At 42.2% G+C, this 288358-nt stretch overlaps 3 protein-coding genes, 1 non-coding gene and 1 pseudogene across 4 annotated transcripts; 3 read left to right on the top strand and 2 right to left on the bottom strand.

Moving 5' to 3' along the window:
- The first annotated feature begins 7115 nt into the window (after nt 1-7115).
- LOC145418067 (uncharacterized) lies at nt 7116-8830 on the top strand. Its single transcript, XM_080286600.1, has 2 exons — nt 7116-7305; nt 7660-8830. The coding sequence occupies exons 1-2, from the start codon at nt 7220-7222 to the stop codon at nt 8828-8830; spliced, it is 1257 nt and encodes a 418-aa protein (XP_080142726.1). The 5' UTR covers nt 7116-7219.
- A 4656-nt stretch (nt 8831-13486) lies between these two features.
- Nucleotides 13487-28120, bottom strand: LOC145417996 (uncharacterized). The gene is made up of 4 exons (XM_080286537.1): nt 27852-28120; nt 21213-21445; nt 18921-19020; nt 13487-14343 (listed from the first exon to the last, which is right to left on the bottom strand). The coding sequence occupies exons 1-4, from the start codon at nt 28044-28046 to the stop codon at nt 14086-14088; spliced, it is 786 nt and encodes a 261-aa protein (XP_080142663.1). The 5' UTR covers nt 28047-28120; the 3' UTR covers nt 13487-14085.
- A 17584-nt stretch (nt 28121-45704) lies between these two features.
- LOC145418180 (5S ribosomal RNA) lies at nt 45705-45824 on the bottom strand (annotated as a pseudogene).
- A 66459-nt stretch (nt 45825-112283) lies between these two features.
- LOC145418066 (85/88 kDa calcium-independent phospholipase A2-like) lies at nt 112284-230294 on the top strand. The gene is made up of 14 exons (XM_080286598.1): nt 112284-112388; nt 116858-117021; nt 117251-117469; nt 119790-119967; nt 127072-127293; nt 132886-133011; nt 135036-135164; nt 162149-162300; nt 170789-170935; nt 185363-185562; nt 193285-193521; nt 204304-204403; nt 222951-223122; nt 229674-230294. Exons 1-14 carry the CDS (start codon nt 112329-112331, stop codon nt 230292-230294), a joined length of 2727 nt encoding a protein of 908 aa, XP_080142724.1. The 5' UTR covers nt 112284-112328.
- Nucleotides 184781-184899, top strand: LOC145418205 (5S ribosomal RNA). Its single transcript, XR_013900659.1, has one exon. It is a non-coding gene; the product is annotated as a 5S ribosomal RNA (ribosomal RNA).
- Nucleotides 230295-288358: the final 58064 nt, after the last annotated feature.

Here is a 288358-nt window from a genome sequence, read left to right as displayed (position 1 = left end):
CTGGTCGTTCTATAGCTGCTGTCGTAGACGGCCATCGTTCTTCTCCCAGATCTATTAACAGTGGTGTTCCTCAGGGCTCTGTCCTATCACCAACTCTCTTCCTTTTATTCATCAATGATCTTCTAAGCTGTACATCTAACCCTATCCACTCATACGCTGATGACTCCACCCTTCACCTTTCCATTCGGTTCCCGCAACGCCCATCTCAACAGTTACTTCAAGAAACAAGGGATGAGGCTATGGCACACCTAATGTCTGACTTGGCTCATATCTCTGACTGGGGTAAAAATAATATGGTTGTCTTTAATGCTTCTAAGACTCAGTTCTTACACCTATCAACCCGACAAAATCTTCCACAGGTATACCCACTAATGTTTAATAATATTCAGATTAATCCTGCATCATCCTTGAACATGCTTGGGGTTTCATTTACTCGGGACTTATCTTGGAAAGATCATATTACATCTCTTGTAAAATCTGCTTCCAAGAGATTGGGTGTGCTAAGCCGACTCCGCCCTTTCTTTACCCCTGCACAATTGTTGACTCTATACAGGGGTTTTATCCGCCCCTGTGTGGAGTACAACTCTCATGTATGGGGAGGCTCCCCACATACAGCTCTTCTCAATAGGGTGGAGTCAAAGGCTTTTCGTCTCATTAACTCTCCTCCTCTTACTGACTCCCTTCAACCTCTGTCTCTTCGCCGCACTGTTGCATCTTTATCTCTTTTCTATCGCTACTTTAATGGTCACTGCTCCTCTGAACTGTCTGCTTGCATTCCTCCACCTCTACAACGGGCGCGTAGCACCCGTCTGGCAGCAAACTCTCATCCCTTTTCTGTCCAACTCTCTAATGCAAGAGTTAACCGTTACTCCCAGTCTTTCATTCATGCAACAGGTCAGCTCTGGAACTGTCTCCCTCTGTCTGTATTTCCTCCTGCCTATGATCTCCAGTCTTTCAAACGCAGTGTGTCCAGGCATCTCAAAATGATCAGATCTTGAATTTGGCTCTCTATTGTATTTTGTTTTTCTCTTGGAGGGAACTGTTACTGCGGGCTCATGGCCTTTGGTTCCTTCTTCCTCGCATAAAAAAAAAAAAAAAAAAAAAAAAAAACCTGTCCCTCCATGTCACTCCACATGCTCCTCTCAAGTAACTCATTTCCACTGCTCTCACTCTTGACTTGTTCCCCTCTTGCAGGGTTCCTGCCTCACCTCCATATGTCAGGGTAGGGATCACAATACTATCATGCAGTGACTTCATAACTTCCATACTCACCTCCCTGTTTCTCATCACTGCTTTCAGTGAACCAACAACCTTCCCTCCCTGCTGTACCCTTTCACACACTTCATCCCCCAAAGTTCCATCCTTACTCATCAAACTACCCAAGTACTTGAATGCACTCACATTCTCCATATCCTCACCATCCAACCGAGCCGTGCATGCTGTGACTTCATTCCTCTCAAACACCATAACTTTACTCTTGTTTACATTAACTTTCAGATTCCTCTTCCTACACACTCTCCCAGATTCATTCACCAAACCTTGCAACTCCCATTCATCTTCACTCAACAATACTCTATCATCAGCAAACAACACTGGAATTTTCCAAATCTCACCCTCATTCATTAGAGCCACCCCCACATCCACTGCCCTACCTTGCACTTCCTTTACAACCCCATCCATGTATATATTAAACAGCCATGGAGACATCACACAAGTTTCAGTCCCACATTGAGATCAAAGAACTCACTCAGCTCACCATGCACTCGCACCGTAGCCCTAGCTTCTTCGTATATACTTTTCACAGCACTCAACAATTTCCCCTTCACTCCATATATTCTCAATACCTTCGACATACCTTGTCAATCTATTCTGTCATAAGCTTTCTCCAAGTCCGTGAAGGCAGCATACACTTTCTTTCCCTTCTCTAGATACTTCTCCACTAAACGTCTTAGAACATATGTCTGATCTACACACCCTTTTCCTTTCCTAAATCCCCCTTGTTCTTCTCCAACTAGTTCCTCTGTTATATGCCTAACCGTCAATGAGTATTCTACCATATATTTTTCCAGTCACGCTAAGAAGGCAAATACCCCTATGGTTACCACATACTTCTCTCTCCCCTTTTCCTTTGTATAAAGGAATAATTATACCTGATTTCCAGTCCTCTGGAACCCTTCCCTCTTCCCAAGCCAATCTACACAACTTCCATATCCACTCCTCTACAATCTCTCCTCCATACCTCAGCATTTCACCACACACTTCATCAGTTTCTTGGGCCTTTCCCATCTTGATCTTCATTGCTTCCACTATTTCCGCCCTACTGATCTCTTCCTCCCTCCTCTCATCTCTCTTTCTCCCAACCATTCCCCTGCCATTTATACTCACACTGCTCTCACTCTCTACATTCAGCAAATCCTCAAAGTGCTCCTTCCATCTCCTCAATTTCTCTCTCTTCTCCACCAACAATCTATTGTTCCTATCTTTCACTCCCCTACTATTATCCCTTTCACACTGCATTACTTTCTTTACCTCCTTCCAAAACAATTTCTTACTCTCCCTCCATTTCACACTCAGATTCCTCCCAAACTCTTCATTTTCTTTCTTATTACTCTCCTTCACCAATCTCTTCACCTCCCTTCTCCTGCTCACACATACCTCTTTCTTCTCTCTCTCATTGTCTCCCCTACCTCTACACACTAGCTGTTCGCTATATGCCTTCTTCTTTTGTTCCACAGCTCGTTGCACCTCATCATTCCACCATGCTGTCCCTTGCACACCCCTACATCTCCTCCTTACTCCACAAACCACCTCACATTCTGCACTTATCTCTTCCGTGCATATCTTACATACGTCTTCCACCCCTTCCATCTGCTCTAACTCATATCTTCCCAATCTTTCTTCCATTATGCTCTTATACTCCACCATTTTCTCACTGTTTTGCAATTTCTCCACTCTTCTCACAGGAGCTGTTTCTTCCTGTCTTCCCCTTAGTCTCTTCAGCCATTTTCTTTGCAGCCTTACCTTGGCCATCACTAAGTGATGGTCCGAGATTCCATTCCCCCACCCTCTCCACACTCTTGCATCCACCACTTGGTTTCAAGTTGGAAAAAAAAACAAGTATTTAAGTAAAGGAAATCACTTAGCTATGTAATATTTACACTAATACCAGCATTATAACCAGTTGGTGACTGAGGAGTTGAACTGTAACAAGGAAGGTTTGGAGTCAGCAGGTCCAGTGTTTGGCTTGTGGTCTTTGATTGATAATGCTGCTGTAGCAGGGGAACTGGCAGGATGCAGTTGGGGAAGATAGTGGGTGTGTGGGTTCACTGCTGAAATGTTGAAGGCCTCAGGAGGTATAGGAGTGGGTTTTGTTTTTGATTTGATAAATTTGGTTATATAAGGGTGTATTGTCTCACACGACTGGCTGATGAGTGTAATTGTAAATGCATATCAGGAGAAGGGCAATGTCCTGGAAAGAGGAAATTACAGTATGTACACATAACATTTTTGGACCAGATAATGAAGGTAATGGAGAGAGTTCTAGAAGGTATGATAAGGGAAAGAATGAATACTGATGAGATGCAGTTTGAGTTAATGCCAGACAAGGGGACCACTGATAACATATTCATTGCCCAACGGGTTCACAAAACAAATAGCAACTGTACTGTGCTTTGTTTTTGTTGGTTTGGAGATGGCCTTTGATGGAGTCCATAGGGAGCTAGTGAAGTGGGCAGTGAGAAGGCTTGGGATTGAAGAGTGGCCGATCAAAGTGGTTATGGCTTTGTAAGTGGGTCTTCGCACCTAGGTGAGAGTAAATGGAGATTTAAGTGATGAAGTTTCTGTGAATGTTGGCATGCATCAGGGATCAGTTTTGAGTCTCTTATTGTTTGTCATGGTGCTTGAAGCTCTCTCATGTGACTTCAAAAATAGACCTCTGTGGAAGATGTTGTATGCTGATGACATGATGACTGCAGAAAATGAAAGGGAGGCAGAGGAAAGATTTAGGAAATGGAGAGACAGAATGGGGCACAAAGGCTTGAGAGTAATTGCAGCAGATAAAACAAAAGTGATGATAACTAGAGCTTGTGGCAGTATTGGCAAAGCAAAGGGAATGTGGCCATGTGCAGTTTGCCATAAGGATATAGGATGTAACTGCATCTTGTGCAGTGTCTGTGATAAGTTGGTGCATATGAGATGAAATGGTATTAGAGGTAGACTATGAAATAATGCTGATTTTGTGTGTGTGGTGTGGTGAGGAAAGTACATAGAGGTTGTCAGGCATAAAAGGATTAATTTTCATGGAGAGTCTCTGAGTGCGAGGAGTTTTGTTGTTTGGGGGATGTGTTGTGTGCTGGAGGTGGGGCTGGAGCTAGCTTTGTAGCTTGAGTAAGAAGTGACTGGAGAATTTCAGAGACCTGTTTCTTCTAACACTGAGGGGGCTCTGTGCTAAGGGATCTTTGTATGCAGCATGTGCTAAGGGTGTAATGCTGTATGACAGTGAGACCTAGGCAGTAAAGGAAGAGGATATTCATAGGCTGAAACAAACAGAAATGACAATTAGATGGCTGTGTAGTACATCCTTGAATGCTAAACCTGGGGGGGTTAGGAATGTGATTGAAGAGTTGAAAGGAAAGATGGGACTTGAATGTAGTGGTGTTGTGATGAGGAGGGGTTGACTGGGATGATTTGGATGTGTTGAGAGGATGGAATACAATTTGGATGCGAAGGTGAGAAGTGTGAACATCAAGGGTTGGGTTGCAAGAGGCAGACCAAAAATGACCTTGGTCAAGATCATAGAATGTGATCCTAGGGATAAAGGACTGAACAGGATTGCTGCCAGAGATCGAGCGGTAAGAAGAGCCACCATTAAGTGACCAAGGCCAATGCATGCAAGCATGTTGGAGCTTTTATACTGTAAATTATATGAGTCTGCCAGGAAAGGGAGAGGGAGCTCATGTGTACAGCACTTGTCCATCTGTACATTTGTCTATAATTTCATCAAATGTAACCATCAGATGTCATTACTGTGTTATATACATGGCCATAAGTACTTTAATCGGCCACTCCTCGGTCCCAAGCTTTCTCATTGTTCACTTCATCACCTCCCTAGGGACTCTGTTAACCCCACGTCCCGAGCTATTTCGCACCTCTGACACTCCCCAATCCTGAGGTATTTTCGATTTTTTTTTTTTTTTTGCTAAAACCTCCGGTTTTGGTGAGAAACATCGTAATTTCATAGAGAAATCACTCACCTGAGGTTTAAAATACTTGATCCAGGTAGCAGTACCTCCTTACCTTACTGGGTTTTCTAGCAGGCTGGCACCAAAGAAAACGAGTTCTATGAGAGGGTAACTATTTCACACCACTCATAAACGGTATTTATTTATTTACTTGGTATGAATTTATATGTAGTATGAGAGTATATTGGTTTTCACACAGTAATATAGGCATTATAAGCATTGTTTCACTCACTAACTCATCACCATACCTGACCTTTTTTTGCCACATTACCTGATCATCATTTCTGACTGTTTCTTCCTCTAATGCTATGTAAACTTTGTCCTCCACATTGTCATCGATTGGGGAATCACTCTGGCCCTGAGTATCTTTATTGGTCAGGTCACTGGTAACAGGTGAATTGCCGAGACAATGGCATGTGGGGGGAGGGGGGAGAGATTATGCGGTGTGAGGCAATTGTCCCTGCTTGGCATCTTGTAGAGGAATAGAGGAAGGTGTCCTGTGTATATGTACAAAAAATCACGCGCGAAAATTGAAAATTGTGCAAATTATGAACCTTGCAATTGCGCAACGCACCAGTACGTCGTCGGGACTGGCAAATGCAAAATGTTGCAACGTACCCATACGTCTACGGGACGTCTCGGGTTAAAGGCCCTCTACAAATCAACAAAAATAAACTACTGAACAGTGATCCCTTGGTTATTGCACACTTGGTTATAGCAGTTTTCATTATCACTGCATGATGAAAATCTGCACTCCAGCCATTATTGCGCATTTTTGGCTAGGAAAAAAAAACTTGTTAGCGCACACCTGAACTAGTTTCTGCCAGCAGTGATGGTGCAGTATTTTTTTTTTTTTCTTAATGGCTTTGAGGGATTTAAAGATGATGCTCTTCTTGAGGAGTTAATTCCAGATGGGGAGACCACTCTCTCTCCTCTGCCCTAGCCTCAGAACCCCATTCCTCAAGCCCATCTTGAGCCTCTCTGTGGTACATGTTTCTTCCTTACTGTGTCCTTTTCATCACTATTAACCTAACCATGCCTATGTGTGTTTCTGACACTTACCACAACAGTACTATATGTATTTAGTGGGTATACGCTGTTGTGAAAGGGAAAATTTTGGCGTGTGAGCTGGGTTTCAAGTACCAGTTAGGATAAATCCCATAGGTTCTGTGCTTTATTTATTGTGCAGTTTTGTTTATCATGCACTAAGCTGAGTACCAATTATGTGCAATAACCAAGGGATCACTGTACAGCTTCCTTTTCTTTCCCATAAACTGAAAAATGCAGCATATCATTAATATCTGGTGCTAAACTTTGCAGGGCGGGGGGGACAAACCTCCCTGCCCCCCATAGTTATACCACTGCTCATGATATGGCAACACAGGATTAATAATAGGTGGATAAAAGTCCCAGGACAGAATCCAGTTTCCTTCCCTTGTGGATTTGGCTTTCCATGGGTGATTGCAATGTATATCATGGGTGCTAGATCACCACATACTTTGTCATTACAACATATATCCCTTACTTAAGGGATTATAAAACAGTAACAGCTAATCCTACTTTACCCTTTTCAAGGTGTAGGGGCCTAAAGCTAGGATTCTGTAATTTACTGTATTTAAGGGTAGATGACTAGCCTTCTTCCTTTGGTGGCTGAAATACTTCCAGTTACCTCTTTGGGACCAAACTTATGGAAGGTCATCACGCTGACTGATGCTATCTGACCACTGGACCACGAAGTGCCATCTACTTACCCCCAAAAATAGCTTTAAAAAAGATGAAGAACGTAAAGGCAGAAGGTGATGAGGTATATGTGGAAATGATGCAAGGTAGTTCAGGAAGTGTTCCAACATAGGGAAAACAGTGCATATACTCATACTGATTTCATTTTCAGGTGAATCGAGATACCCAGTAAATGCTGAGGCTGCATGCTGCACAGTAGTATGCAATATTAGTTTATAGTGCAAATGTGACTGGCCAGGATGGAGCTATCAGTTGATAACCCACGCACCATAATAAATGGCAGAAAGACTATCTTGTATGGTCAAACACCAAAAGCGATACGCGAGTAAGTGTTGTTGGTTGCAGTATTTCTCACTTTCAAGGGCTGTTTTGTAAAATTTTAAAGTTTATAATATTTTAATTGTGAAACATCAAATCCATTCTGAACTATAATACAATGTCCTAATTACATATTGAAAATGCATTCCGAAATATCACAACTTTCTCCAAATAAATAGTGTTGTAAATTAGGGGGAACTGGCAGATCACCTAAACAGTTAGCAGTGGAATTTTAACTTGCATTTTTTTTTTTTATTACTGTGGATAGCAAATAAGAATTTCAAACAAGATCATAAATAACAAGGGATTTCTTTACAGAATGTAATATGTTTCACATTGTAAGTTCCTGGTGCCCTTTCAGGAAGCAGCTGTGTTCCATGGCTGAAGCTGCTGGTGTCAGTGTGACTGATTTTGCTAAGCAGATACTGGGCAGCAGTACATGGGACAACTTTTGTTTGCTTCAGGATTACCACACTGCCCAGTCCACACACCTCGCCCAGCTCTTTGAACAACTAAGTCTTCAGGCCACATCTCAACCTCATTGCAGTTCAAGGGTCATGACTGCATGTGATGAATCTGAGGCTGGTGAATGGCAGGGTGAAGGAACTAGTGGACTGAGTGACTGTGACCAAGAAAGAAATGAAAGTGAAAACCAAGGAGTAAAAAATCGTGTAACTCAGACTAGGAAAGGCAAAAAAAGGGACAGACAGGATGCCTATCATAAACAGAGTATAGACAGCAGTATCAAAGGAAACAGTGGTGCACCAGAGTTGACTGATATTAACCATCAAGGAATAAGTTATCAAGAGGGATTCCACCAACAAACAGTGAACCTGAATCACCAGTCACATTCCACAACCTCTTCTGATCCATTTCACCATGCTGTTTCACCTAACTGGCCTCTTACTGCCAATCTCCCTTCACAGTCACCACCTTCACCACAGCATCAACCTGACAAGGACAAGGACATTGTGAGCTCTCAAGGTGGCAGTGGTCGAGATGAAGGGGTCACCAGTTTAAACAGTGCATCAGTAATAAGCAACCCTCCAAAGCACAAGTTGAGTCAGAGATTACCTTCAGACAGTCATACCCAACAACAGCCATCCTTGTCATCTGGAGGCTATCACTTGTCGTCTCTGATTTACAACCCTGACTGCAACTCTAGACAAGATGACAATAGTTTCTTGGCAGGGCTCCTCTTTGGTGAAAGTAAGCAGGACACATGCACAAGCTATGTAGAAAGAAGAGAAGGAACATGTATGATGAACACCAAAGAAAGTATGAAAATGAATGAGAGCACCATTATTTGTTTCAAGAAAAGCAAGAGAAAATTGAGTGACACAATCCCCAAGACTATGGAAAGTGAGACCTATAACCTAGTACTTGAGACATTACTGTTTGGTGAAGAATCTACTACAGTTACATCTCAAAGTGATGAGAACAAGGAAGAACACAGATCACCACCTGCTCTTCCTACACAACAGTCCTCTCCATCTGATTATTCCAGTCATCCACTAAGCTCCCTATTTTAATTGCATCAGTCTCTAACACCTGTACCAAACATTTTTTCTTAGATAAAAGTCTGGCAATATCAACAGTAATATCTGGCAGTACCAAAAAGAAAAATATATAACATCAAAGCACTCAGAGGGTTAATGGAAACTGTGATTTGTTTCCAGTTCCTTACTGTACATAAGAGGCCATTTCTAAGCTGAGTAAAATAGTCTGCCAGAAAAAAGAGGTACAATAATTCAAAGTTTTAAATAAATTCCTGTATAAATTTTGTTGTCAAACTCAGTACAGTAATGAACAAATCTCAGTTACCCTCACATCTCAGAGGATCACATTGGTGAACACAGTTGTCTGAAGTTAACCAAAGTAAAATAGATGGTAATCCCCTGAGGTTTGAGGGTTTTTATCATGATAAATTCTCCTCTCAGATCTAGGGAGGTTTTCCACTGGCAAGTAAAATTATCTGGCATTAGCTAGAATAAAACTGAATCATCCTCTTAGATAAGTGGGCAAAGGATGTTAGGGTTGTTAGTAAATGGATCTTATTTTTATTATTCATTATTACCAGTACAGTACTGTATTCCCTGTCTAAGATCAGAAAAGGTGCTGGAGAGGGACACTGTCAAGTGGTGGCACTGATATAAGCCACCCGGTGGAAAACTGACAAATCGACCAGATGCTCGATTTTCTTTTTTTATGTCGGTAGAATCTTTAAGCCTTACTGCTTCATTTGACACATTCTCAGTGTCAGATCTGTCACTTTTCTCTGGGCCAGTCCCATCTAAAATTAAGAGTACTGTATTCTGAGAGCATGGTGTGGGAGGATGGTGCTGTTTGGCATGGCCAAAAAGTGGCGAACTGCAGTAAGGTGGGAAGAGGGTGACTCACGTGACGTCAGGCGGTTAGCCACTTAGCTTTGTTCCTGCCTCTGACGTTAAAGAATCCCCTCTCTCGGTCAGTCTTTGCACAGCAATCCCCCTGGGGAACCCCTTCTCAACAATGTCGTGCTTGGTTGGCTCGCATGGCTTGAACTCTGTGGTCTTTTACTCTTTTGTTAGTATTATTGGAGCTAGATGAGTTCCTCAGGGAGTGATACAGTGCCAAGTACTCCTACAGGTTCATGGAAGCACACCTAGCACGAGGAAATTTGGAAGAAGAATGAGGCAGAGATAAAGGGAAACAGAGGTGAAGCGTATGAGAGTGTGGGTTGAAGGAAAATGGCAATGCCTGCTCATCAGAAAGGACCTCCATTTAAGTGAAGGTGCATTGATATACTAGGCATGGAGAAAATCAATGCCACATTCAGTGCATTTTGGAAGATACATGGCGTCGACAAGCTAAGTGCATACATACATAAGTTAGTCAAGAGTGGATGTTAAGCATTTGAAAGTGAAAGAATGCTCGATTTCTTACTCAGTTTGTGTGGAAAAGCATTTTATAGTACCCATGGCAGCACTGAGCATTGTGTGCACACTGAGCTTGTAAAAATGATCCTGACTGGAGGCACTGAAAGTGATCTTCATGGCCAAAAAACCACATGTGCACAAAGTTTCTAGTGAACACCATGCTCATGTTGTGAAGCAAATCAGAAGTTTGGCAGCAGCTTCCAGTCATTACTGTAAACACCTGCCCTCAAGCTTTAACATAGACATGCCGTACATACTCTGGTCGAAGGAACACTACAGTGACGGGGCATCAGTCTCCAATAACTATTATAGGCAGGTGTTCACCACAGATTTTAACAATGGGTTCGAGCCCCCTAGAAGTGACACATGTAACACTTGTGACAAAATAACCATTCATCTAAAGGTTCTTCATGACAACAAAGATCCTGAGAGGCTGAAAACACTGACTGTGCAGAAGGAGTTGCATGAAAGAATGGCAAAAATGGAACACAACAGGCTGAGGGACTAAAAGGACAGTGAGGATGCAACTGCAGCTGCCATTAGCATGGATCTACAGCAGGCTCTCCCTACCTCTAAGATCTTTGCTGATGTACAGTAGCTGCTACAAGTGCAAGCTGTGGAACTAAAGCTTTGAGATCCATGACATCAAGATGGGAATGCATGCATGTACGTATGGGACGAGACCCAAGCGAGAAGAGGGTCCATAGAAAATGCGAGCTGTCTCTTACGCTACATCGACAGTAATGTGGCCAGTGAGATGCAAACACATAGTTTTCAGTGACAACTGTACTGGGCAGAATAAGAACATGAACGTCATTTGCACCTTTCTGCGGCTGATCCACTCAAGCAGGTTTATGAATGTCGAACTTGTTTTGATGATTCCTGAGCACTCCTGTCTTCCCTGTGACCAAGACATCAGTCGCACTGAGAAATTTTTCTGAATGCAGGAAGAGTACACCTAGGACCATTATGCTCAGAAGATAATGAATAGCAGAAAGAAATCCTTCCAGGTGATCAAGGTGGACACTTCAGTGTTCCAGAATGTTGGAGTACTTTTGGAAAAGATCACAAAGAGGCTGCTTTTAGGGGCAAACTTCAAATATGGAAGGGTCTTTTTGCGTAGTAACACAAACAAAGAGGGCTTTGCCATCAAACCTTCCTATAATGCGGACCTTATGACATCAAGCTTCTGGAAGGCAGAGGTTGAACATACATCCTAGCTGTATTTGACCTATCCTCTGTTCACCTTCCAGAGATGTATGTCAACCCTGTGGGACTTTCTGCAGAGAAGGTCGCCAACATCAGGGCCTTACTCAAGTTTGTACCCAGACAAGGGGTACTTTGATGTCTTACTCTGAGGCCAGGCAAACACTGCGGCAGTAACTGCTGCTGATGAGAAGTCGTTACCTGACAATGATCTCCTTGACTACTAAACTTATCCACACATCCCAGCACAGCCTCCACCACTCAAGCCCAACTTCTACTCATCATAAAGTAAATACTACACAAAAATTTCATGAAAGTGACTTGCTTTGTTTGTAATACAAATAATAGATAATTATGTAAAAATTCATGAGTTATTCACATAATGTTCCCTATTTATGTTCTGTAAAACAAAATAGTCATATTACAAAGGTACTTTTATTACTTTACCTAATGTTTTGATAATATTTATTGCATAACAAAAAAATATTTCATTATTAATCTACATGAGGGGTACCATTCTTGACATTCTTGCCAATATACAGTATAGTGGGTACGCACAGTACGCGAATCACATAGTACGCGAGGACCTATTTTTTATTGAATTTTAGTGTATTTTTTAATAGTACGTGAATTGAACTTGTAATAGGCGAGACGGCAGCGAAGAGTGGCCCAAATCCAGGGTTACCCCAAGCACACGACATTGCCACCCCAGTTGTGAGTGGAGAAAGTGATGACTTCACTGGACAGAACCTTCCACTGCTACACAGACAGGCACAACCATGAGGTTAACAGAAGGAAGCAAACCCTCATCACCCGTTACCTGTGGCCTCAAGAAAGTGAGGGATCACTCCCTTCAACATCAGGAGAGCCATTTCCTGGGTAGGATCAAGAGGATGATCCGATGTCTGAGGTGTCAGAAATAGACTTTGAAGGATTTATGAATGAAGTGAGTGCATTAGCTAATGAAAGTGTCGAAAGTGCTGGTGACGAGAGTGGTGAGGAAGGTGGTGTGGCGGGTGGTGCAGGAGGTGCACACTAGGTGCCTAACCCTGCCTTGGATCCCCTTCTTACGTCCATCAAGCCTGCTGTCCTTTTGGATTGAGGTGAGCAGCCACATTCTTGTTGGTTTAGTTAAGCCATATCCTTGCTGATTTAGTAAAGCCATAATCTTGTTGGTTTACTTTATCTTAGGTAGTATGACTAAGATAGGTTCCCTGTACAGTACAATACTTAGGTCTGAAAGGAGTCTCAAGGGTTACCGATGAACGGGGGTGCTGCCCATATGTAATTTTTCCTACAAGTTTATGTATTCACTATGCGAATTCCTAGTACGCGACCTCCTCTGCCGCCCATGAACTTGCGTACTGTACATACCTACTGTATACTCTATATGACATCCATTATTCTCATCATGATTTGGTTTATGTTGCCATGAAGATTACGAAATTCTCTTTCATTTGACATTTGTTTAATCAGAATTGTATAGCTGATAGTTGAGATACGAGAAAAACAATGCTTGTAAATTTTAAATTGATCTGTCTCAAAACTGATATTTGGGCAGCTTGTCAGTTTTCCACTCAGTCGTTCATGTAACAGTGCAGTGGAGCTGCCTGGTTATACACATCCCATCAGTCCGATATTTGGTCAGTTTGTCAGTTTTCCACTCAGCGCCTCATATAATAATGCAATGGAGCTGCCTGGTTATACACATGTCCCATCAATCCCTTCCCTGTCCCCCAAAAGGAGGATGGTGGATTGCAAAACGAGGGCAACTTTTGCGTCCAGTCCATTAGATCCAGGTTCAGATGAGCCTGGGGTTGCAGCTACTACTACATGGACTACAATGGTGCTACTACTACTGTACTGTACCAAGATCAGAAGTACTGAAGTCTACACAGGAATGGTAATAACTAACTTGTCAAGTGCCTCTACTGATGTGTCATAGTAGGGTGTGAACTTATGTAACAGCTTGAACATGGTTCTGTCATGGCCATCCCTAATTATGGGGGAAACAAGGCACTGGAGATGATGAATCCTAGTGCCTACAGGACTTCCTCAGTGTTCATGCATGGGAGCTCACCGAAGAAATATATTTAATATTACAATATTTATTGCAAGATGATGACAGAATCAGTATACTGTATGTACAAACACAGCAGTAGCAGAGTCTCTTATCATAATTATACAGGTAATATGCTTTCATATACATTCACATAAATTAGTGGATATTTACTGCAATTCCCTAAGAGTTTTCCCACTAAAAGAATTTAGGTATATTACTGCTTTATTTCCAAGATAATTTAGCACAACAACTGCAGTTCACTAAACCAATAAACTTACACCATAATTTACCCTTCATTTGCCTTTATTAAGGACCATAGTCAATTGCTGATAGCACAACTGATCACAATTAACTGGTTTAAATTCTGTCACAAATACAGGTACAGGACAATAATATCAACTCCACTTTTTAGTTCAGTAATTATTAAACTCCAGCATATTTACTTATTTAAAAAAAAATAAATATAAATAATTGTGCTTGAAGATAATCACTAGGTTTTTCAATGTGACTGCTCAGTGTCTTGCTGTTTATCGTAAGGTGGATCAATATTAGGTCTGCAACAGTACCTTGCTTAACTTGCGGGTACTGCTAAGTCCCTCAATTATGCTATGAATGTCCCTTCCAATGACTTTTCCTTCTCATTACCCTCCTTGCCTGCCTCCTCACTGGTTTCTCCACTAGCCTCCTTCCTTAGTCTCTCTAATATGCGCTGCTCTTTTGCCAGCTTCTTGGCTTGTTTTAACCTTTTCTTCTCCTCTTTCTCCTTCTGCTGCAGGGCCTCCTTAAAGCGTTCGTCTCGTGGGTCTAAACGGAATCCTAACATCTGACGCACCTCTTCAATTAGTTGTTCCTTCTTGGCCTGCAGAACGAAACATAACATTACCCATTTTATGACCAGGACAACTCTAGAACAGACAATTCTTGTTATGAATAAGGAGTTCTTCATCATCATCATCATCAACATCATCCGGACCTCTTTTCCCACCCGAGGGCAGGGTGAGGAGTACAGTATTAACTTCAAGACGCCAAAGTTTATCCAGTTCAATAGGCCATGTTTCCACTCATTCATCATTCAAACCCTTGAAATCCTGGCTCCATCTGATTGGCCAAAAAATTTCACAATGTTCTGTACCTTCACATACACCTGACTGATAGAGCCAACCCGAACGCAGATACATTAAAAAGGGGTACCAAATCCCTGGTCATGCACTCCTCCACACAAAATTCATCCAACCAGCTTGATCTCTTGTCAGTCCCTTAGCCTCACCAACTTCCATACCTCTCTTCCTCACACTCATCCACCATACCCCTCCACCTTCTTCTTGGCCTACATTGCCTTCTCCCTTCTTCAAATTTGCTCAGATATACCTTTTTCACCATTCTATTGACATCCATTCTCTCCACATGACCATACCATCTCAGTACACTCTTCGATTCTGGTGTCCACAGACTTCCTCACTCCACATCTTTCATGAATCACATTATTCCATATCCTATCCACTCTCTGTACTCCACATACATTCCTCAGTAGTCCCATCTCCACTGCTCTTACTCTTTACTTTTCATTTTCATGCCACACCACAGTCTCACATCTGTATGTTAAAGTTGGCTCTAACACTCCTTCATATAAGCCTCCCACAGCCGTAACATTCAAGCCTCTGTTTCTTATCAAGGCCTTCATGACACCAGCTACTTTCTTTCCTTGTGTCACTCTACTTTCCACTTCTTTTGCACATTTTCCTCTCTTTTCTATCATTGTACCCAAGTATTTGAACTCTCTCACCAATTCCAGTCTCTCTCCATTCACTGTGACATTGCACTGGGAGTCACCTTCTCTCTCAATAACCATCACTTTACTCTTTTCTAAATTTGCTCTCAAGGCACAACACTCACAGACATCAGCAAAACTCTGCACTAGCCTTTACCAATTTTTGTTTACCTTACAGAGAGTAATATTTAGCTGCCAAGCATAGTGCTAGAAACAAGGTATACTGGGCAAAATCTGAGTCTCAGAGACTTTTACTGCATAAACTAAACAATACTGAAGGGAAGAATGTGACATTTAATGTGGCAAATCAGATGAGATGGGAAAACAGAGATATTTCAGGTAAGCACTGTGTGAAGAATTATGACGGACAAGGGGTTGTGGACAATGAGGATACTAATATGCCTGGAAAGAGATTATAACTGGCTGCTGAATGAGAAGTGTGACTGGAACAATGAAGGTCTGGATAAAACAAAAATGATAGCTAGGGCTGGTGGCAGTACAGTAAAATATTAAGCCGACTCTGCAGAAGGTGGAATTTCCAGAAGTTGAACTCTGACCGAGGAGTGACTTGGTGTTTATTCAAAGGGTTACAGCTTTCCTTCTTTCCTCTTGTCTTTCTTTCCTTCATTCTTTCCTCTTCCTTCTGTCTACAGGTGACTTTACACTGAGTGACAAGCCAAATGGTTTCCTGTACACCAGGAAACTATTTACATGACCAACTTATGGTGCCTGGTGGATTAATGAGTAATTACGGCGCTCCAATTGGACTGAGCCAATGTTTATTGTTCAAGTAATGCCACTCAGGGATGAATAAGGCTGGTCACTCTCATCTTAAAAGTCAGGACCAACTTGTCTAGCTGCAGGCTCCTTCGCTGCTCATAGGGCAACACCAGATTAGATGACATAGTATATATGATGTACATTTAATTTCGTATGACACATCTTAGTTTCTTATATTCCATGTGCTACATTTTAGTTTATTATATTTCAAGTGTTACATTTTAGTTTAACTGATTGTAAAGTGAAGTAAATAAGTGCAGAACTTTACATAATTATGTGACTGTTGCACCGCTCCACGTATGGAACCTCTTATCCTAACCTAGCCTATTACAAGCACTGAATTGTTTTTATTACTTATTTTTATTGCTTTACAAATGCTTCTTTAGTTGATTGTTAATAAACATGTAATTATATATAATTTGCAATTATCAGGGGGTAATAATTTTTTTCAATTATTTCCAGAAAATTAGTCAGAAAACTTGGTAAGTCGAACTAGCCTAGAGCCCCACATAGTTCGACTTGTGAAGGGTTCACTGTACAGTTAAAGCAGAGGAAGTGTGACCATGTACAGTATGCCACATGCGTGTGGGAAGTAACTCCATCTTCTGCAGTGGTTGTGATATGTGGGTGCATAGGACATGTATTAGTATTAGAGGTAAGCTGTAAAATAATGCTGATTTCGTATGAACAGTGTGTCAAGGAGGGCATGTAGAGATTGTCAGGTGCGTAAGGATTGATCTTGCTGGAGAGTCTCTTTAGAGTGTGGATGAGTTTTGTTATTTGGGAGATATGTAATTGAAGAGGGGCTGGAGCTACTTCTGTGACTTGGATAAGGAATGGTTGGAGAAAGCTCAGGGAGCTGTTGCCTCTCCCAACACTGAGAGGAATCCTATGTTAGGAATGTAATGCTGTATGGCAGTGAAACCTGGGAAGTGAAAGAAGAGGACATCTGTATGCTCAAATGTACAGAAATGACAATGATTAGATGGACGTGTAGTGCATCCTTAAATGTGAGGACAGAGGGACTATTATAGGACTGCAACTGAGTTGAGAGCAAGGAGGGGACTTGAATGCACTGGTGTTGTGATGAGGAGGGGTAAATTAAGATTGTTTAGGTATGTTGAGAGGATGGAGGATGATAATTGGGTGAAGAAGGTGAGAAGTGTGAACGTCAGGGGTAGGACTGCAAGGGCCTATCTATATACTGCCAGATGCCTTAATCTCGTAAGAAGTGGCCACAAACAAATCGCCTCTGTGTCACCCTGTCCCCTGCCATTTTGTTGCCTTCCTCCCAGCTTACACCCCCCTCTCTCATATACCTTTCCACTTCATCCCTCCACCTCAACCTCGGCTACAAAAGGATGACCCAAAAAGACCCAGGATGAGGTTACAGAGTGTGATAGGGATGTGGGACTAAATAAGGATGTTGCCAGAGATCAAGAGGCATGAAGAGCTGCCATTAGGTAACCAAGGCCAATGCATGCAAGCATGCTGCTGCTTAAAATGATACAAAAGATAGGCTTACTAGCCTAAGCTCTTAACAGAAAAAAACAAACCACATAACAGCTGATAATGAGAACTTGCTGTTTTTTAAACCAATTACTGTAATATCAGACAAATTTATTCAGCTGAGTAAGGAACAGAAGTCAAAGTGTGTTAATTACTATCAATATTAACCCTCTCACAGTAGGAACATTATTAGTATTGCAGTCTGTCCCATGTAGCTTAAGATAAATTTATTAAGCTGAGTTAGTCACTGGAGCCTGTTCAGATTCATGAAAGTAAAATTCTATATAATTTTTTTTAAAGAATTGCATGGCCACCCCTTATCTGATTAAGGCATCTGGCTACAGATAAACAGACAGGAATTACTGGATGCTGTGTGCTGATACAAAATCTACTGGTCTAATTCAATGCACCTATACATACTAGTAATAATAACAATTAGGACTTCCCTTTTTGCCCCTATGAGGTGCAAGAGTTCAAAGCTAGGTTTGCAAGTCCACATTATTTATGGGTACAATACATGATGAATATGATGGTACATTGCACCCTCACACAATGCGAGTTTGTGGGCAGCAGAAACAATCGCATTCTCCGATTTTGCATTGAGTGAACCAAAGAACTTATGGGAAAAATGGTATATGGTGGACATCCCACCCAGGGCTTGATCTTTGGGTCCCCTTCCGGCCTACTCTACTCTGCTAATACTTTGTCTAACGATACTTCTAGATGGACCAACAAAAAAAACAGCAAATAGAACACCATGTACCTTTATTTGACTTCTGGGCCTGTTAAGGGAGGGGGATGGATATCCGAAGCTCGGGGCATCTACTCTTGCCCCGCGGGGCAGGGTGCCCCGTTGTCATTCTTACTCTCACTGCTGAGGTCTCCCGGAGGTGCCATAAAGACTTCAAGGTCAACAGCTGAGACCATGATGAACAGGTGGGTACTGCTACGATACTAAAATGAACCACAGGATGTGAGGTACAGCATGTTTTCTCGCAACAATATGAAGTAGAAGTGTCTGTTTACCCAGGAAAGTCAGTAGATGACATGCAGATAACTGGCCAGCTGCCTGCCATTTTGAATCTGCCTCGTTGCCAGCCACCCGCTTTTGTGTGACTGACTCACATTGTCCAGCCCGACACTTGTAGTAATGGCGGGAAGTCCATTTTTGCCTTGGAATCATACAGCTGATTTGCATGTTGGGAAGTCTGATTCGAAGATTTTGCATTTGATAAAAATAAGCATTTTCTGGGTTGACCTCGCATTGTAGGTGATTCACACTGTGTGAGTTCGCATTGTGTGAGGGTGCATTGTAATGACAGTTACTACTGTGCTGACTGAATATGAACGTGATGTTGCCCTGCAAGAGGGAAACCTACCTTGGCTTCCATTGCTTCCCTCTCCTGTTTCTGAATGCGTGCAGTCACCTCAGCCTTCCATACCTCCAGTTTGGCAACCTTGCGCTTAATGTCCTCCTGTCTGATTAAAACAAGGCAACATCCAATGGGTTAAAACACGGTACATTACAACCTGATGCAAACTGTGTTCTGCTCTAGTTCTTTCATTTTGGCACAGATTTTCTTTTTTAAGTTTCTCCCTTGGCCTTATGGCAAAATAAGACAATACAGTATCACAGCTCTACATCTTTTTCTTAACACTGCCTCATGACTAGCATTACATTTTTATTTTCTTGTTACAGTTATGAATTCGAAAATGGAAAAATGTCAGTATTAGGCCAAGTAAAAGCAAAAAAGAGTATAATATAATACTGTATGGTACTGCCACCATAAATCAGTAGTTAGTTTGATGCATAAATATTATACTGTTAACAAAGATTAATGCATGAAAGTATGCTGCTGATGACACTCTTGACCGGGAGTGAAAACCTTGCACTGAATGAGAGTACTTTCAAGGTTACAGGCTTCAAGTATTATTTTTTTGAAACTTCTTGTATGCAGTGATGAAAAATTGCATAAATAATAACAGCACTGTATGAGAATTTGGTAAGGAAGAAATAGGGATGAGATGTGGTGTTGTGGAATTGATAAGAAAAATACCAGAAGATGGTATGGACACACTCAACGACTGGAAGATGTTCCGATACAAACATTTATATTTATGTTTAGAGACATACAGATACCAGTATTAAGCTAACACTAATTACCTTACAGGCCAACAGACACTGGGTAATAGGTTAATAAAAAGTAATTTATGGCTATACCGGTATGTTATCTATGGACAATATTATTTGGCCCAGCAGAAATGCTGGGTATAATATGTGCCATGTGTAAACAAAAAAGACTGGAAAACCTTTGGAGTACAGAAGACAATTAACAATATTTACCTTTAACCCCTTTAACCAAAAGTTTTCTATTTCACTGCTGCTGCTATCAGATGATTTCATTCAGCTTAGGAGAGTTCCTTCATACTAATAGTTAATAATGGCAACATCTAACCTATCCTGTTAAAAATAAGCTCTCTAAGTTTACTAAGATCAGCTGGAAACAGCAAGAATAAAACAGGAAAAAATCCTTGTAGTGAATGGTAGTGATTGACATGTAGGTGGATAGGCAGGCAAACAGAAAAATAAATAGAGTGGATAATAGGCAGACAGATAAATAGATATATAAACATTATTTCAAGCTGCATGGGAATTGGTATCAACAGATAGATGGGTAGGTAGACTGACAAACAGATAAACTTAAAATTCAAACTGCTAAACTGAAAAACATATAAACTTATAATTTCAAACTGATGAAAATTGGTTGATACTGCATATATATATGGGTAGGTAGGCAACAGATAAATAAACTTTTAATTTCAAACTGCATGCGAACTGGTATCAACAGACAGACAGGTAATAGGCAGAGAAACAGATTAATAAACTTATTATTTCAGGCTGCTAGATTGGGAAAAAGATAATTAACTTATTATTTCAAACTGCATGGGAACTGCTATTGAGTGATAAGTGGGTAGGTAGTCATATAAATTGATAAACATATAACTTCAAACTGCATGGGAACTGCTTAGACTGATTGGTGTGTAATGGAGTGTATAAAAGCCCACGTTCCTTAGAGGCAAAGATCCTCTCTTTGGCACAGTGGTAACGTGCACACCTATGAAGCAAGGGGGCCCAAGATCGAATCTCAGCCGGAACAGTGTGATTAATTTGTCAAGTTTCAGTCCGGTTATTACGTCAGTTGGCAGCGGTGTAGGATGTGAGGCGAGGCTTAGAGGGCAATGATGTTGTTGTTGACAGCGTCTGAAGCCATACATCCCGGGCATGAGCTGTCTGGTGTGGTCCACAGCGCCCCCAGTGGTGGCCTCCAATGCGTTACGCTACCATGTGTGAGTTTGAAGCTGACCAAATTAATCACCACAGGGAGAAAAGAGTGATGTAATGGGGTTTATAAAAGCCCATGCTGCTTAGAGGCAAAACAGGGATCCTCTCTTTGGCTCAGTGGTAACATGCACGCCTACGAAGTGCAGGGGCCTGAGATCGAATCTTGTCCTGGACAGTGTAATTAATTTGTTAAGTTTCAGTCCGGTCATTAAAGGTGGATGGGTTGGTAGGTAGACGGTTAGAATGACAAATAAATTTAAAATTTCAAATTCCATGGGAAGATAGAATATACAGTACCATACTTCTCCAAAGCTTTGTCATTCTGTACCTCTTTTGGATTACTTCTTCCTCCTCTTCTCTGGCCTTTCTTGCTATTGCTATCATTTCCTGGACAGAGTGAGGGTAGGCAAGGCACTCCCACTCTCTCTCCAAGGCCAGTTCTTCTTTACTTGGCCATAGCTTCTTTACATCCACCTTGCTAGCACTACCAAACTGACCATACATACTACGCTGTTTACTTAAGGAATTCACCAGCTCTTCATCCTCTGTTTGAACTGTTGGCTGAAACAAAGACAAATGATTAGTTAAACATGCTTCTACAAATATTCAAATATGTACAGTATTAACAGTGGTCAATGTTTTACTGGGTATACAGTAAAAAAGTTCTTTTCTTTTATTCTGTTACAGTATTTTTAGTGCTTCTAAGTGAGTTAGTTCTTGTGTGTTGTTATTATAATAGAAAATTCAGTTTTTGTTCCCTTTCCATACAGCTTACAATAACAGGCGACCCAGTGGGAATATGAGGTTTTTGTGTGAGGGAAACACTGTGGCTGATGACACAATGTGGTTACTGTATTATTAAAAAAAAAAAAAAATTGAAATGAGTCAGTGTCTTTGTAATGGGGTACGGAAGTGCATTTTCAAGTATGAGGATCCATCAATAACCATGGAAAATATTATTATAATATACTGTATAAGGGACAGGTTAGGTTAGGATAAGTTTGGTTAGGTGGGCATCAAATGGGTTTGGTTTTGTTAGGTTAAGATTGATAATGTAAATTAACTTACAAAAATTTAAATTAATTTGGATAAATAAGTGACAACAATGGCAATTTCAAGCCAAAAATGGCATTCTAATATGCCATCTGCCTGTCCAACAGACCACAAGATGGCATCCATCTGTTTTTGGTGGCACTGGGGAATGTAAACAAAGACTACCGTTATTTTTTTAAAAGCTATTTATCACTTTTAAAAGAAACAAAAACATCAGAACCTGAAAATGATTCAGAAAACACTAAAGAATCCCATGAGGGACTTTGGTAGAGAAAAAAACCAGTGTTGTAGGTCTCGGGGAAAGGTCTTGGTCTCAAGACCAGTTTGGTGTGGTCTTTGTCTTGATCTTGGTCTTGAAGCTTCTGATCTCGGAGTTTTGGTTCGAGACCAGGTCGAGACCAGCATTACAAAGTGCATCGTGACGTGGGGAAGGTTGGAATTTATGATCATACAGGGAGAAAAATCAAAGCTGATTCGATTCATGGAGCGCCATACAGCATTGTACTGTCTATACATACTGCCTGGCTAGCGCTACGATGAAGATGCACAAGCTAAGTCCTGCGAGTGCCGATAGAGTGCATGCGAGTCGAGAAAACATGCATGACGTGGCCATTCTCGCAATGACAATCTCCGTTTGCACGCACGCATGTTTGCAGCTCTGTTCACCTCCACGTACTTCATATACGTGTATGGTGTACTGTATGCAATCCCCACACCTTTCGTACAAGTACATCACAGGTTTAGCTAGTTCGCTCGGAAAATGTAACCACAAAAATTTCCATTTTCCTATGTTTGTTTCTTCATGCCAATGAAGAACTGAATGCTTAAATATTTTACCAAGATGTTCAGTTCTTCACATATATTAAATTTTGTAAATATATTTCCTCCTTTATAGGGCGTAGCCAGGATTTTGGAGCGATGGGGGCCAAGTCAGACATCAGTGGCTTCCAGCCTTTCGAGTTATAACACTTCAGAGCTCCCAAATCACTACCACGGAGGCCTGCAGTGACTTCTGTGACCTTTTTAGAAGAAAACAGAATATCTTCTAGTGTTTCACAGCCACCTCATATTTCATACAACTTATTCACCTATGAGTGGGGGGCCATGGCCATGTGGCCCAGGAGCATTTCTAGCCCCACTAAAATGGGAGGGCCACCTGGGGGCCGATAAATCATCTGTAGTAGCAAGAAGGACAGTGAGCAGACTCGAATGAAAGCCCCTTTCAAGAAGGAAAGTGAGTGAAAACTGTTCTCTTAAACAAATAGTAGGTATGACTGTAAGAAGTATTTGGAGCACTTATGGAAGTAAAATATATATTTTATATTTATGAATATTTTTTGCTTCCCACCTCTGTATCCCGAAACCCCTTCGGTCTCTTGTGAACTTATCCTGAAAAATAGGTAGTCCCCCTAGACTGTTCAAGAGAAATGAAAGATGATTATGTTGTGTATGGAACGTTTGGGCAGGGGTAAAGCTCGGAGAGAAATGCGAAAATTAGTCTCCTGAAAACCAGCTTTCTCGTGAGGAAGATACAGCTATCCATGAGTACGATGGCTCTGACAAAGTACAGTATACAACACCATACACTGTAACTTCAAAACCATACTTTCAAAAGTTTAAAATATTAAAAAACTTTCAAAAGCCGTAACATCGGTGTGCAGGGCCATAGAGCTATGATGCGCCCTGGGGTGCCTGGAAAACGTTTGACACAGGCCAGAAAAAGAAGCAAAATCGTCACAGTCCTGGTGTGGGCCCTGGTCCCTCCATACTCTTTGAGTTTTGGACTCAGGAATTATCCCCATTGCCCTCTTCTCTCTTTCATTTAACTCATGTGCAATAATCAACTTAAATTCGTTTAAAAGTGTTGAGTATCACATCGATACATAATCTGCAACTGGGTGATTGGGGTACTAGTGCACTCACTGGAGAGGCCGAGACGCCTGTGAAAACTTAACGGTGCCAGCAGTGCAGCACCTGCAGGCTGCAGCTACTTTTCATTCATTCAACAGACATGTATATTCTTGGTCTTGGTCTTGGAGGGTCTGGTGGTAAATGTGAAGTTTAGGACCAATATGGCTTTCAACATGCAGACAAGGGTTTTTTGATGGTTTTTGATGTATTTTGAAAGAATCTGACCTTCATTTCTGCTGGAAATGCTTTGTTTTCCCATTCCCCCCCCTCCCCCTTTGGGTGTGGTAGAAGGGAAAACAAAGCATTGCCAAAAGAAAAGAAGGTCAGAATCTTTCAAACCACATCAAAAACCATCAGAAAAACCTTGTCTACAAACCTAACCTAACCTAACCCAACCCAACCTAACCTAACCTAACCTAACCTAACCCAACACAACCCAGCCCAACCAACCCAACCTAACCTAACTTAACCTAACCTAACCTAACCTAACCTAACCCAACCTTACCTAACCTAGCTGGGGGGCTCCGCCCCCCTGGCCCACCATTGACGCCGTGGAATTGTTGTTAACCTAACGGCCTAGCACATACCTTATTAACTGAAGTCAAACTCAGCTTATGGCATTTCTTACATAACAATTGCGAAGGCAGGACTCCATGTTTTCATAGGAAATTTATGCTCCTCTTGTTCTTTCGCCAGTATCTTTGTATTATTTTATGGTATAGTGGAGCACACCCACTACACTGTCCTCTCATTTCCATGTCTTGATGTGGACTGATGCGCTGAAATTCAAACCCTGGGGCGACTCCCGCCCGGCACGTCAACACGTGATTTGGAAAACAAAAGCAATTGGTTAAATTAACCCTAGAACACTATTGTGGGGTTGAGGTGACCTCCCCCCCCAGGAGGTGATAATGCGATCATGGGGAGATAAGGGGCCCAGGGTGCTGGGTCTCCCAGTACCTTCATGCCACTACAATCACTCTTGAAAGGAGGTAGTGTGGTGCAGCTCGCTTGTATTTTGTATGCTGAAAAGTATGCTTGGGGTTGGCACAACCCCATGTTAGTGTTTATAGGTGTTAGTTTTGGGGGGAAAATAATTGACAGGAATATAATTATTTTGAGATTAGTACATTTGTACACCAGTACATACACTGTACACTCCTATGTACAGTACACTTGTACTTATTAGTTCAAGTACAGGATATATGGTTTAACATAAGATTATAGTCTTCATTTTGCATGCGGAAGATTTTTCATTTTTCAAAAAAATCTATCTATCTACCTATCTATTGCCAGACACCTCAATCCCGTTTGGGGTGGCCACAAACAAATCGCCTCCTAGTCGCCCTGTCCCCTGCCATTTCACTGCCCTGCTCCCAACTCACACCCCCCTCTCTCATATACCTCTCCACCCCATCCCTCCATCTCATCCTCGGCCTCCCCCTCCCTCTTCCCCCCTCCACCTCACTCACATACACTCTCTTCGTCAGTCTTTCACCCTCCATCCTCTCCACATGGCCAAACCACCTCAGTGTGTTCCTCATAACGCTTCCTATCACATCCACATCAACACCACAACGCTCCTTTATATCCTCATTCGTCAGCCTGTCTCTCCATGTGACTTCACAGGCTCCTCTTAAATAACTCATTTCCACTCCTCTCACTCTTGACTTGTGTCCCTCCAACAATGTCCAAGCTTCACTTCCATACGTTAGAGTTGGTATCACAATACTGTCATGTAGTAACTTTTTCACTTCTATGCTCACTTCCCCGTTTCTTATCACTGCTTTCAAAGAACCAGCAACCTTTTTTTTCCTTGCTGTACCCTTTCAAGCACTTCACCCTCCAAACCTCCATCCTTACTCATCACACTACCCAAGTATTTAAACGTACTCACATTTTCCAATTCCTCACCATCCAACCTCGCTGTACATTCACTGACTTCACCTCTCTCAAAGACCATCACTTTACTCTTCCCTACATTCACCTTTAGATTCCATTTCTTACACACTCTCCCAAACTCATCCACCAAGCCTTGCATCTCCCCTTCGTCTTCACTCAACAACACAGTATCATCTGCAAACAACAGTACAGGGAGTTTCCAAACACTATCCTCTCTCACCAGGGCCACTCCAACATCCACTACCCTACCTTGTACCTCTTTTATTACCCCATCCATGTACAGATTGAACAACCATGGAGACATGACACATCCCTGTTTCAACCCAACCTCCAAAGAGAAAAATTCACTTAGTTCACCATCCACACGCACTGCAGCCTTCGCACCATCGTACATACTCTTCACAGCATCCAACAACTTCCCATCTACTCCATATATTCTTAATACTTTCCACAATCCTTGTCTATCCACCCTGTCACATGCTTTCTCCAAATCCATGAAAGCCGCATACAACTTCTTTCCCTTCTCTAGAAACTTTTCCACTAAAGATCTAAGAATGAATATCTGATCTACACAACCTCTTCCCTTCCTAAAGCCTCCCTGTTCTTCTCCAACTAATTCCTCTGTTCTTTCTCTAACTCTGTCAATAAGTATCCTACCATACACTTTTCCTATTATACTAAGAAGACAAATGCCCCTATGATTACCACACACTTCTTTTTCCCCTTTTCCTTTGTACTAGGGAATAATTATACCTGACTTCCAATCCTCCGGGACTCTACCTTCATCCCAGGCCAATCTGCACATCTTCCACATCCATTCTACTGCTATCTCTCCCCCATGCTTCAGCATTTCACCACACACTCCATCAATTCCTGGGGCTTTCCCCGATTTAACTTTCTTCATTGCTTCCACAACTTCTATCCTACTGATTTCTTCCTGTCTTCCCACCTCCCTCCTTCTCCCAGCCATTCCCCAGCCACTTATACTCGCATTACTTCCATCCTGTATGTTCAACAATTCCTTAAAGTGTTCTCTTCATCTGCTCACTTTTTCTCCCTTCTCCACTAGTAATCTACCATTTTTATCTTTCACTCCCCTGCTAACCTCACTTCCACCCTGTCTTACTCTCTTCACCTCTTTCTAGAACATTTTCTTACAGTCCCTCCACTTTACACTCAAATTCCTCATCCACTCTCTGCTCTTACTAATCTTTTCACCTCTCTCTTTCTTTCTACATATAACTCTCTCTTCCGCCTCTGAACTTCTTCCACGCCCCTATTTCTCATCATTCATTGTATGCTTTTTTCTTTTGTGCCACAGCCACGAAATTGAATAAATTCTAATTCTGACTATTTTTTTTTTCATTTTTCGAAAATGGGGTTCAGTCAACCCCACGTTAGTGTTGGTGTAAGTCGGATCGGAGGTTTGTGTTCCAGAGTTAATTACACGTCATCATGCAACAACTACCGACTTCCGCCAGCTGCAGCTAACAGATCTATGAACACACAACGGTCAACATCTCCACCAGAGCTAAGTCTGAAGTCAAATTCAGAAAAAATTTCAAAAATCATTTCTGATGTTATACACTTGCAGCACCTATTGATGGGGTTTAAAATGCTCCGAAGAGAAAAATTTAGAGGATAGTAAGACTGAAAATGCTGAAAGCCATATTGGTCCTACACTTCACTAATACCAGTCTGGTCTTGGTCTCGAGGTGCCTGGTCTTGACTACAACACTGGAAAAAGCTGAAGTACACTGCCACATACAGTGATCCCGTCCCCTTGCTGATTACCAAGAACCCTATTCCTATATTGATCATTATTTTTCCTACTGAAATATTTAATTAATTTCATTTTAATAAGAGAGAGAGAGAGAGAGAGAAATGAATTCCCCATGCTAGGCATCGAAGGCCATATAGTCCCGCTAGGTTACAGGAGGGAGTTACCCCTCCCAGCAACGGTAGCCCCAGGCGAGGCTTGAACTTGCGACCCCCTAGCCACGAGCTCGATGCTCTACCACTGAGCTACCGCGCCCCAGAGAGAGAGAGAGAGAGAGAGAGATCCAAAATGAGAAATTGTCGAAGTTAATCAAATATTTACCTGTCGATGGAGCTGCTTATAATGTTTCTTATTCAACCTTGACTTATTTCTCTTGCGGTCAATAACATCTTCCTCACTCAACGTGGACTCAGGTGGAGGCAGGTAGTGTGCAGGAGTTCTAAAATGCGCCAGTGGGAGGCTTCTACTCCATACTGAAGCAATTAAACGGCCCGTACCTCCTCCAGAAACTATCATTGTGTCCTTGTCATACACCACAATGCAACAAACTGACAGTTTATAGGCAGAAATCAATGTTTTCCCTAGCTTTTCCTTCCCATCACCCGGTTCCGTCGGGAAATAATCTGCTGGGATTTGTTTTCCTTTAAAGCCTTTTACTTACCGAGCGTTTTCCATATATTTGGAATATTGGTGAACTACTGATGAATGACCTATATTTGACATGCCACCTTGTGTATCAGTTATAAAATGGGAGAAGGAATAACAAATCATGAGCAAGATTAGATATTGTGAAGTAAACAAAAGTCAGCAATGGTTAATCTCCTTCTTGGGGACAATCACCCTTCACAGCAACAAAACAATCTTCACAGACCATTTACCTTATGGACGATTCCCGTCACTTATTGATTGATAGAAATATTGTTCTGAGCTACGAATAGGATGCTGTTTGACCAATCATCACTAATTCAACACAGGAGTCGAAGTTGCTCCGGCTGTCATTAGCTAATGTTTGAGAATATAAGCTGTAGCTATAGCCAGACGCCATATACCCCCATGAGGGGAGGCCCTTTGACTCTGAGTTAGTTGTTTTACGGGTAAGGGCACTAACCTTGCCCCAACCCACTTGCTGACAAGTAGGAGATATGTATGTGCTGGTTCTATAGTTACCACCCAGCGGTATAAATGGCTAACAGGAAACCATTTGGCATGTCACTCAATATAAAGCCACCTGAAAAGGAAAGAAGAGTAATGAAAAGTGACTGGAAAGATGGAAGAAATGGGAAAAGAGGAGGACAGACACAGAAAAAGAATGATGAAGGTGATGGAAGAAGTAGCAGCACTACATCGAGCGATGGTGGTCGTCACCACCTACCACCATGAATTATACTGAAGGGGTTAAATGCAAAGAGCTGCTACCATGTGTTCAGGGCCGCCGACAATCCGGGGCAAGATTATCGACAACGGGCCCCCCTCCATCTGAAAACTGGCCTGAGCTGAATATATTCTATCGAAGTCTAGCTCACGAAGACTGCTCCCTAACCAGTGTCTCAGAAAACTGAGAAAGACCATTTAGCATATATATATATATATATATATATATATATATATATATATATATATATATATATATATATATATATATATATATATTGCCAACTGGTAGACGGGAGTTCGCGCCTCGCTCAGGTTGCGAAAAGTTTCACTGACAAAGTGGGTGGTTACTGTCCCCCTGGAGCAAGGGGACGGATGTGTGCGTGTGTGAAGGTCACAGCCTTGCCCTTAGATCGAACAATATGAACTCTCAGCTCCCTTCCGGGAGGGTAAAAGCTGACGATCACGACCAAGTGATCCTGACCGACCCGGTGAATTACACACACACACACAGGGTGGTACCCCCGAGGGGAATGGGAATGTGGTGATAGGGAGAGCTGGAGCTCCTGTTTCACTATGGTCGCGGTGCGCGACTCTGAGGTTGTTATTATCGTGCTTTGGCAACCTACCATTCAAAAGTGCGTCTGATTTCGTGTATGAGACGCATGTGATTCGTGTATAATAATATTCGTGTATAATACATTCATGCAGAATAATATGATTCGTGTATAATATGACACGAAATCGTACGCACTTTTTAATGGTATGTTGCCAGGGTACGATAATGACAACCTCAGAGGCGTGCGCCGCGACCCTATCTAACCATCCCCCTTTGCCTTTGATGACCTTTTCAGTGTGACAGTAGCATGGAGAGTAGACCATCATACTCTCCCAAACATTTCCTCTAACTCTTATGCACTACAGTACACCACATGCACTTTACATTTCACATAACGTAGCCCACTACGTTACAGGGGTTGCGCCAGCAAGGGCATGCGACCAGAAAACTTTGCCCGCGCTACCTTTGGGAAGCGTGACGGAGGTTCCGTCGGCATAGATCATGGGTCCAGGGCGAGATGGGCTCGAACCTGTGCTGGAGAGTACAGAGCATTGCGGTTCCCAGGCTGCTGCTTCCGCCCATGCAATAGAGAGGGGCCCGAACCTAGGAGTAGCGCCCCAGGAGGCTGCGCTATCGGTGGGTGTATAATGGGAGGGGGGGCAGTTGCAGTGCCAAGGCGCGCTTGGAGGGTGTCCCTGCAACTGTGCCCGAGGCCAATACCACAGCCATTGGTAAGCTGGTGGGCTAGGGGTCCCAGATACATTGCCTGGATCTGGGACTGTGCAGTGAGAGGAGGCTGTGGTATGTCTACCCCATTTATTAATACTGACTATGACCAAATACAAGAATCAGTTTCAAAGCAAGCCTGAGGACGTCCATGGAATGTGGGAAGTTTGGGGGGAAGAGCGTGGGAAGTCGCTGAGGCATTCGGTAGGTGGGTGGATGTGGCATTTTTACAGGAAGTCCGGTATACAGGGGTGGATCAGCCTGAAAGATTGTTCGGTAAGACTGTTACTATAAGTTGTTTTCGCAGGGGGGACAAACGGATATGGGGGTGTTGGTGTGATGGTTGCGGAGAAATGGGTGGAATGTTATGAATGTTATAAGAGTAAGCGATAGGATATTGGTAGTGAAAAGTCTGTTCGGTGGTAAGATAACTGCAATTATATCGGCATATGCTCCACATCCAGGACTGGATGAAGTAGAGAAAGACAGATTTTGGGATGATTTAAAACGTGTAGTAGGTGGTATGCGGGACGAGATAGTGGTTTTGGAAGGGAACATAAATGGTCATGTAGGTGAAGCAGTTCAAGGTTACGAAGGACTACATGGGGGATGTGCGTATGGTATAAGGAATGCAGAAGGGGAAAGGATACTCGAGTTTGGGGAGCCAAAGGAATTGATTGTGTGCAACACATATTTTAAGAAAAGAGAGAGTAGGTTAATTACGTACGAGTCTGGGGGAAATAGCAGTCAGATAGATTATTTTCTGGTTAGGAGGTCTGATAGGAGGATAGTGAGGGATGTTAAAGTTATAGGAAGTGAGGAGTGTGTGCAGCAGCACAAACTATTGATTTGTGATATAGTGCTTAAAGAACGAGTGATGGAAAAAGAGGACTTATGTACCTAGGAGGAAAATATAGAAGCTGGAAAACCAAGTAGTAAGGGATGCCTTCCATAGCGAGAAGAGGAGAATAGTGGCCGAACAGGGAGCCGTAGACAGAGGCGTTAACCCCTTAACCGCGGGTATTGTTTTGGTCTGACTGTCCTCTCCCGCGGGGGTTTCAGCCAAATGTAAACAAACCTTTAAACCTTAATAACTCTGCACAGAATAAAGCTAGAGAAAAAATAAGGTACCATTAGAAAGTACAAACCTTCAGCTTTCCATTGATGTAGGTTTCATGACTTCGTTGACTTTCACAGGACGGGGAGAGCCGTTAGAAGTGAGGGGTGTGAAATAACTATTTTACGCCCCACACACCAGTACCAAATGCCAACCACTCTCTCATAATAGTAATATAAACATATATGAACACTGTACATACGATAAACACCCACTCTGTGTTCACTGAGGTAGGTAAAAGGCACTTCCCTGCGGCTGCGCCCGCTCTTCACTGCGGCTGCGCCTCACTTCACTGCGGCGGCACCCGCTCACTGACGTTTCCTGCGATCTTTTCATTCTTTCTAACTTCTAATATTATTTTACATATAATATGGGCAATGTACATTATATTTACAATGCACTTATTACTATATTGCGTCACTGGCGCATCACAGAATTACATAAGTGCCGCAGAATTCCACAAGTGCCGCAGATTCTCTTATTACAATATCACTTATTATACTGGCCAATATTTCCTTTATTTTCTAGGCAAAATATTCCTTATTACTACATTATCCATTATACAATTATTGGCAAAGCACGTCACTGTCGCATCACTATATATCACTGTCACTTTCAGTATTTACTCAGAGAGTGGTACTCGGCAAAGCACGGAGTTACACATAGAGCGACTTGGCATTCAAGGCACTGGTGTGTGCTCATTTTTCTCGTCGTAGGCCTTCGTGTGGTGGTTGAACATACTCTGCAGCGGCCCTGTGACAACCTGCCGCCTGCTTTAGGAGGCAATTTCACAAGCTGGTGCCGGCTCATATAATTGCGGCACTCAAGACGGTCAGGTTGTGTGTCAGAGTGTCGCCTCGGGATCAATGCCGTCACCTGACCAAATCGTTCAAGTAGCTGCTGAACGACAGTCTTGGAAAACTGTCTCAGTGATGGTTGCCTTATGCCCCCGACTTGTGTCTTGTAAAGAATGAAGGCATTGAGCATGCACATATCGAGCATGTGCAGGCAAGCCTTCCTGTACCATCGGGTGTTTCTCCTGAGACAGTCTATTTCGCCAATCATCATATCAGACTTATCAACGAGTCTCATATTTACATTATAATCAATGACGGCATCAGGCTTCATGATTGGCTCTCCCGTCCTGTAGCTGACCTTCCCAGTTCTCTTCATTTCCCCCTTGTGGATGGTGCTGATCATATTGACAACCTTCTTGTCATGCCACCTGATCGCAAGAAGCTTTTCTGACTTCTTCAGGTGAACATCTCCCCTGGATGATGATGATGCTTCGGGGAAACTAGGCCACTCTTTCCTATAGCTCCGTACAGTGCCAACAGTGCCAATGCCGTGTTCAGCAAGGTATTTGGAGAGTTTCGGTGCTGTGTTATAATTGTCTGTGTACAGCACATGATTACCACCAAAATACCTCTCCATCAGCACTTTTACAACGGAGCCAGAGAAGCCAAGGGGGTCTTTCCTGTTCACATCCATTGTGCTAGCCGAGTAAATGACAAAATCCATTATATACCCCGTCTCACAGTCACACAGCACAAAGAACTTTATCCCAAAGCGGTGGCGTTTGCTGGGGATGTACTGCCTGAATTTGAGACGTCCTCTGAACAATACCAGGGACTCGTCTATGACGACTTTCTGCATAGGCCTGAAAAATCGCATAAATCGATCCCTAATCTTGTTGAGGAAATCCCGCACTTTCCACAAAGGGTCAGTTTGGGACGGGTTGTCATTATCAGCGAAGTGCAGGTATCCAAGCAGCTGTCGGAACCGATCCCGTGACATATACTTCCCGAATATGGGGATAGTAGTTATGTCATCCACGAGCCAGTACTCCTCCAACTCATGTCTCTTTATATGGGGCATCAAAAACATGAGTGCAAAAAAAACATACAGCTCTCTGATCCCGACAGGCAACCACGACACTTGCTTTGGCGAGCCAATAGGTCCCAGCCCTTGTGCTGCACACTGAGGTGCATACCTATTGGTCTCATCGCTGACATGCTGCACAATTTCATCATCAAGGAAGGCCAGGAAGTAATCAACAAACTCATCACCTGCGTTGCATGGGAAGGCAGGCTGTATTCCAGCATTTGTCATATCAAACGGTGGATTGTGTGGCTGGAAATCTCCACCGTCAGTCCAAACAAATGCATCAACTTGCCCTGTGCGTGGTTCAGTGGCAGGGGCAGGTTGCATTTCACTCGTTTCCCGTGAGAAGGAGCTGATGTAGAGGCAATGGGTGAGGCAGGAGGTGAGGCAGGAGGCAAGCGGGAGGTGGGTGAGGCAGGAGGCAACGGGGAGGGGGTGAGTGCGGGGGCGGTGAGTGGGGGTGGCGCGGGTGAGGGAACTGAGCGGGGGCAGGCGGGGGTTTCTGACCTGGTGCGTGGTGAAACTTGACCCTTTCTACCCCGCTTATCACCTCGCTTATCGCCTCGCTTATCGCCCAGCTTTGCCCTCCAACTGCCACGCATCCCCTTTGTTCTAGGCCTGCCTGCACGGCCTGCACGGCCTGCCTTCCCTCGCTTTGCAGGCTTTGGTAATTCGTACTCCTCAGATGATGTAGACTGAGGAGAGGGCACGACAGATGATGATGATGATGATGTGAGGGCAATTGGGCTAGGGGAACGGGAAATTGATGGGAAATGCGTACTAGGGCCTGGTGTGGGAGACGTGAGCCTGCGCTTCACTCCCTTCCCACGTGCAATACCAGATTTGCCCATAGGAGCCTTTCCTTTCCCAGAGTAAGTTGGGGGTGGTGGGGGGAATCAACACGATCACTTTCATCACTGTCACTATCAATGGAAAATGGTTCACCACCAATCACTGCCAAATCATCACTGCTTGCTGTGAGTGTGTCACTTTCACTGCCACAATCAAGAGTAGTACTTACTGTTTTGTCCAGCTCAGTTCTAATTTCAGGAGTGCTCAACCCCTTCTGCCTCGCCGTCGGCAGTTCCTTTACCGGTGTAGAGGTAGAGGGAACACTAGCACTAAACATTGTAGAGGAGGAAGCGAGCGACGATGAGTCGGGACGGAGCGCCATTATCACGCACAGAGCTGGACAGATACTGACTGACGCGGGTCAGGGCAGGGGTGGGGGGGGTCCCCTCGGGGTTGGAGGAGGGAGGTGTGGGATGGCTGGCGTGAAAGAACTCGACAGCTACTCTTGCGTGAGAATATTTGCGCGCCGGGAAAACGCGCGGTGTTCAAAATATTCACGATCATTCCAGAATGCCACCCGCGGTTTGGTCCAGTTTTGTCGCCGTCATTCTGGAATGACACCCGCGGTTAAGGGGTTAAGGGACAGTACAGAGCCCTCAAGAACAATCTCTTGAGAGTTACTGGTGTAATATGTGGTTGGACAAGAGGCCCACCAAGACATACAGTAACTTGGTGGTGGGATGAGGGTGTAGAAGCAGCAGTTAAGGAGAAAAGAAGGCTTTTCCGGGAATGGAAGAAGGGTGGTAACAAGGAGGAATACTTGGCTGCCAAGCGTAGGGCTAGAAGAGAGGTATACAGGGCGAAGTCTGAGTCACAGAGACTTTTACATGATAACCTAAATCATGGGGAAAGGAAAAATATGATATTTAAGGTGGCAAATCAGATGAAGAGGGATAATCGGGATATTATAGGTGAGCAGTGTGTGAAGAATGATGAAGGAAGGGTAGTGATGAACAGTGGGGATATTAAAGATGCATGGAGAGAGCATTATAGCCGGTTGTTGAATGAGTTTGACTGGGACAGGGAAGGTTTGGAGCCAGCAGATCCAGTGTTTGGCCCTTGGCCTTTGATTGACGCTGCTACTGTGAGTGAGGCAATAGGCAGGATGCAGGTGGGGAAGGCAGCAGGTGTGTCTGGGCTGTCTCCCGAAATGTTGAAGGCTTCAGGAGATATAGGGGTGAGGTTAGTCACTGATCTGATAAATATGATTATACAGTACATGAGTATGTTGTCCCAGATGATTGGCTGAAGAGTGTAATTGTAAATGTGTATCAAGGGAAGGGTGATGCCCTGGAAAGAGGAAAGTATAGAGGTATAAAGCTTTTAGGTCAGATAATGAAGGTAATGGGGAGAGTTCTAGAGGGTGTGAATACAGAAAAAGTGAATATTGGTGAGATGCAGTTTGGGTTTATGCCAGGCAGGGGAACCACTGATGCCATATTCATTGTTCGACAGCTTCAGGAAAAATATATTGGGAAGAAAAGGGATCTGTATTTTGTTTTTGTTGATTTGGAAGAGGCCTTTGACAGAGTCCCTAGAGAGGTGGTTAAGTGGGCAATGAGAAAGCTTGGGTTGGAGGAGTGGCTGGTTAGAGTGGTTATGACTACGAGTATGTGTGTGGGTGCTGGCACCCAGGTAAGAGTGAACCGAGATTTGAGTGATGAGTTTTCTTGATCGGTGGTGTGCATCAGGGATCAGTTTTGAGTCCCATGTTGTTTATCATGGTACTGGAGGCCCTCTCACGTGACTCCAGAAACGGACTCCCGTGGGAGATGTATGCTGATGATTTGGTATTGATTGCAGGGAACGAAAGGGAGGCGGAGGAAAGATTTAGGAAGTGGAGAGATAGTATGGGACATAAGAGCTTAAGGGTAAATGCACATATAACAAAAGTGATGATATCTAGGGTTGGTGGCGGTACTGTCAAAGACGAGGGAGAGTGGCCATGTGCAGTTTGCCACAAGGGCGTGGGAAGTAATTCTATCTTGTGCAGTGTTTGTGATAAATGGGTGCACAAGAGATATAGTAGTATCAGAGGTAGACTGCGAGATAATTCTGATTTTATGTGTATGGCGTGTCGGGGAGAGCAGGTGGAGATTGTCAGGCGGGAAAGGGTTGAGCTTGCTGGTGAGTCTCTTGAGTGTGTGGAAGAGTTTTGTTATTTGGGAGACATATATTGTGTGCTAGGGTGATAAGTCTTTGGAAGAAGTTCAGAGAGCTGTTGCCTCTCCTGACATTGAGAGGACTCTCCCTACGTACGGCTAAGGGATCTTTGTATGCAGCCTGTGTTAGGAGTGCAATGCTGCATGGTAGTGAGACCTGGGCAGTAAAGGAGGAGGATATTCGCAGGCTCAGACGTACAGAATTGACAGTGATTAGGTGAATGTGCAGTGCGCCCTTGCGTGCAAGGTCTGGGGGTGCTGGGTTTACGATGGAAGAGTTGAGAGGTAGGATGCGACTGGAGTGTATTGGTTTTGTGATGAGGAGAGGTAGATTGAGATGGTTTGGGCATGTGGAGAGGATGGAGGATGATAATTGGGTGTAGAAGGTGAGAGGTGTTAATATTGGTGGTGGGGTTATGTGGGGTAGACCGAGGAAGACATGGGACGAGGTCATTAAGTGTGACCTTAGGGTTAAGGGACTGAACAGGGAGGCTGCAATAGATCGTGCAGCATGGAGAGCCGCCATTAGGTGACCAAGGTCGACACATGCAAGCATGTTGGAGCCTTCAAAAACAAAAACGATATATATATATATATATATATATATATTATCTATCTATCTATCTATATCTATCTATCTATCTATATCAATATCTATATCTATCCATCTCTCTCTCTCTCTCTCTCTCTCTCTCTCATTCTATATATATATATATATATATATATATATATATATATTATCTATCTATCTATCTATATCTATCTATCTATCTATATATATACTATATATATATGAAATACCCACCCAACGGAGCGATCCCGACACCACAATCCCAAGAGAAGGAAACGGGGAGGCGACACCCACCCCAAAAGGAGGCCACAGAGAGGCTTACAGGTGTCCCGCACTACACTGGCCCATGTCCCCAGCCACCTTATGCCCCTCTTCCACCCAATCAGACCCACGGGAAGTGCATCGGCCAGGTGCATTGCCCTCTGACGAGGACAGTTCTCACCGGACTCGGTGTGAGACTTTTTCCAATACAGTACCAAGTAGGCCCTCGGTAGCAGAGTCCACTGGACCTGCCACTAAAAGAGGAAGAGAGACCACTGATCCTCAAAGCCCTACACTTCCTCAGGGGAGCAGCGACACAGTAGTGTCCATCGGACCTGTTGTAGAAGGAGCGTCCACCGGATCTCCTTCTTCTGCCATCCACATTCGGGAGCAGGCATCTCGGACCGTCAGTCAGACGACCTTCACCTGCAATCCCAAGGAGGGAGGCGGGCCCATGGCAGAATCCATCAGACCTGCCACCGGGGGAGAGACCACCGGTCGTCTCCCAGCTGCAACTTTCCCTCGGCAGCAGGAGGGCAGTAGAGTCCATTGGACCTGCAAGAGGACCCAGAAAGTCCACCAAACTTCCTCCTCCTGTTGTCCCTGGGATGAGTGGTCCCCTGACAGAGTCCATCGGACCTGTTGGACCGAGGGAGAATCCACCGGACCTCCTTCATCCACTATCCCAGGAGGGAGCCTGGGTAGAGTCCATTAGAGCTGCCAGGCGGAAGGAGAGTCCACTAGACCTCCTTCCTCTGCCCGAGAGTGGAGTTCCGGTAGAGTCCATCGGACCTGCCAGGCTGAGGGACAGACCACCGGTCATCCCTCCTCCACTACCCCGGAGTCTCCCTATGAGGGCATAGGCCTAGTCTCTGGCTCAGCCTGCCCCTCCAGAGGCTGAGTGAAATGCCCCTCCTGCCCCCCCTCTTCTACAAAGGGCAAAGATTGCTCCCCAACAGGACTCCCGTTGGAGAGTGTCTGGAGCAGACCTGTTGTGAGCCTTGGTGTCCTGTCCCTGCAGCCAAGCCCCCGACACCCCCAGCAGCTGACGGACTCTCCAAGGGCAAGCGGCTGCAAACAACCCCTGATGGCCTTCCCCCCCTACCCCAGCGAGACTGTAGCCCTTGGACCTTGAGGGGCACCCCGCGGCCAGCCCCAGTCCCGGACCAGCCCGGACCCTCGTCCAGGATTCCCACCACGACCAAGGGCAGGCACCGTGCAGCGCGCCTCTTAGGCCCGTTTGGCCCCAGTCCTGAGGGCCACCACACTCCTAGGACCTCCGCCAGCAAAGGGCCGCCCACCACACCGCCCTCCAGCTTACACTGGACTCCTGATTCACTGCCTAAGACCAGCGCCTCTATCAGGAGCACACCCCGATGGCCCTCCTCCCACACCGTGCCGTCACCTGTACCTACCTGCAACATAGCCTCTGTGCGCCTCAGTGCCCCACCAGTGGTGTTATCGACTCTGTGCAACACATGTGTCCCATGCATAGTGCTATAGACTCTGAGTGAACTCTATTCTCCCCATCCAGAGTGTCGTGCCCCTGTGTAATACTTGTGACCTCCCCCCTATAGTACCACGGACTCTGTGTGTATATACCCTGTTTAGTAATTGTTCACCATCTATAATCTCGTGACCCCTGTGTAACCCTTGTGACCCTTCCATAGCACCACTGACCCTGTGTGTTACATACTATGTGCAATGTTGTGCCCCACACCCCTATGTAATACTTATGCCCCAGTTGTAATATCACGACCCCTCTGCACCACTTGTGACCCCTCCATGACCATATGTTACATACTATGTGTAGTGAAGTGCCCCACACCCCTGTGTAATACTTGTGGCCCAGTTGTAATATCACGACCCCTGTGTAATACTTGTATTCATCTATAGTGTCACAGCTCTGTGGAATACTTGTCCTCCTTTGATACAAAGTATCGTGAGATACACCATACTTGTGCCCATATATATTGTTGCCTCATGTACTAGTTGTGTAAAGTCCACTGTATTTGTTTGTAAGGCAGTATACGTGTAAGACTGGCTAACCTGTGTTTGAGCCCTATCCCTTGCTTGCATGCCCTAGCCCGGTCCTGAACAAAAGAACCCAAGTCCGTGCCCGTATCTGAGTTCAAGGAGTTGGACCCAGAATATGCTACATAAATATATACATATATATATATATATATATATATATATATATATATATATATATATATATATATATATATATATATTGTTACGGAACAGAGAAAGATAATGTACACATTAAGTGAGAATACTAAGAGTCACTACTGTCCCGTAAAGTTCCAGGTTCAAAACAAAAGAGTTAGGTAAAATTACAAGTTAAAGTTTAATGCTCAAACTAACAACAAAACATTCAGGACTCATAAGGATAATGTAATGGCAAAAAACAGGTTAAATATATGGTTAACTGCAATAGCCTCTATTAACACGAAATTAGCATGAGTAAATTTATCTAAGTCAGCCCTGATAAAATGAAAATACATTGGGTAATGCTCAATTAATGCAAGATATATTATTACAGATACAAAATATTATTAATGATGGCTGACAATAGGAACCTTACATAAATTACAAAAACCTTACAAGGCCCAAGAATTAACCTTATGCTACACAGTACAAGAAAAAATGCAGCAACAGTTATACTCAAATTACACACAGCTGCTAAATGGTTGGAGACTTCCTGAGCACTCACAATAATAACAACTGTACAGGGGAGGACAGAGATGTGAGCAAAATGAGGAGTGGATCTAAGTGGCAATAATGCAGAGACTGAGCTCATTATATAGGGGCCAGCAGAGCTTGATACAACTTGTAAGAAGGACGCGCAAATGAAGCCATGGGGACAAAGAGTTGACAATCCTGCTCTGAACAACAGAAAGAACGACTTACTCTACTATAACGGTAGAAAGGGGGACTGAGGCAGAACACGCTCGTGATCAAACATGCAGCATACTGTGCGTTAAAATTACACAAAGGATGATGAAATCATAGGCTATGTAACACCTCCCCACAAAGAAAAAGAAATTTACAAAGGAAATTTCTTATTACTCTAAAACAATCTGTCTAAAGTCTAGATAAGCAATCTGCAATAACATTTTCTTTCCCCTTGACATGTTGTATGTCTAATGAATACTCCTGAAGAAGTAGACTCCATCTTGTCAATCTCTGATTTTTATCTTTAAACTTACTAAGGAATTTCAATGGGTTATGATCGGTATAAATGACTATGGGGTTCAAACCAGAACACAAATAAAATGAAAAATGCTGTAAACCCAAAATCAAGGCCAAAAGCTCTTTCTCAATAGTTGAGTAGTTCTTTTGAGGTGGAGTGAACTTCTTACTGTAATAAGATACAGGGTGTTCAATACCCTGATCATCCTCTTGCAGCAAAACAGCCCCAGCTCCTGTATCACTTGCATCAACAGCCATCTTAAAAGGCTTAGCAAAATTTGAAGTAGCGAGCACTGGCTGACTTAATAGGATAGCATTAAGTTTGCTGAAAGAGGATTCACAGTTATCGGTCCAGACAAATTTAACTCCCTTTTTCAGTAGGTCTGTAAGTGGTGATACAAGAATTGAAAAGTTAAGAACAAATCTCCTGTAATAACCTACCATTCCCAAAAATCTTTGGAGCTCTTTCCTACTTTTAGGTCTGGGAAGATCACTTATAACCTGAACCTTAGCTCCTGGTGGTGCAACATGTCCATCACCAATTACGTACCCAAGGTACTGAACTTTAGCTTGACCAAACTCACACTTTGATAAATTAGCTACAAGATTAGCCTGAACCAAACGCTCAAGAAATTTACTGACATGGCATAGGTGATCTTTCCAGTTGTCATTGAAGATTAATACATCATCAATATAAACAACACACCCTGCCAAACCCTCTGTTACAACATTCTTGAGCTTCTGAAATGTGGCTGGTGCATTCTTCATACCATATGGCATTACAGAACATGCAAAAGTCATTCCTAGCGTTACAAAACATGAGATCTCCCTAGCACGTTCAGTCATAGGTACTTGCCAGTATCCCTTTAACAAATCAGACTCTTATGTACCTAGCCTTTCCGATCTTGTCTATGCAATCTTCCACGCAAGGGAGAGGGTAAGTGTCTGTTTTGGTTATCTGATTAACACGTCTGTAGTCGATGCAAAGCCGCTGTGACCCACCCGGCTTAGGGACCAGAGTGACAGGAGAACTCCACTCGCTCTGACAGGGCTCAATGATCTTGTGGTCCAACAGGTAGCCAAGCTCCTTCTGGATGAGAGGAACTTTCACTGGGTTCACACGGTAAGGAGGCAGTTTAATTGGCTTTGCGTCTCCAACATCGACATCATGCATCAACACAGTGGTTTTTCCTGGAATGGCACGGAACACTTGCGGGTACTCCTGCAGTAATACCGAAAACTCCTGCCTTTCCTCGGGAGGTAGATGAGAAAGCTTAGTCTGGAGATCATTCATGATATCAGGATTCTTCCCCAAACTATCACTCAGGCTCATACTGCATGGGAGAGCTTCACTTGCAGACTCAGGTGGAACAGCTACAGTGCAGACTGGGTTATTTTCGTCCCGCCTGTGATATAACTTTAGCATGTTGATGTGACAAAGTTGCTTGTTCTTTCTACGATCTGGTGTGGCGATGACATAGTTGACATCACTGAGTTTCTTCTCCACGAAATAAGGACCACTAAACTTGGCTTGAAGAGGTTGCCCATGCACTGGTAGCAGAATCAAAACCTGATCTCCTGGCTGAAAGTGGCGTAACCTGGACTTCTTATCATACCAAGTCTTCATCTTCTCCTGAGCAGCTCCTAAATTCTCTCTCGCCAGCTGTAAAGCAGTGGACAGCCGTTCTTTGAACTTCATCACATACTCCAGCAGGTTGACGTCATCTTCCTCCGACAGCCAGTATTCCTTGAGTAGCTTAAGGGTCCTCTTACTTCATGGCCAAACAGTAGTTCAAAAGGTGAGAAGCCCAGTGATTCATTTGGAGATTCTCTTGCAGCAAACACAACGAATGGAAGACCTTTATCCCAGTCTTTCTGATGTTCCAAACAGTATTTCTTGAGCATCGATTTGAGTGTTTGATGATATCTCTCCAACGCTCCTTGGGTCTGGGGATGGTAAGCTGAAGACGTGATCTGGGTGATGCCCAACTCTTTCAGAGACTGCTTGAAAACATTTGACATGAAATTACTTCCCCGGTCTGACTGTACCTCCTTGGGCAGACCAAACTTTGTGAAGAACCCTAGCATTTCCTTAACCACGTTCTTTGCTGAGATATTTCTAAGTGGAATGGCTTCAGGATAACGAGTAGCCATATCAATCAGGGTCAACATATAAGAAAATCCTGAAGAAGTCTTAGGAAGAGGGCCCACAATATCCACCAACACACGGGTGAATGGCGCCTCAAAAGGAGGAATGGGAACTAGAGGTGCAACCTTTTCGGTCTGATTACACTTCCCCACAACTTGACAGGTGTGACAAGACTTACAATACCAGGAAACATCCCTGAAGATACCTGGCCAGTAGAAGTGTTTCAAAATGCGTGCCACAGTCTTCCTCACTCCAAGGTGTCCTGCCAAACTGGAATCATGAGCCACTCTAATGATATCCTGCCTACAAACACCAGGGATGACAACTTGATGTACAACCTCCCATTCACAGTCGGCTGGTGCTGTTGGGGGTCTCCACTTCCTCATAAGTACTCCTGACTTTACATAATAACAAGTAGAAGCACCGGCTGACTCTTCTTCACTGTAAGCAGAGTTAGCTAGACCTTTCAACTCAGGGTCGGCAACCTGCAACTCAACCAACTCTTGACGAGACAAATTATCAACACTACGGGGTACTGCCTCATCTGGTGAGTGGTCCAAATTAGCAAGAAAAGTGTCAGCTAGGATAACATCATCATCATCATTATCCTCTAAATCACCAGTAACTTTAAACTTAGCCCTAGTGACAGCACATGCAGGGAACACATCAGGGACATCACAATCCTGGGACGCAGCCACTGGCTCACTAGACAACTGAGGAGCTGAACACACTTGACTTCCACCAATATCATTTCCAAGTAAGAAAGTTACACCTGACATTGGGAGTGTCTCAACCAACCCAACCATAACAGAACCATTAACAAAACCAGACTCTAAATTCACTCTGCACAGAGGGACAGAGAAGTAATTATTTCCTACACCTTGTAAGATTACAGTTTCATCAGAAGAATTAACATTAGAGCATAGAACACTGGTCAGCATAAGGGATTGGCAAGCACCTGTATCACGATATATTTTAACTGATTTCCTGTCATTACTGTCCAGAGGACTGACAAAACCATCAGACAGGAAATTAGCACATGAACTCTTGAGAGTGTCACCCACGTTACTGCTCAAAAGAGGAGCTCCATCATGAGAATTTAATTTACCCCTCAAAGCAGGTTCAGTTAACTCAGTTAAAGAATTATGGGAACTCTCAAGGGTGGACACTAGACCAATTGACTGAATATTTAAAGACTCCCTTTTGTTCACATCACGCTGTCTCCTGAAACATCTCTCCGTAGTATGACCAAGCTTACTACAATAAGTACATTTACTTTTCTGAAATCTAGAGGTGAAGCTGGTATTTACTTCCTGAGAAACATCATCTTTATTCTCTTTCCTGTTACCTGTACTCTGAGTAGAGGCAACGTACTTACTCTCAGCTTTCCTTTTTTCTCTAGAATATCTCTTGTGAGTGAGAACATATTCATCAGCTAAAACTGCAGCATCAGACAAATTATCTACTCTTTTCTCATCAAGATATAGGCTTCCATCTTTATTAACACACCTTTTGAAGTCCTCCAGCAAAATCATCTGCTTAAACTTGTCAAAATCAGAATCCACATTCTTAGAATTTAACCACTGCTCTAACAGATCTTCTTTGATTTTTGCATACTCAACATGGGATTGCTTATCTTGCTTGTAAGTTGTCCTAAATTTTACTCTATAGGCTTCAGGAACAAGTTCATAGGCCTTAAGAATCAAGCTCTTAACTACATCATAATTATCACATTGATCCTGAGGCAAAGATGCATAAGTTACTTGAGCTTTACCGGTGAGAACAGTTTGAAGGAGAACTGGCCAATACTTTTTGGGCCAATTAAAACCTGTAGCTACCCTCTCAAACAACTGAAAATACTTTGTTAAATCAGATTCATTAAAAGGAGGGACAAGTTTAACATTTTTAGCCACATCAAAATCATCAGAGCTAGATGATCCAGTTCCACCTTGTTTCATGCGATACTCATGGTCTGCCTGAATCCTAGCAAGTTCAATTTGTGCCTGAGCCTGTATCTGTGCCTCTTGAATACGAGCATTTGCCTGAAATTCAGCCTCCTTAGCACGGGCCTCCTGCAGGGCTAGCTGTAACTTAGCTAATTCAATCTGCGTTTCTCATTTCGAGGAGTTACATTAAACAAGCTTTCATTAATCATGTCAACAATTTGATCTTTAGAATGATGAGAGCGAACAGCAATTCCCAATTGTTGAGCAACAAGCTTAAGTTCATTCTTTGTTCTGTTTTCTACATCACACACTGTTTGCACATTTGACAAAAAATCTTTGGCTTCATCAAGTGTAGTAATAGTAGACATCATGAATAAATCACAGTCACAAAATATCAAGCAATATCCTTATGATAATATCCTGAATATCCTGATATGAGGTCGCCAAATTTATTTTACAGAACAGAGAAAGATAATGTACACATTAAGTGAGAATACTAAGAGTCACTACTGTCCCGTAAAGTTCCAGGTTCTAAACAAAAGAGTTAGGTAAAATTACAAGTTAAAGTTTAATGCTCAAACTAACAACAAAACATTCAGGACTCATAAGGATAATGTAATGGCAAAAAACAGGTTAAATATATGGTTAACTGCAATAGCCTCTATTAACACGAAATTAGCATGAGTAAATTTATCTAAGTCAGCCCTGATAAAATGAAAATACACTGGGTAATGCTCAGTTAATGCAAGATATATTATTACAGATACAAAATATTATTAATGATGGCTGACAATAGGAACCTTACATAAATTACAAAAACCTTACAAGGCCCAAGAATTAACCTTATGCTACACAGTACAAGAAAAAATGCAACAACAGTTATACTTAAATTACACACAGCTGCTAGATGGTTGGAGACTTCCTGAGCACTCACAATAATAACAACTGTACAGGGGAGGACAGAGATGTGAGCAAAATGAGGAGTGGATCTAAGTGGCAATAATGCAGAGACTGAGCTCATTATATAGGGGCCAGCAGAGCTTGATACAACTTGTAAGAAGGACGCGCAAATGAAGCCATGGGGACAAAGAGTTGACAATCCTGCTCTGAACAACAGAAAGAACGACTTACTCTACTATAACGGTAGAAGGGGGGACTGAGGCAGAACACGCTCGTGATCAAACATGCAGCATACTGTGCGTTAAAATTACACAAAGGATGATGAAATCATAGGCTATGTAACAATATATATACATATATTTTTTTTCCATTCATTGCCAGACGCCACGTATCCCGAACGGGGTGGCCAAGGGCTTAGAGTTAATCGTTTTACAGGGAGGGGCACTAATCCTCCACCAACCCCACTTGACAAGTAGGGATGCCAACAGCATCTGGTGTTCCCAGGCGGTCACCCATCCAAGTACTAACCAGACCCAACGTTACTTAACTTCGCTAATCAGACGGAAAGCGGTGTACTCAACGTGGTATTTTATTATTATTATTATTATTATTATTATATATATATATATATATATACTGTATATATATATATATATATATATATATATATATATATATATGATGATTTTTTAAAACAATAACAACAGAGGAAGGAAAAACAAAAGGATTAAAAAAAAAATCCATATATCAGGTTACAGTTGTCCTCCTTTCATAGAAAATCTAACAGTTGGACTTGAACAGCCGTAGGTTGAAGGAATTATTGCCCCGAGCTAGACCTAGACAGATCATAATATTCCTGCTAGGGTTACAGGAGAGCGCTACCCCTCCCAGCAATGGCAGCTACCCTGGCGGGGCGCGAACTTTCGACCTCGCGGTCTCGAGTCACACGCCCTACCTCTGAGCCACCCCACTCCCCCAGTGGGTTGAAGTTTGGGGTGAAACCACTCTAGGGATGCGAGTTCCAAAGAAATGCAGCTCGGGAAATAAAAGAATTCTGATAGGCAGAAATTCTGTAATATGGCAGTTTGGCTGTCCAGTCATGAGCGCTACCAGATGTCTGTATCGTGCAGGGGAAAGCGTGGAGATATGGCACAGTGGATGCAACTTTGTCGGAGCATTTGCCATAACAGTATCTGTAAAATAATGCAAGGGAGGCAACATTCCTTCTTACCTGTAGGGGGTGATAGTTCAGTTGTCTGTCTATATTACAATGATCCGTATTCTGTATCTCTATGTTGTAATGATCCGTTCTCTGTATGTTTGTTGGTTTGTCCATTTGTTATCATAACACAACAAAAACTGTGCATTGTAGTGCAATTTTTGTCAGAGCAAGTTTTTTTTTTTTTTAAATAACAGAACGGAGGAAGGAAAAACAAATGGAAAAAAAAAAATCCATACACCAGATTACTGGTGTCCTCTATTCACAAAATATCTGTAACAGTTAGACTTGAACAGTTGTGGATTGAAATTTGGAGGAAAACAACTCTGGGGAAGCGAGTTCCAGAGAGATGCAGTTCGGGGAATGAAAGTATTCTGATAGGCAGAAGTTCTGCAATATGGCTGAGTGACATTCCAGTCATGAGCGCTACCAGATGCCCGTGTAGCACGAGGGAAGGCATGGAGAGGTGGCACCATGGACGCAACTTCGTCTGAGCATTTGCCAAAAAAAATATCTGTAAAATAATGCAAGGGAGGCAACATTCCTTCTTACTTGCAGGGGAGGTAGTTTATATGTAATGGCAGGGTTGTTAATGATTCTAACAGCTTTATTCTGAATTTTGTCTAGTTGTCTTAATGCAACCTCTCCACATCCATTCCACAAGGGTGAGCAATATTCAAGCTGAGAGCGCACATGACTTTTATAAATTATAGCTAACTGCTCATCGGCGAAGAAGTTACGGACTCTGTACAATAATCCAAGTTTCTTTGAGGCGGTTTTAGCAAGTGATCTGACATGAGAGGTCCAGCTGAGGGCACTGTTAAGTGAGGCACCAAGAATTTCAATACTTTTGGAGATGGGAATATTAGTAGCACTGCAGGTAATGTACGAATCTGGCAATATTTGTCTATTAGTAAACTGTATATATTTAGTTTTACTAGCATTAAAAGAGACAAGGTTGTTTTGTCCCCATTCACTGATTGTAGCTAGATCTTGATTTATGGAGATGGCTGTACTGAGTTGAGAGGTAGAGATATTAGTCTTTGTAAATGGATGTCTGAGTGTGAATGAACTATGTAGTGTTGAGTCATCTGCATATGAGTGAACGGGATTGTGGGTGACAGATAAGAGATCATTAATATGAACCAGAAACAGGGTCGGCGCCAGAACCGATCCCTGCGGCACGCCGGCGTTAATTGAGTGGAAATTCGAATATACATCATCTACTTTTACTCTTATTTTCCTGTCACTAAGATAAGAAGAAATCAAAGGAACAAAAGACGTTAGTCCATAGCAAGGGAGTTTGGACAGCAGGGAACGGTAACGCTAAAATGCTCTAACTTGAAGAATAAAACAAGTCCAGTCCTATCAGGCCACCGGTTCCCCTTTTATGACTCATTTCTGGCCAGTTGACATCAAGTGGCTTTGGCGGCCTTTAAGTAGATATCTTTCTTTGTGGCCATTGAAATGGCTGTAACACAGCTGTTTTTGACATCAAGCTGGAAGGCCGCCGAAGCCGGCCTTTAAACTTGGTTGTAAGTGTAGGGATATTTAAAATTCTAATAGCTTCGTTCTGAATTTTGTCCAATTGTTTTAGTGCAACCTCTCCACATCCATTCCACAGGGGTGAGCAGTATTCCAGCTGAAAGTGCACATGGCTTGTAAATCATAGCTAAATGCTCGTCAGTGATGTTACGGACTCTACAATAATCCAAGTTTCTTCGAGGCGGTTTTAGCAAGTGATCTAACATAAAAGGTCCAGCTGAGGGCATTGTTAAGTGAAACACCGAGAATTTCAATACTTTTAGAGATAGGAATATCAGTAGCACTGAAGGTAATATAGGAATCAGGCAATATCAGTGTATTGGTAAACTTTATATCTGTCTATCTATTGCCAGACGCCTTAATCCCTTATACGGGGTGGCCGCAAACAAACCGCCTCCACGTCACGCTGTCCCCCGCCATTTCACTGCCTTGCTCCCAGTTCACATCCCCCTCTCTCATATACATATCCACTCCATCCCTCCATCTCATCCTTGGCCTTCCCCTCCCTCTCTCCCCCTCCACACTCTCCTAATCAGTCTCTCACTCTCCATCCTCTCCACATGGCCAAACCACCTCAGTGTTTCTCCTAATGCTTCCTATCACATCCTCATCCACACCACAATGCTCCTTCACATATTCATTTGTCAGTTTGTCTCTCCATGTGATTCCACAGGCTCCTCTCAAATAACTCATTTCCACAGCACCCACTCTTGACTTATGTCCTTCCAACAACGTCCAAACTTCACTTCCATACGTTAGAGTTGGTATCACAATACTGTCATGTAATAACTTTTTCACTTCCATGCTCACTTCCCTGTTTCTTATCACTGCCTTCAAGGAACCAGCAACCTTTCTTCCTTGTTGTACCCTTTCAAGCACTTCATCCTCCAAACTTCCATCCTTATTCATCACGCTACCCAAGTACTTAATCGCACTCACATTTTCCATTTCCTCATCATCCAACCTCACTGTACATTCACTGACTTCACCTCTCTCAAAGACCATAACTTTACTCTTCCCTACATTCACCTTCAGATTCCGTTTCTTACACACTCTCTCCCAAACTCATCCACCCAGCCTTGCAGCTTCTTTTCGTCTTCACTTAACAACACAATATCATCTGCAAACAACAGTACAGGGAGTTTCCAAACACTGTCCTCTCTCATTAGGGCCACTCCAACAACCACTGCCCTACCTTGTATCTCTTTAATAACCCCATCCATATTCAGATTGAACAGCCACGGAGACATGACACATCTCTGTTTCAACCCAACCTTCAAATAGAAAAACTCACTCGTTTCACTATCCACATGCACTGCAGCCTAAGCACACTCATACATACTTTTCACAGCATTCAACAACTTCCCATCTACTCCATATGTTTTTAATACTTTCCACAATCCTTGTCTATCCACCCTGTCATATGCTTTCTCCAAATCCATGAAGGCCGCATACAACTTCTTTCCCTTCTCTAGAAACTTTTCCACTAAAGATCTAAGAATGAATATCTGATCTACACAACCTCTTCCCTTCCTCAAGCTTTCCTGTTCTTCTCCAACTAATTCCTCTGTTATTTCCCTAACTCTGTCCATAAGTATCCTACCGTATACTTTTCCTATTACACTAAGAAGACAAATGCCCCTATTATTACCACACACTTCTTTTTCACCTTTCCCTTTGTCCAGGGGAATAATTATACCTGAGTTCCAATCCTCTGGGACTCTACCTACCTCCCAGGCCAATCTGCACGTCTTCCACATCCATTCTACTGCTATCTCTCCCCCATGCTTCAGCTTTTTACCATATATATATATATATATATATATATATATATATATATATATATATATATATATATATATATATATATATATATATATATGTTACAGTCAGTATCTAAATCTAGGCAATTTGTAAAGTGACTGAACTTTTCAGGCAATATATGAATTGCCTGGTTCACCCAGTCAATTTAGAAATCAGCTAAAAATTGCAGACAATTTACAAAGTGACTAAAATTCTGATAGATTTTCTTGGCATATTGACTAATATGGGGTAATATACTGACATAGACAAACAAACAGTATTCTTGAGTAAAATTTTATTTTCTAAAACCTACGTGACGATAGAATGTGATAATAAAACCTGCGTGACAATATGATGTGATAATAAAACAATGAAAGAAGAAAATGTGACAATAAAGTAAGACATTAAATCAGTTTTTATTCTTACAGGTCAAACTAGAGTTTGAATCCAGGTATGGGTAATCGATCATTTTGCCTATTGGCAGTTTGTGTGATGATGTCTGGGTAGTTTATCAGTGTGTGTGTGTGTGTGTGTGTGTGTGTGTGTGTGTGTGTGACCTGTACAGACGTCTGGGTAGCTAGCCAGTGCAGTTGTGTGTTGGCCTTGTCCCTGGCATTTACTCTTGTGTCCTTCCGTGAGGTGTAGTTCGTTTGTAGAACATATGGCGTGTTCTGAGGAAGCACTTTTTTACGAGAAAGTGATGTTGAAGAAAAAATCGGATTCAAAGTCATTACTACTGAATAAAATTGAGTACTACAATCTGACAGAAGAACTCAGAGTAGCAGCATCTGCAAAAAATAAATCAAATCGGCAGTATTACATCCTTGGACGTTACGAAGTTCTTCAGTGTGGTGACGTTGAAAAATTGATCAAAAAACGGAATGATAGAACTCAAGAACCTGTTTATTTTGTGCACAATGAGGATATGTTTGACACAATAAAACGTGCTCACATTACTACGGGACATGGCGGCAGAGACAAAATGGTCAAAGCTTTGTCAAGATATGCAAACGTTACTCGAGATACTGTAGAACTGTTTAAATCTTTGTGTGTTCAGTGTCAAAAGAAACGGAAAAAATGTACGACCAAGGGTGTTACTGTTAAACCGATTTTGTCAAAGGACTTTGGCTCACGAGCTCAGGTGGATCTTGTTGACATGCAGTCTTGTGCCAAAGGACAGTATAAGTGGATAATGGTGTATCAAGATCACCTAACAAAGTATTGCATATTGCGTCCCTTAACTTCAAAAAGGGCTACTGAGTTGCATTCCAACTAATGGACATATTTTTAATGTTTGGAGCACCTCAAATTCTTCAAAGCGATAATCGTAGTGAATTTACAGCATTAGTCATTTCGGAATTCAAACTTCTTTGGCCAGACTTGTTAATGGTTCATGGTAAACCAAGGGATCCGCAGAGTCAGCGATCAGTTGAACGCCTTAACTGTGATATAAGACATGCTAGTTTCATGGTTAGGTGATAATGATACAAGTGACTGGCCCATGCGACTCAACTTTGTGCAATTTCAAAAGAACACCAGTTACCATTCTGGGATCAAACAGTCCCCATACAAAGCACTCTTCGGTGTTGAGGCCAGAGTAGGTCTACGCTCAACTGCACTTCCAGAGGAGGTTTTGAAGACAATGGTTACTGAAGATGATTTACTTGGAGCTTACACTTTCCCCTCGGACTCTGCTCATCCAGTTGATTCACCTGAGAGCTCTGCTCGTCCAGTTGATTCACCTGAGTGCTCTGCTCATCCAGGTGATTCACCCGAGTGCTCTGCTCGTCCAGTTGATCCACCTGAATGCTCTGCTCATCCAGATGATTCACTTGAGTGCTCTGCTCATCCAGATGATCCACCTGAGTGCTCTGTTCATCCAGATGATTCACTTGAGTGCTCTGCTCATCCAGATGATCCACCTGAGTGCTCTGCTCATCCAGATGATTCACCCGAGTGCTCTACTCATCCAGTTGATTCATCGAAGGGCTCTACTCATCCAGATGATTCACCTGAGGGTTCTACTCACCGTGAGGACTTCGCTCATCCAGGTAGTGACACTCACACACAGAAAAAAAAAAAAAAAAGGTAACTGATAACTGATCTCATTAAGCTCATAACCACATGTCAAGTCTATCACCATTAATTAAATACTTATCTCTTTTATAAAGCTAAAAATCCATTCCTTTTATTCTTTTTTGTTCATTCAGATGGTTTATCCGAGGGTTCTGCCTATCCAGACAATTCACCCTGTGACTCGAATCCTACAGGAAGACTTCATGTGCTCCAAGAAAACATAGCACTTCAACGGTCAAGAGCAGCTGCTGGTCAGTTAGCCCAAGCTGAACGCATGGTGAAACGTAGTGGTTTAGATCATGCCCCCGGTAATCCCAGAGATAATGTGACAATTCCCATCCCGTTGGTTGATCGAGATAAAGTTGATCCCCGAAATATTATAGGTGTTATCTTAGATCGTAATGAAAATGACATGTATCGCATAGCCGTGAGAGAAAGAATACTTAAGGGACGCTACAGTAGAAGTCAGTTTGATACTTGTACCCAGCAACTGTATAGCCTTGGTGACGTGAGTGCAGACAAGGAAACAGGACTTCGTCAGGCAGTACAGCAGACATCTAGGTTTGGTGGTCAAGGTTATGCTAAGTGCAATTGTATTGTGAGTAAGAAACAATGTCAAACAAATCGCTGTAAATGTTATAAAGAAGGTCACAAGTGCAATAGTCGGTGCCACTTTAGTTTGACCTGTAAGAATAAAAACTGATTTAATGTCTTACTTTATTGTCACATTTTATTCTTTCATTGTTTTATTATCACATTATATTGTCACGTAGGTTTTATTATCACAATCTATCGTCACGTAGGTTTTAGAAAATAAAATTTTACTCAAGAATACTGTTTGTTTGTCTATGTCAGTATATTACCCCATATTAGTCAATATGCCAAGAAAATCTATCAGAATTTTAGTCACTTTGTAAATTGTCTGCAATTTTTAGCTGATTTCTAAATTGACTGGGTGAACCAGGCAATTCATATATTGCCTGAAAAGTTCAGTCACTTTACAAATTGCCTGGATTTAGATATTGACTAACATATATATATATATATATATATATATATATATATATATATATATATATATATATATTGTAATGCTAGGCGAAAAAGGCCCGACTTCTCGGTCCTAGAACACCTAACGTAGCGGGGTCCTCTTTCGAGACCGGGGCTTAGCAATAAAGAGAGGCAGGACACAAAAACTCCAGGCAATAACCTTTACACGTATATTACCACAGTCAGACACAGGACAAAGACAGCAGATATTACAGCACAATAAATGGCAAGGAAATAAATCCTTAACTAGGATATTAGTATCTCGCAGGATACTGGCTTAACCCATTTGAGCCCAGTGTCCCCACTGTTAGACAGAACTGGGAATTTTCAGATGTTAAAAAAATACGGAACCCCGGGTAGGGACCTATGAGCTTCACGAATATGAGCTGAGAGGTGGAGGGCAGTACTCTTTGGACCCTCCCAGAACAGTGCCTCGCCCAGCAACTCTGGGATCCAATGGGTTAATTTATGGATAGCAAGTCGATCAGTTTCCTAGACACATTTGAGCCCAGTGTCCCCAGTATTGGACAGGACTAGGAATTTTCAAACCTTAAAAAAGTAGGAAACACCCTGGTAGGGACTACGCAACTATGAGCCGATAGGCGGAGTGCAGTACCTTAAGACCCTCCCGGAACAGTGCCTCGCACAGTAACTCTGGGATCTAATGGGTTAACTGATACTGATGCCAACACAATTAATTCAGGGAATACAGGCGCGCGTGGGGGCGCGGGGAGTGAGGCTCACAGGGGGAGAGGAGGGCGAGGGGAGTGACTCGCTGCGGGTCAGAACAGAGTTATAGTAATATTGGGAAAGGGTAAGTATTATTAATTCAAACTTAATATTTTCTAATAGCAAAGGGGTTTTGACAATTGATTCTATTTCTCGTTTACGTTCACGCTAGCTGCTGGGAGGAGATTTGTAAAGAGAGGGAATGACACTGCGAATTCACTGTGTTTACGGTAATACAAGTGGGAAAATATTATTAACACTTTCTCTACTGTTTTCTTATAACAAGAGACATTGGAGTATTTCGCTACAGAGGATTTCTCGGGAGGAGTAGTCTTACTGGTTTTCTGCAAGGGCGTCACTCGTGGGTCTGATTCACCAGAACTTAGTTTCTGCACTCGTCCTTACTCATCCACCCGTGATTTCACTTGCCTCGGTATTCAACACACACATTAAGTCATTGTATCATTATTACACTAGTTTGGAGCAACGTCACACTTAACCTAAGTCAGTTCACTAGTTCTGGGGCAACACACTTATCATGATTCACTCATATCGTGGGGGCGGCGGGGAGACACGCCGGCGACAACTCGGCCGGGATAGGGGCACCGCCAAGGGGGGGCGTGCCAAGAGGGCACGGGACAACTCGCAGGGGCGTCCTCTCGCGTCCGGGGCTGCAAGTGGCGAAGGGGCCCGCAGTCTCCAGGCTAGGCTTAGGGGTGTGGCCCTCAGGACTGAGGTCGAACTGGTCCAGAAATCTCTGGCTCAGGTCTCGGCCGGAGGTGGAGGTCTTACGCCACCTCGTAGGCGTGGAGAGATCACTCCCGGGCGTCCTGGGGAGGGTGTGGAGTGACTGAGGACTGCGGTCCCCAGAGTCGAGGGGCGCCGTCTGGGAGGGGCTGCAGCACCGACCTGAGCTAGGGTCCGTCAGGTTGGTCTTCTCCAACGCCAGGCGTAGGGAGCGGAGGCCAAGGGAGACCGTAAGGCCTTGCTGGGGTTCTCCGGTACTGGAGGTCCGGGCTCTTGTCTCACGCTGGGGCGATGACACTATCAACACCTCCCTTTGGCCGTGGGGCCTGGCAATTGGCCGTGGCTGCCCAGGGGTGCAACTATGAGGCGCCAAGGCCCGGCAATTGGCCGTGGCCTGAGTGGGGGAGTCAGCTCGCCTCTGGACACCTTCGGAGCGGCAATCGGCCATCTGATGAAGGTGGGAGCGGCAGTAGGCCGTCTCCTTCTGGCGGAGGGAGGAGCGGCAGTAGGCCGTCTCAGGGGCAAAACCTTTGGAGCGGCAATCAGCCGTCTAACGAAGGCGGGAGCGGCAGTAGGCCATTTCCTCCTGCTGGAGGATGGGGCGGCAATAGGCCAACTCGGGGGAAACACCTTCGGAGAGGAAATAGGCCGTCTGGTGAAGGCGGGAGCAGCAGTAGGCCGTCTCCTGCGGGGCGCTGTCTGGAGCTGAATGAGCAGCTCCACCCCTAGCTGATCCGGCAGTCCTACTCCCCGAAGGTAGTGTCCTCCTCCTGCTATGGTGACGGTGCGACGGCTGGATGTTATAGGGGTGCACGGCCTGAGCTGACTTATGCTGCTGTCGCACGGCATCCCGTAGTTCGGCTGCGGCTACTCTGTGGGGTTCGGGTGCGGGTGTCGGTAAGTTCCCGGGGGCACTGGGCTGTACGTTACTCGTCTCGTTTTCGGGGGCACTATGCTGTTCCTCACTTGTCTCATTTTCGGGGGCACTATGTTGTATGCCACGCATTTCATATATGTATATTGTTTTCCTAGCATTAAATGATACAATGTTATTTTGTCCCCATTCAGTGATCTTAGATAAGTCTTGATTTATGGAAACTGCTGTACCGAGTTGAAAGAGATACTAAAACTTGTGAACGGGTATTTAAGTGTGAATGAACTGTGAAGTGTTGAGTCATCTGCATGTGAGTGCATATGATTGCGGGTGATAAATAAAGGATCATTAATATGAATTAGGAATAGAGTTGGAGCCAGAACTGATCCTTGTGACGTGCCAACAATGACTGAGTGGAAATTTGAATATACTGTACATCATCTACTTTTATCTTTCTGTCGCTGAGATTATGAGGAAATCAGCGGAACAAAACATGATAGGCCATAGCAAGGGAGTTTGGATAGCATGAAACGGTGCCTCACTCTGTCAATAGCTTTAGAAATATCAATTAAGGGCTGCTGCATGAGTTTCTTCATGTTGGCCAGTTGACTGATGGATAGTATGAGTCAGGAAAGTAGGTGCCTCTTTCGTGGTGAAAACCATACTGTCTATCACTAATTAAGTTGTTGGATTCAAGATGTTTAACAATGTGCCTATTAATTACAGTGTCATATACTTTACCATTAGAAGATGTGGTAACTATTGGTCACCCAGAGGGGTCAAAAGAACTTCCTTTCTTCGGAATTGGGTGGATATTGGCTTCTTTCCAAGAATTAGGGAATGAAAAAGCACGTATGCATAGTCCGAATAATTTAGGTAGATCATGACCAGGTTATGAGGAACACTTTTTCAAAACAATTGGAAGAATTCCAGCTGGACCTGGAGCTTTGCTGGTTGGTAAATTGTCTAGATCGAGTGGAATGTACAGTACAGTACAGTGAGATGGTAGAAATATGATGGGATAAGCGGTCCTGTGGACAGCTGTATTCGACCTAAATGTATAAATGTCTATCTATCTATATACCTAGGCTGCTTCCCCCAAGGAAAGGGAGGTAGCCGAAACAGGACGACACACTCCCCATTTACTCATCCATTCAAACACATTCATTCGCATCTTAGCCCCAAAGAGGAGAAGGGACAGATCCTCACCGCACCACACCGCACAAGGGTCAACTGCGCAATGCAATCAGTGACATCCGCAGCAGGGCCCGGCAGCAGAGTTGGTTTACCCTTGCCACATCATAATAGACCCATCCCCTTACCCGCACTTGACCTGACTAGCTGATCAGAACAAATGAGGGAGAATATCCCCTCAGGGCTGCATCATCATTTATTCATTTACAATTTCTCTCCATTTATTTCTGTCACACACAGCCACTCTTCCTTGCTCAACAGATATCCCTCTCGCATCCAGCGCTCTCTTCACACTGTCCATCCATCCTATTCGTGGTCTCCCTCTCAGCCTTACGCCTCTCACATCAGATCTAGTTATCTTTTTCACCAATTGCTCATTATCCATTCTCTCCATATGCCCAAACCATCGCAACACCCCCTGCTCATCTCTACCAGCCATTTCCCAAACAACTCCAGTTCTCCCTCTCACTTCATCATTTCGCACTTGATCCATACGCGTCACTCCACACATACTCCTCAGACACCTCATCTCCATTACATTCAAACCTTTCCTCTTTGCTGCACCCATATTCCATGTTTCAGACCCATATAACGCAGTCGGTACCACAACGCCCTCATGCAGCCTTCTCTTTACATCCATTCTAAGCGAAAGACATCTGAACACTTTTTTCATTCCTCCCAGCACCTTACCTACTTCATTCATTCTAAACTTCGCTTTCTCATCTATTCTTCCATCCACAGCAACATGTGACCCTAAATATTTAAAACACTCTACCTCCTCAAGCAACTCACCATTCCAAACTATATTCATCCCCTTACCATCTACCAACCTCGTACACTTCATCACTTTACACTTATTCTCATTTACTTTCAATTTTCTCCTTTCACACACCCTTCCAAACTCCTCTACCAACTGTCTCAATCTCTCCTCTGAATCAGCCACCAGTGCAGTATCATCTGCAAAACAGCAGTTGTTTCAGATTCCACTCTCCACCATCAACATTCACCAGACTCAGACCTCCACCTAAAACTCTTGCATTCACCTCCCTTACAAAACCATCCATATAAATATTAAACAACCAAGGCGACATCACACATCCCTGTCGCAGCCCCACTCTCACGGAAAACCAATCACTCACAGCATTTCTCTCTCTTACACACGCTCTACTATGTACATAAAAACTCTTCACCCCTTTTAGTAACCTACCATCAAGTCCATACAATCTTAAAACAGTCCACAAAGCCTCCCTATCAATTCTATCATACGCTTTCTCTAAATCCATGAATGCCCAAAACACATCTTTACCTTTCACTAAATACTTTTCACACACTTTTCTCACAGTGAACACCTGATCCACGCATCCCCTCCCTCTCCTAAAGCCACACTGCTCATCACCAATCACTCCCTCTGTACCCTCTCTAACTCTCATAATTAACACTCTACCATACACCTTACCTACAACACTCAACAGACTTATACCCCTAAAGCTAGTACATTCATACTTATCACCCTTGCCTTTATACAACGGGACCACACAAGCACTTGCCCAGTCAACTGGCACCATACCTTTCACAAAGCACACAATCAACAGCCTTACTAACCAGTCAACATTAGTCACTCCACCACCCTTCAGGCATTCCACAGCACACCCATCCATACCTGAAGCTTTCCCTGTTTTAATCTCCTTTACTGCCTTCTCCACTTCCTCCTTCGTGATCAAAGAATCATTCAGCTCTCCCAACACGTTTATTCATTGCACCTTTCCATCCGCCACAATCTCAGTCACCCTTTCCTCCTCTACATTTAACAGTCTTTCAAAATACTCTGCCCATTCCTTTCTTACTGCATCCATCTCAGTTAACATCCTTCCATCCTCTGCTTTTACTCACTCTTCCTTCCCAGAGTCTCCCTTTCGCACCCTCTTCACCTTCTTCCAGAACATTTTCTTATTCTGTTGAAAATTCTCAGTCAGTCGCCTACCCCACCTTTCATCTGCTGTCACTTTAGCATCACGCACAGCCCTTCTCGCCCTATTCCTCTTTTCCTTATACCACCCATATGACACCTCATCCTTCCTCTGCAGCCACACATCATTCTCAGCCACAGCCATACTTACTTCCTCGCACCGCCATTCACTTCCATTTCTTACACCACCACTCACACGTCTCACACCACACACCTCTTCTGCATGCCCCACCACAGCACTCTTAGACAACTGCCACTCCTCCTCCACACTTCCATTTTACTGATCTTTCACTGTGTTCCACTCATCTTTCAAAATCTCCTGATAGTCTATCATTTTCTCCCTTCAATCGAACTCATTCACTTTCAAAACCTCCCTGGCACACCTAACCCTCCTAGCTCTCACCCATCTCTTACCTACTCTTAACTTTCCCCCCACCAGGTAGTGATCAGACATACCTCCACCCTCCCCTCTCAGAACTCTCACATCCAACAATCTTCCTATTACATTCCTAGACACAACCACATAGTCCATCAAAGCTCTATCAACAACCCTTCCACCCTCCTGTCTCACCCATGTATACTTATAAATACCTTTCTTCTCGAACAGCGTATTTCCAATCACCATCTCTCGCCCAATACACATCCCTATCATTCGTTCCCCATTTTCATTTCTTCCAGGCACACCATGCATACCAACTACGCCTTCAACTTCTACATTTCCCACTCTAGCATTCAGATCTCCTATCATTACCACATTCACATTCGCTCCAAAACTCTGCAGACACTCATCAACATCATTCCAGAAAGACTCCCTCTCTTCTTCATCCCTTTCACTACTAGGCCCATATGCACTCACAAACACCCACAACTCACGTTCAAATTTCGCTTTCACCCACATCAGTCTCGATGACACCTCCTTTCATTCAATCACACACTGCTGTAGCCTACTTCCGGACTCACTAACAAGGCCACACTTTCTCTTGCCCTTCCTCTATCAACACCTGACAGCCTTCCATTCACACTTCCAAACATAGACTCACCCTTCCCTTTCATCTTCGTTTCACTCAAAGCTAACACATCCAATTTTCTTCTCACAAACATTCTCTCAATCTCCTCCCTTTTAACCTCAATCGTACTACATCCACGCACATTCATAGACCCAATCTTCAGGGTACGGGGATAACTCAATCCCCCAACCCTTTCTCTGGCCTGTCTCTTTTTAGGAACTAAAAAACAGAGGAGGGGGTCCCTAGTCCCCTCACCCCACCCCTTCTAGTCGCCTTTTACGACACGCAGGGAATACGGTGGCAGTATTCTTCCTAACACAACCTGTCCGCAAAGCAGTAGTACCACCCCATAGTGCGGCCAGATTGTGTCCCCCTCTGTGGCGGAGGGGACACAATCTGGCCCATCTCAATACATTCTGTATACGTATAACATAAGACTGGTTTGGCGATATCTTCTTTAAAAATCCAGCTGAATAATGAGAATGGTGATATATTAATAGCTATTTTTATATTTTGAAAACTCGACTTCTATCATACATAGACGTAGGAGGAGAAAGGGGGGGGGCGTACATGGGAGGGGGAGAATGTTCGGGAGGAAGAATCCAGAGGGGAATCTGTCTGGGGGAAAATATGTCCGGGGGGGGGGGGATTTGTAGATTTGTATAGGTTGTACGAAACTTAACAAATTAATCACTGTACTGGCCGAGATTAGAAAGCAGGTTCCCGCGTTCCACATGCACACCCTTTTACGCTTGGATCAAAGTGAGGGTCTCCACATTATCCCGGGCAACGCAGGATATATCCAGGGAAAATATATCCGGGGGAATATATCCAATCTATCTATTGCCAGACGCCTTAATCTAATCCAGGGGGAATAATATATTTCACGGGAATATGTCTGGGAAGGAAAATGGACAGGGGAGGGAATATGTTCGAGAGGAATATATCCAGGAGGAGTGTGTCCGAGGGAATATACTGTATTCAGGGCAATATGTCTGTGGGGGAAATTACTGCGGGTGGAATGTGCCTGGAGGAATAGATTCTGTGGGGGGAGGATAATGTCGGTGGGAGTAAATGCAGTACAGAAAATGTCTGATTCTCTCTCTCTCTCTCTCTCTCTTATGGAACTACACTTTGGTTGACACACACACACACACACACACACACACACACACACACACACACACACACACACACACACACACACACACACAGCAGTTAAGAGCGCTGTGTAAGAAAGGGGATTGGCAGCGAAGATAAGAAGATTGAGCCACAAACTAACATGATCTCCCATACAATTTCCCTCACTAGGCCAGAGCTGCTTTTATGACATGACCAGCCGCTGTGTGTCGGTTAAGGAAGCTCCCAAACACCTTTTCCTAAGCAACTTATTTTGCTTATTACACATTACTGTCCATCTCCTTGTTACATAAATCACTCAAATATCACCACCGCATAAATATATAACAATTGGATGTTAACCACCCATATTCAGAAATAAACCACCAAGGATGAGGTGCTAGGGGGTTTCTTTAACCAGCGAAAATTCGGCCCAAATTCGCCACGATAGATCTTGACCATGTGCTTAAAGAACCATTTTAGTGGCTTTCCGTAACATATCTATCTTGACGATTTATTTTGCACATTATACCTCACTGACCTCTTGTATGATATTGGTGAAAACTAAGTTGATAGTAAAGCGATGCACACATGATAATGTTTTGATGTACTATATAATATAAATCGCTTAGGGACAGGTGTAACGAAGCCCTCTGTGCGACTTAGAATACCACACACAAAGATGGAACTTGCTGGGGTTGGTGTATTTCTGTATTATTCCCATACTTTGTTTTAAATGCGATTAAGGCTGTATTCTAGAAGACACATGAGGGTTCCTAGCACCCCTTTGTAAGGGATTTATTTTGCATATTGCAAGTTAACATTATCTATGTTATCTGTATCGTTTTAATATCGACGTAGTTTGTATCAGTACCATGCAAGAAAATGCTGAGGTGTAATGTTCAGAATGAATCACCAAGGAAGAGGTGGTACGAAAAGATCACGAAAACATTTAAAATACTACCATTGAACCTAACAAGTGATTACGATGGTGGCGTGATGCTATCCTTGCACCATTTGTGAAATACTATAGTTAGTTTATTTTCATCTGACAGAGCTGAGGTTCTCTCATAACTTAAATTCTAAGTCGTAGTTGGCTAGTTGCATGAAATTTGATGAACCTAAGTTGTGAGGCAGGAATGAGTCTTCTTCGTCACTAGACAAATTGTCCCTTCATCCTGACTATATGCTTGGCTATCATTAAAGCTCAAAGGGATTAGGGCTCTTTGTAAAGTGAGAGGAAACGTGCTTCACGTAACTCACTGCATGGTTCTACTTTTGAACATCAGTTGGCCTATACGAGTGCCTTCGTTTCCTGGTCATGACGGCTAAACTCTTCTCAGAGGACATCATTCTGGACCAAACGAGAATTTTTCAGGTATTGGTTTCTCTATGGTTGCGTGTGCAAGGTAAGATAAAGGTGGAGCAGACGCCATGAGGCGCGTAACCACCATGCTTATTTGGTCTGGAGTCAGTGATGGGTATATTCCCACTAGCATATCCTTGGATACAAGACCACTGCATCATCACAATTACCCCAGTTACTTCACATACGTGTTATCCTAGGACCTCATTTTACCCAGGACCCACCTATAGGTGGGTCCTGGGTAAAATCAGGACCCACCTATACCAGGTATAGGTGGGTCCTGATTTTACCTACCGACGCATAAAGGACGGATGGACACCTGCGTCCAGTGTTGCAAGCTGCCCGCACCAGGATTCGAACCTTGGCGCCACCAGAAGGACAGCTTCACAGTTAGGAACACAAATCACTCCGAGACGTGCACAAAGTTTTGCTAATGTCTGTCGGAGTTCAGAGTATGTTACATGCATACAGTACATACATAAATACATACATACATACGCCACCCCACCTCTTTTTTCACCTGAAGGTGGGGTGAGGTATGGTTCAGGAAACGAAGAAAAGTAAAGAATATGGCAGTAGAAAAACTAATCAACAGCACCCCAATAAAATGGGCCACATAACTATTCATTCACCATTCAAGCCCCCCCGAATCTTGGCTCCATCTCATTGGTACAAAGTTCCGCACCTATAAGACAGATTCAGTCCGACAACTGTCAAGTTATAAAAAGGGTGCCAAACCCTTGTCATGCACTCCTTATAAAACTGTTCGAACCATTTAGATCCTTTGACAGTTCCCTAGCCTCGGCCTCGTCAGCTCCAAGGGTCTATTTCTCACACACTCATTTACCATAATATCTCTCCAACTTCTTCATGGCCTCCCACCTTCAAACTTACATCTATCTATCTATTGCCAGACGCCTTAATCCCGTAAGGGGTGGCCACAAACAAATCGCCTCCATGCCGCCCTGTCCCCCGCCAATTCACTGCCCTGCTCCCAGCTCACACCCCTCTCTCTCATATACCTCTCCACTCCGTCCCTCCATCTCATCCTTGGCCTTCCCCTCTCTCTCTTCCCCTCCACCTCACTCACATACACTCTCTTCGTCAGTCTCTTACTCTCCATCCTCTCCACATGGCCAAACCACCTCAGTGTGTTTCCTCTAGAGCATCCTATCACATCCACATCCACACGACAACGCACTTCCACTTCCTTACTTGTCAGAATGTCTCTCCATGTGACTCCGCAAGCTCTTCCCAAATAACTCATTTCCACTGCTTTCACTCTTGACTTCCGTCTCTCCAACAAGGTCCAAGCTTCACTTCCATACGTTAGAGTTGGTATCACAATACTGTCATGTAGTAACTTTTTCACTTCCATGCTCACTTCCCTGTTTCTTATCACTGCTTTCAAGGAACCAGCAACCTTTCTTCCTTGCTGTACCCTTTGAAGCAATTCATCCTCTAAACTTCCATCCTTATTCAGCACACTGACCAAGTACTTAAACGCACTTACATTTTCCATTTCCTCCTCATCCAAACTCACTGTAGGCTACATTCACTGACTTCACTTCTCTCGAGGACCATAACTTTACTCTTCCCTACATTCACCTTCAGATTCCGTTTCTTATACACTCTCCCAGACTCATGCACCAAGCCTTGCAGCTCCTTTTCGTCTTTACTTAACAACACAGTATCATCTGCAAACAACAGTACAGGGAGTTTCCAAACACTGCCCTCTCTCATTAGGGCCGCTCTAACATCCACTGCCCTACCTTGTATCTCTTTTCTAACCCCATCCATATACAGATTGAACAACCATGGAAACATAACACATCCCTGTTGTTTCAATCGAACCTTCAAATAGAACAATTCACTCAGTTCACCATCCACACGCACTGCAGCCCAGCACCCTCATACATACTCTTCACTGCATTCAATAACTTCCCATCTAGCCTACTCTATATATTCTTAATATTTTTCACAATCCTTGTCTATCCACCCTGTCATATGCTTTCTCCAGATCCACGAAGGCCGCTTACAACTTCTTTCCCTTCTCTAGAAACTTTTCCACTAAAGACCTAAAAATGAATATCTGATCTACACAACCTCTTCCCATCCTAAAGCCTCCCTGTTCTTCTCCAACTAATTCCTCTGTTATTTCCCTAACTCTGTCAATCAGTGTCCTACCATGTACTTTTCCTATTACACTAGGAAGACAAATGCCCCTATGATTACCACATACTTCTTTTTCCCCTTTTCCTTTGTACAGGAGAATAATCATACCTGAGTTCCAATCCTCTGGGACTCTACCTTCTTCCCAGGCAAATCTGCACGTCTTCCACATGCATTCTTTTACTATCTCTCCCCCATGCTTCAGCATTTCACCACACACTTCATCAATTCCTGGGGCTTTCCCGATCTTAACTTTCTTCATTGTTTCCATAGTGTCCATCCTACCGATATCTTCCTCTCTTCTCACATTCCTCAGTCTCCCAGCCATTCCCCAGCCACTTGCATTACTTTCATTCTCGATGTTCAACAGTTCCTTAAGGTGTTCTCTCCATCTGCTCACTTTTTCTCCTTCTACCATTTTTATCTTTCACTCCTGAACTCACTTCTTTGGCACCCGGGCAACTCTCTTTACCTCTTTCCAGAACGTTTTTTTACATTCCCTCAATGAATGAAATTAAATCGCCTGTGTGAATGTTTTTTAAAAACATACTGAGAGCAAGTGATTTTTTTCTAACCCTTTCGCTTTCATTTTGTCATTTTGCTGTTGTTTGGATAATCAGACAGCATTGTAGGTCATCTGCAATAGGTTTTATTCTGTTTTAATGAAATGGAAAGACTCTCATACGCAAGCGTAAGGTGGAGTTGCGGACGGGAACTCCATCAGCGCAACCATGAATGGATTATTATTATCTTTTAATAAAAATTCATCATAAGCTCGTCAAATTAGAATGTTAAATATTAAATCACCCATTAAATGATAATAATTTGGTAGAATCACGCAGAACAATGAATTACTGACATATTTCATTCTTCTCAAACGCATGAGAATCATCTGCCAGACAACAACAAACATAGACTGAGGTATATTAAAAGCCAGGTTAAATGCCTTTGCCCTTTAACTCGCATCAGTGAAAGGTAGAGAAATAGTTGTAAGATGCAGTTTAGTACTTGATATTAATGCCTAGAAAGTTGTTTTCTTGCTGTTTTCAGTGCTGTGTGTAGTTTTCATGCATGCGTAATGTTTTTTTTAAGTGATATTGAAGGATCATTATGCGGGATATAACTTCCATGGTGTAATGACTTTATGTAATAGGCAAAGTGTCTCTGTCACATGATTGACTTGCATGGCGTTCACGTTCGAGCATGTAAAAGTCCTCTTTAGTATTATCAAGGTGTGGCTATGTTCTTATGTCTGCGGAATCTACGGTAGGCATAGACATAAGTTGGATGATCAAGAGGAAGTTGTCTCTCTGAGAGCCAATTATATTGGGTCTGCCATAGGTAATCATATATGGCAGCTGAATGCAGTTAGCTTTAATTTTTATTAACATATGATGACTGATGATATATTTCCAAATTTCCTATCGGAATGACCAGTTGACAGAATCCTTTATGTTTGTGAAACTGCATGAGAACTCCCATACATAGAATTCACATTTACTGCTTTTTGTCAGTAAACTAGTATGCAATTATTACTGTGATGGCCTTAATCCCTTCACCTTAATGATGCGTCCTGTACATCATTTGTATGCAGCAGTTGTGGTAGGTGGTGGCGACCATCATCCACTCACTTGATGTAGTGCTGCCTACTTCCTTAGCTTTTATCATTCTTTTTCTGTGCCTGCCCTCCTGTCTTCCTATTCGTCTATCTTTCCTGTCACTTCTTGTTCCTTTTCTTTCCTTTACAAGTGGCTTTACACTGAGTGACAAGCCAAATGGTTTCCTGTAAGCCAAGAAACCATTTACAACGCTGGGTGGTAACCATATAACCAAACCATACATGCTCCCTACGTCTCAACAAGTGGGTTGGTGGAGGGTTGGTGCCCCTCCCTGTAAAACAACTAACTCAGTGTCAAATGGCCACCCTTTATGGGATTATGGTGTCTGGCAATAGATAGATAGATAGATAGGAGCCTGTGAGGACATACCCAGGATGTCAGAAGCCAGTGCTTTACAATGGGGATAGCAGAAGGTTGTCTAAAGCCTCCTAGCTCCTCCTCTTATTACCCGGATATGGTACTGGTGGGAATATAAGCTTGTGGTAGGTGGTGGCGACCATCATCCACTCACTTGATGTAGTGCTGCCTACTTCCTTAGCTTTTATCATTCTTTTTCTGTGCCTGCCCTCCTCCCTTCCTATTTTTCCTATCTTTCCTGTCACTTCTTATTCCTTTTTTTTCTTTTACAGGTGGCTTTACATTGAGTGACAAGCCAAATGGTTTCCTGTAAGCCAAGAAACCATTTACAACGCTGGGTGGTAACCCTATAACCAAACCATACGTGCTCCCTACATGTCAACAAGTGGGTTGGTGGAGGGTTGGTGCCCCTCCCTGTAAAACAACTAACTCAGTGTCAAATGGCCATCCTTTGTGGGATTATGGTGTCTGGCAGTAGACAGATAGATAGGTTAAGTAGTTAAGGGGTGAAGCTCATGACAAAGGTGTTAAAAAGTTGCAGATGAGCATAATATTGAAAGATATCAACTATGGTATACAAGCTCAAGTTTTACAGGCAATCCACGACAAGCAGTCATCCACCATGTCAGATTTTTAAGTTGATTAAGCTCCAAAGTAAGTCCGTCACTGTTCATCCCCACTAATGAACCTTAATATGACCTAACCTAACCTGACACAACTTAGCCTGACCTAATTCAACCTAACCTGGTTTAGTTTAACCTAACTAACTGAAACAATTTGGGGACGAATGAGTTTTTGGGCTGAATCAACCCAGTGCCCTCAGTAGGACGCCACTGCTGACATCAGCAAACTTTAACAGCAGTGCTCTTGAGTAATATAAATGTTATTTCCACAAAAGTTGGTTGCCATAAATGAATTATACTATCTTTATTAACATAATTGTTATTTCTGCATAATAAGGGTGTCATAAATGAATTACCGTAGGTACCATATATAATTATGACAGGTTATCTGTTAAAAAAAAAAAAAAATCATCCTTAATTCATGAGAGCTCTGCTGCTGTTTGTCCATTATTTTTGATGGGTTTGCATGTTTATTGTAAAAAATGTTCCTAAATAGGTGGTTCCGTTATTGTACTTCATACTGTATACAGTACTGTATATCTAAGATTTTACGGAATGTACAGTGTTTTAATATAATCACTGAGCAGTATTTTGCTGACCTGTATGATATTTTTAATGGTTGCTCCCTGTTTGATGTAGCTACTCGTATATAAAGATTTACTTTATGATCCCACCTACTTTCGTCATCCCATGGTGTGATGACTGCTTACATTGAAATGTGCAAAGAAAGTGAGTGGACGGTTGGTGTTGAGTCTTGATGATCCAGGTGCTTGCTTGAATGCACAGACTGGTGCTAACAGTTTCCATTTGCCAACTTTGCAGAATAAGGAAGAGAGAATTTTAAATACTGTAGCATGAATTCTTGATGGAATATCTATAGACTGGACTTCCAGTAAGGCTCAGATTTTGGAAGTCTTGATTTCCATACCCTTTAGAATGAAAGTCCCAGCAGATAATTTTGAAAGTTGCATGTTTTGCATTGTATAGGCATAATTTTTATATTTCACATTGAAATCTGCAGCCATGACAGGATTAAAGCCTTGTTTTAATTACAGTGAACTTTCACATTTGGCAAGTTTTTATTTGGCGAATTCAGTTTTGGTGATGGGGTGGGATTGTACACAACACTCTAATTTGGCGACAGAAATCTCACATTTGGCAAGTTGTTTATAGTAAAAATATATATTATTTTATGCCAATTAATTTCAACAGTTTTTTTTTATTAATATGAATTAATTTCAACAAAATTTAGTTTGTATTGTGAAATTCAAGTCTCGTCTTCTCAAACCTCTTGTAGTAGCCAGATTGTGCTACAAGTAGCGAACTGGGCTACTTTTGGAAGCCCCGTGCTACTCAGTTTTGAATTTCACTATATATGTATATATATACAGTGAGCTCGCACAGTGCGCGTCACCGCAGTGCGCGATTCGCCTTATTCACGAGTGACCAAAAATCATAACCAAAAACTCTTTAATGCGTGAGTTTACCACACAGAACGTGAGGCAGAGGCAAGGAGTGGCTCAAAAATGCCATTTTGTACTAGTGCGTGACCACCCCTCACAAAGCACGTCATGTGTCGTCATGTTGATGCGCTAGACAGAGTCATGTTGAGCAGCCTAGCATAATGGAAGGCAGGACTGAGCTGTGTATGTCAAACATTAGCAAGATCCTTGCTGCCGTGGATAAGCTCAAGGAAGAGGTGAAAGAACAGGAAGTGAGCAACCTAAGAACGGAGGAACTTCTGGTTGGTATCGACAAACTCTTCTGTTTCTACACAGTCAGGCACAGGGAAGAAATAAACAGGAGAAGACAGACGCTCATAACAAGCTACACACAGCGGGCTCAATTTGGTGAAATAGCGGAACCATCAACATCATCTGCTCCTGTTCCTGTTGAGGATGAAGAGGATGCAATGTCAGAAGTGTCAGCATTGGACTTTGAAGGGTTTATGGCCGAAGTGAGTGACTTTGATGCTCCTGGGGAAGGTGATCAAGAGGAGTCTGCGGAGGGAAGTGTTGGTGCGGTGGGGAGTGCGGCGCTGTAAGTGTTTCTGCGCCTCAGAACCCCTGTTATTTAAGGTCATCAGGCCTGTTGTCTACTGTTGTTAAGGTGACTACCCATATTTTTGTTATTGTAGCTATAGCTTTAGTACAATGTCTGAAACATATGACCTTTATTATGTCTTTAAGGGCCAAAAAATGCCCAGGTATGAGGGGGTACCGCCCATATGTAATTATTCCCATAAGATTATGTATTCCTAGTACGCGAATTCCCAGTGCGCGAGCTCGTGCACCGCCCAATCTCTCGCGCACTGTGCGAGCCCACTGTATATATATATATATATTTATATATATATAGTGGTAGGTGGTGGCGACCATCATCCACTCACTTGATGTAGTGCTGCCTACTTTTTTCTTAGCCTTTATCATTCTTTTTCTGTGCCTGCCCTCCTCTATTCCTATTTCTCCCATCTTTCCTGTCACTTCTTATTGCTTTTCTTTCCATTACAGGTGGCTTTACATTGAGTGACAAGCCAAATGGTTTCCTGTAAGCCAAGAAACCATTTACAACACTGGGTGGTAACCATATAACCAAACCATACGTGCTCCCTACGTGTCAGCAAGTGGGTTGGTGGAGGGTTAGTGCCCCTCCCTGTAAAACAACAAACTCAAAGTCAAATGGCCACCCCTTACGGGATTATGGCGTCTGGCAATAGATAGATAGATAGATATTATATATATATATACATTCTATATATATATATATATATATATATATATATATATATATATATATATACACATACATATATACAGTAAAACCTCACTATATCGGACTAATTGGGGCACAAGCCAGTCCGAAAAAAGCGAAAGTCAGATAAAAGCGACATCTGGACACCTCCCTGGACTTCCTCCTCCTTATGCAAAGAGAAGCGCTTGTCATTCATGCATTTATTCTACAGTCTCTCTCTCACTCTCTCTCTCTCTCTCTCTCTCTCTCTCTCGCATTGGGCACTTCCATTTTACTTCACATATTTTTTGTCTTCCTCGTCACCTTCATCATCACCTTCCCATTCATTTAGCCTTTGTTTTCAGTTCACTTTGACATTCACATTCACTTTCATATTCAGTTTCTCGCTCACTTTCACCTTCATCTTCACACATATTTTCACTATCACTCATTTTGAATTTCCATTTCACCTTCACTTGCAATACTACTTCCATGTTTACCTTTAGAATTACAGTACAGGTACTTTCATTCACCGTCACTTTCACCCTCCCTTTTACTTTCACATTCCCCTTCACCTTCACTTTCATTTTCACCTCTCTACCTTCACCTTCACTTCCACCTTCACCTTCACTTTCACCTTCACTTCAATTGGAGGAGGAGAGAGGGAGGAGGGACCGATGTTATGGTATCTCCTCCGTTTGTCAGCTTATTCATTATTCCAAGAGGCGGACTGCTTCTGGCTTTATCGGACTTTTTCTGATGCATAAGAAATTTGTCCAGTTGGCTCCTCGAGTCCGATAAAAGTGAATTCCACTATATTGAAGTCTGTTATAACAAGGTTATACTGTATATATATATATATGGTATATATAAACTATATATATATATATATATATATACTGTATATATATATATATATTTATATACTGTACATAATTATGTTGGGGTACTTTATACCGAAATTTGCTACTTTTGAGGCCTGTTTCCACTACTTTTGGTCACAAGACTCTGGCAGCCCTGGTTCCAAGACATCTTTGTTTACACTTCTATGCCAGCCACCATCATGTGCAGTACACTTCTCAGCCAACCACCATCATGTGTGCAGCATTTTGTCTGTGTTTTATTGTGATTCCTACCTTTGCTGAGGACTTGAGAACACGTAATAGCTGATGAAACACAGAAATGTGGAATGGGTGACCTTGGCAGACGACCAACTAAGGCATCCACGCACCATACACCATGTGTACATCAAGCCCATTATTTTCTTTTCTTATGTGAATTTTTCTATTTTGTATTGTTTCTTGGGTAAAATAGATTAAATTGAATCATGTTATATGTGTTTATCACATGATTTACACCCAGTAATGTTGTAATATAGGTGGAAAATCAGTCCAGTCATGCATGCTTAGAACCAATTTTTTTTTTTCCCATTAGTTATTCAGTTCAGATTTGGTGAATTCCAGTTTGGCGAGGTTTTTTTCGCACCTATTACTCACCAAATGTGAGAGTTCACTGTACCATACAAATGGCCATCCCTTACAGGATCGTGGCATGTGGGTAGATAGGTAGTCTATAGACAAAGTATGTTGCTTTGTTGTGCACATCTTCAGTCTGGTGTTCTGTGATATGATATTTAATACAGTAAACTTATGTTTTGAATTACATTCGTTTTGTCTGTGCAGTGACTGCAAGTACCAGAAAAGTAAAACATGTCTTAATGTTTTCTTGTTTCAGTAATGAATTGGTCATATTATCCTTACCTTGGTAGGCTGGTGATCTGATTTTAGGCATACGTCCAGGAATTTAGAAGTCACTGAGACTTTGTTGCTTTTGAAATCAGACTGTATGGCTGCATTTTTTGGATGTAGTATATGGCCGTACGTCCACTAACGGAAGCCCTGTATAGGTCTATATCTGACAATGTGCCATGATTACAGAGCACTTTTAATGCGTGATGCTGTTTAAGCGTGAGTCTTACCTAAAGCACATTTCAGTTTGTGTACTTTAGGTAAGTTACAATCACGGAGGGGTCTGAGGGGCAAAGCCCCACCTCCCCCCAATTAAGTTTCAGTGCTTCTTCATTTTGACCTCCACTACTATAAATGGTTTTTAACTTGTGTATATTTGAGTTTGTGTGATGTACTAATGTTGTGTCTCATCAGCGGGATCAACAGGAAATACACTGTTGGGGGTGTTCAGGCAGCATTCTTCAATATCACAAAGTAGCTAGGTATATTTTGTTTGTTATCATCAGTGTTTTTTGTTTGAAAATAAAATGTTAATCACCTGTGATGTCTGTAGCACTAAAATTATTTTCCTTAAGAATGTGCAATATTAAGAAAACAGATTGAATTGCTATGTAGCTTGTCGTGTTTTTCCTAATTTTTTATGCTTAATGTGTTCTAGGCTTTGGTAATACAGTTCTTTACCTACTTGACTTCAAAAAGGACTCCCATGGGAGATGTTTTATGCTGATTACTTGGTGTTGATTGCAGAGAACAAAAGGGAAGTGTAGGAAAGATTTAGGAAGTGGAGAAATGGGATGGAACACAAGAGTTTGAGAGTAAATGCAGATAAAACAAAAGTGATGATATCAAGGGCTGGTGGTGGTAATGTCAGAGCAGAAGGAGTGTGGTTGTGTGTAGTTTGCCACAAGACTCTGGTATGTAGCTCCATCCTGTGCAGTGTTTGTGATAAGTAAGCATAAGAGATGTAGTGATATTAGAGGCAGGCTGCAAAATAATGCAGATTTCATGTGTGCAATGTTTTGGGGAGAGCATGTAAAGATTGGCAGGTATGAAAGGATTGATCTTTCTGGAGAGTCTTCTGAGTGTGTGGAGGGGTTTTGTTACTTAAGGGGCTTATTACGTGCTGGAGGTGGGGCTGGAGCTAGCTCTGTCACTAGGGTAAGGAAAGGTTGGAAGAAGTTCAGGGTGATGTTGCCTATCCTAGCATTGAGATGGTGCTTCATTGGTGTTAGCTGATCTTTGTTGTGGCATATGTTAAGAGCATAATGCTGTATAATTGTGACACCTGGGCAGTAAAGGAAATGGATTTTCTTAGACTCAAGCATACGGAAGTGACAGTGGTTAGGTGGATGTGTAGTGCGTCTTTGAATGTGAGGTTTGGGGGGGAGGTGCAAGGATCATGATTGCAGAATTGAGAGGATGGATAGGACTTGAATGCATTGGTGTTGTGATGAGGAGGGGTAGCTGAAATGGTTTGGGCATGTTGAGAGGATGGAGGATGACATTTGGGTGCAGAAGGTGAGAAGTGTGAACAGTAGGGATAGGGTTGTGAGAGGCCAAAAAAGACCTGGGATAAGGTCATAGAGTGTGACATTGGGGATAAGGGATTGAATAGGGAGGCTTCCAGAGATCGAGCAATGTGGAGAGCAGCCATCAGGTGACCAAGGCTGACACATGTAAGCATGGTTGAGCCTTTATAAACGAGACAGTGTGATATGACAAGAACTGTGTGAAGATTAGTCAGCACCCATTAGTGGTGCTTATTGCTTGTCTTTATACCATGAGCTTTAACCACGTTACTTGTCCTGACTGTAGCAAGCAAATTACTTTATCATTACATGCTTATCATAATGCCTTTTAGAAGCATTTACTTTTATGGATTCAGTTACAGTACATTGTTAAGGAGTTTATTCCAATAATCAATTGTTCTCTAACAAAAAAAGTGCTTCCTTGTTTCGTGTTAAAATATGAGGACACTAATGCTGTATTTCCAACATCTTTTTGGAACGAATTGGTGACAGGATTGTTTGTCATATTTTATAAGAGTGTATCATGATCATCATCATCATCATCGTCCTCGTCCTCGTCCTCGTCGTCATCGTCTTTGTCGTCATCATCATCACCATCACCATCATCATCATCATCATCATCATCATCATCATCATCATCTGGACCCCGTTTCCCACCTTAGAGCAGGGTAAGGAGTATTAACGTCCAGACAGCCCAAGTTTGCCCAGTCCAATGGGCCATGCTTCCATTCACTCACCATTCAAGAGCCTCCGGAATCCTGAGTCTATCTGATATTCCAAAAACTTTCACCACATCCTGTAGTTTCACATAAATGTATCTGATAGAGTCAGTTCAGACACTGTCATGTTAACAAGGAGTGCCAGGTTCCTGATCATGCACTTCTTCTCACAACATTCATCCAGCCTGCTTGATCTCTTGTCAGTTCCCTAGCCACACTGACTTCCATACCTATCTTCCTCACACACTCATCCACCATATCCCTCCACCTTCTCCTTGGCCAATCTTGCCTCCTCCTTCCTTCAAATTTGCTCAGATATACCTTTTTCACGACTCTGTTGTTATCCGTTCTCTTCATCAGCATACCATCTCAGTACACGCTTCGATTCTGGTGTCCACAGATTTCCATACTCGACATCTCTCACAAATCACAGTATTTCATATCCTATCCACTCTCTGTGCTCCACATACATTCCTCAGCAGTCCCATCTCCACTGCTCTCACTCATGACTTTTCAGTTTCATTCCACACCAAAGTCTCATATCCATATATTAAAGTTGGCACAAACACTCCTTCATGTAAGCCACACACAGCTGCAACACTCAAGCCTCTGTTTCCAAGCAAGGCCATCATGGCACCAGCTACTTTCCTTCATTGTGTCACCCTACTTTTCACTTCTTTTGCATGTTTTCCTTTGTTTTCTGTCTCTGTACCCAGGTATTTTAACTCACTCACCAATTCCAGCCTCTCTCCATTTACTGTAACATCACACTGGAAGTCATGTTTTCTCTTGATTATCATCACTTTACTCTTTTCTACGTTTACTTTTAAGGCACGACTCTCACAGACATCAGCAAAACTCTGCATTGCTCTACCAAGCTCTTGCTTGGTATTTTCAAGTACAGTAGTACTGCATCATCAGTGAACAACAAATTTGAGACATTCCATCCATCACCATTCATTACCAATGCCATCCCTCTCTCCATTACTTGAATTTTTACTTCTCTCATCACCCCATCCATATACAGTATATATATATATATATATATATATATATATATATATATATATATATATATATATACTGTGTATATATATATATATATATATATATATGTATACAGTATATAGAACAACCATGGGGACATAACACAACCTTGTCGCACTCCCACATTGATTGTGAACCATTCACATAGATGTCCATTTACTCCAACTCATGCCTCACTACCATCTTGAAATATTTGACGGCACCCAGCAACTTACCATCTACACTGTACATGGGCAAAACTTTCCACAATCCTTCTCTGTCAACTTTGTTGTATGCTTTTTCCAGATCCATAAATGCCATAAACACCTTATAGTCCTCCTCACAATCCTTCTTCACTGTCTGTCTCAGATATTTGACCCACACATCCTCTTCCACTCCTAAAGCCACCATATTCGTCACTTACTAGGACATCAGATATCTGTCTTACTTTCTTCATAATAATTCTTCCATATACCTTCCCTACAACACTTAATAAACTTATGCCGTGATAATTCTTGCACTCACTTCAGTCACCTTTATTTTCGTACAGTGGTACAATCACAGCCTTTTTTCACTGTGCTGGCACAGTTTCACTCATCCATGCTTTCTTACGTATCATCAACAAGCACTTCATTCCATTCTCTCCTCTTAACTCCTGAAAGATGGGCATCAGAATGTTTTGACATTCGCTTAGGATGGGCATAATTGGTGGGTACGATATGGTGGGAGGGTTGTGGGGTGGTGTGAGGAGGGGATTGGGTTCTTAGGGGAGGTGGGGGGTGGGTGTAGGGGGGTAGGGTGGGGGTGGGGAGGGGGGTGGGAGGGAAAAGGGTGGGGGTGGCAGTGGGGGTGTGGGGGTTTTGGGGGGGGGGTTGGGATGGGGGAGGGTAGGGGGTTGAGGGTGGTGGGGGTAGGGGGTGGGCAGTTGGGGTGGGGAATAGGAGGTGGGGATTGTCTGGGGGTTGATGGGGAGTAGTGGGAGGATGGGGGAGTGGGGGGTAATGGAGGGATGGTTGAGAGGATGGGGAGGTTGTGTGGGGTGTGGGGGTTGGGGTGGGGAGAGTGGAGGTGGTGGGAGGGTTTAGGTTAGGGGTGGTAGGGACTATGGGAGGGTGGGGGAGTTGAGGGACAGTTGTGTCGGTTTGTGTGAATTCCTCAACTGGTCACTATTATATCAGCTTGGAACCCCAGAGGTGATCACCAATTATATATCAGCTTAGATGTGACCTCACTGTTCCAAGCAAGGTTAATAACGTTGTGCCTGGTCGAAGTCACTTCCAGCTGACACTCTCCACCAAATGTCTTTCTCACATACTGGAGATGGTGGGAATTGGTGTAGAATCCTGTTTAAGGAATTGTAGAGTTAGCGTGTGCAGGTGAACTGAAAACTGAGCAGATTTATCTCTCTCTATTGGCCACAGAAAGATTCAACTGCAACTCAGAGAGAGCTCAGAGTATATACGACCCTCTCGTTTGAATGATAAGTGCGTTTTCTGCTGTTAGCCGCCTTCCCCCACTGGGAGTGGCACTGGGTCAGCATAAAATACAGATGCCAGACCCCACAGACAACTGGGATTTATATATGAATAGAAGCATCACAACTTTACCATGCATAATATACATCCATCCATCCATCATCCAATCCTACATTGCCCCGTGAGGAGCGTAGGAGCCCGTGGCTAGGCAGTTGGTCCCGACATTTAAGATGAGCATATTATACAACTCCATAAAATAGTATTGATTACATTAAAGTATACCAGCAAGGTAAATATTTCCCCAAGACTTTAAACATATATACAATTCATATTTCTCTATCGCTTTCCCTTTACCCTAGGTTTTGATTGAAAAAGGCTTTCTGATTGCGCATCCTATCCCAAGCCACACTTTACAGTGAAATGGTGTTTGGTTGCTTACCATTCATTCATTCATCCATTGCCAGACGCCATGTATCCCGAACGGGGTGGCCAAGGGCTTAGAGTTAATTGTTTTACAGGGAGGGGCACTAATCCTCCACCAACCCCACTTGACACGTAGGGATGCCAACAGCATCTGGTGTTCCCAGGCGGTCACCCATCCAAGTACTAACCAGACCCAACGTTGCTTATCATTCACACTATATTACACATTGTTAATTATGAATAAACAACTTTGTATGTAATGTGTAGCATTAGTGTGAAACTGCAACTCGTCATGGGAAATGATGTTGACACCAGAACACAGTGGGGGTTTGGAGGTGAGGTGGTGGGGGACGACAAGGGGGTCGGGGTGGGGGGTGAGGGCGGGGGTGGATGTGGGTGTGTGGGTGTGGTGTGGGTGTGGTGGTAGGAGGGTGGAATGGGTGGGTTGGGTTTGGGGGGTAGGGGGGACGTGATGGGATATGCAGACATCTATCTTTTTGGCCCTAGTACTCCTGGACAGCATATGTGGACACCTGTCTTTTAGGGGTTAATCATCTCTGCATACCTCTTATCAGCCCCAGCTGCTTTCCAATTTTACAAAGCTTTCTTCACCTGTGCGAGTGTCATGTTTCCTGGCACTGCATTCCTTCTCTGCACCCCCCTCAAACCAATCATATTTACAGCCACTCTGCTCTCTCTATTTCCATTCCTCATGCTTTCAAAATATTCTTTCCATCTGGTCCTAATTTCATCCTCATGTTATATCAATCTACCACTTACATGCATCACACATTCACATTTCTTTCCACTGTCACTTCTACATTTCCACACCTCTTTCGAGAATAACTTCATATTATCAGAATAATTTGCATTCATTTTTCATCCTAGATCATCATTTACCTTCTTTTTCCTCGTCATTAGTCTCTTTACGTCTTCTTGCACTCAGTATATTCAGTTTGTATTTCACTTGATCCCCTCTCATGTAACCACTCTAGCCACTTCTTCCTCTTTTTCTCCACTGCTCTCTTAACCTCCTCGCCCCACCACGCCATACCTTTCTTCTTTGTTGTTACTCTTGCCACACCACACACTGTTTTAGCATTCCTAACTAAGCAATCCCTGTATGCATTCCACAGGCTGCCTAGATCCATTTCATTCCATTTTGCTGATTCTAACTCCCCCCCTACTTTGGTCCTGCATTCATCTGCCATTTCTTTGATCCTCAGCTTCTCGACTTTCAGTGATTCTCCCTGATTGCTCCTCTCTCACCTGGTCCACCTCACTCCTCTCAGCTTAATCTTGCATACCACAGTCATATGATCTGACAGACCTCCATATCGTCCTCTTACAGCTGTCATATCAGCAGCCATTCCCAGCATTGACCTTTCTACGAGCACATAATCGTTCAGGCTCCTTTGAACACGATCCCCGTTCCCTCTATACCATGTATATTTATGTGCATCTTGTGTTTGGAATACTCGTACGAGTTACAAATGCACAACCCCCTTTCCTGACACACATCCTTCAGTCGCTTCCCATTATCATTTTCTCTTGGTACATCGTTACAGCCCAGTGCCTACTCTTCCATTCATATTGCCTATTACGATCACACAGTAGCTCCTGGGCATTTCTCCCACTGCTTCATCCAGCTCATCTCCAAACCTGTCTTTTGCTCTCTCACTCCTATCATCACACGGTGCATATATTGCAATCACTGCCACTTTCACCTTCTCAGACTTGAAACTGACATACTGTTCATACTTCTCGAGCTGTCACATTTGTAATCTCTCGTTCCACGCTGCCACACTTCATTCATCAACAAAGCAACTCCTTCCTGGCATCTTCCTTGCCCATTCATGTCTGACCTTACACACTTTACACCTTCCCACTCTACTTCACACCCTTTCATCTTTGTTTCACAGAATGCCATCACAGCATATCTTGCACTCATGAACACATTCACCATTTCCACCCTCTTGCTCTTCTCATTCACACCTCTCACATTCCACATGGCCTTGTGAATCTTCCCATTTGGTTGGGGCCTTGGGCAGGTATTGGGCAAGCCGAGGCTCTCTAAATCCTTGGGTACGGTTAAGTGATTTCAGATAGGGGGATCTGGGGGACACTTAACCCTGCCAAAAACCCTGGTTATATGGTTACCATCATCCAGCGTAGTACCAGTAAATGGTTTTCTTGGTACAAGAAACCATTTGGCTAGTCACTCATTGTAGAGAACATAAGATATCTTTACAATGGGTGAGTGGATGATGGGTGCCTCCACCTGTATAGTGGTAAAAACAAATGTTCATAAACAAGGGATTACATTATTGTGCATCTTACTGTGTATATTTTATATTTTTCATAGTATGAAGTACCTGTATTTTAATTTAATTGCTGGGAATTATTTAACCTTTATCACATTTTTATGGATATCTCCTGTCTGATATACTGTATATGAAAAACTAATTTATGATCGCATATATCTTCACCATCAAATGGTTGTATGATGATTACTGAAAGTGCCGTGATTACCAAACTCTTAATTTTGGCACAATATTTTTCTAAGCACATTTCATTTGGGTACTGTGATTGTAGCTTGCAATCCTTTTGGGGCCGGGGGGGGGGGGACCCTAGCAGTTAAGGTTTAACAACCCTACACCTGCAACACTATTCATGGTTTTTAAATTGTTTTTATTTGAGTTCGTTTGGTGCACTGATGTCATTTACAGTTGGTGGGATCAACAGTAAACATGCCATTGTGAGTATTCAGGTGGCTTTCTTTAAAATTGAAAAGTAGGTATATATACTGTGGTTTGCTTATTGTCTTAAATTTTCATCATCATCATCATCATCATCATCATCATCATCTGGACCTCCTTTCCCACCCTAGGGCAGGGTGAGGAGTAGCAATGTCCAGACAGCCCAAATTTGCCCAATCCAATGGGCCATGCTTCCATTCACTCATCATTCAAGCCTCCGGAATCCTGGCTCTGTCAGATACTCCAAAAACATTCACCACGTTCTGTAGCTTCACATAAATGTATCTAATAGAGTCAATCTGGACGCTGCTATGTTAAATAGGGGTGCCAAATCCCTGATCATGCACTTGTGCTCACAACATTCATCCAGCCAGCTCGATCTCTTGTCAGTTCTCTAGCCTCACCGACTTTAAAACCTCTCTTCCTCATACACTCACCACCACATCTCTCCACTTTCTCCTTGGCCTACCTCACCTCCTCCCTCCTTCAGATTTGCTCAGATATACCTTTCTCACCACTCTGTTGTTATCCATTCCCTCCACATGACCATATCCTCTCATTACACTCTCTTCGATTCTGGTGTCCACTGACTTCCTCACTCCACATCTTTCACAAATCACATTATTTTGTATCCTATCCACCCTCTGTACTCCACATACATTCCTCAGCAGTCCCATCTCCACTGCCTTTACTCCTGACTTTTCTTTTTCATGCCACACCATAGTCTCACATTCATATGTTAAAATTGGCACTAACACTTCTTCATGTAAGCCTTGTGCAGCTGCAACACTCAAGCCTCTGTTTCTTATCAAGGCCTTCATTGCATCAGCTACTTTTTTTCCATGTGTCACTTTACTTTCAACTTCTTTTGCATGTTTTCCTCTGTTTTCTATCACTGTACCCAGGTATTTGAACTCTCTCACCAATTTCTGTCTCTCTCCATTCACTGTAACATCACACTGGGAGTTACCTTCTCTCTCGATAACCATCACTTCACTCTTTTCTACATTTACTCTCAAGGCACGACGCTCACAGACCAGCAAAACTCTGCACTAGCCTACCAAATTTGTGTCTGGTATTTGCAACAGTACTGCATCATCAGCATACAACAAATTTGGAGGTCTTAAATTTTTCATGTCTAAAATCATATTGTAATTACCTGTGATGTATCTGGTACTAAAATTATTTACCTTAAGAGTGAGAGTTTGTAAGAAAACAGCTTGAAATGCTGCATCACTGTTCTCATATTTTACCATTTCTTTTGAACAGAGCTTTTTATATTTATATAATTTTCCTTTGAGGCATCCGAAATAATTATCATTACCCATGAATGCAGATGCAGACTTGACCTCTGATCTTCCAAATTTAAAAAATATCCATCCCTTCACGGACATATAAGCTGGGCTTTTTTGTAAATGAGAAATGTTTACTTGGGAATTAAGAGATTTGACCTTTCACCACCCTGTCTCCATTCACCTAAACTTTTCTAACTGTTTCATTTCACTTCACATATACAGTATACTGTATCTGTAAAAATGTATCACAAGCTGGGAAATATGGGGTAAATTCTGTCAGATACGAACAATAACTCTTATATTCTTTCTTTTTTTTAGGTCAACAGTGTCAGTTGATGGGGTAGTACTGTATATACAGGATACAGTATATTATTATTTGTTGAACTCGCTTAAAAGCCACCTTCGGCGGCCTCCCCTCAATGTCAGAAGATCAGAAATTAGTCATTACTCGGGAACTGGTTGCCTGAATGGACTGGAAATTGTTTTATTTTTGAAGTTGGACTATTTTAGCAGTGCTTTGCTTTAACAAAAATTGTACTACATTGCGCCTGTTTTGCTGTGTTAGGGTAACAAACAAACCAACATGCATACAGAAATCAGATCATTACAATATAGGTGATACACTGTTGTAAATCTCGACTGTGTGCATTATGTACTATGGGGTCTTTATGTAACAGATGTCTTTGCCATATTTCTAACATGTTGTTTTCACTGTTGCCGGTACATTCTACATGGTATTTTTTATATAAGGAATCATCCTGGATGAATTTGTAGTTCATTGGAAGTTTCTGACCTTACTGTAACTACACTCATCAAATAGCCCTGTATTCGATGTTCATAAGGTATGGGGAAATGTGGAGAAAATGTGATCCCTTTTCTGAATAGAATCAGAAGGAAATCTCAGTTTCATCCTCCTCCTAATATGCTTTAGGAGATATGAGGTGCCTCGGTTACAAGCGTTTGGGGATGGAATCACTCAGTCCCAGAGTTGGTACTATGAAGAAATTTGCCATTCTTCTTCATCAGCCTCTGTTAACCTTCTTGTTTGGTACCTAAGAATTACAACCCATGGGTAGTATGGTATTCCTTCTCTTGAAATTGGGATAATACAGTACCCGAACTGAAATTAAACACTATGTAGAACAGTATTAAGATGGGAATTATGCCTGAACTGAAACTAAGCATTACATAATGCAGTACAGTATTGTGTGGATCTATTAAAACCTTTTTTTTTTTTTTTTTTTTTTTTCCAGTATTCATTACAACACATTAAAGAAAGTAGTTGTCAGTGATACTGCTGCAAGGTATAGGTGTAGTGTAAGTTGTACCTGTTGTGTTTATAATGCAGTGACGTAGGAGTAGCTACCAGTAGTCAATTTGGAAAGTCGTTTGATAGGCAGTATTGATAGAGCTTAGTTGTGATAAGACAATGAGTGAGTGTGTAGTGCATTTTTTTTTTTAAATGCAAAGAAGGAACCAAAGGCCAGGATCGTGCAGACTGTTCCCTCCAAGAAAAAAACATTAACAAGATAATGTTTCATTTGTTTTGTTTTTGAAGGCTCTAGTATGCTTGCATGCGTTGGCCTTGGTCACCTAATGGTGGCTTTCCATGCTGCTCAGTCTCTGGCAGCCTCCCTGCTCAATTCCTGAACCCTGAGGTTACACTTAATGACCCCGTCCCAGGTCTTTTTTTGGCCTACCCTTTGCAACCCCACCCCTAATATTAATGCTTCTCACTTTCTGCACCCAGTTATCATCCCCCATCCTCTCCACATGCCCAAACCCTCTCCTTCTACCTCTCCTTATCACAACACCTATGTACTCCAGTCCCATCCTACCTCTCAACTCCTCCATCATAAACCTAGTCCCTCCAGGCCTTGCACTCAGGAACGCATTGCACATCCACCTAATCATTGTCATTTCTGTATGTTGAAGCCTGCGAGTATCATCTTCCTTTACTGCCCAGGTCTCACTACCATACAGCATAACACTTCTAACACATGCTGCATACAAAGATCACTTAGCATGTAGGGAGAACCCTCTCAATATCAGGAGAGGCAACAGCTTCCTGGACTTCTTCCAACCACTCCTCACCCCAGCCACAGAGCAAGCTCCAGCCCCGTCTTCAGCACATAACATGTCTCCCAAATAACAAAACTCTTCAAGACAGTCAAGAGATTCACCAGCAAGTTCAATTCTTTTACACCTGGCAGTCTCCACCTGCTCTTCCCGACACGCCGCACCATAAAATTAGCATTGTCTTGCAGTCTACCTTTAATACCACCACATCTCTTATGCACCCACTTACCACAGACACTGCACATGTTGGAATTACTTCCCATGTCCTTGTGGCAAATTGCACATGGCCACTCTCTCTCTTTACCACCCCTAGATATCATCATGCTTGTTTTATCTGCATTTACACTTAAGCCCTTTACCCCATACCATCTCTCCACTTCCTAAATCTTTCCTCCGCCGTTCTCTGCAATCAACACCAAATCATCAGCATACAACATTTCCCATGGGAGTCCATTTCTGAAGTCATGTGAGAGGGCTTCAAGTACGGTACCATGAAAAAACAACAAGGGACTCAAAACTGACCCATGATGCACACCAGCATTCTCTGAAAACTCATCACTCAAATCTCAGTTCACCCTTACCTGGGTGTGCACCCACATACATGGCTATAACCACCTTAACCAGCCACTCCTCAATCCCAAGCTTTCTCATTGCCCACTTCACCACCTCTTTAGGGACCTGTCAAAGACCCTCTCCAGATCAACAAAAATGAAGTACAGTTCCCTTTTCTTTCCTATATATTTTTCCTGAAGATGTCAAACAATGAATATGGCATCAGTGGTCCCCCTGTCTGGCATAAACCCAAACTGCATCTCATCGATATTCACTCTGTCTCTAATCATACTTCTAGAACTCTCTCCTTTACCTTCATTATCTGATCTAAAAGCTTTATACCTCTGTAATTTCATCTTTCCAGGGGAACACCCATCCCCCTTGTACACACAGTTACACTCTTCAGCCAATCATCTGGGACAATACACACATATATACAGGTAATCATATCAGGTCAGTGACTAACCTCACTCCTATATCTCTTGAGGCCTTCAGCATTTCAGCAGTCAACCCAGACACACCTGCTGCCTTCCACATCTGCATCCTGCCTGTTGCCTCACTTACGGTAGCAGTGTCAGTTAACAGAGAGCCAAATTCAAGATCCATTCATTTTAGGATGCCTGGACTTACTGCATTTGAAAGGCTGGAGAGTGAAGATCATAGGCAGTAGGAAGTACAGACAGAGGGAGACAGTTCCAGAGTTGACCTGTTGCATACATGAAGGACAGAGAGTAATGGTTGACTCTTGCATTAGGGAGTTGGACAGAAAAGGGATGAGAGTTTGTTGCTAGACGAGTGCTATACACCTGCTGTAGTGGTGGAGGGATGCAAGCAGACAGTTCAGAGGAGTGGTTACCATTGAAGTAGTGATTGAGAAGAGATAAAAATGCAACTGTATGGTGAAGTGACAGAGGTTGAAGGGAGTCAGTAAGAGGAGGAGAGTTAAAGAGATGGAAAGCCTTTGACTCCACGTTGTTGAGAATAGTTGTATGTGTGGAGTCTCCCCACACATGAGAGTTGTACTCTATACAGGGGTGAATAAAACCCTTGTATAAAGTCAACAACTGTGCAGGTACAGAAAGCACTTGGTCAGCATAGCACACCCAGTCTCTTGGAAGCAGATTTTCACCCATCCATCCATCCATCATCAAATCCTACATTGCCCCATGAGGAGCGTAGGAGCCCAGGGCTAGGCAGTTGGTCCCGACATTTAAGATGAGAAGCAGATTTTACAAGAGATAATATGTTCTTTCCAAGATAAATCGTGAGAGAATGAAACCCCAAGTATGTTTAAAAATGATGCAGGATTGAGTTGAATATTATTAAAAATTGGAGGGTACTCCTGTGGAAGATTTTGTTGGGCTGAGAGATTAAGAACTGAGTTTTTGATGCATTAAAAACAACCACAAATGGTGATATGAGCTAAGTCAGACATTAGGTGTGCCATAGCCTCATCCCTTGTTTGTTGAAGTAACTGCTGAGATGGATGCTGCAGGAAGTGAATGGAAAGGTGGAGGGTGGAGTCATCAGTGTATGATTGGATAGTGTTAGATGTACAGCTTAGAAAAGAGAGTTGGTGATAGGACAGAGCCCTGAGGAACAGCCCTGCGGAACACCACTATTGATAACTCTAGGAGAAGAACAGTGGTCGTCTACAACAGCAGCTATAGAATGACCAGAAAGGAAGCTAGAGATGAAGGCACAAATATAAGGATGGAAACCGTAAGAGGGCAGTTTGGAAATTAAAGATTATGCCAGACTCAATCAACACCCTCTGAGATGTCAAGTGTAATGGCAAAGCTTTCGCTAAAGTCTCAAAAGGAGGATGATCAGGAGTCTGAAAGGTAGGTGAGAAGATTGCCAGTGGAGTGTCCATGGCAGAACCCATACTGACAATCAGAAAGAAGGATGCGATAGGAAAGATGCTTTAATTTTATTTATTTTTTTTATTTTTTTAAGAATAGGCCAAAAACTTTTGAAACAGAGGATGATAAAGCAATTGGGCAATAGTTAGAGGGTTGGGAATGGTCACCCTTCTTTGGGACAGGCTAAATGAGAGCAAACTTCCAGCAAGAAGGAAAGGTGCAAGTTGACAGACGAAGGTGAAAAAGTTTACCCAGGAAGGGTGTAAGCACAGAAGCATAGTTTATGAGGACAGTAGGAGGGACCCCATCAGGACCATATGCCTTTTTAGTACTGAGGCCAGATATGAGAGAAACTATGTGAACTGAAGAAATTTTAATGTCATCCATGAGGAAGTCAGAGGGGGAAAGTAATGGAGAACCAGCACTGGATGGAAGTCAGAGTGGGAAAGTGATGGAGAAACAGCACTGGAATCATCATAGGTGGAAGTGGAGGAGAAAGTCTGAGCGAAGAGTTCTGCTTTATCTGTAGAAGAAATAGCTACAGAGCTATCACAGTGGAAAAGAGGAGGGAAGGATGAGGAAGTAAATTTGTTAAAAAGGTTTTTGGCAAGTTGCCAGGAGTGGGAAGAATTTGAGTTGGAGATTTGAGAGCATTTAGTACGAATGAAATTATTATATAGTAAAGTGAAGAACGTACTTAGCACGATTGTGGTCAGAAACATAAAAGAAATGAGATTCAGGAGTAGGTTGGCTCTGGTACCTTTCGTAGCCCTTCTCTTTGTTGTTGACAGCATTAGAACAAGCGTGATTAAACCAAGTTTTTTTTTCATTTGTCAAAGGATACGAGGAAGGAATGTATGCATCCATGCCCGAGAGAATAACCTCCGTAATGCGCAAGGCACATTCAGATGGCTCTCGGCCGTGGAAGTACAGTAATAATCATTACATGATCATTGCTTTTATTTTGAAGTGTAGGTTATTAGAGGTATGTTTGAGAACTGATGTATAAATAGTCCTCATTGTAAACCAAGAATGTTTTCTTAAATGTTATAACTTTTTCCATAGAACCAGTAATTGAAATTAGGGGAGACTGATGTGCATGCTGTTTAGGTGGCAATAGAAGTTTAGTAGACAGTTATTCAGTAACTGACTGAGGCTTGACAGGAAAAAAATTAATGTCAAAAGTAATAATGTGTAACAATAACTTACTATCCATTGCCTTTATCCAGTTGTGCTGCTTTGTATCTCTTCTACTCACCGAGTTGATTTTGTATGGACTGTATTAGGAGGCAGCAGGATCAGTATGATGTGTGAAAGCATTATGAAAAATACTCAGATATGGTTTAACCATGTAGAGAGGATAGAGAATGAGAGACTATCTATCTACTGCCAGACGCCTCAATGCCGTTTGGGGTGGCTAGAAAAATGTACAGTATATGTGTGAGGAGGGGGGGGGTAGGATGTGAGAGAGGCCGGGGGAGACTGAGGATGAGATGGAGGTATGGAGTGGACAGAGATATGAGAGAGGGGTGTGTGAGTTGGAGGCAGGGCAGCCAAATGGTAGAGGACAGGGAGACATGGAAAGGATTTGTTTGTTGCTACCCATTACAGGTTTAAGGCATCTGGCTGAAGAGAGGATAAATACAGGCTCAGTTGTTGCTTTTATGTACAGTAATTTAATTTGACATTGTATAGGAAGTAAGTGGATTTATCAGACCATTTAATGTGTTTGGAGTTTGTGGGGATTTTTGAGTTAGAACTTACAAAGCGGTTTAGGTATACTTGGATATTTAGTATGTATGGTATGTTTTTCAAGTAAGTTTTAGGCACTTATTTCCCTCAAATGTACAGTACAGTCCTTCCTCCAATTTTGCGAGAATATGGTTGACAAAAACCCTTGCAAAATCAAAATTTACAGAATTGAAACAATTAAATATTTGAATTATAGGCAAATTGGTTTACATCACCCCAAGGTAAGCACTTTTTCCCACTCTTTCTCTCGACTCTACCTCTTAATTTTACGATGATAAATGAAACAAACATGAACTGATGTTCTGTACAGTAATATTAATAAGAAAACATCATAAGTAAGAAACATAAAAAAAAAAAAAAAAAAAAAAAATGCATTTACACTGATGTGAAGACTGGTGTGGTGTACGGGACTGGTGGCGGGGCGAGGCTTGGGTACGGCTATTGTGGCCCTGCGGGGCCTACGTCATCACTATCATACCATCACTATTCTACCATCAAATTGAGCACCTCCATAGTTCTTTGCTGCTTGCTTGATTTGTTCACTGTTCTTTAATATCATTCTCACTGTCGATTCACCAACACCAAACTCCCGACCAATAGCAGAGTGACCTTTACCTGCTTTTTTCCTTTCAATCATTTTTAATTTGGTCTCCAAACTTATTTTCTTGTTCTTCTTACCTGTTGGCGCCATGATAACACTCGTGCAAGGTTAGACTGCTGGGATATTGTGAGGAGCACCACGATTTTGTGAGGGTCAGTGGCCTTGGTTGGGAACAGGTGCAAACAAACATGGCGGGGTGGCAGACCAATGAACTAGGAGGCGCAGTACGCCCAGTGAACCATGACGTCACTTCTCTGCGTGGTAAAGTAGTGCGGGAAGACAACTCTCCCAACACTCGACCTCGCAAAGTGTGTGATTGCTGGCAAAGGTCATAAATGTTAAAAAATACATGACTTTTGAAACTACCTTGCAAAATTGGTGAATCGTAAAGTTAAAATTTGCAAAGTTGAAGGATGTACTGTATAAGTATCAGTGTATTAAACTGAAAATGTCTTGTAGAGAAGTTTTCATTTGGGTTTTGGATCCAGTAAACACACAAAAGGTACAGTGTGTCACAGGTTAGTAGTCTAGTTTTCAAATCTGTGAGTTCCATTCTGGTAACATATTTTTTATATATAGCAATAATTTTTCCTTAATATCCGTACATGCTAATGGACATTCTAATAGTCTTCATAATTTCTTCACACAGAAGAGTTTTTCAGTTTATTGCAGTTTGCCACCAGACAACTTTAAAAACCTTTGGAGGGAATTTAGAGATGAAGGGATTAATGAAGGGTATATCTAAATCTTTCACCTGAAAATTCCCTCTCAAGCTTAATATTTCTGTAGTTATTACATTATTTATTACAGTATTATTGAAATTGCAGCAGTCCTGTTTCCATCTTTTATTATCTGCAGGTTTGAAAGATGAGATTGTGTAGTCCATTCACTATGAGGCTCAGCTTGAGACTGAGCATGAGACAGAGGTGGCATCATGGCACTAAACTCATGCAGCAGCATAAGTCAGTAACCATGTCTCTCTCCTCATTATCTTCGCAACATTCAGTCAGCTGAATCTCCGGGTCAGGCATTACATAATCGTATACTGCACATATGTAGACATGGCTGCATATACAGTATTTAGTATATACTGTATTGTACATACAAATAAGACAGAAGTAACATTAAGATTAAAATGAAAGTTATGTCCTCAGAGTGAAGAAGTTACTGTAGTCCTGCAAACCACTCTCATATCAGTAGTTTGCCATCTTGTGTTGAATTGCTGCAGAAATGGAACATTTGGACTTACGTGCAGTACGTAAGTGGTGTTCTATCTATCTATCTATCTATCTATTGCCAGACGCCTCAATCCCGTTTGGGGTGGCCACAAACAAATCGCCTCCAAGTCTCCCTGTCCCCCGCCATTTCACTGCCCTGCTGCCAACTCACACCCCCCTCTCTCATATACCTCTCCACCCCATCCCTCCATCTCATCCTCGGCCTCCCCCTCCCTCTTTCCCCCTCCACCTCACTCACATACACTCTCTTCGTCAGTCTTTCACCCTCCATCCTCTCCACAGTGGTGGTCATAGTTTTATTTAATCTTTAGCATATGTCTTATGAAACCAAATGGTAAAGCTGCTTAAATTTTTTGCTGGATAATGATGCCAGGAAAGCAACATTGAAACAGGATTAGATTTGGTATATACTGCATTATACTGAAGATGAAAACATTAGTTGGCAAATGCTACTGCAACTATTTGAAGTTTTTAACTGTAATGATGGTCATGTGCCTTGCACACATTGGTTCAAATCCCCTGGAGTTGGCTAGAGGCATTTGGATCATGTAATGCTGCCAGTGATGTAGGCTGGTCACCTTTCCTCTTCTGGTTAGGAGTGTAATGGCTTAGTCTTGGACCTTTAAACCTCACAAGAGGTAATACTGGATTGGCTGTTACATTTTTGAAATTTAGCTGTGGATATGAATGTGTCACAGTGAGAGACTTGGGGATTTGCAGTGGTAATTGTTTATGAATATTGTCATGCAGAGCTCAGTTGATGAAACTGCTTCTGTTCAACCTTTTCTGTACAGTTATTTCCCTGTACTGTTGTTCATCCTTGCTATATGCCAGACAATAATGTTTAGCACTGGAATGACCTTTTCCAACTGAAGGTGTTAGAAACAGTCCAAGTTGTTCTTGACCTTGATTTGTTTGATTATTTATTTATTTGCCTCCACCAGGAGGTGTATGTTTTACCCTGCATTTGTTTGTTTGCTTGATGTCTGTCTGTCTGTCTGTCTGTTAGCAGGATTACTAAAAGAGTTAGGAATGGATTTTGCTGAAGTTTTTTGGAGGGATAGGGTATGGCCCAATGTACAATTGATTATGTTTTGGTTGTGATCAGGATTTTGTTGTTTGTTTGTTCACACCTTATGTCCAAAAGTTCTCAATGAATTTCAATAAAATTTTGTGGAAGGATAGGCCATGGGCCAAGCACATCTGATTAAATTTTGGGGTGGATCCAGATCCAGATCCAGATCCCACCACACAGTATCTCCAAAAGTTCTGAATGAATTTCAATGAAGTTTTGTGGAAAGGTGGACCATGGGCCAAGAAAAAATTCTTCAAAATTTGGGGCAGTTTCAGATCCAGATCCGGTTCCTACGGCACAGTACTGTATCTCCAAAAGTTCTCAATGAAGTTCAATGAAATTTTGTAGAAGAGTGGGCCACGGGACAAGAAAGTATTGATTAAATTTGGGGGTGGATCTGGATCTGGCATTGGTGGAGTTATGCACTCTCTGAGTGCTGCTCTAGTTTATTTTAGTTTGTTCAGACTCCTGCCAGACAGTTTTGAGTAGCACAGAAAGGACCTCTCTTGATAATAGAGTTGAGTATAGTGGAAAAGTTGCAGTGCCATGCATTTATTATTTATGTATAATGTAAAATGACTGTCCATATTTAGGCATACTCCTAGATCAGGCATGAGTCAGGGTCAGTGCTAAGATGTTGCTGTAATAAGTCATTGTCAGGGATTCAGAATATAAAAGCAGTCACAAGTTTACACTGTTAAAACTGAGATTCATGATGGTAGTGAATGTGTATGTGAGTGAGGTGGAGGGGGGAAGAGGGAGGGGGAGGCTGAGGATGAGATGGAGGGATGGGGTGGAGAGGTATATGAGAGAGGGGGGTGTGAGTTGGGAGCAGGGCAGTGAAATGGCGGGGGACAGGGCGACTTGGAGGCGATTTGTTTGTGGCCACCCCAAACGGGATTGAGGTGTCTGGCAATAGATAGATAGATGATGGTAGTACTGTATGTGGTTAATCCACATCATGTCACCAGATGCTGAAGGAGGGCACTTTCATGTTCTGGCATGGATACATGGATACAGTTGCTATAAACAGGTGGCTTCACTGTATGGTTATGTTATGCAGATGTCCTTCAGCTACCTCCCTATACCTGAAAAGAAACGTGGTGGACTGCAGAAGGACGACTTCAGCCTGCAGGCCACCTGGTTAACACACACTTGAGCATGGGGTCGCAGTTTCAGTAACAGCAGCAGTTGTAAGCAGTCTCTTCAGTGTCTGTCTGTCTGTCTCTGTCTGTCTGTCTGTCTGTCTGTCTGTATGTCTCTGTCTCTGTCTCTGTCTCTGTCTGTCTGTCTGTCTGTCTCTCTCTCTCTCTCTCTCTCTCTCTCTCTCTCTCTCTCTCTCTCTCTCTCTGATTTTCCTTTAGAAAAGAGCAAAACTAAATGCATTTTTGTACTTGTATATACAGTATGTGTATTTTAACTCCTGCTTTAATATTATATGGATATTATAGGTGAGCAGTGTGTGAAGAATGATGAAGGAAGGGTAGTGGTGAACAGTGAGGATATTAAAGATGCATGGAGAGAGCATTATGACCGGTAGTTGAATGAGGAGTTTGACTGGGACAGGGCAAGTTTGGAGCCAGCAGATCCAGTGTCTGGCCCTTGGCCTTTGATTGATACTGCTACTGTGAGTGAGGCAATAGGCAGAATGAGGGTGGGGAAGGCAGCAGGTGTGTCTGGATTGACTGCCGAACTGTTGAAGGCCTCAGGCGATATAGGGGTGAGTTTAGTCACTGACCTGATTAATAGAATTATTTATGAGTGTGTTGTCCCAGATGATTGGCTGAAGAGTGAAATTGTAAATGTGTATAAAGGGAAGGGTGATGCCCTGGAAAGAGGAAATTATAGAGGTATAAAGCTTTTAGATCAGATAATGAAGGTAATGGAGAGAGTTTTAGAAGGTATGATTAGAGAAAGAGTGAATATTGATGAGATGCAGTTTGGGTTTATGCTAGGTAGGGGGACCACTGATGCTATATTCATTGTTCGACAGCTTCAGGAAAAATATATTGGTAGGAGAAGGGATCTTTATTTTGTTTTTGTTGATTTGGAAAAGGCCTTTGACAGAGTCCCTAGAGAGGTGGTGAAGTGGGCAATGAGAAAGCTTTGCTTGGAGGAGTGGCTGGTTAGGGTGGTTATGACTATGTATGTGGGTGCTCACACCTAGGTAAGAGTGAATGGAGATTTGAGTGATGAGTTTTCCGTGAATGTTGGTGTGCATCAGGGATCAGTCTTGAGTCCCATGTTGTTTATCATGGTACTTGAAGCCCTTTCATGTGACTTTAGAAACGGACTCCCGTGGGAGTTGTTGTATGCTGATGATTTGGTGTTGATTGCAGAGAACGAAAAGGAGGCGGAGGAAAGGTTTAGGAAGTGGAGAGATGGTATGGGGCACAAGGGTTTAAGGGTAAATGCAGATAAAACAAAAGTGATGATATCTAGGGTTGGTGGCGGTACTGTCAAAGACGAGGGAGAGTGGCCATGTGCAGTTTGCCACAAGGGCGTGGGAAGTAATTCCATCTTGTGTGGTGTGTGTGATAAATGGGTGCATAAAAGATGTAGTGGTATCAGAGGTAGATTGCGAGATAATGCTGATTTTATGTGTACGGCGTGTTGGGGTGAGCAGGTGGAGATTGTCAGCCGTGAAAGGATTGAACTTGCTGGTGAATCTCTTGAGTGTGTGGAAGAGTTTTGTTATTTGGGAGACATGTTGTGTGCTGGAGGTGGGGCTAGAGCTAGCTCTGTGGCTAGGGTGAGAAGTGGTTGGAAGAAGTTCAGGGAGCTCTTGCCTCTCCTGACATTGAGAGGACTCTCCCTATGTGCTAAGGGGTCTTTGTATGCAGCATGTGTTAGGAGTGTAATGGTGTATGGTAGTGAGACCTGGGCAGTGAAGGAAGAAGATATTTGCTGGCTCAGACTTACAGAAATGACAATGATTAGGTGGATGTGCAGTGCGTCCCTGCGTCCAAGGCCTCGATGGGCTGGGTTTACGATGGAAGAGTTGAGAGGTAGGATGGGACTGGAGTGTATTGGTGTTGTGATGAGGAGAGGTAGATTGAGATGGTTTGGACATGTGGAGAGGATAGGGGATGATAATTGGGTGAGGAAGGTGAGAAGTGTTAATACTGGGGGTGGGGTTATGAGGGGTAGACCGAGAAAGACATGGGACGAGGTCATTAAGTGTGACCTCAGGGTTAAGGGACTGAACAGGGAGGCTGCAATGGATCGTGCAGCGTGGAGAGCCGCCATTAGGTGACCAAGGCCGACATATGCAAGCATGTTGGAGCCTTTAAAAACGAAACGAAATGAAACAGAACTCAGAAATCATCCATTCATTTATCAGTCATTGCCAGACACACTAATCCCGTAAGGGGTGGCCACAAACAAATTGTCTTCATGTTGCCCTGTCCACTGTGATATCACTGTCCTGCTCCCAGCTCACTGCCCCCTCTGTCATATACCTCTCCACTCCATATCTCCATCTCATCCTTGACCTTCCCCTCCCTCTCCCCCCCTCCGCCTCATTTACATATACTCCCCTCGTCAGTCTCTCGCTGTCCATCCTCCTCGTATGGGCAAACCACCTCAGTTTATTTCTCCTAACACTGTGTCACATCCACGTCAATGCTCCTTCACTTCCACATTTGTCAGTCTGTCTCCCCTTGTGACCCAGCATGCTCCTCACAAATAACTGATTTCCACTGCTTTCACTCTCGGCTTGTGTCCCTCCAACAAGGTCCAGGCTTCACTTCCATACGTTAGAGTTGGTATCAGCATACTGTCATACTGCGACTTTTTTACTTCCATGTGTACATCCCAGTTTTTTATCACTGCTTTCAAAGAACCAGCGACCTTTCTCCCTTGTTCTACCCTTTCGAGCACTTCACCCTCTAAACTTCCATCCTTACTCATCACACTACGGAAGTACTTAAACGTCCTCACATTTTCCATTTCCTCCTCATCCAACTTCACTGTACATTCAGTGACTTCATTTCTCTTGAAGACTATAACTTTACTCTTCCCAACTTTCACCTTTAGATTCCGTTTCTGCATACTCTTCCAAACTTATTCACCAATCCTTGCAGCTCCGCTTTGTCTTCACATAACAACACAGTATCATCTGCAAACAACAGTACAGGGAGTTTCCAAACACTGTCCTCTCTCATTACAGCTGCTCCAACATCCACTGTCCTGCCTTGTTCTCTTTTACAACCCCATCCATATACAGATTGAACAACAATGGCGACATGACACATCCCTGTTTCAGTCCAACCTTCAGATAGAAAAATTTACTCAGTTCACCGTCCACACGCACTCCAACCTTAGCGTGCTCATACATACTCATCATGGCATTCAACAACATCCCATTTATTCCATATATTATTAATACTTTCCACAATCCTTGTCAGTCCACCCTTTCATATGCTTTCTCCAAATCCATGAAGGCCACATACAACCTCTTTCCCTTCTCTTAAAACTTTTCCATTCATCATTTGTATGTATTGCACCAGTGGAAATGAAAAATAATTTGTAGTGAACTATACTATTATAATAACATGAGGAAACTGTCAGATGTTTAGAAGAGCATGCAGGAGTGATTATGGCAAGCTAGAGGCAAGATGACATAATTCGTTTAAGAAGCAGACAAGACAAATTTCAGTGTAGTATATAATCACACAGACCATGCACAAGATTAGTTAGTTATGCTAGGATGGCTGAGTCTGCTCTGGTATTGGTCTAGATAATAAGATGAATACATTGCAGAACTAAAAATAGTTTCATGATATGTAACCAAGTGTAATAATTTAGTGAATCCTCATTTTACATTTTACTTGTTTACATAAGTCTCTTAATTGTTACTGGAACTTTGATCCCTTGGTTATAACATTTATTTATTTTTTTTAACTTGTGAGATGAAAATCTGCAAGCCTTCTGTTACAGTACAGTTTTCAGTTCAAAGATATTGTCACTGCATGCCTGAGCTGGTTTCTGCTGACAATGATGGTGCAGGGTCTATGGTTTCTGGTGGCTTTGAGGGATTCAGAGATGAGGTCTGACTCAAGAAGTTAATCACAGGTGGTGATGATCACTAACTTTCCACCACATAACCTTGGAACTCTTTACCTCAAGCCCATCTCAGGTCTCTATGGTACATGTTTCTTATTGTGCCCATTTCATCGTTATCAATTAATGTAACCATGCCTTTGTGTGTTTCTGGTACTTATGATAGCATTATGTACAGTATATATTTAGTGAGTCTAAATTGTCATAAAAGAGAATATTTGGGCTTGCACTTTGGGATGCCTGTGTACAAATTAGTATAAACCTCGTAGATCTTGTGTATTCGTTATCATGCAGTTCTGTTATCACATTCCGTGTTTGGTACCAATTAGTGCGATGACCAAGAGATCACTGTACAAAATGGTATATTACATACAGTAATTTGTTGCTTTAATTACCTTTCACACATAGTGCAATATATTTTGGGATTATAAAATGAAAGATCAGAGTAAAAGTGTTGGGGAAGTATATTTTGAGATTATTGAATGAAAGATCACAAATGATGGGGCAGCATATTTTGATAGATATGGTCATTCCCAGACTCCTTGGTGACTGGATAGCACAAGCACCATGGATTCCATAGAAGACATCATGGATGCTCGGATGGAGGTCAGTTTCACCCTGAGACCCTGCATAGGATTGTACTGTACTGAGGAAAATAACACTGCTTAGCCCTTTTGACATCAGATGCATTCTGTTTGGCTTGCAAAGGCTTGTGCTGGTTTGTTGTGTATTGCAGGTTGGATCACATTGCTCAAGGAAGCAGTGTGACTTAATGCTTAAACTTTGGTTGAACGTTTCATTACACTGCAAGTCGCAGCATTATCCACCCAAAAAACCTGAAATGCTAACATACCCTGTTCGTTTGGAGGATAGTTATTCAATTTTATTTTGCCTGTGAGAGACCCACTGGGATGAAGGGATAACCCCTGCAGTCTTATGATATATCTTTAATAATACTGTACTACCACCTGAGTGTTGTGTAGCTTTGGAGAGACGTCTGTTTGGGAAGAATTTATGAGGCTATATCTAACTTCTTTGGTTCTAAAAGTCTGTCCAAATCTGAATACAAAATAATAATGTGGTAACAGCAAGAAGGAAACAAAAACATCATGGTAAAGAAGAGGATAAATACTTTTGTACTTTTAACATATTTTAAATCTTAACGAATACTGTATGGTTGTATTTTGATTGATAAAGAATGATCATAAAATGCATAGCAAAACTTGATTTGGCACTAAAATTTTTGATGGGAAATGAGCATAAAATTATATGAACCAAAGTTTAATGGTTAATCAAACTTTGGAATCACAGCAGCATTCAAATACTTTGCATACACCTGCTATGATGGTATGAAAGAATTATTCAGGGTTCAAAAAGTTTTGTGATGAACTCAAAATGTGCTATAAAAAGACATACAGTACAGTAAAACCTCGATATAACAGACATCAATTGACCAGAATTCTCTTTTATCGGACTCGAGGAGATACCGGACTAAATTCCTATATATCAGAAAAAGTCCGATAAAGACAGAAGCAGTCCAGACTGCCTGAGCACTTCATCAATGTTCACCACAATAAGATAAATTAAGACATGTTTTTCAGTGTACAGTACAGTATTATTATATATAGTATACCATTTGATTGATGTAGTGAAGTTATAACACAGTACAGTACCATAATGGTAGTCAAAACAGTTCAAAAACTGTTCATGCGATCCAGACTAATGTCTGATGTATCGGAAAAAGGCCGTATTAGCAGGGGGAAGTCCATCTGTTGCTTTTATCGGAATTTTGCATTTTTTGGAATGGTTTGGGGCCTAATTAGTCTGTTATAGTGAGGTCTTACCATAATTTCTGGATGCCTTTATTGAATTTCACTGCACATGCAACAAAAAGACACACATGATGAGACCTCTGACTTGGCAGTGAGTCTACTGTAAATTGGTCGTGAGCTGTTGTCAGCTACTGTATATTATTGGTATCCATGGTACCTCAAAGCTGACTTTCTAGTTACCCTCAGTACACTTTATAGTACCACTTACATACTTTACCACTTATATGGACAGAGTTGTGGGATACTTTAACACATCACTGCCAGAAACCAGGCCTATCGGGTATCGTACCATACCTTATAAGTGCCATCCATGCTCTCCAATTTTGTGACTCCCACACGTTACAGTATACTGTATGTGATCATATACAGTAGCACCAAATGGTTTATACTCCCTCCCCATTTTAGATACAGAAAGGGCAGTTAGTCTGATAGTGAAACAAGAGTATTTACATTTAACTTGATACAGTACATGCCATATTACAAGACTGATCTATAGTGTGTGTTTAGAACCAGTTGGGGAATGTATAGTGTATGTACTGTATACAGCACAGGCCTTTGGAAGAGAAATGACCAATTTTTCCTTCTCACTACATGGTCTTTCTTAATCACTTCAATCTGATGACATATTCTTACATTGTTCTTGCTGTCTCTGGATGATTTTATAGTATTTATGATTTTTTTTTTAAACTGAAGGAGTTAGATAGAGCCTTCATTACGTCTTCAGTATGAGAGGTACCTCTTAAGACAAATAAAACTGTCTGGAGATTGCCAGATTAGAATGTAAAATATGTCCTACAATTGAAAAACTTAGTCCATATTGAGTTACAGGCTAGCAGTGTTCAAATGGAATTTTTTTGATGTTTAAATTATTGTTTTAGTTTGTCATTTTCATTTATGTAAGGCTTGTTTATTAAGTACAGTATGACTCTTCCAGCCGAGTTTTAAAAAGGTAGTAGAAGTAGGAGTAAGTAGTTAATGTAGGGGTTGTAATCTTTCCATCTGGTTGAGGAAGAAATAGTATCTTGTACTCTTTTGCCTTTTGGTAAAGGCCCTAGCTGTAATAATCTTTTGGTTATTTCTTCTTTCTTGGTAATTCTGGGTAGAGTAAGAATCTGGTTTGTGGCTGTTGTAAAAAAATGTTTTTGTGCTGTTTTTTCCTAGTCTGTTTGCAACTTCATCATGCTGGTAGCTCTGTATTCATAGTTACCCTGAGAATAATGAACCTTTTCTTACAAATGTATTGGCATGCCCAATTTATATTAGTGCAGTATTGTGCTGTATATTTGAGCACAAAGTGCTATGCAGACAGTTTGGTAGTTTTGTCTGTTTCTCTGTATATATTGCAGTAGATAGGAATGCCCACTTGTTGTAGTGCAATATTCTTGTGACTACACTGAAGACAAGCTGAGTGGTGTCCTGTAATCCAGAAAATCGTTTACTACATTGGATGGTAACTATATAACCAGATGGACACTTGATGGTCTAGTGGGCTAAGGCCTTCCATCCAGATGGGATCTGTGAGGGTTTCCATCTGAGGAATGGTTGGAGTTTGTAATTTACATAATGCCACTCGAGGATTAGTGTGAGTGGTCGCCCTTGCCTTGAAAGTCAGGACAGAGTAGCATAGCCTTGTGCCTTTACACTCAGACACAGGTATACCCCGCTCTACGATCCCCCTTTATTCGATACCCTGCCTTAGTGATGAAAAAAAATTTACAGCCTTCCCCGCCTAACGATGGCCAGTCCCCTGTTATGCAATGGGTTTTGTTTCTTTGAACCAGTTTTGATTATATTTTAGTCTTAAATTTTGTGATTAGTTTGATTTATTAACTGTTTTTTTACTTAGATTAATGTGTTTTAGTCATAGTTGTTGTGAACATTCATTTTTTGGTACAGTTTACAAAGTTTGATTTTTTTCCAGACTTATTTTTGATGATATTTACATTTTATTTTTGGGTTTAGGTGAGTTATAGACTGCATTTAGGCTTAGTTTAACATGTTTTAAAGCTGTTTGGGGGTATAGGTGAGCTAGAAACTTGTTTTTGGACTCATTTGGGTAGGTTTTGGACTTGGTTGGGGGGGGAATCCCAAGGCTCCCAAACACATCCCTATACAGTACTTTCTATATTTTAACATCCCCATTTAACAATACACCGGCTCAGTGATGGGTTTATCCAAACACACATCATTATACTGTAGTAGGGACTACCTGTACTGTTTTTGCTTACCATCATCATTGGCAACAGCACTATAATGATTTCAAGTATAAGTTCTAATGCATGATACTAGTATCAACAAGGCTTGTTTATCACTGGTGAAAGTGTTAACATATCACCAATAGAAAAACAAGATTGCAATAAACACCATTGACATTAGATAATTGCAACACAGCTGTTCATTATCATCATGTGTGTGAGGCCTCTGCTGATAGGGATGTTAGGGGATGATTACATTATTATTTATGTAATTATTTATATTTTAATTATTTAGTTATTATTATTTATATACAGTCAGTGCACGCATAACTCAGGAATAATGTGTCCTGAAGCTCCGCTTTATGAAAATTCCGCGTTATAAGGCCGTATGTTTACATGTTAAAGGGTTTCATGGTACCCAAGCCAGCCGCAAGTTCAACCTTTGGGGCTATTTTCATTTTTTTTTTTTTCCGGGACATTTACCTTCCTAATAAAGATTTCATTATGTACAAACAAAAGAGGATTCCCCACCTTGAATGAAAGAAGTTGTGGGCTTGCTGGGAGGTGGTGGTGTGGAGTTCTGTGGCCAAGAATAAGAGCAAATATCACACAGTGCGTGTGCAGCCAGACCAGGGGGAGAGGGTAGGTTCAGCTTGGGCAGGAATGCTCAGTGGACCGTGATGACACCCTGCGGAGACACATGACAGCCATACATCATTGGCTGATGCAACCCTTGCTGTAACTATCATTGGCCGTGTTATACCTGTTCCCACCACGTTATGACCCTATTTTTCCGCGTTATGACTGTTTGAACCATTGTCTGGGATCCCTGGCTGTGTTATCGTAATTGTCACAGCATAGTATGGTTTACGAAAAAATGACCTACTTCCTCCACCTGCATTATGTCTATCATTTTCGTGTTGTGACCATTTTTTGGCCTCAGATTTTGTCTTCCATGTTATGTGAGTTTCATGCACTAGGATCGTGTGTTGTACGAGCAGTGACTGTATTTTTTATAAGATTTACTTATTTTTAAGATACTTAGTAACAAAATGTAGCAATTTTTTTTTTCTTCCATAGGCAAGGTGCCCATGATACAGTACCTGTATAGTAGTACTGTACACCTGTGCTTGATAATTGTTATGAATGGCTGTTTTAGTATTACAGTAATGTACCTGCACAAGTAAGGCCCACAACCAACCAACCCCATTTTCAGTGTAATACCACCCTATTACATCACCACACACATTGCTCTACTCATCTCTTATGTCTCACTTGCACAACTTGGATGAGCCTTCACCTTAACCCCAACAAAAGAATCTTGGGAGTGTACCTTTATGTTTCTCCCTCCTTTCCCTCTTTCTGTGGTATACTCGTACACCTTCGCACTTTGGCACTAGTGCCCACCATGCGTATTGAATACATGTTAGAGCTGCTGTGTGAAGTGCTTAGATTTCTTTATTCCGTTGAGCACACATTCAGTTGACTCATGTGCCACAACAGAGAATAAAATCAGCAACTACAGTAACAAGAGTAATGCAAATAACATTACCAAATACTGTAAACAATGTGGAGATAAGGGGATGAGATAAAGTGTTGCCCATGAGGCAGTGATCACTTTGGTGTATGTAATTTTACCAGGAAGTTAGGTAGTGGAGGTGGTAGTGGTGGTGAGGATGGAGTTTTTTTACTTTGCAAAGTTCAGGGTAAGGCTATGTTGATGTGTCCTGGTTACTTGTTGAGTAGGCTTGTAATTATGTAACCTCTTTCTGTTTTAGTGTGAATTTGGTGTTTCTTAATGCATCTAACTTAACACATTTGCTACCATGGACATAATAGAGCATTTTATGCAGGCTAAATCAAGGGCATTTCTATTCCAAATCTGTAATGAACCAGAAAAGTTTGTATCATTTTGACAACTACAGTAGAATCCCCCTCAGCTGAATGTAATTGTCTTGTGTTAGCTTATTCTAATGCATTCACAGAAGGCAAAAAGAGTAAAGCATCTAAGCTTTGTGATGCTCTACTGTGTTTTGTGGAAAACGCATGTTTAACTCCTTTACTACAATGACATCTTTTATATTATATTCGCTCTCCCTCTCTCTCTCTCTCTCTCTCTTGACTGTGGATAAACCTGTCATAGTGATGGAGGTAGGAAAAATATTGAACTCTTGTGCTGTGAAAGGTCTCCTGAAAGAGAAATAATAACAAGAATAAAACAGAAAAAGATGTCATTGTTTTGTATTTTGCTGTAATTTCATTCTGTTGATGGATTATTGTAACTGCACTACCTGATTATGTACCATCATCATTTTGTACTGTACTTTGTGAACTAATGTGGTGTGTTTTATAATGAATGTTGCACAGAAATCATTTAAGATACAGGTGGATATTGATGATTTAGTTCGTAGAAATGATAGAATTTTAAATAATGTATCACAAAGAGTTCAGTAAGCTGCATAGTTATTTTAGTATGCAACCACCTCCCCAATCGAAATACTGTATCTGATTTCCCAAAACCTCCACATTCCAAAATATTTTTTCTTGGAGTAGAGTGTGTTGATATCATCTGTCTTCACATAGTCAGTTCATGTTTGAAGATGAAGTTTAGTTGTGGACAGGTGTAACATCCACCATCCATCATCTAATCCTACGTTGCCTCATGAGGAGCGTAGGAGCCTGGGGCTAGGCAAGTTGGTCCTGACATTTAAGATGAGAGTGACCAGCCCCACTTATCCCTGAGTGGCATTACATGAGCAGTAAACCCCAACCATCCCTTGGATATAAACCTTCACTGGCTTAATCCGATTGGAGCATCGTAATTACCCACTAAACCACCAGGCGCCAGAACTTTTTTATATGGTTACCACCCAGCGTAGTAAATCATTTCCTGGTGTATAGGAAACCATTTGGCTTGTCACTCAGTGTAGAGTCACCCACAGGCAGAAGGAAGAGGAAAGAATGAAGGAAAGAAAGACAGAAGAGGGAGTGTAGAGTCACCCGTAGGGAGAAGGATGAGGAAAGACTGAAGGAAAGAAAGAAAGGGACGGAAGGAAAGAAGGATGGAGGAGAGGAAAGAGCAGACACCCGAGAGCAGCACTACACTGAGTGAGTGGATGGTGAGTTCCCCCACTTACCACTCGTGATATAATACTGTAATAATGCAAGGTACACATTACATTTACTGTTCGAGGTACTGTAGGCTGTTTCTTACAGGTTTTTCTCATAGTTACGATTATGATTCAGAGTCCCAAGGAAGGTGGTGAAGTGGGCAATGACAAAGCAATGGACCAAGGGTGGCTGGTTAGAGTGGTCATGGCTATGTATATGGGTGCTCGCATCCAGATGAGGGTGAACGGTGACTTGAGTGATGAGTTTTCAGTGAATGTTGGCATGCATCATGGGTCAGGTTTGAGCCCCTTATTGCTTGTCATGGTGCTTGAAGATCTCACACATGACTTCAGAAATGGGCATCCATGGGAGATGTTGCATGCTGATGACATGGTGCTGATTGCAGAGAATGAAAGGGAGGTACAGGAAAAATCTGGGAAATGGAGGGATGGAATGGAGCACAATGGTTTGAGTGTAAATGTGAATAAAACAAAGGTGATGATATCTAGGCTGGTGGCAGTACTGTCAAAGCAGAGGGAATGTGGTGTACTATGCCATAAGAATGTGGGAAATAACTCATCTATTGCAGTATTTGTGATAAGTGGGTGCATTAGAGCTGTAGTGGTTTTCGAGGAGGACTGCGAAATAATGCTGATTTCGTTTGTGTAGTGTGTTTGGGAGAGCATGTAGAGATGTCAGGTGTGAAAGAACTGATCTTGCTGGAGAGTCTCTTGAGTGTGTGGAGGAGTTTTGTTATTTAGGGGACATGTTATGTGCTGGAGGTGTTGCTAGAGTAAGGAGTGGTTTGAGGATGTTCAGGGATCTCTTGGCTTTGTTAACATTGAGGGGGCTCTTCCTCTGTGCCAAGTGATCTTTGTATGTGGCATGCATTAGGAGAGTGGGAGCTGGACAATGAAGGAAGAGGATGTACAGAAATGACAATGATTAGATGGATGTGTTGTACATCCTTGAATGCAAAGCTTGGGGGGTTAGAATTGCAAATGAAGAGTCGAGAGGAAGGGTGGGACTTGAATGTATTGTTGTTGTGATAGGGTGGGGTAGATTGAGATGGTTTGGGTATGTGGAGAAGATGGAGGATTACAATTGGGTATGGAAGGTGAGAAACATGAATGTCAGGGCTAGTGTTGTGAGAGGCAGACTGTAATATACCTGGGACAAGGTCATAGAGTGACCTTAGGGATAAGAAACTGAATAAGGAGGTTGTCAGAGATCAAGCAGCATGGAGAGCTGCCATTAGGTGACCAAGGCTGATGCATGCAATATGTTGGAGCCTGGATAAACGATACAATACAGTACAATAAATGATATGAAAGTATTTTCCATAAAACTTTTAGAACTAGGCAATTTGGATTTGAGAATTTGTACTGCAGTTGGTAGGTTTGATTGTAATTTGTCATATAATGTTCTATATGGTACAGTACTATGCTGTAAGCTAGTTTTCATTTATAATGCATGTTCTTTATTGTACTGTTGCTGTGCCCTTCATTATCCATATATCATGTATATTTTAGTCCCACTATCTCCATTTCTTCTATCATAATTTTATTCCTGGTGTCTTAGTTCTTATTTTTTGCTGTCTCCTGGTAATTTCAGTCAGAATTTTTTATATAGAGGGGTTAGATATAACTAGCTCCATCATCAGTGAATATGACATCCTTGGACTGAATGAGTAAATTTTCATTGGATGCATTGTAGGACTTCGTTTTACAGAGTGTTCCAAGAGAAAATTGCATAATGTTGGGGAACAAAAGGTAAGGGAATTCTTAGTAAAACATGTTATATGAACATAGGTCTAAATATCAGTCATTATGGAGCTACAGTTACTAATAAGCTTATGGGTGAAAATGGTTTGTCTCATAATTCACCCATAAGGTTATCAATAATCGTAGCTCCATAACGACTGACACATGGACCTCTGTTAATATCAGACATGGGGTAATAGTAATATATAATAGTAACAGTAATTGACTATTACAGGGTTTTCAAAGTAATAGTAATAGTAATAGTAATAGATCACAAGTTCTTGGCTGTAATAGAAATTGTAATAGTAATTGACAGAAAAGTAATAGATAATTGTATATTACTTTCCATTACAGATGCTTCTTTAATACCATTTACCATAGTCAGTAAAAACAGCCTTCTCACTTTGGTTACCTGTTGGCTGCTCTCCGAGCTGCAGGTACACCACAGGAGACCGTGCAGAATGGAGAGTGGTCAACAGGCCATCAGGTGATCTAGGCACACTTGTGCGTTCAGTGGAAAAGCCTCCCAATGATAAAGAAAATAAAAACCATTTTCAATTTAATTAACCCTCTCAGGCACAGTCACGTAATTCGCGTTGTCAGGACTCCATATTATAATTACAAATCATAGTAGATAGATAGATAGATAGACAGACAGATAGAAGCAGCAAGTCAGAGGATGAGACAGGTATTGTGTCTGCGAGAATCGAGCAATGCTAATCATGCTTACACACTCTAACTCAAGGAATGCTTGGTAGGCACACGACAGCGCCTCGTGACCATACACACACATACACACATACTCACACACAGGCTTCTAGAACATTTCAACAACAGTGTAACAAATGTGACACGACCCCTGCTACACCAGAATTTAGGAGGCAGAGCTCAGAAGGAGGTTAGCTATAGAACTGACAGGTAGTAGGGGGAAGGAGCCTAGCAACATGGGTGAGAGGGTTTAAGAGAGAGAGAGAGAGAGAGAGAGAGCGAGCGAGCGAGACTGGGAGGTAGCTCGCGGGACTCTATACTTCACTCGTGTGTGAGAGACTTTGTTAATATTTCCAAGACAAATAAAAATAGTCTCATACTCATCTTTACCTCTCCTGCCATTGCATGACAAAAAGGGAACGAAGATTATCTACTTACAAAACTACTCACGTATAACAACTGCTCGTCCACGAGTCTAATGTATATACTGTATAACTAATCTACAAAACATCACTAAAAGAAGCTACAAAGTTATTGTAAGATATGGTGGCAGCGGTGGGATATATCTGTATACTGATCTGTATATTGACGTATTTCTATAGTTCAATATTTTTTGCACAAATAAATAAATTTTACATACACACATATGAGATGGAAGAAAGTTCAGCTTCTTTGTTAGAACCTAGCAAAAAGACTAGTGGTCATGTCGAGTTTCTGACAGCACAATCAAAAACCTTATGATATTTTACGTGTATACTTTGAGTAAAAAAAGAAAATAATAAAATGTAACGAGTGAAAATATGTAGCCGTGGTTGAGCTAGGGAAAGAGTGTTTTTTATCTCGCGTGCGGGTGGGGAAGAGTATTCTACGTTTGTCGTCCAGTTACTCCAAAACTATTGGACGTATCGATTTCCCGAAAGAACCATGATAAAGAGCAGTAAATTCTACATATGTTCATTTGCAGAATATAAGCCTCTGGGAGCATTTTCTGTTGGAAAAGTTGGGGGAACAGACTTTCGGTAAAGTCGAAAGCACTCGGAGGAGTAATCTCACTTTGTCGGCCAATTACTCGAAAACTATTGGACGTATCGATTTCCTATAAGAACCATGATAAAGAGCAGTAAATTCTATGTATGTACATGACATAACAATGTAATATCTATGATAAGAATTCGTTGTTACGTAGGTGGGAATATTGCATATGCTGTGCGCACATCACGAAAGTGATGTACGGACGTGAGTTCCCAGTCGTTTTTGGCGATTTACTCGAGAACTATGAGGCGTATGGAAACCAAGAGGTGCACATTAGAAAGCTGGTGAAATTCTGCATAATTTTATGCAATAAGAACATAACATCTGCACGAAAATTTCCATATTAGAGCTCCTTGATTTTTGTTCAAAAATGGCTTTCAGTTTTTGGCTATTTTCTCGAAAACTACAAATCGTATCAACACCGTATTTGTCTCTTTAGAAAGCTGATGAAATTCTTTATCAAAACTTCTAATAACATTTTCCTGTATGATGGAAAACACTCGAATGATAATGTTGGGAAGTGAACGTGACGTAGCGAAATTTTATTCACGGCTGCCTAATGTTGTTTTATTTGTGTTTTTTTTTTGTGGTGCTTATCAGCTAGAAGAAACATCGACGAATAAGATGACATAGGTTTCATGGCAGTATACTGATGTTTGGGTGGCAAAAATAAGGAGAGAATACGTGTTGTTTGCCGCACGCGGGCAGCTGGGCCGGGCGGCTTTGCAAAAAAGGTCGTGCGCCGGAAAACTTACTGAAACTTATCGTGCATGAGAGGGTTAATACTGTTATCATAAATAATATATTAATGGTAATAGTAATACTGATAGATAATCAAGTAATAGGAATAGTAATAGTAATAGATGGTGACTAAAGTATTTATAATAGTAATATAATAGCAATTGAAATTAATAGTAATAGTATTAGAAACCCAGTAATAGACCCTATGTCTGGTTAATACTGCACATATTCCTCAGAGTTCTCTCTCCTGTTGTTTCCCAAAGTTGTGCCCTTTCCTTTCAAGGCACCCTATATCTAGTGCTGTACTCAGATGTTAAGTTTTAGAGTACTGTACATTAATTTAGTTTTACAATAACTGCAGTGACCTAGTTTTCATTCTATTCTTAACCCTTTCAGTCCAGTGATGTATGTTTTGATTTATTCTTTCCACCAACATAGGGACAGCCTTAGAAAGTGCGGGGCCCAATTGGGAACATTTTTGATGGGGCCTTCAGGTTCACAGCCAAGGTCTGTAGAATCATGGAGATATAAAGTCAGTTATAGGCTTTATATCTCTGTGGTGGAATGGAAAGCAATAAAAATGTGTGCTTAAAAAGTGCATGTGAGTTAATGGACCAAATATGGTAGATCTAAGCTACATTTTAATATGAAATGCATACATGTAAGCCTACAAGTAAACAAACAAAATGTGTAGATTACCTTTGAAAAGTACATAGTTCTCTGTAAAATGTGCAATGTAGTGTTAGGTGTATGTTGCAATATGTTGTTGTGTGTGCTTGACAAGACTAGAGTGCAGTAATCCCTCCAATACCTGATGTAATAGAACCAAAGGCATGTCCGGATAGTGATCCTGTCCGTATATTGGGCCCCAGCCTCCTGGACAGGTACTTATGGACCCCAACCCAGCCTAACTTTGAAAGCCACTTAAGTAACTCCCTACTGGACCTGCACAGCACCTATTTAAGACCCTGTTCACACAAATAAGGGACAGAAACCATGAAATAAATGAAAAGGAACCAGAGAATGAGGAATCAGAAGTCTATCTATCTATTGCCAGACGCCTCAATCCCGTTTGGGGTGGCCACAAACAAATCGCCTCCAAGTCGCCCTGTCCCCCGCCATTTCACTGCCCTGCTGCCAACTCACACCCCCCTCTCTCATATACCTCTCCACCCCATCCCTCCATCTCATCCTCGGCCTCCCCCTCCCTCTTCCCCCCTCCACCTCACTCACATACACTCTCTTCGTCAGTCTTTCACCCTCCATCCTCTCCACATGGCCAAACCACCTCAGTGTGTTCCTCATAACACTTCCTATCACATCCACATCCACACCACAACGCTCCTTTACATCCTCATTCGTCAGCCTGTCTCTCCATGTGACTCCACAGGCTCCTCTTAAATAACTCATTTCCACTGCTCTCACTCTTGACTTGTGTCCTTCCAACTATGTCCAAGCTTCACTTCCGTACGTTAGAGTTGGTATCACAATACTGTCATGTAGTAACTTTTTCGCTTCCATGCTCACTTCCCTGTTTCTTATCACTGCTTTCAAGGAACCAGCAACCTTTCTTCCCTGCTGTACCCTTTCAAGCACTTCACCCTCCAAACCTCCATCCTTACTCATCACACTACCCAAATACTTAAACGTACTCACATTTTCCAATTCCACACCATCCAACCTCGCTGTACATTCACTAACTTCACCTCTCTCAAAGACCATCACTTTACTCTTCCCTACATTCACCTTTAGGTTCCGTTTCTTACATTCTCTCCCAATCTCATCCACCAAGCCTTGCAGCTCCCCTTCGTCTTCACTCAACAACACAGTATCATCTGCAAACAACAGTACAGGGAGTTTCCAAACACTATCCTCTCTCAGCAGGGCCACTCCAACATCCACTACCCTACCTTGTACCTCTTTTATTACCCTATCCATGTACAGATTGAACAACCATGGAGACATGACACATCCCTGTTTCAAACCAACTTTCAAAGAGAAAAATTCACTTAGTTCACCATCCACACGCACTGCAGCCTTCCCACCATCGTACATACTCTTCACAGCATTCAACAACTTCCCATCTACTCCATATATTCTTAACACTTTCCACAATCCTTGTCTATCCACCCTGTCATATGCTTTCTCCAAATCCATGAAAGCCGCATACAACTTCTTTCCCTTCTCTAGAAACTTTTCCACTAAAGATCTAAGAATGAATATCTGATCTACACAACCTCTTCCCTTCCTAAAGCCTCCCTGTTCTTCTTCTCCAACTAATTTCTCTGTTCTTTCTCTAACTCTGTCTATAAGTATCCTACCATACACTTTTCCTATTATACTAAGAAGACAAATGCCCCTATGATTACCACACACTTCTTTTTCCCCTTTTCCTTTGTACAAGGGAATAATTATACCTGACTTCCAATCCTCCGGGACTCTACCTTCCTCCCAGGCCAAACTGCACATCTTCCACATCCATTCTACTACTATCTCTCCCCCATGCTTCAGCATTTCACCACACACTCCATCAATTCCTGGGGCTTTCCCCGATTTAACTTTCTTCATTGCCTCCACAACTTCTATCCTACTGATTCCTTCCTGTCTTCTCACCTCCCTCCTTCTCCCAGCCATTCCCCAGCCACTTATACTCGCATTACTTCCATCCTCTACGTTCAACAATTCCTTAAAGTGTTCTCTCCATCTGCTCACTTTTTCTCCCTTCTCCACTAGTAATCTACCATTTTTATCTTTCACTCCCCTGCTAACTTCACTTCCACCCTGTTTTACTCTTTTCACTTCTCTCCAGAACATTTTCTTACAGTCCCTCCACTTTACACTCAAATTCCTTCCAAATTCCTCATCCACTCTCTTCTTACTCTCTCTTACTAATCTTTTCACCTCTCTCTTTCTTTCCACATATAACTCTCTCTTCCGCCTCTCAACTTCTTCCACACCCCTATTTCTCATCCATTCATTGTATGCTTTCTTCTTTTGTGCCACAGCCTGTTTCACCTCTTCAGTCCACCACGCTGTTCCTTGCACCCCCCTCCGTCTTCTCTTCCTTCCACACACCACATCACATGCTGCACATATTTCTTCTGTAAATATCTTACACACACCTTCCACGTCTCCCATCTGCTCCAATTCATATTTGCCCAATCGTTCCTCCACTTCTCTCTTATACTCTGCCTTTTTCTCATCGTCTTGTAACCTTTCCACTCTCCTTGCAACTACTCCTTCCTCTCGTCTTTCCCTTCTTCTATTCCTCCATCTTACTTGCATCCCAATTCTGGCCACCACCAAGTAGTGGTCAGAAAGTCCACTCCCCCAACCTCTATACACTCTTGCATCCTTTACACATCTTCGCATCCTTTCATCCACACACACATAATCAGTCATTGCCTTCCTTTCATTCAGTTCACCACCCACCCTTCTCATCACTCGCCATGTATACCTATGGATCATTTTATGCCTGAAGAGGGTATTGGCTATCACCAACCCCCTCCCAGCACAAATGTCCACTAACGCACTCCCATTCTCATCTATCTCAGCAGGCACACCCCACTCACCAACTATTCCATCCACCTTCACATTACCAACTTTACCATTCATATCACCAATCAAAAACACTCTCTCATTCCTTCCAAACTTTTCCATGCACACTTCCACATCTGTCCAGAAAATATTTAGAAGTGTACAGGGTACTTACGACATGTCCGTGGCCGTCACGAAGATTAACCCGTCTCCTCCAAGGCTCTGACAGTGGTGATGGTGCACTTCAAGCACATACAGTAATCCAGTGTTGAGCTGCACTTAATCCTTTGCACTGTGAATTATAATTGTTTAACACTGCACATTCTTACTTGCGCCACGCTAGTTGCAACACACCAGTGTTGCACTCTGCACTTAATCCTTTTCACTGTAAACTCTAATTTCTTCACACTGCACAACACAGTAAATTCCTGTGTGGTCTAGTGGCGAGGTATTGCAGTTTATTCACTGGTTATTCACAAAAACGAGAACATGGCATAGCCATGGTGACAAGCGTGCAGTCACGATAGTAGGTAGGCGGGAACTGGGGAGTGGAGGATGCAGGGGCACTCTGCTGTGCACCAAAACACAGCTGTTTGTCACCACACAGCAAATTTAAAGTAGGGATGAACACATATCGGCTTTTATTTATTTATTTTTTTTATTTATTTTTTTTCATTTTTTCGTTTTTGGCTATTTTTGGTGTCCAAGGACCCGAGCCCAAAATGTCCAGGACTTGGGGTGTCTGGGACTTGGGGTGTCCGGGACTTAGGCATCTGGTCTTAAAGGGATTATTGTAGATTAGGCCTACCCTTGCTTCCTAGCGTGGGGGGCCCCCTTAGGCACGGAGCCCAGTTTGGAGCAATTGGTCCAATTGGCTTTAAGCTTGCCTTGCACCATCAGACTGTTTTATTCACCTTAGGATAGGCTTTTCAAACTGAAATGGATTGATAAAGCCCCCATTAATCCCTTCAGAACAAGAGACCTATATGCGGTTGTTGAAAGTTGTCTGCAAATGGCAAGAGTAGAATAGAGAAATACATCATTGGATTGCAGGGGGTTAATACTTCCAAATAGATTTAGTCAGCATAAGGGAGAGAGACAACTGAAGAGGTTAGACACAGCCTTCATTAACCCATTCAGTGTGGAGTGATTATTTCTAAGTGGAATTAAATCATCTGGAGGTACAGTAGTAAGGATAAAATAAAGCATGTCATTGGACAGAAAGAGTTAAACTGTTGTAACTGGGTGGTGTCAGGTATGGCATCTGAGTATGAGATATGGTGTGTCATTATGATGTGTTGTGAGTATTTGGTATATTGTGTGACTATGAGGTATGATGTGTGACTGTGAGGTATGGTGTGTAAGTATGAGGTATGATGTGTCAGTATAAGATATGGTGTGTGAGTATGAAGTATGGTGTGTCAGTACGGGGTATTGAGTGTGATTATGAGGTATGGAGTATGAGTATGAGGTATGGTGTACAAGCATGAAGTGTGGTGTCATTGTGAAGTGCGGTGTGTCAGTGTGAGGTGTGGTTTATCAGTACAAGGTGTGGTGTATTTACAAGTTGTGATGTGGTGCAGTGTCATTGTGAAGTGTGGTGGGATGCTGTGCAGTATTGTTTTAGTACAGTGTTAACATTCAGTGTGATGATGAGAGACTGACTCAGAGATTGTTTGTGAGTGAATTGGAAAGGGAGAGGGAGAAGGGAGAAAGGAAGGATGAGCTGGAGGGATAGGAAGAATTAGTGGAGAAGTATATGATAGAGGGGAATGTGAGTTGCAAGGAGGGCAACCTGGTGGCAAAGGTCAGGATAATATGGAGGCAACTTGCTTTTGGCCATCCCTTCTGGGATTAAGCCATCTGGCTAAAGATAGTGATGACTTTTTAAGAAATTAATGCTATCAATTTATGGTTTTGATGGAAAGATTGCAGTAGTGATGGGGTTAATGAAATATGATATATAGGGTAGTCCATATAGTATAACACTTCACTTCCACTCTCTTGGGTGATTTACCATGAGTTGTAGGGATGGATTAGTTGGTGTTACCAGTGTCTGCACTACATTATTTATTCATCTCCTATTCTCGCTGCTTCATCCACACCCACACCAGTACACTGAGCCATCCTTTCAATGCAGATTATACTGTCAGGTGGGTTCCTAGTAGATTACTATGTCTGGGCCTGTCCAGTCTGAGAGGCCTTCCCTCATCTCAGTACAATAATCTGATAGTAATCTGTGTATCTAACTGTACTAGCCAGTTTTTTCTAACTTAGAAAAGCCCCTGCATCCTACATGTAACCTCTCTAGTTCAAAAGAATCCTCAATAAGTTTAAGAAATTATCTGTAGGTAGCAAATATAAAATATACACGCAGTACAGTATATTGTTGAAAGCATCTGTAGGTAGTAAGAAAAAAAAAATACAGCATGCCCTCGTTTTATGACTGGGATGCATTTTTGAAAACAGAGCATATAACCAATTTAGCCTGGAGCGATCATATAAGTGAGAAAATGATCGTATAATGAGAAACTATTCATCACAATGATTGTATATTGAGAAATTGTGTATTAGTGATTGCCTGAGCAGGAAAAGAAAAAAAAAAAGATTCTAAAATCTTACTGATCATATACCAAGTGATCATATAAAATGAGGGTATGCTGTACATTACATTGGTGAAATGAAGGGGCTACTGGTAATGATTGTGATGCCCAGTTAATCCCCAACCTCTGCCAGCAGCTGGTGGGGGAGGATGCCGTGATATATGAGGGAAGTCTCCAGGACAGGATGTCACAGTTCTTTGGAAAACTGGCTCGAGGCTTGGGGTGGGGACCTCAGCCCACTAAGGTTAGTTTCCTTCATCATCATCATCATCATCATCATTATCACCATATTCATTATTGCCATCATCACCGTCATTATTATGATCGCCATATTCATCGTCATCGTCTTTGTCGTCATTACCATCGTCATGATTGTCATTGCCACTGCTGTCATCATGATTATCATCATCATCATCATCATCATCATCACCATTTTCATAATCTCTGATGCCTAACTTCCTCCTAGGACTCCCCCATCCCCCCACCAGAGGTTATGGTTAAAATAAAACTCCTTTCATACTGTTTTGTCTAGACACACATTTTTGGTTTAACTAAGATGCTCATTGTCTATTTCTCTGTCTCCGATGTACGTGTCCTCTCTCCTCTCCCCTGTTCCATATCATGTAAAGTCTTCCTCAGCCAACATTACCCTCACTTCTCTCTCGAAGTTCCATTGCTACCTGTACAGTACCATGTGTATGAAAAAGTTTGGTATATTGAAACATATGTGGCATGAAATGAGAACCACCTGCTTTATGTACAGTATGTATTGCACTGGCCAACTTCAGCCTGTGTAATCCACATAGGTCTACTTAAGCTACATAAAAACTCCATTTCCACTTCTGTCTGACCAAATAATTATACTAGGGCTGTATCCTCCTACTTTCTCTATACTCATTTCAAAGCCTAAGGTGGCTGTTGTGTGTATTTATGTAACAACTTATCTTGCTCTCCTGTTCCTGAACTCGATTCTTCTGAATTCTCTACACTCTGGCTTCGGCTTTCCTGTAATTCTCTGACTAAATATATCTGTGCTGTTTACTTATCTCCTAATTCTGCTGGCTGTGAAAAATACTTTGACTACCTTACTTCTACAATGGAACACATTCTATCCATTTCTCCTTTCTCTGACATCTTCATTCTAGGAGATTTCCACTCTAGGAGATTTCAGTGTTCACCACCACCTTTGGCTCTCCTTTCCTTTCACTGATCCACCTGGTGAACAAGCGTACATCTTTTCTGTCCTTAATGACCTAGAGCAGCTTGTACAGCACCCTTCAGGTATCCCTGACCACCTTGGAGAGAGCTCCAACATACTTGACCTCTTCCTTTCAACTAATCATTCTGCTTACACTGTTAATCTTTCCTCTCTGTTGGGCTCCTCCGATCACAACCATATTACCTTATCATGTCCTATTGCTCCAGTACGGCCTGTGGACCTTCCAAAGAAACGTCGGCTGTGGCGTTTTGGAGCTGCAGCCCTCAGGCAGTACTTCTTTGATTTTCCCTGGAATGATTATTGCTTCCATGACCAGGAGCCATCTGAGTGTGTCTTGCGCATTACGGAGGTTATTCTCTCAGGAATGGAAGCATATATTCCCTTCTCATATCCTTTGACTAATGCAAGAAAGCCTTGATTTAATCACACTTAATGCTTTCCACAACAAAGAGAGGGCCTATAAAAGGTACCAGAGCCAACAAACCCCTTAATCACATCTTTATATGTTTCTGCCTGGAATAATTCAAAGTCTGTTCTTCGCTCTGCTAAAAATAATTTCATCCGTACTAAATGCTCTCAACACTCTAACTCAAATTCTTCCCGGCACCTTACCAAAAACCTTTCTAAAAACTTTACCTCGTCATCCATCCATCCTCTTTTCTACTCTGATGGTTCTGTAGCTATTTCTTCTACTGATAAAGCAGATCTCTTCACTCAGACTTTCTCTTCCAATTCCACCTTAAATGATTCCGGTGTTGTTCCTCTATCACTTCCCCCTTCAGACTTCCTCATGGCTGACATTAAAATTTCTTCAGCTGATGTATTTTCTGCCATCACTGGCCTCAGTACTAACAAGGCATATGGGCCTGATGGGGTCTCTCCTGTTGTTCTCAAGATTTGTGCTTCTGTGCTTACACCCTTCCTAGGTAAACTCTTTTGCCTTTGTCTGTCAACTTGTTATTTTCCTTCTTGCTGGAAGTTTGCTCTTAGTCAGCCAGTCCCAAAGAAGGGTGACCATTCCCAACCCTCTAACTATTGTCCAATTGCTTTAACATCCTGTTTCTTCAGAGTTTTCGAGTCAGTTCTTAATAGAAAACTTTAAAATCAACTTTCCCATCACAACCTTCTTTCTGATCATCAGTATGGGTTCTGTCAGGGATGCTTCACTGGCAATCATCTCACCTACCTTTCAGACTCCTGATCATCTTCCTTTAGGGACTTTGGCAAAAACTTTGCCATTGCACTTGACATCTCAAAGGCTTTTGATTGAGCCTGGCATAAATCTTTAATATCCAAACTGCCCTCTTACGGTTTTATGCTTCTGTCTGTGCCTTCATCTATAGCTTCCTTTCTGGTTGTTCTGTAGCCGCTGTTGTAGATGGCCATCGTTCTTCTCATAGATCTATCAACAGTGGTGTCCTCAGGGCTCTGTCCTATCACCAACCCTCTTCCTTTTATTTATCAGTGACCTTCTAAGCTGTACACCTAACCCTGTCCACTCGTACGCTGATGACTCCACTCTTCACCTTTTCATTTGGTTCCCGCAGCGTCCATATCAGCAATTACTTCAACAAACGAGGGATGAAGTTATGGCACACCTAATGTCTGACTTGTCTTATATCTCTGACTGGGGTAAAAATAATTTTGTTTTTAATGTACAAGAAACTCAGTTATAAACCTATCAACCTGACAAAATCATCACAGGAGTACCCAATAATGTTTAATAATATTCAGCTTAATCCTGCATCATCCATGAATGTGCTTGAGGTTTCATCCACTCGGGACTTATCTTGGAAAGATCATATTACGTCTCTTGTAAAATCTGGCTGCAAGAGATTAGGTGTGCTAAGCCAACTCCATTCCTTCTTTACCCCTGCACAGTTATTGACTTTATACACAGGTTTTATCCACCCCTGTGTGGAGTACAACTCTCATGTGTGGGGAGGCTCCCCTCATACAGCTCTTCTCAATAGGGTGGAGTCAAAGGCTTTTCGTCTCATTAACTCTCCTCCTCTTACTGGCATCCTTCAACCTCTGTCTCTTCGCCGCACTGTTGCATCTTTATCTCTTTTCTATCGCTACTTTAATGGTCACTGCTCCTCTGAACTGTCTGCTTGCATTCCTCCACCTCTACGACGGGCGCGTAGCATCCGTCTGGCAGCAGACTCTCATCCTTTTTCTGTCCAACTCTCTAATGCAAGAATTAACCGTTACTCCCAGTCTTTCATTTATGCAACAGGTCAACTCTGGAACTGTCTCCCTCTGTCTGTATTTCCTGCTGCCTATGATCTCCAGTCTTTCAAATGCAGTGTGTCCAGGCATCTCAAAATGATCGGATCTTGAATTTGGCTCTATATTGTATTTTGTTTTTCTCTTGGAGAGAACTGTTACTGCGGGCTCATGGCCTTTGGTTCCTTCTTCCTCGCATAAAAACACACACACACACACACACACACACACACACACACACACACACACACACACACACACACAATCCTTGGTGTAACATACATCAGTGTCATTTAAGCAACACATCACAGACATTAAAATCAACACCAAAACTCAATACTCTAAGGTCACTTGCCCATACAACATTCGGTCGAAAGAAAGAAACCACCACCACGGTATACAAACAATATATACTTTCAGTGAAGAATTATGCAAGCCCTGGTTGGGCTTCTAAACTCACTAAAACATGCAACAACACCCTACAAACCATACAGAACAAGGCCCTGAAGATAATCACAGGCTGCACTGCCACTACTCCTACGACCACCTACACCAAGAAACCAAAATCATCGAGGCTTGAGAAGCACACAGTTTCTTGCTGCAGCCTCCACAAACCCACACCATCGACTACACTACATGGCGGCACATCCACACGCACCAAGGAACATCAAAATAACACCCAGCTTACTATGTCATACATAAATACTGTCATCTCTCCTGCCTTGCCTGCCTCAAACCAGCTTCCAGAAGCATATCCATGCTCAAATCACTCGCATTCAATTCAGTCACTCAGAGGGAACACACAGCTGCATGTACAGCCTCCTGATATCCACCCTTCTGAATCCTACCTCCCTCGTGAGGACAGGGTCCACCTGGCCAGGCTGAGATGTAGGCATCATCCAGCCCTCTTTGAGTTATCAGAAATAGCTGGATGACTCCATCGCTGATGCGTGTCCAGGATGCACCACAGCGTCCCATACTGTTAAGCTCATTATGGAAGACTGCATTGCACACAATCACTTGTGCCAACAACACAACTTACACTCCTTGAGAGCTCTATGGGAAAGCCTGGTCTTGGGCGTGGCCTTCCATAGGGACTTCGGGCTGTTCGGCCAGATTGCATAGGGAACAGTGAATGCTACCAGTACAATCAGTACCTTATATCTTTGTCTCTTTCCATCTCTTTCCTTTCTTCTAAAAGTTATTATGGATTCTCATTAATAGAGTATGAGTGGTAAATATTATTTTGTTACATGCCATTTCAGGTTAATAGTGTGAACTGGAGTGAATACAGTCAACGGTCATTCACTGTGGTGGAGGGTCCATTCCTTATTGCCCCACTGCCAGAGGATGACCTACGTGAGGACCCCAACCTTGCATATGAACTCATAATACACAAGGAACTCAACAGCTCACGCAATGCATACAGGTTACTGGAAGCTGTCTTGATGCATTTCATATTGTGGTACTAAGATTTTTGTTTAAATTCTTGCTTTATCTGGTATTTGGTTGTAGCACAGTGATATTTCACCTTCATATGTAACCAGATTTGTGACTAATAGCATCAGCAGCTGTTCGCAATAATTGTACAAACACAGGATAATGGCTGTATACTTTTGTAATTGTCTGTATTGTACTTTGTGCGTTATTTCTATCAGCCTGATCCGTACCTGCACTGAGAGGGAGGCTCGTGCAGCCCTGGCAGCATATGCGGGTATCCTGGTGCCCCTGGTGGATTCCTGTGGCAAGGAAGTGCTCTGTAACCACATGCTGCAGAAGATCCTTGACTTTCTGCGAGACCACCCAACGTGGCACCTTGCTCACATCACCACGCAGTTTGCCTTCCTTGACGCCTTGAAGAATGAAGAGGTATTAAGGTATGTTACAAAGAACTGTGACATCTTTTTAACCACCTCACAATATGGTAGCTATGGTCATAGAGGGAGAGAGAGAATGTTTTTTTTGTTGATGATGTTGCAGTCCCAGGCTCAAATGAATGTGAACCCAGAAGACTGCAGGCTTATTATCCCCACATGCAGTCCACTATACTCCTTTTGGGGGATAGGGAGGGAGATAAGGGATGTTTGTTTAAGGGGACAATGGAGTTGCCAAGTTATATTGTTGCCATGATAATAAGGCATTCCTCTTCTCCAGCTCCTAGATAGGATGGTGAAAAAGGTTGTTTGAGTGAGTTTCAAGGTGAGAGGAAGTGTGGTAGATCAAGAAGGTAGGGGATAGTCATAGGAAAAAGTGTGAGAAAGTTAAGTATGGAAGTTAATAAGTTGATGAAGTAGCAAAGAATATAAATTGATGTATAAATTATATTTGGAGAAGGATGTTACCAGGGTGTAGTGATGTACCTGTTTCCATTGTAAAAAAAAAAAAAAAAAAAAAAAAAAAAATATATATATATATATATATATATATATATATATATATATATATATATACATATATACATATACTGCCTAATGTATCATTCTACTTCAACCTTCATATTTTTCCTCATGTCATTATAAAGGTTTAAGTCTAAGTTTGACTTTATTCCTCAAATGAAGCCACTCAGGGAAAGTGACTAGTCACTCACCTTGAATGCCTGCCCTGAGTAGCCTAGCCTTGGGCTTTTATGCTGCTGATGAGGCTTTGATGGATTTGGTAATGTATGGATAGGTGGTTGATATCTTGTCAGACATTTATTATTATTTAAGCTCATCTTATTTGCTTATGCTACACATTGTTCTCTTTGCCCATTTCTTCCATCCATCATCCATCCATCATCCAAGCCTATGTTGCCCCATGAGGAGTGTAGCAGTCCGGGGCTAGGCAAGTTGGTCCCGACATTTAAGATGAGAGTGACCAGCCTCACTTATCCCTGAGTGGCATTATGTGAGCAGTTACCCCAACCATCCCTTGGATATAAACCTTTACCAGTCCAATCCTATTGGAGCACCACAATTACCCAATACACCACCAGGCGCCAAAATTTGGTTACATGGTTATCACCCAGCATAGTAAATGGTTTCCTGGTGTACAGGAAACCATTCGGTGTGTCACGCAGTGTAGAGTCACCGATTGGCAGAAGGAACAGGAAAGAATGAAGGAAAGAAAGACACAAGAGGAAGTGTAAAGTCGCCTGTAGGCAGAAGGATGAGGAAAGAAAGAAGGAAAGACAGAAGAGGAAGGAAGGAAAGGCGGGAGGAGAGGAAAGGGCAGACACCCGAGAGCGGCACTACATTGAGTGAGCGGATGATGAGCACCCGCACCCATTTCTTTTCATAGTGTTTTATCTGATGTAATCGTGGCCACCCCCTTCCCTATCCCTCAGTACCAGTCTCATGTAGTTATGTCTATATTTAGTTCCATTTCCCCCAAGCTTTTTGAACGTTGGAAAGACTGAGAGTGAAACGACTCATTAGTTACACATCGTGGTGGAGAACATGATTGAGAAGGTGATCATTGTGTTAGTGTTTGCAGTTGCTGCCTTTAATGTTACGAACTATTTGAAGTGGCGTAGTCTTTTTTAATTCTTTTCATTTGTGTTCATTAAGGAAGGTATACATACCATCAGAACACACTTTATTTACTTGATCCTGTACTCCTTTCTCTGTTGCTATGTTTTTTTTGTTTTTGTTTCGTTTTTGAAGGCTCCAACATGCTTGCATGCGTCGGCCTTGGTCATCTAATGGCGACTCTGCATGCTGCTCGATCTCTGGCGGCCTCCCTGTTCAGTCCCTTGACTCTGAGGTCACACTTGATGACCTCGTCCCATGTCTTTTTCAGTCAACCCCTCGCAACTCCACCCCCAATATTAACATTTCTCAATTGCTGCACCCAGTTATCATCCCCCATCCTCTCCACATGCCCAAACCACCTCTTTCTACATCTCCTCATCACAACACCTATATATCAGTATCTTACTCCAGCTGTTATTTTCCTTTATGTTGTCTTTTCAGACCTTAATTATTCATTATTACTTTTGCTCATCCTACTTCTCATGTCCTTTTCATCCTCTGATACCTTTCTCATATTCATGTTCACTTCCACCCATTCTCAATACTGTACCTGTCTGTTCTGTTAATCTCCCTCTTGCCTTCTTATGCCCTTTTGTTCCCTGATGCCCTTTACATAATCAGAATAATTTTTCATACCATTTTCCCAAAGCTGTTTGTTTCATCATTCATCCCTCTTTTTCCCCAGCTTCCTGAATGTTGGGGAGGACAATGAGGGACTTTACCCACTACATATTGCAGTGGAGAATGAGAGTGAGAAGGTAATCAGTGCTTTAATAGCTGCCGGTGCTGCTCTGGATGTTACTGACAATGATGGCAACACCCCACTCCACCTTGCTGCATCAAAGTCTGTTGCAGTTATACAGGTCAGGTCAGGTCAGGATATTTTTTTTCCCCCCAACTATATCTATATGCAGTACTGTATTTATCTCCACACACCTTCACATCATCTTTTAGGCTCAAATACTTATTGTCCTAAGTGAATAAAGGCATGGACTATCTTGTCCAGGACTAGTGTGATGGAATTAGCAGGGGTATTTTTATAACTTGTCCATGGGCCTTGTAGAAGATGTGCCAAGACTGTTATAACAAAATTGAAATTTTCAAACCATTTCCTGTCACAGCATGTGTAACTTTCCTACTTTCAAAGGCAGTAGGATAATGTTTAACACTGATATCAGAAGGAAGGGTAGATTAAGACAGCTGAGCAAAGTTTTATGGCTAGGTTTATGAAAGTACGGTATAAATATTCAAGAGATTCTTGCTTGAAAAATTAAGCCCCATTTTACAGAGGAGATTGCTTTTATTGTTTTTTTTCTGTCTACTGATTATTTTATTTTGCTTGGAATAGACTTTTAAAGCTGAAACAGTTAGGTACAGCCTTCAGTAAACCCTCCACAGTGAGGGACCACCTAAACTGAATATATTCTGATAGCAGAAGTAAGAAAAAAAAAAGAAAAAAAAAAAAATCATATTCTAAGGTTAATGTTATGCTAGAGATGAGTTTTGGGGAGTTTTAAAAGTTTTATACAGTACTCTTCCCATTATCCGATGTAATTCAGCCAAAGGCATGTCCAGGAAGTGGGGGCTGTCCGGATAGTAGGTCCCTGCCTCCTGGACTGCTACTTATTGACCTAACCCAGTCTAACTCAGAAAACCACCTACATAACTCCCTACCAGACCAGCATAGCACCTATTTATGGCCCTAATCTCACAAATTAGGGACAGAAAACATAAAATAAATGAGAAGGAATCAGAGAATGAGGATTTAGAGGTATGGAAAATACTGTACAGTATTTAGCAGTATGCAGGGTACTTACAACAAGTCCATGGCCGTCGCAATGAATAACCCGCTCCCTCTCAGACTCTGACAGTAATAAGGTGCACCTGAATCACCTGCAGTAATCCAGTGTTGCACTGCACTTAATCATTTGCACTCTGAACTCGTCTTAACACTTCTCATTCTTTTCTTACTTGCGCTCTGCTTGACTCTCACCATTGTTGCACTCTGCGCTGCATTGAAGCCTTTTCACTCTGAATTCTAATTTCTTAACACTGCGCATTCTTTTCTCACTTGCGCTCTACTGTACTTGACTCTCAGCAGTGTTGCACTCTGCACTTAAGTGTTTGCACTCTGAATTCTAATTTCTTAATACTTCCAATTATGTTCTTTACACTGCACAACACTCTATATTACCGTGTGATTCAGTGGCGAGTTTTTACTGTTTATTCACTGTCAAAGTCCGAGAGTCACTGGTGCAGGTGGCTGAGGGGTGCGTTGCTGGGACGTGATGATGGGCTACCCACTGCAGAAGACTCTGAAGACAGGCGCAAACTCACGTCCAGTGGCGACTCCACTGTGGCTGATGTGCTGGGCTGTGGCACGGAGGTGGAAGGCCTGTCTTAGGGGGGCAGTGGTGTGGAGCCAGGGCTGGGCATGGCAGGGGTCATGGGCCTGAAGAATTTGTCAATAGTTGAGCGATGTAATGAACGGCGATTCGGGTGATTGATGATGTGCTGCCTGAAAGTGCGCACTTCCTCCACAATTCCCAAGGGCCCCATCTCCCTGTCACAGTCCAGGTGTTCCAGGTAGTTGAGAACGAACTCAGTGTGCTCTCAGAGTGTGCTTAGCTTGGGGATGGCTGGAGTAGTGGCATGCTGAGAGGAGTCCGCATCATCGTTGCTGTCCTCCGGAATCTTCAAGCCGGACACTTGTGCTGGCAACTGAAGATGCGATCTCGATATCAGACATGATCTTATACCCAGGATCGCCCTCGTCGTCAGCCAACCACTCATGCACATCGTCCACTTCAACGTCGTCACCAGCCGCACGAAGACGTGCATAGAAGTCATCCACATCAAAACCTAGGAAGTTTTGCACCACATTGGCCCCGTAAAGCAGAAGAGACCAACCATTTTCCAGAGTCTTGACAGAGACTTCCCTCCATGCACTGGCCCAATTGTAGATGGCTGACTTGATGTTGTAGCAGCAAATGTTTTCCACAGTCTGCTGGCCTCGCTTGTCTCATCCCGCCCTGCGCTCGTCCTTTTCCTCAAGAACAACCTTCACCTCGTCCAGGAACTTCCTTTGGTACAGCCTCTTCGTTGCCATGATCACTCCTTGGTCCATTGGTTGGATGAGCAGTCGCATTAGGTGGCAAAAACATGCACCTAATGCAGCCATTCTCAGCCACCAAGCCCTTTTCAGATGGATGCTCATGTGCATTGGCCAGAAGAAGGAGGGCCATTACCTGGTCACGCAGGATTCCCAGTGTATTCGTCTGGTAATGGATGACCTCCTTGACGAAGTGGCGTTGAAACCAGTTTTTGAAGATCTTGGCTGTGAACCAAGCCATCTCAGAATGGTACCAAATGACAGAAAGGACATCCATCACCCAACGAAGACACCGAGGCTGCTTTGCACGGCCAGCAATAATGGGCTTGAGCCAGTGCATGCCGTTAGCATTGGCACAACACAAAGCAAATATCCGTTGCTTGCAAAGCTAGTGGCCAGGCACATACTTCTCTGTCTCCTCTGCTATAGTGTTCGTTGGCATCGAGTGATAGAATAGACCAGTTTCATCAGCGTTGTAAACTTGACCGAGAATGAGGCCCTCCCTGTTGATCAAGCCCTCCACTTTCTGCTGAAACTTCTCTACTCCCTCCTCGTTGGCATTCAGAGCTTCGCCGTGGGCCGTATGGTTGGTAAGGCCATGCTGTAACTTGAAAGCAAGAAGCCAACCCTCGGATGCTTTGAAGTTTGGGGTGTGTGTAACCTTGTGAACTTCTCAGCAGCAGCCTTCAACTCTGTACCATGCGCCATCACACCAGCAGCACGTTATTGTCGGTACCAAATCAGTGTGGACTGGTCAATTTCTGCAAACTGGGGAGTGAACATAACCTTCCTCTCCACGTTGCATTTGGTCTTCGATGCGAAGTCAGCCATGTACTGGGTGAGCTTGTCCCGGGATCTCTTCATATCAAGCAACGTAGAGCGAACCAGGTTGAATTCATGGAGGATGTCTGACATCGACCATCCCATGTCCACCATGTCCAATATCTCCCTCTTCTTCATCAGAGTCAGAACCACTTGTTTCCTCTTCTCGAGTGGCAGGGCCATCACCACACAGGCGAGAATGAGGCAGGAGAGGAACAGCAGGGCCTACAGCAGGTAGAGCACCACTACAAAAGTGAGCACGTGGGCAGCCATGGTGATGAGCGTGCACTTATGGCGATGGATGAGCGGAATTGGAGAGGAGGCAGCATCACCCTGCCAGATGTCAGTGGAACTACATGGCAAAACACAGCTGGTCCGCGCCGCGCACCAAGTTCAAATTATGGGTGAAAAAGAAATCATTTTTAATTTTTTGTTTTTTTTTGTTTTTTGTTTTTGGGGCAATTTTGGGATTACGAAGTCCCGGGCCCAAAATGTCCGGGTAGTGGGGTGTCCGGATAGTGGGCGTCTGGATAGTGGGCAGATTACTGTACAGTACACCCTCATTATCGACGGGGGTTAGGTACGTAAGATACCCATCGATGCCTAAAACTGTCGATACCGATTTTCGTCTGGTCAGGTACCCTCTTGTTTATATATTTTGGTATCCCTTCAATCACTAGTATGTAATATGCAATTTAGTTTTAGTGTGTCTTAGAAATAAATTAGTTAGGCAATTGAAAAACTGAATATCATAATAAAACTACTTATATTAAGTAAATAATTATGGAGAAAATAGCATAATCTCTGATGTTGATGCGTAGTGGTGGTACACTGGACCTCAACTTGTAATGGCTGCTGTATCGTCACTTCTCTCTCCACTTACACCTCACTCCATCTAAAAATAAAAGGCGAAACCAGCAGTTGTAGCCATCCATACGTTTACATAACCGAGTGCGTAAAAAACAAAACAAAAAAAACAAACAAAAGCAGCAGTGGTGGTCATTCATACGTTAAAATAACTGAGAGTGTGAGGCAAGTGTTATGTTAGATCAGCTGTTCGCACCGATCTTCACAACATACGCGTGGTGCTGCTAGCTCATACCAGAGAGACCACACTCTCCCATTTACTTTCATTCTCAAGGGCTTCCTTTCATTCTTGTATTCCATTTCTCCCGGACCTAAGTTTTCACAACTGTATGGCAGTTTATGCTGTCAAAGATAAATCTTAGCCTAGCCTTCGCTAGGATCTTCTTTTAGGAAAATTCAACTCTCCTTATGCTCGTATATTTCACATTTAATCTCAGCTTAACTTTTGCAAGAAATATCTTTTATTGACAAAAAATCCAACTCGTCTTTAACATTATAACAAATTCTAAATCTTAAACAGTAAACTATACAGAAATGTAATTCTGCTCACATTCATTCATTCATCATTCATTGCCAGACGCCATGTATCCCAGATGGGGTGGCCAAGGGCTTAGAGTTAATTGTTTTACAGGGAGGGGCACTAATCCTCCACCAACCCCACTTGACACGTAGGGATGCCAACAGCATCTGGTGTTCCCAGGCGGTCACCCATCCAAGTACTAACCAGACCCAACTGCTCACCATTCAGTTTATTGTAGTGCTGTCAGTTTTTGGAGACTGGTCTGAAGAAGTGCTCAATTTTGGTCTGAGATATTTCCCTCCTCATAGATCGCTGAATCTCCATGTAGGGCATCATGGCACTTTCCAGCAACCTCTTCGTTTTAAGTGTCCTCTCAAGCGATGGATCTATTTCAAACAGACGATCAGTGAGGGCCCGTGTCATTCTTAACATTTCTCCTAGGTTTTCCAGAGTAAGTGTGGGGAGCTGTTCCTCTTCTAGTTTATCCTCAACCTGCTCTCGAACCTTGATGAGTTGTTCTAGTTCCTTATCTGTCAGGGCTTCACCAGCATGTCCCAAAAATTCATCTTCTATCTCCTCAGGTCGTAAATTTGAAAAACCGTCACCACCAACTTCATGAGCCAGCTTCACGATGTTGTGTAACTGGGGAACAACAGAGGGGAATCCTTGGAAATCGTTTACGACGTCAGGCCGTAATTTTCTCCAACACGAGTTCACACATTTTGTTGTCAACTTGTCATGACTTTCTTTAATGAAAGCTATGCACTGGGTGATATTATACTGCCTCCATGTTTCCCAGCTTGTGGCCTCATTTTTCTCATCAAGAGACTCCCTGATCATGGCAGATGTTTTCTCTGCATATTTTGCTTTGAAAACGGCGATGACTCCCTTATCTGTTGGTTGCAAAATTGAGGTTGTATTCTTGGGAAGGAAGACAACCTCAGCATTGGGGTGGGCAAATTTTAAACTTTCTGGATGCCCAGGGCAGTTGTCCAAAACAAGTAAAACTTTAAATTCCATTCCCAGGTTTGCCAGATATTTTTGCACCTCTCGGACAAAACAGTTGTGGAACCAATCAAGAAACAATTCAGCTGTCATCCATGCTTTCTTATTTGATTGGTAAAACACAGGCAGGAGGTTCATGTCTCTATTTTTTAAAGCACGTGGACATTTGGAATGATACAGGAGCATGGGTTTTATCATATGTCCTGATGCATTACCACACAACAGCACAGACACACGATCTTGTGCTGCTTTAAAGCCTGGCGCACTGTTCTCCTCCTTCGAAATGTACGTTCTTTTAGGCATTTTCTTCCACCACAGGCCTGTTTCGTCCACATTAAACACTTGTTTAGGCCTGTACCCTTTCTCCCTTATAAGTTCAGCAAGTCACGTGGGTATGATTCTCCTGCTATCTGATCTGCTGAGGTTTCTTCACCAGTCATCCTAATGTTATGTAGGCCATACCTTTTCTTAAAATTCTCAAACTAGCCCTTGCTGGCTGCAAATTTCTTTTGCCTAGAAGCACCAACATTACCAGGCCTATCACCATCGTCATTACTTTCATCACCATCATCACTGTTTTCACCTGCCTCACTTTCATCACCATTATCTTCACCAACACCACTGCTTTCACCAGCAAACCGGGCATAGAGTTGTTTTGCTTTGTTTCTGATGAACTGGGAGTCTAGCAGCACGTGTCGGCAGTTTAAGTCCTCAGTCCAAATATTCAGTCCCTTTTCCATTTTCACCAAGGCATCATCTCTCACATGCATCATCACTTTAGCCGATCCTGGTGTGCACGAAGCCAGAGCATCTTTAATGTCTTTTTCTCTCCGTTTTATGCCACGAACACTGGACTCATTCATGCCATACTCGCAACCAGCTGCTGCATAGCTCATTCCACTTCTAAGTTTTTGCAATATTTCGTTCTTTACTTCCAGGGTAAGTACTTTCCTTGCTCTCTTAGCTGCCTTATTTCCAGTTGGAGTGTTACAAGGGCGCTTCAGAGCCATGATGATCACGAAAGCACGATAGATGTGGCCGAACACGATGTGAGAACAACAGACCAACGTGGACTGATGCTGTTGTTTGTCGGGTCAGCGGGAACATGCAGCGAGCAGCCAGAGACACCTGGCGAGATGGTGCGCAAACTTGCTAGGAGGTGCCAATACAATTCTTTATTTTTTTATTTTTTTAATAATAATAATTTAAATAACTCCCAGTGGAAAAAAAAAAACGTCAATAATCAAATCCGTCGATAAAAAAAACGTCGATAATGAGGGAGTACTATATATGTAGACACATTCCAGGATTTTTTAACACAGTTCTTCTTGCCCAAGATTTATGGATATTCGTATCTATCTAGTGCCAAAGTTTTCATGGCCGGATGTATGAAGATAGCTGTATTCTAGAGACTTTATCATGTTCTACTGGAGAATGAGAGTGAGAAGGTGATTGGCACTATAGTGGCATTAACCATCCCACAGGCTTTAAGAGTGAAAGAGCACCCAGTTATGAATAAGAACAACACTGGAGGGAGGCCACTACAAATAGCACTTTTATGGTGATTTCCCAGGTTTTCCCTATGTAAATATATTGTACATTCTTCTGAATCAACAACTGAAGCAATCTACCCTCTCACAGGCTCTAAAAGTAAAACAAAACCCAGTTCTGAACAAGAAGAACAATGCTGGAGAGACACCACTGCTCATTGCCGCTCATGCCAACAAACTGGACGTAATAAAGCTTCTCATCCAGCTGGGGGCCAACATCAACCACCGGGAAGAATTGCCAGCTAGGGAAGATAATCAGGGCTACTGGGATAAGGTTGACAAGCTACTGCTAAGCAAGGATATTAGTTCTAAGGTGAGTTTTCAGTGTGTTAGAGAGAGAGAGAGAGAGAGAGAGAGAGAGAGAGAGAGAGAGAATTTTCTGTAATTCTTTGCCTTTCTTGAACTGTAATTGTATTTTGTGATACTGTATGATTGTTTATCCTTTTTCTGTAGGATAGGGCTGATTGTAACATACAGTAGATGATCCTCTAAGACTGTGTGCTGTACATGAACTTTAGCAATATTTTTTGAGGGTTCTTTTTTGACATTGCAGGGGATAAGTATTATAACTTCAGTGCTTCACATCTATATTATGTTGTGCATGAATTACAGTAAGTCATTGTTGTATATTAAGATGTTTTAGGCATTACATGGAGTGACAAGCCTAATGGTTTCTTGTATGGTTTCCTGTAAGCCAGGAAACCATTCACAGCACTGGGTGGTAACCATAAAACCAACCCACACATGTTTCCTATGTGTCAGCAAGTGGGTTGGACAAGGGTTAGTGCCCCTCCCTGCAAAACCACTAGCTCAGAGACAAATGGCCACCTCTTACGGGATTATGGCATCAGGCTATAGATAGAGAGACAGCATTCTTGATACGGCCATTAGTAATTCAACTTTATTAGTAGCAGTAGAAAAGTTTATAGAGAATGCCAAGAAGTTGTTTGAGGCTTTCATGGATTTGGAGAAAGCTTATGACAGAGTGGATAGACATGGAATGTGGAAAATATTAAAAATATATGGAGTAAATGGGAAGCTGTTTAATGCTGTACAGAGTATGTACAGTAATTCTCCAATTATCTGGATGTCCATTATCCAAACAGTCCATTATCCAGACACTGTTATCTGGTTGTTTGAATCTGCAGTGTTATTCATACACTTTTCCATTTGATCCAGACAAAATGCTTGCGTCTGGATGGAAATTATGGCTGAGTGAACATTTTTGCCCGGCAGGACCTTTTTTTTCTTTTTTTTTTCTTTTTTTTTCCATGTCACTGCAGGGTATGGCACTGCAGTGGTGATTGCCCATCTGTGGTTGATGGGTCTGCTTGACCATGGTAATTGCTTAGCTGTGGTGTATAGGTCTGCTTGACCAGATAAAGTAGTGTAAAACACCAGGAATATGTTGTATGATGTACTGTAGTGGCCTTTCACAATGGATTTCAAAGTTAGGGTATGTACAAAAGGGGGCCAGGGGAGAAGTCCACTGTCCAGACATGACTTTGGCTCTGTATTTCAGATAATTGAGGGATAACTGTTTGAGGACACTAGGGCTGCAGTATGTGTGGATGATGAACTGAGTGAATTTGTCCATTTGAATGTTGGATTGAAACAGGGATGTGTCATGTCTTCATGGTTCAGTTTGCATATGGATGGAGTTAGAAAAGAGATACAAGGTAGGGCAGTGGATGTTGGTGTGACCCTAATGAGAGAGGGCAGTGTTGGAAACATCCTGTTCTGCTGTTTGCAGATAATACTGATTTGTTAAATGAAGACAAAGGGGAACTACAAGGCATGATGGATGAGTTAGGGAGAGTATGTAAAAAATGGAATCTAAAGATGAGTGTAGGGAAGAATAAGGTTGTGATCTTTCACAGAATTGAAGTCACTGAATACACAGTGAGGCTGGATTGTGAGGAAATGGAAAATGTTAGTGCATTTAAGTACAGGCATACCCTGGTTTAATGATGCAGTTGGTTAAGTAAAAACCCATTGCTAGGAGGTTTATCATATCACGGGATAGATTTAACATGTAAAGTACAGTGGGCTCGCCTGCATCGCGAGCTCAGACTGCACAAATCGCATTGTGCGTTAGTGACGAAAAATCATAACCAAAAACCGTGAATGCGCGAGTTTACCTCACAGAACGCGAGGTAGAGGAAAGGAGTGGCTCAAAAACGCCATTTTCCATTAGTACGCAACCCCCCCCCCCCACACACAACACATCCATCGTCACATGTTGTGATGTTGATGCGCAGAAATTCCTAGGCATTCTACTGCGCAGCTTGGGGTATGAGGTGGCAGGCGTGCCATTACAGACACGGCTCGTGCACAGTGCATATCCGCTCTCTGCAGCTAACCTGTCATGTACAATGTGTTGCTGTTTTTTTGCTCTATCCTGGGCTGTACTGTACCTTCGCTGCACCATGCCACCAGCCCCAAGAGTTAAGAAACTCCTAACGCACGCAGTCAAGTTTGAGATTATCAAGCCCAAGGAGGAGGGAAAAGGAAATACAGTTATCGGTGAAGCCGTGGGACTGGCTGAATCAACAGTGAGTCAGTGAGGAAGAACTGCGATGCCATCAGGGCTCTAGTGAAGATGTGTGGTGCATCGGACCTTGACGGCTGCTCCCGGGTGGGAAATCGTGCGATGATACTAATGGAACAGTATCTTGCCACCTTCATAATGAGAAAGGAGAAGGAAGATGTACCACTGAATGGCAGATTTATTTGGAACCAAGCCCAGCTCTTTTACAAGGCAACATCTCTCAAGTTAAATGTGTACAAACCTTTCAAGGCATTGGTAGGATGGCTGCACCGTTTTTTGAAACGCAAGGAACTCTGTTACATCAAGCTGTCACATCTGCCGACTGGCCATGAGAGGATGCAATGTCAGATGTGTCGGCATTGGACTTCGAGGGGTTTATGACCGAAGTGAGTGAGTTAGAGGTTCCTGGGGAAGGTGCTCAGGAGTCTGTGGAGAGAAGTGTTGGTGCAGTGGGAGGTGCGGCACTGTAAGTGTTGCCGTGCCTTGGAACCCCTGTTATTTAAGTCCATCAGGGCTGTTGTCTACTGTTGTTAAGGTGGCTGCCCATATTTTTGTTATTGTAGCTATACCTGTAGTACAGTGTGTGAAAAATTTGACCTTCATTATGTTTGTAAGAGCCAAAAAATGTCCAGGTATGAGGGGGTACCTCCCGTACATTATTTTTCCCATAAGATATATTCACAATGCATGAGGACCCGGACCACCCAATCTCTTGCGCATTGTGCGAGCCTACTGTATAGGGATACATTTTTGAGCTTTGGATCCCAACCAAGTCCTAAACCCAACCATATGAGTCCAAGAAAAGTTTAAACCAATCTAAATGGCCCAACAGCTGTAAAAGAAGTTAACCTAAGCCTAAAACCAGTACCTGTCTTGCTTGTACCCAGTCAAGTTCACTGGAGAATGCGATCTCTGACTTGTATTCAAACATGGTAAAGAAGCAGCAGCAGCATTGTATACAATCCCACCATCAGATAGTCCCGGGACAATAAAATAAACATCTGTTATGCATAGTAATAATGTATGAATGATGCAGAGCCGTCCAAGGTGCCAATTGTTTTGACGGAGGATTGTTGATGTTTATACTGGGAATTCCCTTGACGGGGAATGCTGTCGATGATGTGATTGGGAAAGCCTTCTCAGCGGCCCCTCTTTATGTCATTTCTGTTACTGTGCTTCTTTATTTTCTTCTCTCTTATTTTCCAATATTTATTTAGAAATACATTTGTATTTTCAAAGTGTTTGTCTTTGAACTACCCGAATGTAAACACATGGTTCTTTGATCGATGACGCAATCAGGATAACCTGTTCAAAGGCATCTCTTTATGTCGTTTTAGTTACTCTTCTGGTAGCTGAGCTTTTTTGTTTTCTTCTCTCTTATTTTTCAACATTTATTTAGAAATTCCTTTGTATTTTCAAAGCTTTTTCCCTTGAACAACCTGAACGTAAACATGATTTATCAATCGCTGATGCAATGGGGATTGCATTTTCAATGGCCCCTCTTTATGTTTTAGCTACTGTTCTGGTTGCTGAGCTCTTTTATTTTCTTGTACCTTATTTTCCAACTTTTGTTTAGAAATTCCTTTGCTTTATCAAAGCATTTTTCCTTGAACAGCCAGCATGTAAACTCATGATTTATTGATTGATGATGTGATCGGGATTGCATTTTCAATGGCCCCTCTTTATGTTTTTTTAGCTGCTGTTCTGGTTGCTGAGCTCCTTTATTTTCTTCTCTCATATTTTCCAACATTTATTTAGAAATTCCTTGAACAGTCCAAATGTAAACTCATGATTAATCGATGTCACAGTTTTCATCAGTGCATGAAATATTTATTCACCAACTTTTTTGTAATTATTAATATTTATTTCAAATTATTATTATGTATTCCATGATAGGGTAGATGACAGTTCAGTGGTCAAAAACAAAATATTCTTTGTTGAGTTACCTAGTTGTCCACTCTGTTTTATGCCTCGTCTGATAGGCGAGAGTCCTTACCCCAAATGATAGTGTTCACTCTACCTGTGACTAAAACATATTAATCTGTGTCTAGAAACAGTTTATAAATCAACCTAAACACAAAACTTAAGTCTAAAATACATGTATCATGAAAATCGGTAAAATAAAATCAAAACCCATCCCATAACTGAGGGTAGGCCTACGATAGGGGAGGTTGGGTGGTATTTCTACCCCCATCACTATTCTGGAGTATCACATCGAGGGGTATCGTAAATTGGGGTTTGCCTGTACTTGGGTAATGTGATGAGTAAGGATGGAAGTTTAGAGGATGAAGTACTTGAAAGGTTAAAACAGGGAAGAAAGGTTGCTGGTTCATTGAAATCAGTGATAAGAAATAAGGAAGTGAGCATGGAAGTAAAAAAGTCACTGCATGATAGCATTGTGATACTCACTTTGACGTATGGAAGCAGCATGTGGATCCCGTTAGGATGCAAGTCAGTTTACACGGAGAGACAGAATAGCAAATGAGGAGCTGAAAGGGCATTATGGTGTGGATGTGGATGTGATGGAACGTTCGTTCATTCATTCGTTTTTGAAGGCTCCAACATGCTTGCATGCATCGACCTTGTTCACCTAATGGGAGCTCTCCATGCTGCTGGATTTATGGCAGCTACCCTATTCAGTCCCTTATCCATGAGGTCACACTCAAGGACCTCGTCCCAGGTCTTTTTTAGTCTATCTCTTGCAACCCTACCTCGAACATTAACACTTCTCACCTTCTGCACCTAGTTATGATCCCCCATCCTCTCCACATGCCCAGACCATCTCAGTCTACCTCTCCTCATCACAACACCAAAACACTCTAGTCCCATCCTACCCCTCAACTCTTCCATCATAAACATAGCCTCCGAATCATTGCCATTAGGACGTGAAAGAAAGTGTTAGGAGAAATGCATTGAAGTGGTTTGGCCATGTGGAGAGATATGGAGAGTGAGAGACTAACTAGAAGAGTGTATGTGAGTGAGGTGGAGGGGGAGAGGAAAGGGGGGACCAAGGATGAGGTGGAAGGGTGGAGTGAAGAGGTATATGAAAGAGTTGGGTGTAAGTTGGTTGGAGGGCATCGAAATGGCAAGGGACGGGGCAACATGGAGGCAGTTTGTTGTGGGCACCTCTTACAGGATTAGGACATCTTGCTGTATACGGATAGACAGATAGAATTCTAATAGGCATTATTTTTGTAATTAAATATGGAATTCATTACAGAAGAGGATATGAAAAAGGAGAACATATAGTAAGAACTTTCTGAAGAGTTTCACTTCCCTACTTTGTTATTCATGAGTGTGAGTTGTTGTTTCATAATAATGATACTGACCTGTAACATCTGTTTTGATGTAAAGGACCTGCACAAGGGTGGGAGTCTGCTGCACTGGGTCAAGACACGGGAGCTTACCGATCTCTGCCTTGACCTGGGATGTGACCCAGACCTCACAAACTCTCTCAACCAGACCCCACTTCACATCCTGGTGAGTCATAGATTTTATTTTATTTTATTTTATTTCATTTTTTCCCTATGTTGACAGCCTGCTCTTTATGTCTTGCTCCTGTCTTCACATTTATTATATATCACCCTTGACATCTAACACATGACATCTCAGTCTTATCATTGCTTTCTTGAAATATCACCCCTTACATCTCACACTGGACATATCACCTATGACAGTTCATCCTTAACGTCTCACCTGTTACCTTGGCTTTGATCTTGGCCTCACAGACTCTTTCAGTCAGACCCCATTTCATGCTCTGGTGAGTCACTGGGATGTATTCTAGATGGCATACGAAGTCTGATCGTGCCTTGTTCTGAATGATATATTTTGTGTAGTGCACCTTTCTATTCTTTTTTGTTTTACTGAGGGAAATTGTGGTATATTGATATTAATAATATGTGTGATAATAACATTATGGAGACTTTAATTCTTGCAGTTGTGCAAAACATACTGTATTTCAAAAGGATACGTGCATGGAAGCCTACAGTGTTAACAGGCCATGTCTATCTATCTATCTATTGCCAGACGCCTCAATCCCATTTGGGGTGGCCACAAACAAATTGCCTCCAAGTCGCCCTGTCCCCCACCATTTCACTGCCCTGCTCCCATCTCACACCCCCCTCTCTCATATACCTCTCCACCCCATCCCTCCATCTCATCCTCGGCCTCCCCCTCCCTCTCCCCCCTTCCACCTCACTCACATACATTCTTTTTGTCAGTCTTTCACCCTCCATCCTCTCCACATGGCCAAACCACCTAAGTGTGTTCCTCATAACGCTTCCTATCACATCCACATCCGCACCACAGCGCTCCTTTATATCCTCATTCGTCAGCCTGTCTCTCCATGTGACTCCACAGGCTCCTCTTAAATAACTCATTTCCACTGCTCTCACTCTTGACTTGTGTCCTTCCAACAACGTCCAAGCTTCACTTCCGTACTTTAGAGTTGGTATCACAGTACTGTCATGTAATAACTTTTTCACTTCCATGCTCACTTCCCTGTTTCTTATCACTGCTTTCAAAGAACCAGCAACCTTTCTTCCCTGCTGTACCCGTTCAAGCACTTCACCCTCCAAACCTCCATCCTTACTCATCACACTACCCAAGTACTTAAACGTACTCACATTTTCCAATTCCTCACCATCCAACCTCGCTGTACATTCACTGACTTCACCTCTTTCAAAGACCATCACTTTACTCTTCCCTACATTCACCTTTAGATTCCGTTTCTTACACACTCTCTCAAACTCATCCACCAAGCCTTGCAGCTCCCCTTCGTCTTCACTCAACAACACAGTATCATCTGCAAACAACAGTACAGGGAGTTTCCAAACACTATCCTCTCTCACCAGGGCCACTCCAACATCCACTGTCCTACCTTGTACCCCTTTTATTACCCCATCCATGTACAGATTAAACAACCATGGAGACATGACACATCCCTGTTTCAACCCAACTTTCAAAGAGAAAAATTCACTTAGTTCACCATCCACACGCACTGCAGCCTTCGCACCATCGTACATACTCTTCACAGCATTCAACAACTTCCCATCTACAGGCCATGTGTTGTATCATAATGTAGGGGAAGACTGGGACATAGAAAAAATTTATTGTCTACCTTTACGACTTTCATGCAATTCATTTGTCATTAACACCTTACATTCAGTGACATGTTTTACTGCTATGCATCTAGCTACCTACTGACAATATTTTTCAGCTTTGGGAAATTTATTATTCTGAGGTGGTTGAAAAGGCTGTGTTTCTACCAAATTGAGTAAAGTAGGAGATAGCAGGAATAAATTGGAGTATCAAATAGAGCTGGGATTCCGGGGGCTTGAATGGTAAGTGATTGGAAGCGTGGCCCATTGGATTGAGCAATTTTGGGCTGTCTAGTCGTTGCTACTCCTCACCCTGCCCTAGGGTAGGAAAGGAGGTCCGGATGATGGTGAATGATGATGTCACTAGAATGCAGAGGTTAATCCCATGTCTTGTTCTTGTATCAGGTGTTGCGAAATCGGATCCAGTGTATAGTAACTCTGCTGTGCCGGGGAGCCAAGGCCAACTGTGCTGACCAGGATGGTATTACACCACTACACATGGCTGCTGCTCAGTGCTCCACCACACTTGTACAGGTGGGTTGTGGGTAGGTGAAGTGTGGCTGTGTTTGGGGATCCTCAGAGAATATAGCAATCCCTTGTGCTTGTACCCCTGAACAACAATAAAGGAGAGCGGAGTGCAAGAATTATTGTGGCATAAGTTTATTGAGTGTTGTAGGGAAGGTATATGGAAGAATTATTATAGAGAAAGTAAGAGAGATATTAGCAATCCTAGTGAGTGATGAGCAGGGTGGCTTTAGGAGTGGAAAAGGATGTGTAGATCACATATTTGCTGTGAGACAGACAGTGGAGAAGGTTTGTGAGAAAGACTATAAGGTGCTTATGGCATTTATGGATGTGGAAAAAGCATATGACAAAGTAGACAAAGAAGGATTGTGGAAGGTTTTGCTCATGCACAGTGTAGAAGGTAAGCTGCAAGGTGCCGTTAAGAGTTCTGATGATGGTAGTGGGGCATGGACATCTAAGTGAATGGTTCATGATCAGTGTGGGCATGCAATAAGGTTGTGTGATGTCCCCATGGTTATTCAATATAATTGTATATATGGATGGGATGATGAGAGAAGTAAAAACACGAGTAATGGAGAGAGGGATTGCGTCGGTAAGAAATGGTGATGGATGGAATGTCTCAAATTTGTTGTATGGTTATGATGCAGTGCTGCTTGCAAATACCGGACAAGAACTTGGTAGACTAAAAAAAAAAAAAATGGTTTTACACCAGGTATCCCCGAAGGGCTAAGGCGTGTAGCATTTTATGACTGGATGCCCTTCCTGATGTCTACCAGTGACCCTTGAGTGGATTCGATCCTCCTACCCTTCGGTCAGAGCGGAGCGCTCTATCCCACTGAGCCATGGCTGCCACCAAACACGTCCTTCGAACCGGATGGACATGTTTTGTGGCAGCCGTGGCTCAGTGGGTTAGAGCGCTCCGCTTGAGAGTAAATGAGGCCTCCTGAACCAGAGGGGGCTAACCGACGAAAGTAAAAAAAATGGAGCTAATAACGCAAGCAGTATCTTGCATCCTTCCTCTGACTACTATGTGGATATGGATCTCTCTGGCTTCATTTTTGGCATGCTAAAATCAGCCTTATACCCAGGTATCTAAAAGCGAATCTTTCCGTGACATAAGTACAAGCTCAATACGCCCGACCATAGAGGACCATATCCTCCCGCGCTGCTTTATCGAATAGCGAGAGCTTTGGGCCATGACTTCACAGACTCGGGTGGGGAGTGAGGAAGACCCAGTCTGTTTTCCCATGCCGCCATTGCCAAGAATAATGAAAAAATGAAGAGTATTGCCAGGCAAGAATGATACTAATGGTGATTACTGTTGATGTTTATTGTAGTAGCCTTGTCAGTCATTAATAATTTAAGAACATAGTGAAGTATCTGTAGTTTCTGTCAGGAGTTGGAACATTGTTACGCTAGTAATCATGAAAAAATGAAGAGTATTGCCAGGAGAGAATGATGCTGTTGGTGATTATATACTATTTAAGTTCAGTATAGTAGCCTTGTCAGTCATTAATAATTTTAGTTGAGCACAGTGAAGCGTCTTTAGTTTTTGTCAAGAGTGTGAACATTGCTACTTCAATAATCATGAGAAAATGAAGATTATTGTCAGGAAAGACTGATACTGTTGGTGATTACTATTTAAATTTATTAGGATAGCCTTGTCAGTGAGGAGATGGAAGGAGCACTTTGAGGATTTGTTGAATGTAGAGAGTGAGAGCAGTGTGAGTATAAGTGGTTGGGGAATGGCTGGGAGAAGAAGAGATGAGAGGAGGGAGGAAGAGATCAGTAGGTCGGAAGTAGTGGAAGCGATGAAGAAGATTAAGCTGGGAAAGGCCCCAGGAATTGATGGAGTGTGTGGTGAAATGCTTAGGTATGGGGGTGAGATTGTTGTGGAGTGGATATGGAAGTTGTGTAGATTGGCTTGGGAAGAGGGAAGGGTTCCAGAGGACTGGAAATCAGGTATAATTGTTCCTCTGTACAAAGGAAAAGGGGAGAGAGAAGTATGTGGTAACCATAGGGGTATTTGCCTTCTTAGTGTGACTGGTAAAATATATGGTAGAATACTCATTGATAGGGTTAGGCATATGACAGAGGAGCTAGTCGGAGAAGAACAAGGGGGATTTAGGAAGGGAAAAGGGTGTGTAGACCAGATATTTATTCTAAGATGTTTAGTGGAGAAGTATCTAGAGAAGGGAAGGAAAGTGTATGCTGCCTTCATGGACTTGGAGAAAGCTTATGACAGAATAGATAGGCAAGGTATGTGGAAGGTATTAAGAATATATGGAGTGGAGGGGAAATTGTTGAGTGCTGTGAAGAGTATGTATGAGGGAGCTAGGGCTACGGTGCGAGTGGATGGTGAGCTGAGTGAGTTCTTTGATCTCAATGTGGGACTGAAACAGGGGTGTGTAATGTCTCCATGGCTGTTTAATATATATATGGATGGGGTTGTAAAGGAGGTTCAAGGTAGGGCAGTGGATGTGGGGGTGGCCCTAATGAATGAGGATGAGATTTGGAAGCTTCCGGTGTTGCTGTTTGCTGATGATACAGTATTGTTGAGTAAAGATGAATGGGAGTTGCAAGGTTTGGTGAATGAATTTGGGACAGTGTGTAGGAGGAGGAAGCTGAAAGTTAATGTAAACAAAAGTAAAGTTATGGTGTTTGAGAAGAATGAAGTCACAGAGTGTGCAGTGAGGTTGGATGGTGAGGATATGGAGAATGTGAGTGCATTCAAGTACTTGGGTAGTGTGATGAGTAAGGATGGAACTTTGGGGGATGAAGTAAATGAAAGGGTACAACAGGGAAGGAAGGTTGTTGGTACACTGAAAGCAGTGATGAGAAATAGGGAGGTGAGTATGGAAGTTAAGAAGTCACTGCATGATGGTATTGTGATCCCTACCCTGACGTATGGAAGCGAGGCGTGGACCTTGCAAGAAGGGGAACAAGTCAAGAGTGAGAGCAGTGGAAATGAGTTACTTGAGAGGAGCATGTGGAGTGACGTGGAGGGACAGGTTGACGAATGAAGAAGTGAAGGAACGTTGTGGGGTAGATGTGGATGTGGTTGAGAAGATTAGGAGAAATACACTGAGGTGGTTTGGACATGTGGAGAGGATGGAGAATGAAAGACTGACTAAGAGGGTGTATGTAGGTGAGGTGGAGGGAGGGAGAGGGAGGGGTAGACCGAGGATGAGGTGGAGGGATGGAGTTGAGAGGTATATGAGGGAGGGGGGGGTGAGTTGGGGGGAGGGGAGTCAAATGGTGGGTGACAGAGTGACTTGGAGGCGTTTTGTCTGCGGCCACCCTTTGCGGGATTAGGGCGTCGGGCTATAGATAGATAGATAGATAGCCTTGTCAGTCAATAATTTTAATTAAGAACACAGTGAAGCGTCTTTAGTTTCCTTCAGGAGTCGAAACAGTAATATTATTGCATCAACAATGATGAAGTCCATGAGCAATCCTGCCAGGCAAGAGTACTGTCTCTGTGAATGTTGTAACTGTTTTTTCCAAATAAATGATATTTACAATTATTTTCATTGCAATGAAGCATGTTATGAATATTTTATGCCAAAAAATGCATTTCAGGTGGAATTTTGAGTGTAAAGTGGAGGGACTGTAAGAAAATGTTCTGGAGAGAAGTGAAAAGAGTAAGACAGGGTGGAAGTGAAGTTAGCAGGGGAGTGAAAGATAAAAATGGTAGATTACTAGTGGAGAAGAGAGAAAAAGTGAGCAGATGGAGAGAACACTTTAAGGAATTGTTGAACGTAGAGGATGGAAGTAATGCGAGTATAAGTGGCTGGGGAATGGCTGGGAGAAGGAGGGAGGTGAGAAGACAGGAAGAAATCAGTAGGATAGAAGTTGTGGAAGCAATGAAGAAAGTTAAATCGGGGAAAGCCCCAGGAATTGATGGAGTGTGTGGTGAAATGCTGAAGCATGGGGGAGAGATAGTAGTAGAATGGATGTGGAAGATGTGCAGATTGGCCTGGGAGGAAGGTAGAGTCCCGGAGGATTGGAAGTCAGGTATAATTATTCCCTTGTACAAAGGAAAAGGGGAAAAAGAAGTGTGTGGTAATCATAGGGGCATTTGTCTTCTTAGTATAATAGGAAAAGTGTATGGTAGAATACTTATTGACAGAGTTAGAGAAAGAACAGAGAAATTAGTTGGAGAAGAACAGGGAGGCTTTAGGAAGGGAAGAGGTTGTGTAGATCAGATATTCATTCTTAGATCTTTAGTGGAAAAGTTTCTAGAGAAGGGAAAGATGTTGTATGCGGCTTTCATGGATTTGGAGAAAGCATATGACAGGGTGGATAGACAAGGATTGTGGAAAGTGTTAAGAATATATGGAGTAGATGGGAAGTTGTTGAATGCTGTGAAGAGTATGTATGATGGTGGGAAGGCTGCAGTGCGTGTGGATGGTGAACTAAGTGAATTTTTCTCTTTGAAAGTTGGTTTGAAACAGGGATGTGTCATGTCTCCATGGTTGTTCAATCTGTACATGGATCGGGTAATTAAAGAGGTACAAGGTAGGGTAGTGGATGTTGGAGTGGCCCTGGTGAGAGAGGATAGTGTTTGGAAACTCCCTGTACTATTGTTTGCAGATGATACTGTGTTGTTGAGTGAAGACGAAGGGGAGCTGCAAGGCTTGGTGGATGAGTTTGAGAGAGTGTGTAAGAAACGGAACCTAAAGGTGAATGTAGGGAAGAGTAAAGTGATGGTCTTTGAGAGAGGTGAAGTTAGTGAATGTACAGCGAGGTTGGATGGTGAGGAATTGGAAAATGTGAGTACGTTTAAGTATTTGGGTAGTGTGATGAGTAAGGATGGAGGTTTGGAGGGTGAAGTTCTTGAAAGGGTACAACAGGGAAGAAAGGTTGCTGGTTCCTTGAAAGCAGTGATAAGAAACAGGGAAGTGAGCATGGAAGTGAAAAAGTTACTACATGACAGTATTGTGATACCAACTCTAACGTACGGAAGTGAAGCTTGGACATTGTTGGAAGGACACAAGTCAAGAGTGAGAGCAGTGGAAATGAGTTATTTAAGAGGAGCCTGTGGAGTCACGTGGAGAGACAGGCTGACGAATGAGGATATAAAGGAGCGTTGTGGTGTGGATGTGGATGTGATAGGAAGCGTTATGAGGAACACACTTAGGTGGTTTGGCCATGTGGAGAGGATGGAGGGTGAAAGACTGACGAAGAGAGTGTATGTGAGTGAGGTGGAGGGGGGAAGAGGGAGGGGGGGGCCGAGGATGAGATGGAGGGATGGGGTGGAGAGGTATATGAGAGAGGGGGGTGTGAGTTGGGAGCAGGGCAGTGCAATGGCGGGGGACAGGGCGACTTGGAGGCGATTTGTTTGTGGCCACCCCAAACGGGATTGAGGCGTCTGTCAATAGATAGATAGATAGATAGATGGATTATTAATTTAACAAACTTTAAGAACTATCATTATTTAGATTTATGATTGCTCTAACTTTTGGCAAAATGACAATCATTTAGGCCGAATTTAATTATGACACAGTTATGACGTAATTGTAATTACTGCACATAATTCTAAGAACAAATAAATAGCCATTCTTTTTTCTTCACATACACTGATAGACAACTTCAGTACAATTATTTTTTGGATATAGAACTTTCTTGTATCTTCAGTAGTTATGGAAATACTGTTCCTCCCAAATTCCAAAACTTTAATTGTGTGTTCTGGCTTTTAAGGATTTCGTCGGTTAGCTCCCTCAGGTTCGAGGGGCCTCAAGTGTAGAAAAGAGTTAAGTGACGGTTATCAAGAGAGAAGGTGACTCATGGTGTGATATTACAGTGAATAGAGAGAGACTGGAATTGGTGAGAGAGTTCAAATACCTGGGTACAGTGACAGAAAAGAGAGGGAAATGAGCAAAAGAGGTGGAAATTAGAGTGACATAAGGAAGGAAAGTAGCTGGTGCTATGAAGGCCTTGATAAGAAACAGAGGCTTGAGTGTTGCAGCTGTGTGAGGCTTAAATGAAGAGTGTTAGTGCCCACTTTAACATATGGATGTTGAGACTGTGGTGTGGCATGAAAATGAAAATTCAAGAGAGAAACCAGTGGAGATTGGACTGCTGAGGAATATATATGGAGTACAGAGAATGGGTAGGATACAAAATACAGTAATGTGATTCATGAAATATGTGGAGTGAGGAAGTCTGTGGACACCAGAATCGAAGAGAGTGTACTGCGATGGTATAGTCACATCGAGAGAACGGATGACAATAGAGTGGTGAAAAAGGTATATCTAAGCAAATTTGAAGGAAGGAGGAGGCAAGGTAGGCCAAGGAAAAGGTGGAGGGATATGGTGAATGTCTAATGCAAGAAAGCCTTGGTTTAATCACGCTTGTTCTAATCCTGTCTGCAACGAGGAGATGGCCTACAAAAGGTACCGGAGCCAACCCACCCCTGAATCACATCATCTTTACGTTTCTGCCCAGAATCATGCTAAGTCTGTTCTTCTATCTATCTATCTATCTATTGCCAGACGCCTCAATCCCGTTTGGGGTGGCCACAAACAAATCGCCTCCAAGTCGCCCTGTCCCCCGCCATTTCACTGCCCTGCTCCCAACTCACACCCCCCTCTCTCATATACCTCTCCACCCCATCCCTCCATCTTTGCTCTGCTAAAATAATTTCATCCGTACTAAATGCTCTCAGCTCTCTAACTCAAAATCTTCCCGCTCCTTCTGGCACCTTGCCAAAAACCTTTCTAACAACTTTACCTCATCATCCTTCCCTCTTCTTTTCGACTCTGATGGTTCTGTAGCTATTTCTTCTACTGATAAAGCAGATTTTTTCGCTCAGACTTTCTCCTCCAATTCCACCTTAGACGATTCTGGTGCTGTTCCTCCATCACTTTCCCCCTCTGACTTCCTCATGGCTGACATTAAAATTTCTTCAGCTGATGTATTTTCTGCAATCACTGGCCTCAATACTAACAAGGCATATGGGCCTGATGGAGTCCCTCTTGTTGTTCTCAAGATTTGTGCTTCTGCGCTTACACCCTTCCTAGGCAAACTCTTTCGCCTTTGTCTGTCAACTTGTACCTTTCCTTCTTGCTGGAAGTTTGCTCTTAGTCAGCCAGTCCCAAAGAAGGGTGACCCTCCCAACCCTCTAACTATCGTCCAATTGCTTTAACGTCCTGTATTTCAAAAGTTTTCGAGTAATTTCTCAATAGAAAAATTTTAAGGCATCTTTCCTATCACAACCTTCTTTCTGATCGTCAGTACAGGTTCCGTCAGGGTCGCTCCACTGGCGATCTTCTCACCTACCTTTCAGACTCCTGGTCATCCTCCTTTCGGGACTTTGGCGAAAGCTTTGCCATTGCACTTGACATCTCAAAGGCTTTCGATCGAGTCTGGCATAAATCTTTAATTTCCAGACTGCCCTCTTATGGTATCTATCCTTCTATTTGTGCCTTCATCGCTAGCTTCCTTTCTGGTTGTCCTTTAGCCGCTGTTGTAGACGGCCATCGTTCTTCTCCTAGATCTGTCAACAGTGGTGTTCCTCAAGGCTCTGTCCTATCACCAACTCTCTTCCTTTTATTCATCAATGACCTTCTAAGCTGTACATCTAACCCTATCCATTCATACGCTGATGACTCCACCCTTCACCTTTCCATTCGATTCCTGCAACGCCCATCTCAGCAGTTACTTCAACAAACAAGGGATGAAGCTATGGCACACCTAATGTCTGACTTGGCTCGTATCTCTGACTGGGGTAAAAATAATCTGGTTGTTTTTAATGCATCTAAGACTCAGTTCTTACACCTATCAACCTGACAAAATCTTCCACAGGTATACCCACTAATGTTTAATAATATTCAGCTTAATCCTGCATCATCCTTGAACATGCTTGGGGTTTCATTTACTCGGGACTTATCTTGAAAAGATCATATTACATCTCTTGTAAAATCTGCTTCCAAGAGATTAGGCGTGCTAAGCCGACTCTGTTCTTTCTTTACCCATGCACAATTATTGACTCTTTACAGGGGTTTTATCCGCCCCAGTGTGGAGTACAACTCTCATGTGTGAGGAGGCTCCCCACATACAGCTCTTCTCAACAGGGTGGAGTCACAGGCTTTACATCTCATTAACTCTCCTCCTCTTACTGACACCCTTCAACCTCTGTCTCTTCACCGCACTGTTGCATCTTTATCTCTTTTCCATGTCAACTTTAATGGTCACTGCTCCTCTGAACTGTCTGCATGCATTCCTCCACCTCTGTGATGGGCACGTAGCACCCATCTAGCAGCAAACTCTCATCCCTTTTCTGTTCAGCTCTTTAATGCAAGAGTTAACCCTTACTCCCAGTCCTTCATTTATGCAACAGGTCAACTCTGGAACTGTCTCCCTCTGTCTGTACTTCCTGCTGTCTATGATCTCCAGTCTTTCAAACGCAGTGTGTCCTGGTATCTCGAAATGATCGGATCTTGAATTTGGCTCTCTATTGTATTTTGTTTTCTCTTGGAGGGAACTGTTATTGCGAGCTCATGGCCTTTGGTTCCTTCTTCCTCACATAAAAAAAAAAAAAAAAAATAAGTCGGTGAGGCTAGGGGACTGACAAGAGATCGAGCTGGCTGGATGAATGTTGTGAGAAGTGCATGATCAGGGATTTGGCACCCCTTTTTAAAGTGACAGCATTCGGAATGACTCTATCGGATACGTTTATGTGAAGCTACAGAGTGTGGTGAAATTTTTTGGCGTATCAGATAGAGCCATGATTCCAGGGGCGTGAATGATGAGTGAATGGAAGCGTGGGCCACTGAATTGGTCAAGCTTGGACTGTCTTGACATTGCTACTCTCCTCACCCTGCCCTAGGGTGGGAAGGGATGTCCAGATGATGATGATGATGATGATGATGATGAAGAAATTATTGTTCTCTCATATGGAAAGTGTTGTCACAAAAAAAGATTCTCATATACTGGTATTGATATAAGTGATACTTGGTGGTTCAGTGTGTTAAGGCACTCCAGTTGGATTGAGCTACAAGTGAGGATTTGTTTCTGAGTAATGGTTGGAGTTTATTAGTCATATATGGTAATACCACTCAGGGGTTAGTGAGGCTGGTCTTTGCCTTAAATGGTAGGACTGACTTATACAGTATGCTCCTAATGGGGCAAAAAAGAATTGGATGATGGATCAGGATGAAAATAAGAGTTTCATAGTAGGTCTATATTGTGAGCTGCCCTCTTTTTTTTTTTTTTTTTTTTTTTTGTGGGTGGCTTACATAAAGAGAAACACATGATGAGATTTGGCATCCCCCTTTCATCTTTGTAGTTAATGCTGTGGCTATCTGGCAGCTGTAAGTAAAGTTTATGTGTAAAGAAAAATGTAGCTGGTTAGGCCTGTGAAGTGGAGCCAGGATTCTGGGTGATATGCTGTTGATAGTTCTCCCATTTTCATACTTTTTCTCCTTGTTTTCTGGAATCCACGTCATCCTGTCCTTAGTTGGAAAAATAAAGATTGGGTTCATGGATGGATGGTGATAAGACTTGTATAAAATGTTATGAACTTTCAGTCTGTGTACTCCGTGTACTTTTGGTTTGCTTCTACAAAAGTGTTGATTGTGTGCCTCATTAACAAGTATGTAGGCATATTTCACTTTAGTTAGTGTGTACAGAAATGAAACTACAGTGTAGTTTCCCAAGTCCAAGATGTTTGGGATCAAGACACCCAAATCCAAAATGTTTAGGATCCAGAGGCTTTTAAAGTAATGAATTGTTTTGGAAAAGCAGAACTATGAAGGATGTAAGTGGTATATGATTAGTCCATGGAGATGAAGTAAAGACCAAATGGAAAGAATATTTTGAAAGCCTGATGAATGGGAATAGAAAAAGAGCAGCTGTAAACATGATTGGTTTGGGGGGTCTGCGGAGAAGGAATGCAGTGCCAGTAAATGTGACGCTTGCACAGGTGAAGAACTCCATGAAGCGGCTGAAAAATGGGAAAGCAGCTGGGATTGATGAGGTGCATGCAGAGATGATTAAATGTAGTGGAGAGAGCAGAATGAAGTGCTTGTTGGAGATATGTAAGAAGGCATGGATGAGTGAAACTGTGCTAGCAGAGTGGAAAAAGGCTCTGATTGTATCTGTGTACAAAAATGAAGGTGAGTGAAGTGAGTGCAAGAATTATCATGGCATAAGTTTATTGAGTGTTGTAGGAAAGGTATATGGAAGAATTATAGAGTAAGTAAGAGAGATATCAGAAATCCTTGTGAGTAACGAACAGGGTGGTTTTAGGAGTGGCAGATGATGTGTGGATTGAACAAGGTGGCTTAGGAGTGGCAGAGGATGTGTGGATCGAACAAGGTGGCTTAAGAGTGGCAGAGGATATGTGGATCGAACAGGGTGGCTTTAGGAGTGGCAGAGGAAGTGTGGTTCGAACAGGGTGGCTTCAGGAGTGGCAAAGGATGTGTGGATTGAACAGGGTGGTTTTAGGAGTGGCAGAGGATGTGTGGATTGAACAGGGTGGCTTTAGGAGTGGCAGAGGATGTGTGGATTGAACAGGGTGGCTTTAGGAGTGGCAGAGGATGTGTGGATTGAACAGGGTGGCTTTAGGAGTGGCAGAGGATGTGTGGATTGAACAGGGTGGCTTTAGGGCAGAGGATGTGTGGATTGAACAGGGTGGCTTTAGGGCAGAGGATGTGTGGATTGAACAGGGTGGTTTTAGGGCAGAGGATGTGTGGATTGAACTGGGTGGCTTTAGGGCAGAGGATGTGTGGATTGAATGGGGTGGTTTTAGGGCAGAGGATGTGTGGATTGAACAGGGTGGTTTTAGGAGTGGCAGAGGATGTGTGGCTCGAACAGGATGGTTTTAGGAGTGGCAGAGGATGTGTGGCTCAAACAGGGTGGCTTTAGGAGTGGCGGAGGATGTGTGGATCAAACAGGGTGGCTTTAGGAGTGGCAGAGGATGTGTGGATTGAACATGGCAGCTTTAGGAGTGGCAGAGGATGTGTGGATCAAACAGGGTGGCTTCAGGAGTGGCAGAGGATGTGTGGATTGAACAGGGCGGCTTTAGGAGTGGCAGAGGATGTGTGGATTGAACAGGGTGGCTTTAGGAGTGGCAGAGGATGTGTGGATCAAACAGGGTGGTTTTAGGAGTGGCAGAGGAAGTGTGGATCGAACAGGGTGGCTTTAGGAGTGGCAGAGGATGTGTGGATCAAACAGGGTGGTTTTAGGAGTGGCAGAGGAAGTGTGGATCGAACAGGGTGGCTTTAGGAGTGGCAGAGGATGTGTGGATCGAACAGGGTGGCTTTAGGATTGGCAGAGAATGTGTGGATCAAATATTTGCAGTGAAACAGATAGTGGAGAAGGCTTGCGAGAAGGACTTTAAGGTGTTTATGTCATTTATGAATCTGGAAAAAGCATATGACAAAGTAGACAGAGAAGGATTGTGGATGGTTTTGCACATGTTTGGTGTAGGTGTTAAGCTACTAGATGCTGTCAAATGTTTTTATGATGGTAGTAAGGCATGTGTAAGGGTAAATGGGCATGTAAGTGGATGGTTCATGATCAGTGTGGGCATGTGACAAGGTTGTGTGATGTCCCCATGGTTGTTCAGTATATTTATATATTAAGCAACGTTGGGTCTGGTTAGTACTTGGATGGGTGACCGCCTGGGAACACCAGATGCTGTTGGCATCCCTACGTGTCAAGTGTGGTTGGTGGAGGATTAGTGCCCCTCCCTGTAAAACAATTAACTCTAAGCCCTTGGCCACCCCGTTTGGGATACATGGCATCTGGCAATGAATGAATGAATGATATATGGATGCGGAGATGAGAGAAGTCAAAACACGAGTAATGGAGAGAGGGATGCCATTGGTAATGAATGGTGATGGATGGAATATCTTAAATTTGTTGTATGCTGATGATGCAGTGCTACGTGCAAATACGAGACAAGAGCTTGGTAGACTGATGCAGAGTTTTGCTGATGTCTGTGAGCATCGTGCCTTGAGAGTAAATGTAGAAAAGAGTAAAGTGATGGTAATTGAGAGAGAAAGTGACTCACAGTGTGATGTTGCAGTGAATGGAGAGAGACTGGAGTTGGTGAAAGAGTTCAAATACCTTGGAACAGTAATAGAAGAGAGAGGAAAGTGTGCAGGAAAAATGGAAAGTAGAGTGACACAAGGAAGAAAAGTAGCTGGTGCTGTGAAGGCCATGATAGGAAACAGAGGCTTGAGTGTTCCAGCTTACATGAAGGAGTGTTATTCCCAGCGTTAACATTTGGATGTGAGACAATGGTGTGGCATGAAAATTAAAATTCAAGAGTGAGAGCAGTGGAGACAGGACTGCTGAGACTGGTATGTGGAGTACAGAGAGTAGATAGGATATGAAATAGTGTGATTCGTGAAAGATGCGGAGCGAGGAAGTCTGTGGATGCCAGAATCGAAGAGAGTGTACTGAGAGGGTATGGTCATGTGGAGAGAATGGATGACAATAGAGTGGTGAAAAAGGTATATCTGAGCAGATTTGAAGGAGGGAGGAAGTGATATAGGCTAAGGAGAAGGTGGGGGGAAATGGTGGACGAGTGTGTGAGGAAGAGAGGTTTGTAAGTCAGTGAGGCTAGGGGACTGACAAGAGATCGACCTGGCTGGATGAATGTTATGAGAAGAAGTGCATGATCAGGGATTTGGCACCTCTTTTTAAAGTGACAGCATTCAGAATGACTTTACCGGATATGTTAATGTGAAGCTACTGAGTGTTGTGAAAGTTTTTGGCATATCAGATAAAACCAGCTTCCAGGGGCTTGAATGATGAGTGAATGGAAGCGTGGCCCATTGGATTGGGCAAACTTGGGCTCTGTGGATGTTGCTACTCCTCACCCTGCCCTAGGGTGGGAAAGGAGGTCTGGATGATGATGATGATGATGATGATGATAACTGTCTACCCTTATCTCTACCATGTCCTTCTCTAACCCTTTCTCCTCCACCCCCACCCCCACCTCCCCCCTGAGCTGCAGCACCCAACAGACATCATACACACATTAACAATTTTCAAATAAACATAGATGGCATAAACATGATAAAACAAGAACTCACACAATTCATCAAACAACAAAACTTACACATTGCCATCTTTCAAGAAACAAAACTACGTAGAACACAAAAAACACCTACACATCATTACTTCACCACCATCAGACAAGACCAGGCCAATGGCGGTGGTGGTGAACTCATCACCCTTGTACACCAGTCCATCAACTTTTCAGGTACTAGTGCACACACAAAATCACTTCTTCCCCCACATGACACCACTACAGAGATGCAATCAATTGAAATACACACTGGCAACATATCACACATATCAATTGCCAGTACATACATTCCCCCCCAATCATCCCTCACAGTACCACACAACTATTCTTCTAAAATACACCACATTACTAACATACCCTTCATCATCCTGGGTGGTGATTTCAGTGCCAAGGTGTTGGCCTGGCATGTCAACAGCCCTGACCAGTCAGAGGGCTGGTACTACAATCACAAACAGATAATCTTTTCATCCTCAGCAACCTCCATCAACATACCCATATCCCACACCAAGCCCTCTTCCTCCCATCATCCCCATACATCACCTTTTGCTCCCCAAATCTGGCCCCTACAACATCCTGGAGAGTAGTCAAAACCTTTGGCTCTGACCACCTCCTGATCATCATCACTACCATATTCAGAATCACCCCAGCTGGCCACAGACACTCATATTCTAATTATAAGAGAGCCAACTGGGAGACCTTCACAATTGAAACAGAAAAACACGTTGAAACATTAAACAGTACACCCATCACAAACACCAACAATGCTGTGCACACTGTCATTACAGTTATTCAGAGTGCAGACAAGGACACATCCCTAGAGGCAACAGGAAGAGACGTAACCCCAACTTCACATCAGAAGTTCAAGGCCTCATCAGTCAGTGCGACACACTACAGCACTCCCCAACACCCCATACACAAGAAGTTGTACAACAAATACAAGCACCCAGCACTCAAATAAACAATAAAATATCAGAGCAGCAAACACTAAATTGGAATAATTATCTCCAAACACTTCATCACAAAACAAACGCCAGCAAACTCAACAAAACACTAAACAGCATCATACTCTCCAACAGCAACACAACACAATCATATGCTGCCATCACAACAGACACCATACCCTCAAACAAACATCAACCAAACACTCTCATCCATCACTTTTCGCACATCAATCATCTAAGTCCTCAATATGACAACCGACGTGTCATCTAATGCAAGAGACAGTTCCCCACAGACCCAGACTTCGCACCTGTCACTTACAACCAGATGAAGCACATCATTAGCAGCCTTAAGCAGTCATCTGCCTGTGGCCTAGACGACATAAGCAACATACACCTTAAGCATCTTGGACCACAAGGCATACAAGCACTCACCAACATACCAAACTACAGCCACTCACACAACATATACCCAACATCTGGAAGTGTGGTACTATCATCACTATCCCCAAACCCAACAAAGACCCCACGCTGCCTTCCTCACACTGCTCCATCACATTCCTGTTTACCCCTTCCAATGTCACTGAATGACTAGTATTACAATTAGTAAGACCTCACATCCGCCTAGTCCCATCACATAATGGTTTTAGGCCACTACACTCCACAAACACCCCTGCTACAGACCTTATGCAAAGAGTTTTTGATGGCATGAATTCAGCTAGGCCACCACACGGAACACTCCTAGTCACGCTTGACATTAGCAAAGCTTTTGATGCCATCCCCTGCCATAACCTCACAAATAAAATATTCAACACAAACATGCACAATAACACAAAAAGATGGATGGCAAACTACTTAGCATGCAGATGTGCACATGTAACATTTGCGAGGCAGTCATCAAACATCAGAAACTTCACAAATGATGTCCCTGAAGGATCTGTTTTGTCCCGTACACTCTTTAATCTATACATGCATGACATAACCACACCCCACACACCACAGATACACATAGCTTCCTATGCCAGTGACATAACACTTACATTTACACACCAAAATGCAAACACAGTCACACACATCCTCCAACCATACCTCAACACACTACACGAATGGTTCACCACAAACAGACTCAATAGCTCTAGCCAAATCTGCAACGACTCTTCTCACAAACTAGCCAGCAGAACATAGTCACATTCAGCACCTCACCATAAACAACACCCCACTACCCCCCCCACACACACTTTGATAGTTGTAAAAAACTGCAAGAGGACTTGGACTACTCCACAGATGGAGCCAGACTTGGAAAATGGATTTTAATGCCAAGAAGTGTCATGTATTAGAAATGGGAATGAGTGAAAAAGATCGCACTGAACATATAAAATGGGCTGTGAATAATTCGTAAAAGAAAAGATGAGAAAGACTTGGGAGTGATTATTCAGGATGACTTGTCACCAGGAAAGCATATAAACAAAATCATTGGAGGAATTTATGGATTACTGACCAACATAAGAGTGGCTTTTAACTATATGGACGAGGAAATGCTGAGGGAGTTCATAGTGACCATGATAAGACCAAGACTGGAGTATGTGGCTGTGGTATGGTTGCCTCATTTGAAGAAGCATATTGATAAACTAGAGAGGGTTCAGCGGATGGCAATGAGGATGATGCCATGCTTAAGGGAACTCACCTACGAGGAGAGATTGGAAAAACTAAAGTTACCAACCCTGCATGAGAGAAGGGAAAGAGGTGGCTTGATCATGATATTTAGAAATGTAAGAGAATTGGAAAGGGTGGATAGCGTGGATCTATTTGTGTTGGATGATGGAAGAACAGGAGGTCATGACTTCAAGTTGAGGAAGAGTAGATGCCATAATGATCTTTAAAGGTTCAGTTTCCCGAATAGAAGCATAAGTATTTGGAATGACTTAGATGAAGAGGTGGTGCAGGCAAAGAACATTCAAGTGTTTAAAACTAGACTAGATAAATGTAGATAAGGAGACAGGACAACACGAGCTTAGCTCAATTCCTGTATACTACAAATAGATAAATACAAATAGGTAAATACACACACACACACACACACACACACACACACACACACACACACACACACACACACACACACACACACACACACCGCTCGCTGGTGCAGTGGTAACGTTCTTGCTTGCCAGCTGGTGGATGGGTGTTCGCACCTCGCTCAGGTTGCGAAGTTTCACTGACGAAGTGGGTGGTTCCTGTCCCCCTTGAGCAAGGGGATGGGTGTGTGTGTGTGTGTGTGTGTGTGTGTGTGTGTGTGTGTGTGTGTGTGTGTGTGTGTGTGAAGGTCACAGCCTTGCCCTTAGATCAGACCATATGAGCTCTCAGCTTCCTTCCGGGAGGGTAAAAAGCTGGCGATCACGACCATCAAGTGAACCTGACCGATCTGGTGAATTACACACACACACACACACACACACACACACACACACACACACACACACACACACACACACAAATCCTTGGTGTAACATACAATACGTCAGTCATATAAACAACACATTACAAACATTAAAAATAAATTAACACCAAGACTCAGTGCCTTGAGGTCACTTGCCCATACAACATTTGGACAAAACAAAGAAACCACTACCACAGTATACAAACTATATACAGTAGAAGTCCTATTTTTCGGCATCTATGGGACCAGGCAAGTGCCGAAATATCAAAATTGCCGAATTATCAAAAATCCTACCTACTCAGTACCTTACATGTTTCGGTGAACATTATCATCACTACTCATATCATTACGAATGTGTTTGGAGAGAGTACTGTATACTGTTTGATACTGTACAATACTGTAATGAATACAGTACTATATATGAATATGAAAAATAAAGAAATTAGTGAACATCTATCTGTCTATCTCTATCTATCTATAGCCCGACGCCCTAATCCCGCAAAGGGTGGCCGCAGACAAAACGCCTCCAAGTCACTCTGTCACCCACCATTTGACTCCCCTCCCCCCAACTCACCCCCCCCTCCCTCATATACCTCTCAACTCCATCCCTCCACCTCATCCTCGGTCTACCCCTCCCTCTCCCTCCCTCCACCTCACCTACATACACCCTCTTAGTCAGTCTTTCATTCTCCATTCTCTCCACATGTCCAAACCACCTCAGTGTATTTCTTCTAATCTTTTCAACCACATCCACATCTACCCCACAACGTTCCTTCACTTCTTCATTCGTCAACCTGTCCCTCCACGCCACTCCACATGCTCCTCTCAAGTAACTCATTTCCACTGCTCTCACTCTTGACTTGTTCCCCTCTTGCAAGGTCCACGCCTCGCTTCCATACATCAGGGTAGGGATCACAATACCATCTTGCAGTGACTTCTTAACTTCCATACTCACCTCCCTATTTCTCGTCACTGCTTTCAGTGTACCAACAACCTTTCTTCCCTGCTGTACCCTTTCACTCACTTCATCCCCCAAAGTTCCATCCTTACTCATCACACTACCCAAGTACTTGAATGCACTCACATTCTCCATATCCTCACCATCCAACCTCACTGCACACTCTGTGACTTCATTCTTCTCAAACACCATAACTTTACTTTTGTTTACATTAACTTTCAGCTTCCTCCTCCTACACACTGTCCCAAATTCATTCACCAAACCTTGCAACTCCCATTCATCTTCACTCAACAATACTGTATCATCAGCAAACAGCAACACCGGAAGCTTCCAAATCTCACCCTCATTCATTAGGGCCACCCCCACATCCACTGCCCTTCCTTGCACCTCCTTTACAACCCCATCCATATATATATTAAACAGCCATGGAGACATCACACACCCCTGTTTCAGTCCCACATTGAGATCGAAGAACTCACTCAGCTCACCATCCACTCGCACCGTAGCCCTAGCTTCCTCGTACATACTCTTCACAGCACTCAACAATTTCCCCTCCACTCCATATATTCTTAATACCTTCCACATACCTTGCCTATCTATTCTGTCATAAGTTTTCTCCAAGTCTATGAAGGCACTTTCCTTCCCTTCTCTAGATACTTCTCCACTAAACATCTTAGAACAAATATCTGATCTGCACACCCTTTTCCCTTCCTAAATCCCCCTTGTTCTTCTCCAACTAGCTCCTCTGTCATATGCCTAACCCTATCAATGAGTATTCTACCATATATTTTACAAGTCACACTAAGAAGGCAAATACCCCTATGGTTACCACATACTTCTCTCTCCCCTTTTCCTTTGTACAGAGGAACAGTTATACCTGATTTCCAGTCCTCTGGAACCCTTCCCTCTTCCCAAGCCAATCTACACAACTTCCATATCCACTCCACAACAATCTCACCCCCATACCTAAGCATTTCACCACACACTCCATCAATTCCTGGGGCCTTTCCCAGCTTAATCTTCTTCATCGCTTCCACTACTTCCGACCTACTGATCTCTTCCTCCCTCCTCTCATCTCTTCTTCTCCCAGCCATTCCCCAACCACTTATACTCACACTGCTCCCACTCTCTACATTCAACAAATCCTCAAAGTGCTCCTTCCATCTCCTCAATTTCTCTCTCTTCTCCACCAACAATCTATTATTCCTATCTTTCACTCCCCTACTATTTCCCCTTTCACACTGCCTTACTTTCTTTACCTCCTTCCAAAACAATTTCTTACTCTCCCTCCATTTCACACTCAGATTCCTCCCAAACTCTTCATCCACTTTCTTCTTATTCTCCTTCACCAGTCTCTTAACCTCCCTTCTCCGGCTCACATATACTTCTCTCTTCTCTCTCTCATCTTCTCCCCTATCTCAACCCGCCAACCATTCACCATATGCCTTCTTCTTCTGTTCCACAGCTCGTTTCACCTCATCATTCCACCATGCTGTCCCTTGCACACCCTTGCATCTCCTCCTCACTCCACAAACCGCCTCACATGCTGCGCTTATCTCTTCCGTGAATATCTTACATACGTCTTCCACCCCTTCCATCTGCTCTAGCTCATACCTTCCTAATCTTTCTTCCACTATGCTCTTATACTCTGTCCTTTTCTCACTATCTTGCAATTTCTCCACTCTTCTCACAGGAGCTGCTTCCTCCTGTCTTCCCCTTCGTCTCCTCAACCACTTTCTTTGCAGCTCTACCTTGGCCATCGCTAAGTGATGGTCCGAGACTTCATTCCCCCACCCTCTCCACACCCTTGCATCCAATACTTGTCTTCTCATTCGCTCATCCACACACACGTAGTCTATCATTGCCTTTCGTTCAACAAGTTCACCATCCATCCTCCTCATTACTCTCCATGTATACCGGTGGATCACCTTATGACGAAAGTAGGTGTTGGCTATTGCCAACCCCTTACCAGCACAGATGTCCACCAAAGCACTACCATTCCCATCTACTTCAGCTGGCACACCCCACTGACCAACCACTCCATCCACTCGTACATTCCCAACTTTGCCATTCATGTCTCCAATCAACAGCACTCTCTCGCTCCTCTCAAACTTGTCCATACATGCTTCTGCTCTCGCCCAAAACTCATCTTTCACTCTTGCCACTCGATCCTCTGTTGGAGCATACACACATACAATCGCCCATGCTTGTATACCTACTTTCATCCTCACCCATACAATCCTTGCACCCACTGTTCCATACTCTCTTATATTCTCCTTCCACTTCTTGCTTATCATCAGACATACTCCCTCTCTTGCCCTCTCATTCTCACTGACTCCCGCGCATATACCTACACCGTATTCCCATTCTCTCATCCTTTCACCTTTCCATTTAGTTTCAGTCAATCCACATATATCCACTTTTGCATCCTCAAGCACCTGGACAATCTCTCTCTCTTTCACTTCATCATTCACTCCTCTCACATTCCACGTTCCTACCCTCAGAATGTCCTTTGTCCGTTCCTTAGTCGTCAACGTATGGTCCGTCCGGGTCCGAGGCGCTTTATTTTGCTTTTTTAGTTAGTTCTTTTTACGGGGTGGGGCACTAACCCACCACCAACCCTTTTAGTCACCTTGTACGACAAGCAGGGATACTGGGGGAGTATTCTTGATACAGGAGGCCTACAAGTTCACATGCACTTACCTAAACTTATAGTAGGTTCCTTATTTACATATGTACAATAGAAAGGGTTGATTGGAGTCTGCTACTGCTGGAAGAAGTCCCCAGCAGTAGAGGGGACGAAAAAATCGGAAAATCTGACGAATGATCAGAGATTTTCGTAAATGGGACTATTTCTCAAAACTGCTGAAATGTCAGATTTGCCGGGGAATTGAATGCCGAAGAATTGGACTTTTACTGTATACATTCGGTGATGAATTATGCAAGCCCTGCTTGGGCTTCTAACATCTCTGAAACACACTACAACACCCAACAGACCATACAGAACAAGGCCCTAAAAATAATCACTGGCTGCACTGCTACTACATCTACAGACCACCTACCCAAGAAACTAAAGTCTTCGAAGTCAAGGATCAGCTAGACATGAGAGGCACCCAAATTCTTGCTGCAGCCTCCACAAATCCGCACCATCCACTACACTACGTGGCAGCACATCCACCCACACCAAGGAATATCAAAACAACACCCAGCACAAGATATCATACACAAATATGGTCATCTCTCCCCGTTCACTTGACTCAAACCAGCTTCCAAAAGCATATCCATACTCAAATCACTTGCCGCTCCATTAAGTCACTCAAAGACAACACACAGCTGCATGCATATCCTCCTGATATCCACCCTTCTGAATTCTATCTCCTGCGTGAGGACAGGGTCTACCTGGCCAGGCTGAGATGTGGGCATCATCCAGCCCTCTTTGAGTTATCAGAAGAGGTTGGATGACTCCGTTGCTGATGCCGCTCCAGGATGCAGGACAGCACCCCATACTGTTTAAGTACATTGTGGAAGACTGCATTGCACACAATCACATGTGGCAGCAGCACAACATACACTCCTTGAGAGCTCTGTGTGAAAGCCCAGCCTCAGCCATGGCCCTCCGTAGGGAATCAGGGCTGTACAGCCAGACTGCCAAGGGAACAACTACTACTACCATCAGTTAAATATGTAGACACATACCTAACTGGCATTCCCCCTAATTTTAGTTTAATCCATGCCCAGATTTGTTATTCCACAATCATGGTTTTGGTGGTTCAGGTGTGAAAACTCAGCAGTAAACAATAATGAGCTTTGTGTGTGTGTGTGTGTGTGTGTGTGTGTGTGTGTGTGTAACAGAATTGCAGATAAAAAAAATTGTCAGTCTCATGGTCCAGGTGACCCCAGCTTCAGCTAGGTTGGGTGAATGTAAATCACTGAGGCGCTTTTTCAGTATAACAGCAACCCTAGAAACTAAACCAGGATTTTCTGGTTGTAAATATTTTCCTTAAAAGAATTTCTTTAGGTAAATTGTTGATAGCCAGTGCCCTCTTTAGACACAAATAATCCTCAGGTATAAATGACGAGTGATGTGAAGGGTGGATGGTGAACTGAAAGAATGGAGGGCAGTGGTTGATTATGTGTAAGAGGATGAGTGAATGAGAAGATCTGTGCTGGATAGAAGAGCATAAAGAGGTTGGGGATGTGGATTCTGTGACCACCACATGGTAGTGGTGAGAGTCAGGGTACAAATGCACTGGATGAATAGAAGGAGAAAAGGACAGGAGGAAGCAGTCCATACAAAGAAGAAAGTTTGCAGGAGGATGAAGAGAAAGCAGATTATGTGTGAGAAGTGGAGGAGTGATTGGGTAGATATGATCTGGAGCGGGTAGGGGAGTTTGAAGGTGCATGCAAGGTATTCACAGAAGAAGTCTGTGCAGCATGTGAGGTGGTGTGTGGGGTGAAGGTAAGATGAAAAGGGATGTAAGGAACAACCTGGTGGTGAAGAGATGAATCAAGCTGTGGTGCAGGAGAAGAAAGCATATACTGTAGTGAATGGATGGGAAGCAGAGGCATGGAGGAAGTTGAGAGATGGAATAGAGAGTTATATGTAGAGAAGAGGAGATAGGTGAAAAGATTAATAAAGAAGAGTAGGAAGAGAGTAGATGAGGAGTTTGGAAGGAATTTGAGTGTAAATTGGAGGGAATTTAAGGAAACGCTCTGGAAGGAGGTTAACCAGTGGATTGTGCAATTACCTTTTTTTATCCCACCCTGTGATGCACAAAGGAAAAATGAAGAAGAAAGTTTTTTTTCTAGTTTTTGTTTATTATAAACTTGAAGGTAAACATCCAGGGCATCATCTGGTGAAAAAAACAATCTCTCTTTCTCTTTCTGTCTTTGCGTAGGGCCATGTTTAAGTTTACATAGGGGAGTAGTGAAAAAATGAATAAAAAACACAAAATTTTTGTTTTGTTTTTGTTTATCATAAACTTGAAGATAAACATCCAGGGCATCATCTGGTAAAAAGAAAAAAATCTCTCTCTTTCCGTCTTTGCATAGCGCCATGCGTAAGTTTGTGTGGGGTGGAATAGTTAGCTGTGATGCATGGCCAGCACAGCCTGAGCTGTGGCTCGCAATCCATGGGTTAAGGGAGTAAGACAGGGAGATAAAGAAGGTAATACAGTCAACCCCTACTATTTGCGGGTTCACTTCGCAGGTTTGCATATTCGGAGATTTTTCAAGGAAATTATTTCAAGACATTTCCTGCTTTTCCCACAGCATCAGCTGTTCCAAGTGGTCCATAAATGATTTTTTCCCCAATTTTCTGTAAAAAATTCTGTCCTATACTGTTAAACTGTGCAGATACCTTCTATAGGTATGTGCTGTTCAGCACACAGCAAACTCTCATTGTCATCATCACATGGTGAGTACAGTACACAAGTATCATCCTATACTGTCCTTTAAGGATTATTAATGTGCCATAAAATGCATCTGCAGGTTTTATAGAGGGTTTGAATAGGAGTAGCTTTCTATCTATCTATTGCCAGATGCCTCAGTCCCATTCGGAGTGGCCACAAACAAATTGCCTCCATGTCACCCTGTCCCCCGCCATTTCACTGCCCTGCTCCCAAGTAATGCCCCCCTCTCTCAAATACCTCTCCACCCCATCCCTCCATCTCATCCTTGGCCTCCCCCTCCCTCTTCCCCCCTCCACTGATAGGTTTGGGCTATTTGTGGACTTCAGCATTAGCAGGGTGTTCTGGTATATAAACCCTGCAAATAGTTTTTTTTTTAATGTGTCCAATTCTGGGCATAGGCTTCACATACTGCTGCCAAGGCCCAGTAGTCCTCCTACATACCATACGCCTCAACATGTCACCACCTCGGCGCTAACACCCACCATCCATATTGAATACATGCTAGGGCTGTCTCGTACAGAACTGGTGTATTGGTATTAGCGGGGGTATTTTCACGACATGTCAGTGGGTCTTCTGGTAAATTGGTAAAGTCTGATTTTTATGAAATTCAAATCCTTAAACTGTTCCCTGCCCCAGCGGGGATTTGAACCTGGGTCCGGTAGGACTGCAGGCCACCTCTCTACTGATCGAGCCACCGCCTTGACTGTAGGGAATTGAAAGATAAAAGTGGCAGATTACTGTTGGAGAAAGGAGAAATAGTGAGCAGATGGAGAGAACACTTCAAGGAATTGGTATACTTAGAGACTGAAAGTAATGCTAATATTAATGGCCAGGGAATTGTTGGGAGAAGGATGGAAATGAGAAGGGAGGAAGAGATCAGTGGTTTGGAAGTAGTGGAAGCAGTGAAGAAGGTCAAATTGAGAAAAGCCCCATGAATTGATGGTGTGTGGTGAAATCCTGAAGCATGGAGGAGAGAGAGTAGTAGAATGGATATAAAAGATGTGCAGATATGCCTGGGAGGAAGGTAGAGTCCCAGATGACTGGACATCAGGTATAATTATTACATAATACAAAGGAAAGGGGGGAAAAGAAGTGTATGATAACCATAGGGGCATTTGACTACTTAGTGTAATGGGAAAAGTATATGGTAGGATACTTACTGACAGTGTTAAGGAAAGAGAGGAATTAGTTAAAGAACAAGAAGGTTATAGGAAGGAGATTGTAAAGATTAGATATTCATCCTAAGGTGTTTAAGGGACAAGTTTCTGGAGAAGAGAAAGAAGATTTATGTTGCCTTCATGGATTTGGAGAAAGCATATGACAGAATTGATTGACAAGTAATGTGGAAATTATTAAAAATATACAGCATAAATGGAAAGCTTTTGGATGCCATGAAGAGTATGTATGAGGGCACTAAGGCTGCAGTGCTTGTGGATAGTGAACTGAGTGACTTTTCTGTCTGAATGTTGGATTGAAACAGGTATGTGGTATGTCTCTGTGTGTCTGTGGTTCAATATCTATCTATCTATCTATCTATCTATCTATCTGTCTATCTATCTATATATGGATGGAGTTATGTTAGAGATACAAGGTAGGGCAGTGGATATTGGAATGGCCCAAATGAGAGAGGGCAGTGCTTGGAAACTTCCTGTTCTGGTGTTTGCAGATGATTCTGTATTGTTAAGTGAAGACAAAGGGAAATGGAGACGAAGGGTAACTGCAGTGCTTGGTGAATGAGTCTGGGCAAGTATGAAACAAATGAAATATAAAAGTGAATGTAGGGAATAATAAAGCTGTGATCTTTGAGAGAAATTAAGTCACTGAATGCAAAGTGAGGCTGGATAGTGAGGTAATGGAAAATATGAGTGCATTTAAGTACTTGGGTAGTGTGATGAGTAAGGTTGGAAGTTTGGAGGACAAAGTTCTTGAAAGGGTACAACAGGGAAGAAAGGTTGCTGGTTCATTGAAAGCAGTGAAAGGATACATAAAGGATGAAAGTTTGTTGGTTCATTGAAAGCAGTGATAGGAAATAAGGAAGTGAGCATGGAAGTAAAAGAGTCACTGCATGATAGTAGTGATCCCTGCTGTAACATATGTCAGTGAAGCTTGGACCTTGTTGAAAGGACACAAACAAAGAGTGAGAGCAGTGGAAATGAGTTATTTGAGAAGAGCATGTTGAGTTACATGGACAGACAGACTGACAAATGAGGAAGTAAAGTAGCATTGTGGTGTGGATCTAATAGAAAGCTTGAAAGGGAACAACAGGGAAAGAAGGTTGTTGGTTCACTGAAAGCAGTGATGAGAAATAGGGAGGTGATATGGAAGTTAAGAAGTCACTGCATGATAGTATTGTGATCCCTATTCTGACATATGGAAATGAGGCGTGGACCTTGCTAGAGGGGAACAAGTTAAGAGTGATAGCAGTGGAAATGAGTTTCCTGTGAGGAGCATGTGGAGTGATGTGGAGGGACAGGTTGACGAATGAAGAAATGATAGAACGTTGTAGGGTGGATGTGGATGTGATTGAGAAAATTAGGAGAAATACACTGAGGTGGTTTGGATATGTGGAGAAAATGGAGAATGAAAGGCTGACTGAGAGGGTGTATGTAGGTGAAGTGGAGGGAGGGAGAGGGAGGGGGAGACCGAGGATGAGGTGGAGGGATGTAGTTGAGAGGTATATGAGGGAGGGGGGAGTGAGTTGGGAAAGGGCAGTCAAATGGTGGGAGACAGAGCGACTTGGAGACATTTTGTCTGTGGCCACCGTTTGCAGGATTAGAGCGTCGGGCTGTAGATAGATAGATAGATCAGGAGAAATACAGTGAGGGGATTTGACCATATGGAAACTTTCTGAGAGAGTGTATGTGAGTGAGCTAAAGGGGGGGAGAGGGAGGAGGAGACTGAGGATGAGATGGAGAGATGGAGTAGAGAGGGGTATGAGAGAAGGAGGTGTAAGATGGGGGGAGGGCAGCAAAATGGCATGGGACTGGGCAACATGGAGATGATTTTTTTGTGGCCACCTCTTACGAGATTAAGGCATCTGACTGTAAATGGATTGATAGAAATTGACCGTTTCAAAACTCTTTTGAAAAACTGGTATTTTTGGAAATCTGGAACTTGGATTTTTTGGGATTGCACTGTAGTAATGCAGAATTTATTGTGATCTAATTGAATTAGCTCTAATGAATTTTATCAGATAGTCCACAATACCCTCTTAACCAATTCATCCCGAGTACATCATTTATATTTCATTCTTGCTATTTCCATAAAGTTTTTTTCAGCCTTGGGGAGATGTTTCTTTGGGGGATTAGCTATAGTCTTCATTTACCCCTTCACTGTATCTGGATTATCCTAAGCTGAATGAAATAGTCTGGTTGCATTAAGAAAGGACCGCTAAATTATGTCATAATATTGAATGGGATTAGGATATTCTTATGACCGCAGTTTATGTGTGATATGTGTTGCAGTTTGAATCTAAGTACTGTACATGGTTTTCACCTCTTAAATCTATCTATCTGTCAATCTATTGCCATCTGTCTTAATCCCGTAAGAGGTGGCCACAAACAAATTGCCTCCATGTCGCCCTGTCCCCTGCCATTTCACTGCCCTGCTCCCAGCTCATACCCCCCTCTCTCATATACCTCTCCACTCCATCCCTTCATCTCATCCTTGGCCTCCCCCTCCCTCTCCCCCCCTCCACCTCACTCATATACACTCTCCTTGTTATCTCTCACTCTCCGTCCTCTCCACATGGCCAAACCACCTCAATGTGTTTCTCCTAATTCTTCCTATCACATCCACATCCACACCACAACATTCCTTCACTTCCTCATTTGTTAGTCTGTCTCTCCATGTGACTCCACATGCTCCTTTCAAATAACTCATTTCCACTGCTCTCACTCTTGACTTCTGTCCCTTCAACAAGGTCCAAGCTTAAATCTGATGGCATGTTTGTTTAGTTCTTTTTACTTCTGGATGATTTTATCCAGCTTTCATGAGACTTTCTGAATTTCAGGGATTAGATATAGCTTTCATTATCTCTTTCACTTCCAGAAATCTTTTGTGACTTGAAAAAAGTCCTCCAGCAGTGGAGTGAATAAAATAAAAATGAAAAATATAATATGTATATATTGAAGGGCAATCTGATTAAAAAGAAAAACACAAAACAGAGTTGATGAGTTAATACAGCAACTAATTTATACAGGCATTCATTGTGTTTGGCTGTGAGATTAATGCTGTCAACAAGAGAGGTGAAACAGCACGGCACCTGGCAGCAGCATGCAGGATGGATGATAAACTAAAGGCTTCAGAGAGGGACAAAGTTATTTATCTTCTCCATACTGTTGGTGCTAAAAGGTAAAGTTTCATTTTCATTTCTGGTTTGTTCACCTACTTGCATTTTGTATCTAGTATAAATAGTATATACTCTGAAGTCCAAACATCCTGTTTCCAGAAACCTGCACTTTACAAAATATTTTTTCATGTACAGTAGTAGGGGGTGTTATAATGACACAAACAATGGATATTTTAAAACAAAATTTGTTCTGGGAACACAGTAAGAGCAGGTAATAAATTACAGGAGGCCCCCACATTTCGAATGGGTTACGTTACTGAAAAACCATTTGCTAAGCGATATTTCGTTGTGTGAACTCATTATAACATGGGTTTAATGGAGTTTGGTTCTAGGACCCCGATTTTCCCCCCACCCACTGTATTAACCCCCTTTTTTTACTCAGTCTGAATCAATATTTGTGTATTTTATGACTCCATTGCAGAGTCACGAGCTCGGGTGGTCTTTTTAGCCTGCTGAGATTATGTATTTCCCCCTACCGTCTTGATAGCCTCCTCCGATTTAAAAATTGTAGGGACCATTGATGGGGCCAGGCCATGATGTAGAGCTATATTGTTTGTCTTTTCACTCCTCTCGTGCCTCCTTAAAGTGTCTAATTTCATCTCACAGTAAGGCTTTTCCTGGCGGACTTGGCGACTTGTTTGCCGGGGCTTGTAGCAGAGCATTAGGGCAGCATGATGATATTTGTTGCATGTGTGGCAGCAGTTACTGTATTGTTTTGGATGGTAGGGCAGGAGTGACTGGTGTTTGTTTTCTCTGTTAGTGGTGCTGTGGTGGAATCAGCTGATAGAGAGTGTGCCCGGTTTAAAATTGCCTACTGAAAAAATTTCGTTAGTGCAAATTTTGGCGTTCGTTAGGTGAGTGAAGGGTAGTAAAACATGATCTTTGTTAAAGCAAATATTTGTTGTGTGATTGTTCGTAAAGTGGGGTCGCCTGTACTAATACAAGATACTCCACTGTATTTACTGCTAGTGGTGGTGTAAGGTATTTACTAGATGATTTCCTCATTAATTATCGGTATGATTCTGCATTCCAAAATACTTCTGTTTTCTGTAAAACCTTTGGACTAAAGCATTTTAGATTTGAGAGTTTGTACTGTAATTGTAATTGATTACTGTCATTGTTGATCAACTCTAGTCACTCTGGCCAAGCAGACCCATCGACTGCAATCAAACAACCGCCCCTGCAGGGTCATCCTGTGCAGTGCATTGATATTTCCTTGTGATTGTCGGTGCCCCACAACATTGAGACATAGGGAAAATTGCATAGGTTTCGTTGGTTGGATGCCGCATTTGCGTCTCTCCACCCAGTTATTAGGAGCACCAAAAACAGGATTCAGTTCACTCCGTTGTCAGGTTAAATGGTTGCCACCCAGTGTTATGAATGGTTTGCTGGATTACAGGAAACCAATTGGCATATCACTCAGGATAGAGCCACCTGAAGTGGCGAGAATAATAATAAAAAGTAACAGGAAGTAAAGGGAGAAGTAGGATGAGAGGAGGCAGAAAGAATGATAAAGACAATGGAAGAAGTAGGCAGCATCACATGAAGTGAGTGGTTGATGGTTGCCACCATGTACCACCAATTGATTACTGTAGTAGTACACTGTATGCATTGTACTGCATTTGGGTAATTTATTCACTGTGGTAGATGGGGGCACCCATCATCCACCCACTTAGTGTAGCAGTACTCTGTTTTTAGGGTAGCTCTACATTGATTGGCAAACCAAATGATTTCCTGCAAACCAGGAAATCATTTACAACGCTGGGTGGTAACCTTATAACTAACCAACACGTGTTCCCTGCATGACAACAAGTGGGTTGGTGGAGGGTTAATGCCCCTCCTTGGAAAACAGCTAACTGAAAATACGAACAAGAAGCTTCGGACCAGGACTGACCAACATATGATGACTAAGGACTGAACAAAGGATATAGTATGGATTGTGACATGAAATGTAAGGGGTGCAAGTGATGAGATGAAAGAGAGAGAAATTGTCCAGGTGCTTGAGGGTGCAAAAGTGAATGTATGTGGATTAACTGAAACTAAATGGAGAGGAGAGTGTGAGAGAACGGGAGTATGGATGGGGTATATGCCTGGGAGTGGATGAGAATGACAGGGCAAAAGATGGAGTGTGTATTGTTGTGTGCAAGAGATGGAGGGAGAATATAAGAAAGTATGGATCATTTGGCATAAGAATTGTGTGGGTAAGATTGAAAAAAAGTTTGAAAGGAATTAGAGAGTGTTTTTGATTGGAGATATGAATGGATAAGTAGGGAATGTGAAGGTGGATGGAGTAGTTGGTGAGTGGGGTGTGCCACCAGAAGTGGATAAGAATGGCAGTGCTCTAGGGGAAATTTGTGTTGGGAGGGGGTTGGTAATAGCCAATACCCTCTTCAGACACAAAATGATCCACAGGTATACGTGACGAGTGATGATGAGGGTGGATGGTGAACTGAATGAGCGGAAGGCAATGATTGATTATATGTGTGTGCGTGGTGGTAGGTGGGGGCACTCACCATCCACTCACTCGATGTAGTGCTGCTCTCGGGTATCTGCCCTTTCCTCTCTTCCTTCCTTCCTCCTCTGTCTTTCCTTCATTCTTTCCTCTCCCTTCTGCCTACGGGTGACTTTGCACTCCCTCTTCTGCCTATCTTTCCTTCATTCTTTCCTCTTCCTTCTGCCTGTGGGTGACTGTACACTGAGTGACAAGCCAGATGGTTTCCTGTGGTAACCATATAACCAAATAATGGTGCCTGGTGATTTAATGGGTAATTAAGATGCTCCAATTGGATTGAGCCTGTGTAGGTTTGTATCCAAGAGATGGTTGGGGTTTATTGCTCATGTAATGCCACTCAGGGATAAGTGAGGCTGGTCACTCTTATCTTAAATGTTAGAACAAATTTGCCTAGCCCTGCGCCCGTATGCTCTTCATGGGGCAACATAGGATTGGATGATGGATTGATGATAGAATGAGAAGGCATGTAATGGATGCAAGAGCATATAAAGGTTGGGTAAGTGGACTTTCTGACCACTACTTGGTGGTGGTGAAAGTCAAGGTTGAAATGGAGTGGAGGAATATAAAATGGGAAGAGCAGCAGGAAGTAGTTCTTACAAGGAGGATGGAAAGATTACAAGAGGATGGAAAAAAGGAATGTAAGAGAGAAGTAGAGGAGCGATTGGGTAAAAAATTATTTGGAGCAGATGGGGGACATGGAAGGTGTGTGCAGGATATTCATGGAAGAAATCTATGCAGCATGTGAGGTGGTGTGTGGAGCTAAGAAAAGATGAGAGGGGGTTCAAGGAACAGCATGGTGGAATGAAGAGGTGAGACAGGCTGTAGCATAAAAGAAGAAAGCATATAGTGAGTGGATGAGAAACAAGGGTGTGGAGGAAGTTGAGAGACAGAAGAGAGAGTTATATGTAGAGAGGAAGAAGTGAAAAGATAATTAAGAGAGAGTTAGAAGAGAGTGGATGAGGAATTTGGAAGGAATTTGAGTGTAAAGTAGAGGGAATGTAAGAAAATGTTCTGGAAAGAGGTAAAGAGTGTTAGAGAGGATGTTGAAGAAGTGGGGTAGAGGGAGGGGGAGAGGGAGGGGGAGACTAAGGATGAGATGGAGGGATGGAGTAGAGAGGTATATGAGAGAGGGAGTGTGTGAGCTGGGAGCAGGGCAATGAAATGGTGGTGGACAGAGGGACATGGAGGCAATTTGTTTGTGGTCACCCCTTACAGGATTAAGGCATCTGGCAATAGATAGATAGTTAAAGAAGTTAGTTGGGGAGTGAAAGATAAAAATGGTAGATTACTAGTGGAGAAGGGAGAAAAAGTGAGCAGATGGAGGGAACACTTCAAGGAAGTGTTGAACATAGAGAATGAAAGTAATGCGAGTATAAGTGGCTGGGGAATGGCCGGGAGAATGAGGAACTTGAGAAGAGAGGAAGAAATAAGTAGGATGGAAGTTGTAGAAGCAATGAAGAAAGTCAAAATGGGGAAAGCCCCAGGAATTGATGGAGTGTGTGACAAAATGCTGAAGCAAGGGGGAGAGATAGTAGTCGAATGGATGTGGAAGGTGTGCAGATTGGCCTGGGAGGAAGGTAGAGTCCCGGAGAATTGAAAGTTAGGTATAATTATTCCTCTGTATATAGGAAAAGGGGATAAAGAGGTGTGTGGTAATCATAGGGACATTTGTCTTCTTAGTGTAATGGGAAAAGTATATGGTAGGAGAGTTGCTGACAGAGTTAGGGAAATAACAGAGGAATTAGTTGGAGAAGAACAGGGAGGTTTCAGGAAGGGAATAGGTTGTGTAGATCAGATATTCATTCTTAGGTCTTTAGTGGAAAAGTTTCATGAGAAGGGGTAGAAGTTGTACGTTGCCCTCATGGATTTGGAGAAAGTGTTTGACAGGGTGGATAGACAAGGATTGTGGAAAGTATTAAGATTATATGGAGTAGATGGGAAGTTGTTGAATGCTGTGAAGAGTATGTGTGAGGGTGCTAAGGCTGTAGTGTATGTGGACAGTGAACTACTGTATGTGAATTTTTCTATTTGAAGGTTGGATTGAAACAAGGGTGTGTCATGTCTCCATGGTTGTTCAATGTGTATATGGATGGGGTTATGAAAGAGGTACAAGGTAGGTCAGTGGATGTTGGAGTGGCCCTAATGAGAGATGGCAGTATTTGGAAACTCCCTGTACTGTTGTTTGCAGATGATACTGTTTTGTTAAGTGAAGACAAAGGGGAGCTGCAAGGCTTTGTGAATGAGTTTGGGAGAGTGTGTAAGAAATGGAATCTAAAGGTGAATATTGGGAAGAGTAAAGTTATGGTCTTTGAGAGAAATGAAGTCAGTGAATGTACAGTGAGGTTGGATGAGGCGGAAATGGATTAAGTACTTGGGTAGTGTGATTAGTAAGGATGGAAGTTTGGAGGGTGAAGTGCTTGAAAGGGTACAGCAAGGAAGAAAGGTTGCCGGTTCCATGAAAACAGTGATAAGAAACAGGGAGGTGAGCATGTAAGTAAAAAAGCCACTGCATGACAGTATTGTGATATCAACTCAAACATAGGGAAGTGAAGCTTGGACCTTGCTGGAGGGACACAAGTCAAGAGTGAGAGCAAAGGAAATAAGTTATTTGGAAGGAACATGTGAAGTCACATGGAGAGACAGACTGACAAATGTGAAAGTGATGGACTGGATGTGGATGTGTTAGAAAGCATTAGGAGAAGCATATTGAAATATTTTGGCCGTATGGAGAGGATAGAGAGCAGGAGCCTGACTATTAGAGTGTACATTATATGAGTGAGGTGGAGGAGGGGAGAGGGAGGGGGAGGCCAAGGATAAGATGGAGGGATTGAGTGGAGAGGTATATGAGAAAGGAGAGTGTGAGCTGGGAGCAGGGCAGTGAAATGGCAGGGGACAGGGTGACATGGAGATGATTTTTTTTTTGGCCACCCCTTATGGGGTTAAGGCATCTGGCAATAGATAGATAGATAAATAGATTTATTCTTTCATGCTAGGCACCATCAGCAACAAAACTCCTTCACCTCTTATGCTTCTTTCTCCATGGATTTTAAAATCAGTCTTGTGAATTGGCAGCAACTGACACTGATGACTAACTGACCATGTACTTGGTGTCATCAGTAGTTGCTTAAGGTTCACCAGACTGATTTTGTTAGTCCAAGGTGAGAGAGGGAAGAGGGATGAAATGGATTTTGTTCCTAAAAGTACAGTACATTGTGGTCATTGATCTGAATGTGTCTTGGAGATTATCTCAGCTACTAGTAGATCCATCTCGGTAAAATTCAGTTTGGGTGTTTAAATACAGTGATACTGAGGTATACTGTAGTATAGATTTGGCAGTTGAGCTTTTATTACAAAATACAGTAGTCAAATGCAGTTCCTAAAATACTGGTGAACGTAATTGTTTTCAAGCAATAAATTTTGTGTATATTTAGTATCCTGAAGCTACTCCAATCTTGGTGAACTTTCTAGGAACAAGTTCAGTACACTCAAACCTCAGTCAACTTGGTAAATATAGCCCAGACATGGGCATTACTCAAACAATATGTTTACATGTATGGTTGCTCAACTAAGTCTTACTACTTTCCAAAAGTCCCACTTGTACTCCTTCTGCCCACCTTTCCCCTCATAAATGACCTTGGCTGACACCCACCATCATGTAATGACTGTAACAACATATGACAGTTAAAGACCATTAATGTAGCAGTAACAGAAGTTAGGATGTTTACCAGTATGATGATGTTGCATATCTCCCCAGCACCCTCCCCCCACCCCACACCACTGATGTTGTTGTCACAGTATGGCTAAGGGACGGTGATCTCTCTCAACACTACTGTCAATCTAACTATCTATTTCCAGATGCCTTTATTCCATAAGGGGTGGCCACAAACAAATCACTTCCATGTCACCTTGTTCCCAGCCATTTCACTGCCCTCCCCCTAGCTCACACTCCCCCTCTCTCATATACTTCTCCACTCCATCCCTCCATCTCATCCTCAGCCTCCCCTTCCCTCCCCTCCACCTCACCCACATATGTCCTCCTCAAAAGTCTCTTGCTCTCCATCCTCTCCACATGGCCAAACCACCTCAATATACAATGCTCGTCAGAAGTATCGAGCGCCCTGCGTCCCTCCTACGAAACAAACCTTTCAACATTGAAAAAACATATAAATAATGCATTTTATTTACCTTTAGTGCTTCGTAGGGTATCCTTTACGCATGTTCATGGACCTGAGACGTCTTGGAAGTGAAAGGGCGAGGTTCCTGAGGTGCTGGAGGGGTATTTTGTCCCAGGAGCCATGAATGGCAGCTTCCAGCTTAGGCAGAGAGCTCACGTCCTTCCCTTGGAGATTCTTCTTTACGAGGTACCAGAGGTTTTCTATCGGGTTGAGGTCTGGGCTATTGCCTGGCCAGTCTTTCATGAATGATACCTCGCAGTCACGAAGCCAATTGGTGACCGATTTGGGCTTATGAGCAGGTGCACCGTCCTGCTGAAACACTCGTGCACCTGTGAGCTCGAAGGACTCTGGTAAATGTTCACAAAGAAGCTCCAGATAAACGTCCTGATTCACTCTGCAGTTCTTGGGAAGCACAACAAGCTTCCCCAAACCTTTACCAGAAAAACAACCCCATACCATGAGTGAATCAGGGTGTTTAACTGTGCTTTCCACGTAACGTGGATCAAGTGGGTCACTACCTTTGCGCCGGTACACCCGTGCTCCTCGATTACAGGTAACACTAAACGTTGCCTCATCAGACCACAACACTGACAACCATTGCTTCTCACCTCAGTTAAGGTGTTTGTTAGCAAAGGCAAGCTTACGAAGTCGCTGGTAACATGTGAGAAGAGGCTTTACAGGCCTGTGACTTGTGTAACCAAGTTCATGGACTCTTCGAGACACTGTGGCACAGAAACCTCACCAAACACTTCCGGGTTGCTCTCCTTTATTTTCCTTGCACTCACAAGAGGATTAGACTCCACTGCAGGTTTTAAAACATTAACAGACCTTGGGGAAGTTTTCCTGGGCCTACTAGACTGCGGTTTCTTTGTGGGAACATTACCACTGTTTTCCACTCGAAAACGGGCACACCACCTACACACTGTCGATTGAGCAACACCAACCAATTAACTAATTTCCCTTGTTTGGTGGCCTGCCTCCTTTAGAGCAATGATCTGGGATATGATTTCACTCGATAGTTCACGGGTAGGTGCCATAACAAAGTGGCGAAAGCCAGAACACTGCGGGACACTCGGTAAAAAATGACGCAATAAGAGAGGGAGACGTAGCGGAGTTCCTCTCTCTCACGCAACCCGTAGGCAACTGAGGCAGGAACCAACCAGTGTGCAGTAAGGCCTTAGGCTCCCGTGACGTCATGCTAGCACCCCAAACATCTGGCTTAATTTTTAGTACCAAAAACGGGTGATTCTTTTTTGGCCATAAGTATTGTGAGCCCTGCCATATTTGCTCGATACTTCTGACGAGCACTGTATTCTAACACTTTCTGTCACATCCACACCACAACTCTCCTTCACTTCTCAATGTTCTCAGCACTTATGCTTATAAACTTACAACACACTTACAAACACAGGAAATTACACTGCAGTAATGCAACTAGACCTTGGTAAGAGGCAGGGGGTGAAGCGGGAGTGTGACTGTGGGAGTTGAATTGAATCGACTTCTGTATGAACGACGGGAGCCAAGTGGAGTAGCCAGTCACAGCGGGCTGGGTGCATGACATCGCTGTATGGAAATGAATCATGTAACTTTGAAACAATCCCTGTGTTACTTGAGGTTTGTCGTAGAGTAGGTGACCATGTAGCTTCAAAACCGCGTTACTCAGCGCCATGTTAATCGAGGTTTGAGCTTGCACTATTCTGTAAGAACTGGATTATTGATGTTAATAAAGTCTTCCATGTATGCCCATTAGTGGAAAAGAGGATTAGGTACTTATGATGGTAAAATCTCTGTGCTGGTCCACAGGTGTCATGTGAAACTGGCATCATGCTCAGATGGGTGTGTGGAGGAAGGCAGCTTCAATGGAGTACCTCTCTATGAGAAACCCCTTCTCCGGTCTCGCTGGATCCTTGATGAGCAGCTGTCACGCACACAAATAGCAGAGGCCATCAGGTATAGTTAAGTCATATTTACAGTTTTTAAACCACTTCATTGGGATGATATACTTTTCATTTTAATCAGGCTGCCACCAGGCAATTTTATTCAGTTTAAGGGAGTTCTCTTGTAGTCTCTTCATCCATCTATTGCCAAATGCCATAATCCCACAAGGGATGGCCACATATTGCCTCTGTGTCACCCTGTCACCTACCATTTCACTGCCCTCCTCTTAGCTCACACCCCCTTCTCTCATATACCTCCCCACTCCATCCATCCATCTCATCCTCGGCTGCCCCATCCCTCTCCTCCCCCTTCACCTCACTTACATACACGCTCCTCATTAGTCTCTTGCTCTCCATCCTCTCCTCATGACAAAACTACCTCATTGTATTTCTCATAATGCTTTCTATCACATCCACATCCACACCACAACATTCCTTCCTGTCCTCATTTGTCAGTCTGTCTTTCCATGTAACTCCACAAGCTCCTCTTAACCTCTGAAGTGCCAACAGGATCGATCGATCCTTTTTTAGGAGTACGCAAGATACTGAATATGATCAATTGAGGGGCTCAGGGAAAAACTGGGGAAAACATGTTCTACCCTGATTGTGATGTATATCCCTTTCAACCAATCAGAACTAAGTGCTGAATAGGCAGGAAGGAGGGAGGGGAGGAATGAGGGAGGAATGGGGTGGGAGCACATGGAAATGAGAGTCGTGCCGCCTGGAAGGGTAACGTTTTTCAACTTTGACGTTCTATAGCCCATGAACCAATTGGTCTAAAATGCTCTGGTTTTGGCACAAGGTATGTAGATCCAAGCTCTAAAACTTGGGCATAACATTTTTTACCTCTGCAAAAGTCGAAAAATCAGCTCCATATACCTGTACAGATTTCCACGCCGGTTTGGTTGATCGAATTGCGTATCCTAGGGGTTAAATGACTCATTTCCACTGCTCTCACTCTTGACTTGAGTCCATCCAACTAGGTCCAAGCTTCACTTCCATATGTTAGAGTCGGCATCACAATACAGTACTATCATGCAGAGACTTTTTTACTTTCATGTTCACTTCCATATTTCTTATCACTGCTTGTAAAGAACCAGCAACCTTTCTTCCTTGTTGTATCCTTTCAAGCACTTTATCTTCCCGATTTCCATCCTTACTCATCATACTACCGAAGTACTTAAATACACTCACATTTTCCATTTCCTCATCTTTCACCTCACTGTACATTCAGTGACTTAATTTCTCTTGTAAATCATAACTTTACTCATCCCTACATTCACCTTTAGATTCTGTTTCTTACACACGCATCCAAACTCTTTCACCAAGCCTTGCAGTTCCCCTTCGTCTTCACTTAACAATACAGTATCATCTGCAAACAACAAAACAGGAATTTTCCAAATGCTGCCCTCACTGATTAGGGCCACTCCAATGTCTACTGGCCTACCTTGTATCTTTTTTATAACCCCATCCATATGCAGATTGAACAGCCATGGAGACATGACACATCCCTGTTTCAATCCAACAGTGAGATAGAAAAATTCACTCATTTCACTATCCACACACACACTGCAGCCTTGGCACTCTCATACATACTCTTCATGGCATTCAACAACTTCCCATTTACATCGTTTCATTTCATTTTTGAAGGCTTCAACATGCTTGCATGCAGCGACCTTGGTCAACTGATGGCAGCTTTCCTTGCTGCTCGATCTCTGGCAGCCTTCCTGTTCAGTTCCTCAACCCTGAGGTCACATGTAATGACCTCGTCCCAAGTCTTTTTGGTCTAACCCTCACAGCCTCACCCCTAACATTAACACTTCTCCCTTTCTTCACCCAGTTATCATTCTCCATCCTCTCCACATGCCCAAACCACCTCAGTCTACCTCTCCACATGCATCACAACACAAGTACTCTCCAGTCCCATCCTACCTCTCAACTCTTCCTTCATAAACCAAGTCCCCCCAGGCCTTGCACTCAGAGACACACTGCACATCCACCTAATCATTGTCAATTCTGTACGTTTGAGCCTGCGAATATCCTCTTCCTTTGCTGCCAAGGTCTCACAACCATACAGCCTTACACTCCTAACACATGCTGCATATGAAGTTCCCTTAACATGTAGGGAGAGCCCTCTCAATGTCAGGAGAGGCAACAGCTCCCTGAACTTCTTCCAACACACCTCACCCTAGCCACAGAGCTAGCTCCAGCCACAACTGCACATAAAATGTCTCCCAAATAACAAAACTCTTCCAAGCACTCAAGAGGCTCACTAACAAGTTCAGTCCTTTCATGCCTGACAATCTCTACCTGCTCTCCCTAACACACTGCACACCTAAAATCAGCATTATCTCGCAGTCTACCTTGAATACCACTACGTCTCTTATGTTTCCACTTATCACAAACATTGCGTAAGATGGAATTACTTCCCATGCCCATGTGGCAAATTGCACGTGGCCACTCTCCATCTTCTTTGACAGTACCGCCACCAACCCAAGATATCATCACTTTTGTTTTATCTGCATTTACTCTTAAGCCCTTTTGCCCCATACCATCTCTCCACTTCCTAAAATTTTCCCCTGTTTCCTTTTCATTCTCTGCTATCAACACCAAATCATCAGCATACGGCATCTCCCACGGGAGTCCAATTCTGAAGTCACGTGAGAGGGCTTCAGGTACCATGATAGACAACAAAAGGACTCAAAACTGATCCCTGATGCACACCAGCATTCATGGAAAACTCATCAGTCAAGTCTCCTTTCACCCTTGCATGGGTGCGAGCACCCACATACATGGTCGTAACCACCCTTGCCAGCCATTTCACGATTCCAAGCTTTCTCATAGGCCACTTCACCACCTGTGTAGGGACTTTGTCTAAGGCATTCACCAAATCAACAAAAACAAAGTACAGTTCCCTTTTCTTTCCCATATATTTTTCATGAAGCTGTCAGACATTGAATATGACATCAGTGATCCCCCTGCCTGACATAAACCCAAACTGCATCTCATCAATATTCACTCTTTCTCAAATCATACCTTTTAGAACTCTCTTCATTACCTTCATTATCTGATCTAGAAGCCTTATACAGTGGAGTCTCTTTTATCTGAAATTCTTTTAACTGTAATATGCAATTAACCGTAAGTTTTATTAAAACGTTCTCATTTCAATTAACCGCAAAAATCTGAAATCTATCCAAAAATTCAAACACGGCAGGCTTGTTTTACGCCACTAACGTTAGTTTATTGTTTCACCACTAGTCATTAGAGTGAGTTTATTTGAGTGAAGATTTATTTAAGTTGACAGTTTCTATTACAGTTACAAAAGTGCAGTTACATATGTAGTTACTACCGGTACAGTGTATTAAGTGTTTTGGTGATGGTTGAGTGGCTTTTGGGGTGCTGGTGGTGGTGGTGGGCTAGATGTCACCAGAAATGTGTGTCGGGTGAGTAAATACCGTTCCCTTGTATCCTGCATATTATTACAGTATCTTTTATCCAAAAAATCAATTAAATGAAACTCTGAAAGTCCCATGATTTTTGGATAAAAGAGACTTCACTGTACCTCTGTAATTTTCTTTTTCCTGGGCACACACTCTTCAGCCAGTCATCTGGGACAACACCATCCACCCATCCAGCATCCAATCTAATGTTGTTCCATGAGAAGCGTATTAGCCTGGGGCTAGGCAAGTTGATGCTGACACTTAAGATGAGAATGACCAGCCTCACTCATCCCTGAATGTCATTACATGAGTACTAAACCCCAACCATCCCTTGGATATAAACCTTCACCAGCTCAGTCCAATTGGAGTGCCATAATTACCCACTAAACCACCAGTTGCCATAATTTGGTTATATGGTTACCACCCAGCATAGTAAATGGTGTCCTGGTGTACAGGAAACCATAAGGCTTGTCACTCAGTGTAGAGTCACCTATAGGCAGAAGGAATAGGAAAGAAAGAAGGAAAGAAAGACAGAAGAGGAAGAAAACACACTCATATATAATTATATTTATCAGGTCAGTGCCTAATCTCCTTCCTGTATCTCCTGAGGCTTTCAACATTTCAGCAGTCTCAGACACACCTGCTGCCTTCCCCACCTGCATCCTGCATATTGCTTCACTCACAATAGCAGCATCAAAGGTCATGGGCCAAACACTGGATCTGCTGGCTCCAAACCTTCCCTGTCCCAGTCCTCATTCAACAACGGGCTATAATGCTCTCTTCATGCATCCTTGATATCCCCACTGTTCACCACAACCCTTTTTTCATCATTCTTTGCACACTGCTTGCGTGTAGAATGCTCTCTCTATGCGTCTTTAATATCCCCACTGTTCACCACAACCCTTCCTTCATCATTCTTCACACACTACTCAACTTTAGTATCCCGATTCTCCCTCTTCACTTGGTCTGCCACCTTAAATATCATATTCTTCCTTCCCACATGATTAGGTTATCATTTAAATGTCTCTTTGACTTAGGCTTTGCCCTGTATTTACATCATAGAATCTTAGTATTTTCCACAGTCCTTGTATATTCACTCTGCCAAATGCTTTCTCCAAATTCATGAAGGTCGCATACAGTTTCTTTCCCTTCTGTAGAGACCATTCCACTAAAGACCTAAGGATGATATCTGACCTACATAACCTCATCCCTTCCTAAAACCTCCCTGATCATCTCTGACTCATTCTTCTGTTATTTCCCTAACTCAGCCAATAAGTATCCTGCCATGTACACCCACGCACCAAAGTTTCTGTACCCCCCTCGGTGGAAGGAAGTGGAAATCAGGGTTAGAGAGAAGGCAGGTGAACGGACAACCTTTGAGTGGTAGTTTGGTACTGAGCTACGAGGTGAATGGTGAGAAACCTATTGAAATTGGATTCGAAACATTTCCATGCTATTCATTTGCAAAACATTATGTATTCATAACATACATAGCATATATTATAACACAGACTACCATGTTATCATAGAGTCCTGTGACAATGGTCCAGACACGACCCATCTGTTTCGGATCTTTGTCATACAAATGAAGCACCGAGCCAGTTTTATGTAAGCTGCGACTAGTCATATTACTGCAGTTAGAAGTTTTGTGAATGTTTTCCTGGATTATCGATGGCTGTCATATAAAATGGTTATGGATTTAATGCTGATTCCCACAGTAGCTTTGCATATGGTTATAAATGTTAAAATTATTATATGTGGACGAATTAACCACATTGTTATGGGCAGCGGAGCGCATTCACCAATAATTAACTATAACCAGATGAAATTAGAAGCAAACAACACAAAATATTATGAGACAATGAAGATACAGCTGAGGTATCCTGCTCCGCCTCGTTATCCAGGCCTTAATTGTTGCTTCACTCATGCGAGCATTATTTTCCACCAGTCTCTGCCTCTTCTATTACCCTTACTTCCCCGTATTCTCTTACTGCAACCGTCATATTTCTTAGGGTGTTTCTAGTCATCCGGTCCTATAACCCCTACTGTATTATATTATTCGTCACATCATCACTCCCACACAAAGAACGTTAGCACAAGACTGCTGAATCTGTTACTACCATTATTTGCACCACCACTATTAACCCCTCCTTTTCCCATTGACTGTCTAATTTCCCTCACAATACTGCTACTCATACTACTAATCCACTATAAATCTGTATAACAATATGATTGTCCCTATGTCTGTGTATCTGCTAACCACAGTTTTCCTGTTCCACCGTCGACAACTGGTCACTTACCCCCCACTGCTGCCCCAGTTTCACCCTCCTCTCTCCCACACACCATCGACCCTACTCCTCCCCCACTCTGACACCACACTACCCCTCACCTCATCCCTGGGCCACCTGGCCTGTTGTCCACCCTTTACCGGTGAATATACGTGGCATGCATTGATGATAATGATTATAATAATAACAACAACATAGATGCGCAGCATTCCTAACATTACATATAAAAACTGTAGACCCAAACGTGCCTACGCTATATTATGGAGCACTAATATATTAACCAGAGGCTGTTCTTATCATTACCCCTAGACCTCCCATCCCCATAGCACTTCCCTGTGGTAATACAACCCATTTGTAGTCCTTTGTGGGATCACTACGGCTGTTTGGGAAAAAGAACGTTGTGCACAATATGCCTACAGTCCACTACAATACACCTATGACGTTTCACTGACATCCATCAAATAGCCTAGGAGTTAGTGGACAAACAAACGACTGGACATACTGTAAACAAAGGCCGAATGTCTCGCATCAGTATATGACGACCTGACAAAACTGTTACCATCCTGCTTTGCAGGTGTCATCATAGTTATAGCAATAATAATAATAATAATAATAATAATAATGATGATGATGATGATGATAGTAGTAGTAGTAGTAGGGGTAGGCCAAGGATGAGATGGAGGGATGGAGTGGAGAGGTATATGAGAGAGGGGGGTGTGAGCTGGGAGCAGGGCAGTGAAATGGGGGGGGGACAAGACGACATGGAGGCGATTTGTTAGTGGCCACCCCTTACGGGATTGAGGCGTCTGGCAATAGATAGATAGGTAGAGAGATAGATAGATAGATAGTAGTTGTAGTAACAGTAGTAGTAGTAGTAATAGTAATGACGTGTTAATAGGCACGATATAGAGGACAAACACCATAATTTCCCTGATAAAACACTTGAACACATCTTTGACATATTAAATCAAACAGTGCCATAATGTGCTGTAATGGTAGGGGTATAGTAATTCTGACTAAATTAATGTTTGACAGCAACTCAACCTTCTGTCATGGTAAAAAGATATTTCATTGCATCAACACATACCGTTTCAGTGTTTGTCCTCCTCTGTATCGCGCCCAATAACATGTGATTATTATTATTATTATTGTTATTATTATTATTATTATTATTATTATTATTATTATTATTATTATTATTATGGAGAGAACACTTTAAGGAATTGTTGAACGTAGAGGATGGAAGTAATGCGAGTATAAGTGGCTGAGGAATGGCTGGGAGAAGGAGGGAGGTGAGAAGACAGGAAGAAATCAGTAGGATAGAAGTTGTGGAAGCAATGAAGAAAGTTAAATTGGGGAAAGCCCCAGGAATTGATGGAGTGTGTGGTGAAATGCTGAAGCATGGGGGAGAGATAGTAGTAGAATGGATGTGGAAGATGTGCAGATTGGCCTGGGAGGAAGGTAGAGTCCCGGAGGATTGGAAGTCAGGTATAATTATTCCCTTGTACAAAGGAAAAGGGGAAAAAGAAGTGTGTCGTAATCATAGGGGCATTTGTCTTCTTAGTATAATAGGAAAAGTGTATGGTAGGATACTTATAGACAGAGTTAGAGAAAGAACAGAGAAATTAGTTGGAGAAGAACAGGGAGGCTTTAGGAAGGGAAGAGGTTGTGTAGATCAGATATTCATTCTTAGATCTTTAGTGGAAAAGTTTCTAGAGAAGGGAAAGAAGTTGTATGCGGCTTTCATGGATTTGGAGAAAGCATATGACAGGGTGGATAGGCAAGGATTGTGGAAAGTGTTAAGAATATATGGAGTAGATGGGAAGTTGTTGAATGCTGTGAAGAGTATGTACGATGGTGCGAAGGCTGCAGTGCGTGTGGATGGTGAACTAAGTGAATTTTTCTCTTTAAAAGTTGGTTTGAAACAGGGATGTGTCATGTCTCCATGGTTGTTCAATCTGTACATGGATGGGGTAATAAAAGAGGTACAAGGTAGGGTAGTGGATGTTGGAGTGGCCCTGGTGAGAGAGGATAGTGTTTGGAAACTCCCTGTACTGTTGTTTGCAGATGATACTGTGTTGTTGAGTGAAGACGAAGGGGAGCTGCAAGGCTTGGTGGATGAGTTTGAGAGAGTGTGTAAGAAACGGAACCTAAAGGTGAATGTAGGGAAGAGTAAAGTGATGGTCTTTGAGAGAGGTGAAGTCAGTGAATGTACAGCGAGGTTGGATGGTGATGAATTGGAAAATGTGAGTACTGTACGTTTAAGTATTTGGGTAGTGTGATGAGTAAGGATGGAGGTTTGGAGGGTGAAGTGCTTGAAAAGGTACAGCAGGGAAGAAAGGTTGCTGGTTCCTTGAAAGCAGTGATAAGAAACAGGGAAGTGAGCATGAAAGTGAAAAAGTTACTACATGACAGTATTATGATACCAACTCTAACGTACGGAAGTGAAGCTTGGACATTGTTGGAAGGACACAAGTCAAGAGTGAGAGCAGTGGAAATGAGTTATCTAAGAGGAGCCTGTGGAGTCACGTGGAGAGACAGGCTGACGAATGAGGATATAAAGGAACGTTGTGGTGTGGACGTGGATGTGATAGGAAGCGTTATGAGGAACACACTGAGGTGGTTTGGCCATGTGGAGAGGATGGAGGGTGAAAGACTGACGAAGAGAGTGTATGTGAGTGAGGTGGAGGGGGGGAAGAGGGAGGGGGAGGCCGAGGATGAGATGGAGGGATGGGGTGGAGAGGTATATGAGAGAGGGGGGTGTGAGTTGGGAGCAGGGCAGTGAAATGGCGGGGGACAGGGCGACTTGGAGGCGATTCGTTTGTGGCCACCCCAAACGGGATTGAGGCGTCTGGCAATAAATAGATAGATAGATAGATTATTATAACTACTACTACTACTTCTACTACTACTACTACTACTTCTACTACTACTACTACTACTACTACTGCTACTACTACGACAACTACTACTACTACTACTGTCGTAGGTGGAGGCGCTCACCATTTACTTGCTGGATGCGGTGCTGCTCTCGGGTGAGTCAACTTTCCTCTCTTCCTTCTTTCCTTCCTTCCTCTTCTGTCTCTTTCCTTCTTTGTTTCCTCCTGCTCCTATTATTATTATTATTATTATTGTTATTATTATTATTATACTGTGTTGTTGAGTGAAGACGAAGGGGAGCTGCAAGGCTTCGTGGATGAGTTTGGGAGAGTGTGTAAGAAACGGAATCTAAAGGCGAATGTAGGGAAGAGTAAAGTGATGGTCTTTGAGAGGGGTGAAGTCAGTGAATGTACAGCGAGGTTGGATGGTGAGGAATTGGAAAATGTGAGTACATTTAAGTACTTGGGTAGTGTGATGAGTAAGGATGGATGTTTGGAGGGTGAAGTGCTTGAAAGGGTACAGCAGGGAAGAAAGGTTGCTGGTTCTTTGAAAGCAGTGATAAGAAACAGGGAAGTGAGCATGGAAGTGAAAAAGTTACTACATGACAGTATTGTGATACCAACTCTAACGTATGGAAGTGAAGCTTGGACGTTGTTGGAAGGACACAAGTCAAGAGTGAGAGCAGAGGAAATGAGTTATCTAAGAGGAGCCTGTGGAGTCATATGGAGAGACAGGCTGACGAATGAGGATATAAAGGAGCATTGTGGTGTGGATGTGGATGTGATAGGAAGCATTATGAGGAACACACTGAGGTGGTTTGGCCATGTGGAGAGGATGGAGGGTGAGAGACTGACGAAGAGAGTGTATGTGAGTGAGGTGGAGGGGGGAAGAGGGAGGGGGAGGCTGAGGATGAGATGGAGGGATGGGGTGGAGAGGTATACAAGAGAGGGAGGTGTGAGTTGGGAGCAGGGCAGTGAAATGGCGGGGGAAAGGGCGACGTGGAGGGGATTTGTTTGTGGCCACCCCAAATGGGATTGAGGCATCTGGCAATAGATAGATAGATAGATTATTATTATTATTACTGTTATTGCTATAACTATGATGACACCTGCAGAGCAGGATGGTAACAGTTTTGTCAGATCATCATATACTGATGCGAGACATTCGGCCTTTGTTTGCGGTATGTTCAGTCGTTTGTTTGTCCACTAACTCCTAGGCTATTTGATGGATGTCAGTGAAACGTCATAGGTGTATTGTAGTGGACTGTAGGCATATCGTGCACAACGTTCTTTTTCCCAAACAGCCGTAGTGATCCCACAAAGGACTATAATGGGTTGTATTACCACAGGGAAGTGCTATGGGGATGGAAGGTGTAGGGGTAATGATAAGAACAGCCTCTGGTTAATATGTTAGTGCTCCATAATATAGCGTAGGCACGTTTGGGTCTACAGTTTTTATATGTAATGTTAGGAATGCTGCGCATCTATGTTGTTGTTATTATTATAATCATTATCATCAATGCATGCCACGTATATTCACCGGTAAAGGGTGGACAACAGGGCAGGTGGCCCAGGGATGAGGTGAGGGGTAGTGTGGTGTCGGAGTGGAGGAGGAGTAGGGTCGATGGTGTGTGGGAGAGAGGGGGGTGAAACTGGGGCAGCAGTGGGGGGTAAGTGACCAGTTGTCGACGGTGGAACAGGAAAACTGTGGTTAGCAGATACACAGACATAGGGACAATCATATTGTTATACAGATTTATAGTGGATTAGTAGTACGAGTAGCAGTATTGTGAGGGAAATTAGACAGTCAATGGGAAAAGGAGGGGTTAATGGTGGCGGTGCAAATAATGGTAGTAACAGATTCAGCAGTCTTGTGCTAACGTTCTTTGTGTGGGAGTGATGATGTGACGAATAATGTAATACAGTAGGGGTTATAGGACCGGATGGCTAGAAACACCCTAAGAAATATGACGGTTGCAGTAAGAGAATACGGGGAAGTAAGGGTAATAGAAGAGGCAGAGACTGATGGAAAATAATGCTCATATGAGTGAAGCAACAATTAAGGCCTGGATAACGAGGCAGAGCAGGATACCTCAGCTATATCTTCATTGTCTCATAATATTTTGTGTTGTTTACTTCTAATTTCATCTGTTTATAATTAATTATTGGTGAATGCCCTCTGCTGCCCATAACAATGTGGTTAATTCGTCCACATAAAATGATTTTAACATTTATAACCATATGCACAGCTACTGAGGGAATCAGCATTAAATCCATAATCATTCTATATGATAGCCATAGAAAATCCAGTAATAACATTCACAAAACTCTCACTTGCAGTAGTAATGACCAGTCGCAGCTTACATAAAACTGGCTCGGTGCTTCATTTGTACGGTGAAGAACCGAAAGATGGGTCGTGTCTGGACCCTTTTCACAGGACTCTATGATAACACGGTAGTCTATATCATAATATATGCTATGAATGTTAAGAATCCATAATGTTTAGCAGGTGAATAGCATGGAAATGTTTCGAATCCAGTTTCATTAGGTTTCTCACCATTCACCTCGTAGCTCAATACCAAACTACCACTCACAGTTGTCCGTTCGCCCACCCTCTCTTCAACCCTGACTTCCTCTTCCTTCTGCCGAGGGGGTACAAAAACTTTTGTGCGTGGTGTACTTTTCGTATTACACTACGAAGACAAATGTCCCTTTGATAACTACACACTTCTTTATATATCCCTTTCCATTGTACAGGGGAATAATTATACTTGACTTTGAATCCTCAGGACTCCACCTTCCTCCCAGGCCAATCTGCACATCTTCCATATCCATTCTACTACTATCTCACCCCTCATGCTTCATCATTTTACTGCAGACTCCATCAGTTCCTAGAGCTTTCCCTGTTTTGACTTTTGTCATTATATCCACTACCTCCATCCTGCTGTCTTCCTCCCTTCTCACCTCCCTCCTTCTCCCAGCCATTCCCCAGCCACTTATATTTGCAGTACTTTCTCTCTATGTGTAACATTTCACTAAGTGTATCCATCATCTGCTCACTTTTTCCTCTCTTCTCCACTATCAGTCTATCATTTTATCTCTCACTCCCATACTAACTTCTTTATTACTCAGTCTAACTCTGTTTGCCTCCTTCCAGAACATTTTCTTACATTCCCTCCACTTTACACTCAAATTCTTTCGAAATTGCTCATCCACTGTCTTCTTACTCTCTCGTACTAAACTTTTCACCTCTTTCATCATCTCTACATATAACTGTCTTTTCTGTCTCTTAACTTACTCCATGCTTCTGCTTCCCATCCACTCACTACTGTATATGCTTTCTTCCTTTGCACCACAGCTTGCCTCACCTCTTCATTCCACCATGCTGTTCCTTACATCCCATTTTGTCTTCTCTTCACCCTACACACCACATCACATGCTGCATAAATTTCTTCTGTGAATATTTTGCACACACATTCCACCTCCTCCATCTGCTGCAACTCATATTTATGCAATCGCTCCTCCACTTCTCTCCTATATGCAGCCATTTTTCTATGCTCTTGTAACTTTACAACCTTCCTTATATGGACTACTTCCTCCTGTCCTTCCCTCCTTCTGTTCATCCTTTGCACTTGAATCTTGACTTTCACCGCAACCAAGTGGTGGTCAGAAAGTCCACTCCCCCAACCTCCGTATGCTTTTGCATCCATTACCCACCTTCTCATTCTGTCATCCATACACACATAATCAATCATTGCCTTCCATTCATTCAGTTCACCACCTACCCTTCTCATCACTTGCCACATGTACCTGTGGATCATTTTGTGTCTGAAGAGGGTATTGACTATCACCAGCCCCCTCCCCGCACAAATTTCCACTAGAGCACAGCCATTCTCATCCACTTTTGCAAGCACACCCCACTCACCAACTACTCCATCCACCTTCATATTCCCTACTTTTCCATTCATATCTTGAGTCAAAAACACTGTCTTTCATTCCCCTTGTAGTGAAGAAGTTACAATCTCTCATTCCTCTTGTAGTGAAGGAGTTACACTCTCTCATTCCTCTTGTAGTGAAGGAGTTTAATTAAGACTGGATGTATCCAGTCACTCTAGTTAATGAAGTGTCTCTAAATCTGAATTTCATTGTCAAGAGTTAGCAGGAATGAAATATGTAACTTCAGGTTGTTTCATCTGAAAGAGCATTTTGCTTGCACACATCCTGGACTTGAAGCAAGTGAAGAAAATGGAATAGTAGGGAGGCAGTGAGAGAATTAGAGAGGGAGCTACCATATTTCCCACCATATAATGTGCACTGGTGTATAATGCGCGTCTATGATTTGGCAAGGGATATTTAGAAGAAAAAAATGTATTCAGTTTTTTTACTGATTATTCATATTCAGAATCCAGCAATGAGTTGTGAGAAGTAGTTTTGCTTTATTTTTTCTTTTTAAATGGACACACAATATAAAAATCTTTCACTACCACCTTGCATTCGCTAGCAAGCAGTCAGCTGACTTTGTTTATAGTCTACCGATGCGCATGGGCTGCTTGATGCTTTGTGTGTGTGTTTGCTATCTGACCCACAGAATGCTTAGTTTACCATTTATGTATGATGCATTTATGATAATACACACTCATCTAAGTCTGCATTATTGAAATCTTAATTAGTAAGTAGTAAGGCCATTGAGTGATTTGCGTCTGACTGTTGGTAGCCTTCGTACCAGCCACCTCAATCCGAAGGTCTACCACAAACCATGACCTTCATGGTATAATGTGCATTTTTTTTTGGGGAAAAAGTGTGAATTATATGGTGGGAATTATAGTAAATGAAAAGGTAGCACATAAAGCGATGAATGTAGAAATGGATATATACCATGACCTTCATGGTATACTGTGCATTTTTTGGGGGGAAAAATTGTGAATTATATGGTGGGAATTATGGTAAATGAAAAGATAGCATGTAAAGCAATGGCTGTTGGAGAGGAAGTAGTACTGTCGAAATGTAGTTACACTGTGAATGGTCCGCAGTGACAAGTTGATAAATTAGTTGGAAGGAAAATCACAAGAAAGAACTTATCTTTTTTTAACGTCTGTAATTTTCAAGATTACAGTATACAGAGGTTGGGGTCTGTGTTGTCTGAAGTACTGTACTCTTTATAGACCCTATTCTCATTGGTTACAAAGACTCCCTAACACCTCCTCCTTACCAGTTGATTTTTGCATGTCGTGTTAATAATCACTTTTATGGTATTAACGGCCATACCACGTTGAGTACACCGCTTCCCGTCCGATTAGCGAAGTTAAGCAACGTTGGGTCTAGTTAGTACTTGGATGGGTGACCGCCTGGGAACACCAGATGCTGTTGGCATCCCTACGTGTCAGGTGGGGTTGGTGGAGGATTAGTGCCCCTCCCTGTAAAACAATTAACTCAAAGCCGTTGGCCACCCCGTTTGGGATACATGGCGTCTGGCAATGAATGAATGAATGAATGAATATTGATATTATAAAGTCATAAAGTGTGTAAAAGAAAATGTTAAAGTGTATTATGCTAAGTAAAATGCGAAGGAAAAGTTACGGGAAAGCCTCCTAAGTTACTGAGATCATTGACTCTCAGAGATATGAACAGCTTTTACTTTATCCTGTGTTTTTTTTTCCTACTACCCAGTATTAGCTATGTTGTATACTGTATGTGATTCTACCCAGTTTGTCCATACTACAGTGCAACTCACTTACTGTCTTTACCCAACTAATTCTCACCTCTTTACAAAGCTAATTCAGCACAATTTGTCCATGCTACAGTACAACTCACCCACTGTCTTTACCCAACTCAGGTGGCAGATGGAGCATGGGAGGGGTAATGGAAAGATGCGGGGGCGTGTGCTGTGCCTGGATGGTGGTGGGATCAAGGGGCTGGTGATGACACAGATGCTGTTTGTGATTCAGGAAGTGCTAGGTCGACCCATAAACCAGTGCTTTGATTGGATTGCAGGCACTAGTACAGGAGGATTCGTAGCTCTCATGCTCTGCTCAGGTTGGTACCCCATATATATATATTTTTTTGACGGTGACAGAACATTAGATCAAACTAAGTGAAATGATGCCATGCTTTATATTAAGGAATCCTCATGTTGAGGTTGGCTATAGTATAAGTGATGTTTTCATGGACTGGAAGCTAAACAAGTGCCAAAACCAGCTAATTACTTCCCAGCAATTTGCTAGGAACTGTTGAGAAGAAATATCAGATGTATACCCTATAAAAAACAGTAAGATTTGAAACTGTGTGAGAGTCTCAGCCTGGACTTGAACATTATTTACTTTGACTAAGTTTCATGCATAAGAATAATGCCTGTGTGGCTTGTTACCTAGGCAACAGATGATGACCTACTATAATTTTTGGTGATACATGTATTGCAAATATTGTCCTTCATGTAGTATGAGTATTTAATGATGAAATTTATCAAAATGCCTTCCAGGGTTAAATACAGTAAACTGTATTTACTGTGGTATTTTGTGATTTTCATCTGTTTCACATTGCATGTATTCATTATTAGTACACTGTTGCACTGGAATAAGCTATTAACCTTTTTTTCTTTCATATTGAGAGACCTGTAAAGTCTGACTGGTTACCTGTTGTATATAGTAATACATCCATCCATCCATCTTCCAGTCCTACATTGCCCCATGAGGATAATAATACTGTAGTAGTAGTAATAATAATAATAATAATAATAATAATCATCATCATCATCATCATTATCCATCCATCCATCCATCCATCATCCAATCCTACGTTGCCCCATAAGGAGTGTAGGAGCCCGGGGCTAGGCAAATTGGTCCTGACATTTAAGATGAGAGTGACCAGCCTCACTCATCCTTGAATGGCATTACGTGAGCAATAAACCCCAACCACTTCTTGGATATAAACCTTCACCGGCTCAGTCTGATTGGAGTGCCCTAATTACCCACTAAACCACCAGGTGCCAAAATCTGGTTACTGTATATGGTTACCACCCAGCATAGTAAATGGCAGGAAACCATTTGGCTTGTCACTTAGCATAGAGTCACCCACAGGTAGAAGGAAGAGGAAAGAATGAAGGAAAGAAAGACAGAAGAGGGAATGTAGTCACCCGTAGGCAGAAGTATGAGGAAAGAATGAAGGAAAGAAAGAGAAGAGGATGGAAGGAAAGAAGGATGGAGGAGAGGAAAGGGCTGACACCCGAGAGCAGCACTACATCAAGTGAGTGGATGGCGAGTGCCCCCACCTACCACTGTAATAATAATGATAATAATAATAATAATAATAATAATAATAATAATAATAATAAATAGTAATAATAGTAATCTGGTCTTTTGTTTCTCAAAACACCAGTTCTTCCTTTGGGAATTCACTATTGCTTGACACACATACACATTACACATTATTATTACAATTAAAAAAATTGTGACATCTCTCATGTACAATACAAGCTTCTTCAGTAAAAAAAAAAAAAAGAAAGTGGCAATAATTAAACCCTATAATCATCCGTCATAGTACCTCTCTCCAGGTCATAGTGTTCTGAGAAAAGAAAGGCTTTCAACTGTCTCTTAAAGGATTCAACAGAAGAGAGTTGTCTCATAGGCAGTGGCAATCTGTTATATAATTTAGGGGCTTTGTACACAAAAGAACGATCAGAGAAAGATGACTGGCAAATGGCTCTAGGCTTGTCAAGACACAAGGAATCATCTTCACTACGTAACATAACACCTGGCATGCCGATGGGAGTTTTGACAATGCAGCAAGGTACTTTGGTTCACCAATCTTAAGAACCTTTAATGTAATAAGACACAGTTTAATTTCAGTTCTAGCCTTTACTGGTAACCATTGCAGCTCCTTTAGGAATGGGGTAGTGGAGGTTCTCGGGGGGGAGATTAAAAGATGAATAGTGCTGCTCTGTTCAGCACAGACTGAACTTTTGTTAGTACAGTAATACCTCGATATATGATACCACTAGATGCGAAACCCCCGTTTAATGATGGGTTTTGATTTTTTTTACTGATTTTGATGATATCCTAGACTAAAATTGTGCATTTAGGTTGATTTATAAACTGTTTTTAGAATTAGATTAATGTGTTTTAGCCATAGGTGGGGTGAACATTATCATTTTGGGGTGCAGTTTACTATGCATGATTTTTTTCCAAACTTATATTTGACGATTTTAAGATTTTATTCGTTGGTTTTAGTGAGTAGTAGTAGTAGTAGTTGTTCCCTAGGCAGTCTGGCTGAACAACCCCGAGTCCCTTAGGAAGGCCATGGCCGAGACTGGGCTTTACCACAGAGCTCTCAAAGAGTGTGTGTTGTGTTGTTGGCGTAGGTGATTGTGTGCAATGCAGTCTTCCATAATGTGCTTAATAGTATGGGGTGCTGTGTTGCATCCTGGACAGGCATCAGCGACGGAGTCATCCAGCCTCTTCTGGTAGATTAAGAGGACTGGATGGTGCCCACATCTCAGCCTGGCTAGATGGACCCTGTCCTCACGAGGGAGATAGGATTCAGAAGGGTGGATGTCAGGAGGCCGTGCATGCAGCTGTGTGTTGTCTTTAAGTGACTGAATGGAGCGGCGAGTGATCTGAGTGTGGATATGCTTCTGGAAGCTGGTCTGAGGTGGGCGAGGGGGGAGAGATGGCAGTATTTGTGTATAGTATCATGTGCTGGGTGTTGTTTTGATGCTTCTTGGTGTGTGTGGATGTGCAGCCATGTAATATAATGGATGTTGTGAGTTTGTGTAGGCTGCAGCAAGAAACTGGGTGCCTCTTATGTCTAGGTGATCCTTGACTTTGAGGACTTTGGTTTCTTGATGTAGGTGGTCTGTGGGTGTAGTAGCTGTGCAGCCTGTGATTATTTTTAGAGCCTTGTTCTGAATGGTCTGTAGAGTGTTGTAGTGTGTTTTGGTGAGGTTAGAAGCCCAGACAAGGCTTGCATAATTCATCACTGAACGTATGTATTGTTTGTATACTGTGGTGGTGGTTTCTTTGTTTCAAATGTTGTATGGGCAAGTGACCTTAAAGCATTGAGTCTTGGTGTTATTTTATTTGTAATGTTTGTTTTGTGTTGTTTAAATGACATTGATGTATTGTATGTTACACCAAGGATTTTGGGTGCATGTGTGTGTGGTAGAGGAGTGTTGTTTATGGTGAGATGTGGGATGTGACTGTGTTCTACTGTCCAGTTTGTGAGAAGGGTCACTGTAGATTTGGTTGGGGCTATTTTGAGCCTGTTTGTGGTGAACCATTCGTGTAGTGTGTTGAGGTAAGGTTGAATGATGTGTGCAGCTGTGTTTGCTTTTTGGTGCATACATGTAAGTGTTATATCATCTGCATAGGAAGCTATGTGTATCTGTGGGGTGTGGGTATGTCGTGCATGGATAGGTTAAAGAGTGTAGGGGACAAAACAGATCCTTGGGGGACGCCGTTTGTGAAGTTTCTGATGTTAGGAGACTGACCGGCAAATGTTACGTGTGCACATCTGCCTGCAAAGTAGTTTGCCAGCCATCTTTTTGTGTTATTGTGCATGTTTGTGTTGAGTATTTTTTTTTTTTTTTTTTTTTTTTTTTTTTTTTTTTTTGCGAGGAAGAAGGAACCAAAGGCCATGAGCCCGCAGTAACAGTTCCCTCCAAGAGAAAAACAAAATACAATATAGAGCCAAATTCAAGATCCGATCATTTTGAGATGCCTGGACACACTGCATTTGAAAGACTGGAGATCATAGGCAGCAGGAAATACAGACAGAGGGAGACAGTTCCAGAGTTGACCTGTTGCATAAATGAAAGACTGGGAGTAACGGTTAATTCTTGCATTAGAGAGTTGGACAGAAAAAGGATGAGAGTCTGCTGCCAGACGGGTGCTACGCGCCCGTCGTAGAGGTGGAGGAATGCAAGCAGACAGTTCAGAGAGGAGCAGTGACCATTAAAGTAGCGATAGAAAAGAGATAAAGATGCAACAGTGCGGCGAAGAGACAGAGCTTGAAGGGAGTCAGTAAGAGGAGGAGAGTTAATGAGACGAAAAGCCTTTGACTCCACCCTATTGAGAAGAGCTGTATGAGGGGAGCCTCCCCACACATGAGAGTTGTACTCCACACAGGGGCGGATAAAACCCCTGTATAGAGTCAACAATTGCGCAGGGGTAAAGAAAGAGCGGAGTCGGCTTAGCACACCCAATCTCTTGGAAGCAGATTTTACAAGAGATGTAATATGATCTTTCCAAGATAAGTCCCGAGTAAATGAAACCCCAAGCATGTTCAAGGATGATGTAGGATTAAGCTGAATATTATTAAACATTAGTGGGTATACCTGTGGAAGATTTTGTCGGGTTGAAAGGTGTAAGAACTGAGTCTTAGATGCATTAAAGACAACCATATTATTTTTACCCCAGTCAGAGATACGAGCCAAGTCAGACATTAGGTGTGCCATAGCCTCATCCCTTGTTTGTTGAAGTAACTGTTGAGATGGGCGTTGCGGGAACCGAATGGAAAGGTGAAGGGTGGCGGGGTATGGCATCAAAAGCTTTGCTAATGTCTAGAGTGATTAGGAGTGTTCTGTGTGGTGGCCTAGCTGAATTCATGCCATCGAAAACTCTCTGTGTAAGGTCTGTAAGAAGGGAGTTTGCAGAGTGTAGTGGCCTAAAGCCATGTTGTGACTGGGCTTGGGGAATGTGAGATATGACTAGTTGTAGTACCAGTCGTTCAGTGACTTTAGAGGAGTGCAGAGGAGTTATTTACAGATGTTTGGCTTAGGTTAGCTTCCTTTACAGCTGTTAGGACATTTAGATTGGCTTTAAACTTGTTTTTGGGCTCATTTGGGTGGGTTTTGGTCTTGGTTTGGGGGGAAACCCAAGGCTGGTAAACACTCTACGATATATGTTAAAAATACCCCAATATATGATACCCCGCCTAATGATGGGGTTTTACCTAACCAATTACAGTACATCATTGAGCCGGGGTATGCCTGTATATTATTTGGAAGACCAGTTCACAGTGAATTACAATAATCGACACGAGACAAGACCACTGTGTGGACCAGTGTTAAAAGGCAATGTCTACTCAGGAATTTTCTCACAGAGTGCAGATTTCTGATATGCAAATTACACCCTCTGACAATGTGATTAATATGCTCTGTGTAATTTAACTTTGAATTAGCTTAAACACTCAGATTTTGAATAGAACTGACTGGATGAAGCTGTGACACACCAATGTTCAAAGCCAGGGCATTATCAGTGTCATCACCCCTTCTGTTTCCTCGATGATGATGATCCCAGTTTTACCATCATTCAGCTTAAGTTCCCTCCTAGCCATCCAGATCTTAATATCGGACAGAGATTCAAGCTTAGTCTTTGTATCATCAATATCTTACATCTTAACTTAGAGCTGAGTGTCATCAGCATAAAAATGATACGGCACATCGTGAGCATCAGGCAAAGATGGTGAACTACTCGTGTAGATAGTAAATAGAATTAGACCCTAAACTGATCCTTGAGGGACTCCGAACAGAAGAAGAGCAGAAGCAGAGCTAGCGTAATATACAACCACTCTCTGAGATCTGTCTGACAAATACTACTTGAGCAAAGGAGCACTATCACAAACTCCAAAAATATACAGATCATCCAACAATAGTGTATGATCTACTGTATCAAAAGCTTCAGAGAGATCCAACAGAACTAGGAGAGAGGACATCCCACTACAGTTTTTTGCCACCAAGTCACTATGAATCCATGTTAGTTCAGTTTCAGTTGAATGGTATTTTCTGTATGCTGATTGAACAGCAGGAACATCAATAATCATGGATAAGAAAGACAAGTTAGAGATGGGACGATAATTTGTCATGCTTTCAGCATCAAGGCCAGGTTTCTTGATTAGGGGCCTAAACAAAGCACGTTTCTCAGGCTGCATAAAATTACTTTCTAAGAAGCATCTGCAGTATTTATTATGTTGCAGATAAATTCTGCAGCATGCCTATACACATCAGGCAGTTGTGACATGTTACACAGATCGAATGGGCAAGATGTTTTTTGAAGTTCTTTCATGTAACATTTGACTTTTCTTACATCCAGTGGATGAAATGTTGGAAGCAGATGACCCCCAGTGCATTGTGATTGGAAGTCAACTGAGTACACTTCAGTAGGAGAACTGTTGTCTAAATCACTTCGTTTGCGAGATATCTTAGTTGTAAAAAATGAAGCAAAATCAGAACCCAACTGGACATCAGATACAGAAGTTGGTTTAACAGTGACATTCCTCTGACCAACCAAATTGTTCACAACTGCAGACAGTTTTTTTATCACCACCACATGAATCAACTTTATTTTGATAATTCCTAGCCCTTTGGGCTTTTACAGTGTGAACAACTGCTCTTCTTGCAAAAACGTAAGGCACACAAGATAATTTGGCCCGCTGCAAGCGCCACTCACGTTCTGCCTTTCTGTGTTGTCTACGCAAAGAAGTAATGGATGGACCATACCAAGGAAAACTATCACATACAATGCATGATTTTACTACCTCAGGACAATAATGATCAAAAGTTGACCTAAGCTCATTATTATATATATCAGCCAGTTCATCAGAAGAAAGATTTGAAGAATCAGTTTACAGTAGTTTAAACGCTGATCATTTTCAAGACACATCAGATGGCGGTCAACGCTCCTGTAATTTATGAACCTGATGACCATTGTGTAGGAAGGGGATTTCGGAATATCAAAACTAAGAGTGATCAGAGCATGATCGGAGAGGAAGGGGTCAACTGTGTCAACATCTACATCAGATATGCACCTGCAACCAACAGGGGACAAGATCAAGTCAAGGACATGTCCCGAGACATGAGTTGGATCACTCACATGATTGAAAAAATTATTCTAGGTGATCAACTCAAGGAATTCTGAAGAAAATGGTTTAGACTCCAGACTGTCAGCCCAATAATTGAAATCACCGCAAACAAGAAGTCCTCCAGATTTAAGAGACAACCCTTCAAGAAACTGACCAAGCTCCTCCATAAAACCTTGATCAGTGCCTGGATGACCTGGTCAATAGACAATTGCAATTCTAATGGTATTCTCATGGATATTTATTAATATTTCCATAAATTCAGATGAAATTGGGGTCAGGCCTGAGTCTGTGAGAGAAACGTTTGCAAGTGCTGTTGTGCCCCATGAGGAGCGTAGGAGCTCGGGGCTAGGCAAGTTAGTCCTGACATTTAAGAAGAGTGACCAGCCTCACACATCCCTGAATGGCATTACCTGAGTAGTAAACCCCAACCACCCCTTGGAGATAAACCTACATTGGCTCAATCCAGTTGGAGTGCCTTAATTACCTACTGAACTACCAGGCGTCATAGTTTGGTTATATGGTTACCACCCAGTGTAGAAAATAGTTTCGTGGTGTACAGAAAACTGTTTGGCTTGTCACTCAGTGTAGAGTCACCTGAAGACAGAAGGAAGAGGATAGAAAGAAGGAGAGACAGAAGAGGAAGGAAGGAAAGAAGGAAGGAAGAGATTAAAGGGCAGTCAACCGAGAGCAGCACTACATTGAGTGAGTGGATGGTGAGCGCCCCCACCTACTACTCCTCTGAACTTATTTGCGCTGTAAGGTTTAAGATGTTTTTTAATGAATTAACTAGGTTAGATGCTTTTAGAAAACCCTGTGAAGAAAGCTACAGCTTATTAATTATAATTTGCTTTTATTACATGAGGCAATCCAAGCAACACATTCATTAGCTGTCTGTCTTTTCAGGGAAGTCAGTGCAAGATGTGCAGTCACTCTACTACAGCCTTAAGGAAAAAGTGTTTGTTGGGGGGCGTCCATATGAGGCGGCGCCGCTGGAGGAGATACTGATTAAGGAGTTTGGTGAGGAAACAGTGATGAGCAGCATCAAGCACCCGAGAGTTATGGTTACGTCTACACTGGCAGACAGGCTTCCACCGGACTTACATCTCTTCCGCAATTATGAGTCACCCATGAGTGTTCTTGGTGAGGTTTGATAGGTGGTAGTTCATGTGTCAGTCTTTTGGTAGATCTCTCCGTCTGTGTTTTCTTTATTGTTCATCCATCCATCCATCCATCATCCAATCCTACATTGCCTCATGAGGAGCGTAGGAGCCCGGGGCTAGGCAGTTTGTCTCGACATTTAAGATGAGAGTGACCAGCCCCACTCATCCCTGAGTGGCATACATGAGCAATCAACCCCAACCACCCCTTGGATATAAACCTTCACCCGCTCAGTCCGACTGGAGCGCAGTAATTACCCACTAAACCACCAGGTGCCAAAATTTGGTTATATGGTTACCACCCAGCATAGTAAATGGTTTCCTGGTGTACAGGAAACTATTTGGCTTGTCACTTAGTGTAGAGTCATCCACAGGCAGAAGGAAAAGGAAAGAATGAAGGAAAGAAAGACCGAAGAGGGAGTGTAAAGTCACCCATAGGCAGAAGGACAAGGAAAGAATGAAGGAAAGAAAGACAGAAGAGGACGGAAGGAAGAAGGATGGAAGAGAGGAAAGGACAGACACCCGAGAGCAGCACTACATCGAGTGAGTGGATGGTGAGCGCCCCCACCATGACTGAATATTGACTGCTGGAGAGGAATACATTCATGATGTGGAATCAATATAACCAGACAACTTAGCTTCCCCAGTAATGCAGATGTCCTGTTCTCTTCCTGTCCCATGAAAGGAGGGTGGTGGACTGCCCAGGAAGGGTAGTTTCAGCCTGCAACCCACTGGGTTCATGTCCAGATGAGCCGATGGTCTCATTGACAACAGTAGCTGCAGTAATGTGTTTTTTATGTAATCTGTGTCCGTATAAAAAAAAAAACAAGTAAAATACAGTCTCTGACTGTCAACACCAAACTGCATGCACACTACACACTACTCTTCCTTTTCAAAATTTTAGTAAAAATGGTGTCGAATAACATAGTCTCGGAGTCCCTGGGGGAAGGGGGACCATAAATGCCCCCACCATCCACCCCTCTCACAGTGACAACTCAGCGAGCTGCCTGGAACCACTGTCTGACTCACTTCTTCATTTCTGCAACATTTGTGGCCTTCCCTCTAATTTTTGCTCTGTTGAGCACCACCTCTCCTCCTCTCTTCTTAACTGAGTCTCAGCTGTCTGAGGCAACTGATAGCAAATCCTTTTCTGTTTCTTCTTACTCTGTCTATACTCATTTCAATGCCAGAGGTGGCTGTTATGTATATGTATGCAATGACTTATCTTGCTCTCATGTTCCTGAACTTGATTCTTCTGATTTCTCTACTCTCTGGCTTCATCTCTCCTGTCATTTTCTGACTAAATGTATCTGTATAGTTTACTTATCCCTTAATTCTACTGACTATGAAAAATTCTTCGATTATCTTACTTCTACAATGGAACACATTCTATCCGTTTCTCCTTTCTCTGAAATCTCCATTCTAGGAGATTCCAATGTTCACCAGCACCTTTGGCCCTCCTCTCCTTTCGCTGATCCACCTGGTGAACAAACCTACAACTATTCTATCCTTAATGGCTTAGAGGAGCTTGTACAGCACCCTACCCATATCACTGACCGCCTTGGAGAGAGTTGCAACATACTTGACCTCTTCCTTATGACTAATCCTTCTGCTTACATTGTTAAGCTTTCCTCTCCGTTGAGCTCCTCCAATCACAACCTTATTACCTTAACCTGTCCTATCGCTCCAGTATGGCCTGTGGACCCTCCAAAGAGATGTCAGTTGTGAGCTGCTGATTGGGAGGTCCTCAGGCAGTACTTCTTTGATTTTCCCTGGAATGATTATTGCTTCCATGACCAGGAGCCATCTGAGTGTGCCTCGGGCATTACAGAGGTTATTCTCTTGGGCTTGGAAACATGCATTCCTTTCTCATATCCTTTGACTAATGCAAGAAAGCCTTGGTTTAATCACACTTGTTCTAGTGCTGTCTATAAGGAGAGGGCCTACAAAAGGTACCGGAGCCTACCCTCCCCTGAGTCACATCTTTTTTATGTTTCTGCCCGGAATCGTGCCAAGTCTGTTCTTCGCTCAGCCAAAAATAATTTCATCTGTGCTAAATGCTGTCATCTTTCCAACTCGAATTCTTCCCGCTCCTTCTGGCACTTTCCCAAAAACCTTTCTATCAGTTTTACCTCATCATCCCTCTCTTCCCTTTTCTGCTCTGATGGCTCTGTAGCTGTTTCTTTCTACTGATAAAGCAGATCACTGTGCTCAGACTTTCTCCTCAAATTCCACCTTAGACGATTCCAGTGCTGTTCCTTCATCACTTCCTCCTTCTGACTTCCTCATGGCTGACATTAAAATTTCTTTATCTGATGTATTTTCTGCCATCACTGGCCTCAATACCAACAAGACATATGGGCCTGATGGGGTCTCTCCTGTTGTCCTCAAGAACTGTGCTTCTGTGCTTACACCCTGCCTAGGCAAACTCTGTAGCCCTTGTCTATCAACTTGTACCTTTCCTTCTTGCTGGAAGTTTGCCCTTAGTCAGCCAGTCCCAAAGAAGGTTGACCATTCCCAACCCTCTGACTAATGCCCAATTGCTTTAACATCCTGTGTCTCAAAAGTTTTTGAGTCTATTCTTAACAGAAAAATTTTTAAGCATCTTTCCTATCACAACCTTATTTCTGATCGTCAGTATGGGTTCCGTCAGGGATGCTGCACTGGCGATCTTCTCACCTACCTTTCAGGCTCGTGGTCATCCTCCTTTCAGGACTTTGGCGAAAACTCTGCCATTGCATTGGACATCTCAAAGGCTTTCGATCGAGTCTGGCATAAATCTTTAATTTCTAAACTGCCCCCTTATGGTTTTTATCTTTCTTTCTGTGCCTTCATCTCTAGCTTCCTTTTTGGTCGTTCTATAGCTGCTGTTGTAGACAGCCATTGTTCTCCTAGATCTGTCAACAGTGGTGTTCCTCAGGGCTCTGTCATATCACTGACTCTTTTCCGTTTACTCATCACTGACCTTCAAAGTTGTACATTTAACCCTATCCACTCATATGCTGATGATTCCACCCTTCACCTTTCCATTCGGTTCCTGCAGCGTCCATCTCAGCATTTACTTCAACATTCAAGGGATGAGGCTATGGCACACCTAATGTCTGACTTGGCTCGTATCTCTGACTGGGGTAAAAATAACCTTGTTGTTTTTAATGTATCAAAGACTCAGTTCTTAGACCTATCAATCCAACAAAATCTTCCCCCAGAATTCCCACTAATGTTTAATAGTATCCAGCTCAATCCTGCATCATTCTTGAACATACTGGGGGTTTCATTCTCTCAGGACTTATCTTGGAAAGATCATATTACATCTCTTGTAAAATCTGCTTCCAAGAGATTAGGTGTGCTAAGCCGATTCTGTACCTTCTTTACCCCTGCACAGTTGTTGTCTTTATACGCAGGTTTTATTTGCCCCAGTGTAGAATACAACTCTCATGTGGGGGGAGGCTCCCCACATACAGCTCTTCTCAATAGGGTGGAGTCAAAGGCTTTTCGTCTCATTATCTCTCCTCCTCATACTGGCACCCTTCAGCGTCTGTCTCTTTGCTGCACTGTTGCATCATTATCCCTTTTCTGTCACTACTTCAATGGTCACTGCTCCTCTAAACTGTCTGCTTGCATCTCTCCACCTCTAAGATGAGCACATAGGACATGTCTAGCAGCAAACTCTCATCCCGTTTCTGTCCATCTCTCTAATGAAGGAGTTAACCATTACTTCCAGTCCTTCATTTATGCAACAGGTCAACTCTGGAACTGTCTCCCTTTGTCTGTACAGTATTTCATACTTCCTATGATCTCCAGTCTTTCAAACAATGTGTCCAGGCATCTCGAAATGAACGGATCTTGAATTTGGCTCTCTCTTGTATTATTATTATTATTTTTTTCTTGGAAGGAATGGTTTTTGTGGGCTCTTACCCTTTGGTTCCTTCTTTCTTGCATAAAAAATAAGAAAACTCAATTATCTATCATCGCAATATCCGGCCCAATTCAAGATCCAGTACTATTGGCTCGGCTTTATTAAAGCAATATCCAGTAAAATTATGCAACATCCGGCGCCGAAATGGGAAGTAACTGATGGTTTTATGTAATATCTGCGAGGTGTGTTAACTGCTCGTAGGCATTAGCCAACTGGCGCCAGGGAAAACCCTGCACCATGCCATCCAATCAATATTTGTTATGGAAGTGGCCCCTGGTGTGCTGAGCCTACACTGTCTGTCTCATACATCTTATTCAGTTCTTACCTAATTGTTCTTCCCTAATTGTATCTTATCAGGAATGAGTCAAGCTTGTACTGTCCTGTGTATTAAACCACTTTTATCAAACATATCCATAAATTTATGAATTGTTTTGCCACACACTATTTCATGTGGTAGTACATTCCACTGATCAGTTGCCCCATTTGGAAACTGAATTTCCTTATGTCTTTGTTACATCTCTTTTTTTAGGTAGTTTTTTGCAGTGTCCTCTTGCTTATGCTTCCCTGTAGGTTATATACTCATTTATGTCTATTTTTTCTTTCCCTGAGATGCATTTATATAGCATAATCATGTCTCCTTTTTTCCTTCTCTCCTGTAGTGTTGGTAGATTCAGTTTTGCTAGTCTTTCTTCGTAGCTTAGATTGTTTAAGGATGATACCCATCTTGTAGTGACCTTTTGTACTTTTTCAATCTTCTCTGTGTTTTTTGAGATGAGGATTCCAGATGCATACTCCAGGGTTGATTTGATGAATGATGTTATGATCTTTCTCAGCATGTCTTCATTTATGTGTTTGAATGCTGCTCTCATATTAGCAAGCAGTGTATGCATGCTCTGTACATTCCTACTGATGTGGTCAGCCAGAGATAGTCTGTTACTGATATAATTGTTCCTAGGTCCTTCTCTCTTTCTGCTATGTGTAGGGTTGAACTTCCTAACTTATAATCCCAATCTGGCCATTTTCAACTTTTACCAAACTCAGTTACATGACACTTGTCCACATTGAATTCCATTTGCTATTTTTTGCTTCATTCATGAAGTTTATTTAATACTTCTTGTAGCTGTCTGCAAGGGTCTGTGCTAGTAATTTTCCTTTGTACGTTTGCATCATCAGCAAACATATTTAGATAGCTTCTATTTCCAGTGTTGCTGTCTGTGTCCTGTATATATACAAAAAACATACTACAGTAAAAGTCCAATATTTCGGCATCCAATTCCCCGGCAAATCTGACATTTCGGCAGTTTTGAGAAATAGTCCCATTTACGAAAATCTCCGATCGTTCGGCAGATTCTCCGATTTTTTTCGTCAGTCTTGAAATTCTCCATGAGGCTCGCCAGCTAGCTACCCACCTTTACCCGCCTTAGTGAGTGAGATAGTGAAAGTGATGGAACGAGTCTACCACTGCCATGAAGCTCAGAGGCTAGCTCTTTCTCCTATAGCATAAAGAGAGGACAAACATGTAGTGAGTCTAGCATGGGAAAGAGAATCTGTTTCGCCATTCTTCCGCCATTCTTCCGAGTTGTTGCCGTGCTGCTGCCTACTTCTCTTGATTCTTCTGTGTGCTTTGTGAACTTTGTACCGAAATACCTCTGAAATTACTATTCGAGTGTGCTGTAAGCACCGTAACATCAGACAGGAGCTTTGTAACACCTGAGTGGACCAGCCGTGTGTTGTGAACAGTATAAACATCTTCTGCGTGCTTTGAAAATGGCCTCCACGTGTGGAAAGTTAACTGGTGTTAGCAAGAAGCGTACACATAAGATGTTGACTATTGCTCGGATAATTGAGCTGTTGAAAAAATTAGAGGCTGGCATGAGTAGGAAACAGATTATGGATGAGTTTAACGTAAGCTCCTCTACCATCTATGATATAAAGAAACAGAAAAATTATCTATTTAAATTTGTTTCTCAGGCCTCCGGTACGACCCAGAGGAAAGCAATGAAAAAAGCAAAGTTGAGTGAGCTGGATGAAGTGCTGCATAGGTGGTTTGTGGCTCAGCGTTCTGAAGGGAAGCCTATTTCGGGGCCTCTCATCATAGAAAAAGCCAAAATGTTCTATGCTGAGATGAAAATAACAGAACCAACAGCAGTCTCTGAACCTCAAGCTCAACTGCCGCAGCAACAGGGAGAAGAGTCCTTAGAGCCTGTTGCAGGACCCTCTACTGCTGGGAACTTATTCCAGAAGTAGCAGACTCCAATCAACCCCTTCTATTGTACATATGTAAATAAGGAACCTACTATAAGTTTAGGTAAGTGCATGTGAACTTGTAGGCCTACTGTACCATTACATTTATATACAGTATGTTCACTAATTTCTTTATTTTTCATATTCATGTATAGTACTGTATTCATTACAGTATTGTACAGTATCAAACAGTATACAGTGCTCTCTCCAAACACATTTGTAATGATATGAGTAATGATGATAGTGTTCACCGAAACATATAAGGTACTGAGTGGGTAGGGTTTTCGATAATTCGGCAATTTTGATATTTCGGCACTTGCCTGGTCCCATAGATGCCGAAAAATCGGACTTCTACTGTAGATGCCAACACTGAGCCATGTGGAACTCTGCTAGTCACTTCCCTCCATGATTAGTAATTACCCCATGGTAGTGTTCTCATTTCCCTTTTTCTGAGAAAATCTTGACTCCAACACTACAGGTTGCCTTGGATTCCTCCTTGATGGTACAGTTTCCGTAAAAGTCTTTGGTGTGGTACTCTGTCAAATGCTTTCGTGAAATGTAGATAGATACTGTCCACCCATCCTTCTCTTTTCTGTAATGTTTCTGTAACTCTGCCATAGTAGTTTAATAAATTTGTAACATAATTTACCCTTTCTAAAGTCGAGCTGCCTTTCTGTTATCATACTGTGTTTTTCTAGATAGTTTACCCAAACTTTTCTTATCAGTTTTTCTAGTATCTTACTTACAACCCTGGTCAGTGATACTGGTTGGTAGTTGAGTGGATTCTGTCTGTTCCGTTTCTTGAATAGGGGAACAATGTTTGCATTCTTCCAAATATTAGGTAGTTTACCTTTACCAAAGGATTCCTTGCATATTACATATATTGATCTGCTTAACTCTTCTGCACATTCATGTAGCACCCAACCAGAAATTTCATCAGGACCATTTGCTTTTCCTTTGTCTAATTTACTTAGCTCTTCCTGTACTTCTTTTTCTGATATTTGTATATCTGGTAATATGTGTGGGCATGCATGTTTCATATTATCTCTTTCAAAATTATTCTCTTACGTAAAAACTGACTGGAAATTTTTATTTAGTGCTTCACAAATATCCTTTTCTTTTGTACAGATGATCCCCTTGTCTGTAATGGACTGCATTTTGTCTTGAACTTTGGTTTTGCATTGGATGTAGCTGTGAAATAGCTTCAGTTGATCACTACTTTTATTTATAATGTATTCCTCAAACTGTCTTTGAGCTTCTCTCCATATCTTTGTATAATAATTTCTTGCCTGTTTATAGTTGTTATATACCCTCTCACTTTTGCTTCTTCTGTATCTATTCCACAGCAAACTTCTTTTTTCTTTCGATCTTTTACATTCTTTATTAAACCATTCCCTAATTTTCATTTCTGTTGCTCTGTGCAGTGGGATGTAATACTGGACTCTTGTTTCATAAAAGTCACAGAATTTTCTATATGTATTACATTTACAGTATATCTTGTCCTCAAAACTCCTTTTCCCAGTCTATTTCTAAGAAGTATTTCTTTAGGTCAGTTCCTAAACTGTAGGAGATCGAGCTGACTGGATGAATGTTGTGAGAAGTGCCTGATCAGGGATTTTGGCACCCATTTTTAACATGGCAGCGTCTGGATTGACTCTGTCGGATATGATTATGTGAAGCTACAGAACGTGTTGAATGTTTTTGGTGTATCCGATAGAGCCAAGATTCCAGAGGCTTGAATGATGAGTGAATGGATGCGTGGCCAATTGGATTGGTCAGATTTGGGCAGTCTGGACATTGCTACTCCTCACCCTGCCCTAGGGTGGGAAAGGAGGTCCGGATGATGATGATGACTTCTTTAGGTCGTGGTAGTCGCCCTTTCTGTAGTTTAGACTCGTTTTTTATTTCTCATTACTGGTAACTGTGTCATATGCAGTCCTGAAGTTGAAATTTAATACTGCATGGTCGCTTTTGCCAAATGGAGGATGATACATTATATTGTCGACATAATTTTCTTGCTTAGTAAGTATAACATCTAGTACTGATGGATCGTCAAGTCCTCTTTTTCTGGTGTTTTCCTTTACGTGCTGTGTTAGGAAAAACTCCTGCACAAGATCCAGGAGCTTTTGTTCCCAACAGCTGTCATAGCTTCTTACATCTGGAGTATTCCAATTTATGTTTGTATTGAAATCTGCAGTTAATATAATTCTTTCAGATTTCTCTTCCATTCTGTGTACTAATGCTCTTAAAATCTGAATTGTACTCTCTGCTAGGTCTTCAAATTTGCCTCTTTCCCAAATTTTTGTTTTGGGTGACATGTATAAATTTTCCACAGTTGCTTTCCCTTCATATGTGTTAATCTTCACTGCAACCAGTTTTACTTGTGAGGATATGTCTAATTCTGTTTCTTTGACTTGTAGATTTTTCTTTGTTAATATTATAATTCCTATTTCTTTTCTATATAGGCATACCCCGGTTTAATGATATAATTGGTTAGGTAAAACCCCATCATTAGGCAGAGTATTGTACATCGGTGTGCTTTTAACATGTAATGTAGAGCTTTTACCAGCCTTGGGTTTCTTCCCAAACCAAGCCCAAAACCCACTCAAATGAGCCCCAAAACAAGTTTAAGGCCAGTCTAAATGGCCTAATAGCTGTAAAGGAAGCTAACATAATTGTAACACCTGTAAATAACTCACTGAAGCCAACAAATAAAATCTGAAGATCGTCAAATATAAGTCTGGAAAAAATCAAGCTTCGTAAAATGTACCCCAGAATGACAATGTTCACTCTACATATGGCTAAAACCCTTTAATCCAAGTCTAAAAAACAGTTTATAAATCAACCTTAACACACAGTTTTAGACTAAAATATCATCAAAATCAGTAAAAAAAAATAAAAACCCCCATGCGTCAGCATTTCACCACACACTCCATCAATTCCTGGGGCTTTCCCCAATTTAACTTTCTTCATTGCTTCCACAACTTCTATCCTATTGATTTCTTCCTGTCTTCTCACCTCCTTCCTTCTCCCAGCCATTCCCCAGCCACTTAAACTTGCATTACTTCCATCCTCTATGTTCAACAATTCCTTAAAGTGTTCTCTCCATCTGCTCACTTTTTCTCCTTTCTCCACTAGTAATCTACCATTTTTATCTTTCACTCCCCCGCTAACCTCACTTCCACCCTGTCTTACTCTTTTCACCTCCACTTCACACTCTTCCCTTTTTGTTTCACATAGTACCATATCAGCATATCTCGCACTCTTGAACACCTTCTCCACCCTCTTGCTCTCCTTATTTACACCTCTCACATTCCACATGGCCATGCGAATCTGCTCATTTATTTGGGGCCCTGGGCAGGTATTGGGCCCTTCGAGGCTCTCCAAAACATTTGCTATGATTAAGTGATTTTAGATAGGGGAATCTGGGGGATACTTAACCCAGTCAAAAACCCCTGTTATATGGTTACCACCGAGCATAGTAGATGGTTTCCTGGGTGCAGGAAACCATTTGGCATGTCACTGAGTGTAGAGACCTTAAGGCATTCCTACATTGAGTGAGTGGATGATGGGCACGCCCATCTTCTACAAGATTTAATTCTTTAGCATATTTTTCCATGTTTTATGAATAAAATAACAAATAATGTTTTTAACAAAATGAACTTACTATGTGCATTGTGCACTCCTGCTTGACAGTGCAATTGTGTGTTATGGGTTGTGTTTAAAGAGGAGGTTATGTTTCAAATAAAACTGTTTGAGAGGCTCTGAATATAAGTGGTATTGTATATATTGGAATGATATAGTCAGTGTATAAGAGTATATATCAGATGTCTGGGATAATTAAGTAACTGGGAAGGTAAATTCTCCTAGCTTCCCAGTTAACTGGTATCGTACTGTATAGTATTACTGTACTGTACAGTATCATTATTGTGTTCTATTTAATTCTTAGCTTTCATCTTTTACTCATGGGAAAGTTTTTGGGATAGTGGGTAGAGGTGGATAGTAACACAATATCCTGCTCAACACTTAATGTTCAGCCATTGGGGGCGGTATTATGCAATATATGGCGTCTTGCTTTGACTGGTGTAGGGCTTGGCTGAATTACAACGGATGGTTGAGAGTTTACTGGATGTTGAATAGGTGGGTATAGTTTGCAAATTATATCTCTAAAGAAGAAAACCTGGAAAGTCTATTAAACTGACCAGAATAGAGGCCTTGGGCCTGTAAAAATGAAACAATAACTTCCAGTCCAGTTTTACTCCCCATGAAATGTAGTACCTGAAGCTAGGGTGCCATAATCCAGTACATTTAAGGTTAGATGACCAGCCTACTTCCCTTGGTGGCATCCTTTAGTCACCTGTTGAGGATCTGACCAATGTGAAATTTAAGGCTGTCACTCTGACTGGGGCATTTTGACCACCAAACCAGTAAGCACTTGCCATACGAGTAACACACAGTACCTTACTGTAATATGGTGTTGTTGCAAAATAATGCATGTAGTGAAGAAATTGGTCTTAGAAAGTCTCCTAAGCTGACAGAAATAAAAGCATTTGAAGCTTATGAAGGAAGTTTCCTCAACTCTGGGCTACATGTATGTCATTCCAGGTATCCAAGAGGACAGTGTATATATGAACACACACCCACCAGACAAACAGAAGTTGTGGCTGGCAGCTCGATGCTCAGGGGCTGCACCGACATACTTCAGGTCTGTACATATTTCTGTTACTTTGCACTGATCGTTGTGTAGTTAAGCCTGAGGACATGTTTCTATTTTGATTTTGTTGTCTCCAGACAGTTGTTCATAGTAAGAGAGGTTTTTGAACATGAGGAATTAGATATGGTGTTCATTAACCACTTCATTAGTAGATGTCTTTCATGAGTTGAATAAATGTCTGGTGGTAGCAAGAATAATAATCATCATCATCAGCTGGACCTCCTTTCCCACCCTAGGGCAGGGTGAGAAGTAGTAACATCCAGGCAGCCCAAGTTTGCCCAGTCCAATGGGCCACGCTTCCATTCACTCATCATTCAATCCTGGCTCTATCTGATAAGCCAAAAAACTTTCACCACATTCTGTAGCTTCACATAAATGTGTGCGATAGAGTCAATCCAAATGCTGTCACATTAAAAAGAGGTGCCAGACCCCCGATCACGCACCTCTTCTCACAACATTTATCCAGCCAGCTCGATCCCTTGTCAGTCCTCTAGCCTCACTGACTTCCATACCTCTCTTCCTCACACACTCATGCACCATATCCCTCCACCTTCTCCTTGGCCTGCCTCACCTCCTCCCTCCTTCAAATTTGCTTAAATATACCATTTTCACCACTCTGTTGTAATCCATTCTCTCCACATCACCATACCATCTCAGTACACTCTCATCAGTTCTGGTGTCCACAGACTTCCTCACTCCACGTCTTTCACGAATCACATTATTTTGTATCCTATCCACTCTCTGTACTCCACATACATTCCTCAGCAGTCCCCTCTCCATTACTGTCAATCTTGACTTTTCATTTTCATGCCACACTGTAGTCTCATATCCATATGTATCATCTCAGTATGCTGTCATCAGTTCTGGTGTTCACAGACTCTGTCACTCCACATCTTTTGTGAATCACATTATTTCGTATCTTGTTCACTCTCTGTACTTGACGTACATTCCTCAGCAGTCCCATCTCCATTGCTGTCACTCTTAACTTTTCATTTTCATGCCACACCATAGTCTCACATTCATATGTTAAGGTTGGCACTAACACTCCTTCAAGTAAGCGTCATGCAGCTGCGGCACCCAAGCCTCTGTTTCTTATCAAGGCCTTCATAGCACCAGCTACTCTCCTTCCTTGTGTCACTATACTTTCCACTTCTGTTGCACATTTTCCTCTCTTTTCTATCACTGTACCCAGTTATTTCAACTCTCACCAATTCCATTCTCTCTCCATTCACTGTAATATCACACTGGGAGTCACCTTCTTTCTTAATTATCATCACTTTACTCTTTTCTACATTTACTCTCAAGGCATGACTCTCACAGACATCAGCATAACTCTGTGCAAGTCTACCAGTTCTTGTCCGGTATTTGTAAGTAGTACTGCATCATCAGTATACAACAAATTTGAGATATTCTTCCATCACCATTCATTATTAACACCATCCCTCTCTCCATTACATGTGTTTTTGCTTCTCTCATCACCCCGTCCATAAATTTATTGAACAACCATGGGAACATCACACAACCTTGTAGCATGCCCACATTGGTCATGAACCATTCTTTTAGATGCCCATTTACCCCTACACAAGCCTCACTACCACAATAGAAATCCTTGATGGCACGTAGCAGCTTACCATCTACATGGTACATGCGCAAAACCTTCCATAATCCTTCTCTGTCTACTTTGTCGTATGCGTTTTCCAGATCCATAAATGCCACAAACACCTTGTAGTCCTTCTCACAAGCCTTCTCCACTATCTGTCTTGCTGCAGATATTTGATCCACACATCCTCTGCCACTCCTAAAACCACCCTGCTCATCACTCACTAGGACTTCTGATATCTCTCTTACTTCTTTATTATATCTTCCATATACCTTCCCTACAACACTGAATAAACTTATGCCATGATAATTCTTGCACTCACTTCACTCACCTTTATTTTTGTACAGGGGTATTATCACAGCCTTTTTCTACATAGCTGGCATAGTTTCACTCATCTATGGCTTCTCACATATCTCCAACAAGCACTTCATTCCACACGCTCCACTACACTTAACCCCTATGCGCCGGTTGACGTGTATAGTCGTCATGATTCTGGGCACGGAGCAATGCCGGTTGACGTGTATAGCTGAAAGCATCTTCCCGCCTCCCTTTAAACTTTAACTTATCCTTACTCATCGACGGGACCACCTGGAGACGTGGAGATACTTTCATTTGAAAGAGTAAGAGTTGGTGAGTGTTATGAATCTTTAATTTTGTCTCTAGCTGTTATAGTTTGGCAGATATTAGGTTTTGAAGTAAGGGTATTTTTTTTTCCAATATCATAGAAATCCCCTGTAGGGAGGAGCGTGGGACATAGGGAAACCCTCGGCGTGTAGGGTTAATTATCTTTGCATACACCTCAACAACCCCAGCTGCTTTCTCATTTTTCAGTAGCTTCACAGCATCCTTTGCCTGTGCGAGTGTCATGTTTCCTGCCACTGCATTCCTTCTCTGCACACCCCCAAAACCAGTTATGTTTATGCTCTCTCTATTCCCATCCATCAAGGTTTTAAAATATTAATTCTATCTGGTCCTTACTTCATCCCATTGGGTTAATAATATACCACTTACATCTTTCACACTTTCACATTTCTTTCCGCTGTCAGTTCTACATTTCCGCACTCCTTTCCAGAATAACTTCCTCTTTTCAGAGTAATTTGATGGTGATGAATGGAATATCTCAGATTTGTTGTATGCTGATGGTGCAGTGCTACAGTACTTGCAAATACCGAGCAAGAACGTGGTAGACTAGTGCCGAGTTTTGCTGATGTTTGTGAGCATCGTGCCTTGAGAGTAAATGTAGAAAAGAGTAAAGTGATGGTAATCGAGTGAGACGGTGACTCCCAGCATGATGTTACATTGAATGAAAAGAGGCTGGATTGGTGAGAGAGTTCAAATACCTGGGCACAGTGATAGAAAAGAGAGGAAAATGTGGAAAAGAAATGGAAAGTAGAGTGACACAAGGAAGGAAAGCAGCTGGTGCTATGAAGGCCTTGATAAGAAACAGAGGCTCGAGTTTTGCAGCTGCGGGAGGCTTACGTGAAGGAGTGTTAGTGCCAACCTTTACGTATGGGTGTGACTGTGGTGTGGCATGAAAATGAAAATTGAAGAGTGAGAGCAGTGGAGATGGGACTGCTGAGAAATGTGGAGTACAGAGAGTGGATAGGATATGAAATACTGTAAAGTGATTTGTGAAAGACATGGATTGAGGAAGTCTGTGGACACCAAAATTGAAGAGAACGTGCTGAGATGGTATGGTGATGTGAAGCGAATGCATAACAATAGAGTGGTATATTTGAGCGAATTTGAAGGAGGGAGGAGGCAAGGTAGGCCAAGGAGAAGGTGGAGGGATATGGTGGATGGGTGGGTGAGGAAGAGAGGTATGGAAGTCGACAAGGCTAGGGGACTGACAAGAGATCGAGCTGGCTGGATCAATGTTGTGAGAAGAAATGCATGATCAAGGATTTGGCACCCCTTGTTAACATGACAACGTTTGGATTGAGTCTATCGGATACGTTTATGTGAAGCTACAGAATGTGGTGAAAGTTTTTTGGCGTATCAGATAGAGCCAGGATGCTGGGGGCTTGAATGATGAGTGAATGGAAGCGTTGCCTATTGCAGTGTTCAAACTTGGTGTGTCTGGACGTTGCTTCTCCTCACCCTGACCTAGGGTGGGAAAGGAGGTCCGGATGATGATGATGATGATGATTGTTATTTTCTTCCTAAAGCATCGTAATAATGATGATAATAAAAAATAATTGGTTGGTGGGGGCAATCACCATCCACTCACATGATGTAGTGCTGCTTTGGGTGTCTGCCCTTTCCTCTCTCCTTCCTTCCTCTTCTGTCTTTCTTTTCTTCATTCTTTCCTCTTTCTTCTGCGGACGGGTGACTTTACATTCCCTCTTCTGAGTTTCTTTCTTTTATTCTTGCACACACCTTCCACATCCCCCATCTGCTCCAATCTATATTTTCCCAATTGCTTCTCCACTTCCCTCTTATGTTCTGCCTTTTTTCCATCCTTTTGTAACTTTTCCACTCTCCTTGTATGTACTACTTCCTCCTGTCCTTCCCTTCTTCTATTTCTCCATTTTCTCTGGACTTTAATTCTGACCACCACTTGGTGGTGGTCAGAAAGTCCACTCCCCGACACATCTTCGCATACTTTCATCCACACACACATAATCAATCATTGCCTTCCATTCATTCAGTTCACCACCCTCCCTTCTCGTCACTCGCCAAGAAACAATAATAACAACAATAATAAAAAATAGACTTCCTTGGGCAATAACGGTCAGTGAAAAGCTTGAATCAGTGTTAATATTCCTTCCCGTTCTTTTTTTAGTACAATGTTGTCATTAATTTTTGCAATGCTCTGGTAATGTACTAGAACTTAATACCGTACTGGTTGGTAGTGTTTATATGTTATTATTTTTTATTTTTTTTATTTTTTTAAGGAATGCTTCATAAAGAAAACTGCAGCTTTAGTTATTTGTTCTTGTACATAGTTCCTCGATATAACATACGGTACTACAGCATTACTCTCATTTCATTTAAAAATTAAAAAGACTCCATACAAAATACAGTTACACTTTGTTATATGTGGGATGTTGTGTAATCTTACTGCTGGTATGCTGTCAGAATTGGTAAAGTTCAGTGCTGCTTCAGGGAACTCAGTTTTCAATATCTTCATTTAATACATACAATTAAAGTATAGTAATGAAAAAGATAATCTGATTTGCTTTTATACAAAAAAGAATGTATATTTCTGTACTAAAAAGTGATTATTGAGGGCATAGTCAGTACATTGTTCATGTGCAGTTTTTATGTTCTTATGTTGAATCTAGACATATTGATATAAATACAGTAACTTGTAGCATGTGTTATAAGGTATAATACAGCTTAATCTTGCACAGGCATTGCAACAAGGTTCTGGAATGGAAGCATGTAACTGGATCTCAATGACGGATGAATAAAGTGAACTGGAGGGAGATTGCAGGAAAAAGCTTAAGTTAGTTATTCCTTTAACATTTTGGTCATGGTTGATGACATGTGAATGAGGCTATAATACAATAAGGTGTCCAGAAATGCGAGGTCCACTGGGTATGTATTAATGTTTGTGATTTTTCTCTTTATTCAGTATTTATGCCCACAGTACCATACGAATGTGAGACCTTGATTTAACGTGAAAGCAAAGTCAAGAGTAAGAACAGTGGAAATGGGATCATTGGGAAATGTTTATGGAGTGTAGCAGTACATTAGTGTATTGTACCCTGTTTTTAGGGCAGCCTACATTGACTGTAAACCAGGAAATCATTGACAGCTCTGGGTGGTAATCTTATAACTAACCAACACGTGTTCTCTAAGTGACAACGAGTGGGTTGGTGGAGGGTTAGTGTCTCTCCCCGGAAAACAACTAACTAAATATACGAATATGAAGCCTCGGACTAGGACTGACCAACAGGTGACTATTAAGGACCAAACAAAGGACATGGTATGGATTGCGACATGGAATGTAAGGGGTGCAATTGATGAGGTGAAAGAGAGAGAGATTCTCCAGGTGCTAGAGGGTGCAAAAGTGAATGTATGTGGATTATCTGAAACTAAATGGAGAGGAGAGTGTGAGAGAATGGGAGTATGGATGGGGTATATACAGAGAAGTGGGTGAGAATGAGAGGGCAAAAGATGGAGTGTGTATTGTTGTGTGCAAGAGGTGGAAGGAGAATATAAGAGTGTATGGATCAGTTGGCTTAAGGATTGTGTAGGTAAGGTTGAAAGTTGGACCACAAGTGTGGGCAGTTGTTTGAGTGTATGTGCCAACGCAAGATCTTGCGAGCAGAGTGAAAGAAGAGTTCTGGACAAATGTGGAAGCGTGCATGAAAAAGTTTGAAAGGAATGAGAGAGTGTTTTTGATTGGAGATATGAATGGACAAGTAGGGAATGTGAAGGTGGATGGAGTAGTTGGTGAGTGGGTGGCCTGCAGAAGTGGATGAGAATGACGGTGCTCTAGTGCACATTTGTGCTGGGAGGGTGTTGGTGATAGCCAGTACCCTCTTCAGACACAAAGTGATTCCAGGTATACGTGGCGAGTGATGAGAAGGGTGGGTGGTGAACTGAATGAATGGAAGGCAGTGATTGATTATGTGTGGGTGGGTAATAGAATGAGAAGGTAAATGGATGCAAGAGCATATAGAGGTTGGGGTATTGGACTTTCTGAGCACCACTTGGTGGTGGTGAAAGTTAAGGCAAATGGATGCAAGAGCATATAGAGGTTGGGGGAGTGGACTTTCTGACCACCACTTGGTGATGGTGAAAGTTAGGGTTCAAATGAAATGGAGGCATAGAAGAAGGAAAGGACAAGAGGAAGTAGTTCATACAAGGAGGGTAGAAAGGTTGCAAGAGGATGGAAGAATGGCAGAATATAAGAGAGAAGTAGAGGAATGATTAGGTAAGTATGATGAGGGAAGTGGAAGGTGTGTGCAACATATTCACAGAAGAAATCGGTGCAGCATGTGAGGTGGTGTGTGGGGTGAAGAGAAGATGAAAGGGGGTGCAAGGAACAGCATGGTGGAATGAAGAGGTGAGAAAGGCTGTGGCACAAAAGAAGAAAGCATATAGTGAGTGGATGAGAAACAGAGGCGTGGAAGAAGTTGAGTGATGGAAGAAAGAGTTATGTGTAGAGAGGAAATGAGAGGTGAAAAGATTATTAAGAGAGCGTAAGAAGAGAGTAGATGAGGAATATGGAAGGAATTTGAGTGTAAAGTGGTGGAAATGTAAGAAAATGTTCTGGAAAGAGGTAAAGAGAGTTAGACAGGGTGTCAGAGAAGTAAGTCGGGGAGTGCAAGATAAAAATGGTAGATTACTCATGGAGAAGGGAGAAAAAGTGAGCAGATGGAGAGAACAATATAAAGAATTGCTGAACATAGAGAATGAAAGTAATGTGAGTATAAGTGGCTGGAGAATGGCTGGGAGGATGAGGGATATGAAAGGAAGGGAAAAAATCAGTAGAATGGAAGCTGTTGAAGCAGTGAAGAAAGTCAAATTGGGGAAAGCCCCAGGAATTGATGGATTGTGTGGTGAAATGCTGAAGCATGGGGGAGAAATAATAGTAGAATGGATATGGATGTGCAGATTTGTGGTAGGGAAGGTATATGGAAGAATTATTATGAAGAAAGTACAAGAGATATAAGAAGTTCTATAGGCTTTCTATTTTATGAAGGCAGTTTGGGTGGGGCCTCCTAAGACCTCACATCACTAGCTTTGTTGCCACATCACCACTGCGACATACGTGTAATTACTCTTGCTCACCTCTCTCTCCCTCTCTCTCTTTCCTATTTTAAGTTAATAACTATTTATAAATGAATTTTAAATACTCTGCACAGATGTAATTAAAAAAAGCTATAGTATAGTATAAATCCCATAAGACTTATCAACGTTGCTTTTGCGATGTCGCCAAGAGCAGTGACACAAGGGGTGTGCAGGTCATACTCGGTCAGATTCCTGCCATGGAAGCTTGCCCATCAAAAGTCAAAACAAGAGAAAAAAATAAAGAAAATAAAATAAGAAGCAGTTAATAAAAATATTAATATGAGAGAGAGAGAGAGAGAGAGAGGCACGTGTGTGGTGGCGATGTGGCAACTGAGCTAGTGGTGTGAGGTCTTAGGAGGCCCCACTCAAACTGCCTTCATAAAATAGAAACCCTATAGTGAGTGATGAACAGAGTGGCTTTAGGAGTGACTGAGGATGTGTGGATCAAGTATGTGCAGTGAGACAGATAGCAGAGAAGGCTTGTGAGAAGGACCATTAGGTGTTTATGGCATTCATGGATCTGGAAAAAGCATGACAAAGTAGACAGAGGGATCGTGGAAAGTTTTGCACATGTTTGGTGTAGATGGTAAGCTGCTAGGTGCTGTCAGGAGTTTTTCTGATGGTTGCGAAGCATGTGTAAGGGTTAATGGTCATCTGAGTGAATGTTCATGATCGATGTGGGCGTGTGACAAGGTTGTGTGATGTCTCCATGGTTCATCAGAGAAATTACCAATATGCCGGGAATCGAATCCAGGACTCTCAGGTTAGAGCCAGGCAGCATACCACTAATGCTGCCTGGCTCTCACCTGAGAGTCCCGGGTTCGATTCCTGGCATATTGGTAATTTCTCTGATGATTTTTCCTGTGTAAAAATACAGGTTCTCTCTTCGTCCCCATGGTTGTTCAATATATACATGGATGGGGTGATGAGAGAAGTAAAAACATGAGTAATGGAGAGAGGGATGGCATTGGTAATGAGTGGTGATAGATGGAATATCTCAAATTTGTTGTATGCTGATGATGCAGTACTGCTTGCAAGTACTGGACAAGAACTTGGTAGGCTAGTGCAGAGTTTTGCTGATGTCTGTGAGCGTTGTGCCTTGAGAGTAAATGTAGGGAGGAGTAAAGTGATGGTTATTGAGAGAGATGGTGACTCCCAATGTGATGTCACAATGAATGGAGAGAGACTGGAATTGGTGAGAGAGTTCAGATACTTGGGTACAGTGATAGAAAAGAGGAAAATGTGCAAAAGAAGTTGAAAGTAGAGTGATACAAGGAAGAAAAGTGGCTTTTGCAATGAAGGCCTTGATAAGAAACAGAGGCTTGAGTGTTGCAGCTGGACTAGGCTTACATGAGGAACTGTTAGTGCCAACTTTAACATATGTATGAGACTATGGTGTGGCATGAAAATGAAAAGTCAAGAGTAAGAGCAGTGGAGATGGGACTGCTGAGGAATGTATGTGGAGTACAGAGGGTGGATAGAATACAAAATAACGTGATTCGTGAATGGTGTGGAGTGAGGAAGTTGGTGTACACCAGAATCGAAGAGAGTGTACTGAGATGGTGTGGTCATGTGGAAAGAATGGATGACAATAGAGTGGTGAAAAAGATATGCATGAGCAAATTTGAAGGAGCAAGGAGGCGAGGTAGGCCAAGGAGAAGGTGGAGAGGTATGGTGGATGAGTATTTGAGGAAGAGAGGTTTGGAAGCCAGTGAGGCCAGGGAACTGACAAGAGATCGAGCTGGCTGGATGAATGTTGTGAGGAGAAGTGCATGATCAGGGATTTAGGCACCCCTTGTGAGCATGGCAACGTCCGGATTGACTCAATTGGATACATTTGTGTGAAGCTGCAGAATGTGGTGAATATTTTTGGCGTATCCGGTAGAGCCAGGATTCTGGGGGCTTGAATGATGAGTGAATGATGAGTGAATGGAAGCGTGGCCTATTTGGATTGAGCAACTCTGTGCTGTCTGGACATTGCTACTCCTCACCCTGCCCTAGGGTGGGAAAGGAGGTCCGGATGATGATGATGATGATGATGACAAAGGAAGAGGGGAAAAAGAAGTGTGTGGTAATGATAGGGGCATTTGTTTTCATAGTGTAATAAGAGAAGTATATGGTAGGATACCTACTGACAGAGTTAGGGAAATAAAAGGAATTAGTTGGAGAAGAACAGGGAGATTTTAGGAAGGGAGGAGGTTGTGTAGATCAGATATTCATTTTAGGTCTTTAGTGGAAATATTTCAAGAGAAGGGAAAAAAGTTGTATGTTGCCTTCATGGATTTGGAGAAAGCATATGACAGGATGGATAGACAAGGAAATGTAAAGTATTAAGAGCATATGGAGTAAATGGGAGGTTGTTGAATGCTGTGAAGAGTGTGTATGAGGGTGCTAAGGCTGTAGTGCCTGTGGACAGTGAACTGAATTAATTTATCTGTTTGAAGGTTGGATTGAAATAGGGATGTGTCATGTCTCTATAGTTATTCAATCTGTATATGGATAGGGTTATAAAAGAGATACAAGGTGGAGCAGTGGATGTTGGAGTGGCCCTAACGAGATAGGGCAGTGTGTGGAAACTCCCTGCATGGTCGTTTGCAGATGATACTGTGTTATTAAGTGAAGACAGAGGAGAGCTACAGGGCTTGGTGGATGAGTTTGGACGAGTATGTAAGAAACGGAATCTAAAGGTGAATGTAAGGAAGAGTTAAGGTATGGTCTTTGAGAGAAATGAAATCACTGAATGTACAGTGAGGTTGGATGAAGAGGAAGTGGAAAATGTGAATGCATTTAAGTACTTGGGTAGTGTGATGAGTAAGGATGGAAGTTTAGCAGGTGAAGTGCTTGAAAAGGTACAACAAGGAAGAAAGGTTGCTGGTTCTTTGAAAGTAGTGATAAGAAACCGGGAAGTGAGCATGGAAGTGAAAAAGTTGCTCCATGACAGTATTGTAATACCATCTCTAACGTATGGAAGTGAAGCTTGGACCTTGTTGGAGGGACACAAGTCATGAGTGAGAGCAGTGGAAATGAGTTATTTGAGAAGAGCATGTGGAGTGACATGGAGAGACAAACTGACAAATGAGGAAGTGAGGGAACGTTGTGGTGTGGATGTGATAGAGAGCATTAGGAGAAACACGTTGTGTTGGTTTGGCCATGTGGAGAGGATGGAGAGTGACAGACTGACAAGGAGGGTGCATGTGAGTAAGGTGGAGGGGGGGACAGGGAGGGATAGGCCAAGGATGAGATGGAGAGATGGAGATGAGAGGTATAGGAGAGATGGGGGTGTGAGCTTGGAGCAGGTCAGCGAAATGGTGGGGGATAGGGCGACGTGGAGGTAATTTGTTTGTGGTCACCCCTTATGGGATTAAGGTGTCTGGCAATTGGTAGATAGATGGATAGTTTATGGAGTGGAGGTGGTGAGTAGGATAAGGAATAATATAATTCTGAAAATATATGAAGGAAGTATGATGACATCAGGATAAAACAGAGTGTACAGTACGTGGTTAAAAAGATGTGAAGTAAAGAAATTTGCTGATAATAGAGTAGGGGAAAGTGTACAGTACCATACTTAGAGTATAGTCACTTGGGGAGAATGAATGTAGGTGGAATGGTGAAAAACATATATGGTATATCAGTAAATTTGAAGGTGAGGGGAAGCATCAGAAGAAGGTGGATGGATATGGTAAATGAGTGTTTAAGAAAGCTAGATGTAGTGAGGTTGGTGAATCTAGGGAATGGACTGGGTATGTAACTGATTGGATGATTTGTGTTTGAAGAAGCACATGAAAAGGGTTTGGCACCACTTGTTTTTTACTTGACAGTTGATGGATTGACTGTATTTGGCAAAAGTATGTTAATCGTATTGGTGATGAAATACAGTACTGGATACCAAATTAAAATGCTAATGGTTAGGTCTTTGAGGTAAATTCAGGATTCAAGGGGCTTGAAAGGTATGTGAACGAGTATCTGAGACATTTCTTTAGGCAAGCTGTTGATGGTTCTCTCTTTCTTGCACTTTCTGTCTCTTAGTTTTCTTGATCCTATGTCACCCTGCCCTTAGGTGAGGGAAAAAAAAATGGTCGAGATGATGATGATGGTAATGATCTGAAGATGTGCTCTGAAAATGTATAAGTGTCTGTGCTTTAAGTTGAAAGGGAGAAGGGGAGAGGAGATCAAGAATGAGCTGGAGGAGTGGAGCAGAGATGTATGTGAATGAAGGTGGTGTGAGTTGGATAGAGGACAGCTTGATTTTTGAGAAGAGGGTAACACTGAGGCAGTTGTTTGTGGCTGTCCTCACTGGGACAGCGACCTTTGTCAGTAGACAGATAGGTATATTTTCTCTTTTTGTTTGTCTGAAGGTACCCTCTGTAATGTTAGAGAAATGAAGAACTTGTGCTCTTTCTTGTGTTTTCCCTGTCACCCAAAGATGAAAATATGATTTGACAGAACAGTGTATCTGGTCTTGCCCTTGTGTGCAGCAGTAATGTGGTTGACCTTGCTATTTGTTAGGTCCGGGCGAGGGGTGGAAATAAAGGAGGGGTTTAAGAGGGCCTCCATCACCATCCCTAAATCCTGGTAACTATGTGGTGGGTTGTATAGTCTGAAGTTTTACCAGAACACGTTCTACCTGCTTGATGGACGCTACTGACACTTTGGTCTGTATTTTTGTGGGCTTAGAATCCGTACTAGTTCCTCTTCCTTAGTGATTTGTATTGTAATGTACCCTTACTTCTAATGTGATGATCCTTGTATTTGATTCTTGCTATCAATGAACAATTTTTATTCATTTTAGGGGAGACACTTATGGGTTGAAGGGCTATTGAGGTCTGTATCTAATCCCTCCAGTTCAAAAGTCTCCCCTATGCTGAAAAAGTTTGTATTAAAGAAATCATGTCATTAGATTGAAGGGATTGGTATTTCGTTGTATGACATTCACATCTTTGTATTGTTAACATTGATTATATTGATAACTTTCATGAGAATTCTAAACATTTGGCGTTTTATTTGGATTTTCCACCAGTTACTGAAGTGCAAGTAACTGACCAAAAAATGGGTTTCATAATTTTGTATTTGCTGTTACCTTGTTATAATCCATGGTAAAGAAGAGATTCTAGAATTTCTCTTAAGCCCACAAGATATGGCCCATTATCTTGTCTTGTTTGCTGTTTTGCACATGGTGATTGTTATTCTTGATCTCATTGCAAGTTTTCATATGCTAGTGAACATAAACTTGTTGTATACTAATAACATCCTGGGGTTTTATTTAATATATTTTGCATAAGGTTGATGAATGGCACACTGTATATTGAAATGTGATATCAAACATTGATTTCTCATGTGGCCTATGAACCTCTTTTGGCATGCTATAAGATTTAAGACTAAGACTTAAAGTTAATGTGATTGTACAGATTTTTTATCACAAGCAGTTTGGGTAATTCTTTCAATTTTTGTTGAAGGATGATTTTTAAAATTTGTTTTTATAATATATATGTTATTCCTTGTGGGTAAATAGTGTGATTAATGAAAGTATGGCTGGTAAACAAAAGTTTTCCTTTTTGTAATGAAAAGTTATTCAGAGAATGTGTAGTCAGTGTGACCATGCTGTTCAAAGAACTTGCAGTGTCATTGAATTCTACATTGCAATTGCCATGATTATGTACAGTGCATTTAATTGTGCTTTACAGTTCAGGATGCACCATAATTAACTGCTTGAATAATTAATAGTTACTGTTATTGCTTATATCTTAAGATGATTAGGTGAAACAGGCTGTGGCACAAAAAAAAGAAAGCATACAATGAATGGATGAGAAATAGGGGCTTGGAAGAAGTTGAGAGGCGGAAGAGAGAGTTATATGTAGAAAGAAAGAGAGAGGTGAAAAGATTAGTAAGAGAGAGTACGAAGAGAGTGGATGAGGAATTTGGAAGGAATTTGAGTGTACAGTGGAGGGACTGTAAGAAAATGTTCTGGAAAGAGGTGAAAAGAGTAAGACAGGGTGGAAGTGAAGTTAGCAGGGGAGTGAAAGATAAAAATGGTACTAGTGGAGAAGGGAGAAAAAGTGAGCAGATGGAGAGAACACTTTAAGGATTTGTTGAACGTAGAGGATGGAAGTAATGCGAGTATAAGTGGCTGGGGAATGGCTGGGAGAAGGAGGGAGGTGAGAAGACAGGAAGAAATCAGTAGGATAGAAGTTGTGGAAGCAATGAAGAAAGTTAAATCGGGGAAAGCCCCAGGAATTGATGGAGTGTGTGGTGAAATGTGAAGCAGGAGGGAGAGATAGTAGTAGAATGGATGTGGAAGATGTGCAGATTGGCCTGGGAGGAAGGTAGAGTCCCGGAGGATTGGAAGTCAGGTATAATTATTCTCTTGTACAAAGGATGGGGTTGTAAAGGAGGTGCAAGGTAGGGCAGTGGATGTGGGGGTGGCCCTAATGAATGAGGGTGAGATTTGGAAGCTTCCGGTGTTGCTGTTTGCTGATGATACAGTATTGTTGAGTGAAGATGAATGGGAGTTGCAAGGTTTGGTGAATGAATTTGGGACAGTGTGTAGGAGGAGGAAGCTGAAAGTTAATGTAAACAAAAGTAAAGTTATGGTGTTTGAGAGGAATGAAGTCACAGAGTGTGCAGTGAGGTTGGATGGTGAGGATATGGAGAATGTGAGTGCATTCAAATACTTGGGTAGTGTGATGAGTAAGGATGGAACTTTGGGGGATGAAGTACGTGAAAGGGTACAGCAGGGAAGAAAGGTTTTTGGTACACTGAAAGCAGTGATGAGAAATAGGGAGGTGAGTATGGAAGTTAAGAAGTCACTGCATGATGGTATTGTGATCCCTACCCTGACGTATGGAAGCGAGGCGTGGACCTTGCAAGAGGGGAACAAGTCAAGAGTGAGAGCAGTGGAAATGAGTTACTTGAGAGGAGCATGTGGAGTGACGTGGAGGGACAGGTTAACGAATGAAGAAGTGAAGGAACGTTGTGGGGTAGATGTGGATGTGGTTGAAAAGATTAGGAGAAATACACTGAGGTGGTTTGGACATGTGGAGAGAATGGAGAATGAAAGACTGACTAAGAGGGTGTATGTAGGTGAGGTGGAGGGAGGGAGAGGGAGGGAGGGGTAGACCGAGGATGAGGTGGAGGGATGGAGTTGAGAGGTATATGAGGGAGGGGGGGGTGAGTTGGGGGGAGGGGAGTCAAATGGTGGGTGACAGTGTGACTTGAAGGCGTTTTGTCTGCGGCCACCCTTTGCGGGATTAGGGCGTCGGGCTATAGATAGATAGATAGATAGACAAAGGAAAAGGGGAAAAAGAAGTGTGTGGTAATCATAGGGGCATTTGTCTTCTTAATATAATAGGAAAAGTGTATGGCAGGATACTTATTGACAGAGTTAGAGAAAGAACAGAGTAATTAGTTGGAGAAGAACAGGGAGGCTTCAGGCTGGGAAGAGGTTGTGTAGATCAAATATTCATTCTTAGATCTTTAGTAGAATACTTACTGATAGGGTTAGGCATATGACAGAGGAGCTAGTTGGAGAAGAACAAGGGAGATTTAGGAAGGGAAAAGGGTGTGTAGATCAGATATTTGTTCTAAGATGTTTAGTGGAGAAGTATCTAGAGAAGGGAAGGAAAGTGTATGCTGCCTTCATGGACTTGGAGAAAGCTTATGACAGAATAGATAGGCAAGGTATGTGGAAGGTATTAAGAATATATGGAGTGGAGGGGAAATTGTTGAGTGCTGTGAAGAGTATGTACGAGGGAGCTAGGGCTACAGTGCGAGTGGATGGTGAGCTGAGTGAGTTCTTCGATCTCAGTGTGGGACTGAAACAGGGGTGTGTGATGTCTCCATGGCTGTTTAATATATATATGGATGGGGTTGTAAAGGAGGTGCAAGGTAGGGCAGTGGATGTGGGGGTGGCCCCTAATGAATGAGGGTGAGATTTGGAAGCTTCCGGTGTTGCTGTTTGCTGATGATACAGTATTGTTGAGTGAAGATGAATGGGAGTTGCAAGGTTTGGTGAATGAATTTGGGACAGTGTGTAGGAGGAGGAAGCTGAAAGTTAATGTAAACAAAAGTAAAGTTATGGTGTTTGAGAGGAATGAAGTCACAGAGTGTGCAGTGAGGTTGGATGGTGAGGATATGGAGAATGTGAGTGCATTCAAGTACTTGGGTAGTGTGATGAGTAAGGATGGAACTTTGGGGGATGAAGTACGTGAAAGGGTACAGCAGGGAAGAAAGGTTGTTGGTACACTGAAAGCAGTGATGAGAAATAGAGAGGTGAGTATGGAAGTTAAGAAGTCACTGCATGATGGTATTGTGATCCCTACCCTGACGTATGGAAGCGAGGCGTGGACCTTGCAAGGGGAACAAGTCAGAGTGAGAGCAGTGGAAATGAGTTACTTGAGAGGAGCATGTGGAGTGACGTGGAGGGACAGGTTGACGAATGAAGAAGTGAAGGAACATTGTGGGGTAGATGTGGATGTGGTTGAAAAGATTAGGAGAAATACACTGAGGTGGTTTGGACATGTGGAGAGAATGGAGAATGAAAGACTGACTAAGAGGGTGTATGTAGGTGAGGTGGAGGGAGGGAGAGGGAGGGGTAGACCGAGGATGAGGTGGAGGGATGGAGTTGAGAGGTATATGAGGGAGGGGGGGGTGAGTTGGGGGGAGGGGAGTCAAATGGTGGGTGACAGTGTGACTTGGAGGCGTTTTGTCTGCGGCCACCCTTTGCGGGATTAGGCGTCGGGCTATAGATAGATAGATAGAATAGATAGATCTTTAGTGGAAAAGTTTCTAGAGAAGGGAAAGAAGTTGTATGCGGCTTTCATGGATTTGGAGAAAGCATATGACAGGGTGGATAGACAAGGATTGTGGAAAGTGTTAAGAATATATGGAGTAGATGGGAAGTTGTTGAATGCTGTGAAGAGTATGTACGATGGTGCGAAGGCTGCAGTGCGTGTGGATGGTGAACTAAGTGAATTTTTCTCTTTGAAAGTTGGGTTGAAACAGGGATGTGTCATGTCTCCATGGTTGTTCAATCTGTACATGGATGGGGTAATAAAAGAGGTACAAGGTAGGGTAGTGGATGTTGGAGTGGCCCTGGTGAGAGAGGATAGTGTTTGGAAACTCCCTGTACTGTTGTTTGCAGGTGATACTGTGTTGTTGAGTGAAGACGAAGGGGAGGTGCAAGGCTTGGTGGATGAGTTTGGGAGAGTGTGTAAGAAACAGAATCTAAAGGTGAATGTAGGGAAGAGTAAAGTGATGGTCTTTGAGAGAGGTGAAATCAGTGAATGTACAGCGAGGTTGGATGGTGAGGAATTGCAAAATATGAGTACGTTTAAGTACTTGGGTTGTGTGATGAGTAAGGATGGAGGTTTGGAGGGTGAAGTGCTTGAAAGGGTACAGCAGGGAAGAAAGGTTGCTGGTTCTTTGAAAGCGGTGATGAGAAACAGGGAAGTGAGCATGGAAGTGAAAAAGTTACTACATGACAGCATTGTGATACCAACTCTAACATACGGAAGCGAAGCTTGGACTTTGTTGGAAGGACACAAGTCAAGAGTGAGAGCAGTGGAAATGAGTTATTTAAGAGGAGCCTGTGGAGTCACATGGAGAGACAGGCTGACGAATGAGGATATAAAGGAGCATTGTGGTGTTGATGTGGATGTGATAGGAAGCGTTATGAGGAACACACTTAGGTGGTTTGGCCATGTGGAGAGGATGGAGGGTGAAAGACTGACGAAGAGAGTGTATGTGAGTGAGGTGGAGGGGGGAAGAGGGAGGGGGAGGCCGAGGATGAGATGGAGGGATGGGGTGGAGAGGTATATGAGAGAGGGAGGTGTGAGTTGGGAGCAGGGCAGTGAAATGGCGGGGGACAGGGCGACTTGGAGGCGATTTGTTTGTGGCCACCCCAAACGGGATTGAGGCATCTGGCAATAGATAGATAGATAGATAGATTCAGACGTTACCATTTTGTAATGATTATTAATGCAGTGTTATTCAGTTCCCTTACATTGTACGGTAAAAGTACTAATGTATCTGCAAATGTGTATAATACAGAACTAATTTAAAACACAGTGACTGCTGGCAAGTAAGGGATTTAGGATAATGTACAGCTACAGCCACGTGGATTAAGTTGCCTTATATAACACTGCTCTTATGAAAATAAAATGCTTTACCTAATTGTAATATACTACTCAGGAAACGTATGAAGTTGTCATATGAGTCTGCAACAAAATATTATAATGACAATACTTATCCTTTTTCTGGTTTTGAGATTATAATCCCTTAGGTATGGTTGCATCTTCTTTATTGAATTCTCATGCGTTCCAGATAATTTTATTCATATTACCTGTATAGGTAATTTTTCAAAGTTTAAAGGATTAGATGTAGCCATCTTTAACCCTTTGAATCCTAGAAGTCCATCTGAAATCAGATGAAATCTGGCAGTAGTACATAATACATTCATGAACAGAGTGTAGGGAATATATATTTTTTCTAATGTTCTTGCCTTTACCAGACAGTTGTATTCAGCCGATGGAAATTTTTCAGAGAGGAGGGGTAAGATATAGCCATGATTAACGACATTAATACTGGAGGCTTTTTAAAATTTGGATAAAATTGTTTGGTGTTTGCATGATTACAGTTAAAAAATGTATTCATTGGTGGTAATAGAGTAAATTATGAGACTCAGTCTACTGAAGAAGTTACTTAATGACAGAATTTATCACAGTACTGTATTGCAATTCTGTTTTTCGTTTTTTTTATATCCCTGTTTGATAACCAAGCTTCTTCTGCAGTGTACTAAAGTTGATAATTTCCGTTGCTCTTTAAAGTTTGAATACAGTAGCTTAGCCAGGCCTCCTGTGCCTTGAAGAGGGCAATGTGGAATTTGCAGTTATCTGTTTTATCTCTTTCACATTTATGATTGCTTGTTGGAGTTTATTCTTGCTACCCTCAAACTTTCTTCTAGTGAAGGGGTTAATGAAGTTTCTTTCCATCCTCTGTAGGTTGGAAAAGTCTCTAATGCTGAACAGTTTTGTTTGATTGTAGCAAAAATAATATAAAACAGATCATTGTTGTGAAAGAGTTGACATTTGTAAAGCGAGTACAATCATTTGGTAGTGGGAAAAATAATATGCCAAATACTGTACAGTACATCATTTTAATGAAATGTTTAAAGTGAACATTTGTATTGCTTTACAGTGCTAGTGACAAGTTCCTGGATGGTGGTCTGGTGAGTAACAACCCAGTGCTGGATACCCTGGCTGAGATTGAGGAGTGGAATATGGCGGTCCGTGCTAAGGGACGAGAGGATGAGGTTTTCACACCCTCAGTTGTTGTCTCCTTGGGATGTGGTAAACCTCCTGTTATGCTGGTAAGATTTTTTTTCTTTTTTACCTGTGCCAGTGAAGTTGGAGAAGGCTTTGTATTAACCTGTGAGTGTCTGTCCATCAGTCAGTTTGTGTACAATATACTACAGTAATCCCTCAGTTATTGGGACAGCCTCTATCTGGACCATCCATGATCCAGATGCTGTAATCTGGCTAGTCAGAACCATTATTCATACATTTTTTCATTTTATCTGAACAGAATGCTTGCATCTGGGTGGAAATTATGCCCTTGAGAACATTTTTGCCTGGCTGGGCTTTTTTTTTTTTTTTTTTTTTTCCCCCCCCCCATGCTTTTTAGGGTTGTGGTGATTGCCTGCCTGTGGTTGATGGGTCTGGTTGACCATAATTAATACTTGACTGTGGTTTATGGGTCTGCTTAACCAGATAGAGTAGTGCATAACACCAGGAATAAGTGTTGTACAGTGTACTGTAATGGCCTTTTACAATGGCCTTCAAAGTTAGGGTATGTACAAAGGGGGGCCAGGGGAGAGGTCCACTATCCTGACGGAGCCACTATCAGAACATGCCTTTGGCTCTATTGTGTCGGATCTGTCTGTCTATCTATTGCCAGACGCCTCAATCCCGTTTGGGGTGGCCACAAACAAATCGCCTCCAAGTCGCCCTGTCCCCCGCCATTTCACTGCCCTGCTCCCAACTCACACCCGGATAATTGAGGGATTACTGTATGTCTCAAAATTTTTTTATCTGATTTCAGTGAAATCTGGTAGATAGGTGGGCAGTGGGTCAAGAAAGAGTTTATTAGATTTTGAGTTGATCTGGATGTGGATGAAGAAATAAACTGTAACTTTCATTGCCTTTGGCAGAGTTATGTACTTTCTAATATTCTCTAACAGGGCAAACTAAGACTGTAGAAATATTTGATTGACTATGTGAGACAGTGAAAGTATTCTTCTGTAGGAAAGAGCAGTTACATTAGTAAATTACAAATTTTATTGGTGTTGGTGGAGATATACATTTCTGAGCACTCTGTTTTCTGTTTTATTTGTGTGACTCAATAGTCCATTGCTTGAGGCTTAGCAATGTGTGCCACAGCATATCACCACTTGGGCATTAATACCCACTTTCCTTATTGAATACTTGTTAGAATTGTCTCATTCAGGAGGGAATGATACTAGCAGGGATATTTTATGTGATGTCAGTGGGGTGTGTGGAATATATGTAAAGTTTTCAGAGAAATTACCAATATGCCGGGAATCGAACCCGGGACTCTCAGGTGAGAGCCAGGCAGCATACCACTACACCACGACCAGGTAAAAGTTAACTCACGTTGTCACAATCTTGTAACCAACGTCCCTCCGCCCCCACTGTGGGCATCAAGAGGATGAGTTAACCCCCTGGCACTCGGGCAAGTAGATGCTTTTAATCTATCCCAAACACTTACGGCAAGTCAGAATGAAGAGAGAACCTGTATTTTTTTCACAGGAAAAATCATCAGAGAAATTACCAATATGCCGGGAATCGAACCCGGGACTCAGGTGAGCCAGGCACATACACCACGACCAGGTAAAAGTTAACTCACGTGAGTTAACTTTTACCTGGTCGTGGTGTAGTGGTATGCTGCCTGGCTCTCACCTGAGAGTCCCGGGTTCGATTCCCGGCATATTGGTAATTTCTCTGATGATTTTTCCTGTGAAAAAAATACAGGTTCTCTCTTCATATGTAAAGTTTGTTTTCAAGAAATTCAGGTAATCAGACTTTTCCTATGCCCCAGCCTCTGATTGAACTCATGTCCTTTCAGTCAGCAGATAATTTATCCAGGCATATGACATCAACAGGAATATAATTATAGTTTGTCCAGCTTAACTTGGTTCCTATAGTTTAATGACAGACTACGGTAAGTAAATACTGCAGTTCATTGTCCTTTCCATAGCATTTTCTTGTGACTAGCACCATATTTTAGTGTTCTCTTGTCACAGTGCAGCATTGAAAATGGAGAGATGGCAGTTTTAGGCCAGGTTAAAGTAGACATAGAGCAGTGCACAAACTTAATTCTCTCATGGTCAGGACAACTTTAATATTCTATTCTAGGTCTGCCATATATATATATATATATATATATATATATATATCTATATATCAATATATCTCTATATCTATCTATCTATCTATCTGTCTATATATATCTATATCTATCCATATCTATCTATCTATCTATCTATCTATATATATATATATATTTTTATGTGTTCGACTCTGGGCATAGGCTTCACAGCCTGCTATCAAGGCCCAGCAGTCCTCCTACATACCATACACCTCTACATGTCACCACTTCGGCGCTAACACCCACTGTCCATATTGAATACATGCTAGGGCTGTCTCATACAGGACTGGTGTATTGGTATTAGCGGGGGTATTATTACGACATGTCTGCTGGTCTCCTGGTAGATCAGTAAAGCCTGATTTAATGAAATTCAAATCCTTAAACTGTTCCCTGCCCCAGCGGGGATTTGAACCCGGGTCCGTTAGGACTACAGGCCACCTCTCTACCGATTGATATATGTATATATATATATATATATATATATATATATATATATATATATATATATATATATATATCATCATCATCATCATCATCATCATCATCAGCTGTTTGAGTATCCACTGCAGGACCGGCCTATCTCGATCGAAGTCGGGACAATACAGCCAATGTATCTCTGCCAAGTGGCTTAATGCTGTCTGGTAGAGATTGCATGTAGGGTGAGAAGTGCTTGTAAGTGTAATTGTAGTGTTGGAATGACTTTGGATGTGTGTAGTCTGTGAACCAAATGTAATCGGCCAATGCAAGCCGACTGGGTGCAAGCATACTTTACAGTATGCGACACTGGTTCAAACACAGCACCCCTTGTGTCCACCAAGCAGTACGTGGCCAGGAGAACGCTCCCAAAGTTTATTACCCTGGTGGGGACCTGGAGCGGTGGCGTCTTCGTCGTGGGTCTACCCCCCAGAGGCTGTCGAAGAGAAGAAGACAGCATGGGGGCCAAACCACCGCAAACCCCCCCTGGCCCCTCACGGGGCTCGAGTACCTGGGAGTGGCTTCGGTCGCCCGGGCAAGTACCACATTCCCAACACAACACACACAACAACACTGTTTTTTCTACACCAAGAAATGACTCCCCGGCTGTCATTTCTCAATGACTTCTTCTAGCCAGGGACATTGAGAGCAATCCAGGACCCATCAACAAATACATATGTCCAACACCCTCAAAACCTATCACATCGAGCCGACAGATAAAGGGTTCAGTTCAGTGCAATTCATGCAAGAACTGGACCCATTACACCTGCACAACACTTGCATCCAGAAAACATTACACAAACACCTGGACCTGCTCCTTATGCTCCTTCCCCCCACCCACCAACCCCCCTTCCAATCCAACTCCTACTTCCTTCACACCTCCACAGCCAAACCTGCCGATCCTTCCCACACCATCCAGTCCCTCAACTCCTCCCATTCCAACCCATCCTAATCCACCTCAACCCTTACCTCCATCACAACCTCCTCCTACCCCTTCCCCTCCACCCACACCACCTCCCCCCTGTGCTGCAGCAGCCAACACACATTGCACACACAACATAAACATCCTTCAGTTAAACATAGATGGCATAAACACCAAAAAACAAGAACTCACACAATTCATCAAACAACAGAACATACACATTGCCATCTTACAAGAAACAAAACTACACAGAGCCCAGAAAACACCGACATTTCATAACTTCACCACCATTCGACAGGACCGGGCCGACGGCGGTGGTGGTGGACTTATCACCCTGGTGCACAAATCCATGAACTTTGCAGATACCAGTGCACACACAAAGTCACTTCTCCCCCCACATGACACCACAACAGAAATACAATCAGTTAAAATATGCACTGGTAACAAATCACACATAACAATCGGTAACACATACATTCCCCCCAATCGTCCCCCACAGTACCACACAATTACTCTCCACAGATACACCACATCACTAACATACCCAGCATCATCCTGGGTGGTGATTTCAACGCCAAGTCATCGGCCTGGCATGTCAACAACCCTGACACAGACAGAGGGCTGGTACTACAATCCCAGACAGATCATCTTTTCAAACTGAACAATCTAGACCAACATACCCATATCCCACACCAAGCCCTCTTTCTCCCATCATCTCCAGACATCACCTTCTGCTCCCCAAACCTTGCCTCCACTATATCATGGAGAGTGGTCAAAACCCTAGGTTCTGATCACCTCCCAAGCATCATCACCACCAAAACCAGAATCACCCCAGCTGGCCACAAACACACATACACTAATTATAATAGAGCCAACTGAGAGGCCTTTGTAACTGAAACAGAACAACATTTTGAAACACTAAACAGTACACCTATCACAAACATCAACACCGCTGTGCACACTTTCAATACAGTTATACAAAACGCAGACAAAAGACACATCCCTAGAGACAACAGAAAGAGAGACAACCCCGACTTCACGCCAGAAATTCAAGGCCTTATCAGACAAAGGGACACACTGCGACACTCCCCAACACCCCATACACAAGACACCGTACAACAAATACAAGAACTCAACACTCAAATAAACAATAAAATATCAGAACAGCAAACACTAAACTGGAAAAATTACCTCCAAACACTTGACCACAAAAAAAACATCAGCAAACTCTACAAAACACTAAACAGCATCACACTTTCCAACAGCAACACCACACAATCACATGTTGCCATCACAGCAACAGACACCATACCCTCAAACAAACAACAAGCATGAGAAATCTGTACCAAATTCTCCCTGGAGGCATACCTCTTGACATGAGAGATTTAGGAGTGGAAATATGACGAACAGTTATTGGAAGTCAGCCAGGCCTTCTTGTTGGACTTCCAAATCACCTCAAGATTTTCTTTTACATACCTCACCAGAGCCCTGGGGTTCTCGAATTAGTAGACAAGGCCTGGCTTCAACTTGAAGTAGCCCTCGGCGTTGCCCCTCAGCAGCAGTGTAAGCCGGTCCTTCAAGGCTTAAACTTTTCCTCTGTTGCAAGGAGTGTCTTTGAGGACTTTCTCTTCCAAAAGAGCCCAGTTTCGTCAAAATTTAAAACCTGCTTCGCACTGTAGCCTCCCTCCGTGATGATGTGTTTCAACTCATCAGGAAATGTTACTTCTGCCACTGTATCCTCACTCTCCACCTCACCGTACATCTTCTCGTGGTGGAGATCAGCATGCCTCTTGAAGCGGTCAAACCACCCATGGGTAGCCTTAAAGGTCTCTCTAGCATCAGTATACCGCCTCACCTTGATTTCATCCCATAGTGAGAGAGCCTTAATGCAAATAATTGCCTGACTCATGGGTGCCATCCTCCTATTCTGGTCCTCCACCCACATGTGGGGGATCTGTTCCAGCTCTTTCATTGCAGGCTCTCTCTGGCGGGTGATATGGGAGGCAGATAAGGTTGCAACCTCCCCAGCGGCAGCCTTAATGGCCTCCCCCTTCTTGATGATGGTGGAGGCAGTCGACTGGGCCTGGTGGAGAGCCAAAGCGATAGCACATGCACCCTCACCTTTTTTGTGGCACTTAAGAATATCTAGTTTGCCTTCTAGAGACAGAGTTTTACATACTCGCTTCGCGGGAACATGACCGCACCAACACTAGCAGGCTGCTTACCACCCTGACTAGGGCCTCCACTAGCACCACCACTAGCCCCACGACATGCAGCACCCTTACCGGTAATGATCACACTTATTTAGGCCAAAAATCTCACAAAATCGCACTCCATGAACAACTCGTATCTCCGCTCTACTCAAGGCACTGCTTGTACTCAGTTATGATTCAGTACGATAGTGGCTGGCATAACTTTGGCGATGCAACACGATGCGTGGTGGGTGAGCATAAGAGAGCTCCTCACTCTGAGATGGCCGGTGCAAGAAGAACAATATGGGTGAGCGCGGGGTGAGTGATGGCTGTGGGGGCTGAACAAACATTTCTGCGCATCCTGGGAGGCAGGCAGGCTCAGCTGGCTTTGGGAATGCATGTGATTCAATATTTAGGTCTATCACCTGTGTACCCATCGTTAAACCGGGGCATGGCCATCGTATAGCAGGGTATGGTGGTATTTGTACCCACATCGCTAAGCCGGGGTATTGCATCTAGGGGTATTGTATATCGGGGTATACCTGTACACACATATATTTACATAAATATATATATATATATAGATAGATAGATAGATATATGTAGCTGAGATTGAGTATAGGAGCCTTAAAATATTGATGTTGTTTCATGATCTTACTGATGATTAGGACAGCTCTCATGATCTACTCCAACTAATGCTAGATTACATTCATCATCAGCACAGAGTGAGTTGTAGGGGGCTGAAAGTGTTTATACTATTTCCACTTCCACTTTTTTAAAAATGGGATGGTGCTGTTATTTTATTTGAGCTGATGCCAGACAGTATTATTCAGCTGAGAATGAGTGAGTCATAGGAGCCTAAGAGTCAGATGCCTGTATTGTCAGGTTGATACTGTAGACATCACCATGCCAAGCCTGCTAGAGGTGCGGCGAGGACTGCAGGCCATGTACAACTTGTTCAACGTGCTGGTGGAGCAGGCATGCAGCTCCGAGGGACGGGTGGTGGACAGGGCCAGGGCTTGGTGCTCTTCCCTCCATGTCCCATTCTTCCGATTCAACCCACAGCTTACCCAGGACATGGCATTGGATGAGCATGAGGATGAGAGCTTGGTGCGGGCCATGTGGGAGACTCGTGCATATATGAGAGCTCAGGCTCGCACCCTAGCTCAACTCAAACCCCTCTTGCTTGGCTCTGATCCTGACCCTGTCCCACCTCATCTAGTTGACCCTGAACCCATTATGCCCAATACCCCAGGCAGGGCCAGAGCAGGTTCTCATGGCATGACTACTTTAGATGCAACAGATGCACCACACCGGCATATGTCCGAGGGTAATTCACCTGACGAGGAGATGAGCTTCCACTCCACCCTGCCTGATCATGCTCATCCCCCAAACTTAGAACAGTTACCTGAGGAGGGACCATTGGACTCTCCTACTTCCCCAGATTATGTCTCCAGCAGTGAGGCCCCATGCTCCTCCCCAGATGAGTCCAACCAAGATGTGTAGGATTAGTTCTCATTATCATTTTTTTTTTTTTAAGCTGTCAGGACCTTTGCTTAGTCCATCCTTGTCAGGGAAAAGGTCATTTTGATGATGTGACAGGGCAGCTTACAACATCCTAGCCAAGCCCATTGAGTTCCTTGTATGACTAGTCAGAGCTTCTAGAACTGGGACTTGTAGGGTTCAGTCAGAGGGGACTTCTAGGATTCAGCCTTATATCCTAATTATTAACCTCTTCAGTTTAATGATGTGGTTGTATATTTTACTTGTACTGCCTTCAGACAATTCTCTTTAGCTCAGGAGAGATTTACAAACTAAAAGAGTTAGATATGGACTTCATTATACCCTTTTTGACCAGAACTTTCCCTTAAAGTGCATATAATTGGCTATAAGTTGCAAAAATAAAATGAGAAAATATGTCATTAAACTGAAGGGGTTAAAACAGGTTGCAAAGGTGTAGGTAAGGTTCCAATTTTAGGCAGTGGTTTTGTGGTCAGAACACCCCAGTGAGTGAGTGCCTTTCCATATGCACAGATTTAATGTCCAGGTTACCGGAGGATTTCAGTTGTGTAATGCTACCTAGAGCAGTAAGCTGGTCATCTGTCCATTGCTATACCAGTCCAGTCTACGGTAGCCCATACACCTTGGAGGGGGAGTACTTTGATTCAGCTGTTTTAGTTACCATTTTTAAAACCCTTTATGAAAAAGTATTCAAGGTTTTTCTTCTCTTCCTCACTGCTGAAGGTGCTCTGGCATGTGGCCTAACTAAACATAAAGGTTACATCTTTTCCATAAATTAACCCTCAGAAATTGGAGGCTTGGTACAGTCAAGGACTAAAGCTCACCTTTATATTCTACCTCCTCTGTATCCATGTTTTATTTGCTGGCTAAATTTTGTGAGATGGAGCCTTGGTATGTTTCTCTGCCAGTCGCTGAGGCTGTTTTATATGATGTGTCAGGGAGGAAGTGATGTCATGCCATAAGCTGAGAGAAGCATGTTAAGTTTCTCTGCCCATCTCTGATGTGATCCATTAGGGAGGAAAGTGACCGACATGCCCAAAATGTGAAGCAGATACAGAGGAAGGCATTCAGACTTTTGTCCTTGATTGTAAACACCTGTGCCATCTTAAGTTTTACAAATAAGGCTGTAAGTCCAGAGAATTAGCCCAGCATATGCAGCCAGTGTCCCAAACTTATACGCTTCTCTCAATTCTCGCTGGATATGAGAGCTCCTGCTGGCAACTGAATGGCTGCCTGTTGCTGGGGGAGTTTTGTAGGTTTTCGCTGCCAAAGTAGAGTTAGGATATTGACATCAGCTTCTAATTTTTATTACTATTTAAATATCACACTACTGGTAAGGAATTGCACATTAATCATTTCAGTATGGTGATGTCTTTTATTTATTTATATATTGTTTAATTTGTTCATGCCATCCCCCAGTAGATTTATTCAAGTTAGGATAGATTTCCCATCGGAGGAGTTAAAGAAGGCTGAATCATATCATCTCTGATCAGAAAGTCTTGCCTAAGTTGAATAAAATAACATTGCAAGAAGAAATTAATTTACCATACTGGAAGGGTTAATCATACCATACATCAGTTGTACTTAAATTCAAATGATGTAGTTAGTACTCTTGTTTGCAGCTTAACCCCATCACTATGAGATGCCTTTACTTAATTCATTGAAGTGGTCTGGATACTATAGAACCTCATTGATTTGGGATGATTGAGGCTGTGACTTTGCCAGAATAAAAAATTTGCAGAATTATTTATTCAATTTGCAAATTCTTTGGTCTATAACTCCTCTTGAAAATATGCAGGGTATGTGAGACTTAGAAATGCATCTTGCTCTTCTTTGTTATAAAAACAATTTTGTTTTATTTCAAAGGAAAATATGATTTTTCAGTGGCAACCTTTTTCAAGTACTGCACAGTACTTACAGTATTCTTTGCCTGTAATTCTTCATTTTTGGCATGATTTCAACACTTTGATTGGTTCTAGATATGATATTTTGAGTGGTTTAATATTTTGGCTCAGCCATTTTTGACATTAGGTCAGTAATTTGGGAAATTGTAGCTAATGGCAAAAGTTTTTCTTTATTTTGTCTCAGTAAGAAATAGTCAAATTAAATGAATTTCCAAAATACTGTATCATATGTTGAATGAGTGAGGTTCTACTTATAGCAAGATAATAATAATGTTATCTTACTGGCTGGGATAATGTGTACTGTTTCTAACTCATTCAGTATAAGAGGATTTTCCTAAACTAAATGAAATTGTTGGGATGTAGCAGAAATAAAATATACAAAGGCATTATCATTTTGAAGGGCTAATACTGCTCTTGAAATTGTTTAGACTTCAATTACTGATCAAATAAATTAAGGATTATCTAATTTAAAATGATGTTAAAAATTATTGCTAACAATTGTAGGGAAATACTGTGTCTTAGGGTTGTATTCTTATGGGTCATAGGAGGCTCCCTAGTATAGTAAGTCCTCATAATAAGTTGCCTTTTTTTGGTGTTCCTTTTAGCAACTAAATTCTCAGTAAAGTATAGACAAATTGCATAATATAATTTTGGTATACATTAACCTAGGAAGCTGATTTTTCTAGTTCTCACAGTTGACAGCACCAATTGTCAAATAGAAAAGTTATATTTTGGAAAACATCTTTGACATACACTGAGGACTGCCTGTATGTTATTTTTAGTAGTGTATTTCTGTATATGGTTAGGATGCCCCATTTGGAGTGTCAACCATCCCTTAGGTTTGATCCTCAAGAGGTGACTAGAGGAGAATTTGAGATAATATAATGTCTCTAAAGGGAGTTCCACTATCCTTATACAGTATATCCAGTTTCGAACCATGGTAGCCTGACCTTGGACCCTTACATCTCAAAAGGGATAGGCAGTTGGCGTTTTTGTATTCTATTTATGCAGACTGTTGAATACTAAAGTATATGATTAACATAAAAGAGAAAGTGGAGCTTGGATTTCAAAAGCTAGAAAAATGATGTTGCCCGTACCACTGGGTGTATTGTTCATAATTCCCTTACTTTTATGATTTCTCTTTGTTCCTGGATCTAGCCTCACCCCATCATGCTAGAAGGGAATAAGGGTTGGTATGATGTTGATATACCGGTACAGTACAGTATATGCAAAGTATAATTATCACGATGGATTGCTAGGAAGCCTCTTGGACCCAGAGACCTTAGCCCTTAATGTCAAAGGTAAGACACTTGGTGCACATTTTATTTTAGATTTGTTACAGATTATATTTATATATCTTGGCAGATGTATTATTTTGGTCATTATTTTAATGTAATTTAAAATTAGTATTTTATACATCATTATGTAAAAAGCATTGGTGTATCTCTGAGTACATATAATCAGTTAAAACCCAATCTCCTACCTCAGATTAAAATAGTAAAAACAGGGAAATAGTAAAAACAAAGAAAGGCTTATATAGTAGGCACATTATACCTCCATTCTAGGTCTACATTTGAGCTTTCTGGTTATTTTCTTTTCTTATTTGTGTGAACTGGCTTTCCTTACTCTGTTTGAGAAAGAGATTGTGTGTGTGTGTGTGTGTGTGTGTGTGTGTGTGTGTGTGTGTGTGTGTGTTCTTACCTTACCTGATTACCTAATTGTGTGTACAGAAATGAGTCAAGCTCGTACTGACCCATGTATTAAATCATTTTTATCATACATATCCTTAAATTTATGAATAGTAATGGCACACACTATTTCATTCTGTAGTTCATTCCACTTATCAGTTGCCCTATCTGGGAAACTGAGTTTCCTTATGTCTTTGACACCTCCCTTTTTATGCAGTTTTTTGCAGTGTTCTCATGCTGATACCTCCCTATAGGTTATATTCTCATTGATGTCTATTTTCTCTTTCCCTGAGATGCATTTATATGGCGTAATCGTGTCTCCTCTTTTTCTTCTCTCTTGTAATGTTGGTAGGTTCAGTTTTTCTTGTCTTTCTTCATAGCTTAGATCCTCAAAGCTTGGTACCCATCTTGTAGAAGCCCTCTGTACATTTTCAGTCTTATCTATGTGTTTTTTGAGATGAGGATTCCAGATCATTGATGCATGTTCCAGGGTTGGTCTGATGAATGATCTTATCTTTCTCATTATTTCTTGATTTATATTTGTTAATGCTGTGCTCATATTAGCAAGCAGTGTGTGCATCTTTTGTACCTTCTCATTTATGTGATCAGCTGGAGATAGGCTGTTATTGATAATTACTCTCAGGTCCTTCTCCCTTTCTGATATGTGGAGGGTTGAACTTCCTAGCTTATAATCCCAGTTTGGTCTTTTTTCACTTTGACAAGACTTAATTACATGGCATATTTCCACATTGAATTCCATTTGCCATCTATTGCTCCATTCCTGAAGCTTATTTAATTCTTCTTGTAGCCCTCTGCAAGAGTCTGTGTTTATAATTCTCCTTTGTATTTTTGCATCATCAGCAAACATATTTAAATAGCATGCATTTCCAGTGTTCCCATCTATATCATTTATATACTGTATACTGAAAACATAATTGGTGCCAACACTGAGCCCTGTGGAACTCTGCTAGTCACTTCCCACCATGATGAGTAATTACCTTTTATAACCCTTTCGCAGCAAGAAGTCCGCTCAGGGTGTGGCAGAAGTTGGAATATCCCCGAGTGCGATGTTGCCAATTTGACCACCAATTATCAGATTATCATTCTGTCTCCCTACTTACCCCCTTCCCACCTGTTTCTCTCTCCCTCTCTCTCTCTCTCTCTCTCTCTATATATATGTTTATACAGTACCCTCGCGTCCAACACGCGTTAGTCCAGCACGATTCACGTCCAGCATGGAGAGCAAATAATTAGTATTATTTAATACGATTTAATTACTGCAACACGAGTGTGTTAGCATAACATGCACAGAGCTCCGAGAAGTGGGTGAAATCCGCAGAGTTCACCTCTAGCACGATCACCCCCGGTCCAACATGGTCATACTGGACATTCCCATGATGATGATAGCCCATGAAAACTTCTGATCAAGTAGCCTTCCCTGCCTACTATCGTGACGTGATCGTGATGTCGCCCAATTAAAAACGCTTCTGCTGTCATGTGATGTTTTGTTTAAATTTCTCCTGCCACAGTGCCACTCAGTAGCATAATTCCCATTGGAAGGTGCTTTTTTCTTGCTGCATTTTCTGCCCTTGTTACTGCATTTTACCCTGCTCACGATGCCTAGGAAGCCTTCTGAGAACCCCAAGAAGCGTCGGCACCTCCCTCAGGCCACCAAGCTAGAAAGCATCGAGAGGAAGAAGGAAGAGGAGAGGAAAGTTGACATTGCCAAGGCCTACGACATGAATGAAGCCAACGTGAGGACCATAATAAAAAACCAAGACAAGATCCTGGCAGCAGTGAAGGCTTACAGAGTGCTAGGACAGGCAGAAGCAGGACCTTTCATAGCTGTGGACGAAGATAGTGATTCTGAGTGTGATTTCGAAGGATTTATGAAGGAGGTTGAGGAGGAGCAGCAGCCATTACCCGCTAGTGACGCCAGCAGCCATCCTCCAGGAACCCAGTAGGACTACCTACAGCCTTGGATACCACCTTCCATTTCTAGCAAGCCCACCAACACTATCCTAAAAGGTTAGTTATCATTCATAGCACAGTACCATTTATTATAATTACAATAGTACCAATATATGTATAAGTATATGGTAGGTATTAAGTGTGACTTTTCCTAGGGTTGCTGACATAATTCACTTTTCCCCATAAGCTCTATTGTTTGTCCAACACGTTTTTGGTCCAACACGTGACCCATGCATGACAATATTACCGTGTTGGACGCGAGGGTACTGTATATATATATATATATATATATATATATATATATATATATATATATCTATCTATATATCTATATATATATATATATATATATATATATATATATATATATATATATATATATATATATATATATATATATATATATATATATATATATATTTGTTATTTATTTTCAACTTTTTTTCCACACCACCTATGAGGTAAAAGTCTAGGCACGTTTTATTTTTAAGAGGTTTCCCCTGTAGGCCTAATCCTCTCTCTGATATTTAATCATAATCTTCTTCGTCATCAGAACTTTCTGTTATATTGACGAGAGAGAGAGAGAGAGAGGGAGAGGGAGAGAGAAACAGGTGGGATGGGGGTAGGTAGGGAGAGAGTGATAATCTGATAATTGGTGGTCAAACTGGCAACTCTACGGCGTGGCAACATGGGAAAAAAGCGCTGCCACGTGTCATAGAATTCATTCAAATCATTGGTATAATTCTAAAAAGTGATACTCAGTGTACTATATAGCTTCCTTTACTATATACAGAATATAAAAAACAATTTCAAAGAGCACATAGATGGGAAATAAGAGAGAGAGAGAGGCATGTACTACGGTTGATTTGGCAGCATCGCTAGAGGTGGTTCACCATGTGGGCCCCACCCTGAACGGACTTCTTGCGGTGAAAGGACTATAGTACTGTTCTCTTTTCTCCTTTTCTGAGAAAATCCTGCATCCAACAGAACAGATTACCTTGGATTTCTCCTTGATGATACAGTTTCCATGAAAGTCTTTGATGCGATACTCTGTCAAATGCTTTCATAAAATGTAAATAGATACTGTCCACCCATCCCTTTTCTGTAGAGTTTCTGCAACTCTTTCATAGTAGCTTAATAGATCTGTAACACATGATTTTCCTTTTCTAAAAGCGAACTGTCTTTCCGTTATCATATTGTATTTTTCCAGATGGTTTACCCAAATTTTTCTAATTAGCTTTTCTAGTACCTTGCATACAACACTGGTCAGGAATTGTGGTCTGTAGTTGAGTGGATTCCATCTATTTCCTTTCTTGAATAGGGGAACAATGTTTCCTTTCTTCCAGATACCAGGTAGTTTGCCTTGACTTAAGGATTCTTTGAATATTAATTATATTGGTCTGCTTAACTCTTCTGCACATTCATGTAGCACCCAACCTGAAATTTCATAGGACCATTTGCTTTTCCTTTGTCTAATTTACTCAACTGTTGCTGGACCTCTTGTTCAAATAATCGTATGTCTGGTAATATATGTGGGCATGCATGTTCTTTGTCATCTCTCTCAAAATTACTTTCTTCTGTAAAAACTGTTCGGAAATTTTTGTTAATAACTTTGCAGATATCTTTTTATTGGATATAGAGTATCCCCTCATCCATGATGGATGATATTTTATCTTTAACCTTGGTTTTGCTTCGGATGTAGCTGAAAAAAATCTTCGGTTGATCACTACTTTTATTTGTAATGGCTTCCTCAAACTGCCTTTTAGCTTCTCTCCTGATCCTTGTATAATCATTTCTTGCCTGTTTATAGATGTTATACGCCCTCTCACTAGTGTGTTTTCTGTGTCTATTCCACAGCAAGTCTCTCTTTTGATTTTTTACATTCTGTGTTAAACCACTTCTTTATCTTTATTTCTATTTCTTTGTGTTGAGGGATATAATTTTGAACTCCTGTTTCCTCTGATTTGCAAAATTTTCTGTGTATAACATTTATATCTTGTCCTCCAAGCTCCATTTCCCAATCTGTTTCTATGAAGTACTTCTTTAGGTCATGGTAGTTTGGTAGTTGCCCTTTTTGTAGTTTAAGCTCTTATTGTAACTTTTATTACTACTAACTTTATCATATACAGTCATAAAGTAAAAAAAAAAATACTACATGTTTGCTTTTGCCAAGTGGAGGATGATACATTATGTTGTTGATATCATTATCTTGCCTGGTAAATGTAAGATCTAGTAATGAAGGTCCCCTTTTTCTGTTTTTTCCTTTACATACCGTAGTAAGAAAAACTCTTGTAAAAGATGTAGGAGCCTTTGATCCCAACAGCTTTCATAGTTTCGTACATCTAGAGTATTCCAATTTATATTTGTATTGAAATCTCCAGTTTATATAATTCTTTCAGATTTCTCGTGCATTCTATGTAGTAGGGCTTATGAACTCTGAATAGTACTTTCTGCTAGGTCTTCATATTCGACTCTTTCCCAGTTTGTTTTGGGTGGCATGTATAAATTTGCCACAGTTATTTTCCCTTCTGATGTCAGTCTCTAATGCAGTCAGTTCTGCTTGTGACGGTATATCTAGTTGTATCTCTTTGACTTGCAGATTTTTTGTTGTTAATAGCAGAACTCTTCCTCCTTTTATCAAATTTCTGTCTCTTCTCCATATTTTGTGATCCTCAAAGCTTAGGGTGTTGTTTGAAATCTTTAGGATTAATTTTATTTCAGTTAGGCAATTAATAGATAGATAGATAGATAGATAGAGAATTAATATGAGGTTCTGTTTCTTTGGTATAGTCTTTTATCTCTAATAAGTTGGATACCATCCCATCTGCATTTGAGTACATCAACTTAATCATGTTGTTTACATACAGTATATGAAATTTGAGTCTACTACCTTCCTTTATCTTAGTCCCTGTTGTTTATGTACCATTTTCTTGCTTGTAATCCCACGGCTTTGTAAAAAAATTTGCTCCTCTCTTCCTCCTTTCTTTCGTCATTTTTTGTTTTTGCTTCTTCGCTCTTTACCTTTAGTCATCCTCATTCCTCCTGGGCTAGGCATCTTTTTATCCACACTTTTTTAAATTCCTCTTTTTCCATGGGTTTATTAGCATTTTTTAATATTTCTTGTACAGTGTTCACACTTTGGTGGGTTACTTTTAGGGGCCTTGACTTATTTCTCATATTTCCCTAGCCTTTTGTGTTCCTCTATATCTCTGTCACAGATATCCTCTGATACTTTCTTTAATATGGAGAATGAAAGACTGACTAAGAGGGTGTATGTAGGTGAGGTGGAGGGAGGGAGAGGGAGGGGTAGACTGAGGATGAGGTGGAGGGATGGAGTTGAGAGGTATATGAGGGAGGGGGGGGTGAGTTGGGGGGAGGGGAGTCAAATGGTGGGTGACAGAGTGACTTGGAGGCGTTTTGTCTGCGGCCACCCTTTGCGGGATTAGGGCGTCGGGCTATAGATAGATAGATAGATATTTACCATCTCCTTTTTGTCTCTTGAGATTCTGTTTAATTATTTCTTCTTCCTTTATACCAGTAATTACTGCTGATTTGTCGATATCTGCTGATTCTTTGACCAGTTTTGGGTTGCTTTTTAATGATTTGTTTCACTTCCTTTCTAATGCATTTTGTTCAGCTTTTGTTTCTAAGTCTTTCCTTACTTTCACCATTTCAGCATAGATACTGTAGTTTGTACATCATCTTTGCAATATCTCATAATTTCGTTCACGTGGGTTATCTTGTCTTCAATATCACTGCTTTGGTCTGTCAGACTGCTTGCTTACCTAATTGTCTCTGTATCATTTCTGAACTCCTCCATAATGCTTTCATGGTTGACAACTGTACTCGCCATTTCACTATTCTTCTTTCAAAGTGAAATTACCTCAACTGACAGCTCATCTATTGTTGTGTCTTTTCTTGTTTAATTCCATTACTAATTTTTCATTTCTTCCTTCTGCATGTGTAGCTCCTTCTTAATATCATCTATTTCTGTTTGAAAAGTTTTCTTTAGTTTACTCACTTTCTCTACTAATTTATCATATGTTTCCATTTCAACCATTTCTGGGTAGAGATCATCATCCTGTATTCTACCTTTATCCTTTCTCTTAACTCATTCCATATTCACTGCATTCAAGATAGTACTCATCTTGCGGAAGGATAATTCTTACTTAGAAAGATAACTTTTACATACAAATTTGCCTCTCCCTGCTATCTACTTGGTGATAATGATGACAGCCAGTTGATGTTTATGTTGTATCAGCAGATTCCTTTGAATGCACAGACTTTTTTTTTTTCCAACTCTGGGCATAGGCTTCACAGCCTGCTATCAAGGCCCAGTAGTCCTCCTACATGCCATTCACCTCTTCATGTCACCACTTCGGTGCTAACACCCACCGTCCATATTGAATACATGCTAGAGCTGTCTCATACAGGACTGGTGTACTGGTATTAGCGGTGGTATTTTTACGACATGTTGGCAGGTCTTCTGGTAGATCAGTAAAGCCAGATTTACTGAAATTCAAATCCTTAACTGTTCCCTGCCCCAGTGGAGATTTGAACCTGGGTCCGGTAGGACTGCAGGCTACCTCTCTACTGATTGAGCCAACACTTTTTTTGCTTATACTTTCTCTACTATATTAGAACATCACTTAAATTAGCCTAGTACAGAGCTTGACTCATATAAAGATACTATTAGGTGTGGCCAATAGTGGTCAGCAGTGGCCAGTGCGGAGCGTAGCGACTTGTGTCCTTTCTCTGCCCTCTCGACACTGTGTGTGTGTATTTACCTATTTGTATTTACCTATTTGTAGTATACAGGAATTGAGCAATGCTCGTGTTGTCCTGTCTCCATATCCACAATTATCAAGTCTACCTTTACACACATGAATGTTTTTCTCATGCACCACCTCTTTGTCTAAGTCGTTCCAAATATTTAAGAATATACCTAATTGTGATATACACGGAATGTACTATGCTCGTGGGTTTCCGTTGCTGTTTCTTCATAAGTCGAATTTAACTTTAAACTCATTTAAGTTTTTTGACTGGACGATCTCTTTGTCCAGGCTATTCCATAAGTCTATACTTCTGTAAGGAAAGCTATATTTCTTGATATCCTTCAAGCAGCTTGACTTTTTCAATTTCATTCCATGTCCTCTTGTTGCTCTCTTATCCCATACAAACAGATCTTCTTTGTCAATTTTATCTACTCCCACCATGGTCCTGAACACTGCAATCATGTCTCCCCTCTTTCTGTGTATGTGAGTGTGTGTGTGTGTGTATGTGAGTGTGTGTGTGTGTGTGTGTGTGTGTGTGTGTGTGTGTGTGTGTGTGTGTGTGTGTGTGTGTGTGTGTGTATGCATGAGTATGTGAATGCATGCATGTGGTTATTGTGCCATGGTAGAGCATTTTTGCTTAGGTTTATTTGTGGTACGTTTATCATCATCTCACCATTTGCATTAAATAAATTGGTAAAAGAGTGACTGATACAGATATTATATGTGCATCAAAGCTGGCAGAAATCAGCTGCTTTGTTTTCTAGATGTTGAAACATCATCACATCAGGTGTTTCAGGGACACTGTTTTAACCTGTTTTTAATGTAAATATTTGTATGATATACAGATATGCAGTGATGTGCTCTCACTCTGATATATTCAGAGCTAGAGTGTTATTATGAAATATAAACAAATGCTAACCTATTTTGATATAGATATGGGAAGTAGGGTAAGATAACTTTGTATGGCCTATCTGTCTTATGTGTATTTTTGGTGTTAAGTCAGGGATAACATGGAGTGGGTATAGAATACTGTACTGTGTACTGTCAGGGCATACAGTTTATTTGGCTGTACTTTTGATTAAATGAGGGGTAACTGTTGATGCTGATTCCATTATGTGTGAAAAATGAAGCTTGCCAAAAACTAGCTGAAATGAAGTACCATAAATTGCTGTCACATCTGTCAGAGCACATCCCTTTTGTTACAAGAAGTAGAATACTACAGATATGTAACGTCATCTTCTTAGCCCTGCTGCACAGGATTCATTTTTATAGCACTTCTTTATCCTAACATAATGGCAGAATTTGACTTTCACAAAGGTGTTACGGTCACAGGATACCTCTGTTGCAGTTGGATGCATATTTGTAGACATAACTCATAATTATGGTGAATAGGGTGCATGGATTGCAGTTCAGTATGAAATCTTACTCACCTGGGCACAAATGTATAAAATTATACAAAGTTTGGAGTGTGGGTAATGGTTATTTAGTTGTTATTATTCATTACTTTCACCAGTACTGCCAAGCATCGATAAGAAAGAATTAATAGTAAATTAGCGAAGCGTTCATTACACAGCATGTCTGTGATGCGTTCAAACAGAGTACAGGTTTGTTTGTACAGGCAGCTTGATTCTCACACTAAATAATGTTCTTAACCCTTCTCAGGTAAACCTAGAATTTTATCCTTACTTAGGTAATGTGGGGTCTGTCAGACCTCAATCTTTAAAAAATCGTCAAAAATACTTACAACAACTTTATTGAAACAGTCGCATTTACACAGCTTCTGTAGGCCTTTTCCTTCAATTTAGTGCCAATTGTATGGAAATATAAGTGACGAAATATTATATGGAAAATTAAATGAAAAAACATTGACAAATTTTATACCATCTGAAATTAGTGGCTGCCATACCAACACTGATATGTTCCACCAGTGTTCTATCATTGCATGCTGTACAGTAATGGCCAATGTTTCTGTAAGCAGTAAGAGAAGCACGTCATAAAATTTTTTTTTTTCTTGTATGGAAGATATATATATGGGAAAATAATCACAGGTTAGGTAAAGTGGGGGCCACTGGACCCCAAAGGCCCTTTATCGCGAAACAGAGGCAGATCCCGAACTGACTCCATCACCTCCCTAAACTAGTCTACTAGTCAGGAAGGTAGAGGGAAAACCAGATCCCAAGACCTTATAGTAATATATGAAAAACACTAAGAAAAATAGCGTGGGGTCCCACAGACCCCACATTACCTGAGGAGGGTTAAATCAGAGTGCTGTTTAATTTTATGATGCAGTCGTCCACAAGATTACCTCTGCTGATGAATTTAGGCATTACAGTATTTGTTTCTTATTCTAGTCTTTTAGGAAGGGATTTTACACTGTAAATGGTTTTTGGATACCCGTATATATATATATATATATATATATATATATATATATATATACAGTCAAGTCGCCTAAGGGGTGGCTAATTGGTTCTGGGCCTAGCCCGCTTAGAAAACCATGCCATACAAATAACTAAACCTATGGGAAAAATGGAATTTGGTTCTGGACGTTTGCCCGAAGTCCCCTTTTTCACCCCACTTTTCCCCATTTTCCCCCACTTTACACAGGCACGCAGTCAAGCAATCAGGCAATGCATGTATTACACACATATTAAACACCAACCAATAAATAATAAAAGGCTTTAAGGGGATAAAATACTGAATGTACCTAACTCCGACGATGGTAGTGCTAAAGTGGAAGGAGTAGGGTTGGGGCTTCCGAGGCAAGAGGCGCGTTTCAAACCATGCCGTGCCCCTGCGCCATAGGTATTTTATGCGCGTGGTTCGTTTTTTTTGGTTCTGGCACCTTGTCGTGTCATAGAAAACCGCGGCATCGAAGTCTGCTCCATAGGCGACTTGACTGCACATATATATACAGTATATATATAAGTAAGCATGGCTACTACGTATTTACGAGTCTAGCCGTGAGGGAAGGGCAGCATCACCCTTCAGTCCACGGGCTCATATCCAGATGAGCCTGGGGTCACTGCAACATCAACAGCTATAACAGATCCTACATCATCGATTCAGTTTTAAATAACTGATGTGGGCATTTTAACTGTTTTGTCTTGTGATTTTTATCGAACACAAAGCTTAATATAATACAGCATATTCTGTAAGATGGGGCCATTTGACTCGCCTAGGACAATTAGACTCAATAAGGGGTAATGAGACGCAGGTGGTCCAGACAGTGTAAATACGTATATTTGACTTTTTCACATGGTACTACAGTATATTCTATAATCACTAATTTATATAGTAAATGATATTTAGGGATAACTTGCTGAAGGTAAGCGAACTGTGATCACTTTTTAATTCCTGTTATTTTCAGATTTTTTTGTGCTCTGATTTACAACAATGAAGACATGATTAATTGTATTTTCCTCTGCTGTCCCAGAGATTATATAATAACAAGCTAAGTGACATTAATGTTTATAAACCTACCAGAGTAAGTTAGCTGCTTTTGTTTATAAAATATTATGATTATAGAATAATGGGGCAATTTGACTTGCCCCCCTGGGGCAATTTGACTTGGCACTAGGGCAATTTATATGCTGCAACTTCGTCAAGTACTATCTGAACAGTTTTAGAGACTGCATAGTGGATTTCAAGGATAATGTCCCAGGTACGGACTGGGTACATGGTTTGCTGAAGAGACATAAAGTCCTGCTGTCATCCAGGATATGCTGAAATATTTCGAGGAAGCAGGCTACTGTCTCAAGAGATTGTAGTGGCCTACTTTGAAAAGCTTGAAGACAGGGGAGTACCTCCTGCAAACATCATTAACTGTGATGAAACCAACATCATGGATGATCCTAAGGGAAAGCTCCAGATATTCCGGCGTGGTATAAAAATGCGACGAAGAGTTCAACATCCATCATGTTCTCTATCACTGTCAGTGGAAAGCACCTTAGTCTATATGTTGTTTACACAGCTGAATGCTTGCTGCAGTCATGGATTGAACAAGGACCAATCGATGTATATAACTGAACTTCTTGTGGCTGGTTCGATTCAGACTGAAACAAGGAGAGAAGAGAGGTGGGTCTCCTGAAGGCACACAACCAAAGGACAATACTGGGCAAGAAGGCATCAAAGGTCAGAACAATTTGAATGAGAACTTCAAATGTTTCACTGAAGGAAAGCCCACTGAGTCCAATTGCCCTGCATCAGGTGTTAATCAACATTATTTTTATTTTTCTAATATGTCATTTCTGTGCTTTTTTATGTTAAAATCCATTTTCGCATATGAAGTTGGATCGTTTGTGTTTCATGAGCCATACAGTAAAGCTTTTTAAGTGTCCTGAATGTTGTACTACAAACCTTGGGACAACAAAACAGCCAAAAGTGAGTCAAATAGCCCCATCTTACAATAGGATGGAGTTGCCTTGGATCGTACTACTAGTGGAAAAATAATCGTATAAAATCAGGAAAAAAATCTATTTATCTATCTATTGTCAGATGCCTCAATCCCGTAAGGGGTGGCCACAAACAAATCGCCTCCATATTGTCCTGTCCCCTGCCATCTCACTGCCCTCCCCCCGGCTTACACCCCGCCACTTCTCATATACCTCTCTACTCCATCTCTCTATCTTATCCTCAGCCTTCCTCTCCCTCCCTCCATCTCACACACATACATTATCCTCATTAGTCTTTTACTCTTCATCCTCCCCACATGGCTAAACCACCTCAGTGTTTTTCTCATAACGCATTCTACTGTATCACATCTACATTCACACCACAATGCTCCATCAGTTCCTCATTTGTCAGTCTGTCTCTCTATGTAACTCCACATGCTCCTCTCAGATAACTCATTTCCATTGCTCTCACCCTTGACTTGTGTTCTTCCAACAAGGTCCAAGTTTCATTTCCATATGTTAGAGTTGGTATCACAATACTACCATGCAGCAACTTTTTTACTTCCATGTTCACTTCCCTGTTTCTTATCACTGCTTTCAAAGAACCAGCAACTATTCTTCCTTGTTGTACCCTTTCAAGCACTTCATCACTTCATCCATAAATCTTCCATCCTTACTCATCACACTACCAAGTACATAAATGCACTCACATCTCCCACTTCCTAAACATCCAACTGCATTGTACATTCAGTGACTTCATTTCTCTTGAAGACCATAACTTTACTCTTCCCTACATTCACCTTTAGATTCCATTTCTTACACACCTCCCAGACTCATTCGCCAAGCCTTGCAGTTCCCCTGTGTCGTCATTTAACAGTGCAATATCATCTGCAAACAGCTGGATAAGAAGTTTCCAAACACTACCCTCTTTCATTAGGACCATTCCAACATCTGCAGGCCTACCTTGTATCTCATTTATAATCCCATCCATATACAGATTGAACAACACTGAGATAGAAAGTTTCACTCAGTTCACTATCCACTTGTGATACAGCCCTAGCACCCTCATACATGCTCTTCACGGCATTCAGCAACTTCCCATTTACTCCATATGTTCTTAATATTTTCCACATTCCTTGTCAGGTCACTCCATCATATAACTTTCTCCAGATCCATGAAGGCTGCATACAACTCCAGAAACTCCAGAAACTTCTCCACTTAAGACCTGAGGATGAACTATCTGATCTACACAACCTCATCCCTTCCTAAAACCTCCCTGTTCTTCTCCAGCTAATTCTTTTGTTATTTCCCTAACTCTGTCAATAAGTATCCTACCATATACTTTTCCTATTACACTAAGAAGACAATTGCCTTTATGATTACACACACTTCTTTTTCTCCCTTTCCTCTGTACAGGGGAATAATTATACCTGACTTCCAATCTTCTGGGAGTTCACCTTCATCCCAGGCCAGTCTGCACATCTTCCATATCCACTCTCCTACTATCTCTCCCCTGTGCTTTAGCATTTCACCACATACTTCATCATTTCTTGGGGCTTTCTGCATCTTGACGTTCTTCATTGCTTCCACAACTTCCATCCTACTGATCTCTTCTCCCTGCCATTTCCCAGCCACTTACACTTGCATTACTTTTGTTCTCTGTCTTTATCAGTTCCTTAAAGTGTTCTCTCCATCTGCTGGCCTTTTCTTCCTTCTCTGTTATCAATCAATCATTTCTATCTTTCGCGTCCCATCTAACATCTTTATTATCCTGTCTGACACTCTTTACCCCCTTTCAGAGCATTTTCTTACCTTCCCTCCACTTTACACTCAGATTTCTTCCAAATTCCTCATCCACTCTCATCATACTCTCACTGACTGATCTTTTCACCTGTCTCTTCCTCTCTTCGTGTAACTTTCTTCCGTCTCTCAAATTCCATCTTGCCTCTGCTTCCCATTCACTCACTCTATGCTTTTTTCTTTTGTGCCACAGCTTGTCTCACCTCTTCTTTCTGCCATGCACTTCCTTGCACCCTCCACACTCCACCTGACGTGCTGCACAGATTTCTTCTGTGAATATTGTGCACACACCTTCCACTTCCCCCATCTGCTCCAAATCATATTTACCCAGTTGCTCCTCCATTTCTCTTTTATATTCTGCCTTTTTTCCATCCTCTTGTAACCTTTCTACCCTCCTTGTATGGACTACTTCCTCCTGTTTGAAAAAAATGCTGGGGAAAAAAAAAAAAAAAAAAAAACCTGTTGATGAAACTTCTGGTAGTTGCCTGTCTTTAGAACCACAGTTGAGGTAAATGCAATATTTGCAATGTACTGAAAAACAAAACAAAAACATCCTTGGAGCTGGTGGTTCAGACAGACCCATAGGCACCACCAAAATGATATTCAACAGGCACGTAAATGCATAAATCAATGAAAATGTACCCTGCATTTGCGGTGCTAATTTCTTGGAAGACAGGGAGAACATATTTCACTGGAAAATCATGTTTCCGAGTCATGTTCCTGGACATTAATGAATAGTGAATTTAAAAAGATAGGAGAAAATTTTTATTAAGTTAGAAAGTCTTGTTTGTTTGTCTGGTTGGTGTTGAGAGAAATCTTCTCACCTTACTGCCTGTAAGTATTCCCTGTTCTGCAGCAGATAGGAATACAAAGGTGTCCTTTCCCCCGTCCTCTTGCTGAACCTGAGATACATCTTCATTCACAACAGGCTTCTCTTTTGCCCATGTCATTGTCAATTTCTTTCATTTTCAATTTTTCCCTTTCTTTAAGAATAATTATCTTAAAGTGCTTGGTTTATCTCTTTCTTCCCATCACCTGTACATTTTATTTGGGTGTCTTAGTGAACTGCATTACCTGTATTGAATTATGTATATTTAATTTTATAATAAATTTGTTTTGTTTCATTTATAAAGGCTCCATCATGCTTGCTTGTGTCAATCTTGGTCACTTAATGGTAGCTTTCCACACTGCTTGATCTCTGGCACCTCCCCTTATCCTTGAGGTCACATTCTCTGACCTTGTCCGAAGTCTTTTTTGGTCTGGCTCTTGCATCCCTACCCCTGACATTCACACTTCTCATTTTCCGCATCCAGTTGTCATCCCCTGTCCTCTCGACATGCCCAAACCATCTCAGTCTACCCCTCCTCATCACATCACCAATACACTCCAGTACCATCCTGCCTCTTAACACTTCAGTTGTAAACTTAGCTTCCCCTAGGCTTCTCATTCAAGGATGCAATACACATTCACCTAATCATTGTCATTTTTGTACTTTTGAACCTATGAATATCCTCTTTCTTTACTGGCCAGGTGTCGCCGCCATACAGCATTACACTCCTAACACCTGCTGCATACAAAGATCCCTTAGCATGGAGGGAGAACCCTCTCAGTGTCAGGAAAGGCAACAACTCCTTGAACTTCTTCCAACCACACCTCATTGTAGCCACAGAGGTAGCTCCAGCCCTACCTCCATCACAAAACATGTCTCCCAAGTAACAAAACTCTTCACACTCAAGAGACTTACTAGCAAGAGCAATCATTTCATGCCTGACAATCTCCACATTCTTTCCTCTGGACACACGGCACACACAAAATCAGCATTATCTCAGTCTACCTCTAATACCACTACATCTCTTATGCACTCACTCATCACAAATATTGCACAAGATGGCATTACTTCCCATGCCCTTGTGGCAAGCAGCACATGGCTACTCTCCTGCTTCTTTAGTCCCTAGCCCGCAGGCCATCACTTTCGAGACGCTCTTTACATAAGTTCCATACTGCGGGGCGTCACTTTTGTGATTCAGGGATTTTTAAAATCACCTGGGCTTTCAAGTGCGGTCTTGTATCATCTATCTGTACTGCCAGTGTGTAGCTATAGGCATCACTGCTAATACCGCTGGTACTCGCATCCAATGTTACTAATTTAGTCATTTTTCTGTGTTTGCCTTGCCTCCCCACCTCCCCTCCCTTACCCCCTCCACCACCTAGCTACAGTCTGGGTGCGCAACGCATCTCCAGGCCAGTTTTCTCCATTCACTTTTTCCATTGAAATGTGCCCTGTGCCCTATTCTCATACTAGAAAATATATAAAAAAAGGGAAAAAGCTAACTGATACTGCCATTGGGCATGAAGTAGCTCTTTTATCACCTGGCAACACCCCACGTGCACTTGGTCGCTAATTTTCCCTGTTCATTGCCCATTGAAGTGTCCCTTATGACCTATTCTCATACTAAAAAATATGTAAAACAAAAAGAGAAAAGGCTAAGTGATACTTCCATTGACCTGGAAGTAGCTAATTTACCGTGTATTTAGAGCGCTGCTATCCCCGCGGGACGGTCACGGCGCGGTCCAGCCATCCCCTCGGGTAAGGGGTTAATAGTACCGTCTCCTGCTCTATGTATAATCATTTTTGTTTTATCTGCATAACTCTCAAGCCATTGTGCTTGTGCCCCATACCTTCTCTCCAATCCCAGAGTCTTTCCTTCACCTCTCTTTAATTCTTTGCAATCATCGCCAAGTCATCAGCACACAACACCTCCCATAGGAGTCAGTTTCTGAAGTCATTTGAGAGGAGGCTTCAGGCACCATGATAAACAATAAGGGGCTCAATACTGACCCCTGATTCATGCCAATATTCATGGAAAACTCATTACTCAAATTTCCATGCATTCACCTGGGTGTGAGCACCGACATTCATAGCCCTAACCACTCTGAGCAGCCACTCTTTGACCCAAAGCTTTCTTATCGCCCACTTCACCATGGATTTTCTTACAACTAAATAAAGAAAATCTTAAATTCAAGTTAGTGTGGGTGTGATGTACCACTTATGGGTACAATGTACCATACATTCCTAAATCATTATGTATGTATCGTGATTAGTATGTGGGATATGAAATAAATTATGTCACCAGATTATAACCAATGCCACATCTTTTTACTGATTTTTATTGTGTCTTATCACTGATTTTCACATCCTTAACCATATCACCATGGTATAGAGTAGTTTAAATACACAAGAAATATAAATATATAGTACTGATGAAAAATTACAGTAGGGGGAAGAGAAACAGAAACCTGACCCCCACCAAGACTTGTTTGAGGTAGACACACACCTATTGATGAGCTGATTAGTGCTCCCACAGAGCTACCAGAGCTACTGGTTTCATTTGCACTGTTGCATACATTATGATTTTAGTGGATTTGTACATTACATCACCTTGTATGGGCCAAGCAACTCCCTCCACTTGTATACAGTACATGTATATTTGCATGTATTCATATACTGTATATATACATACCATACATACCATACTTACATGAATTTTGCTGATTTATTCTTTTTAAGCTTTTTGTTACTCTTGTATTTAATATTGTTGTGCAGGTATTGTGGTGAGCTTTTGTCAACTATGCAGTGCAGTGTGGCAATGTACTTAAAAAGTTTAATTATTTCTTTCACTGTATGTTCGTGATAGCTGTGTGGCTCAAAATGTCATTTGTACAGTAAGCCCTCTTTCATTAGGCCTGATTAAATTGGTCAGCCAGTAAAATGGTGGAGTTAGTGGAATGTTAAAATATCAAATAACGCGTGAGTTGAGGTGAAGGTCAGGTGTTGTTTGCATTGGTTGGAATCCATAAAGTGTAGGTTGACTTCTTACCCTTAACTCCATTAGTCAGAGAGGTCTTTCCTAAGCTAAATTAAATTGTGTGGCAGTAGTATGAATAAAACAGAAAGATACCCTCTGACTGAAGAGGTTAATGGATAATATTTGTAACATCTTTTTTTCAGAGAGGTCTCTCCCATTTTGAATGAAATCATATGTCAGGGACAGAATAAGGTGTATATAAAAGATGTACTGTGCTCTGACTCAGAGGATTCAATGTTCTTAACCCGCCCCATCCCGACGTTTTCTGGGCAGTGGTACGCCCCAGTCCCGACATTTTTGGACCTTTTTTTTTTTTTTGCTCAAACATCTGCTTTTGGTGAGAAACATCGAAAATTCATAGAGAAATTACTCACCTGAGGTTTAAAATATTCGATCCAGGTAGGAGTACCTCCTTACCTTACAGGGTTTTCTATCAGGCTGGCTGCAAAGAAAACGAGTTCTATGGGAGGATAACTATTCTACACCACTCATAAATGGTATTTATTTATTTATTTGGTACGAATTTATATGTAGTACACGAGTATATTGGTTTTCAAACGGTAATATAGGCATTATAAGCATAGTTTCACTCACTAACTCATAACCATTCCTGACTTTTTTTTGCTACATTACCTGATCATGATTTCTGACTGTTTCTTCCTCTAATGTTTGTCCTCCACATTGCCATCGATTGGGGAATCACTCTGGCCCTGAATTTCGTACCGTGGCATGACATGGCTTTACTGGCCAGGTCACTGATAACAGGTGAATTGCTGAGAAAAGGTCATGCAGGGGGGGGGGGAGGTCATGCTGGATAAGGTATTGTCCCTGCCTGGCATCTTGTAGAGGAAGGTGTCCTGTGTATACGTGCCAAAAATCACTTGCAAAAAATGAAAATTGTGCAAATTAGGGACCTTGCAATGTCTTTGCAATGTTGCCGCGTTAATTTACGTCTCCGGGATATGAGTGCACATCATGTGAGGACGTGAATTCACGTCTCCGGGACGGGGCGGGTTAAGTGTAGTAGCTTAGCCTCAGGCCTCTGCACCTCACAAGGGATAAAATGAAACTGGATGTTATGATACTATAATTAAATTCATGTTAGTGCCCCTCATTGGAAAACAGCTAACTAAAAAGACGAACAAGAAGCCTCAGACAAGGACTGACCAAAAGATGACGACCAAGGACTGGACAAAGGACATGGTACGGATTGCAACATGGAAAGTAAGAAGTGCAAATGATGAGGTGAAAGAGAGAGAGATTGTCCAGGTGCTCGAGGGTGCGAAAGTGGATGTATGTGGAGTAACTGAAACTAAATGGTGAGGAGAGAGTGTGAGAGAATGGGAGTATGGATGGGGTATATGTGCAGGGGTAGGTGAGAATGAGAGGGCAAAAGGAGGAGTGTGAATTGTTGTGAGTAAAAGACAGAAGAAGAACATAAGAGGGTATGGATCAGTTGGCTCGAGGATTGTGTGGGTAAGATTGAAAGTTGGAATACAAATGTGGGCGATTGTGTGCGTGTATACGCCAATACCAGAAGTGTGCATGGAAAAGTTTGGAAGGAAAGAGAGAGTGTTTTTGATTGGTGATATGAATGGTAAAGTAGGGAATGTGAAGGTGGATGGGATAGTTGGTGAGTGGGGTGTGCCAGCTGAGATAGATGAGAATGGCAGTGCGTTAGTGGACATTTGTGCCGGGAGGGGGTTGGTGATAGCAAGTACCCTCTTCAGGCTCAGAATGATACACGGGCATACATGGCGAGTGATGAGAAGGGTGGGTGGTGAACTGAATGAAAGAAAGGCAATGATTGATTATGTGTGTGTAGATGAAAGGATGCGAAGATGAGTAATTGATGCAAGAGCTTATAGAGGTTGGGAGAGTGGACTTTCTGACCACAACTTGGTGGTGGCCAGAATCAAGACCCAAGTAAGATGGAGAAATAGAAGAAGGGAAGGACAGGAAGAGGAAGTAGTTGCAAGGTGAGTGGAAAGGTTACAAGAGGATGAGGAAAAGGCAGAATATAAGAGAGAAGTGGAGGAACGATTGGGTAAATATGAGTTGGAGCAGATGGGGGACGTGGAAGGTGTGTGCAAGATATTCATAGAAGAAATATGTGCAGCGTGTGATGTGGTGTGTGAGGTGAAGAGAAGATGGAAGGGGGTGCAAGGAACAGCGTGGTGGAATGAAGAGGTGAGACAGGCTGTTGCACAAAAGAAGAAGGCATACAATGAATGGATGAGAAATAGGGGCGTGGAAGAAGTTGAGAGGCGGAAGAGAGAGTTATATGTAGAATGGAAGAGAGAGGTGAAAGAGAGAGTAAGAAGAGAGTGGATGAGGAATTTGGAAGGAATTTGAGTGTGAAGTGGAGGGACTGTAAGAAAATGTTCTGGAAAGAGGTGAAGTAGTAAGACAGGGTGGCAGTGAAGTTAGTAGGGGAGTGAAAGATAAAAATGGTAGATTACTAGTGGAGAAGGGAGAAAAAGTGAGCAGATGGAGAGAACACTTTAAGGAATTGTTGAACATAGAGAATAGAAGTAATGCAAGTATAAGTGGCTGGGGAATGGCTGGGAGAAGGAGGGAGGTGAGAAGGCAGGAAGAAATCAGCAGGATAGAAGTTGTGTAAGCATTGAAGAAAGTCAAATTGGGGAAAGCCCCAGGAATTGATGAAGTGTGTGGTGAAATGCTGAAGCATGGGGGAGAGATAGTAGTAGAATGGATGTGGAAGATGTGCAGATTGGCCTGGGAGGAAGGTAGAGTCCTGGAGGATTGGAAGTCAGGATTAATTATTCCCTTGTACAAAGAAAAGGGGAAAAAGAAGTGCGTGGTAATCATAGGGGCATTTGTCTTCTTAGTGTAATAGGAAAAATGTATGGTAGGATACTTGTTGACAGAGTTAGGGAAATAACAGAGGAATTAGTTGAAGAACAGGGAGGCTTTAGGAAGGGAAGAGGTTATGTAGATCAGATTCATTCTTAGATCTTTAGTGGAAAAGTTTCTAGAGAAGGGAAAGAAGCTGTATGTGGCCTACATGGATTTGGAAAAAGCATATGACTGGGTGGATAGACAAGGATTGTGGAAAGTATTAAGAATATGTGGAGTAGATGGGAAGTTGTTGAATGCTGTGAAGAGTATGTATGATGGCACTAAGGCTGCAGTGCATGTGGATGGTATGGTGAACTAAGTGAATTTTTCTCTTTGAAGGTTGGGTTGAAACAGGGATGTGTCATGTCTCCATGGTTGTTCAATCTGTACATGGATGGGGTAATAAAAGAGGTACAAGGTAGGGCGGTGGATGTTGAAGTGGCCCTAGTGAGAGAGGGTAGTGTTTGGAAACTCCCTGTACTGTTGTTTGCAGATAATACTGTGTTGTTAAGTGAAGACGAAGGGGAGCTGCAAGGCTTGGTGGAAGAGTTTGGGAGAGTGTGTAAGAAACAGAATCTAAAGGTGACTGTAGGGAAGAATAAAGTGATGAACTTTGAGAGAGGTGAGGTCAGTGAATGTACAGTGAGGTTGGATGGTGAGGAATTGGAAAATTTGAGTACATTTAGGTAGTGTGATGAGTAAGGATGAAAGTTTGGAGGGTGAAGTGCTTAAAAGGGTACAACAAGGAAGAAGGGTTGCTGGTTCCTTGAAAGCAGTGATAAGGAACAGGGAAGTGGGAAGTGAGCATGGAATTGAAAAAGTTACTACATGATAGTATTGTGATAACAACTCAAACTTATGGGAATGAAGCTTGGACGTTGTTGGAAGGACACAAGTCAAGAGTGAGAGCAGTGGGAATGAGTTATTTAAGAGGAGCTTGTGGAGTCACATGGAGAGACAGGCTGACAAATGAGGTTATAAAGGAGCATTGTTGTGTGGATGTGGATGTGATAGGAAGCGTTAGGAGGAACACACTGAAGTGGTTTGGCCATGTGGAGAGGATGGAGGGTGAGAGACTGATGAGGAGAGTGTATGTGAGTGAGGTGGAAAGGGAGAGAGGGAGGGGGAGGCCAAGGATGAGGTGGAGGGATGGAGTGGAGAGAGGTGTATGAGAGAGGGGGGTGTGAGTTGGGAGCAGGACAATGAAATGGCGGAGGACAGGGCGACGTGGAGGCGATTTGTTTGTGTCCACCCCGAATAGGGTTGAGGCATCTGGCAATAGATAGATAGATAGATAATTATATAATAGGACACTTGTCATGGCACTCACCATCCACTCACTCAATGTAGTGCTGCTTTCGGGTGTCTGCCCTTTCCTCTCCTCCATCCTTCTCTCCTACCATCCTCTTCCGTCTTTCTTTCCTTCATTCTTTCCTCGCCCTTCTGCCTACGTGTGACTTTACACTTCCTCTTCAGTTTTTCTTTCCTTCATTCTTTCCTCTTCCTTCTGCCTGTGGGTGACTCTACACTGAGTGATGAGCTAAATGGTTTCCTGTACACCAGGAAACCATTTACTACGCTGGGTGGTAACCGTACGACCAAATTTTGGCACCTGATGGTTTAGTGGGTAATTACAGAACTCCAATCGGATTGAGCTGGTGAAAGTTTATATCCAAGGGGTGGTTGCAGAACTCCAATCGGATTGAGCCGGTGAAGGTTTATATCCAAGGGATGGTTGCAGAACTCCAATCGGATTGAGCTGGTGAAGGTTTATATCCAAGGGATGGTTGCAGAACTCCAATCAAATTGAGCCGGTGAAGGTTTATATCCAAGGGATGGTTGCAGAACTCCAATCGAATTGAGCCGGTGAAGGTTTATATCCAAGGGGTGGTTGGGGTTGATTGCTCAAGTAATGCCACTCAGGGATGAATGAGGCTGGTCACTCTTATCTTAAATTTCAGGACCAACTGCCTAGCCCCGGGCTCCTACGCTTCTCATGGGGCAATGTAGGATTGGATGGTGATGATGATGATGAATAGGACACAGTATTCTTAAGAGTAGACAATCATATTTGCCTCTTCCAGTTTACCTTATAACCCTTAACAGTAAGTTGTACAGGTTTTGTTACACAATTTGAACTGTGGCATATCACAACAGTGTAAGATATCCTACTCATCTGTAACCCTTTGCTCGACTATTGAATAACTGAAGTATTAACAGACTTTTATATCGAGGGCTTCCTGTACAAACTGCTGTATGTAACATATCTGGAATGTTAATGGTTAACTTGCTCTAACCCAGTCACAATGATGATAAACTATAAACTTAATTCTTTCTGTATCCTAAAGATTTTATTCTGCTTAGGAGACTTTTTATACTGGTGAGGTTAGATATGACATTCAGTTACTCCTTCACTCTTCCAAGCTGAATAAATCATCTGGAGGTAGGAAGCTTAAACCAATAAGATACATTATCAAGTTGGAGGAGTTATGAACAAATTATCTAGCACATTTTGTTATGGCACGTGTACATGAAACAGTTTCAGACACTTTTATACAAAGTAAGACCCTCCACAGAACAATACTGTTGTGCTGCCAGACATTTGTAATTTGTAAAAATATCCTGAAGTTATTAATCCTCAGTGATTTATTATTGACTATCCCATAGCGTGAAAAATAATGTAGATCTCAAAAATAATATTCCATCAATAACTGCTCTATTATATTGCTTCCTAATGTTGTATCAGGAGGATTTCATTGGACAATCTGCCTTGATATCATCTGATTTGCCATGATAGAACACAAAACACTGCTTACCAGTTTGTGTCACACACAAAAATTATTCCTCTTGAAAAGAATTTTCCACTGATGTGTACAGCTACTGGGTTAAATATGATAATTATTTTCCCTTAATATTTATGATTTATAGTAACCCATGTTCATAATATGGTTAAAAAGAAGTGAAAGTAGAGTCTGTTAATAGAAATAACCGTGTGATGCAGACAAGGATGTGTTACCACTTTGATATTGTTGTTTTAGAGTTTGTGTTGTGGTGTGGATTGATTCCTAATTATACTGTGGTTGTTACTGCATACTGTGCTAATGTTGTTACAACTTCATTGTAGTTGGGTATACTGATATATACAATAATTCCTTATTTGAAATGATAGATAGTAGTCACAATGGCACTCCTCTGACTTCTGTGGTTTACTCCACAGTAGGCTGTTGGCAACACTGAGCACTTTTGATGTACTTCTTTCTTGGTTGACTTTGCCTGAAAATTGTTTGGTGTGAGCAGCAAATTTCTAACAGTGTCCAGGGAGTGTCTGAGTTGGGATGGTATTTTGTGATTGTTTGAAAGTGATTGTAGGTGTTTGATCTCATTATGCAGTTACAAAGTGCACTTTATGATATTGTTTAAGCTGTGTGGTTTGAGGTATCAGAATAATGGTCATGTGCCTTGCACTTTGTTCAAATGTTGAGACAGCTGGAAATTTTCTGACCATGTAATGCTACTAGGGATGCACAGTATAGTAGACTTGTTACTTTTAAAAGCTGTGGATCATGGTAGCCTAGGACCATGGTGGCCTGTCCTTGGGCTCTTGCTCTTGACAAAGGGTATTATAGGACTAGGCAATTACTAGCTGCTATTAAATCTAGTAAATCACATTTGTAAGATGAAATAAGCAATGTGAATTGCTGCAGTGAAGGACAGAATGGCGCACAAGTGGGCTATGAAGATTATATTTAGCCCTCCAACCTGATGTAGTCTGTCTTCCTATATGAGACTCATGTACCACTCTCTTGTACTTACTCTTGGTTTGCACTGCAGTTAATTGATGCTTGGTCTGTTTCATATTGTAGTTATGTAAGACTTGCTCAGGTGAAGATAAGTCATAAAATATATGGAGAGGTACACATGTATATCTTATTTTCTGGCCGTCCGCTACTCCTAACTGTGGCTGAATGGAAATACAGTAGTAGCCAAGGTTTTACATAGACAAAAGACCTGTTGTCCAGTGTTAAAGTGGTGTTGCAGAGGGACTCCTTCATGTGGTGGCACGTATATAACTGGGCAGCTCACCTGTCTAGTTATATAAATGTTCCTTGACTACTTCTTTATCCTCCAAAAGGAGGATGATGGACTGTGGGAGAAGGGCAACTTCATCTGCAGTCCACCAAGTTCATGTTTCAGATGAACATACAACTACAACTACTACTACTACTAAGGTGGTAATCCAGAGCTTTACTAGGCTGCATGAAGAACTGTTTATGAGGGCACTAACTCATGCAGGTTTGAACCACTCTGAACTATCATCAATACATCTTTGTTCAGTGTGAAACCCTGGTTATGGTTTTCCTCTAGCCAGGTGCAAAGGTTGAGTTAAAGCTTTGATTAAACTAAAATACCTTTGCTAAATATTGTACAGTAGCTCGTAATTACTAATTTCCATATTTGCAGCAAAAGTAAAATTACATGGAACTTCTCATTAAATTCTCAATTTATAACCCTGAAAGCCCAGGTGTCATCTTGATTTTTTTTTTGACTGAGTGCTGTCGTGAAACTGCACGCACGCACACACACACACACACACACACACACACACACACACACACACACACACACACACACACACACACACACACCGCTCGCTGGTGCAATGGTAACATTCCCGCTTGCCAACTGGTGGACGGGAGTTCGCGCCTCGCTCAGGTTGCGAAAAGTTTCACTGACGAAGTGGGTGGTTACTGTCCCCCTAGAGCAAGGGGACGGGTGTGTGCATGTGTGAAGGTCACAGCCTTGCCCTTAGATCGGACTATATGAGCTCTCAGCTCCCTTCCGGGAGGGTAAAAGCTGACGATCACGACCATCAAGTGATCCTGACCGACCCGGTGAATTACACACACACACACACACACACACACACACACACACACACACACACACACACACACACACACACAGTATATTAATTAATTAATCCATCCATCCATCCATCATCTAATCCTACGTTGTCCCATGGGGAGCGTAGGAGCCCGGGGCTAGGCAGTTGGTTCTGACATTTAAGATGAGAGTGACCAGCCTCACTCATTGCTGGGTGGCATTACATGAGCAATAAACCCCAACCACCCCATAGATAGAAACCTTCACTGGGCTCAGTCCGATCGGAGTGCAATATTACCCACTAAACACCACCAAAATTTGGTTATATGGTTACCACCCAGCATAGTAAATGGTTTCCTGGTGTACAGGAAACCATTTGGCTTGTCATTCAGTGTAGAGTCACCCACAGGCAGAAGGAAGAGAGAAGAATGAAGAAAAGAAAGACAGAAGAGGGAGTGTAAAGTCACCCGAAGGCAGAAGGACGAGGAAAGACTGAAAGGAAGAAAGACAGAAGGGGATAGAAGGAAAGAAGGATGGAGGAGAGGAAAGGGCAGACACTCGAGAGCAGCACTACATCGAGTGAGTGGATGGTGAGCACCCCCACCTACCACAAATTTATTATTATTATTATTATTTTTTTAATGTGTCCGACTCTGGGCAAAGGCTTCAAGGCCTATTTCTCTGGGGCAGTGAGCTATCCCAAGGCCCAGTAGTCCTCCCACACCTTCACATGTCACCACTTCAGTGCTAACACCCACCATCCATATTGAATACATGCTAGGGCTGTCTCATACAAGAGTGATGTATTGGTATTAGCGGGGGTATTTTTATGACATGTCGGCAGGTCATCTGGTAGATCAGGAAAGTCTGCTTTTAGGAAATTCAAATTCTTAAACTGTTCCCTTCCCCAGCAGAGATTCGATCCTGGGTCCATTATGACTGCAGGCCGCCTCTGTACCGATTCAGCCACCGCCTCCCCCAAATAATTAATATATAGTATATATTTTGAAGTGCAGCAGTATTCCGTATTTATCAGTTATCAGAATGTTTTTCTTAATTTTGTATATCTTTTGAAATCAGGCTTTAACAAGTCCCATAGATTTTTGTAACCTGTAAAATGGGCTAAACAAATGTGCTTCTTAGAAAGCTCCACAGTGGGATAACCAAGGCATATAGAGGGGCCAGGACTGCACAGGAGTACAGTACAAACTCTCAGATCTGGAGTGCTTGATCCCAAAGGCTTTATGGAAAGTGAAATATTCTGGAAAGTAAAATCATAATGGTAACTATGAGAAAATCATGCAAAAGTAGCTTATAGTACCATGAATTGAATAATAAGTACAGTGAAGCACTTTGTATTAGCAATACTGTATATCATCTTTGGTTATACTTGTCCACAAAAGAAACGTTGATTTCAAAATGCATTGATTGTATGAGGACAGATGACATCAGCACCCCCACAGTGCAGGAAAAGTTTTGGAAATTGTATGTTCGGATTTAGGAGGATGCACTTTATTTGTTTTTTCATTATACAATCCAGAAGACAACTGTCTCATTGTAAAGTGGTCAGAAACCTGTGGCCCTAAATATTATTTTGACCCTATCCTAGAATTAGGGGGTTAAATTTTTATTCAGTTTGAATATTGATATTTTGTGGCAAGAGCAAATATACTTCCCTAGACAGCATATACAAGTTTTGCCAAGTGAGATTACTGGAAAACCTAGGTCCTGAAATTATATTGGCCATTTAGGATGAGTTAAGCAACGTTGGGTCTGGTTAGTACTTGGATGGGTGACCGCCTGGGAACACCAGATGCTGTTGGCATCCCTACGTGTCAAGTGGGGTTGGTGGAGTATTAGTGCCCCTCCCCGTAAAACAATTAACTCTAAGCCGTTGGCCACCCCGTTTGGGATACATGGCGTCTGGCAGTGAATGTGAATGTGAATTTTATATACAAGCAGTAGTACTAAGGAGACTGTCAGTACAGTAATACATTCATAATTATGCGGGAACACTGCATTCTCTCTGTGGCCTCTTGTGAGCCAGAACAAATTTTCGCAGATGTATAGAATTTGTGTTATCCTGAAATAATAAAATGTGGTTTTTGACGTATGTGTTGTCCATGTTACCTGGCAGACTGGAGTTCACTCCCAGGTGGTACAACAGATACAGTATTTTGTATTTGGGATTTTGTGTGTTTTCTGACATGGCAACATATCATGTTACACTGCTGTATAGTGTATTGGTGTATTGAACTTTCTTTTAGGAGTACAATATTCAGTGCATAATCAAACAGTAATGTCCTTAGGGGAAAGACTGTGTGTTAAGATATGTTTTATGTTTATTTCATACATAGTTGGGGAGTTGTGTGAAATATATACAGTACTATAACAGAGCTGGTGTTTTGCTTATGTGCATCTGACTTACAGCGTCAGAACAAGTCTGTATCCCCTTTAATTCAGTGATGTAGTTTTAATTTTATTATTGATATCATCAGTCAGTTTTATTCAGCTCTGGAAAGACTTTAAAGTTTATGGGTTAGATATAGCCTTCAGTAACCTCCAGCGGTCAGAAGGTCTTTTGTAAGGTGAATAGAATAATTTTGGAGATAGCCAGAATACTGTAAAAATACATCACTGGAGTCAATGGGTTAATTTGCTGGTCTTCATGGTAAATAATCTCTAACCATGTACGTGGGTAAAGTAGCTATTAATTTTCTGCAGCTGCCTATCAGCATGTGGGGAATGTGGTAATAGTGAAATACTGTACATGACATTATTTATAACTCCAATGCAAGACATTTTTAGAAGATAATTTTAATGGTTCTACTCAGTAATGACAAACTGAACCGTTGTCTTTTGTTAAAAAAAAAAAAAAAATGTTTGACCTACATTATCTGCTGAGTAAATTGTATTGCTGTAATCTTACAAACTTGTCAGCTGTTGAAAATGTTCTAGAATAGTGCAAGTTGCAAGCAGTCTATGATGTATACAAAGCACAAGTGCCTGATTATCATAATTATTATATTGATTTTTTTCAGTTGCTCATGACAAACATGCAGTTTGTACATTAAAGATCTGTATGATGATGCATGTGTGACTGTTTAGTGTGGATAAGAATGGGTGGGAGAGAAAAACAGGCAACAGCTCAGGTTCTTTATACTTTTTTTTTTTCTCATCTTGAGAAAGGCAGAAGAAATATTAGAGGAAGAAAGACCTTAAGCTCTTTCCTGTTTTCACTTCCACCCATTCTTATCTGCTTATAAGAATGAACTAATTATGTTTAGTGTGAATTTCACCACAATGCCAAATTATTTTTTAAGTCCGGTCTTGTGTTTTTGTGTTGTTGTTATACATTCTCACTATTTTGCTGCCTTGGATGCATTTGGATTATTAATTCAGGTTAAATGTATTTTATTTATGTAAGGTAAGTTCAAGTATTTCATGGGTTATTTGAGACAGTTTTCAGTCTTATGCATGCAAGAATTTCCCCTTGGTTGAAGAAAATTGTCGTGTGGTTACTTTAGTAAAAATAAATGTGTTCATTGAAAGCAAAAGAGATATGTTTGTTTTAGTTCCAGTAAGTCAAGTTTTTTATTTTTGGATTTTTGGTGCATTTTGGGTTTAAATGCCCCTCTATGATTGCATGTAACTAGGTTTGGTGTTTTGTTAGCCTTTTTGAAAGTTCACCACTATGTGTGCCAGAATAAAGCCAAAGACACAGCTGAGTGCACCACCACTCACCCACTACACTGGCAACTACAGGTGGTGCAAGAAACAAACCTTTGCTATAACAATTTTGTGATGTTTACAACTATATAATAAAAATGAGAGAAAGGTTTGCCATTTGTTATACAAATCCTTAGTGTGTAATCCTTTAAACCTTTGCCTTTAACTCTGCTGTGATTGATTCTGGTGCTGTTACTTCATCTTTTCCCCGTGTGAGTTTGTAATGACCGAAATTAAAATTTACTCAAAGGATGTACATTCTTCCTTCTCTGGTCTCAGTGCTAATATGCCTTACAGTCCTGAAGGTCTCCCCCCACTCTTTAGAAACTTTGATTCTGTGCCAACAACTTGCCTAGGCAAACTCTTTTTGCCCTTATCAACTTGCACATTCTTCCATGCTGGAAGGTTGTCTTCATTTAGTTTGTTGCAAAGTAAGGTGAGTGTTCATTCATTCATTCATTGCCAGACGCCATGTATCCCAAACGGGGTGGCCAACGGCTTAGAGTTAATTGTTTTACAGGGAAGGGCACTAATCCTCCACCAACCCCACTTGACATGTAGGGATGCCAACAGCATCTGGTGTTCCCAGGCGGTCACCCACCCAAGTACTAACCAGACCCAACGTTGCTTAATGACCCTCTAATTATTGCTCAGTTGCACTGATGTTCTGCATTTCCATTTCAGTCTCTCCTCCCTGGGAAACCTAGAAATACCTCTTTTCTTTTACCTTTCTAACCATTTCTTGGTTCCATTAGGGATGCTTCACTTGCAATCTTCTTACATTCCTATTCCTAGTCATTCTATTTTCAGGACTTGTGTGAAACGTTTTGCTCTTGTGGTTGACAGTTCAAGACTACCTGTGCCTTCCTCAAGCTTTCTTTTTTGTCCCTGAATAGCTGCTGTTGCAGACAACCACTGTTCTCCTAAAATTGTCATTAACGTTGTTCCTCAGGGATCTATCCCCTCACCAAGCTTCTTCCTATTCACGAATGACCATCTGAACTGTACACCTAACCTTATCCAGGAAGGAGGTAGTAGCACTACCAAGTAGAGTGGTACTTCTGAGGTGGATGGAAAGCTGATGACAGGGAGAGCTAAAGCTCCCGTTTTGCCATCCCACATGGCTGTTCTCTTAGCCACCTTCCCTCGCTGACCTTCTTCAGTGTTTCGGTAACATGGAAAGTAGTCCAGCAAAACTGCATGCAGATTACATCACACAATCAATTTATAAGTTTTGAAAATGGCAGTCCAATGTCTAACCTCAGAGTCCCTGAGAAGGGAGGGACCATAAATACCCACACCTTCACACCCTCTGCTGGTAATAAAAAAATGAGATGTCGTGAATCGTTGTTTGACACTAAACAGTTTCTGTAACATTTGTGGCCTTTCCTCCATGATCATTCCTGTTGAATGCCACCTCTCCTCCTCTAAGCCTCATCTTTCTTCACTGAGACTGACTGAGAGCACTGACAACAGCCCTTTTTCTGTGTCCTCTTGCTTCAACTACAGTAATTCCAAAGTTAAATGTGGCTGCTGCATGTATGTGTTCAGCGACATACCTTGCAGTCTTCTCCCCAAGCTTAAATGATATATGAATTCTCTACACTCTAGCTTTGACTCTCCTGCCATTATCTGACTGAATAATACATTGAGGTGCTTTGGCTATGTGGAGAGGATGGAGAACGACAGACTAACGAGGAGAGTGTGAGTGACGTGGAGAGGGAAGGGTAGACGGAGGATGAGATGGAGGGATAGAGTGGAGAGATATATGAGAGAGGGGATTGTGAGCTGGGGGGAGGGCAGTGAAATGGAAGGGGCTGGGGCAACGTGGAGGTGATTCGTTTGTGGCTACGCCTTACAGGAATAAGGTGTTTGGCTATGGATAGATAGATAGATAGATAGCTGCTAATTGTTTATTATGGAAAGACTCTCAGATGACTTCAGAATTGGACGCCCATGGGAGATGCTGTATGCTGATGACTTGGTGTTGACTACAGAGAGCAAGAGGGTGGCGGAGGAAAGATTTAGGAAGTGGAGAGATGGAATGGGGTGCAAGGGTTTGGGAGTAAATGTGGATAAAAGAAAAGTGATGATATATAGAACTGATGGCAGTACTGTCAAAGCAGAGAGAATGAGGTCATGTGCAACTTACTACAAGGATGTGGGCAGTAACACCATCTTGTGCAGTGTTTGTGTTGTGTGTGTAAGAGATGCAGCATTTTTAGAGGTACACTGTGAAATTATGCTGATTTCATGTGTATGGTGTAGGGGAGAGCATGCAGAGTCTGAGGGGCAGGAAAGGAGTAACCTTGCCGGAGAGTCTGCATGTGTGGAGGAGCTTTGTTATCTGGGGGACATGATATGTGCTGGAGGTGGGGGTGGAGATAGCTCTGTGGTTAGGGTAAGGAGTGTTTGGAAGAAGGTCAGGGAGCTGTTGACTCTCCTGATATTGAGAGGCTCTCCCTCTGTGCTAAGGAATCCTTGTATGTAGCATGTATTAGGTGTGCAATGCTGTATGGCAGTGAGACCAAGGCAGTTGAGGATGGAGATATTTTGTAGGTGCAGACATAAAGATATGATAATGACTAAATGGATGTGTAGTGTCCTTGAAAGACAGGCCTCAAGGGGGTTATGACTGAAGAGCTAAGAGAGGATGGGACCTCAATGTATTAATTTTGTGATGAGAAAGAGTGAGATGGTTTGCGCATGTTGAAAGGACGGAGGTTGACAACTGGGTGTGGAGGGGAAGAGGTGTGAATGCTGAGGATAGGGCTGTAAGGGGCAGACCAGGAAAGTCCTGTGATGAGGTCATTGAGTGTGACCTCAAGGATAAAGGGGCTGAGTAGAAAGGCTGCTAGAAATTGAACAGCGAACAGCGTAGAGAGTTACAAGTAGCTGACCAAGCCCGACATATGTAAGCACGTTGGTGCCTTTATACACAAACGAGTGAACTTATCCCTTAATTTTACACTCTTTGGGTCTTTTGCTTCTAAAAGTGGAACACATTCTTTTCATTTTTATCTTTTCTGAAGTCTGCATTTTAGGTGAGTTCAATGTTTATCATCACCTTTGGCTGTCCTATCCATTCAATGATCCACTTGATGAACAAGTGTGTGTGTGTGTGTGTGTGTGTGTGTGTGAGTGTGTGTGTGTGTGTGTGTGTGTGTGTGAGAGAGAGAGAGAGAGAGAGCAATTTGTAATAAGCAGGGCAAAGGTGCAGGGACTGCAGCCTCTAAGTCTTGTCTGTGCATGCCTCCGCAAAAGTTTGATCTATTGTATTTGAAAACAATAGATCAAAGGTCAAGGTCTCAGGGCTCAGTCATAATTTGACCTAACAAGGTCAACCTTTTTATTTTTTAAAGACTGAACCAAACTTAGTGTTAGGGTTGAAACTTGAAAGTAAGGCAAGAACTAAGGGATCTGATTTTCAGAAATATATGCCTGGGGTCAAGGTCACATGGTAAGGTCAAAATTCGACCTTCATATCTGAGTGAATAAAGTAACTAAAACAGTTTTAATCTAAGGTGGACCAAATTTGGTGGAAGTGTTGAGGATAAGCAAAGTGGCTGACCTACTGTTTAAAGACCAACAGGTCAAAATTGAAGACCACATGGCAAGGTCAATGTAAGAGATTTTCATCCGATGTAATTTTCATCCGATGTAAATCAAATGAAGATGAGGAGTTCAGAGCAAGACAAGGACAAATGGATCCGATTTTGAGAACAATTGATCATAGATCAAGGTCACAGCGAAAGGCCAAAGATCAAAGTCACAGGCAAGGTAGCCTATAAGCTCATCTAGTGTTGATCTGATGTGAACCAAACTTGGTGGAAGGGTCAGGGGTCAGACATTATCTAAGCAACTTAATTTTGAGAGCAACCATAACAAATTATGCTAATTTGTTCAGACATCAACGCTTGGATCGAACTTTGGCCTTGCTCAGTGATCTTTAATTGACTGTTCTTATAATCATATTCCTTTGTTACTGTCTTTCCTTCAACTCTTTTATTAAGTCTGGTGTAAACTGGATAAAAATCGTCCAGGCTGAGACTATAACCCAGCCGTTTGACATTGATATTTGATCTATTGCCCTAAAAAAAACAAAGGCCAGCACCTTGGCTGACGCTCAGTATTTCTACAACCAAATGAAAACTTTTCGAGTTATTTTGCACACACACACACACACACACATCGTCGGAGGTAGACGTCCGTTACCGGCGCTCCATACCAGCTCAACACGACCAGAGGCATTACCTAAATAAGTATCTTTGAATGAGTCAAGCTCTGTACCAGGTTAGACTAAATGATTTTTCATTACTAAAAGGAAAAGAAATTGTAATCCTGTGTTTTTAAGGCGACTTCTCGTCGTGAAAACACGAGCACTGGGACGGGGTCCTTTGGCTAGACCGGATGTAATGCACTAACAAAGGAACAGGGCATAAAAAGAGACAGTACACCGAATCACATCTATTGCTTAAATTCTATCCCTTACAGTGCTACATACACAATATTTGATACACAATAACACAGAGATACAATAATACACTTATAATTGGATCCAATCTTTGCACAGGGCACAGGGCAGTCAGGGATATGGGTTACTGTTATTGAGGAGAGATATCACTTCACTGCGATGGTCAATCGAGAACATTTGTCGTGTGACTGGTGGATAATAATAAACGGGGGAGTTTCACTTATATTCACTGTGATCGGGAGTCTGTGGGGGATATGATACTATAATAAAGGTAGGGTGCGTGTGGCGACATCCGACACCGTCACCTAGTCGCAGGGGAGCACTTCACTAGCCTTTCGGCTCGCTCACACACCTACCTTCGACTCCACAGAAAACTCCCCGCTTCCTTTCTGAGAGGGGGAACTGAACTGTTTAATGTTCAAGCACGACTTACTCCGATATCACTGTTTAACATAACTTTTATTTGTCACTGCCACTGTGCATTGGATCACTGTCACTATATTAGGGGTCACTGTCACTATCACTGTTCTACCCGTGTTTCTTGGGTAGTTGGGTCACTAGTACTTACTGTCAGGGAGGCTCCCTTGTTTAGGGCCTCGACCTGAGGGGCGGCTCCTTCCTAGGGCCGCGCTGGTGGGGTGCAGGGAGGCCTCGTAGTCTGGGGGCCTCGACCTGATCGGGGGCCCTCGGGACTAGGACCGAACAGGCGGAGGATTCGGGCCTGCTTCTTCTTCTGCCGGGGCGTGAGAGAGCCTAGGTCGCCGTTGTTGGGGACCGTGGTGGAAGGCCTGGGCGTCCGGGGTCTGCAGGTGCTCAGGGGGAGAGGCGCCGTCAGGGCTGGGCTGCGGCAGCGACTCCTGTAGGGCTCCAACAGTGCTAAGGAGCGTCCGGGTGTGGGCGGTAACTCCACAATCGGGCCTTGCCACCACTCTAACGCCTCCGCTTGGCCAAGAAGTCTGGATGGCGACGAAGGGCTCCCCGGAGGGAAAAAGGCTTGAGGGAGACTCACGCTCTTCGTGGTTCCCTGAGTGTGTGCATTGGGCTGAGGTGGGGCTCCACTTCCCCTAGTATGGACTTTGGCTGGTGCCTTGAACTTGTCCGGCGTGCGAGGGACACCAGTAGGGTGATCGGGGTCGCCCTTTCGCCGAGGCAAGCGGCCGTCAGCGTGGTGTTCCTCCCGCAGTAGGGAACAAGCCGGAGTGAGGGGCACGAGGGCCGCACTCTCTCCAATACGGACAGATCCTACCGTCAGGGAATTCTCCACCCTGGTACGTGCCCCAGTCGTAGCTGAGTGTCTGCCCGTACGGGAATCGACTAACGGAGAAACGGGATCACCTGTCTGCTCCGGCGAGAGGCCGGCCCCGAGTCGCCGCTTCCGTAATTGGGTAGCGCTACACGTACGGTAGCAGGGTCTCTCTACCCTGGACCGTATTCTGGCCGTAGCCAAAGTACAACTGGAGAGGGATGCACACAGGCAACTCTCTCTCCTCAGCGTGTTAAGGCCGGAGCCTGGGGTCACCTTCCCCTTTACACACTTTGTCAGGCCGTAGCCTGTGTCTATTTCTCTTTTAAGGCCGTAGCCTTGGGCCTCTTCCTGCCCTTGGGCCTCTTCCTGCCCTAGAGGGTGTAGCAAGACCGTCAAGACGGTGTTACTTGGGACTGACCTCTTTTCAGTCCCACCCCTTGTCTGACGGTCACTACCCCGCCCGCACAGTAGTTCAGGTTGTCTGAACGCCTGGGGTTGGGGCACTTGTGGGGAATAGGGGCTCAGGGCCGGGATGTCCCAATGACCATCTTGCCTGAGGTCACTAGCCTCACCTGTGTGTCCTCCTGGGGTGGTGGTGGGGTGGCGGCTCGTCGGTGGTGTGGGGGGTGGTGAGGTGGGAGGTCCTGTGGCGGTCTCGGCGGGCATTTTAGAAATAATAAGTTTAAATCAAACTGGTTCAAACAACAAAGAACCACGATGCGTTGAGTCTGCTGGGTTTGTTTATACTACAGCAACACGGGGAAAGCGTGCATACTCTGTAAGTACACACTCTGTTCATTTAGTATTACAAAATGGATCCATACTTCAGTAAAACAAATTAGGAAAAGAAAAGGGATAAAAGTAAAAAGCAAAATGATGATTTCTACCAAGAACTGGTTAAAGTGGAGACTCACAATAGACTGGTTGAACGTGTACACAAACTAGAAATGGCTTTCAAAAATGAAATTGATGAAATAAAGAAGCAAATGCACTTGCAAAGGGAAGAGATAGAAAAACTGGGAAGGGAGGCCAATAAGAAAGACACAACCATCAGTGAACTAACCGTGGAATTGAATACGCTTAGGAAGAAAGTGAGTGAAATGGGAAGTACAGTAGTTAATCACGAGAGTGTTATGGAAGAGTTAAAAAATGACACAGAGACAATTAGACAAGCAAGCAGTCTTATGGACCAGAGTAGTGATATTGAGGAGAAGATAACACAGGTGAATGAAGCTGTGCAAAGCTACAAAAATGATGTAGAAATCACGTATGCTGAAATGGTGAAAGTAAAGAAAGACAGAAACAAGGGTGGAGGAAAAAAACATTAAAAAGGAAGTGAAAAGAATAATAAAAAACAATCCAAAGTTAGAGATTCAGTAGAAATAAATAAATCAATAGTAATCACTGGTATAGAAGAGGAAGAAATTAAAAACAAAAACACTAGAGACAAAAAGGAGATGGCAAATGTAATGAGCTTACTGAAAGAAGTATCAGAGGAAATTTGTAGTAAAGACATAGAGGAACACAAAAGGTTAGGGAAATACGAGAAAAGCAAGACAAGACCTCTAAAGGTGACTTTCCAGAGTGTAAACACTGTGGAAGAGATACTAAAAAATGCAAAGAATCTTATGGAAAAAGAGGAGTTCAAAAATGTATGGATAAAAAGATGTCTTACACAAGAGGAACTGGAATTACTGAAAGAGAAAAGGGAGGAAGCAAAAACAAAAAATGAGGGAAGATCAGAAGAGGACAAGAAGAAATTTTTTTTACAAAGTAATAGGATTGCAGGTACGAAAGTGGTACACAAACAGGATGGAAGAAAAAGGAGGAAGTTAGTAGAACCATGTCATGACAAGTATATAAACAAGATGATAAAGTTGATGTACTCAAATGTGGATGGAATGGTATCTAAATTACTAGAGATGAATGATTATGTCAGAGAAAATGAACCACAAATAATATGCCTAACTGAGACAAAATTAACACCAAGGATATCCAATGACATACTAAACTTAGAGGTATACAATATATGGAGAAGAGACAGAAATTTAAAAAAAGGAGGAGGAATTATAATATTAACTAAGAAAAATCTAAAAGTCAAGGAAATAAACCTAGATATACCATCACAAGTAGAACTGATTGCAGTAGAGATCGACACATCTGAAGGTAAAGTAATTGTAGCCAATTTGTATATGCCACCCAGATCAAACACATGGGAAAGAGACGAATATGAGGACCTGGCAGAGAGTACAATTCAGAGTATAAGATCCTTGCTACATAAAATGGAAGAGAAATCGGAAAGAATTATACTAACTGGGGATTTCAATACAAATATAAATTGGAATACTCTAGATATAAATAGCCAAGAAAGCTGTTGGGACCAAAAGCTCCTGGATCTCGTACAAGAGTTTTTCTTAACGCAACATGTGAGGGAAACCACTAGAAAAAGAGGACTTGATGTACCTTCAGTGCTAGATCTAATATTTACTAGGCAAGAAAATGACATTGACAGTTTAATATATCACCCTCCACTCGGCAAAAGCGATCATGCAGTACTAAATTATAACTTCAGGATAGCATATGACATAGTAAACAGCAATGACAGTTACAAAAAGAGACTAAACTATAAAAAGGGAAATTATCAAGACCTAAAGAAGTATTTCTTAGAAGTTGATTGGGAAAATGAGCTTAGAGGACAAGATTTAAATGCTGTATATAAAAATTTTTGTGAATTTTATGAAATAGGAGTCCAGAAGTACATCCCACAGCACAAAGAAGCAGATAAGAAAATACAGAAATGGTTCAATACAGAATGTAAAAAATCAAAAGAAAGAAGAGATTTGTTGTGGAATAGATACAGAAGACACAATAGTGAAAGGGCGTATAATAATTACAAACAGGCAAGAAATGACTATACAAGAATAAGGAGGGAAGCCCAAAAACAGTTTGAGGAGGATATAATAAATAAAAGTAGTGATCAACCAAAGCTGTTTTACAGCTATATCAGAAGCAAAACCAAAGTAAAAGATATAATACAATCCATCACGGACGAGGGAATCACTTATACACAAGAGAAAGATATTTGTGAAGCACTAAATAAGAATTTCCAATTAGTTTTTACAGAAGAAAAAAATTTTGAGAGGGAATATGTGGAACACGCATATCCACACATACTAGGTACCAGATATACAAATAGCAGAAAAAGTAATACAGGAGCAATTAAGTAGATTAGACAGAGGAAAAGCAAGTGGTCCTGATGAAATTTCATGTTGGGTGTTACAAGAATGTGCAAAGGAGTTAAGTAAACCATTATTTTTAATTTTCAAGAAATCCTTGAGTCAAGGGAAACTACCTGATATTTGGAAAAAAGCAAATATAGTCCCCTTATTCAAGAAAGGAAATAGACAAAATCCTCTCAACTACCGACCAGTATCACTGACCAGTGTTGTAAGCAAGGTATTAGAAACACTTATAAGAAAAGCTTGGGTAAATCATCTAGAAGAACACAGTATGATAACAGAAAGACAGTTTGGTTTCAGAAAAGGAAAATCATGTGTTACTAATCTGTTGAGCTACTATGACAGAGTAACAAACACAATACAGGAAAGGGAAGGATGGGTGGACAGTATCTATTTAGATTTCAAGAAAGCTTTTGACACAGTACCACACCAAAGACTTTTATGGAAACTGTACCATCAAGGAGGAATTCGAGGCAAACTGTTTTGTTGGATGCAAGACTTTCTCATAAAAAGAGAAATGAGGACAGTACTAAGAGGAAACTACTCATCATGGAAAGAAGTGACTAGTGGAGCACCACAGGGTTCAGTGCTGGCACCAATCATGTTTCTAGTGTACATAAATGATATAAACAGTAACACTGGAAATGAGAGCTATCTGAATATGTTTGCAGATGATGCAAAAATACAAAGGAGAATTACTAGCACAGACTCTTGTAGGGAGCTACAAGAAGAATTAAATAAACTTCATGAATGGAGTAGTACATGGCAAATGGAATTCAATGTGGACAAGTGTCATGTAATCAAGTTTGGTAAAAGTGGAAAAAGACCTGATTGGGATTATAAGTTAGGAAATAAAACCCTATACACATCAGAAAGAGAGAAAGACCTAGGTGTGATTATCAATAACAGACTATCTCCGGCTGACCACATCAGCGAGAAGGTACGGAACATGTATACACTGCTTGCAAATATGAGAATAGCATTCACATACATAAATGAAGACATGCTAAGAAGGATAATAACATCATTCATTAGACCAACCCTGGAATATGCATCAGTAGTCTGGAGTCCTCATCTCAAAAAGCATATAGACAAGATTGAAAAAGTTCAAAGGGCTGCTACAAGATGGATACCAAGCTTAAGGGACCTAAACTACGAAGTCTATATCTATCTATCTATCTATAGCCCGACGCCCTAATCCCGCAAAGGGTGGCCGCAGACAAAACGCCTCCAAGTCACTCTGTCACCCACCATTTGACTCCCCTCCCCCCAACTCACCCCCCCCTCCCTCATATACCTCTCAACTCCATCCCTCCACCTCATCCTCGGTCTACGAAGACTAAATAAACTGAATCTACCAACACTACAGGAGAGAAGGAAAAGAGGTGACATGATAATGCTATATAAGTGCATATCAGGGAAGGAGAAAATAGACATAAATGATTACTTAACATATGGAGAAGCATCAGCAAGAGGACACTGCAAAAAACTGCATAAGAAGAGAGGTGATAAAGACGTAAGGAAATTTAGTTTCCCAAACAGAGCAATTGATCAATGGATTGCACTACCGAATGAAATAGTGTGTGCCAAAACAATTCACAAATTTAAGGATATGTACGATAAATATGGTTTAATACACGGGACAGTACGAGCTTGACTCATTCCTGTAAAGATACAATTAGGTAAGGACAATTAGGTAAGGTAAGAACACACAGCACAGCCAAGAACAGACTTGCGCCGACAGCGCTACATACCGAGCCAGCACGGCCAGTGGCATTACCTAAATTAGTATCTTTATATGAGTCAGGCTCTGTACCAGGTTACACTAATTGATTTTTTATTATTAAAAAAAAATAAGAAGAAGAATTTTAAACAAGACTTGTTTAAACAGAAAAGAGAACCGAGTACCGAAAGAATGCGCTCAGTCAGCTGATGTTTGTTTAGACTACAACTGCCCCAGGGAATGTAAGTACTCTTTGCTTTTAGTATTGCAAAATGGCTACATACTTTAGTATAGCAAATTTGGAAAAGGAAAGGGATAAAGGTAGAAAGCAAGATGATGATTTCTACCAAGAACTGGTTGAAATGGAGACTCACAATAGACTGGTTGAACGTGTACACAAACGAAATGGCTTTCCAGAATGAAATTGATGAATTAAAGAAGCAGATGCACTTGCAAAAAAGAAGAAATAGAAAAACTAGGGAGGTGAACAAGAAAGACACAACCATCAGTGAACTAACTGTGGAAATGAGTACACTTAGGAGGAAAATGAGTGAAATGGCAAGTACAGTAGTCAATCACGAGAGTATTATGGAAGAGTTCAAAAATGACACGAAGACAATTAGGCAAGTAAGCAGTCTGATAGACCAGAGCAGTGATATTGAAGAGAAGATAACACAGGTGAATGAAGTTGTGCAAAGCTACAAAAATGATGTGGAAACCACGTATGCTGAAATGGTGAAAGTAAAGAAAGACTTAGAAACAAGGGTGGAGGAAAAAAGCATTAAAAAGGAAGTGAAAAGAATAATCCAAAACAATCCAAAGTTAGTCAGAGATTCAGTAGATATCAACAAATTTATAGTAATCACTGGTATAGAAGAGGAAGAAGTAAAAAACAAGATCACAAGAGACAAATAGGAGATGGCAAATTGTAATGAGCTTATTGAAAGAAATATCAGAGGAAATCTGTAGTAAAGACATAGAGGAACACAAAAGGTTAGGGAAATATGAGAAAAACAAGACAAGACCTCTAAAGGTAACTTTCCAGAGTGTAAACACTGTGGAGGAGATACTAAAAAATGCAAAGAATCTTATGGAAAAAGAGGAGTTCAAAAATGTATGGATAAAAAGATGCCTAACACAAGAGGAATTGGAATTACTGAAAGAAAAGAGGGAGGAAGCAAAAACAAAAAAATGAGGGAAGATCAGAAGAGGAGAAGAACACATTTTTTTTACAAAGTACCGGTAATAGGATTGCAGGTACGAAAGTGGTACACAAACAGGAGGGAATAAAAAGGAGGAAGGTAGTAGAACCATGTCATGACAAGTATATAAACAAGATGATAAAGTTGATGTACTCAAATGTAGATGGAATGGTATTATAATTACTAGAGATGAATGATTATGTCAGAGAAAATGAACCACATATAATATGCCTAACTGAGACAAAATTAACACCAAGGATATCCAATGACATACTAAACTTACAGGAATACAATATATGGAGAAGAGATAGAAACTTATAAAAATGAGGAGGAATTATAAAATTAACTAAGAAAAATCTAAAAGTCAATGAAATAAAACTAGATATACCCTCACAAGTAGAACTGATTGCAGTAGAGATCAACACATCTGAAGGGAAAGTAATTGTAGCCAATTTGTACGTGCCACCCAGATCAAACACATGGGAAAGAGACGAATATGAGGACCTGGCAGAGAGTACAATTCAGAGTTTAAGAGCATAACTACATAAAATGGAAGAGAAATCGGAAAGAATTATACCAACTAGAGATTTTAATACAAATATAAATTGGAATACTCTAGATATAATTAGCCAAGAAAGCTGTTAGGACCAAAAGCTCCTGGATCTCGTGCAAGAGTTTTTCCTAATGAAGCATGTGAGGGAAACCACCAGAAAAAGAGGAATCGATGTACCTTCATTGCTAGATCTCATATTTGCTAGGCAAGAAAATGTTAATATATCACCCTCCACTTGGCAAAAGCGAGCATGCAGTACTAAATTACAACTTCAGGATAGCATATGACATAGTTAACAGCAATGAAAGTTACAAAAAGAGCCTAAACTATAAAAAGGGGAATTATCAAGACCTCATGAAGTATTTCTTAGAAGTTGATTGGGAAAATGAGCTTAGAGGACAAGATTTAAATGCTGTACCCGTATATAAAAAAATCTGTGAATTTTATGAAATAAGAGTCCAGAAGTACATCCCACAGCACAAAGAAGCAGTTATGAAAATACAGAAATGGTTCAATACTGAATGTAAAAAATCAAAAGAAAGAAGAGATTTGTTGTGGAATAGATACAGAAGACACAATAGTGAAAGGGCATATAATAATTACAAACAGGCAAGAAACGATTATACAAGAATAAGGAGGGAAGCCCAAAAACAGTTTGAGGAGGATATCATAAATAAAAGTAGTGATCAACCAAAGCTATTTTACAGCTACATCAGAAGCAAAACCAAAGTAAAAGATATAATACAATTCATTACTGATGAGGGAATCACCTATACACAAGAGAAAGATATTTGTGAAGCACTAAATAAGAATTTCGAATTAGCTTTTACAGAAGAAAAAAATTTTGAGAGGGACGATGTGGAACATGCATGTCCACACATACTACCAGTTATACAAATATCAGAAAAAGTAATACAGGAGGAGTTAAGTAAATTAGAGGAACAGCAAGTGGTCCTGATGAAATTTCATGTTGGGTACTACAAGAATGTGCAAAGGAGTTAAGTAAACCATTATTTTTAATTTTCAAGAAATCCTTGAGTCAAGGTAAACTACCTGATACTGTATTTGGAAGAAAGCAAATATTGTCCCCTTATTCAAGAAAGGGAATAGACAAAATCCACTCAACTACCAACCAGTATCACTGACCAGTGTTGTAAGCAAGGTATTAGAAACACTTATAAGAAAAGCTTGGGTAAATCATCTAGAACACAATATGATAACAGAAAGACAGTTTGGTTTCAGAAAAGGAAAATCATGTGTTACTAATCTGTTGAGCTACTATGACAGAATAACAGACACAATACAGGAAAGAGAAGGATGGGTGGACAGTATCGTATTTAGATTTCAAGAAAGCATTTGACACAGTACCACACCAAAGACTTTTATGGAAACTGTACCATCAAGGAGGAATTTGAGGCAAACTGTTTTGTTGGACGCAAGATTTTCTCATAAAAAGAGAATTGAGAACAGTACTAAGGGGAAACTACTCATCATGGAAAGAAGTGACTAGTGGAGCACCACAGGGTTCAGTGCTGGCACCAATCATGTTTTTAGTGTATATACCGGTAAATGATATAAACAGTAACACTGGAAATGAAAGCTATCTAAATATGTTTGCAGATGATGCAAAAATACAAAGGAGAATTACTAGCACAGACTCTTGTAAAGAGCTACAAGAAGAATTAAATAAACTTCATGAATGGAGTAATACATGGGAAATGGAATTCAATGTGGGCAAGTGTCATGTAATCAAGTTTGGTAAAAGTGGAAAAAGACCTGATTGGGATTATACATTAGGAAATAAAACCCTACACACATCAGAGAGAGAGAGAAGGACCTAGGTGTGATTATCAATAACAGACTATCTCCAGCTGACCACATCAGCGAGAAGGTATGGAACATGTATAGGCTACACTGCTTGCAAATATGAGAATGGCATTCACATACATAAATGAAGACATGTTAAGAAGGATAATAACATCATTCATCAGACCAACCCTGGAGTATGCATCAGTAGTCTGGAGTCCTCATCTCAAAAAACACATAGACAAGATTGAAAAAGTTCAAAGGGCCGCTGCAAGATGGATACCAAGCTTGAGGGATCTAAGCTATGAAGAAAGACTAAACTGAATCTACCAACACTACAGGAGAGAAGGAAAAGAGGTGACATGATAATGCTATATAAATGCATATCAGGGAAGGAGAAAATAGACATAAATGATTACTTAAATTATGGGGAAGCATCAGCAAGAGGACACTGCAAAAAACCGCATAAGGAGAGAGGTGATAAAGACGTAAGGAAATTCAGTTTCCCAAACAGAGCAATTGATCAATGGAATGCACTACCGAATGAAATAGTGTGTGCCAAAAGAATGAACAAATTTAAGGATATGTACGATAAATATGGTTTAAGACACGGGACAGTACGAACTTGACTCATTCCTGTAAAGATACAATTAGGTAAGAACAATTAGGTAAGTACAATTAGGTAAGAACATATGCACTCACACTCCAAGTAAAACATACAGTACCGGTATATGGTTCAGACTGGAATAGCTTATTCTTGAAAGTTCTGTGAAACTTTTTACATTGTCTGCTAATCTTATCCCCTTCAGTCCGATGACAACTTTCTTGGTTTATTCTTGCTGCCGTTTTTAACAAACATAGAAAGAACCTCATTTGTACTAGTGCGAAGGTGAATAACGGCAACATCGAACCCCTTCAGTAACAAAAGAAAAAAAAAAAGGCTAATATGAATATAAACATCTAAACTGTAGGCTTGTGTGCTGGCTGAGATTATATATATATATATATATATATATATATACTCGTATGCTGGACAAACACAGACTACACGTGATTACATGTGGAAAGTTTTTTGACGCTCCAGCCGGGAATCGAACCCGAGACCTCTAGACATAAGTCACGCACCGTTACCACTAAACTACGGCATGATAAGAACTAAGTCTTCTGTATACACACACACACACACTATATATACTGCATATACAGTATTATATATATATATATATATATATATATATATATATATATAACGGCTCTAAACCCTTTCTGGAGACGTTAATTTAAGCCAAGTTATGGTGAATAGCATGTAGTTTCGAGAAAAACTTCCTTCGTCATCAAAATATGCAACTAACACTCAAAGAACTCGATTTTAATAATAGTACCAAAATACAAGGAAGAATACTGGACTTGTTATTGTGGTGAGCTCAGAGCAGTGAATGAATTTTATGAATTAAGAATAGTACACAACCTAGAAACCAGAGAGAAGGGAAAGATAGACATCGCAGTAGCATATGTACCCACCCAAGACAAGGGCATGGAATGAGGATGAATATCAGCTAGATGTCAGACATGGTTAGATGCGTGCAGAAAATGACTAAGAAAAGCAGCAATATAATCCTGCTGTGTGATTTTAATTGTAAAAAGATGAACTGGGAAGAGTGGGACTCAGGAGGTAGTGACAATTCGTTGGGCAGTAAAATGCCTGCCGCCGGACCACCCACCCCGCCACCCCCTACCCCCCACCCCACCACCGGGCCACCACCACACCACCACCCCAGGAGGACACAACGGGGGGGCTAGTGACCCAGGTCAAGAGGGTCACCCGTCCACTACTGACCTGAGTCCCTCTTCCCCGCAACTGCCCCAACACCAGGTGACCGAAGAACAACAACGACCTTGCAGGCGGGACAACCATCGTCAGGAGGGGGTGGGACTGATCAGGGTTCAGTCCCAAGTAACGTCTTGGCGACGGCCATGGCTACATCCTCAAGGGCAGGAGGCCCAAGGCTACGGCCTACAGTGAGCACCAGGGTGTCAGTGCCCTTAGCCACTTCCAGGGCAGGAGGCCCTAATGTGAGCACCAGGGCGTCAGTACCCTCAGCCACTTCAAGGGCAGGAGGCCCTAATGTGAGCACTGGGGCATCAGTACCCTCAGCCACTTCAAGGGCAGGAGGCCCTAGCGTGAGCACCGGGGCGTCAGTGCCCTTAGCCACTTCCAGGGCAGGAGGCCCTAATGTGTGCACCGGGGTGTCAGTGCCCTCAGCAACTTCCAGGGCAGGAGGCCCTAACGTGAGCACCAGGGCGTCAGTGCCCTCAGCCACTTCAAGGGCAGGAGGACCTAATGTGAGCACCAGGGCGTTAGTGCCTTTAGCCACTCCAAGGGCAGGAGGCCCTAGCAGACAGCTAGAAGTGGGTCCCAGGGCGAGAAAACCTGGAGCCATGGCTGTAATAGACCCAGGGGAGAGAGTCGCCTCTGTGCTTCCCTCCCTGTATATAGGAGAGGACACAGTTTCCGTGGACACTCTACCTATCTCGTTCCCCTGTGGGAACTGTTCGTCACCACCCGGGAGTGTTGCCCCGGAGGTGTCGCCAGAGTGGTGGCAAAGTCCGAGACCGGACCTGCCTCCCACGTCTGGGAAATCTCTGTCTTTTACAGACACCAGACGGAGACGAGGCTGCAGTCCAACCCTGACGGTGCGTCCCCCAGCAGATGATCGCACCCCCAGGACCCCCAGGTGAGACCATCAGACTACAGGCGAGGGCGACCCTGACTCCCTCACCCCGCAGAGCCGCAGACGCCAGGCCCGCCTCCTCCAGCTGTTCGGCCCCAGTCCCGAGGGCCATCTCTCAGGTTGAGGCCCCCAGACAGGAGGGCCTCCCTGTACCCCACCAACGAGACCCCAAGGTAAGGGCCTCCCCTCAGGTCGAGGCCCCCAGACAGGAGGGCCTCCCTGCACCTCACCGACGACCGGGACCCGGGCAGTGACTCCTCTGCGGGTAGTGTGTTGCCCATTGCAGGCAGAGTCCCCCTAAGGCCCTCTCCTCATGCCCCGACGACAGAGTGTATCAAACCCAGGAGACACGGGTAAATAAGTGATGCCCCTTATACCGAGAATAAGCCAGGGGAAAAGAACAGTGAACAGTGACAGAGTGCGACTAATGTAAAACCAGTGACAAGTGTTATTAATCCAAAAGAACTCCATACCCGGCAGAATAGAAAAGTACTTAGACCGCCAGTCACAGCAAGTAGAGTAATTACACCTGCCCCATAATAAAAGAACTTACCGTGATTGTGAACGAAGACCAGGGTGCGTGGGAGAATCAAGCCTGTGTAAGGTGCCGCCGCGACTAGATGACTGTGTCGAGTGTTGCAATCCGCACCCTGTCTTCTTTATAGTAGTATTTCCCTCACGGACTCTTAACCTTGTTTATTTCCCTTGTTCTCAAGTGCATATATGTTTTGGCTTTAAATGAAATACGGGTATCTCCATATATATAACTAAATACATTGGCATACGTGTATCATATCATGTGTTAAGTGCAACTGTATTTTGTGATATCAAAGTCTAGCTCTGTGTCCCTGTATCCTGTATCTTAAATATCACTGTGTGTTATATTGTAACGGCTTAGAATTAAGGCAATAGATGTGTTAAGGTATACTGCCTGGTTTTTATGTCCTGTTCCTTTGTTGGTGCTTTACTTCCGATCCGGAAAGAGGATCCCGCTCAGTCGCTATTGTTTTTAAGACGAGGAGTCGACCTAAAAACACTCAGCATAACTGGGAGTATAATGTTAAATATAGCAATGAATAATGTAATGACCCAGTGGGTCAAAGAAATGACAAGATTTAGAGGCGATGACACTAGCTTTACTGCCAAACAATGAACCTGACGTAACTTCATTCATTCATTCATTGCCAGACGCCATGTATCCCAGATGGGGTGGCCAAGGGCTTAGAGTTAATTGTTTTACAGGGAGGGGCACTAATCCTCCACCAACCCCACTTGACGTAGGGATGCCAACAGCATCTGGTGTTCCCAGGCGGTCACCCATCCAAGTACTAACCAGGCCCAACGTTGCTTAACTTCGCTGATCGAACGGGAAGCGGTGTACATATCTGAAATATTTGTGTCCTATAGGAAAAAGTGATCATGCAGTGATTGAGTTCCAAACGATAGGAGAGAATGTGGGGATAAGAGATGAGCTACACAGGCATAGAAAATGCAACTTTGGGAAAGCAAACTTAACAGGATTGAGGCAGTTTTTCGAAGAAGCGGATGGAAGGCGCAGAAGAAATGGGATATCTTTCTAGGCGCGTAGAACTCGGGTGTGGAAAAATATGTGCCAAAAGCAAGTGGGAAAGAGAACTGGAAAAAGAATTGGTTCAATAGAAGGTGTATGGTAGATAAGAAGGAAAGAGAGGCAGTAACAGAACAGAGTAAGAGTACAAAAAATTAGAATGTACAAGAATCCGTCGAGAGGAAGGAAGAAACTTTGAGAGGTATAAATGACAAACGTAAGGAAGAACCTAAATTGTTTTATTGGTTTGTCAGTGGCAAATTGAAACACAAGGAAGGAATCAATAAGCTGAAAGTGGAAGAAAAGGTCTACAAAGATGCAGTAATGCAAGCAGAAATAATGAGCAAGAGTTTCCAATCGGTTTTCACTAAAGAAAGTGATTTTATGGAGGAGGAGAGAGTGACTAGAAATGTAGTGTTAAAAGATATAAAAGTGGAAAGTGCAGGAAGTGTAGGCTATAAATTACTGGAAACTCAAGATGTACGGAAGGCCTTAGAGCCTGACAGGATCTCGAATTGGATACTTAAGGAATGCAGAGAACAATTGGCGGAAAGATTCACGGTTTAATTGTGTGTTCTCTGGAAGAAGGAAAAATGCCTTCGGAATGGAAAAAGGGCATTGTGGTACCAATTTACAGAGGAGGGAAGAAGTAAGAGCTGTTGAATTATAAACCAGTGTCCTTGACCAGCAAATCGCAATATTGTGGGAGAGAATCTTGAAAGATAGATAGATAAAATATCTGGAGGAGATGGATATTTTGGTAGAAAGTCAGTTTGGATTCAGAAATGGAAGGTCTTGTGTCGCAAACTTGTTGAGCTCTAGGGTAATTGATGTGCTACAGGAGTGAGATAGTTGGGTGGACTGTGTGTACTTAGATCTAGAGAAAGCCATTGACAAGGTAACCCACAAGCGACTTAAGTGGAAATTGGAGCACATAGGATAACTAAAGGGAAACTCTTGGAGTGGATGAGAAACTGCATGAGAGACAGACAGATGAGGACATTAATAAAAGACAAGATGTCAAGGCGGAGGGAAGTAACAAGTGAAAACCCACAGGTCTCGGTGCTGGTGCCTGTAATGTTCCTGATTTTCGTAAACGATTTGGTAGATTCAAGGAACAGCTATGCAAGTCTGTTTGCAGACGATCCAAAGATCATGAGGAAAGTAGAGGTTGAACAAGATTGTAAAATGCTGCAGGAAGACCTGGACAGTATTTACGACTTGATCCAGGTGTGGAAAATGAATTTCGGTACAAAACAATGCAAAATATTGGAAATGGGTAAAAGTACCAAGACACCATTCCTGGACTACCCGATGGGAAAGGAACCGACCATAAAAGCGAGAGAAGAGAAGGACATGGGAGTGTTGGTCCAGGATAATTTGTCCCCCGAAAAACACATTAACAAGATTGTCAGAGAGACATATAAGTTCCTGACAAATATAAGGATGGCATTTCATTGCATGGATGAAGAGATGATTAAACAATTGACAGTGTCTGTGATCCGCCCCAGGTTGGAATACGCGGCAGTGGTGTGGTCCCCACATAAAAAAAAAATAATAATAAAAAAAAATAAATAAACAAGATCGAAAGACTACAAAAAACACCACCCAAGATGGTCCCTAGCCTAGCAGATCTGCCTTCCTTAGAAGGAAGAAGAGAGTGGCGATAAGACTGCAGTGTTCAGGGCCATTATGGGTGTAGATAAAACTGACAGAGATCAGCTTGTATGGGATGAGGGAGCAACAAGACTAGGACACGGAAAGAAATTGAATAAGAGAAGTTGCTTGAAGGATATCAAGAAATTAAGTTTTCCATATAGATGCATTGACCTGTGGAATAGCCTGGACAAAGAGTTCGTCCAGTCCAATTACTTAAATGAGTTTAAAACTAAGTTTGACCGGTTGAGACACGAAGACGGGACCCACGAGCGTAACTCATTTCCAGTATATCACAACTAGGTAGATTCAACTAGGTAAATACACACACACACGTAAAATACTGAGAAGTGCTGAAGAGGGGCACCTTCATGTGGTGGCACCGATATAGCTAGGTCGCTCTGCTGCTCAGTTATACAAGCGTTCATCATCTCTCTCATGATCTCGAAAGGAGGATTGTGGTCTGCAGGAAAAAAGCAGCTTCAACCTGCAGTCTAATGTGTTCACGTCCTAATGACCCTGGGGCTGCAACATCAAAAACAAAATACTGGAGTCATTCTTAACATCAGTGGATTTCGCTTGTACTTTGTCTGATTTAAGATCATGAACGTTTTTTTGAATCCAGCTGAGTGTAAGACAAATGACAAATAAAGAAACAATGAAGGGATGGGGTATAACTCGCTGGGAAACAGAAACATGGAATACTGAGCTTCCGCTTACTGTTTCATGACATACAGGGTAAAAACAATAGACAAGACCTTGGCATTCCACGTTTCTGTTTCTTAGCAAGTTATATCCACGTATTTGTGATATATTTTCTAAAGAAGGGTTATGCTGTGATCCCAGTCTCGTCTTAAACCCAGTGGACTACAAGCTCAGGTTGCCCTTCTCTCGCAGTGCACCATTCTTTTTTTTTTTTTTTTTTTTTTTCTGGATAGGGAAGGCTTTTGTATAACCAGTCAGTGGGGCTGCCCGGTCATATCGTTCCGCCCACCTGAAGGTGTCGCTTTCCAGCACCATCAATATCAGTGGAAAGGTTAATACCTTCTGTTCGAGGGCGTCATTTATATTTTGTTTTTGCTGCTTAAGAACGATTTAATTGAGTCAAGGAGAACTCTCAAGAAGAGAAAGGTTAAAATTAATGGAGGTTAAATTTGAGCATACCGGTTCTAAAAGTTTCTTCCAGGCTGATTTAATTTTTTATGAAGATGGCAAGAATGATTATATTATACGTTATGGATTTAATCCCATTCACTCCGGTGACGAATTTTTTAGATTTTATTTTTATCTTCTGTTTTATTCACCTCTGTTGAGACTTTTCGAATTGGAGAGGTTAGGTACAGTCTTAATTTACTCCTTCAACAAACTGGGTTTCACCAAGCTGTATAAGTCGTTTGAAAATGGCAACGATAAATCAGTAAACACTCACTGGACTGAAGGGGTAAAAGGGTTGTGACTGCAGTAAAATAGTGCCAGTGATCAATAAACATCTGTTGTTATTGTTAAGGGCAACCACGAACAGAAATACCGATACACTTCAGGGTGCTACTTTGGCTTGTTATCTACGTGTCATGAAACTACTTTGGTATGCGATCTACACTTTATATTGCGATCTACGTCATGAATCTACTTTGGTATGCGATCTAGATGGTTAGAGAGTCTGAAGCATGAGTGGAATGTCTGTTCGAGTGTCGAAGCTCCGGTCCCGACTCAGCAAGGTACATGTGGCAACAGCACACTTTATTCCGCCTTAGACATCAGTCTCGACAGCTTTGGTATGTTATCTACAAGCTAGTTTGTTACCTAATTTCTAAAGATTTGCTTGTAATCTACTTTGTTACCTAGATTTCAAAGACAGGCCAGTCCTTTACCTTTCTTAATACCTCCTAACCTCCGTAAATCCTTATTTATATTTCAGTCATTGACAGCCCTCGCAAAAGAATTCTACACCGAAATCAGCGACGAAACTAAGGCACTGGCATTTTTAGCTGATATACGTGCTGTTTATCGCTAGATGAGAAAAGAAGCTCCTGACTTATATTTAGCATTTTTAGCTGATGTACGTGCTGTTTATCGCTATAATATTATTAATAAATTTTTTTTTAAATATTTTAATTAAATTTTCTCTGTTATATATATGTTATTATGTTTTACTATGTAGATATCATTCCAAATTAAAATTTGTACGGTGTAGACATTTTAGCCGATGTACAGTCGTGGCCATAAATAATCATCTATCCTTCCGTAGCCCGTGCCTCAGGCTGGCTGCTTTATGCGCGGCAAGTCACACTGGAGTAAGAGGGGGTGAGAGGGAGGGGCCAGAGAGGGAAGGGAAGGTGGGTGGGGGGACGAACGATGGTGCTGGGGTGGAGTGAGGGAGGGTAGTTAGGGGAGGACGAAATGTGAAGTTGTGGCCACATAATTTGTCTATTTTCTTTCATTCAGGGCATGATATAAAGGAGTTACTATTCGATAAATAAAGCTGCAGTACACCTTGTATAGCAGCGTCAGGTAACAAGCTTTAGATAGCTGGTGATATCAAAGACTGGCTCGTGAGAGAAATATACTGGACTGACATATCAAATATTAATGCAGAGCATCGAGATTACGTGGGCCCAGATTGTCAATGCGAGGAATCCAGAGAACGAGAGGACACGGACCCTCCTCCAGCACACCGAGGACGAGTGGGAGCTGTTCAGACGAAACCAGCAAACTATCAACAACATTGTTTCCCCGGTGCCGCGAAGCCTGCATGAGGTTTTTAAGGCATGAGGCCACTGGACTACTTAATAAGGCGTTCCTGGTTACTCTTGCTTGACCAGTGTCGGTAAACACTGACTTGAACATCTTTTGGGAGTTTGGGTAGGATTTTGTTTCATTTTCCCTCTAACAGATTATGATAGATACCGTTACCATATCCACCCATGAGCACAGACATCAAATTTATTTACCTTTTATGCACAATTATTTTAAATAGCCTTTTCACACCATGATGTCATTAAATAACTATTGAATCGACATGATGGTAACTGTATAGAGGGAGTGTATACCGCGAGGGTGATCATATTAACTGTGGACACAGCCATGTCAAAAGTTGTATATAATATTTAGTTGTAAAAATTGATTATATGTAAAGGGACGTTTCTTACACAATCAGTATGGAAGTCAAAGCCATCCAGCTTCCATTCTGCGTCTGAAGTTAAAATACATAGATAAACACAAACATCTGGCTCTGCACTAATGTTTGATCTGTCACGTCAGTATATTCCTCTCACGAGCCAGTCTTTGATATCACCAGCTATCTAAAGCTTGTTACCTGACGCTGCTATACAAGGTGTAATGCAGCTTTATTTATCGAACAGTAACTCCTTTATATGATGCCCTGTATGAAAGAAAATAGACAAATTATGTAACCACAACTTTGCATTTCATGCTTCCTCCCCTACCTTCCCTCCCTTCCCTCCCTTACTCCACCCCAGCACCATCGCTCGTCCCCCTACACACCTTCCCTTCTCTCTCTGGCCCCTCCCCCTCAGCCCCTCTTACTCCATTGTGACTTGCCGTGCATAAACGAGCCAGTCAGAGGCACGGGCTACAGGAGGATAGGTGATTATTTATGGCCACGACTGTACATGCTGCTTATCGCTAGAATAAAAATAAAAAAAAATTAATATTTCAATTACATTTTCTTTGTTATATATATGTTATAATATGTTTTACTATGTAGATATCATTCCAAAATAAAATTTGTACGGTGTAGATACTTTTTCCTTGTAGATAACAAGCCAAAGTACGATGTAGATATTTTTTCCTTGTAGATAACAAGCCAAAGTAGCACCCACTTCAGTACGAAAAATAATGAAGCAGTGAACAATGACTATCGAACACACTGACTTGATCTTTGGAGTCTATATTGTTTTTGATCAAACCTGGCCCAAATTTTCATCCTTTTGCAGTTCTCACCAAGCTCAGTGACAGAAAAAGACACTGCTGCGGCTCTACATCCATTCCATGACATTTCATCGTGACTAGCCTCATATTCTAGTGTTAAGCTATTGTTACACAACAGCATTCAGGATGGCGAGATGGTAGTTCTAGGCCAAGTTAAACGGTATAACATATTTTTCAAAGTGTTATGTAAGAGATTTGTATTTGATCAGCTAAAAAAAGCCCGATAATATTGTCCATAACCGTACTTCTCATTCCGTCCGACGAAACTGCAGAAGGATGATGAGGTAGGTGGCCACGAAGCTGAAGATCTGGGGGAAAATATCGTCATTAGTATAAAATAGCAAATAGCTGTCTCCAGATACAGTTCCTTACCACCCATCTAATGTAGTCTCCGCCCACTACGTTCTCGGCCAGTGTACTTCTGCTGTGCGCCACCCATTATCACACACCAACCAATGGGCTCCGCTGGCACCCCTGAGGTCACATCCACTAGCCCCTCCTAATTCTGGGTATGTCAAACGGAGGCACCCCATCTCTTACTCAGGCCCTCCCAGGATGACTCAGCATGTTCACACTGACACATGACTTTTTTTTTTTTATAGTATACAGTAGATATAGGAATTCCTCAGTATAATTCAGGGATGAACACTGATGTTATGCAGCATAGTCTGAGTCCCGACTTCTCGGCCTCAGGTACGTTGCAACCTTGGGTTCTTTGTTCTCGACCGGGTCAGTCACAGGCAAGGAGGGAAAGTCCAAACACAACTGGTCAAAGGCACACTTATATATTAATAATCGACAACTACACACACAATCCGTGATCAAAACTGTGACATACAATAATAAGATAATCTCTTACAATAAATATTTCCACCTAGTTCAGCGAGTTTGACCTTTACACAGTACTCTACCTTTCCTTATATAGGATAATTCCCACACAGTGTTGTACATATGGTTCACACAATACACCAGGTGCGCTTGGTCTTAGGCGTATAACAAGGACAGTCAAAAATATCTTAATATACCCAAACGCGTGACATAGACGGCAGTATATACTCAAGTCCTTAGATATAATTATTCGCATAACATAAATGGCCTCCTATGCTAGTTATATGCGTCCGCGTGACACAGACGATATCCTAGCTATCCTTATGCTACATGCGCGTTACATAGGACGAGAGAATATAGCACTTATGATCTATCCGCACGTGATGGGCTGAAGGGGGGGGAAAGGGGGGGAGGGGGAGTGGTAATACAGACTTTCTTACGGGACAGGTTGCTGGGAGTATACCTTATATATCACCTTCGATTCACTTCGACATGGACAAAGCAAGGGGGGGGAGGGTGCGGCACTGATGCTGTCTGTCTGTATGTAACACTGGGGGAGATAGTCACACTTGATGGCGACACGAGGCCTAGCTCCACGCACTCCGCACGTGAGTTTCTCGGTATGGAGTTCACTGTTCTACACGGGGAAGGTAACACTGGGGAGGGAAACAAGGGGGGGTGCACTGAGGCAAGGGGGGGGAGGGGCTGGTACACTGGGGCAGGGGCTTACAGACACTAGGGGACAAACAACCTCAGAGTCTTTTACACACAGAACAGGTGGAGAGGAGTGCTCGGGTCATGGGCAGCAGGAGGCCCAACGCCGGGAACCATAGGTGGCAGCTGGGCGTCGGGGGTGGGCTTTCCGGGGTGTATTCCAGGGGTAGGTCACCTGTAAGGTCGCCACAAGTCCCGTAGGAGTTGATGGGTGGCTTGGTGGGCAGCCCTCTTCCTGCAGAGGCCCTGGGTGATGCAGGGCTCTCTGGGCTAGGGCCGAAGAGGGCCAGGAGGCTCACTGCACAGCGCTGACCCTTAATTGTTGTTGGGGTCCTGGGAGCAGACCTGGGGAGGCCCGGGCTGAGGGTCAGCTGCGGAGAGGGAGGCTCCTTGGCTGGGCCGCGGTCTCATCTGGCAGGGGCAGCCCTCAGGGGAGAACTGTGGCTGCCTGAGCTGGGGGAGTTCTGGTGGCTGCATCAAGCATT

This window comes from Coenobita brevimanus, chromosome 112 (assembly GCF_032717465.1).
Source record: "Coenobita brevimanus isolate Jiangsu-jjx chromosome 112, ASM3271746v2, whole genome shotgun sequence".
Taxonomy (NCBI): Eukaryota; Metazoa; Arthropoda; class Malacostraca; order Decapoda; family Coenobitidae; genus Coenobita; species Coenobita brevimanus.
This window is presented reverse-complemented; position numbering and strand designations above follow the sequence as displayed.

Bases quoted from the DNA above. Each gene is read 5' to 3' on its own strand.
- LOC145418067 (XM_080286600.1), top strand. From the start codon at position 7,220: ATGGAGCTATCAGTTGATAACCCACGCACCATAATAAATGGCAGAAAG. The intron at 7,306-7,659 runs GTAAGTGTTGTT...GTGCCCTTTCAG, and splicing joins ACACCAAAAGCGATACGCGA to GAAGCAGCTGTGTTCCATGG.
- LOC145417996 (XM_080286537.1), bottom strand. From the start codon at position 28,046: ATGATAGTTTCTGGAGGAGGTACGGGCCGTTTAATTGCTTCAGTATGG. The intron at 21,446-27,851 runs GTAAATATTTGA...TCTTTGTTTCAG, and splicing joins ATAAGCAGCTCCATCGACAG to CCAACAGTTCAAACAGAGGA. The intron at 14,344-18,920 runs GTAGGTTTCCCT...TTCGTTCTGCAG, and splicing joins GGGAAGCAATGGAAGCCAAG to GCCAAGAAGGAACAACTAAT.
- LOC145418066 (XM_080286598.1), top strand. From the start codon at position 112,329: ATGTCACAGTTCTTTGGAAAACTGGCTCGAGGCTTGGGGTGGGGACCT. The intron at 117,470-119,789 runs GTATGTTACAAA...CTTTTTCCCCAG, and splicing joins AAGAATGAAGAGGTATTAAG to CTTCCTGAATGTTGGGGAGG. The intron at 119,968-127,071 runs GTCAGGTCAGGT...ACCCTCTCACAG, and splicing joins AGTCTGTTGCAGTTATACAG to GCTCTAAAAGTAAAACAAAA.